The following is a 288,358-nucleotide window of genomic DNA, read 5'->3' as shown; positions in this document are numbered from 1 at the left end:
TTGTCGCTTACTGTGAAAGAGAGAGAGAGAGAGAAAATCAATTTGCATGAAATTGACCTCTTTTCTCCTCCAAATCAGAAATTCAGTTCTAATAAATGATATCATTTGTTTCCACTATTAGCAAGATTAAAGCACACTTAGGCAAGCTGCTGCCCACCAATTAGATGCGGATAAACATTCTACGTTGTGTCATAGCTGTTCTGCAGAACTAATTAAAAAACAAAGTGATGAATTGCCATAGCACCTTAATCTCCCCCAAATAATATTAACCTATTATCCCAGGGGTGGTTTCAAGGTGGAGTTGGGTAGCAAATGTGCATTCAGTTTTGTTTGTAGTGCTCTCACTTATTGCGCTAAGATGGCACCAAGGAAATAACTGACTTGAGTTTCTTTTCTTTCTTTCTTTCTTTCTTTTTTTCTTTCTTTCTTTTTGTACTTCCTCGAAGGGCAACTGCATTATGAGGAATGAATATCCTGGGAACGGGCGCCTTCCCCAATACAGTGATTAGCGTTAACTCACATGAAGATCTGGATGAGATCATAGATAGCAACAGCTTCCTGGGTCTGGATGAGTTTCCACAGGATCTTTTCCAGGACTTCAAAGGTAAGCTCTTACAGCCTAATCTTGTCCGTTCTTTGTGGTACCTTTGTGGAAAATATTTTGTGCATGAATGTAGCTACAGAAATAGCAGAGGGCTTGCTCTTTAGCTGCCTGGAAGAAGAGACGTTCACGAGAGGAATGCACAAGACCATATGGTATCTATGTTTCATAAGGGAAACCACATACCCTGAATAGGTTTTGACATCCTGCTCCCAGAATCCATGCAACTCTAATTTGAAGTACCACTACGTTGGCTGCACATGGTTGAAACATCTGGATTTATCAAACATTTAAAAGAAGAATGTACTGCATGAATAATGAATGAAGAGTTTGGGAATGCTGATGGAGCTTCTCCAAAGAGCCGCCCTGGGTTTGTAAACTAGAATCAGAGGAAAGGATGGGAACGCTCTACACTGAGTCAATTTCCGGGCGTTGAACTTGTTACCCAGAATGCTGCGCTCTCTCAGAGGCCGGCAAACGTGGAGCAGAGTAAGCAGAGATAAAATGCCACAATTGTGCATTTGTGCTTTGTGGAGCATCTGGTACAAGCTCAAATAGGAAGATACCAAAAACTTTGCAAAACTTACTTTGAAGAGCTGCCACCATCTCAGTCACTGGAACGGGCCTCTGAGAATGCCTGTATGTGCCCAATCAAAGGGCTCCAAGGCACAGAGACCCCACCCTCAAGCCATCCCAATAAGGCTGAGGTTTCCTTAGCACAGGAACTAAGCAGATATGGGAGGGAAAGTGTGGATGAAGCCTAGACACAGAATTAGGATATTCAAACGGAAGTAATTTAAGGGAACAAGAGGTGATATGGTATTTGAAAACTAGAAATGAAGAACAGGTTTAACAGAAAGTAATGGAAGTTTCTTACACCCTTAATCTATGGTGTTGGCCTGGCTAAGGGAGTCCTGATGGCCTTGGTTGAAGGGGAGAAAATAGCTCTTCTGTACAGTGGTACCTTGGGTTACATACGCTTCAGGTTACAGACTCTGCTAACCCAGAAATTTTACCTCGGGTTAAGAACTTTGCTTCAGGGTGAGAACAGAAATTGTGCTCCAGCGGCACAGCAGCAGCAGGAGGCGCCATTAGCTAAAGTGGTGCTTCAGGTTAAGAACAGTTTCAGGTTAAGAACGGACCTCCGGAACGAATTAAGTACTTAACCCGAGGTATCACTGCATAACTCATCTGAAAGATGAAGTAATGCATGCCAACCATGGAAATCAACAAGATTTTTTTTTTTGGGGGGGGGGGCAGACGGGAAGGGCAAGAAGCAAAACACGGAAGGGAGGAGCAGGCTAGTTTTATCACCAAAAGTGAGAGGAATAGTGCCTGTATATTTTGCCTCCTATCTCCAGTTCTACAGACGCTAGAAACTTGGGTCCATATTCAACTAGCCGAGGGCACTAACGGACGTCAGCTAGTGCTTACAGTCTCACTCGAGAGATTGAATTGAATGCAGCTTTCGGATCAATGAAAGCTGAATATAGCACACCCCCTGGTTTCTTAACATAAGGTAAAGGTAAAGGTACCCCTGCCCGTAAGGGCCAGTCTTGACAGACTCTAGGGTTGTGCGCCCATCTCACTCAAGAGGCCGGTGGCCAGCGCTGTCCGGAGACACTTCCAGGTCATGTGGCCAGCGTGACGAAGCTGCTCTGGCGAAACCAGAGCCGCACACGGAACACCGTTTACCTTCCCGCTAGTAAGCGGTCCCTATTTATCTACTTGCACCCGGGGGTGCTTTCGAACTGCTAGGTTGGCAGGCGCTGGGACCGAACAACGGGAGTGCACCCCGTCGCGGGGATTTGAACCACCGACCTTTCAATCGGCAAGCCCTAGGCGCTGAGGCTTTTACCCACAGCGCCACCCGCGTCCCTGGTTTCTTAACATACTTCTCTATAAAATGGGCTGGTACAAAGCAATGGTCTATAGTGCATCTAAAACAGAAATAACCCCACCCAGAGGCTGTGCCACCCTCCTGACTGTGGAAATGCTGCTGCTCACTATGACTGAGGTGGGGCGGGGCAGTGGTGATGTCAGGAAAAACATCAGGCAGGCTGTGGTGGGCACAGATCTTCACTGCCCTAACCACCTCCAGTGTTCTGCCAGAGCAGTCGTGGCAGTGCTTTTGCTTGCCGGAACCAGGACGCAGCAGGGCAGCAGCTCTGGCAAGACACCCCCCCAAAAAAACACACACCCTGTGACTGTTTTACTCTTCCACAGCCACACTCCTTTCATGCACCTGGGCCTGGCTTCAAACAGCTGGTGTGGGCGGGGAGGCAAACAGCTTCAGCATCTCCTCCAGCCCCATGGCATTTCCCACAATGCTCCAGGGTGATGTTAAGTCCGGGGCATTGTGGGGAATAAGATGGTGGCCAGGACATTCATAAACAGGACCCCCTGGGAATAGCCCCAGGATGGCAGGTGTGCAGGTGCTCCCAGCAGCCAGCCTAAATTCTGTCTTTGAGACTACATCTTGGCCTAGACGCTTAAATTATGGCTTTTTCTGAGTTGTTGGTTTTTTATTTAATTTAAGGAAAGGCGTTGAAAAGAAAAGTCTTTGCATATTCAAGTCGGTTGGTGCGTCGTGATGCTAACTGATAAATCTATTATTCAGTGACTATTTAGTACGACACATCAAGGGACGTGTTGAAAGTGCTGGAGCTACACCTTATTTTAAGATTCCTTATTAACAATTGCTATTAACTACAAGGAGTGTGGCACCTTGGGAGAATAATTGTTTAAAAAGCAACTCGAATAACTAATTTGTTCTTTGTCTTCTCCAAAACAGCAAGACAAGAAAACGTAACTATAGGGGATCCTTGAATGTCTTACATTTATTTGCTGTTGACTGCAAATTATACATTAGAAGGTTGGGAGAACGGCTAGATATTGCCAAAATTTAAATAGCAAATGCTATTTATGACCCATTTTTTAGACAGCCCTTCGTCTGGACTTGATTATATAATTCCATTTTTAAGCAATTATGCGGGGCCAGTCCTACCATTGGGTAGAGTGAGGAAGGCAGATTCTAGGGTTGGCAGCAACAGCAGCAGGGAATGGGAGAGTCGGCCAATTTCAGTTTCTCTCTCATTATTACAGTCCCAAATTCAATTCTCCACGTTTCCACATCTGCTTGCAATTAAAAAACAAGCACTCCTCATCAGCAATTTATTGTGGGTTTTCCCCAGTGTTCACATTTCTGTATGCAATTTCGTCTAATGTGGATATTTTGTGTAAGCAATTCCCCCTAATGTAATGCAATTTTGTATGTTATCTTCACGAATACGTGCATTTTTACGTAGATACACAGCTCAACAGGTAGAGCACGAGACTCTTAATCTCAGGGTCATGGGTTTGAGCCCCATGTTGGGCAAAAGATCCCTGCATTGCAGGGGGTTGGACTAGATGGGCCTTGTAAAAGGTAAAGGTAAAGGTACCCCTGCCCGTACGGGCCAGTCTTGACAGACTCTGGGGTTGTGCGCCCATCTCACTAAAGAGGCCGGGAGCCAGCGCTGTCCGCAGACACTTCCGGGTCACGTGGCCAGCGTGACAAAGCTGCATCTGGCGAGCCAGCGCAGCACACGGAACGCCGTTTACCTTCCCGCTAGTAAGCGGTCCCTATTTATCTACTTGCACTTTGACGTGCTTTCGAACTGCTAGGTTGGCAGGCGCTGGGACCGAGCAGCGGGAGCGCACCCCGTCGCGGGGATTCGAACCGCCGACCTTTCGATCGGCAAGCCCTAGGCGCTGAGGCTTTTACCCACAGCGCCACCCTATGAGACGGGGTGGGCCTTGTGGTCCCTCCCAACTCCACAATTCTGTGATTCTATCTTGGTACACAATACTTTTCTGGAGAACTGCATTGCACAATTCGGAGAAGCGCAAATTTTGGCAGATTGTTCTCTGCTTGTTTCAAGCAGTGGGAATTAGGTGGGTTTGCCTTCAAATGGCAATTGAACCAAACTTCTCCCCCATTGCTTGTGGCAGCTCCCATCCAGCCATCCTCTACAGGCCTGCTGGCTATACTAAACCTCCTCAGATATTTCCTCAGCGGCTTTGATGCTTACTTATTGCTGGTTGATACCAAAGCACAACAGCAAGAGAGCAACTTGCTTTGGTTGCTAAGGGACCGCCAATCAAGCTGAATCGTTCTTTTCTCCATCGGTGCCAAGTCTCCAAGTCATTAGGCTGAACTCCGCAATGCTGTCTAGCCAATTTGGATGAACACACTTCTTCTTCAGACTGGAATAGATGTTGGCCACCAGCTCGAGTCCCCTATGCCTTGCTGCAAAAGGCTGTTTAAATCAACAAAGACCTTCGCCAATACTTGAGGCGCTGAGTTTCTTCAAAACATTTTGTCAAATCTAGCATGTAGGAGACCCGGGAAGGGGGAGGGCAAGGAGAGGAGGGATGTGTCAGTATTCCTTGAAATCGTTAAGAAAGTTGATCACAGGCATTATCACCGTGAAGATGAACATCCCTCCTGCCTGGCCATCTGGATGGGGAATAGAAAGCAGTAAATCAGAAAAGCGAAAATTCTAGTAACCGTTCTGTCATCAATTTTCAGAGAGTGCTAATAACAGCCGTAAATTCTGACGCCAAAATTAAATCTTGCTTGCAGTCTGAACCACTTTTTCTTTCAGAACATCCAGGGGAGTGATCTTTAACTGAACCTGAGCTTCGGAAACTCTGAAATTGAACAGCACTGAAAGCTATGAAAAAGCCTGCATGACAATTTATGTTGTTAATCAGTGAGGAATTATAAAATTGTAGGGTTGGAAGTGACCTCAAGAGTCATCTAGTCCACCCCTCTGCAATGTACTCTTTTCTTATCTTTCTGTTGTTGTTGGCAACCATCTGTCTCAAGAGACAATGGAGTGTGCTTCCAGAGGTGAAATCAAACCGCTGGAAAAACACAGCACCTGCTGTGGCTGCAGAGACTGGCAACTTATAACTCTTGCCTCCTGTATTTATTAAACAGCTGTGTGTATCGAGGTCCTGGGCTACCTAGGACAACAAGACTGATTGTGGTCCAAAGGAAAGCTGAGCAATACATCTGGCACCAGCTTGGTTGCAGGAGTTTCCAGAAGGGGGGGGCGTAAAAGGCATCATTCAACCATCTTAGGGACCTCATTCCAGATTTGTGCAGTGTTTGCTCCTTAGCATTTCTTCGCCCAAAGAAGCAGCAGTGGGTACAATTTTTTTCCTCTGGGATTGCTCCTGAAGTCTTGCTCCTGAATAAGTATAGCTGCAAGGCAATGGGCGTTCAGGATCAGAGTTTTCTTATCCTACAAAGTGTAACAATACTTCAGAGGCTCTTATTATGGAGCTTAGGAAAGGGTACAGCACAATTGCATGCACCTTTACTCAGATGAAAGTTGCCCTGTGTTCATTGGGGCTTATCCATAGTAAGTGTGTTGAGGTTGCAGCTTTGGGCTGGGGTTCTATTGATGAAAATAAGAGTGCCAGATGATCTGAACCCTTATGTCTATTCAGAAGTGTAACCCGGCGATCAAAGTCCCGGCTGAGGACGTCGGGACCGGGGGTAAGATGGCGGGGTGGGAGCAGGAATGAGAGTCCAGAAGCCAGGGATCTGAAGGTCAGGAAGCAGGGAGTCACAAAGTCAAGGGTCCGAGGGTCCGAGGGTCGAGAAGCAAGGAGTCACAAAGCCGAGGGCCAAGGCTCAGGAAGCAAGAAGCCAAACACAGCAAGGCAGGGAACGTGTTGCTGTGGTAAAGAGCTGAAGGGAAATGCTGACCTTATATCCCTTCCCGGCTCTTGCCACCAGGTGCATTGAGTTACCAAGCAGCCTCACCTGTGCGGCTGCGCCTTGCCTCTCCAGAACAAACAGGAAGGCCCCAGTCCTGCAAAGCCTTACTGGTCACAGGGCCCGGCTCCTGCATGCACTCCTGGCAATCCCACTGAGTTCAATAATATTGAGTATCCATTGTGTTTACGATTGCAGCCATACAATCCAACCCCATGCATGTTTACCTGAGAATAAACCCCACAGTTTTCAGTGTGCCTTGCCTGTGTGCAGAGGCTTAATCTTACCAGGCTTTTAAGTGGAAAGTTTAATACATTTATAAGCAGTAGAGGAAAGCATCCTTGGGTAGTGGCACTCACCCAAGTAACTGGATGAACCCCAGAATCTAGTATCTGAAGGGGACGGTCTGTAAAAGCAACAAAAGATTATTGGAAGAATGAGATTGCCTTCAAACACCAGCTGCAAGGCTAAAACAGGACCAAACTCTGCCCACATGCTTGCGGTCTAAGAGATGTTACACCTTAAAATGCTATCAAAAATATTAATAGAAAAAAATAACACCTTTGATTCTTCTATAGAAAGAAAATGGTTCCATCTCAAAAGATGGGAAGGGTTATTAGCTTTCTGCAGTTATACGCAATTTCTGCCTAATGTTTCATGACTGAAGTACTTGTTGTTTAATGAAGTAAAGGAAAATATTAACAAGTCTTGATGGCTAACGAAGTGCTATTTTTACAGCTCACGATAAGGAATAACGCTAATAGGCTCTGTAAAAGCATTAGAGACCTGAGCAGAGGAAGCAAAGCAGCTGAAGCTATATTAGGTTAGGGTAGACAAGGGATGCGATAATTGCAGTCAAATGACTAGCGGAATAATAACAATAATAAAAAAAATTTCACCAGGGAGGCCACTTTGAGATCATGACAAGTGGCAACACAGGACTAACGAGCGAGTCTCCGATAAGAGTCAGCACTATTTAGCTGCAGAATTGAGATTAATTTGCTTTCGTCCTCAAGTGGAAGTTATTAAAATCCTTACTGAATAGGTAAAGAGCTGGCTATAGGACACTGGAAAGGAAATTATATTTATCACAGTGATGAATGAGGCCTTTGTCTGACTAACTTAAATACAGAGATTGATGACTGAAAGTCAAAGGCAAAGAGTGCACCCCCTCCTCTGAAAGACTTGTTCTGTCTCCCAAAGAGATCATAATCTGCAAAGCATCCATTCGTAAGCTTTTGTTCTTGCCATAGTGGTCTTTTTTCTTCTGTTTTTAACAGGATTGGAGGAGGAGGAGGAGGAGGATGGAAAGCTAGTTCTCAGGATGCTTTTTTACCCCAAGAGGTGAAACAGCTAAGTGAGCCATATATCTAAGAATTTAAGAACATCAGAAGATGCCGGATCAAGCATTTGTTTTCACAGTGGCCAACCACATAAAAAGGTAAAGGACATCTGGATGGTTAAGTCCAGTCAAAGGTGACTTGGGGTTGCAGCGCTCATCTCACTTTCAGGCCGAGGGAGCCGGCGCTTGTCCACAGACAGCTTTCCGGGTCATGTGGCCAGCATGACTAAACCGCTTCTGGTGCAACGGAACACGATGACGGAAACCAGAGCGCACGGAAACGCCGTTTACCTTCCCACCGCAGTGATACCTATTTATCTACTTGCACTTTGACATGCTTTCGAACTGCTAGGATGGCAGGAGCTGGAACAGTGCAACGGGAGCTCACTCCGTCGCAGGGATTCAAACCACCGACCTTCTGATCAGCAAGCCCAAGAGGCTCGGTAGTTTAGACCACAGCGCCAACCGCGTCACCCACCAGCCACATATCTATAAGCAGAACCTGAGCAGGAGAGCACTCTCCCCTCTTGTGGTTTCCAGCAACCAGTATTCAGAAGCATTACAGTGGCACCTTCAGGTTACATACGCTTCAGGTTACAGACTCCGCCAACCCAGAAATAGTGCTTCAGGTTAAGAACCTTGCTTCAGGATGAGAACAGAAATCATGCTCCAGCGGCGCAGGAGGCCCCATTAGCTAAAGTGGTGCTTCAGGTTAAGAACAGTTTCAGGTTAAGATCGGACCTCCGGAACAAATTAAGTACTTAACCCGAGGTACCACTGTACTGCCTCTGATGGTGGAGTCAATGCAAGCATTATATCCAAGTTTGCATCTTAAAATGGAAGCCAGTGTGGTGTAATGGCTAGAGCGTCAGCCTAAGACCCGGGAGTCTGAGCTTCTAAGTCCCACTCAGCCAGGAAGCTCACCTTGGGCCAGTTACTGCCCCTCAGCCTCACCTACCTCAAAGGATTGGAGAAAAAGGTGACATATCAACGCAATAAATGCAGATAAATTTAAAAAACCCAAATAATTCCATACAATATCTTGTGCATGTCCAGCATAGGCTCAGCATCTTTTAAGAAATAAAATATAATTTCAAACAGATCTAGAAGCAAAGGTCTCTCTCCTTACAGCCTCCAGTTTGCCTGGAACTGTTTTCTCTCCCTTCTTGGCGATCAGAAGGTCGGCGGTTCAAATCCCCGCGACAGGGTGAGCTCCCGTTGCTCGGTCCCAGCTCCTGCCAACCTAGCAGTTCGAAAGCAAGTCAAAGTTCAAGTAGATAAATAGGTACCACTCCGGCGGGAAGGTAAACGGCATTTCCGTGCGCTGCTCTGGTTTCACCAGAAGCGGCTTAGTCATGCTGGCCACATGACCCGGAAGCTGTACGCCGGCTCCCTCGGCCAATAAAGCAAGATGAGCACCACAACCCCAGAGTCATCCGCGACTGGACCTAATGGTCAGGGGTCCCTTTACCTTTTATTCCCACTAGGCATGGGAACAAAGGACCAACTACCCAAGATGCCAATTTGCAATTCAGTACCTCTCATGTGGTCTAAATCAGGCACATGACAGAGCAGAGAACAACAGTTAATTATCAACCCATGCAGATGCTTGGAGCAGGCATAGGCAAACTCGGCCCTCCAGCTGTTTTGGGGCTACAACTCCCATCATCCCTAGCTTAGCAGGACCAGTGGTCAGGGATAATAATAATAATAATAATAATAATATCTTTATTGTCATTGCCCCCTCTCGGGGACAACGAAATTACTTGGCTGCTCCATCCACCCAGGTAGGGCACTCCACACAAAATCAAATCAACTATAAAAACACTAATTAAAACAATACAGTATAAAACAGCAAGGAAGATTAGATGACTTTCAAAGTCCAGGCTTCCCATTCAGGGCCGAGATCGCTCTGGAGAAGAAGCTGTTCTTAAGACGGCTTGTTCTTGTCTTCATCGTCCTGTATCTCCGTCCCGACGGCAGGAGCTCGAAGAGACAGTGACCAGGATGCGATGGATCTTTTACTATGTCCAGTGCCTTCCTATGGCACCTTGTGGCATAAATCTGCTCTAAGGTGGAGAGTGGGCAGCCAACAATGCTCTCTGCTGCCTTAACAACTCTGCACAACCCCATCCTGTCCCGGGTAGTACAGCTTCCATACCACACACATAAGCCATAGGTGAGCACGCTCTCAATGGCACAGTGATAGAAGGCAAGCAGCAGTTTCTGCGGAAGATGGTTTTTCCTTAGAATTCTCAAAAAATACAGTCTCTGCTGCGCCTTCTTCACAAGCCCCCTTGTGTTGGGTATTGTAATCGCAAAACATCTGGAGGGCCGAGTTTGCCTATGCCTGGCTTAGAGAGTGCTTCTTGCTCTTCTTTAGCTTCAGTGGAATCTTCCAGTCAAACCCTTTCGGCAATACACACAGGCATTCTCCATTTCAGCGTGAATTAAACAAGTAACACTCCAGGTTCCAGTCCCGGGTCAGCCAAGAAATTCAGTGAGTGGACTTGGGCCAGCCACTGTCTCAGCCAATCCTTCTTTGAAGGGGTGTTGTGGGTATAAGATGGTGGAGCTCTTTGGAGTTGAGGCAGGAAATAGTGTAATAAATGAAATCAAAGACAAAGAAAGTGGTTCTTTCTGCCAGAGGATAACAAGCACCGGGATCTGATTTACTGACCAAAATTAAAGATTGTTTCCATGAAAATAGCATTTTAGTTAAAGTAAAAAAAAGAACACTGGCAATCTAAACGGTAAGTGATATTGTTATGTGCTGCCCCTGTCGTGCAATATCTATCCAAGGATTATTTTAAGCCTTTGTATACAAAGTATCCCCCCCCCCAATTTCAATATTGCAACTTTGCTCTAGTTATGGACCCCCTGCAGTTTTTTGTTTTTTAAAATAGATGCCTAATAATTAATCACTGCACTTCTCTACAAAGTACGCTAAACGCACTTCAAAACACAACGGGATTGTATCTTCCACCCTAGCAGATGAAAGATGCTTTTGCTGTCCTCTCCGCTCCCATCAGCCATGAAACGTCTTACATAATAGGATATATAGGTACATTCCATTCTTTCTTCTCTTGTGATTAGAGTCGCGATCATCTCATTATACAGTTCAGTGGAGCCAGAAGAGGCTCTCCACTCCTTTGTGCAACGGCCCTTGCAGCTGGAACATTTTTTTGTTTTTTTGTTTTCAGATCTCTGTGTAAACACACTGCAAGACACCTTGTAAACCCTCCATGGTGAACTGCGGTGCTTGTCAATCCGCTCGCGCAAATTAAATCTGAAGTTGATGGTAAACTATATGCCGTCTATTCAGCTTTCCTCTTCCTTTGACCATTTAAGTTAGTGGATCAGGGACACTGTTTGGCTTCCTGTTTTCCTTCTGCTGTCAATGGATCTGTTTAGAAAAAAAAACACAAAACCAGCACCAACAGGTGTTTTGTTGCAAGACTTAAGGTCACATCTGTACCATACATTAAAAGCAACCTGATAAGTTCCCCATTCCTGAATGAAGGACAAATCAGGCACATTTCTCTCTCTTACCTCTCTTAAAGGTAAAGGGACCCCTGACCATTATGTCCAGTCGTGGCCGACTCTGGGGTTGCGGCACTCATCTCGCTTTATTGGCTGAGGGAGCCGGCGTACAGCTTCCAGGTCATGTGGCCAGCATGACTAAGCCGCTTCTGGCGAACCAGAGCAGCGCACAGAAACGCCGTTTACCTTCCTGCCGGAGTGGTACCTATTTATCTACTTGCACCTTGACGTGCTTTCAAACTGCTAGGTTGGCAGGAGCTGGGACCAAGCAATGGGAGCTCACCCTGTCGTGGGAATTTGAACCGCCGACCATCTGATTGGCAAGTCCCAGGCTCTGTGGTTTAACCAACAATGCCACCCGTGTACAAAAATCCAGTGGCCTAGCATGGAGGGAGCCCACGAGGTGGTTGCCCCAGTGCAAAATTGTTAGGAGCCCCAAAAATTCAGCACCCGGTGCTGCCTCAATACAGCTGCGCATTTCTGTCACTGAGCTCCATTGAAAACAGCTTCTCCATGAGAACCAGGAAGTGACCTCTCCAGGCAATGGAACAGCTTTTTTTCCCTTATCCCTTTGGCTGCAATCTCCTGGGTATCGCAGATGCTGCTAGGCAGTTGGATGAGCATGCGTGCTCCATCTGTTTCCTTCCCTTCCACCCACCCCTCCATGCAGCCCTGGGCACTGGCAACCCACGCGACACCACTACAAAAAGCCACAGGAGTGCTGACGTTGTTTGTTATTATATTCAGACTCTACCTTTCTTCCAAGGAGCTCAAGGTGGTATACATGGTTCTCCTTGGTCTCGCTTTATCCTCACAACAACCTTGTGAGGTAGGAAAGGATAAGAGACAGTGACTGGGCCAAGGACACCCAGCGAGCTTTATTGCCAAGTGGGATTTGAACCCTGGCCTCTCTGGTCCCAATCCATCCTTTTTAACCATTGCACCAGACTGGCTATCTACACAGGAAAATGATTTCAGATACAAAGAATCCGAGCCTTTTTAAACATTGCTTTTGGTTTTAAATTTTGTTTCAGCTCTGTCTCGAATGATCTAACACCTCGGCTTTGTAACACTTTCTCACTTTCCCATTTTTTGGTCCAACTACGGGAGAAAAAGCTCTTTTTACAATAACCCTGAAGTGTTCGTGTCTTGGCAGAATATTTGATTGTATTTTGGTAGGGTAGCAGTCATCCTTCATCCAACTGAGGAAAAGAAAGGGGGAAAGGAAGTTGCTTCAAATGCGTTCTTGGTAGAAATGTGAGCTATAAATAGACTGAATACATGAATAAACAAACAATGTGAATTAATATGCATTTTTGGCAAGACAAAAGCCTCAGCATTTCCCCTGAGTTCTTTTTCTGTACCAGTGTTCTTCAGGGATGCAAACTGAAGGATACTGCTAGATTTGACTATGTTCTAGTTAGTCACTGTATTCTGTTGAAATTCTTAAACTACATGGCTTTGCAGGTTTCCGAGGAAGTAAATGTCACTATGTTCAGTAAGCTATATGCTCTAATATGTGGCCTTCAAGATTGATCCAGGACCAAAATTGCAGAATCATCATCCTGCAGCAAAGCCAGTTTTACCACACTGTTTATCCATCAAAAGAGAATCCCTACACTTGAGTCGTGAAGATCCTCTCACATGTATTCCTAGAGTTTTTATTGGGTTATACTGGATTTCCAAATTTTACTGGATCAGAATGAAGCAAAGATTCCACATATTACTTCATGCTATTCTTTTCATCAAGAAGACAATTCCATGAGAAGAAGAAATATGTGCAGATGGAGAGATGTGTGCAGCCAGAACACAGCAGCACCACCGCCTACCGCAGAAGAAACAAGCCAACCTCCACTCTGAATACAGCTTCTCTCCTCAGCAGTGGGAATGGCTGCAGAAACATCCAATGGAGCTCCAAACATCCATGTGTGCTTTTGCTCTGCACATTCTTATCGGTTCATTGGATGGCAGTCAAAGATAGTTTTACCAGTAACTTCAATGAGATCTGAATTAGACTCAGAACCAGGCTCACTGTTTGCATAGCTGCTTGGTTAGAGCCAGTGTGGTGTAGTGGTTAAGAGTGGTAGACTCGTAATCTGGTGAACCGGGTTCGATTCCCCGCTTCTCCACATGCAGCTGCTGGGTGACCTTGGGCCAGTCACACTTCTCTGAAGTCTCTCAGACCCACTCACCTCACAGAGCGTTTGTTGTGGGGGAGGTTTGAGACTCCTTCGGGTAGTGATAAAGCAGGATATCAAATCCATACTCTTCTTCTTCTTGGTTATTAGGTTCTTCTTCTTGGTTATTAGGAGTCATTGCTGCAAATGATATTTATTTGCTTCTAGCTGAGCAGCATCTTCAGATTACTTTGAAGCACTTTCTTTCCTGTGTAAAACGTTCTAGGAAGAGAAAGAGGGGCGGTGATGGTAATGGAAGGATCGTTTGAAATGAAATTGCCAAAGTGGTTGAATTTTTTAAAAATAATGCATCTGTGAAGTCCATAAAAGGGAGTTGTTTTTTCTGGCAGCCTGCAGAGCATAATGGAAAAGGTGTCCTAGATGAAGTTCATTGAACAGGATCCAATCTTAGGCATGCGCCTTTCAATCTCTTAGAGAACGGGATCTGAGGCCCAAGGCCCAACTGTGGCCTACCAAGCCTCTCTCCCTCAGGACTCTCCCAGGCCACACCCCTCATCAGCCCTGCTCTTTGCCTTCCTTGACTGTTTTTGCCTGGCTGGAATGTGCCATCTAATTTCGACAATGCCTTTTGCTTGCCTGGATGGAGGCTGAATTTGTGTGTGGGTAGATATGTGTGGGAGAAAAGCAATGACAAACCTAGACAGCATCTTAAAAAGCAGAGACATCACCTTGCCAACAAAGGCCTGTATAGTTGAAGCTATGGTTTTCCCAGTAGTGATGAATGGAAGTGAGAGCTGGACCATAAAGAAAGCCGATCGCCGAAGAATTGATGCTTTTGAATTATGGTACTGGAGGAGACTCTTGAGAGTCCCATGGACTGCAAGAAGATCAAACGTATCCATTCTTAAGGAAATCAGCCCTGAGTGCTCACTGGAAGGACAGATCCTGAAGCTGAGGCGCCAATACTTTTCCAAGACTCCCTGGAAAAGACCCTGATGTTGGGAAAGACTGAGGGCACAAGGAGAAGGGGACAACAGAGGACAAGATGGTTGGACAGTGTTCTTGAAGCTACCAACATGAGTCTGACCAAACTGCAGGAGGCAGTGGAAGACAGGAGTGCCTGGCGTGCTCTGGTCCATGGGGTCACGAAGAGTCGGACACGACTAAATGACTAAACAACAACAACAAGAAGATATGTGTGGAAGCCTCTGACTTTCATGTGACTGTAATGTAGCCTTCTGTATGAAGTTCAGAGTCACAGCTGTTGCCCTGCCCACTTTTCCTTCTGCTGCCACTTCCCCCCTGGCATGCAGCTCCCAGAAGGCTGCCAAGGAGGGATCGCAGCCATCAGGTTTGAAAAGGTACCCCATTTCTGCTTTATGAAGTGGACACTGAGGAGTGGTGGCTGGATGCAGAGGAATGGTCACTGGGGGAAGTGGGGTTGGAGACTGCCTTGTAAGAAGGAATCAGTGATCTGGGGGGAGACTGTAACAGCCAGGAGATGAGAGTGAGAGGCAGGAGAAACTGCAGGATTGGAGAGTGAAGAACAAGTGCAGGAAGAGAGAGATAGGTCAGGCAGATGTGGAGTCAAGGGCTTCCATGCCTCCTCCTCCTCCTGCTCCACTGTCTCCCAGGACCAGAAGAGGACTGAAGTGGGAGGAGCAGAGGGAGGCTGCACGCAGGCGTAGTCTACACCTGCTTGCATGAAGCTGTGGGGGTGGGATAGGGAGTGATACATAGGCTGCGTTGGGGGGTGGGGCCTCTCTGTTGCAGCAACTGCCTGATTGGGCACACATCTATTTATTATTATTATTTATTACATTTATATACCATCCTTCGTCAAAAGATCTCAGGGCGGTTCACAGAATAAAAACATCTAGGAGTAGCTAAGAGACGTAGGACTGATAGACATACCTTTTCCTAACTCGTAAGCATACTTTTGACAATAAAAAGTTGATTCCTCACTCTGGTCATTCCTTGACCGACAATGCACTGACAGTCACTGAAAGCACTGAGAACAATAGGAAGCTGCAGCAGCCCTTATGACACATGTTGGTTGCATTTACACTTTCCATTTTTAGGTGTACATTTAAAGCAACTGCTATGTGTGCACAGTCCCATAGACCAGGGATGCTAACTTCATGCCCTGAATATCTTTGTTGGACTACAGTGCCCCTCATTCCTGATGATTGGCCATGTTGGTTGGGGTTGGTGGGAGTTCTCCCATCATCTGAAAGGCGCCCCATTGGCTACTGCCTCTGCTGCAGACTAAATAATAAAACAACCTCCCAAATGAGTCTCCATGTTTCCTTGTAAATGATGCAAAGATGATTGAATGCACCACAATTATTTGATTGCATTGCAAAGGTATTATTAAAGTGACAGGGTCATTTGGGCTTCTTTTAGTCAACTTGCACCAACCTTTGGTTTCCAGTAGATTTACTTTGAAACAGAAGATGGAATTGCTTGGGAAACAAAAAAATGTGCAGCAAAATGTTCGGTCTGGCCCTTCAAAATGATATGTGCAATTCAGCTCATTCTCTGCTACAAGGATGCATAAGAAATTTGATTTCAGTTCATACTCAAAGATCAACCTACTTAATTTTCATTTTCCAGCATCCTTCAAAATCCTCACTTCTCTGAATTTTGCAATGCAGTTCTACAGCCACATGCAGTGTACAAAACTTCATACACTAGTGCAAAGTATGCATATATTAGTGGAAATAGCATACAAAAATTGCATTATGTTTAGGAAATTGCTTTGCAAAAAAAGTAATAATAATAATAATAATAATAATAATAATAATAATAATAATAATAATAATTTATTATTTATACCCCGCCCATCTGGCTGGGCCTCCCCAGCCACTCTGGGCGGCTTCCATAAAAACCACAAGTACAGTAAAATATCACACGTTAAAAACTTCCCTGAACAGGGCTGCCTTAAGATGTCTTCTGAATGTCAGGTAGTCGTAAAGGTGTGTCTTAGGCCCAATTGCATAGAAAAGTGTGTACTTTAGGAGAATTTCTCGCTAAAATTGTGATAAATTTTCATAAGGGCCTTGTCTTTTAAATAAATAATGATGATGATGATCACAAACTGATGTGGAAACATGGAGGACTGAAGTTAAGATTAAAAAAAATATGAGAGCCTTAGAGAAACCAACACTGACAGACTTGCCCATCCCTACCTGCCTACCTTTGGTGTCTCTTGCCTCAGCCACTTTTCTTATGTCTTTTCATCTCTTCCCTTCCAGTCAAAAGCATGTTACATGGGTCCTCTGTGAGGTTACGCATCCAAGCTGACCTTTAATTCCTCCGCAGTATCATTTGCCAGTGCTATCAGACACACAAGCCAGTTTTTAGTCTACTGTGTGTACAGTGGTACCTCGGGTTACATAAGCTTCAGGTTACATACGCTTCAGGTTACAGACTCCGCTAACCCAGAAATAGTACCTCAGGTTAATAACTTTGCTTCAAGATGAGAACAGAAAACGTGCTCCGGCAGCGCGGCAGCAGCAGGAGGCCCCATTAGCTAAAGTGGTGCTTCAGGTTAAGAACAGTTTCAGGTTAAGAACGGACCTCTGGAATGAATTAAGTACTTAACCCGAGGTACCACTGTACGTAAATTCGAAGCAGCTGACACCTTGGCCACAAGAGATCAGCTGAGTCTCTGGATGCCAAGCTGCAGACAGCAACTAGATGCTAATGTCTTCCTAATCCCTCAGTTGGCAGGGGGTGTTTGAGTGCAATGCTCCTTGGCACCATTGTTTCTGCAGGAATTATCCGATACTCTCCAGTACTGAAATTGCAAAATCCACAGAGCTGGGATTATATGGCCTCTTTACAACATCTCCATTAAAAGGAGATTAGCATGCATGCTTCCCCCCTGCCACCCCCCGCCCCTAAATTGGATGTAGACTGTATTGTGCAGAACACATTTCTCAACAATTCTGGAACAAACGCACACACATCATCACCATCACCATCTCAGCAACTAGACCGACATATAAAGGGAAGAACTGAGCAGATTTGTATACTGATGACACCCATTTAGCTTCCATTTCTCAAATGATGCCATATGGATGGTTCCTTTATGAATGTTATGACTGATGACATACTCTGAAGGGCCGCAAAACAAAACAGGCAAATTCTGAAAAATTGAGTCTCTCTGATCTTGCCGGTTTCTCCGGCAGAGGCAAGCAGCTGTGAAATCACTTCTCCCCACTACCTATAACAAATAAGAAAGAGCTGCAATGTCTGTAAATTCAATTGACAGCAGTCCACCTGATCATTTTTGTAGTGCTGCCGCAGCCAGGAATCTGGGGGGAGTCTTCCTGACACCAAATTCTCTGTCCTAAGTATCCTTACATCCCCCAGCACTCTCTGTGGACTAACTTTGACAAGTGGGTGGGTCTGCCCATTATGGGGAAATCTAAAGGGTGGCTAGGTCCAGTTGCCCAATGCTGCTCAGCACACAGCAATTGTGGTTAGATAAGCCTGTCAAGGCCCACTGGCACCGGAAAATATTTTCATGGGGAAAATATTACAGACGACAGGGGAACACCTGGTAATGGGGATAATAGCTTCACTGGTGCACAGGAAACTGAGGTTCTAAACGACAAGAAGGAAGCAGCTGGAGGGAATGCCCCATGGTTTGAGCAGTCTCTATACTAATACACAGAGTATGGGAAACAAGCTAGACAAATTTGAGCTCTTAAAACAGGACGACAAATATGACCTAATAGGCATTACTGAAACCTGGTGGGATGAGACTCATGACTGGAATGTAGAAATTGAGGAGTACAACCTATTCAAAAGGAATAAACAGGAAGGATGGAGGAGCAGCATTATATGCAGAGGATGTGTTCACTTGTGAAGAGATCCATGACTTGGAGCATGGAAGGTAGATTGAGAGTATATGGGTAAAAATTGTAGGAGAGGGAAACAACAGCAACCTTACTGTGGGTGTCTGCTATAGACCACCAAGTTAGACTGAAGACTTGGATGAAGCCTTCCTAGAGCAGATTGCCAACCATTCTAAAAGGAGATATATAGTAGGCATGGGAGACTTCAACTACCCTGGTATCTGCTGGAACTCAAACTATGCCAAGAATGTAAGGACCAACTAATTCCTCAATTGCCTCACTGACAATTTCATTCCTCAAAAGGTGGAAGAAGCAACAAGGGGATCATCTATCTTGGAGTGGTCATCACCAACAGGGGGAAACTGATTGATTTACTGGAAACCTTGGGAGGAAGCGATCATGTCCTCTTGGGTTCCATTCTACAAAGGCAAGGGAATGCTGAGCGTAGCTGGACATCTACTCTGGACTTCAAGAAATCTGATTTTAAAATGCTTAAGGAACTACTTAAGCTGGACATGGTAACTGTTAGGTTGACTTGTAGCTGGTTGACTGACTGAACCCAAAGAGTGCCCACTAATGGTTCCTCATCATCCGGGGGGGGGGGGAATGGTAAGTGGGAGCAAGAATTCCCATGCTAGTGTAATATTAAATCCTTCACAAGAAACTCTGAGAATTGTAGAGCTCTGTGAGGGAAACAATGGTTTCTTCACAACTCTCAGCACCCTAACAAACTACCGCTCCCAGGATTTTCTGGGGGAAGTGACTGTTTAAAATAATACCATGGTGCTTTAAATTTATGGTATGAATGTGGCCTAAGACTCCCCACCCCCATGTGAGAGATGGGCCTCAGGGGCCTCATTGCTGCATCACTTCATCTTTAATATATTTCAGAGCAAATTTTCCCCCTCTGTTTCATAGGGCTATTCATTGACAATTCTCCCTGTCCTTCTGTTTGTCCTACAGAATTGAAAGCCAATGGCTTGCTTTGAAATACAGCCAAATATGAGGGTTGTTTTTTTTCTGTCAGGAGGAATGAAATGGAAATGAGGAGGTGGTGTGTGGGTGTACGCACACGGCTGGGTCAATATATGAGCTGAAACGCCAGTCTTCCTAACGAGCTATTTATTTTGCCTTCCTTTAAAATGAAGGTATTCCAGACCTCTGTCAAAGGAGGGAAGAGACATTCTGAAGCTGGAATCAGAAATGGGGACTGTTCAGAGTCTCAGGAACAGACATGGCAGAAAGAACAGCAGTGACTCATAGAAGGCTGAGTAATGGAAAGAGACTTCTCAAAGCAAAACCTTTGTTTGCCTTTGCCTTGTCAGACAGGAGTTCAAATCCATAATGAAACAAAAGATTTTCTATCTCTTTCCTTTAGAGAAGCCCTCTGATGCCTCCTGGAAAACTTCGAAGGAAAGTCTACAACGGGGCCACAGCTCAGGTTCCGCTCGCTGCTGATTCAGAACCTGTGTTGGCGATGCAACATATTCCCTTCGAAAACATTATCCAGGGGATATTCCTGAAGGTGGCTTTACCCCCCATCCCTGGACTTCAGGTGTTTTGAGCCACAGCTCCCGTAAACCATAGCCAACATGACTATTCATAAAACTTGGTTGTGATGCCAATTTACAGGGTGTAAACCACTCTTCCAATTCTACTCTTTGTTACAAAAAAAGAATGTGATAACCCCAGTAGTTTAGAGTTGCTGATGAATTTGAGTAGCATGTGGTAGGTTCTTCTGTCAATAAATATCCCACCATAGAAAATGGCAGGAGAGTGACATTGTGTGATTTATTGTCAACCTCCCTTAATATTTCCAACACAGCTGGGGTTCATTAAAAAAAACCCACTTTAAAAGGCAATAGTAAACAATTTGCCTTGAAACAATTCAACAGGAACACATATTCCTCCACCCTAGAACATAATGATAGGGCTGAAGCCGTACTGTTAGTTCCTCTAGTGCCTCAGGGGCGCCAGTTGTTAGACCATGGTCCCTGGTGTTGACGCTTCTTGAACTGTCTGCTGTCAACTCCTTGTTCGAAATCGAGTAGCCAATTTCGGGGGGCGAGATGGCTAGGACTGAGAACATCGATGGGAATGTGCGTCCCAGAAATTGTTCCCGGGGGTTCTTCTTCTGTTGAGGTGTCCTCTAGTGCCGGCATAACCAAGTCAGCATTTGCGAGGCAAGATGAAGGTTGATGTACTAAGATATTAACTTCTTGCAGATAGGCTTTGAGGAGTACTGTTAGTTCCCATTGAATCAAGTCAAGTCAATGTTTATTTACGGCAAACAGCCAGCATATTAAACCAGGATTTCTGCATAATTCTTAGTTGCACTTAGTTGCACTTAGTTCCCATTTAATCAAGTCATCATTAGCTTGTCCCCAGTGCTTTTTTTGTTTTGTTTTAAGGTGCCGGTACTCACCATGAAGTTGTTACAGTAAGTGCCACACATTTAATGTTTGAAGGGGGAAAGGTGCCAGTACTGCATATCCTTCAGTGACCCCCCCCAAAGCACTGCTTGTTCCATTGATTGCAGTGGGACTTAAGTTCAATTCTATTGGTTTGAATACAAACCAATTTCACCCCTCCCATATCCAAGAATCTGCTGATGTTCTCTGCTGATTCTCCAGAGAGGAGGGGGGCGGATTCTGCTCTCTACTTATTTCGCTCCAGCCTCACATCAAAGAGAGAGAGAGAGAGAGAGAGACTGAGTGTTAGAGAGAGATTGTGTGTATAGATAAGGTTGCTGCTAAGAGCAGCTGCAGACACTCAGTGCCGTTCAGCATTTTTCGTTTAGACCTCATTTAGCTCTGTACATAGTTGTGTATTATAGTTGTAGATAGAATAAAGAAGATATTCTACAGAGCTGCTATCCGAGTCGTTTATGCTCTGCTGTACTCTGCTGTGCGACAACTGTCTTCTTTTTGGAATGAATCCAGTGCTCACAACTCTAAGCTGTGAGTCCACAGCACTTTGACCAGTTCCTGAGCGGAAGGTGGTCTCTGAAAGTGCTACCCAGCTCGCCTGGCCCAGTCGGGGCTGAAGTTGTGAGTCCAGTTGGTGGCACTGGCTCAAGGGCGATGCTGACAAAAAAAACCCTGTCAAAGTTATGTATAGCCAGGGGCAGCCTGCCACCTAAGGCAAAACAGGGATGTGCCACCCTCTGCCCCCAACTTCTGCCATCCCGCTTCACCTCAGTCAGTCCACTTCTGCCGCTGCTAGAACTCCCCCTCTTGGCAAAATTGGCAAGAGAGGGGTGTTTGCAAGGCCTTGACCTTTATCTTCTCTGCCCCAGGTGGGGAAGATGAGTGGCAATGCTGTCCTTGGTGAGAGGGGTTGTTTTGGCAGTGTTGGCAGTGTTGGGGCACGCAGGATACCTCTCGCTCTTTTGTCACCTGAGTCAGCCACTTAACTCCACCTCTCATGGGCAGGCTGGCTCTGCATGTAGTCAATCTACATAGACAATTAAATTGTGAACTATTAAATAATAATATATCAGGGTGTAATCAGGAATTTTGGGAAATATAGATGGGGAAGATGAGTTCACCCTGCATCTTCATTTGATCAGAAATCTTCATTTGATCAGAAATCAAAAGAGGCAGGGACATAGTAACCACATGGGCAGGTGATCTCTCTCTCTCTCTCACGCGTGCGTGCGTGCACACACACACACACACACACACACACACACACACTTTCAAAGATCATGTTGACTCAGGAATAGGTAGCTGTGGCTCTCCAGATGTTGCTGGTCTACAACTCCCATCATCTCTGGTCATTCTGACAGGGGTTGCTGGGAGTTGAAGTTCAGCAACTTCTGCAGAGCCAGAGGTTTCCTATTTCTGTGTCAAAGCTTTAGATACAGATACGAATTTTTTGTAGCCATCCACTGACATCTGCATTCTCTGTTCGAGCCAGTACACTCACCCTAATGAAAAATATTCACACTTAATCGATTCCATTTTCCTCAGGCCAGACATAGGAACTAGTTAGACATGGAATGGAAATGTGTTTGTTTAAATGATGCACATGTCAGGAAGAGATTCATTTATCTACCTCAACGGTAGGCAAATATTCTTTATCATTTGCACAGTATCATTCATTTGGCAAAGACGAAAACATTCCCTGTTCATTCATGCATCAGTATCATAGGAGACATTTTCCTTTACACTTTTGATGTTCATCCATACATTTGAATTTTATCACGGCCTTTTCTTCTGTTCAGCTTATCTGTTGTGCAGTCTGACACAAAGCAATATAAAAATAATAATTTAAATAACACCGGATAGCTTGTCATCAGCAAGTACTTTTGGAGAAGAGCTATTCTTAAGCGGAACTGAGCACATTCAACAACAGTGGCTCCACCCATTGATGTGGTCCCACCTGAGAAGGACTCATTGGAGTCTGTAGGGGGAGGGCAAGAGGGGCAGCCTCCCCCCCAAATGACCCATAACCTCAAAATTACCAGCTTTTGTTGTCAAAAAAGAGATTGAGTTTCTAGCATTTGTGGAACCTGAAACAGGAGGCATTGCTTTGTTGTTGTTGTTGGCATTTGTCTGTCTTGGGAGATAATGAAGGAGCGCACCTTTGGGGTTCAAGTCAAACCATTGGGGAGTTACAGCGCCTGATGTAGAGACCGATATGGGAGAGACATTTTTTGTTGCAGCTGCGGCAGATGAAGGTGTCCGGTTGTGCTGCTGCAGATGCACCATGGCGTTTCTTCTCTGCACTCATCTCAGCAGTCATTCTTCCTCAGACCACTGCTGTGGATACATGACCAGACACTATTAATCACCTTTTTTCGTGTGAGAGACTCGCTTGCTACTTCTTTCCATGTTGTACTTTGCTTCCCAGGCAGAGGGCCTTCTCGGTGATGGCACCCGTCCTGTGGAACGCACTCCCATCTGATGTCAAGGAAAGAAACAACTATCTGACTTTTCGAAGACATCTGAAGGCAGCCCTGTTTAGGGAAGTTTTTAATGTTTGATGTTTGATTCTGTTTTTAATCTGTTGGGAGCCACCCAGAGTGGCTGAGGAAACCCAGCTGGATGGGCAGGGTATAAATAATAAATTATTATTCTTGTTATTATTCCCCTGGAAAAAAATCCCACAGAACCCCATGACTGGGAAACGGCTCTTCCTTCCTCCTCTTCCTTCCTCATCCCTCCCACCCCTCTGTGACGAGCTAAAGGCCACATGTATACGATACACTGAAAGTACAATTCACCACTTTAAACAGTCATGGTTTCCCTAGAATTCTGGGAACTGTAGTTTGTTAAGAGCGCTGGGAGTTGTTGGAAAAGCCCTATTCCCCTCATAGAGCTACAAGTTCCAGAGGTCCCCGTGAAGAGGGATTGATTGTTAAACCACTCCTCACCCAGGTACACCCAGCATTTAAAACCAAAGCCGCCTTTTCTATTTAACCGGTGCACTTCCAAATCCTTAGGCAGCAAACTTCCATAAAACCACTTCACCCTGCGAAAATGTACCTCGTGATACATTTCCATCTTAAACTGGTCCTGTGGTTCTTATCTACAGGTTATTTTCAAAAAGTGGAATAACTCTGCATAGTATATAAAAAGGGATTCAATTGCCCAGACAAGAACTTCTCGCCTGGCTTCTGTGTATTTAATGTGGGGATCTTCAAAGAGCCCTAGCAGGCAGCTTTAGTCATACCTCCTCAGATCTCTTTTGTCATGGATCTCATTGTGAAGATCATTACCATATCAAAAAATAAAATAAAAATCCCACTCAGCTCTGCTTTGAAAATCACTGGAGTGCTGCAGAAGGTTAATAAGCACCAACATCATAAATCTTCTGAATGCTGTGAACATGCCTAGTCTTCTCCCCAAGCACAAAGTCTGATGGCATCTATCATTAAAAGATACTGAGGAATATAAATTCAAAAGTAATTTGATTAAAATAGCTCCCACCAATTAAGCCACCAAACTTTTAGTTGATTAACCTGCTGATGACCAAAGTTTGCAGTACGATCAACAGCAGTCAACTCGCTACACCTCAAAGCGAATATTTATGTGCGTTGTGAATTTTTCTCATTAGCGATCAGCAGACATCCCCCATCCTGTTCAGTGTGACGGCATGTCAAAAAACCCCAAAATTAGGAGCCGGAGGGAGATTCAGTCACTTCCTTCTCTCCTGAATATACAATATACTTTGGCTACAGATTAAAAAGATGAAGACTTCGTTGCGAAAAGAATTCCAGGCTACCTCAGGTAAAATCCAAGAAAATAGAACTTGACACTTGCAAGAGAAGTAGCCTTACATAACCTTTATAGGCAGCACAATAGGAAATGGATACTGCTCCTATTGCTCCCTTGTGGGCTGCTTGGGCTGCCCCAGCCATCACAGATTGCTGATTGATGTTGAATGCATGGGATTTAGAGGGTTTCTTTTTGAAGTGCCTACTAACCAAACTAGCTTTGCAACAGATGCAAACGAATGGCTTGATGATGGCCACGATGCTAAAAAGAGGACAGGGCTTCAGCATCCTTAACAGCTGGGTGGATTAAGAGATTTCAGCATGTGCAGCTTGGTCTGCTTTGGCAGCAGGTTGGGGACCAGTATGACCTCAGCCCACCCTGATTGCTGATAGGGATGGCGCATCAGATCTCTGACACAAATCCCTGTGTGAATGCACTCTGAAGGACCTGTGTGCTCTTTTTCCATATGCATCCCCCCCATGCAGAAAGGTTACAACATTTGGGACTTTTTCGTTCAGCAGAAAGGCACGCAAGAGGTGACATGATTGAGTGTATACAATTATTTATGGTAAGGAGAGAGTTGTCAGGGACCATGCTGTGGAGGGCTGCACTGAGGAGGAATGGTGGGAGCCTCCCCCCCCCCCGCTGCTACTCCTGATCAGGATCCTGAATCTTCCCAGGAGCAGGAGGACAGTATAGATTTGGAACAGTGGTTTGCAGAGGGACATAGTTCAGAAGGCAGAAGCTGGGAAGTACTGGGTGGGGAACAGCTAGGAGGAGGAGAACTGAGAGAGAGAGAGAGAGAGAGAGAGAGAGAGAGAGAGAGAGAGAGAGAGAGAGAATAGACTCGCTGTTGCTGGAAAGTGTTCATCTGCTCAGCCCAAGAAGAGCAGATAAGGTGGCAGCACAGAGAGCACAGTGGTTGCAAGATCAGGTTGCAAGACGCGGTAGTGACGTGGATGACAAGGCAGGAAGTGCGTGGAAACCTTAATTGGGAGCACCTTCATTCCTAGGAATGTATTCTTTGTTTTCTCACTGTGATCTCTCGCTCTTAACTGGTAACAGACTCCTTTCTCTTTGTTCTGCTTATCTACTGCCAAAGGGGTGGGAGGAGGAAGCTGAGTCCCTGAAGTCTGACAAGAGTGAATACAGAAAAGTTTTTCTCCCTCTCTCGCAACACTGGAATTATTTCATATTTTGTAAGGGGCTGATGCTGTGCTGGACATGCACAAGATATCGTATGCAAGTATTTTGGATGTCTTTGTTCTGTTTTGAAGAAAGTTCTGCAAGTAAAGTTTTAAATAAAAACTTCAAATAAAAACATCCTGAAGGTCCCAGGCCACAGAGAGGTTAGGCTGGCCTCAACTAGAGCCAGGGCTTTTTCGGCTGCGGCTCCAATCTGGTGGAACGCTCTGTCACAAGAGACTAAGGCCCTGCGGGACTTGACATCTTTCCGCAGGGCCTGCAAGACAGAGCTGTTCCACCAGGCCTTTGGTCAGGGCACAGCCTGGCTCCCTCCTTCGGCAATCTTCACAGAACTTTAGCTTAATGATTGCCATCAATCTGATTTTAATTAATTTTTATAATGAAATGTTTTTAGAATGTTGCACTATTTTATTGTTGTTAGCCGCCCTGAGCCTGGCTTTGGCTGGGGAGGGCGGGATATACCGGTAAATAAAATTTATTATTATTATTATTATTATTAAATGACACTTAAGGGCCCGGAAAACGTTTTATTCCAAAAGGAGCCCGTTTTTATGCACCCAGTTGCTTTGTGCTGCACAATATCAATATCTGCAATAATCCCACGACGTGGAATGCTGGAACGTTCAGGAGTGACCAAAGAAAGGTCTTATTCACAGAGGATAAACTATGGTATTCTCTCTCGTAAGAGGCAGTGGTGCCCACTAACCCAGGATGGTGCGAAAAGAGGATTAGACAAATTCATAGAGGATAATCTATCAAAGGCTACCAACCCTGATGGAACCAGTATACTTCTGAATGCCAATTACTGGAAACCCTGGGAATGTGGAGTGCTGGGGGGTGAAGATCTTCCCATAGGCACCTGGTTGACCACAGTGAGAATAGGATGATGGACTAGATGGGTCACTGGGCTGATCTATCAGTCCCTTCTTAGGTTATTATGCTCTAAATGAAACAGAGCATGTGCATCTATTTTCCATCCCCATATAGGGTATCTGTTCATTTCCTTACGTTTTTTAATTCATCTTTTCTTGAGACATTATGCACTTGTCCTCTCTAGTGCTAAAATGGACATCACTCTTTCTCCCCCTCTTACTTTTAGAAAGGTCTGGGATAGGCTTTCCTCTCCTACAGCAAAACCCCCACTTCCCTCAGTGAAACCAGGCTCTTCTTCAGCCTTATAACTGCACAGTTATCAATCAAATCTGAACGCTTATCAATCTAGTAGGTTCAGGCCTGGATCTACGGCGTCAGTAAGGGGGAAGTCATTCCCATTCATCCATAGAAGTAAGCATTTGTTCATAGCCCATGGCAGCGCTTGACATGTGCAAAGCGAAAGGAACTCTGTGGCTTCATTTTTCTTCAGTAAGCAGAATGCAGCTTCGGTAGTTGCCGCATCAGCACAATACTTCAAATCAAACATGGGGAACCTGTGACTCTCCAGATCTTGTTGGACTAGAAGTTTCGCCATTCCTGACCACAGGCCATACTGGGTGGGGCAAACAGAAATTGGTGTCCAACATCATCTGAAGGGCCACAGGCTCCCCGACCTTGATTTAAATGAAAGTGCCAGCTTAAAGGCTTTCTCATTATGGTACCCCCTTTCTTCATTTAAAAGAAGCATTGCCATCTTATATTTTTTTGCAAATCAAATTTTGCTTTGGTTATGTGAATAACCTCCCCACGCTTTGCATCTATGCGATAAATGCACATCTTTTGTCCCTGCTCATTTGTATCTTGCTGTTTTTATTTAAATAAAACGTCTCCATCCTGCTGAAAGGATAGGATTTATTTTGCAGCAGATCTGAGTGTGTCCCCAGCATCCTTTAGATCCAATGTGGTCTCTCGTTACAAACAAATGCTTAGCTAATGTCACTTGCGTAGATTAATTTGCAGGATATGGAGGAAATTAGCCCCCCCCCCCGATTTTTCACAATACAATTACAAGAACAAACTGATCTACAAGAAAAAAAAGAAAAGAATGAATCTAAACAAAGAAGAAACAGAGAAAGAAACTACAAAAACGTCTCGCACTGTGGTCTAAACCACTGAGCCTCTTGGGCTTGCCAATCAGAAGGTCAGCGGTTCAGATCCCCGCGATGAAGTGAGCTCCCGTTGCTCTGTGCCAGCTCCTGCCACCCTAGCAGTTCAGAAGCATACCAGCGCAAGTAGATAAATAGGTACCACTGTGGTGGGAAGGTAAACGGCATTTCCGTGTGCTCTGGCTTCTGTCAGGTGTTCTGTTGCACCAGAAGCGGTTTAGTCATGCTGGCCACATGATCTGGAAAGCTGTCTGTGGACAAATGCCGGCTCCCTCAGCCTGAAAGTGAGATGAGTGCCACACCTCATAGTTGCCTTTGACTGGACTAAACCATCCAGGGGTTCTTTACCTTTACCTTAACTTGCATCCCCTACATAAGAAGGTGTGCCCTCCCAGCTCTCACCTGGACTCATGCCTCCTCTGTGAGATCTCCCCTTAGCTGCCTCTCACACGAGGTCCTCAAACTATCCTTCCCTTTCATCTGTATACAGTTCTTACCAAAACACAATGAGAGAGAATATAATATAAGGATAATCATAAACTACCAAAGAAGAGAGAAAGAGAGAGAGAGGGAGAGGGAGAGGGAGGGAGAGAACAGTCTCTTATCAACATGCACATCAGTTTGAAGATACCAGCTTCAGCTTCGTAGCTCAAATTGGTTGCAAGATGAATAATGCTAAGAGTCTTATAGTACCAGTAAGTGTACAAGAGAAGCCTATCCCACCATCCCTGACCATTGGTTGAGATGCATTGAGCTGGTGAGAGTTGGAGTCCACTAACATCTGTATTGGTACATAATCACAATCCTCTCTTTACTCAAAAGTAAGGTTATTGTGTGATCCTGAAGGGTACTGACTGACATGGCCCTTGGGATCCCTTCCAACTCTACAATTCCACATTTCTGTGAGATACATCTCGTCATCCCTCCAGAATGATACTCTTGCACTGAATGACATAATAAAGGTTCACCGAGGCCTGAGACACTACCCACTGGGTAATTCTCCTCCATAAGCTCCAGCGCAATGGATGGGAGCACTCTCTGAGCAGTTCAATTGGATTTTTCATAGACAACTTCCTGGTTGCTAAATATCCAGTTGTGTCTTTCCTCCCTCCCTCCCTCCCTCCCTCTCTCTCTCTCTCTCTCTCTCTCTCTCTCTCTCTCTCTCTCTCTCTCCATAAAGCTCAGAATCTTTTGTTCTTCTCAATTATAGCTTGCATAGCAGATACCAAGAATATCTTCATCTTTCTAAATAATCATCTGCTTTATATTATGCAGATATTATGCACTCACCCATGTCCCCCCTCCACCCCAATCCTAGCTTTAAATTGTTGGGCAAATGGTGACTCATGAGCAATGCATCATCGCCATCATCGCCACGTTCCTTCTCAAGGCACATAACATCAACCCCAGGCTCCTTCGGGATGCACCAGAGATGCAAGAATGTTACATCCTCTCACGGCGCATCATTTGATAACCAAGAAAATAACTGCCTGGTTTTGTCATGAACGTTCACAAATGGAGGAAGTGGGATGAGAAGACATGTCACGTGACCACAAAAATGCTGGCATTTCATCCTTGCCTCTCTGAATACACAAAAGACAGCAACAGTCCTGTACAAAGGTTAAGTTCCATGGAGTTCAGCAGTCCACATTCCCAGTTAAGTGAGCATTGCATTGCAGTCTAAGTGAATATGTAATCAAAGGGAGGAAATAGGCCTTGCTAGCTCTGAAGAGTTCCTTCCAGCATGAAAAGCCTTTCCAGCTTATGCAAAAACTAAGGAAGTGTTCGCAAGCAAATCCCACACATTTTAGTTCCCTATTTGTCTACTGAACTCTGAGTTTTGATCAACAATAGAGACACTTGCCACATCAGACAGACAGATGTAAGCAGAATGAAATTTCTTGCCATCCCTATGTCTCCTCCATATGATCCTAAAACAATATGGAATTGCCCCACATGTTTACATCCATCCATATGTAGCATATGGTCCCTTCACAATGATGCCAAAAGAAATGGTGTGGAATTTTCCAGCATGGACCCCTGCTGTGGCTATTGTGCTGTTGGCATCTTTGGAATGGGATATTGTTCTTCCTTGCTGCTCTGTTTGTTGGTTTCTAAAGTACATCCATGTCTGTGTTTGTGTGTGAGACAGCCACAACCATCTTCATCAATCAGCCACAGGTAGTGTAGACAATAGCTGGAGATGATGGGAGTTGTAGTCCAAAACATCTTTACTAGTTTGAGGAAGGCTACCAGTGCAACTTGGGGTCTAGCAACATCTGCACCTAACGCATGCATTAAACATTTTTCAGGTGGTGACCTAAAAACGGGCATTTTCTGCTGGTGCCTCTGTGCTATGGAGTGCCCTTCCCTGTGTCATATGTGAAGCAGCAGCTATCAAGGTATTCCAGATGTTTTGTAAAGACTTACCATTTTGCCCTGGCTTTCCCTGATCCATAAGACCATGGGTAGACAAACTAAGGCCCAGGGGCCGGATCTGGCTCAATAGCCTTCCCGACGGTCCGGGAATCAGAGTGTTTTTACGTTAGTAGAATATGTCCTTTTATTTAAAGGGCATCTCTGGGTTATTTGTGGGGCCTGCCTGGTGTTTTTACATGAGTTGAATGTGTGCTTTTATTTAAAATGCATCTCTGGGTTATTTGTGGGGCATAGGAATTTGTTCATTTTTCCCCTTCAAAATATAGTCCGGCCCCCCACAAGGTATGAGGGACAGTGGACCATCCCCCTGCTGAAAAAGTTTGCTGACCCCTGCATAAGACCAAGCCCTGTTTTATGTGTTTGAATGCCATGATTTCCCTGTTTTTACATGCTTTTATTGTAGCACCCTGCTTGTGGTTAACGCTTAGCTGGAATGAAATATTCAACGCAGCAACAGAGAAATTAAAATAATAATTTATTTGTCAGACAAATAAATGTGAGGCACAGTGGTATATGATTACCAAGCTCTGGCCTGGCCTCCTGCCATTATGGCCAGCACTTATATTTCCTTAATCCAGCCCCCTTTGCTTCTCCTCTGGCTGCATCTGTCCAACCAGCCTGGTTGGAATTCCTATTGGCTGATTGGTATGACCAATCACAAAAATACACTCATTTCCTATTGCCTTTTATGGGAGACAAAGAGCTATATTTCCTTCCATTTATAATTGACAAACAAGTATTAATATATCTTTACATGTGTCTCAACAAGGAATCTTAATTACCAGCTCACCTCTTTGCCCTCCTTGCCCTGTTGCCTTCTAAAACAAATGGTTAATCTTAAATTTTTATCTTGAACAGATGTCAGAGACCTTGGGTTCATATTCTCATGCATCATCAATGAAATATCTCCTTTTGGAGGTCTTTAAACAAATGTCTGACAACCATATATATCAGAACTGCTCGGATGGCGTCTCATTTCTGGCAGGGAGCTAGGCTCATCTGCCCCCCTGGTCTCCTACAGCAATATGACTCTATGAAATAAGAATTTAACATTTCTTTCTTTCTAGATCCTTTGCATAATTACATTTAAACCAATATATTTCATACATTATCATAGGTAACCTTTTAAAAGAATAAAGCTTCTCAAAGTAAAAAGGAAGGAACTCAGTAAAAAACAGCTTTTAAAAGGAACCTCTTCAGTTCACCCCCCCCTTTCACCCTCCTTTCCAGCCTCAAAATAAAATAGGAAGAAGCTTCTTCTTCCCCAGCCAAGCCAGTTGCCTTTCCCAACATTTATTGCTCTTTTTAACTCTCTCAGTTTAAGAAAGAAACAGTTTTAAAAGACTTCCCAAAAATGCTTTAAAAAGACTTCCCAAAAAGCCTCTCTTTCTGCCAGCTAGATGCTTCTCCATTTGGTCTTGGCCTTTTAACCTTAGAAAGAAGATCTGGCTCAAGTTTAAGGCACATGGTTTTATTTTCCGTAACCTTGCTCTTTAACCTGTAATTCCAGCTTTTATGACTTTGAGAATTGTTTTCTGCTATAAATCAAAGGGGGGCCCCTTGTCTTAGGAGAATGGCCAAGGTTTTCTCTATAAACAGCTGGCCTTCTTGCCTGGCATGAAACATTTGAAAATCTAAGCCCATTTAATTTAGGAACCTGATCAAATATAAGCCAATATATGCCTTGATTAAAAATGCAGTCTATATTCAGATGCCACATTCCCCCCTTTCAAGCTCAAGGACCTGGCTACAAAGCGTCCTTGATAGCTTGATCTACATCATATTCCTGAGGTAAGGCTCTATATAGTGCCATGATATGAGGTAAAGTTTCATTTGAAATCATCTTGCTAATTGTACTCCTAAAACATGAGATGATACATGGCACCATACATAAAACCATTATCTGAAATGTTAAAGCAACAGGCATTCCCTGTCAAGTTCAAGACTCCACATAGGCCTCCCTGCCTGGCAAGTACATAATCCATTCCCATTTTCAGCTGCAAAATAGCGGCTCTACTTTCATCCAGCTGTTATGCAATAAGTCTCAAACTCTGGGCCGTTGCATTGGTTACAAGTTCCACTACTGCTTGTAATCGAATTATTCTGTTTAGATTATAAATAGGATCCCGTGCCCCTTGTATGAGCTCACCAGGATTCCAGGAGGCAGGATCATAATAGGCTATAATGCGCTCTGATGGCCAATCATTAGTACCGCTCCAACTTTGGGTACTTCCTCCTGCTATACGAGAAATATCAGCGTTTCTTTGTGTTCGCTTAGCTGAACTAGTGGGCAAAATCCACATTAGTGGTAATACCCGTCCCAGGAAACAAGTCCCACTCCATTTGGAAGGGAGTTTCTTGTATGCCCATTCTCCACATATCCACCACAACCATCGGGTCTGAGGTTTTTGGTACGTGGAGTACAGAAGGCGAAATATCAAAAGAGGCAGAGAGTTCACAGTGCAGTATGTTAGATTGCCTTTCTCTGTCACAGTTATGTTCCATACCACTTTCCATGCATGAATAAAAGGAGGTGCACAGGGCAAGGTATTCCGAGTTCGATAGGTAGTACCGTGTGCCCAGGTATGACTATTCTTAATATAATCCCAAGTATAGTGACAATGAGAAGAGCCTATCATGGTAGAATCAGCTGCATCTGATGATTTATGTACACAGAATTCCCCTTGTACAGGTGTAACTGTAATGGTTTAGTTGAGTTCCATCCGGGGAAATTCTGTATTTCTGTTTGGTGTGGCATTTCGCTTACCATACCAATGGCATTTAATGGTATCAGTAATAAGGGCATACCTCCCTCTGAATCATCTGGCCCAAGAGAGCAAACAAGGCAATTGGTCCTATTTGCAACATTGGCTACCATTTCAGCTAAGCCTACCCACATATTGTGGTCATGGCTGAATCCATATTTAACAAATTTGGTCAGATTCAAGGACCCTTCCCCTTACCAAGGGATCAGGATTAATAATAAAATCATGTTGATGTCTAGCATATGCATTCCTTCCACAAAAGATTACCTTATTGTGATAGCATAAAACTATTAGTCCCAATATAATTCCCCCAGTGACAGAAATGGGGAACCACCAAGACCAAAACATATATCCCAAGGATCCCCAATGTGTAATATCTCTGATAATTGTTCCACAAGGGGGCAGTCAATCAATTGTATAAGAGAATCTTCCCGCTCACAGTCGCTGGTTCAGACGCTCCTCAAGCTTCAGGCGTGCGCAGGTCAGCCAGCTTCCAAGTTGTGGCTGCAGCAGGCCGGTCGTCTAATGTTGCCCGTGACCTAACCCGTTACCGGTAGGGCTAGATACAGGGGTTTTTAGAAAGAGTCAATTTTAAAGGATTAGAGGGGTCACCTTTGCACGTCCAACTGCCTTCAGACTTCTTCAAACGAGAGTGATGAATCCAGGGGGTCACCTCAGCTACCTTCACCGCTGTTGGAGTAGAAAGCAAGACGGTGTAAGGTCTACGCCACTTAGGTGCAAGTGGATCACGTTTTCCACTCTTTCACCCATATGCTATGCCAGCCTGGAGCTGATGAATCGGCTTGGCAATGCTGCACGGCGTGTGCTTGAGGGCCCACCTGTTAAGAAAAAAACAACAACAAACAAACAAACACGGGAGAGAGACAAAAACACGGGAGAGAGATTGCACTTATCCCTGTGTCACATGGTCTCCTATTTGTTTGAGGTCAGTTGGAATATCCTGAACAAAGGAGGGCGGCCTCCCATACAGGAGCTCAAAAGGTGACAACTTAAGTCTTTTTGTGGGTGCGCACCGAACACGAAACAGTGTTATGGGTAACACATCTACCCTCCTGAGACTTTAGACATATTAGTGGGCTTCTGGCATGCCCTGCAAATACCTTGCACAAGCGTCTGGCGGTAGGTGGTAAGTCTGGCCAGGTAAATCGCATTGTTTGGATCCCAATTAGGATCTTCCAAGGGATAGTTGTCCTGGAGATGACGGTCAATATTATAAATATTTCCCACTCTGGCCTGCTCACGCAAATATATCTGTGCCTTTTCAATTATGTCTCTCCTTTCCTCAGTGGTGAAGAGAGTATTACTATTGAAGTCACCAAGTCCATCATAGCCTGAGGTTTTTCTGCGAAAGATGGGGCGTTTTCCAATTCATCAGACTGTAGTTGTGAATGGAATACATTGCAGGGTCGAAGTTCGAGGTGGCCGTGGTCCAGGTTGCCCATTAACCAGCACAGGCTCCTCAAGTGCATCAAATACTCTTCTAAGAGGGGCTACTACGTGACCTTTCTCTTCGCTTTGCTCTAGGGGCCTCAAATCATAGGGGATGGTATCTGTCCCAAGGCGTTCTTTTGGCAGCTCTATACGCCTAGCTGTATTGCTTGCTGACCGATTAAGGTCTCCCTGTAACTTCTGTAATAATAGATGTACAGGGGTTTAGGGTAGGCAATCAGTTGTTCCACTAAAGGAGACTGTAGATGGAGTTCTACTGGGACTCACAGGTGGAATAACCACTTCTGCTTGGGCTTCATTATAGGACTCCAATGCCTCCTGAAGATATTTATCATAATCTATCAAGGAATCAAGTTCTATGACTCCACCCCCATTATTCATTCCACTTTCTTGCCTTGGGGTTACAACTGGTGGAGGGTTTGAATTTGTTTGGCAAGATTCCTTTCCTAGCTTTGGCTTTTACAGCCAATAATTTGCATCGTTGGACTTTGCATTCCCTTATCCATGGAGGATTTTTATTTAATGTGCTCAGCCAGGAATCTATATATGAAAATTGTTCTGGGCACCCTCCAGTTTCCTTGGTGATGTTAGACCAAAGTTTGCTTACTAAATTTATATCAAAGGTTCCTTGAAATGGCCATTCAGTATTTTGTTTTGGCCATTCTAGTTCACATAACGTTCTCAAGCGCTCTGGCGTCCTTTTGACTCCATATGCCCCTGAGAAGGCTTTCTTAAAATTATTTCACATACATTCAAGAGGTGTATTTCCCCCCTTTGAACCCCCAACTCCCATTGTATGGCCCTGTGAAGTATCCACTCAGTCACTCACACACACACCTTACTGGGAAACGAAGTAGTACTCACTCCACACTTAGGTCAGTTACACATTGTACTTTCTCACACATGCAATGCGCAAGATACTTCACCCACACTCTACCTCCCAATCTTCCCTTTTCCCTACACCAGATCACCATCTGATGTACCCAGCCACCTAGCGTACTCAGTTCCCCTTTACTGAGACGCAGAAGTTTGATCAGGACTTCTCTTCCTCCCAATTAATTGGAGGGCCAAAACCCTTTAGTGCACTTACCCTTAGCTGGTTCCGTTTCCCCCCGGTCCGTCGCCGTCGGTGGGCAGGGTATCAGACAGACGAGACTGCTGCGTTCCCCTGGAAAAAAATTTTCCATTGCGCGCTGAGTAGGCAGTGAGTGATCCTCTGTCTTGTACCCTGCTCAGTAGGCGAAGGGGCTGCGTTCCAGCAGACCACTTATCCGAGTCGCAGGCACCATAAAATGTAGCACCCTGCTTGTGGTTAACGCTTAGCTGGAATGAAATATTCAACGCAGCAACAGAGAAATTAAAATAATAATTTATTTGTCAGACAAATAAATGTGAGGCACAGTGGTATATGATTACCAAGCTCTGGCCTGGCCTCCTGCCATTATGGCCAGCACTTATATTTCCTTAATCCAGCCCCCTTTGCTTCTCCTCTGGCTGCATCTGTCCAACCAGCCTGGTTGGAATTCCTATTGGCTGATTGGTATGACCAATCACAAAAATACACTCATTTCCTATTGCCTTTTATGGGAGACAAAGAGCTATATTTCCTTCCATTTATAATTGACAAACAAGTATTAATATATCTTTACATGTGTCTCAACAAGGAATCTTAATTACCAGCTCACCTCTTTGCCCTCCTTGCCCTGTTGCCTTCTAAAACAAATGGTTAATCTTAAATTTTTATCTTGAACAGATGTCAGAGACCTTGGGTTCATATTCTCATGCATCATCAATGAAATATCTCCTTTTGGAGGTCTTTAAACAAATGTCTGACAACCATATATATCAGAACTGCTCGGATGGCGTCTCATTTCTGGCAGGGAGCTAGGCTCATCTGCCCCCCTGGTCTCCTACAGCAATATGACTCTATGAAATAAGAATTTAACATTTCTTTCTTTCTAGATCCTTTGCATAATTACATTTAAACCAATATATTTCATACATTATCATAGGTAACCTTTTAAAAGAATAAAGCTTCTCAAAGTAAAAAGGAAGGAACTCAGTAAAAAACAGCTTTTAAAAGGAACCTCTTCAGTTCACCCCCCCCTTTCACCCTCCTTTCCAGCCTCAAAATAAAATAGGAAGAAGCTTCTTCTTCCCCAGCCAAGCCAGTTGCCTTTCCCAACATTTATTGCTCTTTTTAACTCTCTCAGTTTAAGAAAGAAACAGTTTTAAAAGACTTCCCAAAAATGCTTTAAAAAGACTTCCCAAAAAGCCTCTCTTTCTGCCAGCTAGATGCTTCTCCATTTGGTCTTGGCCTTTTAACCTTAGAAAGAAGATCTGGCTCAAGTTTAAGGCACATGGTTTTATTTTCCGTAACCTTGCTCTTTAACCTGTAATTCCAGCTTTTATGACTTTGAGAATTGTTTTCTGCTATAAATCAAAGGGGGGCCCCTTGTCTTAGGAGAATGGCCAAGGTTTTCTCTATAAACAGCTGGCCTTCTTGCCTGGCATGAAACATTTGAAAATCTAAGCCCATTTAATTTAGGAACCTGATCAAATATAAGCCAATATATGCCTTGATTAAAAATGCAGTCTATATTCAGATGCCACATTATAGTACTGTTTTACTTGTTGCATGCCATATTTCTGTTTCAGTGATACTGTTTATTGCTTGTATGTTGTACACAGTGCTATTTTTCTAGAAAAAGAGGTGCCGGAACTCACCGTGAACATCTTCCTTGTTCTCTTATAATGGCAATGGCACCCACCTGAAAGGTGTTGGAACGGAGTTCTGGCTGGAAAAAAAGCCCTGGTTGTACAGCATTTAAAGGTGGGGTTTTTTTGGAAAAAAATATATATTAAGAGGACAGAAAGGAGCATCCACACTTTGTGTCAGCATCAACTCAGGCCCTGCAACTGCCTTGCTGGATAAGGCTGACTGTGTTTCAGCAGTGATTTGATAACATCTTGCCCATCTGCGATGCCTTGCACGGCAAGAAGTTCCTTTTCATCATGCAAACTTTGCACCTTTAAGAAGGATGGGAAGCTTATTAGCAGAGATTAGAACGTCAAAAGTTGAAAGAAAAATATATAACCCCAGCAATTAGACACCTCTGGTATTAGATTTTGTCTAGCGAGAGAAAAATTAAATGATTTAGTGGTCTGCTTGGGGGGAAATGGATTTCAATAACCTCCATTTGTATTGCTGTCAGTTCGGGTTTGACAAATTTATACACAAAGAGCAGGGAATTGTATAAGTCTTTATGAGTTAATGTTGGTGTCATTATACCTTTTAAATCTCAGCTGCGAGAATCTCTCACTCATAGGAACAAGGCTTGAAATGCAGCGCCGTAATTATGTTCAAGTTTGCAAGTCATGTTGCAGCGTTGCATACCAGGAGCGTTCTGGCACATTCTGGAAGTAGCTTGGTCCAGTGGAAATGCTGCATGGTCTACCAAAAATGAGGAAGCGGGGAGCGTATATTCACTTGAAAGTATTCAGGAGGGTTTTTTATATATATATATATATTTAGGGCCAAACTACCTTGGACATAGGGACGCGGGTGGCGCTGTGGGTTAAACCACAGAGCCTAGGACTTGCCGATCAGAAGGTTGGCGGTTCAAATCCCTGCGACGGGGTGAGCTCCCGTTGCTCGGCCCCTGCTTCTGCCAACCTAGCAGTTCGAAAGCACGTCAAAGTGCAAGTAGATAAATAGGTATCGCTCTGGCGGGAAGGTAAACAGCGTTTCCATGTGCTGCTCTGATTTGCCAGAAGCAGCTAAGTCATGCTGGCCACATGACCCAGAAGCTGTATGCCGGCTCCCTCAGCCAGTAAAGCGAGATGAGAGCCGCAACCCCAGAGTCAGTCACGACTGGACCTAATGGTCAGGGGTCCCTTTACCTTTATCTTTACCTTGGACATTGATCACAGAGTTGGCCAGAAACTGGCCAGTTTCTGCTAAACCATTGAAAAACTTCATTGAGAGTGAGAGAATTGCAGCTATCTGCTCCCCCTTTTTAACAGGGCATTGTTGATGTGACTGGCCCAGGGCGGGGTCTGACAGGCCTATAAGAACTGCTGCTGTGGCTACCATCCAGGAGGATTCCCCTGCTCAGCGCCCGAGGTCCCCAGTCCTGCCACTCACCACCTGGCCCAGGGCGGGGCCTGATGGGCTGTATAAAGGACTGCTGCCACTGCTGCTGCTGGGCAGAGAGGGCTCTGTTTTGTTTTGCTTTTGTTTTTGTCCTATGTCATCTTAAACTCTGATATGAATGCTGTATTCTTAGTTTTAGATTTTGATTTATGTGGAAATTGTTTCCCATTTGGTTGTGTATTTTTTTATGTGGTTTATTGTTTATGACTTTTGTAATTATGTAAAACTTGTTATGTAAAACTTGCCAACAAAGGTCCGAATAGTAAAAGCTATGGTTTTCCCAGTAGTGATGTATGGAAGTGAGAGCTGGACCATAAAGAAGGCTGATCGCCGAAGAATTGATGCTTTTGAATTATGGTGCTGGAGGAGACTCTTGAGAGTCCCATGGACTGCAAGAAGATCAAACCTATCCATTCTTAAGGAAATCAGCCCTGAGAGCTCACTGGAAGGACAGATCTTGAAGCTGAGGCTCCAGTACTTTGGCCACCTCATGAGAAGAGAAGATTCCCTGGAAAAGACCCTGATGTTGGGAAAGATGGAGGGCACAAGGAGAAGGGGACGACAGAGGACAAGATGGTTGGACAGTGTTCTCAAAGCTACCAGCATGAGTTTGACCAAACTGTGGGAGGCAGTGGAAGACAGAAGTGCCTGGCGTGCTCTGGTCCATGGGGTCACGAAGAGTCGGACACGACTAAACGACTAAACAACAACAACAAAAATCTTGAGCATTGTTTTTTTTAACTGTGGAAAGGCGGCATACAAATAAAAAATGATGGTGATGATGATCCATCATGGAATCATAGAACTGTAGAGTTGGAAGGGAACACAAGGACTATCTAGTCCAACCCCCTGCAATGCAGGAATCTTTTGCCCAAAGTGAAGCTCAAACCCACGACCCTGAGATTAAGAGCCTCACACTCTATCAGCTGAGCTATGATCACTGCTAGGTTTCTCTTTTGCACCTTGCCAGCACAGGGGGCCAGACCCTGCTGTGGTCCAGATCCAGACCAGCCTCATCCCCCACCCCTGTGTTTGCAATTTGACTTGGGAGGAGGAAACTCCCCTTGGGTGATATAGGACCTTCCGTCTCCATGCAAATAGCAGGTGCAAAGTTGCCTGATCTGAACTAAGGCTGCAGTGGGGCAAAAGGACCCAAGTCCCCCTATCTCCCATACCAAGTTCCTAATCTGAACCAGGTCCCCTGTGCTGGCAATCTGAGAAACCAACACTATGACAACAGTGCGTGCAGGCTGACCCTTAGAGGAGTTACTACAGCTCCTATAGAGGAGCATCTACAGCTCCATGCTGTTTCTCAAACACAGTGTCTAACCATTCCATGCTTTGCATTGCTTCACTCGACTTCCCTTCTGCCTGTGTGACAGAATGGCAGAGAATCCCAGATTACGACTAGGAAGATACGGGTTCAAATGCCTACTCAGCTATGAAACTTGTTAGTGACTTGTGGCCAGATTCTGTCTGTCTGTCTGTCTGTCTGTCTGTCTGTCTCTAACCTACCTACAAAATGGGTTGGAAGAACTTTATCTAGAAGCATTTTACAGGGGCAAGCACCTAACAATGAATGGCTATGCCCTTCAAAGCTGGCACAGTGAACCTACTTATTACACAGGTGCACCTACTCGAGGACGAAACGTCAAGTACGAAGAGTAGATTTGGACTGACGGAGAGCCCAATTAAATGTGCATTGAAAACATAGCAGGCAACCACAGGTCTTGTTTCTCCTTCATTCATTACTGGGGTGGAGAGTCTTTGTTCTCATTGTGGAGGCCACAAGTGGGGCAGAGAGCCTTATCTCTTCACCAACCCACTGAGACTGAAGTGGGTGGGGAAGTCTAATGGGGACTCCCCCATCCCCGCCAAAGCTCCTAGCAATGTCGGGGAGGTAGTGGTGGCAGAAGTTCCATTCCAACCTCAGCAGGGGAGTGATGAGAACAGTCTCCCCTTTTGGGGGGGCTGGCTTCACAATGAGAGGGTCACAGGTGGCACAGAGCCTAGGACTTGCCGATCAGAAGGTCGGCGGTTCGAATCCCTGCCATGGGGTGAGCTCCCGTTGCTCGGTCCCTGCTCCTGCCAACCTAGCAGTTTGAAAGCACGTCAAAGTGCAAGTAGATAAATAGGTACCGCTCTGGCAGGAAGGTAAATGGCGTTTCTGTGCACTGCTCTGGTTCGCCAGAAGCAGCTTAATCATGCTGGCCACACGACCTGGAAGCTGTACACCGGCTCCCTCAGCCAATAAAGCGAGATGAGCGCTGCAACCCCAGAGTCGGTCACGACTGGACCTAACAGTCCGGGGTCCCTTTACCTTTACCTCACAATGAGAATCCACCTCCTCCGGCTGTAGTCAGTTAAGGAAACACAAGTTACTGAGCTGCCTGCTATGAATCTGAGTGTGGCCCTCAGAAATATCCATGTGCTTGAGATACAGAATGCTGCCTGCCTGCTTGTCCTTATATTACTACATGTAAGAAAAAGGGGGATAGAAATTACAGATGGGAGAGAAATCTGGTTTTGTTTGCATTGTAATGAGAAACTGCATAATTCACACTGCTCCAACCAGTAAACAGCCAAAACGCAGTGGTCCTTCAAACTGTGAATTTTGCAATAGAGTTCGCCAATGTAACAATGTTTACACAAATTAGGTTGAAGTTTGCATTACAATGCACATATTAGTGAAAAGGTACCCAAATACATTAGGGGAAAGTGCTTGCAGATATATTTGTCGGAACTGCATATAAAAAATGTGCTCATTAAGAAAAAGGCACACTAAAATGCTGACAAATTTTTGTTAGGAGTCCACACACACCCTTTTTTTTTTAATGCATATCGCTGTGGAAATGTGAAAAACGGAACTTACGCTTGCAAAAAGAAAAAAGGAGACGCTGAGAAGGATCAAAATGGACAGATTCATCCTTCCGTTCTAGAGACCTACTTTTAAAAATGAAATGTGGGTGAAAATTCTCAAAAGGGAAAAGAAGGGCCTGGGATGTTTGCTGAAGGGGCCTGGCTGAAGCAGCAACTCACTCACTCACTCACTCACTCACTCACTCACTCACTCCCTGTGACTATAGCTCTGACATTAACTGGCTTGACTTTTCCTAGTTCAGCTAAAGGCTGCATGAAAAGCGAGAGCCTCTATTTACAAGAGCAGGCAAAAGGAGCTCAAACGGGAGGATTTAACTCTGAGCTGCTGTTGGATCCGTTTCAAGAAAGCACCAGCAAACAGCAGAGAGGTCTCAGCCCTTTCATAATCCTCACAGCTGCTGCGAAACCTCCTCACAATGGAGCAATGTGCTGCACGGGGAAAACCAGCTCTTCTTATTAAAGGAATTTGTCAGTGGAGTGACAGGAAGTGTAGACGATGTCAAAAATCAGCTGTTAGTCACTTGTACAAAAAAAAAAAAATCAGAATAATTAGCCGGGATGGGAAGTAGATGCTGTGGCGCTCTCATTTCTAAAGAGCTGCCGTTGCTCCCAGGCAGGCAGAAACAGAGAGAGGGAGAGAGGGAGAGAAGCTTTTATGTTACATGGGTAACTTGGACCCAAATGAGCCTTGAGCCGCACTAGCTAGCACAGAAGAAGCATTCCTGCCACAGCTCAAGCCATTGCTCCAGCAATTCAGCCCCCACCTCCCACCCACCCACCATTTTGAGGGAAGACGACGCCTCCATGGGAGGCGAGAGTCATCGGCGAGTTCAAAGGTCAACCCTTGGAGATATTCAAAATAAAATGGCAAAATTAAAAACAACAACAATGAATGTTAAGAGCAAAGTGTACAGCTTGTGTTCGTTTTTTGGGGGGTGTTTCTTGAGGTTTGGAATAATCACATGTGGTCTCAAACATAGGGGAAGGGTAGGGAGGAGTGACCCCCCCCCCCCGCCTCTCATAACGGTACTCCTGTACCCAACCTTGTTCCCTGTGGGTGCTTAATTTCCACAACAGCTGGATGCAAGCTTGTTGTGGCACCCACAACTCAAGTCCAAAGACTCCTATGAGTCCCTCTTTTGCCATTTCTGTCCCCCTCCACCTTTGCTCATGATATTTTGTTAGTTCTCTGATGACACCATTGTATGAAAACCTGATTCCATTGGTCAGTGCACCCCAGACCCCAGGCTTGGGGGACCTGTGGCCTTGGGATGTTGCTGGACTACAACTCCCATAATCCTTGACCTTTGGCCATGATGGCTGGGGCTAGCAGGAGTGCAAGAAAATCTAAAGGACTTCATGTTCCCTATCTCTGGTAGAGCATCAAGTTCAGTTCATTCCTGCCTCTTGTACCGGGAATAAGGAATTGTGATCGGAAACTTTGGATTTTTCCTGCACTGTACATTGTCTCTCCTAGTAAATCCACCTTACCCAAATTCTGTGATTTGGGCTTTGCTTTGAATAAGGTATGAATGAAATTAGTTTTACATCCCTGGCCTCAATGACTCAAGGGGTTAAGTCAAAAGTACCAGGTTTGTAGTGGCACACAGTTTTGCAGAGAGAGTGCATTTTGTATTGCAAGTCAAACATCTGTGTGGTTTTATTTTGTCTTTAATTTTTATTAAGTTTTCTATTTTACAAATTAAAATATTCATTAAACAACCTTAAAATGTCAACGACTTCCCTTCTTCTCTTTCCATGGTTCAATTTGCATATCATAAATCCCTGCACTTTTTACATAAACTACACCATTGAGTATTCCATTAATACATCCATCAAAACTTGTTTACACTGTTGAATTTATCTTAATGCTGCCAATGTTTTCAAGTGTACAGCTTCCCCCCATATATTCAATAAACATTTTCCAATCATCTTTGAACGTTTGCTCTTCTTGTTCTCTTATTCTGTATGTTAGGTATACAAGCTGCACATATTCCATCAGTTTAAGTTGCCATTCTTCTTTAGTTGGGACCTTGCTCGTTTTCCATTTAATACCTGTGTGATTTTATAACCCATATATTGCTAATGTGGAATTCGAAAGACAGGTGGCTGCCGAGACAATTCACTAAACCACAGGGTGCAACAGGCTGGTGATTGGAGATGGGGCTATGCATTGTGGGTGATGATGGAGGCATAGGGAGTTAGAGCTGGCACACTGCAAGTCATCCTGTTGTGGACACAGGCTACTGATGTCATTGGGACAACCATCCAATCTGGCAACATGCTGGCTGCAATATCCCACACCTCTGCCTACTGGCATCTAAAGGTAATTACAGGAAGGCCCCTCCAACTTCTATAGTCATGCTGCAGCAGCCAGCAATTTCACCTAGCAAACTGCCTCACTGGCTACAGCTTACTCCGAGCCTCGCCAGCTCACATGACCCAAAGGGGCCGCTTTGTCATCTGCAGCTGAAAAAATAAATAAATAGTGTTATGTTCAAGTGTCTAGTTGAAATCCATTAGCTCATGTGATGAAAACCACTTGGAGTGAAGCTGTTTGATAATAGAGTTAACCCTGACAGATGGTCTACTCTTGCACTCCTGTGGGTATAATTTTAGGAGCAAGGAGGGCAATTATATCCCCAGTGGTCCACCAATGGGAAACATGGCATTTTGCCTCACTCCAGAGAGCCTCCTTTTGATTCAACGCAGATGCTGATGCTGTGTCACTCTTGACATGCAATGTGCCACTTCAAATAAATGTCCTTCTCGAGAGCTTCTCGGGTTCATGTAATACTGTGGAAAACATCAAATTAAGCTCTTTTCTAACTTTAGCGTTGTAATTCTTAGCCACCTACCTTTCATGATTTCAGATCACGGGGATCATGGAGAGATGTAAGCAGAAAGGGGCTGTGGGTGCCCGGCCGGAATTTTGTGGGTGCTCGGGCACCCAGGGCCCCAGCGAGTTGGCACCTATGCTACTCGTGTAATAAGAGCAGAGAGGGCAAGAAACCTGGAGGCAGACACATTTTGGGGGCAAAGTCCTCTGCAGTGCACCAAGAAGCAGCATGAGACTCCATCATAGTTTTGCTCCACCATCCCTCTGCGCTTGGTGGTTGGCGGTTTGAATCCCCATGACGACGTGAGCTCCCATTGCTCTGACCCAGTTCCTGCCAACCTAGCAGTTCAGAAGCATACCAGTGCAAGTAGATAAATAGGTACCGCTGTGGCGGGAAGGTAAACGGTGTTTCCGTGCACTCTGATTTCCGTCACGGTGTTCCATTGTGCCAGAAGCAGTTTAGTCATGCTGGTCACATGACCTGGAAAGCTGTCTGTGGATGAACACCGGCTCCCTCGGCCTGAAGTGAGATGAGCACCGCAACCCCGTAGTCGCCTTTGACAGGACTTAACCGTTCAGGGGTCCTTCACTTTTTTACCTACCTCTCCCCCGCAATTGCCCACCCCTTAATAAACCTGTGATTGCCAAAATCAAGGCAGCAGCAGGAGTTACTGCATATTTGCAAGGGACCCTTGGCACAAGTCTTAGAAATAACTACAGTGGTGCCTCGGGTTACATACGCTTCAGGTTACAGACTCCGCTAACCCAGAAATATTACCTCGAGTTAAGAACTTTGCTTCTGGATGGGAACAGAAATCGTGCAGCGGCGGCGCAGCGGCAGCGGGAGGCCCCATTAGCTAAAGTGGTGCTTCAGGTTAAGAACAGTTTCAGGTTAAGAACGGACCTCCAGAACGAATTAAGTTCTTAACCCAAGGTACCACTGAATGTGTGTGTGTGTGTGTGTGTGTGTGTGTGTGTGTGTGTATATATATATATATATATATATATATATATATATATATATATAAAATCAGCTCACAAGTCGGGATGATTAGTGCGATTTGACACTTAACTCTTCATTCCTTATTGATAGAATTAAAGTTTCGCTTCTGCTGACATAATGCGCCATAGAAGCCTGAAGCTTCAACTTCTGTGTCCATTCAATGCCTACATCTGAGCTCCATAGCTCTCCAAGTTACAGTCTTTCTGCTACCAGGCTCACAAGATCCCACCCCGCCCACCCCACCATGTTTGGCAATAATGAAAAGAGATTTACTTTTATTGAAAAAAGTATTAATGGTATTTAGAGATCCCACTGGAGCAGTCATGCACAGTTTCTGGCAGAGTTCCCTCATCATCTAGTTAATCGCTTTAGTTTCATAAATTGTTGACCTGGAGATATCTTCAAGGGGAGGTAGATGGAATTAATTTCCCTTCTAATCTTTGATTAAACAGGCCAATAATTTACTTGGGTTGCCTCATGATTTATAAGGGTTGTATCAGGGAAGCAGAAAGGGATAAAGATAGGTAATGAAACTGTTTTAGTGAAATTGTTTTTTATATATATATATATCCAGATTATGATTGCTCGCCACCAAAATCATATTTGCAGTGCTGAGAATTTTGCAGCGTCGTGAGCCAATGATAGATAAATAGGCACATGCTTCTTAATCAGACATTAAGCCTAATGGTACACAATTTAGTTCGTCTGTGATGATGAAAGGTATAGTTTATCCCATTAACTAGGTTTTCGGAAATGCCCAGAGATAAATGTTAATCCAGTTATTGGAATGCCATGACTTTTCCTCAAGACTGTCACTCTCTCTGTGTGCATATACATGCACATACTGCATGTATCTGTGCTTTTAAAGCAGTTTTTTTTCCTATAGAGCAGTCCAAAGAAACTAGTCCAAAGAGCAGTCCAAAGAAACTAATTCTGGGCTGCATCAATATAGCATCTAGATCAAGGGAAGTAATAGTGCCACTGTATTCTGCTCTGGTCAGACCTCACCTGGAGTACTGTGTCCAGTTCTGGGCACCACAGTTCAAGAAGGACACTGACAAACTGGAATGTGTCCAGAGGAGGGCAACCAAAATGGTCAAAGGCCTGGAAATGATGCCTTATGCCTTTAATAGGTTATGTTATATTCTGGATTATGTTACGTTTTTATAGATTATGTCTGAATAGGATGAGAGTGATGGAGATACGTGCAAATGTGTATGTGAACCCGGTCTTTGGGTGGGTGTTTGATTTTCGTTGTTGTGTATACTGTGTATATACGGACAATGACAATAAATAAATTTATCTATTTATTTATCTATTTATCTTATGAGGAACGGCTAAGGGAGCTGGGCATGTTTAGCCTGGAGAAGAGGAGGTTAAGGGGTGATATGATAGCCATGTTCAAATATATAAAAGGATGTCATATAGAGGAGGGAGAAAGGTTGTTTTCTGCTGCTCCAGAGAAGCGGACACGGAGCAATGGATCCAAACTACAAGAAAGATGATTCCACCTAAACATTAGGAAGAACTTCCTGACAGTAAGAGCTGTTCGACAGTGGAATTTGCTGCCAAGGAGTGTGGTGGAGTCTCCTTCTTTGGAGGTCTTTAAGCAGAGGCTTGACAACCATATGTCAGGAGTGCTCTGATGGTGTTTCCTGCTTGGCAGGGGGTTGGACTCGATGGCCCTTGTGGTCTATTCCAACTCTATGATTCTATGATTCTAGTGAATCTAATAAATTCTGCTCCACTTTGAATGAAAAAGTACAAACAGAGGTCCTAACAGCCTCATCTTAGAAATAAACAATGCAATATACTGGTTCTAGGAAAGAAACTGGTAGCTACAGAGGGTGTTTCTTCTTTACTCATGTGAAATATTTAGAGTCTAAGCTTTTACACCTCTGAATTCAATGGGACTTACTCTTTAAAAAACGTATATAGAACCCAAGACTTTACTGCTTAAATTCACTTACCACCACATACGCTCAGGTCTGCAAGGTGACTGAAGGTGACGTCCAAATCAAATGGCTACGTTAGCATTATTAAAAGCTTAAGGTAGCCATCATGTCCCCAAAGAAAAAAAATCCCAAATCCAAATTAGGACAATACCTTTATTAGGCCGACTAAAATAACACACAATAGCATGCAAGCTTTTGAGTTTGGTCAAGCATAAGTAATCCATATTTTAGAATTTTCATTCTTGTATTCTGAGAGTTATAAAAACAACACAATTGACTTAATAGAGGAGTTATTCACTCACACCCCCACTTTCCAGCAGCATCGGGCTTCTTGCAACAGAGAAAAACAGAACACTGATTGAGAGTGTGCCAGTGAAGGGAGCTATCCTTTGGTGACTGTAGTAGCTGTCAGAACAGAGAGCTGCCACAGTCATCTGGAGGCTTCTGGCTTTGAGAAGACTCATTCACAAGATCTGTTTCCCCTGTTTCCTTTTGTATATGCTGAATTTCATTTCCTCATCCAACTTTCAATCTCTTTTCTTTCTTTACATAACCACTAGTTAGGAGAATTTGGGCGAACGCTTCAATGCGGCTTTGAAAAATCTCAATGTTTGTTTTAATTCTGGAGATAATTTGAGCAGTATTTGCAATATAGCATCAATTATTTAAGAAAGGGGCTTTGAAGATGTTTTGATCTTCAGTGCGTTGCACTTCAGCAGGGGGAAATTTACAGATTTCTTAAAAGTTTAAAAGAAAATGACCAAACAAAAAACCCAAACCCAAACCCAAACCGAGGAGTTGCTTCCACTGTGGTATTTAAAACTCTGCTCTGGGCAGAACTAGCAACAGTACAGTAAAAAAAAAGAAGAACACATTTTGTTCCTGTGAAGAAACTCACACAGAGAACACCTTTAGTTCTTGTGAAGGTGTTAAATGTTGTGTTTGCATGCACACACACTTGAAAACAAATGTGCTTCGCTAACCCTAACTAAATTTCACCAAACATTTTCATGCTGAAATGCTTGCAATCAAACCTTCGTGAGTAACTGCAGGTCTCCCACTCTGACAGGGGAAAAAAATGTTGCCAGTCTCAAAGCAACACACACACACACACACACTTATGTATTCTTGCAGTGGGTGTTTCTTAAATTGCCAGTGCCGTAAGTTATGAAGTCTCCTTTGCACATTGCACCAAGCTGAGCTTGGGAGAGATGCTTCCAGTAACTAAACGGCTCCTTGTCATCAATTAACCGCATGCATTCTGTCAGTTAATGGTCTTGTAGCACCATCATTTACTTTAGAATACTTCCCCCAGAGTCCCTCAGGGATGCATTCTGGTTTTGCCAGACAGGCAGCAAATGCACATAATTATTGATCACTGCTGTGCTGATTGCTTAACTGAGAAATCTAAGAAAAGCTACGTCAGTTTGAAGTGAGAAGTCTGACTGGAATTATTGAGAGGAATCTGTTTCTGCTAAGGATGGTGTTGTCTGTTCCCAGGTCTTTGGTATGGGTATCTCATGAGCTAGTAAGATATGAATATGGGCACCTGCTGAGCTTACTAGGAGTGATGGGAGATCCAGTCTTTGTGTGAAAGACACCCAGAATCTGCAGTCATCATGACTCACAAGGCTTCTATTAACCCTGACCACTAGAGGTGATGATCATTTCCCCAATCCATGCACTTTTTCTTATTTAAGACAGAACTGAAATTATCTGCTGGGAAGGCTTTTGGTTGACCTGGTATAGGACTGGGATACACAATGCTGGCTACTTACTTTCTTGTGAATGAAAGCTAGTTTTTAAAGAATGGAGGATGAGGGGCTCTTAACCTGACCTGGAAGTGGACTTTTAATAACAATACTATGATGTGCCTTGGAAAATGGTGGTGTTGGGAAAGATATGCTTGATTTAAGGTAGAAGTAACCTTAGATAGATAGGTGATAGATAGATAGATGATAGATAGATACAGATAGATGATAGATAGATAGATCTATATCTATCTATCTATCTATCTATCTATCTATCTATCTATCTATCATCTATCATCTATCATCTATCATCTATCATCTATCATCTATCATCTATCATCTATCTATCATCTATCTACACACATGCACACAGACATTTTATTGCAACATTTTAACAATCTCTGGAAAAAAACCCCCGATAACAGTTGTGGGGCCTTGCAAAATTCCTCAGGGGTATTTGTAAAATTCCTCAGGGTTATTCAAAGGTCAAATGCAGCACGTGGCTTGTTGCTTATAAGGCAATAGAGACTTCACAGAGATGCTGAAATATGGCTGTGATGTTTCAGACCGCTGGCAGCTTGCCATGCCTTTCACGACCCCACCACAAACTTTTCTTGGTGTCCCTTGGAGGCAACCAGATGAAAACTGCTTAGTCCGTACAATACATCCATCACACCAGGTATTTGTCATGCTGCAAAAGCTGCCATTTGGAGCAATGGTAGGTGCTACTGTACAGCTTAGTAAACAGGAAAGATATGTGGCGAAGAAGAAGGGGGGGGGGGAGAATGAGATATGTCAAGACAACGAAACCACTAAAGTGGGAGCCACCTAAAGCCAACAAACAATAGTAGGCACATATGACAGTATTATTTGTTGGATGCTTAGAGTTCACTCATTTGGGTATTGTGTAATACAGTGGTACCTCGGGTTACAGATACTTCAGGTTACAGACACTTCAGGTTACAGACTCCGCTAACCCAGAAATAGTACTTTGGGTTAAGAACTTTGCCTCAGGATGAGAACAGAAATCGTGCGGTGGCAGCAGGAGGCCCCATTAGCTAAAGTGGTACCTCAGGTTAAGAACAGTTTCAGATTAAGAATGGACCTCCAGAACAAATTAATTCTTAACCCGAGGTACCACTGTAATGGTGCACCTAGATATACATACCCTCCAACACCTTGAAGGCAAAAACTGGGATGCTAGCTTCCTGGATGCCATATTTCCATTTTCTCTTGTGAGAGAACGGTGGCCATTTTGGACACTGTGATGTCCCACAATTTTGTGCAGCAATTCCCTCCCCCAAGTGCATTTGGGGGTCATGGTGCCCCAAAATGTGTGTTTTGGAGCACTGCATGAGACTGTGGCCCTACAAAAGGTGCTTTTTTTGGGGGGGGGGGAATTGTGGTGCGGAGTCACGTGAGATCATGTCACACAAAATGGCTGCCATTCTCTCATGAGGTAAAACGGGATGTCCTGTTTTTTCCAGGACACCTGTGGGGCCACTTGAATCCCCATTTGAGAGAAATGTTGTGGGTTAAAAAAAAAAATGTCAGGTTGTGGGGCGCAGGTAATAGTCAGAAGCAGTCTGGCAAATGGAGAGAATCGATTTTCTCCTCAGCCACCATCTTGCTGCAATATCCATTAGGAAAAACTCATTTGCGTTGTGGGGATCAGTTTGGTTGACTTTCAAGGGGAAAGGAGATAGCATTTTATGGAAATGGTTGTTCCTTATCGGGATGGCGAGGTCAACAGGGAACAGGGATTCCCCACCACCTTGTTTGCTAGGTCCATCCTAATAAACCTGAGTGTGCAAACTTCTTAGCATAAATGGCACTAAATGTCTTCAGAAATGAAACGAATGACACGGCGAGGGCCCCAGCTGAAGGCTATTATGGGTTAAATTGTGATTTATGGTGCCCATGTGCCATCATTTTCTGCCCAGTGACAGCTTCCACATTTCAGTCATGGCACCTTAATGAAGGGCCCTGATAGTATCTCAGAGTCTGCAGCTCTGTAATAGGCCAATTTATACAGCAAATGACACTGGGAGAGTCAGAAGAATGTTTTGTGTAATATTTGATAATGTAATTGATATTCACTCAGGTTTATGAATGTAAATGTTGGGCCGTTTGGTTTTCATCGGGGGTCATTTTTCTTCCAATTATCGGGTACCCATAAAAATGAAGGAGCTGAACTTTAGCCATACCACAGCAGAGGTATTCCGAAGCATGTTCTCCTAGGGGGGGAAACATTGAAAATCTTTACAGAGCTATTCTTCATTTTCTTCAAGGTGTCACATTTTCACACTCACTCATTGGAAGGCTGCGAATACCAAGCAACATAGGCAGCACCTCTGGAAGTTGGCAGGGAAATGGCCTTAAAGGTACCATGTGTTGTAAATGGAAATATTGGCTTTGCCATCTTGCAATGAGTTGGCTGGCTGATTATACAGGCCAGAAGGGGCCTGGTTTTCACTTTCTCTTTTCCTTCTGGTGTGGTGTTCTGTACATAGTATGCTTAGTGTTTAAGTTTAGACTTATTGTAAGTTATTGTAGGTTTAAGTTACATCTGCTGCAACTGGATTTCTTATGGACAGTGCCAATCCTGAATGTTTTGGATTTGTGACCATTATGCTCATTTGCCTTCAGTAGCAGTAAAGCTCTGCTGGGTGAAATACAATCGCCTCTGGTCTGTTCCTTGGGAATCCTGCAATGTGATTTTACTCTGCTAACTCTATATTGGAGTTCTGCTCTGGATCAATGTTGAGTAGAATTCCATGACATCCTATCACCCCTTATCCCTTAACTCATGGGACAAAGCCACTGTGTGGGTCAGGCTGGCAGCCGCCCCTCATGGTGGAAGGCTCTGAGAAGTGTGAACTTTGAAGGATAACGGTGCATCAGTTCTTGTATTGTTTCAAAAAGTAGGATTGCCTTTACATTAGAACGGAGCCAAATTTCTCCCCCATCCCCCAGCTGTTTGGAAATAGCTTTCACTGAAATGCAACATAAGCACTGCAACTGACAATAAACCAATAAGCAGAGTGCTTATTGGTTCAAGCTCCCTTCTGTGCTCTTGACAATGAATGCTAACATAAGACTATTCAGGCAAATTCTCCCTATGGGTTCCCTAAATGTGACATTCTCCTCTTTTCCATTTCAAATACCTGCAGATCATCCAGTAAGGGTTTTTTTTCTGATGAGCTGCTCTTTCTTAAATGAAGGCACTAATGTGCACGTCTCGTGGTTTTTATTTACCAGAAGTCGCTTTCTATGATTTACAAGTGATGGAAACACAGTGCCTAAAGACAGGAAGCAAATGAATACAAATTTTGCCCCAAAGCATCACTTGTTAAAAGTGTTTTCCTCTACCAGCCCTCCTAAAATGTACAGATGAGGAAGAGAAATGGAGTTTAAAAAGCAAGGTAACTAAAGATAATTCTAAAGCATGAATTAAAGCAAAGGGAAACTTATTTTGAGTTTAATTTCCCCCCCCCCCCCAGCTTTTCAAATGCACTCAAGAGACAGGGGAAAAAAGGAGAAGTAACAGGAAAGGAGTGAATTAGGCCACAAAGTAAAGCATATTTTCAGTTTAATTGCTCCCCCCCATCCTTTGGGGTTTGGAAATAAATGCGGACTGGGCCTCCGAGCAAGGTTTTAGGAGTGGGGAGGGGTACAAATACCAAAAGAAGGAGAAGGAGGAAGAGAGAATCTTGCTGTCCTGGCCAAATGGTTACATATTCACAACATTAGGGTTTGGGTGCCAAGCTGGTGCCACATATGTTGCTCTGCTTTCCTTTGGACCACATCAGGAAGGCAAAGAAAGGGGGCGTTTGAAGGATAACGGTCCGGGCAACCCACAACCTCCATGCACACAGCCCAGGCTTGCACCCAGTGGCGGAGGAAGGGGGGACGGTGGGGCGGGCCGACCCAGGTGCCATCTCTGACGGGGGGTGACAAGAAGGCACACTGCGGGGGGCTCGCCCCACTGCCACTGCCATCGGCCCGCCACAGCCACTTGTGGAGGATCCTCTGCTTGTGGCTGTACCACCTGCCATCGTCCATACAGCGCTCGAGCGGCGGCATCGGCAAACTGGCAGGTGGCACATGCGCGGCAGCGCTACGTACAGCGCTGCACATGCGCCCTACATACATTGCACACACATGCGACGTACGTAGCGGCACGCACACATGCTCTCTACATAGCGGTGCCATGCATGCGCCGTATGTACGGTGCATGCACATGCACCACCGGCAGTTTGCCCCGCTCCCCGACACCCCGCATCGGGTGCTGGTTCTCCTTCCTTTGCCCCTGTTTGCTCCCCAGGGAAGTCACTTCCGTGCTGCGAACACAGTGATTTGACTTCACCCCCAGAGGCATACTCCATTGTCTCTTGAGATACCAGACAGATACCAACAGCAAGGTTTGAGTTCTTTGTTTTGTTCCAGGTTGAGAAATCATAGATAGCAGAGTCGAAAAGGACCTCCGTGATCATCTAGGGCAGGAAATCTGGAGCGAGAGCTGTCACTTCCTCACAATTACATTTAAAGGACATTTGTGTCATTTTAACAGCCACGCTTCCCCCCCAAATTATGCTGAGAGCTGCTGTTCCCAGAACCCTTAACTGTCTCTAGTTCTCAGGGTACCTTGTGAGTTGGAATGCCATGGCTGCTGTTACGGAAATTACGGGGGGTGGGCACATCTTTAAAGTTAAATGTTACAAATATTATACCTGAATGTATCCTTTCAACTTGACAGCTCAGGGAAGTTACCTAGCTTTAAAAATAATATAAAATCATCTCCTTTGCCAGTTTCCTCCATTCCAAAGCTATTTTCCCCTTGAAAAGGGACTCCAGGAAGTTCCCAGAAGTGACAATTGCTGGGCTCATTGTTAGCCAAGGGAAGCCAAATCTCATCACCTGACTCGCCTCAGGCTCCAGACATGCAAAGGAAGTTCTATTGTACTTTTGGGTGGTGGGTACTTAAGACATGTCTATGCTAATCTTATACTTGAGTCTTGCCCTGCCATGTCTGCTTATGCTAATCTTGTACCAAGGACTTGTCTGGACATGTTTGTCAAGGTTAACCCCTCCCCTTTTGTGCCATGTCAGTGATGTAGCAATGATGTAGCAATGATGCTGTACTCGCTGTATTCTGGGATATGGTGGGAAAGTTTTCAAAGTCTTTGTCAACCCATCCTCAGGGTTCAAATTTCCTCTTTGAACCTATTGCGCAATAAACTTTGGTCTACAGCTATTTGCTCCGGTTGGTGGCTGGAATCCTTCCTTTATTCCGCAGGGAGCCGTGGGCTCTGCCCGACGAGCTGGGTGACTGAGCAGCCTCACACCTAGATTTTTCCATAACACTGCTGAAGTAGTATGAGTGCTTTAAATGCATGTTGTAGATGTGGCCAGTATCCCTGAGAGGTGACTGAAAAACAAGTCCCTCATAATCTGAGGCAGTTTGTACCACTGTAAACAGCTCATAGTCAGTGCTGGATTTAGGCAGATCCCCCGCACAGGGCACCGAGCTGTGCAAAATAAAAAATATGAGGGAGACAAAAAAAATTGTCCTCACTCAGGGCACCATATTACCCAATCTGCCCTTGCTCATTTCCCCAGAAAGTTCTTCCTAATGCTGCTCAGCCACAGAACAGGTTGCCTCATAAGGGAGTTTAGGGATCAAATGCATAATGCTCCCCATTATGAATGGATGGGTGAACCTATTGATTCACTATCAAACAGCTCTCTGCCTGCTGCTCAGTACAACTAGAGTCATAGAATGGTAGAGTTGGAAAGGATCCCACGAGTCATCTACTCCAACCCCCTGCAACAGGAATCTCAACATGAAGTCCCCCATCCAATTTGAAACCAGGCTGGGCCCTGCTTAGCTTTGCAAATGTGCTGGCAGTTTTATCGCTGCACCACTAGGAGGTTCTTGCAGCTGCCACTTTAAAGGGAGATTTGCACCACTGGGCAGATGAATAGCTTTGGCCTCCAATTTCTGCATAAGGAATCACTGTAAGAAGGATAGGAGCAGGTCAATCTATCTTTTTTTTTTGGAGGAGGTGGTCAGTTGGCAACTCTATCTTTTACATCCAACCAGATTTATAAATAAACGAAAGCTGACATAATCACATTCCTTGAAACGTTAGATAAGAACAAGCACAGAGGAAAGTCAGCGTAAAAGGGATCATTGTGAAAAGGCCAAACTAGTAATTAAGATATGCCAATGAAACGGAAAAGGTTTTCTTAAAATAAACAAGTCCTCGGCTGCAATCCTATATTCATTTCCCTGGGGGGAAGTCCTGTCGAACTCAAGATATTTCTTATTCAATATATATAGGATTGCATTGTTAGCCTCCCTGTGAAAAACAGCGAGCGAGGGGACTCTGAGACTTTCTCACTCTGCTTTTCACTCTTTGCTCATTCCAAATTCATTTACAAGTGCAACTCAGGAGAATAAATGAGCTTGGAAATTGTGTTTTTATATATATATATATATATATATATATATATATATATATATATAGAGAGAGAGAGAGAGAGAGAGAGAGAGAGAGAGAGAGACATAAACGGAGCCGTTACTGGTTTGTTGAATTCTTATTGCGCCAGAATCAATTGTGTTAATTTTGAGAAACGGCAGCAACAACCAACATTTTGACAGAATCAAGGCTATCTCTTATCACCAATTTTGTTTGACCTGCTCACTGAAAGCTGGGCAGTAAGGAGGAGGTCAGATAGACAGATTAAAGCACCCAGGGTATCTCAGACTAGGTTCTACAGACCCATCATCCCTAGCTAGCAGGACCAGTGGTCAAGGATGATGTGAACTGTAATCCAAAAACAGCTGGAGACCCAAGTTTGGGAAACACTGTAAGACAGTGCTGAACTAGATGGATCAATGATGGTTTGAGGCATCTTCCTATATACTTTGCTTCCCCCCACTCTCTGAGAAATCATGAAAAATGCCCCCGCCCCCGATTTTCAGCCTGAAAACAGGCTTCCAAAAGTGAGGGAGGAGTTGTTGCAGCATCAGTATCCTATTACATCTCCATTTTGTTTCTCCTGTCCACACTCCTTCCAATCAATAGGAAAAGCATATTTCTTTTCTCAAACACGACAATTGAATTTGCTGGGCCAGCTCATTCTGAATCTGTTTAAGCCTGTTTGTAAACTTCCCCAGTTGTGTAAGGAAAGATGCCCTTTAATAGACTCTTAGGTGTCGGCTCCAAGTGCACATGGTGTGTGTGTGTGTGTGTGTGTGGCGGGGGGAAAACACAAGCATTTAAAAAGCTGTCACTCAGTAAATTGAGCTTTGAGAAGATGTATGATTTTCCGGTTCCTCATCATTGCTTTTTAGCATCTGTGGAAGATTTAACTCAACATCTATCATCTTGTTATAGACAGACAATGCTGCACTTGACAACTAGTGGTTTCATCGAAATGTGCATGGCATTGCCTTTATCCAAGATGCCTCAATACGTTAATCCTCAAAGCCTCCTTTTGGAGGGATGGGCCCTCAAACAACATTAGAAGGTGCTAAACTCTGGTCTGTTGAGTGTGTGGGGAGCAGTACTGAGGAACTCCAGCACTTAATTTAAGCCTAACGGGTTCTTCTATTGGTACATAATTGTAACATGCCCTTTGACTTTAAGGTGAAAAGTGAATGAGTAAGGAATCTAAATGTCACCACCACCACCACCACCATTTGAATGTCTTCCCTGCTCTTCTTGCTAGATTTGGACTGGGAAGGTGTGGGCAGGGACAACCAGATTGCATTGACCTTTTCTGCAGACTGAAGCATACAGAGGTGTACAGACTGCAGGGGTCAGCAAACTTTTACAGCAGGGGGCCGCTCCACTGTCCCTCAGACCTTGTGGGGGGCCAGACTATATTTTTTTTTTGGGGGGGGGAGAACGAATTCCTATGCCCCACAAATAACCCAGAGGTGCATTTTAAATAAAAGGACACATTCTACTCCTTTAAAAACACTCTGATTCCTGGACCATCTGTGGGCCAGATTTAGAAGGCAATTGGGCCGGATCCGACCCCCGGGCCTTAGTTTGCCCACCCATGGTACAGAGGCTCCCTTGCACCCTTGGCAAGAAGCTGTATTGCCGCCCGCCCACCAATTCCTTGTGCCCTTGGGAAGGACCTGTGTCAGCGCCTCTGAAGCCAGAAGAGAACATGGACCAGAAACTCAAAAAGTTTGCTTTTCATCACCTTTCATGCTCCTGCAATGACTTCCTCCACAGCCATCGGGGGCAGGTCAGCTCTGCTCAGCCTCTCTTCCTTCCTCCTTTGTTGGTTCATTTCCCTCCCTCCGTCCCTCCATCCCTGCCATTCTCACCCACTCTCTCCATCTTTCTTTCCTCCAGCCCCGCTGGTCACTCAGCTCACACTTCTAATAGCACCTATGGATGACTGGGGAGGGGCTCCCACAGGGCTGCTGTGACAGCCCACATCAGTCTTACACTTGGGATTGATGGAAAAACCCAGCCAGGGAGAGTGAGAAGCTTTGGTTAGCAGGGAAAGTTGAGTCAAACATGTCAGGTCACTTAAGAGTGGTAGTTATGGCTGAACATATCTCCATCAGTTCTCCATCATTTCTAGATCTGGTATATACAACTTTTGTGCACGAACAGCAGGTGTATCTTGGGAATGTGTTGTGCATTATGTGGCATTACGACATTATGATGTGTATTATGATGTCATGAGCCACTGCCTCCTCTTCTCTGATAGGCTTTTCCACATGCCCTTGTCTGCTGCCGTCAACACATGTTCAGACATTTATGACCCTTTTAGACTGAACATTTCCAAGAATTTCCAAGAAAAGAATAAGAATAAGAACAAGAGTTTGGATTTGATATCCCGCCTTTCACTCCCCTTAAGGAGTCTCAAAGCAGCTAACAATCTCCTTTCCCTTCCTCCCCCACAACAAACACACTGTGAGGTGAGTGAGGCTGAGAGACTTCAGAGAAATGTGACTAGCCCAAGGTCACCCAGCAGCTGCATGTGGAGGAGCGGGGAAGCAAATCCAGTTCACCAGATTACGAGTCCACCGCTCTTAACCACTACACCACATTGGCTAAAGTCTGAAGAGAAGACACATTTCAAACACACACCAAACATTAAAGGAAGAGTGATGCATGTATGTGCTGTGAGCTCAAAGCGAATGGTTTTTACCACTATCCATTGCAGAGGATTCAACTGCAATTGAACAGTGAGTTCCGTGAACAAGCCTTCTCAACTAGAAATGCCTGAGGAATCTGATCTTTCTGAACTCCATAAAAATATATTTATCTGCACCTTCCAAATGTGCAGATTGGAACGTCACTATCTACCGTCTTTCATACTTGAAGATGTACTTGATTCAAAAGAAAATATATCAGTATCAGTTCTTTAAGCACATGTTGAATGGAAATACATTAATAGGTATGTATTCAAGACCAACAGAAGTGGTCTTGAAACTGGCAACCCAAACTGTGGGTGGACGCATCCAAGAGGTGACATGGAGCAGAAAAGACTGATTTGCTCATTTCTGCTGTCAGTGTGTGATGGCACCATGGGATGATGAATGTACTGATTGTTTGGTTACCTGCTTGGTCTTCCATGCCCCTCCATGCAGAAGGTCTCAGGTTCAATCCCTGACATGTCCAGGTAGAACTGAGAGTCACTGCCTGCTAGCATAGACAATACTGAGCTAGGTAGACCCATGAGCTGGCTAAGGCAGAAACTTACCTCCCTACAAGACTGAACTTTGTTTCAAGTCAGCCACTGTATCTTTTTGTGTCATGAAGCTGTGACCAGTGGACTCTTTGGATCATATTGCTGTGATACAAGAGGAACAGAAAATCCAATAATTAGGGCTGGATCTACACTGACATGTTTAACGTTATTAGAATGATATTAGATCTATCATTCTAAAACAGCCTTTCTCAACCTGTGGGTTCCCAGATGTTGTTGAACTACAACTCCCATCACTCCTAGCTAGCAAGGCCAGAGCTCAGGGAAGATGGGAGTTGTAGTCCAACAACATCTGGGGACCCAGAGGTTGAGAACCGCTGTTCTAAAACATCACAGGGCATATTTATAAATTAAACTGTATCTTACCTTTGACCCCCCCCATCAAAACGCAGTTGCTTGTTGCTCTGCAGCACCCCCTGGTGTCATATTTTAATAACACATTTTGAATGTTAAAAGTAGGGTGTCATGTGTCCAAATACACTATGAAAACCATTTCTTAACCATTCCTTAATGTTAAAAACCATAAGTGTAGATTCGCCCTAGGAGAAGTAGATTATGGAATTAGAGACAGAATTACAAGGCAGTCTGGTGATGGTGGTAAGGGGGAGGAGGCCAAATTCAAAGTCTGGAAATGCATGTCTAACCCTGTGCAAAACCTCACAAACAGAAGTGGCCTCTTGTGTTTAAAACCCTGTGAAAATCTGTTACATCAATGGGAGGCAGATCAGGGTAAGGAATCTGATCGTACATGCCGACTGTCATGCGCAACTTCATGTGGAGGAGTTATGAACAAGCATGGACACTAGCCATGCATGCATGCAGTTATGTGGTACTCCCATGGGTTTATAGATCCTGCCCCAATGTATTTCCTGTAATCGTGATGGGATTCCTTCCATGCAAATCTGCGAAATCTTATTCAGCTGCTATTCATTTTGGTCCCCATTTTTCTTCCCAAATAGCGATATTATAGAAGTGTTAGTGCCGGTGGTAGATGTTGTGAAAGCACTCAAAATCCTTGCCAGATAGAACGTCGCAGCAGTGCCCCATTTGTTTTGTTTTCATTATAGCGGAGTGTGATAAATGCCACTTGCCTTGTGGTCTTTAGTTCAGCAAATGCCATTGGAAACGAGCACAATTATTGAAGCCATATTGAGAATTTCTTCCTTGCCCCCCAAAACAAAAGAGCATACATTGCTGTAGATTGAACTGCGTCTCGTGCAGCAACTGCAATGAAATTTGTATCTATAGCGGAGGGGAAACTGCAAAAGTGCTAATTAAATAGGTTCTGTTGGGTCTTGACTTTGGAGATTAGTGCAGATCACACAGGAAAAAGCAGACAGAGGCATCTGTCAGCTGGTGTAGTTATCTCAATCTGCAAAGATCACTATTACATTTTGCAACTCTTTTCATAGCACAACCTACTACCCACACAGGGGAGGAATCATAAAATCATAGAATTGTACAGTTGGATTTGTAGAGTTCTATGCTTCTATTGCACTAGTTGGAGCCTTTCCACTGGCTTCCTTTAGCATGCCGGGTTAGTTGAATTCGTCTCCAGGTTTTGAACCTTTGTCATAACCAAACAAATTCACATGCTGGATCTGTTGCTTGCCACCAGAATCCAAAGGTATACTGTCTTGCAGCATGGAGGTTTCACTTTACTAATGCTATTTTGGCTGATGGCTTAAAAAAGGCTGATCGCCGAAGAATTGATGCTTTTGAATTATGGTGCTGGAGGAGACTCTTGAGAGTCCCATGGACTGCAAGAAGATAAAAACTATCCATTCTTAAGGAGATCAGCCCTGAGTGCTCACTGGAAGGGCAGATCCTGAAGCTGAGGCTCCAGTACTTTGGCTACCTCATGAGAAGAGAAGACTCCCTGGAAAAGACCCTGATGCTGGGAAAGATTGAGGGCACAAGGCGAAGGGGACAGCAGAGGATGAGATGGTTGGACAGTGTTATCGAAGCTACCAGCATGAGTTTGACCAAACTGCAAGAGGCAGTGGAAGACAGGAGTGCCTGGCATGCTCTGGTCCATGGGGTCACAAAGGGTCAGACACGATTAAACGACTAAACAACAACAACTTAAAAAAGAAAAGACTGGACAATGCCACGGATTGCTACCACCCCTTTATGTGGCAGCAAATACCCTAGTGGCACAGCCCTATACACAGAATGTCTACCCAGAAGACCCCATGAGTTCAGCAGGACTTACAGCCCAGGATTGCTGTCATTGTGAATTCAATGCTGTAGAAAGGAAACTTCTCTTTACTCAGTCCAGAGCAGGCATAGGCAAACTCGGCCCTCCAGATGTTTTGGGCCTACAACTCCCATCATCCCTGAACACTGGTCCTGTTAGCTAGGGATGATGGGAGTTGTAGTCCCAAAACATCTGGAGGGCCGAGTTTGCCTATGCATGGTCCAGAGCCTATTGCCAGTGCCCTCTAGTTGCCTTGCATGACCCTGATTTTTAATGTGCATTTCAAGACAGAGAAATTCCATACGCTTCACCTTAGTCATAATTTCATAAGCTTCCAAACTGTGTTGCTGTGTCATTTTCTTTCCATCTGCCATTTTTTTTCTAAACTAAAAAGGTCCAAATGTCTTTTCCGCACTTTTGTCAAAACGCTCTCCTCGCTGAGGAGATGAGAATTCTTTCCTCAATGGGGAACATATTTATAGAGCAGCCTCACCCTCACCAAGGGAGTGAACAGCAGAACCCTTTTCTCTTTCTGTGTTCTTTTAAAAACTAAATTTTTTTTCGGATGACTGTAGATCATGTGACAAGTCTGTCTAATCTGATCTGATCCTTCTCTCCCTGATCCCATAAAGAAAATACTCTATTTGCAGCAGATCCATTCCCTCTCCCATATGGAGAATAGACGGGATGCAGACTGTAGATTATTGCATGACTATTGCTCCAGAACATCAATGGGGCATAAATTGCTTGATGAAAAGCAGTAAGCAGCTGACTTACCCTTTCCTGCTCTTCTGCTTTGCTTTTGGATTTTAAGTACAAAAATGGGGAACTTGCGGCTGTTGGACATTGTTGAACTACAACTTCTGTCATCCCTAATTATTGATCTTGCTTGCTGGGACTGACGGGAGTTGAGTCCAGCAACATCTGGCAGGCCATTGGTTCACCTTCTCTGTTTTAGCAGAACCTGCTGTGGTTTTCCTCCTCAAACATGTGCACTAGAAACATGGATGCTTTAGCTGAGATTTCTGCATTGCAGGGGGTTGGACTAGATGACCCTCGAGATCCCTTCCAACTCTATGATTCTATCTGTTTTTAAAATGATGGCCAGGATTGATTAAAAAAAGGAATGCCAAAGTTTTATCGTAAGGCTTATCTCACCTATTTTGCAAGTTCAGAATAATGTCAAGCAAAATTATTGCCAAACATTAATGTTGGAACTCATGTTTATTTATTCATTGGAAACATTTATACAATGTCCACTAGTTTATAAAACCACTCAAGAACCATAAAAACATTATCCACTGCAAAATATTGAGGGAGGGGGTTAATATCAGCAGTAAAGAAGCAAAAGGAAAACCAAGGGATAAAAATAGCAGATCAATTAAAACCTGTTTAGATGACTTGTTGGGAAGCTTAGGCAACAAAAAAGGGTCTTCCCTGAGACTGAAAAGTTATCAGGTTTGATGCCAGACTTATCTCTCTATTCCACAGAAAGGTGCCATGGCTGAAAAGGACCTCTTCTGGTGGGGTTGCCATACATCTAGATTTTCCCCAGACATAACCAGGACTTCAATGGTGGTCACCCCCACTCATTGACACCCACATATGATATTTTTGTAATTTTTGTAAACACTTACATACTGCAGAGGTCAGGCATATCCAGGGATCAAATGTGGCCCCCAAGACTTCTCTCTTTGGCCCTTGAGACACTCCCAGGCTAAACAGGCTTCCACAAGCCATAACCACTTCGAGTGCTTCTGCTTAGCTAGAATGTCTCATTGGAAGGATGGAAAGATGTGTTGGTAGAAACCTCTGACTTTTGCCTAGCTGGGATGTAACCAACTATACAAAATTAAGAGTTGCATCCATTGCCATACTCACTTTGGCCCACTGGTCCTGCTCACCTCATGAGGACCTCAAAAAGCTTCCCTCAAAAGGGGAATATGGCTCTTTTCCCACTCCTGGCCTACCAGACAAATATGAGACACACCTGTTGTTCTGCTTTGCTACCTGAGCATCAAAGTCTCACCAATTAGCCATTGACTAGCTATGGAGAGATAATGCAAACATCCACCGAGCCAACAACATAGTGACTGTTTTCTGCTTTATGAAGCCACAAATGTGATGCTTTATTTGCTACTAGGTCTCCTGCTGTCTCTGTGACTTGTTAGGAAACTCGGGATCCATTTATTTTCATTAGAGGTCCAACCTTAATTTATTGCTGAGGAAGTGAAGCAAAGAGGAAATTCGCCCTGCCAAGCCATAGTGAGGTTTCGTGGTGGTTTTAAATATCTCAGGGATGATGCTATTCCAACTGACACAGATGTGCAATGTTTTCCTGGCCTATGATGGATCACTAAGGTAAAAACAACAACTACACTTTAACAAGTGTTAAAATTGGTTTTTTTAGTGTTTTTTTAATGCATTTTGAAAAGTATACTCTTGCCCCAATGCTTTGATCAGCTGCATCACTGTTTGTGTCACAGCCTTTGGTTTCTAGCTGCTAAATGATGACTGCACCAGCCATTTCCATGCCATTTCATCCATACATGACAGTTTGACACTGATGCTTCAATGGTTCCTGATTAGGGTCGCCAGCCTTCAGTCTGGGCAAATGATGCATAGCCAGGGATCTGCAAGAATTTTGGACCTGGGAGTCATTCAGAAATCCAAGAAACTGTTGTGGGGCATGGCAGGAGAACACTACAGCAAGAAATCCATCCCCTCCCATGGCTGACCACCATAGTGCTGAGCAAACCATTTGATGCCCAGAGCCGTCAGTGCAGGCACAGCCCACTGCTGTGTGCAAGTACGCTTGGCTCGTGGCCAGTGACTACAGGCAATCTGATGAGTCTACATTGTATACTCTGCATCACCCTACAGCAAGCAATTCACTTACTGGTAAGCCTTTATGAACTGTCTGCATTTCAAAGAAGTCTCTGGTTTGTGTGATTCCAGGAGATTGCTCTATTTCCTGAAAGAGAACTCTCTCCGTACCAGCGCCTCTGTGTTCTAGAAAACCCTCTACTCTTGATCTTGAGCTGTTGTGACATCCTGCAAGGAACCAGGAGCTTGTATGGATCTATAAACATGCTCAGAGGGAGCAATTACTTCTAGAGTGTGAATGATGGAATCGATACATACACATTCTGAAAAGCCCTGGTTTGGCAGGCCGGCTGGGTAGAGGGGGAGAGATTCTCTTGAGAGAGACTGGTTGTCTGTCAAGGTGGATTTTTCCGACTCAACCACAGCTGGGAGAGCTGGCGTGGAGGCAGGGGAAGTGGCAGGGAAGGGGGGTGCGCAGGATGCTGAGGTCTTGCCTGGGGGTAAAGCTCCTTGCTTCAAAGGGGGGAGGAAGACCGCCCATCAAGCCAGCAAGCCGAGGGATAGGTTAATTAAAATATTTCTTCCTGCCATTCTGATGTTCATGAAAGCAAAACAATGTACTTAAAAGGTGCCCCATAGGGTCAGCGCCTCTGCTTCTCCCAGCTGTCCTGATGCTCAGAACCCTGCTCATGGGAACACCCAAATTATCCCTAATGGCCTGGACCTTGACGTCACTATTATTTCCCTGAAGCTCCTTCTCCTTTAGTGGCTGGGTCATTCTTGGGCAGGCAACCATCGGTAACAGCAGCTGGCAAGAAAGAAATGAAAGGAAGACATTTCACTGTAAGGGACTAGGAAGCACCTCAGGGTTCCTGGGACCTCTGTTCAATCTCGGCAACAAAGCCCAGTTTGTCGTACCTGAAGCTTTTCCCTGCATACGCTTCTTCTGCTTACTAGCTGCTTAAAGGCATGATCGGAACAGATCCTGCAGATTTCCTGTAGGCAACTTATTTCATTGCCCAACTACCCTTAGCATTAGGAGGATTTATTCTAATATTGAACTTTCCCCTCCTGCAATTTAAAAGCTCCTTCTTGCCTCGGGCGACGCAAGACATTCTTAGCAGCTGATTATATGCAGCTGAGGAGGCCGCAGCTGGAGAAATCTGACTTTTTGGTGGCCGCACAGCTGTTTTGTCTATCACTGTTTGGCAAGCAAAACAACATTTTAAAGAGGTGATGTGTCTTACGGAATCCCCTCGAGCTTTAACACTCCCTATTTCTTTCCGCTTTCCTTGTGGATTGGATAGGTGTCCCCTGGACTCTATGGTGTGTTCTCAATGGACACAAAGTCAAGACATAGGAAGGGAGGAAGTTGCCTAAGACCAAGTTAGACTGTGGTTCCATCTAGCTCAGGGACTGGCAGTGACTGGTCAGGGTTGGAGGCAGGGATCATTCCCAGCCTTACCTGGAGATGCGAGGGATGGATCCTGGACTGCTTCCAGGTTGTCACTATTTTGGGGTGGCAAGGATTCCATCTCATGCTGGCAAATCCAATTATAGTGGATTAGGAGGTCTTGCCCAACAAGCCCCATGCCTTTTTGCAATAAGGAAAATGATGAGGAGATGCACTGGAAAACTGCTTGTTTTGATGCTGCCCAGTGGCTGGGGCAACCCAGTCAGATGGGGTGGCATACAACTAGATGGTGATGATGATGATGATGATGATGATTATGCAACATCATCTAATCTCCCTGCAAATAATTCAGAATGAATGATCAATAAACTGGTTGCCTGGAAGTTTTTGGGTACACAGCATGAACACTACCACTCAAGTATGGCCTCCAGCCAAAGATAATATCATCAGACTCATATTTGGCTTCACTTGACTGCGTGCTCTTTGCATGGGACATTTCTAATCCAATTGGCACATATTTAGATGCATTTATAGCACCATCCTGAAAGTTTGGGTGGGTAGGGAACTCCATTGCAAAATTCAGAGAAGTGTGCATTTCAAATGACGGTTGTGTTCCAGTTCATGTATTGTTTCAGAAAGTACAAATGAGGTAGGTCTGTCTTAAAATGTGAACTGAATCGATTATCTGCCTGATTCCTGTCCTCTGGTTCGTCCCTCAGCCAACAGGAGCTGTTGGGGCAATGCATAGAAAACAAGTTGACTAAGGAAAAGACAAATGTGTGTGCATTATGACCCAAACCATGTTTTGCTTCTTTGGGGTTCAGAACTGCTTCCTTGAGCCAGAACGTAGCCAGCTTTTTGTTAAGCATATGGGTTTGGTTTTTTTTTTCTCCTGGAGGTGAAACATGGTGGCAGGCTGCACTCTGCAGGGGCTCAGCACTGAAAAAAAATCAATTAACTCCTGACTTTGTGCTGTTGTTTCTTATACACCTGCTGCTTGCAAGCTGTGCTGCCTCCATGAAATCTTAGATAACTTTTGGCCTGTCTCCAATAGCAGATCGGATACACTGACCCACCAGAAACTTATCCTTCCCCATGAATGGTAGTAATTGAATGGTGGTCATGTCAACAGGACTTTTGTCGGAGTTTTGCTGCTGAGTAGAACTATAGGACAGATCATGAAGCTGAGGCTCCAATACTTTGGCCACCTCATGAGAAGAGAAGACTCCCTGGAAAAGACCCTGGTGTTGGGAAAGATGGAGGGCACAAGGAGAAGGGGACGACAGAGGACGAGATGGTTGGACAGTGTTCTCGAAGCTACCAGCATGAGTTTGACCAAACTGCGGGAGGCAGTGGAAGACAGGAGTGCCTGGCATGCTCTGGTCCATGGGGTCACGAAGAGTTGGACATGACTAAATGACTAAACAACAACAACAACAACAACAACAGAACTATTTTGCAACATGTTTACCCAAATAGGAAACTGTAACATCAAGGCTACAGTCCTATACTATAGTGAACACACCAACCTATCATAGAATAATCATGTTGGAAGGTACACCAAGGGTCATCTAGCCCAACTCCCTCCAATGCAGGAATCATAACTAAAGAATCCCTGACAGATTACTATCCAACCATTTTTTTGAAAACCTCCAAGGAAGGAGAGTCCACCATCTTCTGAGGTGTTCCATTCCACTGTCAAACAACTCTTATTGTTCATCCTAACCTTGAGTTAGAATCTCCTTTCTTGTAACCTGAACCCATTGGATCAGGTCCTATCCTCTGGAGCTTGCTCCATCTTCCACGTGACAGCCCTTTAGATTTTTGAAGATGGCTATCCTATCACGTCTCTGTCTTCTGCTCTCCAGGCTAAATATACCTAATGCCGTCAACCATTCCTCAATAAAGCTTGGTTTCCAGGTCCATTGTTATCTTAATCACTCTCCTCCACACACATTCCTGGGAGTAAGTTCCACTCTAAGCAGTGAGGCTTACTTCTGATGATTATTTATTCCATTTATATCCAGCCCTCCCTCCCAAAACAGCCCGGGGCAGCGTCAACATAGGAATACAGACATAAGAACATTGGAAGCTACTTTATGTAGAGTCAGTCTATTGGTCGATCAAGCTCACTGACTGGCAGTGGCTGTTCAGGATTTGAGTGGAGTCTCTGCCAATCCTACCTGGAGATGCAGAGAAACGAACCTGGGACCTTCTGCATGCCAATCTACCATTGAGCTATGGCCTTTCTGCTCGTATAAGATAGCAGTGTTCGCAGTTCTCCTGTGCCACCAATGGTTCAAATGTTTCATTCTCAAACAAGTTTGTCTTTTAGAAGGGGAAAAAAAATCCCACTTTTATCTATGAATGAGAACTCAGCAATATATCATTAATGAAAAGAAACCTCAAAGGGATGGGTGAAGATGCATTTGACTTTAAAAATAAATACATCACAGCAATCTTTTGCTCTATCCCTACTCTCAGACAGCTCACTGCACGCTAAAATTTGCTGAGAAACGACTTGAGCATCCTATTGCCCTGACCATAAACTTCTCTGAATGTTTTGCTTAGCCCTGACTGGCCTCTGTCGGAGTACATAAAAGATAGTGTCTCTAAGGAAAATGAAGCACTTAAACTCAGTTACCTATAATTTAGCCCAACCCTCAAGGAATAGTGCTGTGTACGTGATTCTAAAATGTTTTGCTTTTCCCTACATTAAATAAACAGCAAGACACACACACTCACATTTGCACACAAATAGATATAGTATTATAGAGAGGTTTTTAATGCAATGAAGAATTCTTTCAATTCCAGGGTATTTCTGGAGTCTATCTACATGGAAACAATATTGATAACAGTGTCACACAAAGTTAATAAGAATCATCATCGTTTACATAGTTTTTTCCAGGGCTTCCAAAGCACATCACACACATGATTTAAGTAATCTTTACATGAACCCTGTCCTATTATGCTCATCCTTCAGATGGGGGAAAGGGGTTGGGGAGCACTGTGATGTACCTATGACAACCTACCATGGAGCATGTCAGAGACGACATTTCAGTTTGGAAACTTTTTGTTTCATGGCACCACAGTGGTTAGTCATCCTTGAGACAGATGAAATAAGCAGTGAGATCAAGGGTGCCTGGTGCTTTGCTGAGCTGTGGCCATTATATGTCACACAATGCAATTAGGTCACCAGTGTTATTGTTTTACATAAAGGGAAGTGAAGATGAGAATTTGTGACTTGTCCTAGATCACAGTAAATAGGGGTACAGCTAGTTCATTTCTGAATCTGGACTTCATGATCTTACACAAACACACTGCACCTACCTTCTTTTGATGTTAGTGTATTGTTGTAGGTTACAGGGGGTGTGAGGGTGTGTCTTGTCTGGATAATGCCCCGAGTCCCTCCCAATTATCGGAGCCCTATACCCAGTGAGGTTGGAATCTGGCAAGAGGAGGTTGCTGAACTAGTCAGACAGGTTTCTATGTAAAACAATAGCTGGCCACTTACTTGTCCTCATCAGCATCCCAAAAGAACGAGTCAGATTGCAAGAGCTACCACCAAGCGATGGCATCATCTGAGGAAATGGGTGGGCCTTCTCCCACCTTCACCTAACTGGCAAGTAGAACATTGGGCGGTGTGAGAGCTGAGCAGCTGGAAGCAAGCTGGAAGCTGGACACAGAGACATACTTACTCTGTGCTGGATCCATACTGGTGATGAAGAAGCAAGACCTTTTGGTGTGTTGGTGCTGTGAGCACCTCCATCCTATACTCAGGTTGTATATAAAACCATATATGCTAAAGGAGTCCACAATCTCCAATGACCTTCATTCCAAGGAAACGGAAACACTTGGAACCTGTGGAGTCTCTCCCCATTTGGAGATTGGGGTGGTGTTTAACAGTACGTTACATTACTCACTTCAAATGGAGGGACCCCTCTTTAAATTGTAATGCACATTACTTTACTTACTTCAAAATGTGTAAGACAGTTCTGTTGCACTTGGGACCCTATTGCTCCTTCTGCTGAGGCATCAATGGGTCAGTGTGTCTGGTTGTTAACCAGAAGGTTTGTGGTTTGAGCCTACCCAGGGATGGCTGTGGGCAGGATTCTGCATTCCAGGGGGTTGGACTAGATGTCCCTCAGGGTCCCTTCCAGCTATGATTCTATGATATGATCTGTGCCACTGACAACAAATGTTCAACAGCCTTGAACTTGCAGCAGGATCTCCTGGCTCTTTGCTGGGAGACTTCAAGGCGGCTGGCGAACTCTTCCAGCTTCCATTTTCTAGTTCTCCTCTTTCCTTCTACTTCCTTTTGGGACTCCCTGCTAGAAATGTTGCGTGGAGGCTCATGTATAATGAATCACAGCGCTATCATCGCAACTTAATGAGCAAGTCTTGTCCTCATCATTACAACACTTCAAGCATTTAACATCCCCCTGGAGATTTCTCCAGTTACCACATGTCGCTCATTAAAAATAACACGAGTTGTTCCAAGCAAACATTCTCAGGATAGATTAAGAAGTTCTCCTAACTGATTGTTATTTACACCTCTGGCTTATGCAGAAACGGACTGAGTCATTCCTTCATTATTAAAATAGCACAGCAGGTCCAGAAAAAGCAAACTGGGCAATGGCCACTTTTCGGAGAGCTGCCCTTAAGTTTTCCTGTAAAGGTATAAGCTGGAAGAAAGGGGCAGGCGGGAGAATGCTTGCACCATCAGCGATCTTACAGGCTTGGACCAGTAGGCTGATCACTCACTTGCACCTTTGGCATACTGTTAATATTTCTTCTCTTTTGTAATCTGGTGTGTTCCTGATATGATGCCATGAAGAGTGCCGCTCTGTAGAAGTTCCTGCCTGTGGAAAAATCAAATTTCTAAAGATGCTGCATCGAAGAAAATGTGTGCCTATAGTCAGTGGATCTACTTTAGCATGGGCACAGAAACTAATAACTGGCTTTGATATGCCTCATTTTTATTGTCACACTGCATACACTCTTCCAGTTAGGTGGACAGCAGAATTGGGCCTCTGCGCCTCTCGTCATGATGACTGCATACTATTTCCACTCTTGGTTGCCGTACGTTTTTGAATGCCAGTTTCTGGGTATCACATTTGGGCTGAAGGCTGTTGCACTCAAATCCTGCTTGTAGGCTAGCCGTAAGCATAAGTGGCTGGTCACTGTGAGAACAGAATGCTGGACTAGATCTTTCTAGCAGGACTCTTCTCATGTCCTTCTAATTCCTCCTACATGCTGCTACTGCTGTTCCCACCACAACTACTTGACCTCAGAAGGTGTGAGCCGCCTCTACAGGCACACATGAAAATTAGTTCTTGCTTTGGATGTGAGTGGGATCTGGGGAGATCATGCTGACATTCTCTTGTCTTCAAACCAATAGATCAGAGAACTCTCAGAGCAAGGAAAAGACGGATTTGTTCTTACTCAAAGCATGCTTGGACAAGCCACGTTCCCTTGCGCCAACTATGTTAAGATGTTTGCTTTGCCAATTTTTCTCAGAGGGCATGTAGTATAACAACAAGGCTTTGTCATAAACGTGGTAGAGTGCATTGCTCCCTTTCTCTTCTCACCTCCCTCTGGTAACAATAAACATAACATTTTATGAGCAATTTTCTTCTGTTTAGCTGAGCTGGTAAAACACAAAGTGCTAAAGGCAGCCACAAGGCAGATTACCACAAACGCTTGTGCTTGTTGAGCACTCGGGGTAGACAAAAAGGAAAATAAGAGTTTATAATTTGACAGCTTTCAGAAGTCATACAACTTTTATCCACCAACTGTTGGATTTACTGTATCCTAGCCATTATTTTCTTGGAGGGCCTAAAAGCAACCTGGGAGGAGGTCTCACACCAGTAACTCCTCACCCAGGGCTTCTCCTTCTCCTTTATTAAATTTCTAGAGCGCCCTTCATCCCTAGATCACAGGACTGTTTACAACATAAAAACACAAAACACAACATAATAACAAACAAAATCAATACCCCTGCAAAGTTTAAAAGGCCATAAAGGTAAAGGTAAAGGGACCCCTGACCATTAGGTCCAGTCGTGGACGACTCTGGGGTTGCGGCACTCATCTCGCTTTATTGGCCGAGGGAGCCGGCGTACAGCTTCCGGGTCATGTGGCCAGCATGACAAAGCCGCTTCTGGTGAACCAGAGCAGCGCACGGAAATGCCGTTTACCTTCCCGCCGGAGCAGTACCTATTTATCTACTTGCACTTTGACGTGCTTTCACACTGCTAGGTTGGCAGGAGCAGGGACCGAGCAACAGGAGCTCACCCCGTCGCGGGGATTTGAACCACTGACCTTCTGATTGGCAAGTCCTGGGCTTTGTGGTTTAACCCACAGCGTCACCCGCGTCCCAAAAGGCCATAGATTGTCTTTATTGTTAAGAGAACTTTAAAATGATGGTGTAGGTGCTGAAAGATCTCCCACCTTCATTGAAGATGATCAGATCCTAGAAAGGTATGTTGTCAGAAACAGTGGCAATGCAGTCTCCGGCTGACCCACAGATGCTGAGCATCAAGAGTTTTCAAATGGGGCCAATCTGACTTTGGTGCTATGGCTGCTTCTGCATCCTGCCTTGTGCATGCATAAATGTGGTGATGGGGGGGGGGGGGGACATGGTGGCAGGAGGGTAGCCATTCATCTCACAGAGACTGCAACATTTTGGGCAGGGGGATCCCATCATTGATCCCTGCCCCATTTGCGAACCCAAAGTGCATTGTCCTCGCACAGCCTTAGTTTGCACTGCTTGCAAATATACTTTAAAGTGCTTCTGGGAATAGATGTTGCCCTAATTGCATAATACGAATTGTTTTTACTTCATTACCTGTACGAATGAGTGGCAGCTTCCTCCTGTGTGTGTGCAGTTTGCTCCTGCGTAATCCTCCTGTTGAATACTCTGTGACTTCTATGCATAAGGAAATCTGTCACTGGGCATGAGGATTCAGCCCAATACATTTCTACTGGGCAATTCTCTCAGAAAACAATTTGAAAGATGACAGTAACGAAGAATTAAATTCAGTATAATGGGCTGGAAGAATTGGCATTCTCATTTCTGGCCGAAAGAGAAACAGCATAAAGGATCAAGACCTTCCGATTGTTCAATAAAGTTACAACTTCTTTAAATTGATTTTTCAGTAAGCAAATTCCAAATCTGCATATAAAAGTCAAATATTTGGATGTTTAAGTCACCAAGCTGTCATTGTTCAGACATTGTAACAGCTGGGCCTGCATTCAGATTCTACTTCATCCAAGCCATTCCCCCCCCCCCCCACGATGTCATGTACATTAGCCTCTATCAGGCTTTGACGGCCAGCTTTGAACATGTAAAAGCAGATGGTTGGGTGATGATCATCCTGACAGAATAATCGTCATCTTCTGCTGCTGTATTATATTAACCAACATTAAATATGTGGACATGCATGCAAATAGGACTTACTTATTAGACATGTCTAGGATGTTGCTGCAAATGAACAAAGTTCCCTCTTTGGCCCACAACTATATATTATTATTTATTCAATTTATATACAACCCTTTAACAGAAGATCCCAGGGTGGTGTACAACACTAAAAATGCATCACAGAACATCAATGGTAAAAACATAATTAAAAAACATGAGGACAGACAGCCTAATAGTAAAATAATCATCATGGTAACAGTCCACTCTCCACACACTTTCACAGGCTGTAGATTATTTAATAGTCATAGGCCTGGGTAAAGAGGAATGTTTTTGCCTGGTGCCTAAAGACTTGTAGTGATGGCACCAAGCAGGCCTCTCTGGGGAGAACATTCCACAATTGGGGAGCCACCACAGAAAAGGCCTGTTGTCTTGTTACCATTGTCTGAACCTCTCTTGGATGGGGGACATAGAGAAGGGCCTCAGATGACAAGCACACATACCCACACATACATAAGGTGTGGCGATGGCAACTAACCTGGATGCCTTTGAAACAGGATTAGAGAAATTCATGGAAGAGAAGACTATTAATGGCTAGTAGTCATTTGCCTCCACCATCAGAAACAGTGTGTCTCTGAGGGCTCATCCACACTTTTTCTCACCCTGCTGCTTTCGCCAGCAGAAAACCGCTCTTTAGTGTTCAATCAGATCAAACAGCAATTCTGGTTTTCTCCGGATTGGCATTTGCTCCTAAAGAGCAGGTTTTCCTTGGGAATGGGGTGGGGCGAGGAGGAAACCACTTGGACCCAGTGGAAAACCTACATTTTTGAGGTCCTGAAGTGCAAACTGTTATGGGGCCCCATTCTCGTCCAGCAACAATTGCTGGGTAACCACTGTTGTCTACTCAGTGAGGCTGTTCCATGACAGATCACCAAACCTTTAAAACGGAAGAGATAGGACTAGCTTCTGTTTCCCACATTTTCCAAGCTTGGAATGTAAACATAGACATGTGATGTAACAATCACACATCCAGCAACGGGAGAGAATGAAAATAGTGACAGATCTGTGCTACTGACTCTCAAACTTTGGGGTCCGTTGAACTGTAAGGTAAAGGTAAAGGGACCCCTGACCATTAGGTCCAGTCATGGCCGACTCTGGGGTTGCGGCGCTCATCTCGCTTTATTGGCTGAGGGAGCCGGCGTACAGTTTCCGGGTCGTGTGGCCAGCATGACTAAGCCGCTTCTGGCGAACCAGAGCAGTGCACGGAAATGCCATTTACCTTCCCGCCGGAGCGGTACCTATTTATCTACCTGCACTTTGACGTGCTTTCGAACTGCTAGGTGGGCAGGAGCAGGGACTGAGCAACGGGAGCTCACCCTGTCGCGGGGATTCAAACCGCTGACCTTCTGATCAACAAGTCCTAGGCTCTGTGGTTTAACCCACAGCGCCATCCACTGTGGGTTAAACCGTGCCCCTTGAACTGTAGACAACAAAAACTATTCAATTGGAGTCATGCAACTCAAATTCGGTCCTCTAAACCCAAAATTCACTTCCGGGGCCCCTGCAAGATGAGGGGTCTGAAGCTTAAGCTGCATTAATTTCATAGTAGATCCATCTGTGCTTGGACCAATGTCTAAAAAGCATGGGGAAACCACTCAGAGCTGTGCTTTCTGGGTGCTGAACAAGTGGGAACATGGAGAAGTCCTGAATGCCAGTTTCTGTGAACTGCACGTGGGGAGAATGGTGCTGGGCTCAGCCTCTGCCAGCAGACTTCCCATGGGCATCTGACTGGCCTCTTGGAAAACAGGATGTTGAGCTACATGGGCCTTTGGTCTGATCAAGCAGGGATCTTCTTAGGTCCTTATGTTCATAGTAGTCCCCTTGGATTTTAGTCAAGCTACTCTCTTCCTTAAGTGCTGTGCAGGGTTAGAGGGCAGAAAGAAGCAGCATCAAATTGAGAAGAAAAACAAGTAACACACAACCCTCTTTATTTTGCTATGTGAAATAAAGTTACATTAATTTTTTTATATATATGAAAGGCCTTGGGGGGGGGGGAGAAATCATGTTAAAGCAAACAACATTTTATTTACTGAGTTTTGCTTGATGCCCGAAGGCAACAGTCTTTTTGAGTCTACTGTTGTTTTCCTTTAATTCTCTCGATGGCATTGGTTATTCTTCTTCAGGCAATATGGAATTTGTTTTGAATACCTAACAAAAAGAATATTGCATCTGTAGGTTGAAATTCATATCCTCTACTTCTGCTTAACATTAGGAATGACTTGGAGAAAAAAGCTGTTGATTAAGAGACTGGTGAAAGCAGATTAGTCAGTAATTTAAAACAAGGTTTTACTTGCATGATGCTAATGCCTTTTTTTTCTTTTAAAAAGGAAACAATATATCCAATGCTATCCAAATCCATAATACTCTCTTTCCTTCTTAAAATATATTTTATTGTAATTTTTTCAAAACAATAAGCTCATTCCATACCATCATTTCCTCCCCCTCTCTGCCCCTTTACAAATATTTCTAGAAAAAAAGAAAGAATGAAAATTCACAGTGATGTTTTTCCACCACTTTGTTCCATGCATGTTGTTAAATATTTGTCTTTTCGTTATTTGTGAAGGGTCCCAATTTGTTCATGTGTTGGTTGGGTAATATTCCACTGCACTCCTGAAAATGTCAAATGATAGCTTTATATATGACATGACAATTCCAATTACATGAATCACAGTTGCCTATCTACAGGTGCTCCTTTAACTGCTATAGGAAGGAAGAAATTCAGTAAACATGCCTTCTCCTGATACAGATGTAATAATGGAAGAAATGGCATCAGGACCTTACCACATTTCTCTCTATCATACGGTAGGGTAATGTTAGCAATCCCTATGAAGCAGTATACACACACACGGCTTCTGCGTGAAGTGGAGAGGATCAGCAGGGTACTTATTCAGAGCATCCAATCTTTGCAAATCACATGTGTCTTAAACTGAGCACACACTCGTTTCCTGACCCATCTGCGTACACTGTAAATAGGAGGCCACAGAGAGCTAGTGTAGGACAACTGCTAAGAGAGGAAGCAGTGGGCCAGGGAGTCCTGATTCAAAACTCCAACTGGATCAGGGATGGGGAACCTCCAGCACTTCATACAATGCTGGACCACAACTCCCATCATGCGTAACAATTGTCCATGCTGGTGGAGGCTGATGGGAGTTGGGAGTCCAAGAATGTCTGAAGGACCCCAGGCTCCCCATCCCTACATTAGGCCATAATCGTTCTTCCTGGCTTGAAGCAAGCCATTATCTTTCAGCCTCAGCCACCACACGGTTATGAAATCCTAAGTATCACAAGAGGCCTAGTGCTGTCCACACAATGGCTGCAGAGTGCCATCAGCTTCTTTTACAGGGAACATTGTGGGAATGTCAAAACGATAGGTGGTCTGACAGCTGGGTCATGGACATGCTAGTGTGGTGGAGCCCACTGGGTGCACTTTGCCTGTGGGTTGCCCCTCATGTATTGCACCAACCTTGGGCAAAAGCAGGCAGTTAATGGTAGGTGGAGCCAGGGGTGCCCAGAGCCTATCAGTGGAGGAAGAAAATAAGTACAAGGCTGCAAGTCCATGCATGGGAATAAATCCCACTAAACTGGTCTACAGAGGGCTGCTCTGCAGATCACACTGCTTTCTCTGGTGGTCACAGGCAAAAGATGGCAGAGATCCTATACCTTAATAACGTAGAAGAGGACATTTCAGTAGACACAGCTGGTAGGACTCCTGTCCTTATTTTCACCTGATGGGCCTCCTTCCCCCTCTCATTCACATAGCAATTCCTGCTTTGATCCATCACAACTCCCTAAGATTGCAATCCTATAAATCAGCGTTTCCCAAATTTGGGTCTCCAGCTGTTTTTGGACTACAGCTCCCATCATCCCTAGCTAGCAGGACCAGTGATCAGGCACGATGGGAACTGCTGGAGGCCCAAGTATGGGAAACCGTTCTACAACTGCTTACATGCAGGTATTATCTAATAAGTTTCCGAAAAGCAGCATCTTTGTAATTATTCAGTTCTTCAATGTCATTTTTTTAAAAAAAGTTTATTAATTATTCATAACAAAAACAGTCCCAGTCCGTATTGTTTGCTCAGCCAGCCTTGCCGTGTTGAGGATTTTTCAAAGACAAGTAACGTAACACTGCAATTTGCCTTAATATAGATCTTTTCCTAAGAAGACATGCCGAAGTTCACAAGGGCTAAAGTACTTCCCGGCATCTGCTGTGCTATCACCAAAGCCATTGCAAGGAGAAGCGGGGGATTGGCGTATTGTTGGGACTCGCAGTCCTGCCAGGCAATTTTCAGTGGGAATTGGTAAAAAATTTCTCTATGAGGAAAGGAACTGAATGAAAAATGGGGGTGGGTGGGTTTTCCCTCTACAGACAGGGATGATACCAAGCAGGGGAGCCAACTTGAATAAAATATTGCGGGGGGGGGAGTAAGCTCTGCCCCACATAATCACAAGGCAGTGCACGCACACAATTTGAATGACCATCAATGTCTGGCCCCCTCAAATATTTTATTGGGAGGGCTGGAGGGATCTCAGCCCCTAAGAGCTGGCTCCAACAGTAGTGAGCAACACACAGTGGTTGCTGATTTAAATGCATGTACCGGTAAGTTTATGGGACGCGGGTGGCGCTGTGGGTAAAAGCCTCAGCGCCTAGGGCTTGCCGATCGAAAGGTTGGTGGTTCGAATCCCCGCGGCGGGGTGCGCTCCCGTTGCTCGGTCCCAGCGTCTGCCAACCTAGCAGTTCGAAAGCACCTCCGGGTGCAAGTAGATAAATAGGGACCGCTTACTGGCGGGAAGGTAAACGGCGTTTCCGTGTGCTGCACTGGCTCGCCAGATGCAGCTTGTCACGCTGGCCACGTGACCCGGAAGTGTCTCCGGACAGCGCTGGCCCCCGGCCTCTTGAGTGAGATGGGCGCACAACCCTAGAGTCTGTCAAGACTGGCCCGTACGGGCAGGGGTACCTTTACCTTTACCTTACCGGTAAGTTTACACTTGATTGGCCAGCCTAGACAAAGATTGAAGATGAACCCCGGAAAAGGTGAGTGAGTGATCTGATTGTTATGACTAGTGGGTTGGGATTTTTTTTGGGGGGGGGAGACTCTGGTTCTGCAGTTTGGGAGGGACCAAGGTGCTGCAGCCCCACCTGTCCAAGCTGAAGAAGTACCTCTGTTTCTATTGGCTTCATTTAACCAATTCCCAAATTGCCCATAAGAGCAACTCCTCCATTACAGTATCTTAGAAAAGAAAAACCGTTGATTCAAATCTGTTGCCTGTACTCCAGCCTCCATCTAATCTTCTGCTTAATCTGGGGAGAGTGGGGCAGTTTGGAAAATATTCATAACGTTTCCACTCCTCCTGCAAAGCATGACCTATTTGCTGACTTTTCACTCCCCTTTGAAAAAAGCAAGGAAGGACCAAAAGGGGTGTCAAGGAGAATTGGGGACAAGGCAACAAAGTTTTACGTACTTCACCCACCTTCAGTTCAGTCATGCACAGCTGACTAGCTGGAGAAGAATATGAATTAAAATACATGTGCATCCTGATACAATAAAAGTAGTGGAGGACATATGGAGGACATATTTATCTGTATGCACAGCTGAGTAAGAAAATTGCCAACCCACAGTGCATTACTTTGCTTGTACATCCTAAGCTGCCTCTCCACCTACATCCTGTCCCAGACAGCCACACACAACTTGAGCTGAAGAGGGATTTCCCATGCAGTAGTGGCAGGAAGTGAAGTGGGAATATGATGTAGCAAGACAGGAAGTGTGTCCCCATTATCCTGGGCAATGGAGACACATTCCATTCCCTGCTTCTCCTGTTCAGAGCACAGGCAACAGAAGGGCTTCGTTTGATGCCCTCAATGGCATCAATTTAATCTGATTAGTTATGTGTCACTGTCATGTTAACAGATTCACTGTGTAATCCCCAATTGGTTGAGATCACGGTGTAAAGGGGAAAGACAAAAACGACACTGAAGCTGCAGAGCTCAGTGGCTGCAAATAGGTATAGAATAATTAAGCAGCTGGAGGAATTCCCCTAGGAGGAAAGGTTATTTTAGTGTTTTTTTTTAAAAAGGCAAGTAAGTGGGAACATGATAGAGTATATAAAATTATGCATGGTGTGTAAGAAGTGCATAGAAATAAGATTTTCTCCTCATCTCATTATAGTTAGGCTGTCCAATGAAGCTGTATGCTAGAAGAGTCACGAGAGAGAATTCCCTGCCAGATCTGGTGCGTGCCAGATCTGGATGAACCCCAAACGGAGGTGCGATGCTTTGAATGGATTCAGTCTCAACCAATCTGAGGCAAAGTAGGATCTGTTCAAGACTGGACAGAAGAATTTTGTGGTGCTGCAGTGACCCAGACATTAAAGAAATGGTGCAGGCCAGCTTCCACAAAATGCAAAGCTATGTCTCTAAGCTTCCTGTAGAAGGAAAATGCAAGGGGGAAAAGGGAGCAGCTTTGCCAAATCAAAACTTATGACTAGCTGAAAGCAAACACCAGGATCAGGAGAGGGCAGGAAAGCTTTTTCCTGACACTTCTAGCTTGTAGTCAGAGAAATGGTTTCATTAGTGCTCCCCAATCCCAGCTTTCAGGGCCAGACCAAGACATTTTGGCACCTGAGCTGAACCATAAAATGGCACCTCACTCCCCACCAGGAAAGAAGGGGAGAGGAAAGAGCTAGACCAGGAACAAGAGGGGGATAAAGATCTACATCAGGATCTGTTGACCCTATGGATCTGCTGCCTGAGGTGGTTGCCTCACCTTGCCTCATGGGTGGGCTGGCCCAGCCAGGTTTTTTGGGAGAAAGGGTCAGCTTTGCAAGAGCAACTTATGTCTTTAAGCTTAAGGAATAAATCAGGATAGGAAGGGGAGGGGGCAGAGAGCTCTACTGGGACTGGCTGGTCAAGCTTGTAATCAGAGGGAATTATTTTACATAGAAAGTGAATGCCATTTAGCTCTTTGTACTCAAAAACAACTTCAGTTGTGCCTAGCACAAGAGTCCCTTGAACTCTTTCTTAACCTGGGGCGCCACTTTCATTTCTCCAATTTTCAGATCAGTTGACTACAAATCAGCAGGGGAGATTAAGTTATTAAGTAGCAGTTGCCTTTACCAGAAGACTACTGCAGTTATCATTCTGAAATGTGTCAGGAGTCAGGCGTTCAGAATGGTTTATTCTGCCTGCAAATTTCATCCAATTCTGTCCCCTAATAAAAATGTTCCTCTTCCTTTTTTAAACAAAACAAAACAAAAAACAAAAATCCAATGTGAAAGGTATATTGGACAGAGGTGAGCTGTTACTCAAAAGTACTGAACCAGGGTCTGACCCAAATCTTCTGGTTGGTGAAGGACCTATTTAGATAGCTTTAAAGGGGATTTATGGAGGATACTGCTATCAGTGACTAATTTCCAATATCAATTGGGATTCACAGGCAGGAGAGTACCATTGAGCTAGGCTTCCCATAGGCATATGTTTGGTCACTGTGGAAACACCATGCTATACAGTGGTACCTCGGGTTACATACGCTTCAGGTTACAGACGCTTCAGGTTACAGACTCCGATAACCCAGAAATAGGTTAAGAACTTTGCTTCAGGATGAGAACAGAAATCATGCTCCGGCGGCGTGGCAGCAGCAGGAGGCCCCATTAGCTAAAGTGGTGCTTCAGGTTAAGAACAGTTTCAGGTTAAGAACGGACCTCCAGAATGAATTAAGTACGTAACCAGAGGTGCCACTGTACTAAATAGGCTTTTGGGTGATCCAACAAGGCTCTTATACCAAATATGTGATAGATCAGTACTGCATGGATTTTTATTTTTAAAGACTGCTTATATCCCTTGAAAGACCACTTATGACATTGAAAATTAAACTAGGTGATCATTCAGCACAGCACTAAAAATGTAATCTGTAATCCTGGCCTTTATTACAAAGTGACATTAGAAAAATTAGTGGGGTGATGCATAGCTTTGAGCATTTAGAGAAAGTGCTAAATGCTGATGATACCCATCAATTTTCTGACGAGACCGTTCCGTTGTTTTTAAGAGTTTGCACTGTTTTGTTGTTTTAGGGTTTGTTGATTTGATGCTATTGTTCCTAGAGCTAGTGTCCCTGTGTTTGATTTTTTATTTTTTATTGCTATGCACACTATTGCTATGCACACTATTTCAATGGCAATGATAAGGACCAACTTGAACGGCTCTGAAAGAGGGTTAGAGAAATTCATGGAGAATAAGGCTATCAATGGCTACCGGTCATCATGGCTACATTCTCTCTCCACTATTGGAGGAAGTAATGCTTTTGAATACCAGCTGCTGGGAAACACGAATGGGAAGAGCCCTGCTGCATTCAGCTCCTCCTTTAGGGCTTTTCAGAGGCATGTGGCTTGCCAACATGAGAGCAAAATGATGGACTAGATGGGTGTTTGGCCGGATCCAGCATGATGTTTATTATGTTCTTTCCAGGGCCTTTCATAACAAACATGTTTTGTTGGCCTGCAAATAATTTATAACAATTTTATGTAAAAAGCTATAAAAGACATGGCTAAATTTGCTCGAGTAGCAGCCTGAGTTCAGGAACAGGAAAACCTTTCAAGAAATTTCACTAGTCCCATCCAAATTCTCCGCTGGGCTTCCCTAGAAAACCCTCAAATGCTTTGCTACATGTGAAGCTCTGTAGCATTGTATGAGCCTTGGGATTGCACTCTTGCCTCCTCGGCAGGCTCATTCTGGTAGCAGTTCCTCACCCACCAGAGCTGTTGCAGCTGTATTTCAATTTTCTTGATCTCACTAGAGTCGCTAAGGCTGCTAATTCCAGCCATAGCTAGGTGGAGACACCACAGCATGTACAGCCCATAATGGCTAGGGTAGAAGAGCAAAAGAGGCATGTAGCTGCACCAGCCTGGAGCTGGCATAACAATCAGGTCCAATTTGGGCCCATGTGATAGCAGTAGGATTGGCTTAGGATCCAGCAGATCCCAGGCGGGTTCTGCCTCCCCTGTCTCCGGAACGCCCCATTTTGAGGGTTCCTACTTACTGTCTAGCAGGTGGAAGTAGAGCTCCACACCAGTGGAGGAAGGTGGTTGTCACTCTGCAGGCAGAGGCCACCAGGGTTGAGCGGAGGGGTAACTCCATCTAATATAAGTGCCCCTGCCCCTGCTTGTTGCAAAGGCAGGCTTGGATTGCTTAGTAAGGCTGTATAGTGGTACCTTGGGTTACAAATGCTTTGGGTTACAAACGCTTCAGGTTACAGACTCCGCTAACCCAGAAGTAGTACCTTGGGTTAAGAACTTTACCTCAGGATGAGAACAGGAATTGCACACCAGCGGTGTGGCAGCAGCGGGAGGCCCCATTAGCTAAAGTGGTACCTCAGGTTAAGAACAGTTTCAGGTTAAGAATGGACCTCCGGAACGAATTAAGTTCTTAATCCGAGGTACCACTGTAATCCTAACACACACAAACAGAGTACCGTATTTTTCCGTGTATAACATGCCCCCGTGTATAAGACGACCCCTACTTTTTGGGACCCCAAATTAAGGAAATAGGGGGAGATTGCCCAGCAACCAATCACCCGCCCAATTGCTGCAGCAGCAGCAGCCAATCGCCAGCAAGCCTTGCTGCAGCCACCAATCACCCACCTAATTGACACAGCAGCAGCAAATCGACAGCAGGCCTTGCCTCAGCCACCAATCACCCACCCAATCACCGCTGACAATCTCCTGCTCGTGGATGCCACCAATTGCCCGTCCCCCCTCAGCACTATCCTTGTATAAGAGGACCCCAAATTTTTAGCATTTTTAAATACTACAAAAACATCATCTTATACATGGAAAAATACGGTAGGTTCTATAGATCTGTTTCAGCTTAATATGTTTAGGATTCAGATTAAATGTTACAGATATATAGTTCATCTCAATTAGTTTGTGAGTAACATTGTCTAAATTGTTGTTGAAGCCTGAAGTCATTATGGGTTGCTGTCATTCCTTGCTCGTTACTTTTGATCTCAGCGTTATAGACCAATCGAGATACCTTCACACAAAATTATCTTTATTTACATTCATAGCAAAAAACGAATAAACGAAAAAGACAACCCTTCCCATCTTTCATAAGTTTATGAACTTCAGTATAAGCCTCCACATTCTATTATTATTATTATTATAATTATAATTATTTTAACACTACGGCTGTACTGAAATTTTGATTCCTATTTTGATTTAAAGGCTCATATTATAATTTCAATGGTAGCTTCCGTTAGGCAATAAAATGAACCAGTCCACTAAAAATAATTTTGGCATGATTTTAGTTAATACGTATTCTTCCAAGAAAGCCATGGTCTCTTCCTGGCATATATCCAAGGCTTTTTTCCAGCCAGAACTCACCGGAAGTCAATTCCAGCACCTCTCAGGTGGGCACCATTGCCATTCTAAGAGAACAAGGGAGACATTCAAGGTGAGTTCCGGCACCTCTTTTTCTAGAAAAATAGCACTGCATGTTGTCTCAATAGCAGGTGTGGTATCAGACTAAATATAATTCTGCAGGTTTCTGTTTTCATATCAAGGTAAAACTTTTTTTTCCAAATCACTAGGCCAGTTATATGAAATACCATTTCTCCCCTCCCATATACGGTGTTCTCCATCATGTGAAAATGAAACCAGGTATGACTGGTTTTAGCTCAGTCTCAACATAAAACCCTTTTCTATAGTATATTATTTTATGTGGGAGTGACATGCAAAAGGCATTCCTGTAACATGGAAAGTGGCCCTTTAGTGGTATGGCAGGTGAATCAGAGGTTGCTTCCATATAATAAAAGCTACAAAATGTTTCCAGTGCAACCCAAGTAGTGGAAGTTGCCATAATGAAATGAATGGGGAATACAACTGGTGAATTGCACCTACAACTTTACCTTCCAAATTCCTGCTCATCCAGTTTTCTCTAAACTCCTTTTGATATTCATTCATCTCATGTATGCTAAGTTAACAGCACTGATATGAATGCATTCTAACTACAGGAAAACAAAAGTGGAACATTTTGCATAAGGAAAATGACTGAATGCATTTAATGCTGAAGCAAGACATTTGTTCTCCATTATTTATGGTTTGTGAATGTAGCGTATCAGCTATACTAGCAGTTTTAGTGTGTATATACATATATATGTACAAAATAGATGTGAAAATGTTCTGTTATTGAATTTATACATTAGAAGTGCTATATTGGTTTAATTCTAGAGAAGAGAAAGCTGTAACATCACAGAAACAAAAGTATGATATAGCATGCAGTCACAGTAGCAAGCACTAGAAAGAAAATTGGGTAAATTATTCATATATATGCATATTATGCAAATATATCTTACATTAATCATGTTCTAAGAATGTTTGGTAATGTAAATGCATGGTTTTCCCTTTTCGTTTTTAACCTGAGGTGTCTTTTAGTTTATCATTGGAATACTAATAATTAAAGAAACAATGGGCTAAGATTATCATATCCTCCATTGCCTGGCATTCTGGAAATTTGAAAAGCTCTGTGGCACAGAGAAGCTTTTATATATATATATATAAACCTTATCTATTCTTTTGTGGAACTGATTTGTTCTGCCTGGCTGCTCCACTGTAACATGGAGAAGATTTGCAAAGGGGAAGCAGGTACAGCAGAACGTGGAGCAATGTTTGTGCTAAAATTTTCCTCAGAAATAATCTCCTCAGATTATAGTACCCCTGCAAAGGAGAAGATTTGATAACCCTGTATAGATCAGAATAGATCCTAAATATGTTAGCAGCAGTTGCATTTCAAACAACATTCCAGTAACATTATGCTGTAGGGATTCTCTCCTCAAAATAATCCTATACTGTAATTGGAATATTAAATTAAAACATTATATAATGCACTGTATCACATAAGAAGAGGCTGCTTTGCAACGTTCAATAGCTTCTTAAGGATCGTAAATCCTATGAACACAAAGCAAACTGATCTCTTGATCAAGATTTAACTTGCTACATGAGAATAAACAAGTGATCGCTAAAAGGACGATGCCCATTTTTTTTAGGGAAACTGATCTTTGCTAGAATATAAAACACAAAACATTAGCAAAAACAAAAAATAAAAAATATTGATTAGGTTCATTGGTTCAATGATTAGGAAATATAACTTGGAGAAAGCGTACCAGTGTTAATTCTACCAGTTAATGAGCAGTCAAGTTTCCACAAACAATATCACATAATTCTGATAAATATGGAATTGCAGAGGTCTGAAAAATATTTGGGTGGTCTTAAATGACTTTTAGATTTATCAAAACCTACAGTTTTCAGAGCACTTGCCTCTCCATACTTTTTATTTTATTTTTTAAAAATCACTTAATGCGCATTCTGCTAAACTGTCCGTTATCTTCCGAAAGTACAGAGTGTGTGTGTATATATATAGTTCATATGTGTATGCACAATGGGTATAATACACATTCTTTCACAATATATGTACACACATAAACAGGATTTTAAATATATTTATATATATTTTATATTTATATATGTATATAGTGTAAAAGTTCTTATGTACACATACAAAATAACAGGCAAATTAATATTTAACTTGTTAAAGTCTTTTTTTTAAAAAAAGAAGAAGTAAAGTCAATTTAGTTGACATAGTATAGCCAGTAGATTAAGTTGAAAAGAGAAAATGTGAAAGGAAACACCATTCTTGACCATCTGTCTATGGCGTTCACATCCGTTAGGTCAGGAATTTTTATCTTTAGCTGTGAAGACCTTCTCCGTAAATGACTCTTCTTTGTGTGGGCGCCAGTTCTGTCCAATGTACGCCTTCCAAGGTTTTCTCGATGCGAACTCTGTTTTCTGTACTGGATACCTGAGCTGTCAAAGGATATTGTTGAATTCTGAGGATCGGTGACGCTTGTGGTGACCTCATTGCTTGCAACTTCATTGTGAATTTCGAGGGATGTTAGCAGAATATTCCCATGCATGTCCACCTAGTTGGAAACAAATTCATAATGATGGAGGTTCATAATTGTTTCCAGTAAATAAAAATATTTAATTCTAATTCAGAATAGAGGGCACCTTCTCTTCCAAGTTTTAAATGCCTGCTGAAAACTCTTCTATTCCATCAGGCCTATGCAGGAAATTAACAATACATCTTTCCATAATAGTTAACTGACATCTGATTTTAACTTTTTAATATTTTTTATTGTATGGGGTTTTTTTTGTTCTATTGTTATAAACCACTTATAAACCACTTTGGGTTTTTTTTAATGAATAGCAGTATACAAATGCTTTTAAAACAAACACACAAACACACAAATAAATAAAATAATTAGCATGTAAGGTTTAACTATTCCCCATGAAAATGGACAGAATTACCATATTAAGTGGTAAGGATTAGGAATCGTGCCAATAACATAAATATAAAACAAGTAGGGCCTGAAACAAAATGTTGCAATGTAGACTCGTTCTGTAACTGGAGTGCTATTTTCCAGGGCTTTAGCCAGTCAGCCAGGTAGTCACACCTGAGGACCTCAGATGATGCAGATCAGAGAGGGTTCTCTCGAGAGGGTTCTCTCCTGAGGGCGTTTAACACAGATGGGTCTCTGTTGGTGGGATGAGGAATCCCCCCAGACCTTTGCACGCTCCTATGAGCACAACAGTATATAAAAAGGCTAAAGAGCAAATCCACTTTCACTACTGAATTGTATTGTAAGTTCTGATCAAGATTCAAAATTGCATTTGATACAGATGCAGGCTACTCATCTGCTGTAGAACTCACAAAGTCGCTTTAACTACATAATGACCCTTCAGAAAAGTCATTAACACTATGGGCAAATTCCGGTCCCAAGTGAGTATTGCTGCTCATGCAAGGAATGGCTGGTACAAAATATCACTTTCTCCTCTCCCTGGCACACATATGGGTGCAAATGCAGTGAGTCACAATACACTGACCCATTGCCAGAAACAGGAGGCTCATCCCACCTTTTATCTCCCAATGCAGCTCTGCCTTAGGTAAAAGTTACTCAAGCACCGGACATGTAAATATGAAACTTTTGGCCTACTTAAACAGGATCAAATGTATAGTTCACAATCCTGGGATGGTGGTGAGATTACATAGCAGACATACCACTACTTCCCAAGGGCTTCCTAAGCCCCTAGGGTAGGGAGGTCTTCCTCTTTGGTGATTTTTATTCCATTATTATTCCCCCCCCCCCCAATTGTGGTCAATGGAAAGAAATTGGCTATTACATTTGCAGCATAGCTGAAGGCATGTGAGGGGAGCGAGGAGACTTAGGATCCTGTTAGTGCTTGGCTGCCCCCAACATTCCCCTGGAAAGCCCCATTTCCCATACCCATTGCCAGAAGAACATGGTTGTACATGTTTGTGTGAGTGTGTGTAAAAGTCCTAGCAGCTGGCCTCTTTGGTGGCAGAGCATACCACGCCTAAGAGCCCCTCAGATCAGATCACATTTGCCTGGCTTTAGGATTACTGAGTGTGCAAGTTCAACTAGGCAGAACAATCTACTTGCTCTTTTTTATTCCTAAAACGTAATGATAACCAGAGGTTCCTGAAGATACTATTCACTCTAGTGCAACGTATTTACTAGAAATTTTTTTCGTTCTGCTTTGGAAAGCAAGTATGTCACTGGGAAGTGTCATTTCATGGCAAAACTCCCATTTATTTTATGGGTCTAGATCAATTTTTTTAAAAAAATATATATATTTAGAAACCTTGTATCAAAATGTGCAGGCTTCTCAATTCATTCTTAATGCCAATTTCAACATATTTTTTTATTGTGCGGAATTTCTGAAAGTGAATTTAATGGCAGGCAATTCATGTTCCCTGAATCATTTCAATCCAATTTAATTGTTTAATATGATATTAATTTTAAGGGTCCTGGAACTGAACCGTTCACAATTGCACAGTGTTATTTACTTTACATTTTACCATTCTCCCTCCCCCGCCTCTTGAAGTGGCACATGAACTTAAAACAAGGGCTCTGCAGTAGTAAAATGAGAATGTGTAGCACCATTTATCTGATTTGGCTTTATCATCATCAGATGTTATAATATAGTGATCCACAAAAAGGTCAGATCCCACAAATTAGCTGTGGGATCCTTCTGCTTGGATTGAGAGCAATATAGAAGAAACTGACTGATTTCCTGGCCAGGGAATAAGACAAACAGCCAAGTCACTAGCAGACATAATATTCCATTTGCAGGTTCTCTTGTCTTTGCACGTTAGCTTTTTCATGCAGATATAACATCCCCACAAGGCTTGGGATAATATGAGTTTTGACACTGTACTTATGCAACAGTCAATATACCTTCTCTAAACGCTTGCTTATGGAAGCAGGCGGTTTTAGAATCAGACCAAAACATTGTATATTAAGACAATGTTAGCCCATGGCAGCTGGGATTTTTCAACCAGACTATTTTAACCTTGTGCTATGTTGTTACGGTCTGGGCTCTGTGTGTTTTGAACTCCGTATAGATTGGCCTTAGACATTCAGTTGTATCACTCCTTGAGCAGGATTGTGCACCAAAAGTCAATCTATGCCAGTTCCAGTGTGTGCTAATATTGTGGGCTCTCTGTCACTTGGCCACTTTTAATATTGTCTTGAATGGATTCACCTCCTGTTTTGGCTATATTAATGAGAACATTTGAAAACTACTTTACAATCCACAGACACTGTCTACGTTTTATTTTCAGTGAAGGATAACCAGACCGCCTGAATGCCAAAAAGAGGGAAACTAGAATTTACACGAAAGCTGCTTTTAAAAGTCCAGTTACTTAATTTTCTTGATTAGAAATTCTTGCCTTTTAAATAATTGTTTGTTTTATTGTAAATTGCTTTGGGACTTTTGCTGTTGGAAGCAATTCATAAATTCAATAAACCTAACTTAAAGGTAAAGGTACCTGTGACGATTAGGTCCAGTCGCGGACGACTCTGGGGTTACGGCGCTCATCTCGCTCTATAGGCTGAGGGAGCTGGCGTTTGCCCACAGACAGCTTCCGGGTCATGTGACCAGCATGACTAAGCTGCTTCTGGCGAAACCAGAGCAGCACATGGAAATGCCGTTCACCTTCCTGCCAGAGTGGTACCTATTTATCTATTTGCACTTTGACATCTTTCGAACTGTTGGTGAGCAGGAGCTGGGACTGAGCAATGGGAGCTCACCCTGTCACGGGGATTCAAACCGCCGACCTTCTGATCAGCAAGCCCTAGGCTCTGTGGTTTAGACCACAGTGCCACCCGCATCCCAAACCTAACTTAACCTAACTTTAATGGACATCTTTAGCTCTAGCACATATTTTTAAAAACACTAAAGTCCAAATAAACATCCTGGAAACAGTGTAACAAATACTGCTAAAGATCATAGTGAAGTGTATCAGAAAATTAAAAGGGGAAAGTTTTGTATTTCATTTCCACATGCTACAGAAATTGCACTGTTAGTTCCTCCTTGCCACTGTGAATATTAAGAATTCTACTTGTAAAATTTTAGATGAGCTCATTGCCAATTTAGAAAGGCGCATACTGAATTATTAAAACTGGTGACATGTTTTCAGTAAATGGCTCTTATTAAGGGGTCGGTACGAAACATGTGCAGGTTTTCCTTTACCACTCAATTTTAGAGCTCACCAACATTGTTCTGTAGTATATATTCTCAGTCCAGAAGAAAGCCTGTAATTATTTAATTATATTTAATATTTTCCCAAGTACAAGAATGGCAGGTGGTCATTCAACAGGCCAAATTCAAACTAACTTGAGGACCTAGCATCACACAGCCTGCACTCTCCCTAACTCCCAAGATCCGAGGTTGGAGAAAGTGAGCAATTCTTTTTAATAATAATTGGTACAATGAATGTTCCTGGTTGGAACACTCTGTTTCCAGGGACAGGATTTTCAGCTAACCATGCAGGACGTACTTAACAGAGAAAGACTGGAAACCACATTTCTCTTTCAATTCTTTAATAACTGGGAGATAGGTATTTTCTAAGCATTGCTCATCCAACACCTCATTCTATAGTGATGCTTGCATGGGAATAACATAAGCAGACCAGCAATGGGGGAAAAGATTTACACCCTGATAGTTACTGAGTGGAGAGTTATTACATCACCAAAATAGTGGAATGTGCAAACCAGCCTTCATGTTGATAAAGAACAGGTGCAAAGCTTCAATAAAACACTTCCCTGAATTACTGCGGTAAAGTTTTGCATACGTTTCTAAACACAACTCTGGCAACAAAGCATGCACACATTTGGGTGGAAGTGCACAGGAGTGGGGTGGGGTACAGCAGCACACAGTTTCGGAGAAGTTTTTTGGTGAATTATTATAGGTTCCAGCAGAATTTCAGGGGCTTCATATAAAAAAAACAATCTATAAATATCCCTGGTTATACCACAATTTAAGTGTTGTGCTTCTCAGCCAAGGAACCTTGTGAGTTGTAAAGGGCAATACAGATATAATGTGGCAGGGGTTGGAGGAGATAATGAACCTCACAATAGAAGTACAGTCCTATGAGGGCCTTTACACTTGCAAGGTGTGCTGTCTTTCCATTTGTGGTTTTAAATGGGGGGCTACAGAAAAATCCCCTTTGTCAAAAGGCTCTGGCCTTGTAATGGTGGAGAGAGAGTGAGAGTCCATAGACCATGTCCTTTTACACTGCCCCTATGATCAAGATGCTCGTACAAAGATTGTTGCCCCATTGCTTAGAAGAATGCCCAGAAGTCCTAGTTTGGAGCTGCCCGGTTCACTTCTAGAAGACGGAAAACCAGAGATTGCAGAATTAGTCACAGAATTCTTTGTGTGACAGCTTATGGAATAAGTCAGTTGTTCTTACCTGCTAGGTCTACATAGACCATTTACCGAAAAATCTGGTATCTCTCTTTTTATTTTGCTTGATTTAATCCCTACTAGTATTTGTTGTATTAGAGCACATTGGTATTTAACCCCACATACAACTCACAAACACAAAACAATTCGCAGAAGTCATTGGGACAGTTAAACTAGTTTCAGATTGGGTCAAAAAAAATTACGTAGGGAGAAGAAATTATGTAAGCCTGGATGCGCTCTCCTGATCACACAATAATAACACATTTAGCCATTTAAGAAAAGTGGGTGACAAGAATACCACTTTCCTCCCTGGACATAGCAACAAAATATGCTGGGACACCATTTATAATATTGGCTTGAGGGGACCTATACAACTGTATAATGTTGCATGTGCATTGATACACTTAAAAACAACTGCCAAACAAAAAAACTCTGCATCTTCCCTAGTCCGGCGGGTGGGTGGGTGGGAGCTGACAGCATTTAAGTCTGGGCTCCATGACTTATTTCTTATTCTGTATAAGAACTAAAAAGAAATAATAAGCAGTGGAGGAAGTAGTTTTTGTATGTAACAAAACACATTCAGTTGGCCAGTTCCTTTATCCTGGAGGCACGGCAAGGGTAATTGGGGCAATATACATTGAATTAAGGGACGCAGGTGGTGCTGTGGGTTAAACCACAGAGCCTAGGACTTGCCGATCAGAATGTTGGCAGTTCAAATCCCCATGATGGGGTGAGCTCCCGTTGCTTGGTCCCAGCTCCTGCCAACCTAGCAGTTCGAAAGCACGTCAAAGTGCAAGTAGATAAATAGGTAGAGCTCCAGCAGGAAGGTAAACAGCGTTTCCGTGCGCTACTCTGGTTTGCCAGAAGCGGCTTAGTCATGCTGGCCACATGAACTGGAAGCTGTACACCGGCTCCATCGGCCAATAAAGCGAGATGAGCGCCGCAACCCCAGAGTCGGCCACGACTGGACCTAATGGTCAGGGGTCCCTTTACCCTTTACCTTTACATTGCATTAAGTGTTAGTGATGGGAAGAGAAGTTCCCAGGCCTGTGAATCCTGAACTAGCGATTTCGCTTATGGTAATAAAGTATGTGAACCTGTAGCCTACCAGAACCATGTTTTGCTCACTCTTTTCCTTTCTGCACTCTCTGTGTACTGGGAGTGTTTTATGTGACTAAGGGTCTATTCATACTGAGGGAGGGAGGGAGGGAGGGAGGTGGCTGCGGTTTCTACAGATGCCAATGATACAGCTTAGCATGGAGGGTAAGTACACTTAATCCTACTGATCCATAGTGGTGTTTTGGAACTGAAAACAACACAGGCTAGTAGATGATGTGAATAATCCTACCCGGTTGCTTTCGAACTTAGAGCGATCGTTGTTTGCTTTGGCCGTCTTTTCTGCAAGTTTCTTCTGCCTTTGAGGGCCTTTTCCAAAGAAGATGTAGTTGACGAAAGCATATTCAAGTAAGGCCAAGAAGACAAATACAAAGCAGCCCATGAGATACATGTCAATGGCTTTGACATAGGGAATCTTAGGCAAAGTCTCTCTGAGATGAGTGTTGATCGTTGTCATAGTAAGCACAGTTGTAATGCCTAAAAACGGGAAGAAAGGTAAGCATATTAAAATCTTTCATGCATTTCCCCTTAAAAACCATTTCCAGGAGCTTGTTGATATTGTGGAAGAGTCAGCAAAATAAAGAGAGGGAACGCTATTGTTTTATTTGTTTGTTTATTACATTTATATTCTGCCTTTCCCTTCAAGGACCTCGTATTTTGTTTCATAGCTCTGTGAATTCCACAAAGAGATCTTATACAACGTTTATTGGATGCCTGACCTATTACAACCAAAGTGGTTTGGAGTAAGACAGTTTCTTTACTGAAGGGTTTGCTTCTGAAATACCTATAAATGATTTGTTATATAACTACTTTCTCCGGACCTAAAAGAAAATTGTGATATGAGAAATTCCTTAAAAAGGATGAAAGGAGATATAAAGGAGAGCTAGAAAGGGGATTTTCACTGAAATTAATTGAGCTTAGGAAACTGATGTAACCCAGTGCTTTTCAAAGGGTGGATCATGGGTATCTCTATACAAAGGATGGTAATGGCGAAAGTTGGCTGGCTCACCAATTCTATCTGAAATGTTTACCCTAACAAGAGTGCTCTGGGATGCACATAGAGCAACGGTGAAACTCAAAAGCTCTAGCAAGAGTCCTGTGTGAATGGCATGTGTGCTTTAGAACCAGATGGACAGGGTATAAATAATAAAATTGTTGCTGTTGTTGAGAACCCACTTAAAAGCACAGGTGTTCTGTTGCAGGTCATATGGAAACAGTTCCTTGAACAGATAATATCTGGAAAACTACTGATGTTTCAACAGCAGGCATTTTGCACTTGAGAGTGGACAATGGGACTGCATGCAATTCAGTGCTGATCTTATTCTGGGTTACCCCATGTCTGTAAACGTATGTAACAAAGGAGAATCCATGAGGAACTGGGAGGAAGAAGAGGAAGCAAAGCGGCCTATATATTCCTTTGCCCTCCTCATCCTCCCCCACAAAGCCAGCTTGATAATCAGAGAAGGGCTTGGACTTCAGAAACCTTCTCTCGGCTCGGTTCCGTTTGCATCACCCAACTGCTTCAGCAGAAAAGGGAACGGAGCCACTACTGCTTACCAGGATGAGTGAAGCAGTGGCAAGATTGAGGCTGTGTACATACAGTGGTGTGAGCAATGGACTGGCTCTGTTGGTTATGTAGCCCCAACTTTGTCACTGTCTTTTACGTCCTGCTACCAGTAATCAGCATTGCTTTGCTGCTGGGAGGCTACTGCTGTGGCTCCAACCCCACTGGGCAAACCACTTCTGATCTGAGGCAAGCTCTAACACAGGATTGCAAAAAAGCCCAACCTGTGAAAAGTCTTTATTCGCCTGCTGGGGACTGTAGCTGTAGCAACTTACTGCATTTCTTCGCTGTTTGTGGAAATGGGGACTTCCCTCATCTGACATCCTGTTTATTTTCTGGAAAGTGCTCCATCCCTCCTGTGCCAGTCCACTCACCCATCTGCATGCAATCCTTTGTCACCTGTGCTTAAATATATAGCTGTTGTAACAACCTCCTATATGGATATGTCAGGGTAATGCCCCATTCATCCTCATTCCATACCGAGAGCAACTCTTGCTGCAGATGCATCATAATTGATCCAGAAGGACACCCACGATAAAATGGTAATCAGTATCGAGGGCATGTAGGTCTGAAGAATAAAGTATCCAATATTCCTCTTCAGCTTAAAGCTCAGTGACAGTCTTGGATAGGCACCTATTAGAAAATGAGGGGAATTACAGTTAGTTTTATATATATATATATTCTCCAATGTAACTATTGGTGATGTTAGTAAAGGCAGAATATGCTTATCTTCTACAGAAGCAAAAACACATTTGATGGGCTGTTTTGTTACCTATAAAACCTTGAATAAAAATCACTTCGTGAGTTCACATTGAAACTAATGCATATTAGAGAAAATATGTCATGATTCTTGAACACCTATCTGGTTACCTTTTGAAATTTTGTGAAGAACAGAGATACAGTTAATTTACATTTACAAAATAATTTTCACATATTACTGTAAATGTGTGTGTGTGTGTGTGTGTGTGTGTGTGTGATGTCATCTCCACAAGATGGTGGAATAGCCTTCTTCCCCTTGATCCCAGCTCATGGATGTTTAAATTAGATAACCCTAAATCTTAAAAACACTTATCAAAATAGTGAATTCTGTCAGGACTTGTTACAGTGCTCATAATTAGAACAAAAACCTGACATAAAAACCTAATAATTAAAAAAAGAAAGAAATGTTTTTTATGGGGGGGTGGGATCAATACTTATTTCTCCATTACTATGTTTATCCATTAGCTTGGTTAACACTATACAGGCAATGCTCCTAAAATAATTTAATCAGGAAAATTCAGACTGGTGGCTTGGTTCATGAAGCTGTTTCTGAGTGAATTATTTTTGCTGTACCATTTCAGTCAGTTTCTGACCTTTAAGTGTTGCCCCTGTTCTTGTTTACAGACCCTTATTATTCTTACTTTAAATACTACTATGCCCAACTGTCTGTTCTGTATGCTTCATAATTTGCAGCATTAATGGTAGGTAGGATGTTGCAAAATGTTTTCATATCGAATCCCTGAAATCACCAAGTAAAAGGACTTTGCCTCTAAAGTGCTTGGTTGGCAGTCTTGCTTTGCCAAGGCATCCCACCCCCACCCCTGCAAGCCCTACAGTAGTTTGGGATGTTCATACTTATATCCTTTATTCTAAGGTACCCCTGCCCGTACGTGCCAGTCTTGACAGACTCTGGGGTTGTGCGCCCATCTCACTTAAGAGGCCAGGGGCCAGCGCTGTCCGGAGACACTTCCGGGTCACGTGGCCAGCGTGACAAAGCTGCATCTGGTGAGCCAGCGCAGCACACGGAAACGCCGTTTACCTTCCCGCTAGTAAGCGGTCCCTATTTATCTACTTGCACCCGGGGGTGCTTTCGAACTGCTAGGTTGGCAGGCGCTGGGACCGAGCAACGGGAGCGCACCCCGCCGTGGGGATTCGAACCGCCGACCTTTCGATCGGCAAGTCCTAGGCACTGAGGCTTTTACCCACAGCGCCACCCGCGTCCCCATCCTTTATTCTAGACCATCACAAAAACATGGAATGTCTCAGTTGTCTTTTATTCCAGTCATTATAACACTAGTGTCCTTTATTTTCAAAACTATGATCTGGCCACCCAGTTTTTGTCACCTCTGTGGCCATATAGAGACAAAAATGGGCATGTGCAAGAGAGCTAACGATGCTGAGCATTCAAAGCATGGGAAATACTTGCCTGTGGCAAAGACAACATTCCTGGACACAAGTTTGTGTTCCACAATAGAGAACTGAGGAAGTTCAATTCTTTCCACTCCAGAGACTGCATTATTCCCACCTCGCCAGTAAAATTCTATGTCATCTGTTGTGTATCCATCTGTCAACAAAGCACAAATGCTTTAGAATCATGGGTGCTTAAATGTAAAACTGACCATTGTTAGAGGACAAGCAATACAGAACTACAAGATAACAACCATAAACAACAATCTCAAAAAATAAAACAGCATTCCTCCAAGGCACAATTTTGTTTGAGTCTTCATTGCCCCAGAAGAGCAACGAATTCACTCCCTCTTAAGAAGTAGAACAGGGGCAGCCATGTGTGTATATCTTACCAAGTTTTGTTGGCTAATAAATGTGATGCAACGATCTGGCTACTACAGACGTCAATCCCTCAGAAACCAATAAGATGGCCATGGGCCTATTAGACACTACTTCTGTCTCTTTTCGTTAGATCCAATTGAAACATCTGTCAGCTGCCAGGATGAGAACAACTGCCCATCAGATGTGTCATCTATCCTTATTTTCTTGTTTATATTTAAAGGGACAAAAATAAATAAATCCCATTCTTGGCTTCATGCTAAGAACTGATGCCATAGTAATAGATGTTTATTATATGGTAGCTCCTGCACAACCTGAAGAACTTACCTCCAAAAATAATATGTCTTATGTAATAAGTTTAAAGTTACAGATAGTAAAAAAAAAGAAAAAGAAAAAGAAAAAGACTTAAAACTGGAGGTTCTTTTTAGGAACACTTCAGAGTAAGAACAGAAACCATTGTCCTAACTCTGAATTAGCCATATGATGTTGTCATATCTATGGTCAATCTTATTGGTTAAATAGGGACATTACGTCATCATGCAATCCTTGACTGGCTGGGATCATGTGGCCTGTGACCACATATACACCATACATTTAAAGCACATTTAAATCACACACACACCCCAATAATCATGGGAACTGTTCCTCACCTGTCACTGAACTACAATTTGCAAAAAATTAATATTCCCAGGATTATTTTTGGAGGGCAGGCGAATGTGATTTAAATAAATGGCATATATGCTACCTATGTGAAGAAGACGCTATAAAAATGGGACCTACAGGACTAAAGACCGAACAATGAAGAAGCCACAAACAAGAGTGGATGACAACAAATGTTTATGATTTGAGGGACTACTTTTGCAGCCCCCCCCCGTAAGTATTGAGCACAACCCTAGATATAGAGATGTTCTTTCTATCAAGACCAATCTCCTTCGAACGGTGAGCCCAGAGGGTCTGTGCTTCAGATTCTTATACTTGTGGTTCTGTGTTGAAGCACAATCAGGAGCACTGGAAATGGACCATTAAAAAGCAGGGTTTCCCCCCTTCATTAGCACAATCTCCACTGAAAGCAAGATGAAAATAACCCAATCTTCAAGCCAGCCTTACAAGGTCAGCAATGTAACCACTGCCAGGGCCAGGGAAGGTAGAAGCACCCTAACATGCATGTACTGAAGTGATTGGATGCACTAAAAAAGAATATTCAATCCTTTAAATAACAATGACATAGATGTATCCTGAAACACTACTATTTGAAGAACTAAAATTTTGTTTTTCTAAAAAAATGCTAGAGTTGTACTGTACTGAAAAATGTTGAGAAAGAGACTTTAGAAGTGCTGTGAGAAAAATTTGAGGCAGATGGCCTAATTCTTCCTTTGAAATCCATGGCAAAACTCCCGTAACTTCAACAGGAAAGTGGTAGCAGGCCAAGCGTAATTTACACAAAAGTGTTCATTAGTGTGTATTGATATTTTAGGCGTGTAGAAATTCCCTATACCCTTTGCATTGTAGAAGAAAGCGATGGCTCTTGAAATACAAATTTAAATGATATGAGCACTCCAATTACGGAAAACAACTGGACGGGGGAGAGAGAGGTTCTACTTCTTACATGAAGCCGAACTTCTAATCATAAGTAGGTCTATCTGACAGCCCAAGAGGGGGGAGGGGGGCATAGCAAGATCACTCATCCATAATAAAGCACACTGAAAGCAAATTGAATCTCGGTGCTTGCTTTCCTCAAACTGAATCTGATTAAAACATGAACACTAGTTCTCTTGTGTTGTAGATAAGCATCCAGTCATTGCTCTTGCCTAATCAGAACGGCATTATATTTTCCATGCCTTTGGGGTTGGGGTTTTTTTTTTTATGCCCACAAATAATAGCAACTTAGCTACTATATTTATGTACTTATTTATTTTTCTACATATGGAAATGAAAAAGATCCCTGCAAAAAAATCAAAATAAAAATCGAGGGAATACAGTGGCCATGATCCAAACAAAAACAAAACACTTTTAAGTTGCAGTGATTTCAATGGGGGGAACTTAAGCACCCGATTAACCTTCTGATTTGCATAAACAGAAGCTGAAAGTACCTAGTTTTGCCTGCATCATATGCAACAGATTTAATATTAAGAAACTCATATTTTGTCCTAGGTTGTCCTATCAGTGTCAGCTTCCGTGTGTGTGTGTGTTCAGGGGGCCTCCCTTTCACAGTAACTGTTCCTCTTCATCTCTGATGCTGTTGCCCTTTCATTTGCCTTGCCCTTCTGGGCCCAATCCATACCACCAACCAGAGAGAGAGAGAGAAGTCAAGTGACTGCCCCATCACTGTTCACTTGCTTGGAGAGGGCAGCTGATGAGGCAGTGACATAGAAGAGGGCATAGGGATCTGAATTTTGCCTGCGGACCCCTGCTAAGGTGCAGCCTTCAATAAATGCCTAACAATATCAACCCTTTATGCCAGCCCTGGTACCATCCTGAGTCTTCAATATGTGGCATGAATGTGAACGGGAAACCAAATAAATAACTGAGCAGCAAAATTAAAATTATTATAATTTGTGCTAAAATACTCCACACAACTGAATCTAGTAAAGCAAGTACTTTTATGTGTACGTACAGCTTTCTATTTCCAGTGTACAATTCTGCTCATCTAATGGGTATCTTCGCAAGTCCATCATGCAAGCTGCAGTGGTTGTAATTCTGAAACAAAATGCAACAATAGGAACTTTATAAGAGCAATAAATCAACAGTCCCTTAAATAAATATAACATTAAAAAGAAAAGAAAAACAGGAACTGATAAGTAATGCGAGAGAGGTACTGAATCGTTTGCTGTTCCTTCACTAGGACTAAGCTCATGGGTGGGCAGCCTGTGGCCCACTGGGCTCCCCATTTGTCTCACCAGGCTATTTGGGCAAAGCCATGCTCACCTGTCCTGCACCTTTCATCCTATGTGGGGCGGGTAGATGTGGCTGGGACAAAAAGGAGTTTGTGGGCACCTATCAGCCAGTTCTTGGGACTTCAAAGCACAGAGCAGGACTCCTTGAAAGCACCAACAGCGAATTGCTTTTCTTTGCTTGAAGAGGTCCCTGCACAGCTGAAGCCCCGATAATCAGCAAGTTATCAATTACACAAGGGAGCTCCCCTTCAGAAACTCCTTGATGCAGTTGAGGGGACCAGAAGCAGCAGCTAGGATTCAAAGCGCTTCCTCCAGGACTTTGAACCCAATTTCCTTCTATTGAAAAGTGTTTTTCGTTTCTTTTCACAGAAAGCTACCCATATTCAAAGAACTGGAGGATGCACTTTGAACACAAGCTACTTTCTCTGCAGAGGAGCACCCCACCCCCTTTAATTTTTAACAAGTGTCAATCTTCTGACATCACTGTGACTTCAGGAGTTAGATAAGGGGTGGTTGCACCCACCCGTCACAGTTGGACCATGAGGGGTGGAGAAGATAAGGATCCGGCTCACTGGTTGGATCCAGTACTGTTGTTGTTGTTGTTGTTGTTTAGTCATTTAGTCGTGTCCGACTCTTCGTGACCCCATGGACCAGAGCACGCCAGGCACCTCTGTCCTCCACTACTTCCCGCAGTTTGGTCAAACTCATGCTGGTAACCTCGAAAACACTATCCAACCATCTCGTCCTCTGTCGCCCCCTTCTCCTTGTGCCCTCCATCTTTCCCAGCATCAGTGTCTTCTCCAGGGAGTCTTCTCTTCTCATGAGGTGGCCAAAGTACTGGAGCCTCAGCTTCACGATCTGTCCTTCCAGTGAGCACTCAGGGCTGATTTCCTTAAGAATGGATGTGTTTGATCTTCTTGCAGTCCATGGGACTCTCAAGAGTCTTCTCCAGCACCATAATTCAAAAGCATCAATTCTTCGGCGATCAGCCTTCTTTATGGTCCAGCTCTCACTTCCATACATCACTACTGGGAAAACCATGGCTTTCACTATACGGACCTTTGTTGGCAAGGTGATGTCTCTGCTTTTTAAGATGCTGTCTAGGTTTGCCATTGCCTTTCTCCCAAGGAGCAGGCGTCTTTTAATTTCGTGGCTGCTGTCACCATCTGCAGTGATCATGGAGCCCAAGAAAGTAAAATCTCTCACTGCCTCCATTTCTTCCCCTTCTATTTGCCAGGAGGTGATGGGACCAGTGGCCATGATCTTCGTTTTTTTGATGTTGAGCTTCAGACCATATTTTGCGCTCTCCTCTTTCACCCTCATTAAAAGGTTCTTTAATTCCTCCTCACTTTCTGCCATCAAGGTTGTGTCATCTGCATATCTGAGGTTGTTGATATTTCTTCCGGCAATCTTAATTCCAGCTTGGGATTCATCCAGCCCAGCCTTTCGCATGATGAATTCTGCATATAAATTAAATAAGCAGGGAGACAAAATACAGCCTTGTCGTACTCCTTTCCCAATTTTGAACCAATCAGTAGTTCCATATCCAGTTCTAACTGTAGCTTCTTGTCCCACATAGAGATTTCTCAGGAGACAGATGAGGTGATCAGGCACTCCCATTTCTTTAAGAACTTGCCACAGTTTGCTGTGGTCTACACAGTCAAAGGCTTTTGCATAGTCAATGAAGCAGAAGTAGATGTCTTTCTGGAACTCTCTAGCTTTCTCCATAATCCAGCGCATGTTTGCAATTTGGTCTCTGGTTCCTCTGCCTCTTCTAAATCCAGCTTGTACTTCTGGGAGTTCTCGATCCACATACTGCTTGAGCCTTCCTTGTAGAATTTTAAGCATAACCTTGCTAGCGTGTGAAATGAGTGCAATTGTGCGGTAGTTGGAGCATTCTTTGGCACTGCCCTTCTTTGGGACTGGGATGTAGACTGATCTTCTCCAATCTTCTGGCCACTGCTGAGTTTTCCAAATTTGCTGGCATATTGAGTGTAGCACCTTAACAGCATCATCTTTTAGTTCAGCTGGAATACCATCACTTCCACTAGCCTTGTTATTTGCAGTGCTTTCTAAGGCCCATTTGACTTCACTCTCCAGGATGTCTGGCTCAAGGTCAGCAACCACACTACCTGGGGTGTACGAGACATCCATATCTTTCTGGTATAATTCCTCTGTGTATTCTTGCCACCTCTTCTTGATGTCTTCTGCTTCTGTTAGGTCCTTACCACTTTTGTCCTTTATTATGGTAATCTTTGTACGAATCCAGTACTGTACCCCAGTTTAATTCCTCTATTTCTGCACAGCCAAATGCAGCACAGAGAGATACATGGCAACTCTGTTTTTACTTATTCATTAAATATTTCTTTATTCTGCCATATCCAAAACGTTAATGGTAATTTTCAAAGGACAAGGTACAATGCTAATAAAATACTATCCTTGTTAGTTTAGGAACCTCGCCCCTCAAAACGATGAGGTAAGCTCAAAACAATGCGCCCACTGAAATTCTAAAATGTGGGGCAGAAAAAATGGAAACCTCTTTTTCAGGGGAAGAACAGTTTTGAAAAATTGGAACACAGATTTGAACAAAGTACTAGGCCTGGAATTTTCTGCAAACCTTGATGTCAAGCTTATCTACCACTGTTTTCCTTTCCTAATCCCTTACTCCTTAATCTCAATGAGAAACAAATTATTTTTTTACCAGTTCCATCAAAAAACATGATTTTTTCCCCTTTTTGCATATCACATGTATATCATACACATATACGCTCCAGGTTTCCTAAAGTAAATAAACAGATACATAAACAGATACATGCAACAATGTATATAACTCTATACAAATTACTTCTGTGTTGTTATTTATAAAATAATGATGCAGGAATAGAGTACCATATGGGGCATGACTCTTAAACCTACTATATATGGTGGGGTTGTGTATAATTTTGCATATAATTGAGCTTTTAAAATAATACGCAGATGGCCGAGATATAGAAGAAGAAGAAGAATTTGGATTTGATATCCTGCTTTATCAATACCCGAAGGAGTCTCAAAGCAGCTAACATTCTCCTTTCCCTTCCTCCCCCACAACAAACACTCTGTGAGGTGAGTGAGGCTGAGAGACTTCAAAGAAGTGTGACTAGCCCAAGGTCACCCAGCAGCTGCATGTGGAGGAGCGGAGATGAGAACCCAGTTCCCCAGATTACGAGTCTATCACTCTTAACCACTACACCACACTGGCTGACACTTGCTGCAAGAGGTGGTCCAATGTGGGCAAAACTCGGTTGGATTAGAAAACTTCTACATTCCATGCTATCTCCATCACAACACAGTGCTACTTAGAACCAAAGGCATTATTTGTTAATATAACACATGCAGGTTGAGGATCAAACTGATTTGTCACAGAAGACTATAACCAACAATCATGCGGAAGTTCAGCTAGCATGCCTACTCAGAGGCAAATCCCACTGAATTCAATGGGGCATCCTCCCAGGTAAGTGGGTGCACAGTTGCAACCTTAATGTGTGGTTTTTAAACAAGTGCTTCAACATAATGCTTTATGCATTGACTTAGAAATTTTGCTTGATCATGTGAGCTTGCTATGGAGTCTGTCAGCAAACTTGTCCAATGAAGTTCAAAGCAAACCGTTTCATTGAATGAGGGAAAACAGACTGATCAGCACCGGTGTGGCCAAATGGAAGATGAATTGGGGTGATGGAGGAAAAGCTGCAAAAGATTTCTCAAGGGTTCACATTATAGCATGCAGGATAAAAAAATTAACAAAACTCTTAAGGACTGAAGCAGCTTCTGAAGAGTGCCTTTGCAGCTGGTCTGTGGCTTCAGGGATGAATTCCTTTTTACCAAACATCTGCTAGCACCCAGCTAATTCCCCAGGCAAGGTGCTCAAGACTATTTACTACAGGGAGACTGTATTTCTCCAGTATGACAGCAGCAGCTGTGACTTAACATGTACAAGTAACATCAAATGATCCCCCTTTTGAAAAGCATGCTACCTTAAGCTAAGGGGCAATCAAGCTTGTTTTAAAATGCACCATTCTGGTAATTATATAATCCTATTTATTTGTTAAAGAAGTGGAATCGTTTTGCAAGCAGTTCCAGCTTAGTGCATCGGACAAATAAAAGACCTGAGCTTTTCTGCTTGCATCAAGTTCTTTAAGCAAACAAATATAAAATGATTTGCTTCAATAAATCAAGGGAGCTCCTAGCCTTTATCGTGCATTTGCATGCATTTTAAAATGAATATATGTGGGCAAACACACTTTAAATACTTATGGTACAATGCTTTTCTCTGTGGTTTTGAGTTATATGCCTGTATTCCTTATACTCCTATCTTGTTTATATAAAAGGTTGCACAGCTTGCACACTTGGAAGGAGCAGCATAGTCAAGACCCTGATGTTGGGAAAGATGGAGGGCACAAAGAGAAGGGGACGACAGAGGATGAGATGGTTGGACAGTGTTCTTGAAGCTACCAGCATGAGTCTGACCAAACTGTGGGAGGCAGTGGAAGACAGGAGTGCCTGGTATGCTCTGGTCCATGGGGTCACGAAGAGTCGGACACGACTAAACAACAACAAATCTCTTGCCCTGCATGCACCTAGAAGTAGGTAATCTCCATTAATTGCAATTGTTGTGACTGCCTTCAGAAATTGCTAAAGAAGTGCAGGCATCTGAATGCATTGTTATTTCACAATGCAGACTGCGCTGCCGGGCGAGGAGGCAGGCCCCTTTAAATCCCAAAGAAGCGGACCCAAGCAGAAACAACACCAAGTTTCCACCTGGCTCTGCCCGCTCTCTCTGCTGATGCCTCCTAAAGCCTACCCACAATTGGGCTGACATTGTGAGAGGGGTAAAATTTGATTTCCCCATGGCTGAGGGGAATGTCTCCCATCAGCCATTGGGAGGCTCTGAATCAGTCTGGCACCAGCAGCAAGCTGTGAAGTGCCACAACTGTCTTACACCAGCACAATGAGTGGAATTTCCACACTCAAGTAGCAAGACTTGCCATGTTTGAAGAACAACATGCATACAAGTAGTGTACTGGCTGAATTTGCAGATAGCAGCAACGCTCAAAGCTGCTGTTGGTAAGGTTTATATTATTATTTTAAACTCTGTACAACATGTCACAGTTTCATATCATTTAGATTAATATTATTAGTTATATAATTAGACATATACAACAAACTAGTGCTTGAAAATAGTTTGAAGTAAATACCCTTGAGCTGATTTAATTTTCACAGAAGTCTTTGTAATTTACATCTACTCAACATGTTTAATAAAATTCCAAGACTAAATTGCGGATAGAATGGAATTAGCTCTTGCAATCTGAAGAGATAATGTAAGCATTTGTTTTCTTTAAGAGATTTGCTGCTTTCAGCAATTATTCTTCAGAGCTTGTGTTTATTTGTTGAACTGAATTAAAGGTTGGCATGACATGAGCAACTTAACATTGAGTCATTATTTACTGCTGCTGTTGGGCTTTGGTCTATATACAAAATGTTGCTATTGTATGGCATTGTTAACCTGGGTGCCAGACCCCTCTTCTCCTTGGATCTAACAAATGTTAGAATTTAATCCAGGCTTCAGATTCTTGGAATAGCCAGGCTACCCTCCTGGTGAGGTGATAAACCTGGGTGATGAGACATTAAGGGGAATTTAGGGTGTTAAGGGAGATTAAGGGGCTTGGTACAAGATGGCAGATTGGTGGGGCCCCTTCTCTCAATGGCATAGCCGTCAACGTTTCCCTTTTCTTGCGAGGAATCCTATTCGGAATAAGGGAATTTCCCTTAAAAAAGGGGAAACGTTGACAGCTATGCTCAATGGATAAAGCCACAATTGAAAGTAGAGAGTTTGGGGAGCAGTGATGTGACCTAGAAGTAAAGCAGCAAGCTGGAGAGAGAACCAGAGCAACATTTGAGAGCAATATTTGCTTTCTGTTTGAATTTAAGGCTGTGGCTATGAGAGAAACAAGACCCATTCTGGTGTGTTCATGCTGTGAACCCCTCCAGCATAAGCTCTTAAAGACACCACAGTTTCTGCTGTGCCTCATTGCCAAAAGGAAACACAAATCCTGGGTAAGAACCTGGGACCCCTGGAATCTTGCAGCGCTTGGATATTGAGGTGGCATGCAACACCGTGGTATTATGGCACTGGCTACTGAGGCAGTAGTAGAGAGGCTCTGGGCCGCTCATATTTTTCTGGGAAATGAGCAGGAATGAAAACATAACAAATCCTGCTTTTGCTAAAATGGAATGTGTTTTTCATATATCTTGCTCCTTTCACAAACAAGACCGTAGCAAGCAACACAGTTTCTTATTTCTGAGACTGGGTAGTTTCTCAGGCTTGATGCTTTTGGACTAATTCAGGGTTTGCATAGTTCTATCTTTTTGGGGGGAAGCTCAGGAATTGTACAGCTTCCTCTTTCAATGTTAGGGAAGTCGTGGATTTTATTGCTTCAAGGCTGGGGAGCTGTTGGGCCTCATAATCTCAAATAAAGGTGTGCATGCCCCCCCCCCATATCAGTATCCGTGACTTTAAAAACAAATTCCAATCTGTTTCTGAGTCGTTCAGTGCTCTGTCCACTTGGATCTGTGTTTTGAATTCTGAGCCACTCTGTACACAATGAAGCTCTGTGTTTCCATGTGTAATTTCCGTCCTCTTTGGCCAAAGTGAGTGAAGTTTACAGAGGAGACCCTCCAGCATGAATTCAATCTGTCAAGTCCAGGGGTTTCTGGGAGAGTGTGGAGTGTGAAAATGTTTTGAAAATGAAGCATTTGATGTGAACTGAATCAATGAACATTCAGTACAAACAACTCTGATCTGACTTGGGAGGTGAGTAAGGGCAGATTCTGACATGCTGCTTAGTCAATAAATTTGTGCCCTGATTTCACCCAACACTGGTGCCCAGTCTGAGTTATTTCCACCATACTCACAAGCTACAGGCATGTGCTTTCCTGGGCACTGCTCCTTATCATATGAATCAGTGTGATCAACTGAAAGCTTCCCTGCTGGCACTGATATGGAGACTCTCTATATGACTGAACTGATTCATGGGATAGCAGCCCTAACTAGCAGCCTCCCACATGGTGACTTCAATAGGAGTTTCGCTCTGCCTTGTGATTCATTATCAGTGCTTTGGATATTCCACATTAAATATATTACACATTTTTCCTTGTCCCACTAACACAATGGCATTAAGGTACCAGAAAGGCATGTTTGTCTGAGGGAACTGCCATGTAGAACCCCAGAGATAGGAGGGAATGTATGCCCTGTTGGGGTGGGAGGTAAATGAGCAGGAAGGATGAGGAGTTAAGTTTCACACATGACTAGACCTTGGAGTGCAAGTCTCAACAGACCACATGCTTTTAAATGAATGTTTGATAGATACTTGAATATGAGTTGACAGCTTATATTTTGAAGCAAAGAAAACCTGACAAAATTAGGAAATACAGTGGTACCTTGGTTCTCGAACTTAATCTGTTCCGGGAGTCCGTTTGACTCCTGAAACTGTTTGAAAACCAAGGCGCAGCTTCTGATTGGCTGCAGGAGCTTCCTGCACTCAATTGGAAGCTGCGTTGGGAGCCGCGTTGAGAGCCAGTGTGGTGTAGTGGTTAAGAGCGGTAGTCTCGTAATCTGGGGAACCGGGTTCGCGTCTCCGCTCCTCCACATGCAGCTGCTGGGTGACCTTGGGCGAGTCACACTTCTCTGAAGTCTCTCAGCCTCACTCACCTCACAGAGTGTTTCTTGTGGGGGAGGAAGGGAAAGGAGAATGTTAGCCGCTTTGAGACTCCTTCGGGTAGTGATAAAGCGGGATATCAAATCCAAACTCTTCTTCTTCTTCTCTTCTTCAATTTGTTCAGGAGCCAAGCCGTTGGAGTGCAAGGTACCACTGTATTAACAACATCATTTATTCTCTGGGGAATCTTTTAGAGGATGCACAATAGGTGGCAGAGGATCTATGATAACTTAACACCAAGGAAACAAAGGTCAACAGCACAAAACCAATACTGGAAAAATCTCGATCACGCTGCTACATACCTGAGGCCATACAACACTGTACCATCTGGATGAAGGCGAATCATTCGATTCTTAACAGTAACACCGTGCACGAATGATTTCTTGTCATTTAGGAAGTAAGTATCAGGCACCCATAGTTGATCCGCTACTCGGTTATCAAGCGTAAGGTTGAGAGGAATCCCAGCATAGGCTAGTCTTTTATCTCTCCAGTATTGTTGAAAATACATAGTTAGTGTGTAGTCCTGGTGGAGAGAAGAGAAGAAACTTAAGTCATATATATCACACTTCTGAAATCAATTTTGTACATTTTCTTTGTCTGATACACTTCATTCTAAGCCTAGCTTGTGTTCAACATTTGAGTTCTGTTGCATATCACCGTGCAATTCTGTGTAATTAAAATGTCACTGGGTTGTTGCTTTTTTAAAAAGAAAACGTGTAGGGAAAGATTCAACTTTTTATTTTCTTCCTCAAATGTGCACCGATAAATTACTAATATTTTTTTGTGAGGGCTGCTGCCTTGTGTGGTGTAACATTTGCCTCTGTGGGAACACTTCTGGAATTACTTGCATGGAAGGAAGCATGGGAAAGAAGCTACACTAGAATTGGGCATCCATCTGAATTTTTCAGAATCCCAAATCAGACATGAATTTCTCAGGGGACACGATACAATACTGCAAGATGAAAAACTATCTTTGGTGGAGAATGATTGTCACTACTGTTCAGAGAAATAGCAGTTATATTCCACTCTCAGTGCTCATGAACAATTTCTATTAGTGCATCGTCAGAAGGACAATATACCCCCTGGTGTTTTCTGCAATTTCTGATGTAGAGGATAGGAACAAATGCATTCTCTACCAGTTATAGCTTAATTAAAGCTTGGTTTTAGTAGTAATAAAATTGCAAAGTATTTTTATTGGCCTCTAATAAGTAATTTGGAACCAAAAACTAGATTACTAAAACCCACAGGTATATGTGTAGCACCAAAACCACATTATAGTGCAATATTAGTAATTTGATTAAACTAGAAGCAGTCTAAAAGAACTCTGTGTCTCTGGGAAAAAGAATAAATAGCAGGAAAGGCACGCAACAGCTATCTTGTACTCTCCCAAAAGTTCCATCATATTCCCATTTTTGAGAAAGAGGAGAGAAGAGCTTCCTGCTCAGTAACTGAAGATGAAGCTGCTTTCATGCTGACTTCATAAACTAGTAGCCTTCAAAACCATACAACTCTGTGAACAAATAGTTAAATACATAAAATACTGAAACACTTGTGCTTACCTCTCCAAACTTTGCCACATTGTATTTTTCACACACAATGCTACCCATAAAATATTTGTTTTATCATTTATCGCAGTGTAATAAAATTATATAACAAAGCTGGTGGAGAAAACATGGCTCTCCCATTACAGAAAAATAAAAAATCCTACAACCTCAATAATTTTACAATCAGCATTGTAAAAACTGGAAAGGAACTCCTATCAACTTATTAAAGCAATTTCCAATTTGGAATAAAATTACATTTATTTAGATGAGGAAGTACAGATGGCCCCAATATTCTGTTTTTTTATTTAGCAACTGGCTTCACAAAGAAAAGTTATTACAAGAAATTGGGTGGGGGGGAGAGAGCAGGGAGTTACAGTGTTAAGTCTATTAAATAAGGTTTGGTTCATGTTTCTATTCTGAAGGTGCCTGTGCATTTATTCATATGTAACATATCTTATACATATATGTAACATATATGTAACATATCTGTCAGGGGTTCAGGGACAGAGGCACAGGTGAGGGAGGAGACAGAGAGCGAGGGGGAAGAATCCCAGGGCAGCGAGGAAGAGGATGACGATGACTTGAGGGATTCCGTGAGTCTTTCAAGTGAATCGGAGGATTCCCAGAAGGGGGCGCCTGTGGTCAGGCCAAGGGGAGTCACAGGGGGGACTCGTCAGGAGCAGGGGACCAGCGGGGGAACCCAAAGTGGGAGCTGGGAGTCGGGACCGGCTTCTCCGCCAGAGCGCAGTGAAGGGGGTGGAGATTCCAGAGTGACAGGAGAAGCAGGTCCGAAAGCAGAGAGGGAGGGGAGATCGGAACAAGACATCCTCCCAGAAGGGGAAGGGAGTAGTGCAGGGAGCAGTGTAACTGTCAAGAGGAAGGTTAGCGGTTGCGAACGCGCGCCAAGTTCAAATGTGGAGGCGCACGGAAGAACAGGGACCCCGGAGGAGGAGCCAGGTCCCAAAGCACGCAGGAGGGGGGAAGAGCTGTCTGGGGATTCCGCGTCAGGGGAATCCAGGAGGGGCGAAACCCCAGGGGGCAGGAAGACCCTGCGGAAAAGGAAGGAAAGGAAGAGGTGGAGCAGCACAGCCCTCTTAAACTGGTGCAGAGGAGGGACTGACTCAGAGGGGACTTCAGCGGTCTAAGCATAACAGACGTGGGGCTGCGCGCCTCGGCTGTGGAGCGTACAATGAACTTCAATAAACATTTTTGTATATAAACTGGACTTGGCGTTGGTCTCTTGTGAGCTGGGACCTGAGGCAGCCCTGACAATATCTTATACATAAACATGAGTGGAAACAAGGTTTGTTCTCTTTGGAACAAGGATATTTCCTTTCAACTTTCTTGAACTGAATACACCTTTTTAAAGAGGAAATGTTCCCATCAGCTTTTTTATCCCAAGACTTTGAAAGTCTCTGTGTTGCAGGACATGACCATCATAGTTTCCTAGATTATTGCCTTGCTACCTATATAGTGGGCAGGAGGTTCTGTGTGTGTTTGCAGGTCCTTTAAGAAAAGAAAGTTTATAACAGTTAAGGGCTTCTTATGAATAGTAACGCGGGTGGCGCTGTGGTCTAAACCACAGAGCCTAGGACTTGCCGATCGGAAGGTCGGCGGTTTGAATCCCCGTGACGGGGTGAGCTCCCGTTGCTCGGTCCCAGCTCCTGCCCACCTAGCAGTTCGAAAGCACATCAAAGTGCAAGTAGATAAATAGGTACCGCTCCGGCGGGAAGGCAAACGGTGTTTCCCTGCGCTGCTCTGGTTCGCCAGAAGCGGCTTAGTCATGCTGGCCACATGACCCGGAAGCTGTACGCCGGCTCCCTCGGCCAATAAAGCGAGATGAGCGCCGCAACCCCAGAGTTGGTCACGACTGGACCTAATGGTCAGGAGTCCCTTTACCCTTTATAGTGGGCAGGAGTCTCTCTCTCTCTCTCTCTCTCTCTCTGTGTGTGTGTGTGTGTGTGTGTTTGCAGGTCCTTTAAGAAAAGAAAGTTTATAATAGTTAAGGGCTTCTTATGAATAGTAACAGGTCAGTGCTAAATCAATTTCTTATCTCTGTTGTGCTTCTTTAAGTAAAGGAGCAGGACAGTTAATTTTGACTTCTTTTGCCCACCTCAGAGCATATTTTTAGCTAGTGTTGGAAAACGTGTTGGCTCCAAATGAAGGCCAAGTGGCACGCTAACATTTTTGCAGGTCTCTAGCACAATGAAAGCAGCCTCCCAAAGTGCATGGCTTTTGGTGCGAATAAGTATGCCAACAACCTCTTTGGTGAGTATAAGTGTAATGAGGAAGGTTGCCATATCAACCAGTGTTAAGAGATACTGCACGCAATAGAAGGTTGGTTGGCATAGCAACAAAAGGCACAATATCTTCATTTTGGCATCGGGAGAAAAACTAACCACAAAGTGGTTAGGCTTTCAGGCATGGAAAGAGAAAGGACAGAGCAATACCATGAGATTGTTTTTGTTGTGCCACAGTCTCCTGTTGCCCAAATGATATAAAAGCTTGACCACTGAAGGAGCTATTCCTGCAGTTATAAATTGCATTCTGGAATATTGCTTTAGCGAGAAAATGTAAATTGGTCATAAAAAAATTAAAAAATGCCTACTATTTCTAATCAATAATTTGGCTTATTGGGGCTTCCAGTGCAGTTCTAATGACTGAATAATCTAAAAATAATCCTTTCAATTTCAGCAGGCATTCTAAATAAGTTGTTCTTTATGTTTATTGATTGCTGTGTAAAATGTTTTGTGAAAAGCTATTGGAAACAAATACATAAAAACAATCCATGTTCAAAGGAATGTTCTTAAGGTAGGCTTATAAGTAAGGAATTTTAGAAATTTATTTACTTATAATACGGTTTTATTATTTTAAAAATACTGTTTCTTTATACAATTTACAAAATTGTAATTTGATGTGAAAATTCCTGAGCAATGGATTTATTTATGGAATAAATACATAGATTTCCCTTCCTTAGCTGATGCCAGGCAATGTCAGTGGCCTTCAACTTAGGAAATTAAGGTCATACACCTGGAGCTCAGAAGATATCACACAGAAGACAATACACCAGATCTCACGATCTGAACACATTGTGTACTCAGGAAATCATCTGTTAGGCAAGCAGTCACATAACAAGTAAATGATTTCCATTGATTCCTATGGGGGAATTTCTTAGGTCTTATGCAGTTCAGATTCTCTCCCCCCCCCCCCCCCATCATTGCAGCTTTTATTGTTGTAAGTTGTTTTGGATGCCCTTTGCCTGGGGAAGCAGTATAAATATTTTAAAATAAACAAGAAATGAAAAAAACACAATTCTCACAACACAATGCATGTCTTTACATGTCTACTCAGAAGTCAGTCCCCATGAGTTCAATAGGGCTTCCTCCTAATTGATGCAAGATTGCAGTCCTAGTCTGAGTGCAGCACCCTAGCCACTACCTCTATGAACATAGTGATATGACACCAACATTTCCTTCCTGATTAAAATGGTCCAAATGAATCTCAAAAGATTCATAGTGCATTCGTATACATGTTTACTCAGATGAAAGATCTACTACGGTTGATAGAACTTACTTCCAGATAATTGTGCACATGACCGCAAACTCAGTGACTGAAGGGATATGTCCATTTCTTTTCCTCTTTCTTTCTATTACACACTGAAGTGTATAGCAAAAGGGGGCATGATACTGTACTGGAAGTGGCAAGCAAAGGATAGCCAATGAAGAGTAGAATGGTCTACTCTCAACTAATCACAGAGCATTTAAAGATGCACCTCTGTCATTTACCCTTTACATGTTTGCTGCAGGAAGCTTTGCGCAAGCAAGATTCCCACAGAAAACAGATACACAAAGATATCCCAAAGGTACTTGAATATTGCATTTAAAGACTCTGTATCGCAATGCAACCTAAAGGAGTTGAGATGTGTAGGTGGCATTTTTCAGGATCCAGCCATTCCAGGTTGGAAACATCAGAAGAAAGACACAACTAGTAGATTGAGACTGTTGACGACAGCTCTTTTTCAAAAAGGACCAGAAAGCTAAATACCCAAGAAAACTACCATTCAAAAGACAAATAACCTTAGGCTCAGCAAAGCACTGAAATTGCTTTATGCAGCACAAAGTTTATTTCCTTTTTAAGCTAACACTCTCGAGGGGATAGATTATTTAGAATCATTGTAACCACTTTAAAGAAAGGAACAAAATGTTCAAAGACAGTTGTGACTGAACCTGAAGTAGCAGTGGCCAGATGAGGGCCTCGCTTTGCTTTAGCAAGAGGAGGCAGGGGAAAGGATTCCTTGAAGCTGTCATCTCATCTTTGAAGTAAACTCAAACCATATTTTTTTCAAGCTTTCCACTGCCATCCAAATAGACTTCAAAAGAAGACAGACATTTCTCAGCCAATCTTTGAATGCTGCAGTTTCAGGGAAAGAATCCTGTATCAAAATGGTCAAATGGGGCCGCCCTCGCAGTCGACTTCAAACTGCAGTGGCCAGAACGCTAGCTAGCAGTCCATTTAGAGTCATATAACCTCTGTTTTAAAACAGCTGCATTGGTCGCCAGTTCATCTCCAGGGCCTTTCAAGGTGCTCACATTAGTGCTTGAAGTCCTAAATGACTTAGGCCCCAAAGAGACGGTCTCCTTCCCTTCAACACCCTGCTGGGTGTTAAGATTAGCAAAGAAGGTTCTCTCGGCTCTTTCACAGCCTTTGGACATTGGCAGTTGAAGAGAGTGCCTTGGGACCTCATGGCAAAGAGGGGTTAATAAGTATTATTAATAATAATCCTGCTGCAATCCTATGTGAAGAGTTTCAGGTTGCAGAGTGCCCCCCATAGGAGCCAAGTGGTACCATCTCCACCTCTACATACCACCACTGCACTGAATGAACCATTGCAACAAATTTCCCACAAGCAGGGGTGCTTTTCACACCACACATAGGACAACTGGCCAGCCTGGTCAACCTCAATTCCCTGCTGTGAAGTTTGGGAGCTGGGCTGTACCTGGGGTCTTGGGAGAGATAGACTGCTAAATCATCTCTCTGTCTCTCTATAAACACATGATTGCAGTCTAGGAGCATAATCCAAGTTTGCACCTAATTTTTAATTATAGAAGGCTCAAGAATGTGGAAATTTCAGCTGAAACTCTTGCTGTTTTCATTTTTATCATAACAGCATATTAAATGTTTTGTAAGTAATTATATACATCTTTAAAAAAAGAAAGAGTACAACTGTACTAGTGAATAACATGTAATTCATTGAACACTGAGGAATACTTATATGCCTTATTCTGAATTGATGCTGAGTATATAAACAATGTAATTTGTTTAACATCTGCTTGTGGTAAATGTTAACAGATGTTCCTAATTATTATCTTTCGGTGCCTATGTATGCAGAATATGAACACACATATGATAAATTAGACTTGCATGAAACGAATGCGAAATGAGTTAACACACAAACAGTATACAGCTAATTAAAATGCCCATGCTTACATTTGAAAGCTAGATTAACAAACCATAACAAATGCCGCTATTTTAATCATACAAACGAGGCAGATGCTTTCATTTGCTGGGGAATTAGACCACCCAAAACACAATCTGATATATTTGTTGTATTTTAAAACCTTGCCCTCTTCTCCATCCATCGCAATGTAGTGTTGCCAATCATCTTCGATGGTGGCTTTTGTGACATGGTGGCTTTTCGTTCAAAAGAACGTTAGATGGCAAATTACATGTAGTTACCATAGATGTAGTGTGTGGAAAAGGGATTGAGATTGGGCTCAATTTCAGTTCCTTCCATTTGTACCACCACACTTCTCTCCTTCTTCCTCTTTAGCCATGCCCAAATCCCAGTACAACAGACTGTATGCAGAATGGAAGGCTGGGGAATTCCTCTTGTACTGGTATCTTCCCATTTATCTACTCCCTATAGTTTGTCCTTTTAGTTATTATTGTTCTGGGCAGCTGTGCCTGGAGTCAAATTGACTATGCCAGTATTAGGTTTTAATTTACATTTCATGAAGCATTCCCCGCCTCCCTACTCCCAGGCCACAAGGAGTGGGGAAAGAGACGCTGTTTTGATCCACATAAATACATTTAGGATCAAGGCTTAAATGCTGAAGTTTTGTGTGAGTCAGTCAAGCCTTTACATTATTTGAAGGCTTTACTCTCATAAGCACTTTATTCCTATGCTGCGAGATTTTTAGACTCTAATAGTTCACACTGTGTGCCAAGCAACTTTTAAGGTTTTTTTCTCTCCCCCTTTGAAAGAAAAAATGGTGAGACATCTCGTTTAAGATTCTGGTGTGGGGAGGAAGATTTCTATCGCATTTTGAGTTCCGTTTGCTATGCTGTTCACATTTAAAAATCTAGCCCGAGCACCGTATCTTTTTATGACTAAGACTCCAGTTGTCAAGCCACTTCCTTTGGTCTCCTGTCACTGAAACTGACAGCAGTGCTCCAGAACCGCTCTGGCCTTAGTTGCTACAGCTTCAACATAAACAATGTCATGCAATCTGGCTCCACAGCACAAGCTGCTTACTTTGGACTCATCCAAGCAACTGGCATGAATCTGATTTAAGCATCTGCTATGTTCTAAACATCCAGCCCATTCTCTTGGATTTCTTCCTTTTGATTTCTCTATCCATGGATAAAGACACAGAGTAGAAAAATACTGACCAAATAGCTGCATATTTGTCTAAATGACAGCACGTTTATTTGTTATTTGTTGTTGTTTAGTCGTTTAGTTGTGTCCGACTCTTTGTGACCCCATGGACCAGAGCACGCCAGGCACTCCTGTCTTCCACTGCCTCCCGCAGTTTGGTCCAGGGAGTCTTCTCTTCTCATGAGATGGCCAAAGTATTGGAGCCTCAGCTTCATGATCTGTCCTTCCAGTGAGCACTCAGGGCTGATTTCCTTAAGAATGGATACGTTTGATCTTCTTGCAGTCCATGGGACTCTCAAGAGTCTCCTCCAGCACCATAATTCAAAAGCATCAATTCTTCGGCGATCAGCCTTCTTTATGGTCCAGCTTTCCCTTCCATACATCACTACTGGGAAAACCATGGCTTTAACTATACGGACGTTTGTTGGCAAGGTGGTTCTACTCTAGGTGAAAGCAAAAGGCTGGCATTTTTCCATTTCACAGGCTTAGGCTACCTGATGACTCATCTCCAGAAACCCAGCTGCACATCTTTCACAGCAGGAGAGGAAACTTGAAAAATCAGTGATGGCCAGCAGCAGCAGTGGCAGATAAAGCTAAGCTCTGCAATGATGAACAAGCTTAGGATCTCTCTCTGGGACCAGAGAGAGGAAAGTTTACTGCACTGCATAAAGGACTGAACCGCACTGCCTGCGACTTGAGAGCAATATGTTAACTTTGTTTCTTTGTAACACTTATCCTTTGTAGTTAGTATGTAAGACTGTTTGGCAGTAAAGCTTTGAAACTCCTTCTTGGGGATGCAAAGCTTATTTATTTCTACACAAGGTCCAGATCAGGGATTCTGCTGAACAACTCTTAACAGACACCACTTCTGCCCTTCCTATAGAGATTTTATCCACGGAAAATTGTGCCCCATCCCACCAGGTTTTCTTTGTGCCCACTAAAGGACAATGCCATCCTCTAGGACCCAAGTGCTCCAATTCACCCATCAGGCTCAGAGGTTTCTAGTATTAGCATATAAACGCTTGCCTACAGTCTCTCTCCTCCAATGGTCCTTGTATTTTTTGGAACTTGTATAACTGTATAGCATTGCAGCAGTAGGATAATTGCTTAGGGTGCTTTTCTAAAGTTGAGATGTGTGCTTGGGATATGGGGAAGCAGGCAGCCGCCAACTAACTGAACAGGAAAAATTAAATTAAAAAGGTTCATGAATTGGCTATACAATCCTGCATGTGGTGATGGTGGAAGCTGAAGTGATGTCACTTATTACTTGCTATGGTAGTAGGCAAGAGTACCTGGGTGGGTGTGGAATAGGCTGCTGCCTGAGTGCTGGAAAAATGTCATTGCCCTGAAGCTGATGTACTAGCAGGCGGAGAGATGGTTAGAACGCCCACAGTAATTGAGTAGGAATGACACAATTACTGCACAATAAAAACAATAACATAGACAGACTCTTATAGCCAAAGCCTTTTCAGTGTCAGCTCCAGTTAACTGCGGGGTTTACTATGCATTATGCATGTCTGCACAGTTTTTATTCCATTCATTTTAAAAGGACATTTAATAACACAGAAAATAAACCAGCCAAGTTTCTGAAACTTTTGTTTATTCCATAGGCTTTTAAATAGAATTTAAGAAATGACCAATTTTAGTCAGATTGTTCCCACATTATTATTTTTTATAGTAAGACAAAATCTGCTAAGAAGCAAGTGTATTCTTGCTGGAGAACACAATTAAAATCAAGAGGGCTTGCAAACAGTATGTTTATGCTGCTGTTTTGTTGCACTTGTTACATTCTCCAGCAGCTGGCATTCACTTATATTAATATCACGTTTTAGACTTTCTGATTCACATCTTGTATATCATACACAAAACATTCATTTCTTCTTTGCTGAAGTCTTGTTTAAATTACTATTACTTGTGGTTCGAGGACCCGATCTCCACATAGTGGAATGAAAACACACGGACACGTGATATAAGGTTAATGGGCAAGAAAAGGCCACAATGATTATAGCAAGTGAAAAGGTATTGGCTTAGGCATTGGATTACGTCAGTTGACTCCACCCACTCGGAGAGGGGTGAGCCTGAAAGGGGGGTTTATTCACCAGTAGGTGGAGCCTGTTGATGCTAATCCAACTATAAGCTCTCCCCTGATGTCACCGAGGGTCGTGCCATGGCCCCCCGCCACGCAGGCATCGGACAGAATACACGACCACCAGATTCCTTTAACAGAATACCCAAAAATTGAAGGTGTAGGCGATGGCCACACCTAGCCCTTCCACACACCACAAAACTTTATTCCAATGCCTAACCTACCCACCAATACCACGAAAGTTGTGACGATTGCTACGAGGTAGGCGAAAAAACCACAAAGCCTAATGCCAAATGGAAAAATTCCTACCAGGCCCCCCAGACAACCAGGGCGACCAACCTAAGGTCCATAGCAAGGCCAAAAAGAAAACTGAGACCCTGAGCTCTAAGGGAGTGGAGGGTGGGTGACTCGCGACAGGACGACGAAGAATGAGGCCGCATGGCTAGCACATCAGTGATTTAGGCTGCCGTCCACGCCCCCTCGAAGGCACCTGGTTGGGTGCCTGCCTGTGGGCGTGGTGCCAGCCAGGTGAGTGGGAGGCAGGGGGCTAACGCCCCCTGCTTGAGGCGGAGACCGGCTCCCACCCACAACCACTCCCCTCTTTTGCAGGAGGAGAGTCTTTAAGCATCAACAGTAAATCTCTTTTGAATTCAGCAAAGTTTTACATGGAGCATGCCAATTAAAATTAATGAATATGACTAAGTTAAGTCCATTAATTTCAATGGATCTATTCTGAGTTAAAGTTAAAAGTTAGTTGAACACAATCCAAAATATTCTGATTCTGAACCCACTCCAACTTTAAGATTCAGAGCAGCTAACACTGAAAAAAATATTAAACTAGTAGGATAAAGTTACATAACTGACAGTATTATGGCAAGGTATTATCTTAACTTTCCTAGTAAGCACCAAATCAATCCCATTTATGGAAAAATTCTAATTAAACTGGAATAAGATATTAAATGAGACTTAGCCAGTAGAAGCTAATTAGAAGTACAAAAAATTATTAGGAGTATGTCTGCTAATTAAGTGAGATCTAATTAACTGGTTGCCTAATGTGATTATTTCTTTTTTAAGACTAAGGACTCTGGGCTTGATTTTTCAAGGTCACTAAAATATTCAGTATGTCCCAGAATGAGAGCCATAAATGGGATGGTACCTAGTGACTGTTAAATGCCTTAATTACTGAACTTGGCATGCTTTCCAATCTTGTAGTCCCTACATAAGATTAGAAAATATGCTCTAAGAAGTCAAGGAAAGTGTTTGGGAGAGATATGGTCATTATGAAGAAGATAGGAGCATGTTCCAAACTTCTGAAGATGGATGTGGGCTGGATTTTTTAAAAGTTGTTCCCAATCTTATCTGCAGAGATGACTAACTTTTTGGAGGAGGTCCACTGTTCAAGGAAAAACATCAAGACATCCCAGCTCAGTGTTCCTCTGTTGACTTAATGGGCTAAATCCAGAGGATGAATAAATCTACAGCCATCTTGGTTTCCAGTCTCACTGCCTACTGCTGATGGAGTCCCATCCCAGTGTTTTTTATAGGAGTGGACTCCATCAGCCTACCTCTTGGTATTGACTTGCATGACAAAAGGAGTTAGCAGGTTGCTTTTCTTAAAGTTATGGAGATGGTTTATGAAGTTAGCAGTGCCACCCAATTAAAACCCAACACATATTTGTGGTGTTGTACACATCCATTCATTTTGCAGCCAATCTAGACCTCCAATACCCAGCAGCTGTGTACCAGCTTACTAGCAGTCCATTGATGACCCAAGCAACACAAGCTTGATTCAAGGCCTTTTAAATCAGGCATAGGCAAACTCGGGCCTCCAGATGTTTTGGGACTACAACTCCCATCATCCCTAGCTAACAGGACCAGTGGTCAGGGATGATGGGAGCTGTAGTCCCAAAACATCTGGAGGGCCGAGTTTGCCCATGCCTGTTTTAAATCTTGGGTCATTTTCAGGTCTTTGTTTCTCTCATTGAAACAGTAAACCATCACCTAATACAAATAAACATTCCGCTTCCTTCTCCCTTCATATGAGCATGTGAACAAATCTTAGAATGTCCTGAGCTCAGGAGTTACTATCTCAGGATAATGATAGTGCAAATAGGACTTCATGCTGTGAAATATACATGAAACTGATTAGTCTCCCAAGGATAATGTTGACTTCTTTCTAAATGTTAACATGAAATGCTTCAGCAGTTGTTTGAACAGAAACAAGAACATTCCCCAGCCCTGATAGTATTTGCTGTAGGTTGTAGATGACAACACCTATTTCTTAAGGCATCAGAAACAACCATCTCAAGCTGAAGAAAGCAATCAATGTCACATGACACAATTCACTCCTGTCTAGCTGCAATGATACAATTTGGTTAGAGCAGGGAAGGTGTATGTGAAACAACCAAAGGTTTTGTAATACTGTTGTTCATGTATTTATTTCGTTTATATTTTAAAATTAGTTTTTAATATATATTGTACATCTTCAAGAACTTGCAGTCTTCTCTTCTGCATTTCTGCATTGCCATGGCTAATTAATACTGATGAATAATCCATGGTAGTATAACAGGTTGGGTGTTAGTTACCTCCTTTATGTGCTAAAATGTTATACCTGTTTCTTAAAGCAGGGGATAACTAGATCTTGTGTTTCCATGTTCTGCTATGGCATGGGTAGACAAACTAAGGCTCGGGGGCCGGATCCAGCCCAATCACCTTCTAAATCCAGCCTGCAGATAGTCCAGGAATCAGCGTGTTTTTACATGAGTAGAATGTGTGCTTTTATTTAAAATGCACCTCTGGGTTATTTGTGGGGCATAGGAATTCATTCATCCCCCCAAAAAAAAATATTTCCCCCCAGAAACCTCTTTGACACAAGAAAGAGGTCCTAAGACTTCATGCTCATGCTCCTGTACATTTGTACTCAAAACAGTCTTGCCAGCAACTGCAACTACTATTGTCACAGTAAAATAGCTCATCATGTGGCAAATATTTTATTTTGAGTTGAGTATTTGCCATTACTGATATCAGCGGGAGTTTGGTGCAGAATTCCTACTGGCTGCTGTTGTTTTGGTAGTGGGATCATTTCCCAAGTCATGGCAGTGTTCTCCTGCCACTGATGCATTGCCAGAGAAAGGAAGTCTCGTCCCCTCACACCAAAAAGACACTTTTTGAGAGCTTACAGAGCCAAAATCTGTACCTCAAAGCCTATCTCACTCGCAGGCTCAAGTTGCTGTTTCAGTCTTTTATTTCTTTCCACACCCAAACCTAGATTAAATTATCCTTAGCTAGGAGTGGTGGAGAACAGCATATCCTCCTTGCAGACCTCATAGTTATTCATTTCACATCTAAAGAGAAACACATTTTAGGTTTCTTCCTCTTCTTTTACCTGTTTGGCAGATTTATATGCTATGGCTATTCTGGTGGTGACTGGAAATGGAATGGAAACTCTTCATGCAATGGGGTCAATCTACAGTTCCGCAATTTTACTGGCCAGAACACAGAGCAGCTGTAAAGTGTACATTGGCCCCTAAGTCCTACACATGTAGGGTGATGTGTATGGTATCAAGGAAAATCAGGTTGTATGTTTATAAGATTGAAACACCCATACAATGGGCATAAGACTACAAGCTCTAAAAGAAAACATTACATAGGTCACTTTAAATGTTTTACATTTAAATACAGGCTTTGCCTGGTGCTAATAAAATGACAGCAGCATTAATACAGCACAGACCAACCTTCCACAGCAAAATACGGATCTCCTAAACAGAAACACCTGCCATATTCTGCTTCTGTGGTATGTGGACAGAGCATACCATTCATTCCTTCAATCAATCAATCAATCAATCAATCAATCAATCAATCACTATGGATGGCAAATTCTATCACCCTCCCACGGCACACAAGAGGGAAGTCTCTGAAGACTCCAATTAATCTCAATGTATGAAGATGCACAAAAGATAGTGGTGAGGACAAAAAACAAGGTAAATTTCCCAAAGAAAGGTAAAACATGGTTTCTATTTCATTTGTTAAGGGCACAAAATGTTGGACGTTTTCAGAAGGAATAGGTTAGGAAAGATTTTGCATGTCTTCCCTTATCTGGATAGTAAATGCCATGTTGGGGGGGGGGAGCATTCTCACTACACCATCTTTAGATGCATCCCTTGGACAATCTATGTACGCAACTTAGTTACTAGGTTTACAATATCCTTCAGTGGTTGGCAATTCCCATTCCCCATTTCTACTGGCCTGAATCACCAAAATGGGTGGTGCAAAACTGTTGTGTTGCAAGTTGCATGGGAAGCTGCCCTCCAGATGTTTTATACTAAAGCCAGACTAGCTGGGATTAATGGGAGCTGTAGTCCAAAACACCTGGAGGGCACCAGGTTGGAGGCGGCTGGCTTTGGCAACTGGATGGCTTTCTTTAATTAACCTGTATTGTTCTCAAGTTTTTCCAACATTCTACAAGATCAGAGACACCAAAAGGCCAGTAACACAAGCAAGCAAGCAAGCAAGCGAAGTAAAATTAGGAATTTATTGCGTGAAGATGCCAAATATGATTTGTCCAAAGTGGCAAACCTTGTGTGTGTTTTATTCAGGGAAAAACATTATGTGTATTTTATTCAAGTACAAATGTAAACAATTCACTCCTTAATGTATGGCCTTTTGGGTGAACAAGGTGGGTAAATATCACCGATCTTCATGCCCCTCCCACCCCCAGGATCAACAAAAGCAGAGATTCAACCGTGCAACCTGTGAAAGTTAAGCCTTATGTTTTGTCTCAGGGCTCATCCAGACTCCAGCTTTTGTACTTTCTGGGCATGGGTTCAAGTGGTTTTGCCTTTGCCCTGCCACTTTCCCTTGGAAAACCCTCTCTCTAGTGCTGAATCGGAACAAACGGCAATCCACAGGAAATCCAATTGCCTTTGTTCTGATTCAGCACTAAAGATCGGGGAAAGCGGCAGGGCAAACAGAGGTGGGGATAAGTCCTCTGTCCTATTCATGATGAAACAAGTAAACCAACATGTCACCCTCCATTACTATGGTGGCAGGTGAACATCCATCACCATGACCGATATCGAACAACTTTTATTAGAATCATTTTCTTAAAGCTTACAAATTTGAAAGCTCACATTTCAAAGCTGCAATCAAGAAAGCAGTTCACATGTCACTGGTTCTAGCCCACTGATAAATAATGGCAATACCCTGCACCAAGAGGAAGACGCCCTCGCTTTATATGTATGAAGCAAACACTCTATTATTACTGATGGGTTTGTGATCAATTACTTTTGCAAGAAATGCCAAGAAAAATTTGAATGTGAACAATGCTTAGTTTGGACGAGAGGCTAATAAACATGTTTGGGAACACTTTTTTTTTTAAACATACAAGTATGTAACAGTTCATATCGAGAAAGCAGATATTACCTAATATATTGATGGAAGCATTAATAGATAATTTACTGTCATCTCTCTCTTCCTTGGCAGCAAATCATTGTATGTGTGTGAGCATGCATGCCACAAATTCAAAATAAAGCACTAGACTGAGGATTACTGTAGACAGAAACCATGATACTTCAAAGAACCCTCATTCACATGTTGATAGTACAGCAATACAGTGGTACATCGGGTTACATACGCTTCAGGTTACATACGCCTCAGGTTACAGACTCCGATAACCCAGAAATAGTGCTTCAGGTTAAGAACTTTGCTTCAGGATATGAACAGAATTAGGCTCCGGCAGCGCAGTGGCAGCAGGAGGCCCCATTAGCTAAAGTGGTGCTTCAGGTTAAGAACAGACCTCCAGAACGAATTAAGTACTTAACCCGAGGTACCACTGTAATCCTAAAAAGCTGCTTTAGCTGCCCTGGTGCAAACACAAGCTTCATTAAAAACTAATGAGTTGGAGGCCACTTTTTAGCTCACATTGTAGGATAGACTTCCTTCCATTCCACAACAGAGAACCTAAGAACCAGACTGAGCTATTAATAAGGAAGTATTAGAGTGAGCCAAAAAGAAACCGAGTTATTTAACCTTTTGTGCTAATATTTTTGTGCATATGGAAAGGCAGGGCTTCTGCAGTCCATGCTATGTATATTTACAGAAAAAGAGTGACATCAGTTTTTGACAACTATGTTATACAGATACTGCCTATCTAAATTACCAAAGCCTTAAGGCTGTACAGTATGTCAAACATAGTTGAATTCTAAGGCTTAATGACCCTAAAATGTGTATTCTATTTTTGTGAACATTATGTAAGTACTGTATCCATTTTACGTAAAGTGGATCTAGCACTATAGAGTGCAATATTTTGATTAAATGAGAAGCCCGTTTTTGCACGTGGCCAAATAATACAATGGGTCCTTGAAGGCTTCAGCCACATGTTTGCTCAAGAAGCAAAGGAACAGAAAAGTGAAACTATATACAGTACCGGTATATGCTAGGAGCACAGGCCTAGAATTCCACTTGCATTTCTCACTTATTCTTCAGCACATACCCATTTGAAACAGGTCATAACCTTTATTTGTATCATCACAGACACTAGTCATGGGGTTTTTTGGGGGTGGGGGTGGAATCTAGATCAGTCCATAAATAAATTAGATTCAGTGTTTTCAAGCAACTATTATGTGCAAAGGCACAGGCTGTACCAATTTTTTTATACGATTCATGACCATGAATCCTATTCTCGAAATGTATCTGTAGTAAACATTTCACATGATCTTTTGACCTGATGAAGCAGACACTTGTCCCTGACACTGAAACCAATATTGCTGCATTTTTAAAAATGTCAATTGTCCTATCAGTCTTACCAGCACATCATCATCAACAATATACTTTACAAAACAGGTAGTTTAAAACTACCATGCCCTTCATATAAATCTAAGTGTCCCTTGTCAACACACAGCTTAAAATTTCAATAATGTTCTGGTTATATTCTTTTACTTAGTGTATATGTGGGGGTTTTATGTCGGCGTCATTTGGGTAGGTTCTTTTTCTATTTGTCTATTATACTTCCTTGGGAATGAGAGAGGTCTCTCCCCTTTTTTCTTCTTCCCCAACCTTATTTTGTATACAAAACTAACGTCTCACATCAAATGTAACCGATCTGTAGAAAACACTCTACAACCTGAAAAAAAGAGACAATGCTTTTGTAAACCAAGAAAATCTTTAATGAAAATTATTTAAAATAATAATAATGTTGTGAACTGCTCTGTGATCTTCAGATGAAGAGTGGTATACAAATTTAATTTAATAAAATAATGGTAATAATAATAACACCACAAAACAAAATTGGCTGAAGACTCGCTTCAAAGCCTGAAATGCCTAATATCATCAGCGTTTCAGGAGTAATGTCTCTTTGATCATGTGCTGACAGCCTGTGTGGTCAAAACAAGTGCAAGAAGGCTGCTTGAGCAACTAACAGATTCTCTGAAAGTTGGGGAGGGCAGGATTGGAGCCTCGGCAAAAGTTATATTTGAGTAAAATGAAGAGAAAGAACTCTCCATTCACCAGCAGTAGCATAACGAGTCTGGTGCAACCCAACCTCATTCTCTTCCTTAGTCAGTTCTGATGATTGACAGTTACCCAACGTCCTACTATGGAAATCAAATTATTTTTCCCTCCCTACCATACAGAATAGAGGAAAGATGAGTTGTTTTCAGGGCTCCTATTCGAGTTTGATGTCTTGCACTTCATTAGATATTTCATAATGCTACTAGGATTACAGTGGCACCTGAAGACAGTGCAAATACTTCATGTGTATCAATAAAGGTTGCTCTGTATACCACAAATTGCTGTATACTGTGAAAAACAAATGGGCAGTGAGAAGAACCAGGAAGTGCTCACCTGTTGTTTGGAGAGGATTGCTCATTTATAACGAAGGCTATATCCTAACCCAGGAAACTGGAGGGAAGAAATATTCCCATCTTTCCACTTATATACAGCACATCTGTACAGCTAGTATGCTTGGTAAATGAACAAGAGCAGTTGATAAAACCCCAGTCTTAGTTCACACAGATACATGCATACATACATACATACACACATACACACATACATACATACATTATAGATAGATGATAGCTAGATAGATGATAGATAGATAAAGAACTGAAGACAAGCCTGATCCACATGGTCCTTATTATTACAGTAAAATAATAAAATTGCAACTCTTGCCTAAATGCAGACTCAAATGTAGCTCAGATTCATGTTTTCAAGATTCAGTTTGCCCAAAGAATGCCAAAAACCCAGGTTGTTTATCAGTCTGGGAACCATGCAAAATAAGATTTGGAGGCCAGAATGCTTATCAATATTTATTGGCTACAATTAATGGTTGTGGACTGGGAAAGAGCCAGTAAACTAAAGATGAATCCTGATAAGATGGAGGCACTGTGGGTAGACAGCTTGCTGGTTTGGCGAAATGATATTGACTCAAATTGCTTGTTTCAGCACAGAATGCCTAGAAAAATAAGACCTTTGTTCAGGAGTTCAGGAGTTGTAGGCTGGGAAACACACCTCATTAGCAAATGAGGATGGGATGAGAGGCAAGTTCTGCTGTCCTTTGTTCCTATGCTGCCTGAGTTTGATTTACTAAAGAAGCACGCATGATGCTTCCAAGGGAATCTGGCTCATCAAAACCTGCTTGCCTTTATCAACAGTACTGATGCTCAAAATTATGCTGTGCCTGTTTATGATATTGCAGGAGGGGCAGTTTGGGAGTTTCATCAGGGCTGTAAGTTTGATGTGTTAAAAGGCTGATAAACAATGCACAAGACTCTGAAGTACCTCCATCAACGTATAAGAGTAAACCGATACCATATATGAAGCAGAATTTTTAAAGTACAGAGATATAAAAATAGTACATTAATCGTAATGGACAACAGCCTATTTGCCACTAATAAATTCAGCTTCACCCTTAGCAATCTTCAGTATGGGGGCGTGTGGGGAACGTGCTCTACATCAACATGCACTTTACTAAAAGTGGACTCAATGCACTTTGGTAGAGGTCAAAGGGGGTACCTGATGCCCCAAAGAATGGATAGAATAATGCTATGAAAACAGTGCACAGTTGTGGAATCCATTGCAAAGGCAGACAGTTTGAAAGTAATAGGAAATGAGCAAAAGAAGGCTTTTATACAAGTACACTTATTTATACATTGAATCCTAAAACACATACATTTCTGTACACCATTGTTTTAGCTAAGAGAAGGAGACAACCATTGCAACTTTCAGGGCACAACCCTATACTAAAAAAAAGGGGGGGAAATACAGTTAAAGGAGATGTGGTGGGAACACTGTCATGTTAGTGGACTACCATTAAAAATACATTGGTGGAGTACTCCAGATCCCTCCACAGATATTTTTATGCTAGTTCAATGCCTAAAACTGGGTAAAGACATGAGTGGGACATGAGTGACACAGAGCAACAGCACACTTATGCCATATCCATGCCAGGTGCAATCCAAGTCATGCCCCCATGCTATACCAATGCTATACCAGATCCAGACCAGACAGAAGAGGACTTTCCCTCCTACTTGGGGAACTTTGAAGGGTCAAAGGTTCTGCCCTCTGAACCGTCAGGTTGATGTCCATGAGTTCTGTCCTGACTACCCCACCAAGGCAGGTAAGAAGAGAAGCCCTGGGCCCCAGAAAGCTGTCTTTGGGGAGGGGGGGACTGGTTTTGCACCTCTTCTAGTCCTCCTTCTTGGTTGAAGCCAGAGTCTTTCTTTTGTTATGGATTCAGTGAGATGGTCCTCTAACTACTCACCAAAGATCTTGGTGTCAGAAAAAGGGGAGGCAGGTGAAGCACATCTGAGAAGTTGTATCCAACTCCCACTGGGCTTATGAAGGTTGGCCCATATGGCTTTCCAGATGGAGTGAAAAATGTCTGGGGGAAAGGCACAGTGAAAGCAGAAGGGAAAAACTTTTTTGGCCCCCACAGCCAGCGGCTAAGAGGTGTAGAGCTGCACAGGAGGGGTTTTTTAATGTGATCATGATATTTTTGTTTTTAATTTTGTTCTGAAAGCTGCTTTGGATTTTTGAGAAAGAAAAACGGGATATAAATAACTCAGACAAAATGAATGATAAAACAAACGCTAGAAACTTGATTTGTCCTCTTTTTTTTGGTACGAAGATGCAGCAAGGTAAGATGTAGGTATCAGATCAATCAGAATGCCTTCAGCATAATTTGAGCGTATTGCTCCACAGCAACTGTCGGTGGATAGGCAAGCACAGCGTACGGCAGGATAGCATGACTAAACAATGGGAGCTGCCTTTAGTACTAAGGATTGCTGGGCTGTGTTTGGGACCAAAATATCATTCCAAGAAAAATAGCAGATAGAATATAATATAAAAACAGGGGAGGAACACGAGGAAGAAACGTGTTGCTCTGATACTTCAGGCATCTTGCTGCACAGGGAACTGAACTTAACTGCAAAAATAAGCTAGATCTACTTCTAAATAACTAGCTGCACACAACCTAAGGTTTCACAGATGTTGCATCCACATTAGAAAGCGGATGGTTCTATATTTAGCCACGAACATTTTGCCATTATAAAAGGCAAAGTAAAGCCATTGTAATTAAGTCTAATAGTTATATACACAGCAATATTGTCATGCAGCCTCTCAATAGGTGAACAGAAAATGCTGTGGCACAGAAAATCTAGTTGCTTAAAGCTATAGCACCGTAGAGCTGTTTGCCAGTTTGATATCATTAATCAGATATATTTAGAGGCCAAACCTGCCTTCCATTTGAGATCCCTTTTCCTGTCAGTTAGATAAAAATCATTTCAACATAAACATTCTGGACATCATACAGTAGCTGGTGACTTTTATAAGGACAGATATTTTTGCAAAGTAGAAAAAAATCCACTAATGTGTCAAAATTATGCTTTGAATTTTTTTTAAAAGGTTGTAGAATCAGTTCTCATTATACCGGATACCACCTATTTTAAGAAATTAAAATATTTTCTTAACACCCTGGAATGCATACATATACTCATATAACCTAAAAGAAAACTGTCAGTGTGACCACAAAAAGAAATCCTTGCCTTCTAACCAAGCCTGTTTCACATTATGCAGGCATTTGAGAGTCCTCTGTTGTAAATGAAAATGTTTTATGTGAACCTGCTCTACGATTGTACATGCATGAACATGATTCTATAGTAAAATGAATTATCGTGAAATAGGTATATTGTTGTAAACTGTCCTGTGACCATTTATGGCAAAGAGCAGTACAGAAATATCTTAATAAGTAAATCACATACAGTGCTTCATAATCTTTCCACAAAGACACAGGCATTTTCCTTTACATGCTTCCTCCTTACAGAAGTCAATATAGGCCTCTGCCTATATGCGACTCCTTTCATACATTCAGAACTTCTAGGTCACCATCACAGACATCGGCTGTATTTGCACAATCAAATCTTGGCTCGATAAGCAAATATATGCATGAGCTTTTCGGGCAACCACATACAGCCTCTGTGCTCCTCCTTGCACGCAAGCAATGGAATAGCCAGGAAACAGAAGTTACATCTGAACCAGGAAACTATGGCTAATGCCTTCTGCTCAAGCCAGGATACTAAGCCATGCTTTAAAATTGGCTTCCAGGTCCTGGCTTGTTTGGAAGCCATTAACTACAGTTTCCTGGTTTGGACATGACAGGATGTATGGTTAACTGCAGTTTTTGCAAAGGGAAAAGCAAAGTTGGGGGTAAAGGAACTGTGTCCAGGCGCCTGAAGCTTGTGGATATGCCTGTTTACTAGGCTATCTAATTGTGCAAACATGGATGTTAAATTGACCTGTCTCAACAGTGAACCAGAGCTGGGGCATCCTTGCCTTCTTTAGCCTGAAAGTAGGGTTTAGAAAGTTAAGGTAAAGGTAAAGGTACCCCTGCCCGTACGGGCCAGTCTTGACAGACTCTAGGGTTGTGCGCTCATCTCACTCAAGAGGCCGGGGGCCAGCGCTGTCCAGAGACACTTCCAGGTCACGTGGCCAGCGTGACAAAGCTGCATCTGGCGAGCCAGCGCAGCACACGGAAACGCCGTTTACCTTCCCGCCAGTAAGCGGTCCCTATTTATCTACTTGCACCCGGGGGTGCTTTCGAACTGCTAGGTTGGCAGGCGCTGGGACCGAGCAACGGGAGCGCACCCCGCCGCGGGGATTCGAACCGCCGATCTTTCGATCGGCAAGCCCTAGGCGCTGAGGCTTTTACCCACAGCGCCACCCGCGTCCGCATGTTCAGAAAGTTACAGAAGTACAATAGGTGAGCCGAATTGTTTCCTTGACATGGTCCTGAATAATCGAGCTGAATAGCAAAGTTATTTTTAGGGGGAGGTTCTAAAAGGAAAAGTGAACTGTTTCAAGGAAAGCATCAGTTTTCACTATACTCAGGCATTACTGATGGTTGAACAACTTAATACAACATGAATGGCTTACTGACAGGAGGTGCATAAGTCTCAATATTTCTATTCCTAGGAAAATATATGTCCCAGCTCCAGAGCTTGTTATATTTTATTTCTGTATCACTTTACTGTAATGTAAAAGAAATTGTCTTATTACTGAAAACCTTTAGGTTGATATGGAGCGTGAATGCAAATAAGCGATTAAAAGAAGCATCATATTAAACTGATGTTCAAAGTGAAATTACAGCAATTTCTTCTGAGAGTGGAAGAAACTGTGTAGTGTTCTAATAGAATTCAGGAAATTCTGTTCGCATAGCCTGAAGAGGTAGTTTTAATGTTTGAGTTTGCTCCCCGTGCAATTATCACAGCAGAATTCATGTAATTAAAGTCATTTTAGGGCTATTTTATTAAGCACTTAATATCATCCAGACTATACATTTCAGTATTTGACTGAGAGAATGCGAAGTTTTGATTGGATCCAAGCAATGTCTCACGTTAAAAACAAACCACAGTAGTCAAAGAGTAAATTAAGGTGATGGCAGCTTGAAAGCCTAGCTGGCTTAGTACTTAGTACACACACCTAGGCAGTTTTCTAGAACAACACTTGAAAGAGATCTAATGGAAATGGGATGGAAAGAATCTGAATCTGGGTCAGAAGAGCCAGAAAATTCCATTTTATGAAGCTGAGGTGCATGCTTTTATTTATTTATTTAACAAGCTTTACAGACAAGCTTTTTTCTTTTAAAAAATCTTTCTAACTGGTTGACATAAAATAATAATATAAAAGGCGTGGGAGAGGGCCTTCTCGGTGGCTGCTCCCGGATTCTGGAACTCCCTCCCTAAAGAAGCTAAACTGGCTCCTTCCTTGACACCTTTCTGCCAACAAGTGAAGGCTTTTTTGTTGCGTGGACAGGCAGAGTCCCCAGATCCCGAGCAGTCTCCCCCCCCCCCGTCATGTGGAATAACGACTCAAGACAATGTGCTATGGGATTAAATTGGCCACAACTTTATTAAAGTTCAAATATGGGTAGACCTTGGCTCAGGCATTGGGCGTTCTCCCTCCCCAGTCCCCAGCCGAGGACCTAGGGAGCATCAGGGTTATCCAGTGTGTGTGTGGGGGGGATGGGCCGGCTCTGGATAACATATGTTCAAGCAGAGATAGCTGCCCCTGTTACGCCGCCGCCGCAGGGGAGAGCAATGACAACCTTTTGGCGTACGGTCAAAGCCTCCCTTCAGAAACCCCTTTAATAGGGAACCCTGGTGTCGCCGCTGCAAAGATGAAGATGGACAAAAGGATTCCGCCCAAGGCCTGATACCGCCAAAGTTGTGACGTTTTGCTACGGGAAAGGCGAAACCTGCCAATGCAGGGAAATTCCTTCCCGGCCCTTTGACAGCGACCTTAACGTAGCAGTGCCTGCATACCTGTGAAGAAAAGTTAACCTGCAAAACCTGTGAAGAAAAGTTAACCTGCAAAACAGACATTAACTGAGGGTGGGTAGGGTGGGAGAAGCTCTGGAGCCAAGTGAGGATTTCCAGGTAAGGTCCTCCCTCTATTGTGTGGGCAGGTAATCCCTCCCCTACCTGGCCTGGTCTCCTTGGCAATGCTTTCCCCCAGGTGGGATTGGACAACTGACTGGGGTAGGAGGAGACCTCCAGGTATCCCACCTGAGGGAAGGCAAAGCCAAGCCTATGCTGATGGAGCCGCTCCAGATCCAGGGGCTGCGCGCGCCCACGCAAAGGGCGCCCCCCGTTTTATGCGGGGAGCGGTCATTCCAATAGGCTTTTGGAAACTGGCTGCTTAAGAGCTGGTGCCATGCTGTTGTAACTATTTGTATGGTTTTAATAGGGGAAAAAATCAATAAAAAATTAAACATTGTTAGAAGTAAAACTATATACATATATAAAAATCTATTAAAAGCCATACAAATAATTACAATAAAAACAGCATGGCACCAGCCCTTTCATTAAAAGCACGTGCAATGCTCCTCTGAGCTGGTTACTCTTCCTCTCCAGAAAACATTTCACAACGAAAGTCAAAGGCTGACAGGCTTCTTTTGCATGTGTGAGATTGCTTTATTACTGCAGGGTTTATTTACTCTGACTTTTTACCCTATTGGAACAAACAGGGAGAACAAGGTTATCCCTGCTTGCTTGTGACTCACACAACAGTAGCTGTCTTTGGCAAGCAAATTCACCCACTCAAAGTTTCTGTTGTGTACTGAAAAGCAGTGTACCTTTTAGCAGTTGTTTGTGTGGACTTCAGCAGGATTTCCTAGCCTCGTGCTTGCTTGATTTATTATCCATACATTGTTTTTATCTCGGCTTCCTTGCATCATGTAACGCGTTAGTGAACAAGATGTTAGGTAAGTGTCTGACCATGGTAACAGTCAGGTTAAGAGCCAATAAATTGGGTCTAAATCCAGACAAAGCAGAGGTGCCGTTTGTGGGTGCCATTTGCTCAGTCTGGATGATTGGTGTTCGTCCCATTCTGAAGCGGTTGCACTTCACTGGAAGGGAAAGGCCCAGAGCTTGGAATTACTCCTAGAGCCATTGTTGTAACTGGAAGCAAAGGTGGCCTCCGTGGTATAAAGAGTGCTTCAGCATCTCACACTGCTGTCTCAGCTGCTGCCCTCGCATCAGTGATCTACGCTCTGTTAACATCCCATCTAGGTTACTGCAGTCCATTACACACTGGGCTGCCCTTGAAGATGGTGCAAAATCAGCAAGGTTACTAATAGGGGGTCAGGCATTCTTTACATATTATGCTGGCCCTTGCTTGCCTGAAAGTCTAACCCCCATTTCCAGGTTCTGGTAAAAAGGTAAAGGGACCCCTGACCATTAGGTCCAGTCGTGGCCAACTCTGGGGTTGCGGCGCTCATCTCGCTTTATTGGCCGAGGGAGCCAATACAGCTTCCGGGTCATGTGGCCAGCATGACTAAGCCGCTTCTGGTGAACCAGAGCAGCGCACGGAAACACTGTTTACCTTCCCGCCGGAGCAGTACCTATTTATCTACTTGCACTTTGCTTTCAAACTGCTAGGTTGGCAGGAGCAGGGACTGAGCAACGGGAGCTCACCCCGTCACGGGGATTCGAACCGCCGACCTTCTGATCAGCAAGTCCTAGCCTCTGTGGTTTAACCCACAGCGCCATACGCGTCCCTCAGGTTCTGGTATTAACCTATAAAATGGCTTTGGGGCCCCAACGCCTGAAGGAATGCCTCTACCATGTGAGCTGACCTGGACCTTAAGATAAATTGTGGATAACTTCTTCAGGGTACCCCTCCATCACAAGCACAGAGGAGGGCAACAAGAAAGCACACCTAATAATATATCCTCACCCTTGCCCCAAGAAAGCTTGCCTAGCACCTTCTGTGAAACCCTTTTAATGCCAAACACAGTAATTCCGCCCCCCCCCCCAGGCTTGTTAGAAAGTTAATACCTTAAATCTTACCAACAAGCATGCATGCACAATAGCCCTAGAGAAAGGGACTTATAACATCTAGAATTCAGACTCTGTGGATTTCTTCAAAGCCGCAATCCCTGCTCACTGACCTCTCCATTGCAATCATGCAAGCAGACCAATGCAAGAGAGTTAAACATCTGAACCAGCTCACAGTTGGAAACAGTCGCAGCCAGTATTAAGAATTCCCGGGGTAGTGCTTTCCAAGCTGGAAGCTAAGGCCATGCTATCTTCTCTTACAGCCAAATGATACACTATGTTAATTGCTTCAATTCTGTGGTTTGCTCTTGAGTACAAGATTTCCGTTTCACAAATTACCAGTGCAGGGGGCCTGTCAGGGAATTGTCTGAATCTGATTGGGGAATGCATTTTCAGACAGATCAGCTCCTCTTTGAACAGGAAGAGGAGGGGGAAGATTCGCCTCCCCCCCCCCCCATTTCCAGCGGTTTCAGGAGCAGAGCGAGACACAGACACTGAACAGCTTAGACAGGAGTTACCTAGTTACGAGATAATGGAAAGAGAAACAGAAGGGAAGGAACAGCCAGCAGAGAACAGCCAGCAGAGACGTCATTAGAGAGTTTAGGGGACCCTCCCTCCCCAAGAATTAGGAGGTCCATCTGTATTAGAGAACAAAGAATGCAGAGAGGAGGAGTAACTTCCTGTTGGCACCCAGGATGTTGCTGGAGACGGAAGGGGGAGGATTTAGAGTAGCCAACTGCTCTCCTTGTGGAGAGATGTGAATTTTTGCTTGCAACCTGATGACTGAATAAAAAAAGACTATAAATATAAACTGCTCGTTAATTCTTGTCTGTGAAGTTACCCAAGGAAGGGAAGGACTCTCCACGCCTGACAGTGCCTGATACCCTGGCTTAGAGAGCAAGGGCTTTAACTCGTTGGCCCCTGCTGTCGTAAGAACAGCAGCTTGTACTAAAGGGAACATAATTTTCCTTCAGAGCTACAGAATTTTAGATTAGTAAAGGCAGAGTGTTGTATTTTATTTTTTTTAAAAAAGAAGTCTCATAAACCCTCATAAAATAATTGCATGGAAGTTACAAATGGGTATGTAGGTTTGACTGAGAAAAATACAAAATGTATTTCAGCTGTCGTGCAGATGCACCTAATTCCGATTCCCCCAACCCAAAACATTTTTTTCTTTAAAAAAATGCCATCATCAGCCTTTCACTTTAGCTGAATATATCACTATTTCTTCTTAAGCTTTCCTTTGATCTAAAACTTCCTTCCACAGCCTCCAGGCCATGTTCTTGAATCTGTTACTACACCATGTTGCCAGAGTACCTTCAATGAAGTCAGTAGAGCATAGTCTAGTTCTCCCGAGGCTAGTCTACCACTCTGCTTTTAGACCAGTGGGTAACTCATCTGATAGTCACGTCAGTCTGTTGCAGAATATAACACAGAAACAAAATTAATCGGTAGGGAGGTACATTTGGGCAAAAAAATTCTTGAGCTGGAACTCGCCAGATCTCAGTTCGGGCACCTCTCAGGTGGGTGTCACTGGCATTCTAAGAGAACATGGGAGACATTCATGGTGAGTTCTAGCACCTCTTTTTCTAGAAAAAACAGCACTGGATCTAGGGATAGTGCCTGCAATTAATATTTGGAAGAAGGTCCCAGGTTCAATCCCTGCTATTTCCACACAGCCTGGAAAAGACTCCTGGGAAAGACTGCTGAGCACAAAGCACCAGGGGTCACCAACCTGGTACCTGCTGGCCATCACTGGCACCTCCAGACAGCAGCTCCAGACTGAGCTTTTATTTTGTTAAAGGAGTCTCTAGCCCTCCTAGAAATAAAGGTGTGAAACAAAATGTATAAATGACCTTCTAAACAGTTTCTATGAAAAGAGCCAGCCTGGCTGCTTCCACCTGTCTGTGCTTTTAGCCAATGAGCGCAGCCAAAGCTGGGTTTGATAAATGAGTTGTCTGAGCATCAGGCAATAGGGATGCCTGGAGTCCTAAAGAGCTGCTCCCCCTTTTGCTGTACTTTTCCTGCTTCTGTCTTATTTTCTAATAGACCACGGAATCTCCCTTCCCTTCTCCCTAGCAACCAGGATGCAGCTTTCCTGTGCTGGGTTCGCCTGAGACCAGGTAATCCTCATAAATTATTTTCTGTAAAGACTGTTACACAGTTAAGTGTGGGTGGATGTTAAAGAATCACCCCTCTCCCCCAAAGACAAATGAGAAAACTTTGCAAAGAGGCTTCCGTATGTCTCATGCTGTCCAGGAGCTGAAGACCAAGTACTCATTAGGAATTCATTGCATAGATAACTTATACAATGGCATATATTTCCACTCAGAAGTAAGTATCTCCCTGTTTTATGGGGCAGTCTAGGCTTTGGTTTTGAGTTGGCCCTGTGGAAAAACAAGGTTCTTGTGCCTTCAACAGCTATATGATAGGCAGGAATTCAACAGCACAAGCCTTCTCTAGCATGGAAATACAAGGTGGCATTCAAGTAATTTTAGCTCAGAGTAAACCAATTTAAATTAATGACTAAGGACTCAGCTATACAGCTGAAAATAAAATGTTTTAAATGTGTTGCAAAGTGCAATAAACAAATGTGACATTAGATGACGAAACTGATCTATGAAATATTCAATGTATTTTTCGAAACGTTTCATTAAAAAAGCATTTTCACAGCATTTTTAAATATGTGTGTAGATTCCACCTAAGTTAGGCCTATTAATTTCAATAGGTCTACTCTGTGTAAAGCTTCACTGAATACCACCCAATATTATGGGGACAGCTTAACCATAGCTGTATTGTCTAATTCAGTGTTTCCCAACCTTGGGTCTCCAGCTGTTTTTGGACTACAACTCCCATCATCCCTTGCTAGCAAGACCAATGGTCAGGGATGATGGGAATTGTAGTCCAACAGCAGCTGGAGACCCAAGGTTGGGAAACACTGGCTCTAATTTAGTGTCATGTAATGCTTCCACAGCAGCCATTAGAGCTTATGCCACAGCTTATGCCACATGTACCTGGCTGCCATTTGGTGACTGGCACCCACAAGTACTCTCTTGAAATTCAAATCAGAAAGTCATAGATGTCAGCAAAATGTGCCCATGAGTCCAAAAACATTGGCAAACCCTGGCGCAGACAGTACTGAGGTAGATGGACTTGGCATAGGACAGGAACAAAAGCAGAGTACAGAGCAACCTTAGACTGAAAACCTGCTAATTTAGGAATAGTGTTAGTTCCATTATGAACAGGCAATCCCACTCACCATCAAGTCACAACAAGGATCGCCAACAATTTGTTACCTCTTTCTTCCCTATACCCCATGCAATCTGAGGTTTTGCAACTTGTAAATGTTTGCCTTCAAATTCCATTCCTGATTTTGATTATTTTAAGATTAAAGTGGAAATGAATTCTGGCTTAAAACATTTGGTGAACAACTGTAAGAATCCTGCAATTCTTTGGTACATTCTGCACCAATGAAGTCTGCACCAATGAAGTGTAAAAGTTTGCAAACAAGAAAAGAAAAAGATTGAAGGGAAGGCAACCAAATTTTCCAGAAATATAGAATTTTTCAAGCTTAGCAATTGACTCTGGGAAAACAGGGAGAATTAGCATGGTCAATAGGTTATGGAAATGAGCTAAAATAAATGGCAATAGTGTTACTGTATATTATATCCTCTTCAGGCTGCATATTCTAGGAAAGTTGCTGTGCCAACAGAATGGCTAAAAATATTATTCCACTAACACATTTATAGTATGGGGCTGGGCAAACTGTTTTCCTTTCCATTAATAGCTTTTGCCAGTCAGAGTAAAACGGCAACATGCATAACAATATCATGATATAGAAACAAGACCCCCAATTAATTCATGCTAAAATTGCTATGAAGTCAGTCAGCAAAGCTATATGAAGGATGACTTTGGGCCAATGCATTTAATTAAACAGTATCTAGTATGTTGTTTATCCTCTAAAACGTCAATTCATATTTTAAATAGAAGCTTTACTCCGAGAAGTGTTGAGGCAGCACAAAATAAGCAAAAATTTCTTGCATAGTAAAACAGCAATTACATGCAACGCTTGTTGAAGCTACATAACCATTTTCTTTAGTTGCGCTGCAGAGATTACCACAGAGAACCCTCAAGGTTTCTGGTATTTTAATCTCTGATTAAGCTGAAGGCACTGTGCTGTGTTTTTGTTTTTAGGAAGAATTATCACATGACCTATCCTATTAGCATTCTGCTGCTCTGTTTACCATGATGCTTCTTCCCTCGCTGTGTTTAATTTCCCACTTCTGACTGAAAGCAAGTTATTCTTAGCAGAGCTGTTCTAGGACTGGCATGAGCATTTAGGCAATGCCCGGGGCCAGAAACAATGATTAAACTGAATCACCTATAGCAATAGTCCTAGCAGGCAAGGCTTGTTAACAGACAATTTTCTCCATACTTCCCTGAGGAGAGGTAGGACTTTGCTAGAAATTAACACACTCCCTCTTCCACCTCATGCATGCCAATCTCGCTATAAAAAATGCACCAGGAAATACTACACCAAACAATATTAGGCCAACGAAAACATCAGAAAATAGTAATATGCATTTTGAGTTCTCCAGAACGCTCCATCAGGCTAGATGGTAAACAGAGAAAGGGATGGGAACAAGGAAATGGGATCTCAGTCTCAGTATGGAATTGGCGGGGTGGGGTATGTAGCAGATATTCAAATGAGGCTTTGTTAGGTGCTATGCAGGTTTCACAGCTATCACCAGAGGCTGATGGGCAGAATCAGCAAAGAATAAAAAGGTGAAGGGAACCCTGACCATTAGGTCCAGTCGTGGCCGACTCTGGGGTTGTGGCGCTCATCTCGCTTTATCGGCTGAGGGAGCCGGCGTACAGCTTCCGGGTCATGTGGCCAGCATGACTAAGCCGCTTCTGGCAACCCAGAGAGGTGCACGGAAACGCCGTTTACCTTCCCGTCGGAGCGGTACCTATTTATGTACTTGCACTTTGATGTGCTTTCGAATTGCTAGGGTGGCAGGGGCAGGGACTGAGCAACGGGAGCTCACTCCGTCGTGGGGTTCGAACCGCTGACCTTCTGATCGGCAAGCCCTAGGCTCTGTGGTTTAACCCACAGCGCCACCCTCAAATCCTTGGGAACATATAAGCCAGCTGTTCCCTTCCCCCCTGCTTTGTTTGCTATCTAGCATAATGAAAACTCAAAAACTTGTACTGTATTTTGACTTGCCAAAGAAAGGTATTGTCAGGTCTGGAGTCAGACGCAGTTCAGCATTAAAAGAACCAAACGTCCATTTTCAGTAAAGTATTCAAGGAAACTGACATAAACTCAGCCCAGTGGTCTCAGCAACACTTCCCGGGAGGTCTTGCCCCTCTGGAACAGTTGTCAGGGCTAGAGGCCTTAAGGCTCCCCCTCTCACAGATGTTTCCCAGCAGTCTCAAACTGTGTCAGTGCACCTCTGATCATTGTTCTGCTCTTTGCATTACTCTGCTTGTTCGGGGGGAAGGGGAGCTTGTCACAGCAGGAGGGGGAGACTCCCTGGCTTCTTCAGCAGCCTCTTGACCAACCTCCTCTGCTTTAGCCTTGGAGTCTGAATTGCCACAGGTTCTTCCTGCTCACTAAACCCTTCAGTTTCTGACACCTCCTCCCACCAATCTTTTCCCTCTGGTCGTTCCTCTGTGTCCCACCACCAATCCCCTGGCTCTGAGCCTTCCTCCTCTGGGTTTTCCCTTGAGGGTTCCTCGGCTGCTGCCTCCCACCACTCTTCTTCGTCCAGCCAGTCCTTGACAGGTTTTGCCCTAATATGGATTTTGGAAGGTGGGTTTACTTTTTGTGGGTTTACTAAATTAAGGTCTCTTCTCTCCCGTAATGTTTCTTAAAAAACCAAAACAAAACAAAACCCACTAGGAAAAAGGTAGGTCTAGCAATTCACTGTAGGGTGGAATCTACACACACATTTTAAAAAGCTCTGAAAATGTGTTTTTTTAAAAAAGCATTTTTTAAAAAATACATTGAATTTCCCATAAGGCTCTCCATTACCATCTAGTGTCACATTGTATATTACAATTAAAACGTTTGATTTGCAGCTGTATAGCTGAGTCCTAGATAGAATGTGGTGACAGCTCTTCACGCGATTCATACAAATAGCGGCCAGAATGATAGGACAGAGCCACAGAACCATTCTCCTGACATTAGCATTGGAGCAGTTTATCTGGATGGGGTTGGGGTTGGGGTTGGGGTTGGGAGGAACAGCAGTGAGGGTGGTACTATGAGAACAAACCAGACGAAGCACCAGATTGGCTTTTCCACCACAGCCATGCAGCCCCAATCTTGCCACTTTCTCATTCTTGACCAAGTATGATGCGGCGATGTCAGTGTACAGAGGATGGTCCTACTAAACATGAACCTACTGATTTATACAGAGTTTGTGCTCTGATAGCCAGCAATACGTAGGAGTTTACTACAACATATAACCACACAACACTGTTTTGCCCTGTTCCCCATATATCAGGAAGTTCAGGAAATTTAGATGAAGTGTGTGTTTTCTCATGAGCATAACCTTTGGAGATTTACTTACATTCCATTGGTCCCTAATTGCCTGGGAAAGTCACAGACGTCAACTGCTTCCTCCTCCATGCACATTCATTATCCCTGAACTTCTGAATAGCTAAAAAAGAGCTAAAGACTTTAAGATTCACCCTGTAGCCTGAACAATCATTTAGGACTGTTTCACACAAGACGATTTTCACACTTCCATGTAGGAAATTGGGTGAATCCTATGTCTAGTTTGTTGTTTCTGATAAGTGATCGTGCCTATTTTACTGAGTGCATTTTAATCATGTGATCCACTACATGCACTTTTTTTAAACTTAGTTTTGTGAGAAGAAGCATGAGTTAAATTGTGATTGTTCTCAAGGATGACGCACTTCAAAGAGCTGCAAAAGGACCTCTCAATCAGAGTAAAGGTAAAGGTAAAGGGTCCACTGATTGTTAGGTCCAGTTGTGACCGACTCTGGGGTTGTGGCACTCATCTCGCTTTATTGGCCGAGGGAGCCGGTGTATAGCTTCCGGGTCATGTGGCCAGCATGACTAAGCCACTTCTGGCGAACCAGAGCAGCAGACGGAAACGCTGTTTACCTTCCCGCCGGAGCGGTACCTATTTATCTACTTGCACTTTGATGTGCTTTTGAACTGCTAGGTTGACAGGAGCAGGGACCGAGCAACAGGAGCTCACCCCGTCATGGGGATTTGAACCGCCGACCTTCTGATCGGCAAGTCCTAGGCTCTGTGGTTTAACCCACAACGCCACCCACGTCCCCCAAACACAGTAAATGGGCATTAAAATGACAAAAGCAATTCAGTGTAAACAAGTGATGCATGTAAGGGCACAATACCTTAATTTCCGGATTGCTCATGGGGTCTGAATTGGCAGTGAATGACCAAGAGCAAGACCTTAGTAGGGTCATAGTGAAAGCATCAGCCCAGTTTGCAGCAGCTGTGAAAAAGGCGAATTCCAAGCTAAGAGAGGAACTGAAAATAAAGCTGCCAATATAAATAATGCCATTATACATATCTACGTTGTGACCATGTTTGGAGTACCACACACAGTTCTAGTCACCTCACCTCATAGAAGGGATTGTAGAGTTGAAATAGGTTCAGACAAAGGCAACCAAAATTATCAACGGTTTGGAGAAATTCCCTACGAAGAAAGGTTACAGCATTTGGAACATTTTAGTCTAGTGCAAAGAGGCACTAGGTGGGATTGCTGCAATGCTTTATATGCAATGCTGCCTCTGAAGACGGTTTGGAAGAATTCAGCTGGTGCAGAATTCAACCAGGTTGCTCATTGGGACAATACAGTTTCAGCAGCATATTACACCGATCCTGGCCCAACTGCACTGGCTGCCAATTAGCTTTCGGGCCCAATTCAAAGTGCCGTTTTTGACCTTATAAAGCCTTAAATGGCTCAGGACTGCAATATCTGAAGGACCGCCTCTCCCCATCCCGGACTCTGCATTTATCATCTGAGACCCTTCTTCATGTGCCTCCTCTGCAAGAGGTCCAAAGGGTGGCAACATGAGAACAGGCCTTGTCTGTAGTGGCTCCGCGTTTGTGTAATGCTCTCCCCAGAGAGATTCGCCTGACACCTTCATTATAAATTTTTAGGCAAAAACGCTCCTCTTCAACCAGGCCTTTGGGTAATTAATATTCCAAAGCCTTTTAAATGTGTCTGTGGAGGGAGGGGGTTATTGCATTGCTGTCCTCCCCCCTTAATTTTATACCTGTGCATGAACTATGGAACTTGGTTTAATAGACAGTTAGACAGGTAAATGGAGAATAAGACTATCCATTGGCTACTAGCTATCATGGTTATACTCCGCCTACAGGTAGTATGCTTGGGAATACATTTCTGGAAATGGTTGGATGTGAGAGTGCTGTTGTACCCAGGGTGGTGCTGTGGTCTAAACCACTCAGCCTCTTGGGCTTGCTGATCAGAAGGTCGGCGGTTCAAATCCCTGTGACAGGGTGAGCTCCGGTTGTGCTGTTCTAGCTCCTGCCAACCTAGCAATTCGAAAGCACCCCAGTGCAAGTAGATAAATAGGTACCACTGTGGCGGGAAGGTAAACGGTATTTCCATGTGCTCTGGTTTCTGTCATGGTGTTCTGTTGTGCCAGAAGCAGTTCAGTCATACTGGCCACATGACCCGGAAAGCTGTCTGTGGACGAATGTCGGCTCCCTTGGCCTGAATGTGAGATGAGCGCAGCAACCCCATAGTCACCTTAGACTGGCCTTAACTGTCCAGGGGTCCTTTACCTTTCCCCCCTCTTTTTTACTCAGGCCCGCCCTGCAGGTTTCCCATAAGCTTGTGGTTGGCCTTTGTGAAAACAGGATGTTGTACTAGACTGACTACTGGCTTGATTCAGCAGGCACTATGTTTTTAAATTAAATGGCTTTTGCCACTAAGTTTTGATGAGTTCACCTGTATAGTCCTGATTCCACTGAAGTCTGTCGGTAGCCTGATTCAGTGGTCAGATAGTTACCCAGCCATGATATTTAGGTTCTGCTGCTTCCTTCCACCCATTCTCACTAATCACTTCCTCTTTGAAAACTGTAGTTCCTAGACTACTTACCTCAGTGACACTTTTAAACAATATTATTGAATTCATAGTAATATGCAGGCAGGATTACCAGAACTGAAGGCAGCACACATTGTTTAAATAAAAAATACTAGAGACATGGTTTCTGGCCCTTTTGCAGTGAACTGTTCAGTTGAGCAGAAGGTACATCAGATAAGGAACTAAGGTATGAGCAATACTTTTAAGCAGGAAAATTGCAAAACACAGAGTTCAGGAAGATTTCAGCATATCCAAGACAAGGACATGCAGGAAAGGGGTTTGACAGCTTAATTTGGGTACTTAAAACTGTAATATTCTAGGAAACTTTATTTTCCCAACAATGAAACCTACAGAAAAAACTAAATGTGTATGAGAGGAAGTGGGGTGAGTACAAAAAATATACTTGTGCATCACTAAAACATCTCTAGGGATGGTAATGTCAAGGAAAAGTGTTTATGACAATTATTCTTTTTAGCAGTTGTAGCAGCAGCTCCACAAAGAGCAGATTCCTAGTGACTGAGGTCCCTTCGGTTCTCCCAATAAAATATTTGAGGGGGCTGGGACCCCCAAAGTTCATGTGCATTGCCATTCAAATGGTGCACATGCACCGTGTCAAGTGTTCAATTATGTGGGGGTGGGGCTTACTTGCCCCCCAACATTTTGCTCAAGCTGGGTTCACCAATATTTCATCGTCACAACAACCTATGTGGGGCAGATTAGACTGAAAGACTGTGACTGTTCCACAGTGCTATCAATGAGTTTCACCATCACCCAAAAATTTGAACGAAGGTCTCGCTGGGCCAAGGTCAGTGCTAGTCTATCCACTATACCACAATGACAATTCAATACTTGTCCTGAGCGAATTGCAATATTACCTCAAATACCAGTATTTCAAAAATTGAAATCAGAGGTGGAAACAACGGGCATTAGTATTTCACTGTCCTGCTACTATATTTGTCATTTTTATGCACAAATAATAATAATTTTTCACTTTCCCAATTTATATGGAAATTTGTATTTATATCTGTTATATCTATTATCTACTTTTCTGGTTGTTAACTACTTATTTAACCTCACCAGTTTGATAGGTCATGGATGATCATATATGCCACATGCTATTTTTTGTGCTCTGATTGTTCTCTTGCAGTGAATAACGTGTGAGTAAATATTCCACTAAAGTGATTAATGTTAAGGGAAAGCAACAGTTTAAGCAGAAAATTAATAGAGTATTCTGAGGACAGTGAATATTTATATTAGGTGAATATGATTTAGAGAGCTGCAAACTGCAAGCCACAAATTCCAGAATTGTACTAACAGAGTCACTTTGGAATCTATGAGGTATCAAAAGTATTATTGCCTCACAAATTACAGTCAGGAATAACTCTATTTGAGTGAACTATCTCGTGTGTTTTTTTCATGTAGTGCTCCACATAAAATACCTGGCACTGAGCTGTTGTAATCCAATAATGTTTTTTTCTTTTTCTATTTTAGTGGGCTTTGCTACTCTAATCCTACGTAGATCTATCATCTGGAAGGCTACTGCAGCATTTGTTAATAAATCTTTAGATACTTTGCTCTAAACATATCTTGACCATCCCAGGGCTGGGCAGGCTTTATGCTTCTGGAATCTGGTTTGCTTTTCCACTAGGGCCACTGAGGTCTGCCAGCTGCCAGCAGATGCAAAACTGTTAGGGTCTGGGAATTGTTGCTATGTAAAGGGCAAGCTGCAGTTCCCAGGATTTGGTAGGGGGTGGGAACCATGTGTTTTAAATATATGGTGTAGGCGCTGAGCTCATGAGTATTTTCACACAAAAATCCACTCCTGGCTTCCCCACACATTTCAGCGACCTACTTTGAGATGCGGGGGAAAGCCTTGCTTTTGTTCCTTTTTTTAAGAAAACTGGGAGTCAGAAACCCCTACAACTAATCTATCTTCCAACCACCCCTGGACCGTACTATATTCCTACTGTGTGCCATCCTTTTGAAATAAATAAAATTATCTAACCAACAACAGTATGATTTTATCAACTTCTTGTGTAAGAAATCTTTCCTAATATTTGAATTTGAAACTCAAATACTGACTCCATTGAAAAAAACCCCACACACCCTGATTTCTCCCTTTTCACTTTACAAACATCAGCAAAAAGAGAGGTGGTATTATTTTAAATATTTGCTTCTTTCCAATTTTGGCTATATTTCATATGGATTAAGTTACAATGAGTGGGATTCACCTAATGCAACCTATTAGCGGAAGCCCTGCGGAAGGACTTCCACTTGCACAATGAGAATGTCCCCTTTTTCCACTGCATACCCCTTGCATCGGCTTGCAGGGAATTCTGAGAACCCCCCAGAACTGTGTGCAGAAGGAGGAGGAGAGGGAGATTGTTCCATTGGGCAAGAAATGGGGCCAATTACTACATCAGTCATATAAACATACCGAACATGTACCGAGAGAAGCAGTGGGTCCAGGCATGCATGTTATCCCACCTTATCTGTGATGTCATGTGCAACCAACTATATCTCAAAAAGAGTTTGTTATGGGAACCCTGATCATGTGGCAAAGAAACATACATTGACTCCTCATGGGTGAGTACATAGGCTCGATGTTACAGAATATACAGAACTCCTGTATTTAAATTTGTAAGCCAAACTTAAGAACCAGTTGGAGGCATACCTAGGGCCCCTTGCACCCTTGGCAAGGAGCTGTATCAGCAACCCCCTTCCCCTCCCAAAAAAATCACTTTTCCACAATAGTCACCAGATGAGTGAGTCCTGCACAAGAGTGGCAAGCAGGGAAAGAGGCAGGCAGGCAGGGCCTAGTTGGATCCCCAGGGAAGCAGGGGTTTAACACACACACACACACACACACACACACACACACACACACACGAGTTGGGAGAAGTTAACATCCCCTGCTGGCAGTGAGTGCAAAGAAAATGGCGGTTGTTACCCCAGCTGTCCATTCAACCCACCCACTCCACAATCTCAGTTGCCATCCAGGCCATCTGCATCTCACCCTACACAACTAACTCTTTCTCCTTGGTTGGAGCAATCTGGGGTGATTTTTGCACCCATCCTGTGTCTGCACCCCCAGCAGTGGCCTGTTTCGCTAACCCCCTAGGTACACCCCTGGAACCAAATCAGATTGTGGCCAGTCTAAAACTACTGTACATGTAGGTAAGACAGGGAGACTTAGGCATACCTTCCAGAATGCGTACGATTTAACATCTGATTGCAACCATATGTACAATAAATGTGCTTACTATGCAGTAAGCCTGCAACTTACGTGGAGGTTACATTCCAAATACAGAGGGGCACAATTTGATTAAAATTTTGAGGCGGTAGCCGTGTTGTGGATTTAGTTTAGGGACTTTCTGTTTGCATAGGAGTGAATCAGTGGACAGGGTAAACACTGTAAACACTGCTAGTCGTTCAGCACTTGTTCAATTCAGCAATCAGTCGCTGACCAAGGTCTCAACACATTTTATCTGGAGTGGTAGAATTTTAAACATAGGCATCGGCTCTCTTGGCACAAACGCCATCAAGTCTGCAGCCAGACCCACAAATCCAGCCTGAGAGAAGCAGATCGAAATCTTATTTCCGACTTTAGGTATGCACTTAGATATCACTGACTTTGACTTTAATGAGACTAGAGCACAAATATATATTGCATTACCGATGCAGGCCAACAGTATAATTGCTTCTTTGGCATAATTTGGAGTCTTATCCTGTGTGCTTTACTCTGCTCTGAAGGCATCGTGACTACATATTAGGCAGATGTAGTCTCTTAGCATTCTTCTTTAACAGAGAGCCTGCCAGCAGTAAAGAAGTCAAGGCAGGATTCGCTAGAACACTGCTGTATTTTCACTATTCTCAGGCCGATGAGTTTCAATTTGAGGCAGCCAAAACATAATTGCCCTGAAAAGTATGTCATGGGCTGGCAGATTCACAGCCCATTGTGGACACAGCATTTGAAAGGATCTTACAGTATGCATTGGCCCAAAAACACAGTCCGTGCTTGCATGCAAATATAGCTGCTGCCAGACTTATGCTGTGCTATCACACAGACAACACTTATAAAGTCCTGCATCTTTCCAGATAACTGTGTAAGGCAGCAATTCTCAGGCAGTGCTCTAGAGTGAGGTGAGTCCTTTCATGAGCAGAAGGCAGTTTTAAAATTTGTGGGGAGGTCTTCAGAGCAAAACCCATTACATTGATGCATTTCAACAACAAAAAAGCCACACACTTGTTTTTCAACTTTGTGTTGCTAATAGGTGCAAAGCACTTACAAAAATCCCTGTGCTTCAGCTAATTCTGTTCCTTTCGAGTATGATTTATTATAATGGTGAAATGATATCAAGCTTGAGACCTGAAGTAAGTGTTGAGGTGAAAGAAGAAGTTTAATTCTTTGCAAAAATATAGTTTGACCAGATTAAAATCTCAAAAGTAAACACTGCCGGTGGTGGGAGGAAGCAGACAAGTAAACGACAGGCTGCTTCACTTACACTAGAGACTTTTCAATATGAACTTTCACTTCAGCCTATTAAAATTTAATTGTGTGTCAGCACAAACATACAAATTATTCAGCCAAGTATATAAATAGTGCTGTAGAGCTACCTTAGCTATCATTACTGTGCTCATGTAAAGTTAGAAACTTAATGGCAGCCTTGCTCTTTCAAACTGTTAATTGGATCTCCATGAGAGCAGTTATTGTACTCTGGAGGTGGAAAAAAAAAAGTCACACATCAAGTAGATGCAATCTTTTTTAAAAAAAGAATGAGTTGTCATATTAAAAGATTCAGAGACAGTAATATTTTCAGCAGATGAGGAGAAATGTATTTACATTTTTTCTAATGTATTCCACAAGCATATTAAAACCCACATTTTCAGGTAATTCTTTTCTACTGGTTAATCTTGTCGTTTATTTCCTCTCCCTCCCTTACGATTTGTTTATTTATATTTAGTGTAGTCTAGTTCCATGGAACTGTAGGGATTTGCCCCACTGCTTCATAGATAATGAAAAAGTATCTGCTGGGACCTTTGCATTGCTTGCTCAATGGCCTTCTTTATTCTACAGGGGCTAATGTTGTTTTCTGTCCTTAAGTGATGCCATAATATTGTTGTTCGTCATATATATCCTGAAGCAGAACTGCACTGTAGCTGCACCAGAGCAACACTTAGCAATAGAAAAACATTACAGCAACAACAAGAGGATATCCCAAACATACATCTGAGAAGTCTTGAAAACCAAAAGCCAAAAATGTCTTCTCTGAAACGCAGATCACGAACCACAGATATATAATCACCTGGTGATCAAGCACGGGCATTTATTTTATTTTATTTTCAAAATGAATAAAAAGCAGGCAGAGAGCCAACAATAAAAGGATTAGGATACGCTTTCAGGTTAAGCTGGCACAGACTTCTTCCAGCTGGATGAAAAGAAGGGAGCAAACTAGGAAATAGACACATATGCCATCCTAATGAGATATTCTTCTATTTGTAAGCTTCAACAAAAAGTATTACTTGTGCCTAGAACCCTCCACACAGGATATAACAGTGAAAGTAGGATTCCTTGATAATAAGGGGAAAGCACTACATATTTTTCATGAGAGTCATTGGGCTCAGGTGAGTCCCATTCTGAGGCCCAAGTGGCTTTCAATCTGTTTCTCCAGAAGTGCATGGCAATCCTTTCCCATTTTGCAGATTATTTCCACTGTGGTGGATTACGACTGTCATTGCCAAAACAGACTCGGCCCTCTACTTTATCAGAGAGATATTGGAAGGTAGCAAAATCTTAGCTTAGGGGAAAGTGAAGACATTTTTTAATTTTATTTTTACAGCCATTCAGTTAAATCACGTATTTTGCAAGCATATGTGCAAGATTTGCTAGATTTAGGCTGGGGGAGAGGGAATGTGGTGGAATGTTTGGAACTTTAATTACCTTTGAAAAAATGTCTTGAGCTTAAATTTCAGGCACAGAATGGGAAGTCATTTTTCAGAAGGTGATGGGACAGGAGTTCAAACAGAGGCCCATGGATTTAGCTATTTTGCAGGGGTGTGTAGGAAGGGAATATGCCCCTGCGTTGCTAAAGCACCTAGAAAATGTTCTGTTTCTTCCCATGATGCACTACAGTAGTTTAATTGCCCAGATTTGAAGTGTAGTGCGAGAAAAGCTCGGAAATGTGTCCTCGTTTCCAAGCCAACTTATTGATGCTCCTGCCTTGCCACATTCTTCTTTGAGGAAGGCAATGAAAGCACCAGAGCACAGCACACAAAAAAACACAAGGAACATTATCACCGCCTTTGCAATGCAGAGATGTGTTTCTGCCTTCCTGAATAAGAGGGGAAACTGTTTCATTTGCTATCAGGGAATGTGCTAGGTAGCTAGATCTGAGTGGCTATATAGCATTATGTTGCCATATCCCTCTGTACAAGGTTCCTGATTGGTGGTGATCATGCAGTAAAAGAAAAAGGGTTTAAGGGGAGCAGCAGGGAGAATGAACACATATTAACCACAAACAACCATAGAAAAATGAATGGGGGGGGCAGGACTGTCAGGAGACATTGTATGGCACCAAATCTCCTTTCTTGTCCCCAAAATGATCATATGCACAGCTGGATTCAAAGCTATCAAGGACTACAAACCAATCATTTCAGTGTAGTAATTAGGATGTCCTTCATAATTTCAGGAGATTCAAGTGGTATGGCTTTTTCCTGACATTTGAATGGCACTCCAGCTGAAGGTTGTATGTCTAAATTCTCTTCCACACACAAAAAGTTTAAGCAGAAGCACTATTTATGTGTGTCCGTGAGGCAATAAAAAGCAACCACGCAAATCCTCTTAAAACCCCTACTATTTTGTAACCTAATTTTGAAAATGTTCAATAATTGGCTTTCAAACCCAGTTTAAGAATCATGCCCTCTTCAATTCCCCTTTCAACCCCAGGTGCACATATTCCAGATTTATAATGGTTATGAAGCCATGTATGTTTCATCAATTTATAAAAGAGTGCCAGCGGAAGAAAGAACTGGGGGTGGGGGTGGGGAAGAGAGCCTTACCTATCTATAACCCACGGTATCCTAATGTCTACTATTCCTCTTTTGTTAAAATACAGCACTGCACTGCAGATTAAATGTGGTATTAAATCACCTCTTCTGATAAATCCGTGTTGCTGCATATTTTACAAGCCCATATTTTGTCACAGTTAGTGTTTATTGGAGCATTTTCCAGCTCTTCTCCCGCAGGCATAGTAAAAGTTACTTAGTGGGACAAGCAACAAAGTCAACGGTAGGAATTGCATGCTGCAGCTGTTTGCACCTGGCTGCATTGTAGTCCTACCACAAGTTTCAGAGAAGAAGTCTAAAGAAATGTAAATCAGTCTCCCTGCTGGAAAATAAAGTTGCATCAAGAAAATGCATCATAATTTTATGTGGCTTGATTTTCAAAGAGTTTGAGTACAGCATGGCATGGCACTTGCTTATCTTTTCAAAAGAGCCCTGCACATTTCATCCAGAAGAACTGAGAACACTGGACAATGCAGCCTTACCTTAACATCTTCTAACCAATGTTAGAATGTACTTTTTGATGCTAACACAGTGGGTCCACTGGCAGACACAGATGCACAAGTAGGATGTTAGAGAATCCTGATGAAAATGGAAACGGGTGGGAAAGCTGCCAATGTTTGGCTCTTCATCCCATGGAAATCAGTTTAGTGGACAGGATTGGTATTTGCTGTTCTTGTTGTTTTCCACGCACAAACAATACATAATTGATTGAATTTCCTCCTATTTGCATAGTGCTTCCTGTGCATTAAAATGAAGAGAGTTGAATTTTTCCAGGGATAAGAAGCAAGCAAGCAGGCTCTAAAACAGACCCTCGTTTTGACGACTAAGGACAGGGTTGGTTCTTCCTTATTTTCAGCTCCTTTATTATTAAATATATCTATAATTTCATATGTTAATAAGAAAGAATGGATCAGAAAACTCAAAGTGAGCCCTCATATTTGTTTTTTTTCTATTTATATTTGTCAATTGTAAGGGCCTTAGTCAAATTCTGCAAGCGAGTTCATTTCAGTACATTGTTTCTGTATATACATCATGAAAGGTTCCCAATCTTTCTTAAAGTCATTATTGTCCTTATCTTTGAGTCTCACAGTTAACTTCGCCATTTCAGCATATTCCATCAACTTTTCTTGCCATTGTTCTTTCGTTGGTATTTCTTCACTTTTCCATCTTTGAGCTAATAAGATTCTGGCCACTGTTGTCACATACATAAATAAATTCTTCTTGTCTTTTGGTAGATCTTTACCTAAAATACCTAATAAAAAAGGCTTCTGGTCTTTTAACAAAATAAAATAAAAAAATGAACGGGGTGGAATAACATAATCACAACTTAATTGCATAAGTTTGCCACAGCGGACAGCAAGATGAATAACATAGTTTTTGATAGAAGACAAACTGTAGTGGAACAGAAACATGCAGTTGTGATTCGAGGACCCGATCCCCGCTTGGGGAATAAAGACACGTGGACACAGTATGTAAGGTTAATGGGTAAGGAAAAGGCCACAACTTTATTGATTACAGCATGTGAGAAGGTATTGGCTTAGGCATTGGATCACGGAACATTAGACTCCACCCACTCGGAGAGGGGTGAGCCCAAAGGGGGTTTATTCACCAGAAGGTGGAGCCTGTTGATGCTAATACAACTATAGGCTCTCTCCTGATGTCACCGAGGGTCGTGCCATGGCCCCCCGCCACACGGGCATCTGACAGGATCCATGACTGCCGGATTCCTCTAGCAGAATACACAAAATTGTCGGGGAAGGCGATGGCCACACCTTGCCCCCCGAAATACCAACAACACATTCCAATGCCTAACCACCAAATACCACAAAAGTTGTGACGGTTGCTACGAGGTAGGCGAAAAAAACCCAAGAGGCCGGGCCAATTTAGCCAATTGGAAAAAACTACCAGGCCCCCTGGTTAAACAGGGCGACCAACCAGAGGTCCATAGAAAAGTCTCAGGAAAAGCTAATCTAAAGGGAGTGGAGGGTGGGTGACTTGAAGAAAATGTGTGTGCAATGGTGGGGATGGCTGGCGCGGCCGCATTTGAACGGCAAGGCCCGCCCCCGCCGAGCTTCCCTATTGGGTGCCCAACCGGGGAGGGGCGTGGCGCACCAGCCCCTGGAGTTGAAGCAGGGGGCGGAGCGCCCCCTGCATGACGCGGGAATTGTTTCCCGCTCACAACCCCTCCCCTCCGGGAGGAGGAGAGGCTTTAAAACAGGGTGGAATGGAAAACTATGCCTTCTTGAACCTCTAAACAGAAGCCAGAAACAGAAAGCCTCTATGTAAAGCACAGTGACCACCTCCCATTTCTCTCGCATGGCTCATGTTGCTTACATCTCAACATTTCTCAGCTTCACATCTAACGCCACACAATCCAATCCACCCACTGAATACCATACCCCTACCATAAGTCTCCAAGTCTAAACAAAGTTCACTGAGGAGACCAGAGGCAGTTAAGAGCTCTCTTATCAACAATAAGGTACCTCCCGCCTCAAGAGACAAGCCTTAGCCAGCTGATGAAGCTCTGCATTGAGGAAAACAGGACATACTTTCCAGTAGACACCATTCTTTTTCCTGTGGCTGGACTCAAGTGACAAGAAGTATGAAGTAACTAACCTTCATTGTGTAAAGTCAGTGGAGGTGGACCAAGGATAGTGGGTGAAATAACAGCTTTTGGGGGGCAGACATTTTTCTAAACCAGTGATGGGAGAATCTGTGACCCTGCATACATTGTTAAACTTCAGCTCCAATCATGGATTATGGAAGTAGCAGTCTAGCAACATGGGCGGGGAGAGAGAGTCCACAGGCTCCCCATCCCAGGGTTAAACAGTGCCCAAGTGATTGTGTGTGTGTTGCTCACAGCCTGGGACCTGCCCCTGGTTTTATTTCTAGAGACCCAGTTAGCAGCTGCAGCCAGATGTTTAGTTCTGCCCTATATGCTGACTGTGCTCTTACCAGGAGACGTAAAACAACCTTGACAAAATAATGCATGCCTTGGTACAGCCAGGGTTGAATTTCTGCGTAACATACAATATGTGCACCTGTACTGACAGTAGTTAGAAAACTGTCGCTCATGAAACACATGGCACCTCACCTGTAGATATAATTATGACTCATAACACCTATTATTGCATTAAAACTGAAAATTCGACAATATAACATTTTCTCCCCATATAAACTGACCCAGTCTTTGTGATCCTCATCTGAGGTCCTTCTTCATGTGCCTACTACATGAGAGGTCCGCAGGGTAGCAACACGAGAACGGGCCTTTTCTGTAGCCACTCCCCATTTGTGGAATGTTCTCCCCAGGGAGGTTTGTCTGGCACCTTTATTATACATCTTTAGGTGCCAGGCAAAAACATTCTTCTTCCACCAAGCCTTTGGCTGATTTAGATTCTACAGCCGTATAAATGTGTTTGTGGGATGGGGAGTTATTTTGTTGCGTTTTTGTTTTAATTGTTTATTTGTGCTTTTGTATTTTTATCTTGTGAATCCCCCTGAGCTCTTTGGATGAAGGGTGGTATATAAATTTAATAAATAGAAATTTAAATGGTTTTCAGTGTGCTGCTTTTCGGTGGGGAGCATTTTTAACATGCTGAATACCTTAGAGTCAGCATTCAATTGTAAAATTCAATCCAATGAACCTTACAGGCTGGTTTGTTTTTGTCAGCTATAGCCTGCAATGATTGGTGGTTCACTTTTCCATAATAATGGTGCTGTGGTCATTTTTATTTATGTTATATTGGATTATTATATTTGTATCACCTTGGCTTTTGGGGGATATTTTAAAGTAGTTGTTTTAAATACAATTTTAATTTATATTTTATTCACGATGCTTTGAGATGTATTTTGTAAACCACTTTGGAAATAATTTTTCTTGAAAAGAGGGTTATACATCTGTTAATGAATAAATAATACTTCAAGGAGCATTTTCTCCTCCAAGAGCTTCCCTGCACATCAAATGATTCTATTGTGGTAATAAAACTGGAACAGGCTTCACTTTCGTGGCTGACAACTTTGCTTCGTGCCTCCTAGTGCCAAGTCAAAAATTTTCATATTTCTCTAGGCATTTTAACAATTGTTTAAATTTTAATGACAAGAAAGTTTGGGGAAAGGAACAGAAGAACCTTGGGAGATCTGCTTTCCATAAAGTCAAACTGATCTGCTGGTTTTGAAGTTGCAAACATAAAGCTACAAATCCATCTGTATCAGAAAGTATTTAATCCTCAAGCTTCAGCACATGCAACTGTTAAGAGAGAGTGACAAGAAATGACTCTGAGCAGTAACATCTACTTGGTGAAGAATATGTAACCTTACCATTCATTTGAATAAGTGACTAGACACTCCTTTTGGCAGAATAATTTTATAATTGGGGAGGGGGAATTGAAGCTAATATAGTAATCGGGGGAGGGGGGAATGAATGGAAGCCAAAGGCTGAGAGGAAGAATAATTAGTGGAAGTAAAAATAAAAGGGGATGGTAGTAGACCTGAGCACTGACTTGCCTTTGGTAGGTTTCAAGAACACAGTAGTGATAAAATATAAATGAAGGTAAGATACAAGGGAGACCCATTATATATAAAATGTTGCCTCCGTGAACAAGGGAAAATATAATCCGAAGTCATTTGTACAGTGTCTTCTCCTCACGTCTGAGAAATGCAGATTATTTTTTTTACCACTCAACATTTCAAAGTCCATAGGCTGTGGAGCAAGTGGCTGGTTCTTGCTGTTGTTTCTACAAACATAGCAAGTTCTGAAAATCCTCATTTACTCAAACCAAATGTTTAACACATTTTTCAAGAATAATAAGTAGTGTATCAGTGAGAGTTATTTTAGTTGTCATTTGCCAAAAGCGAATGCTGAAAAACAACAACCCAGAAATCGGCATTATCTTTGACATCATTTTGCCCATGCAACACCCCTTAAGGAGTTTGTAACTTAATTCAATAAATCCTGTTCACAAGTTTATTATTACTCAGTGGACAAATGAACATGGGGAGAGGGATGAGGACAGCACTTGCTAGTTCTCCTGCACCAACCTGCTTGAGTACAAGCTGTTACTCAAATATACCCAACACATATCCATCCCAGTATGTATAAGTCAGAGGCAGCCAATGTGTCGCCTTCCAGATGTTGTTGACTCCAACTCCCATCTGCCCAAGCCATGATAGGATGATCCTGACACCAGCTCTCTGACTGCATAAAATGTGCTAAGGCCACATGCACAAAACTTACACAGGTCTGGATATCCGCATGTAAGGTCTTCTGCAAACAGGACCTCAGACATATGGAGGTTAGAGGTAAGGCCACAGCAGGCACAATCCCAATCTCACCCCCTCTGTGTGCACATCTGTACATAGATTAAACATCTGCACAGGGATAAATCACAAGCATTCATATACAACAAGGGGAAAGCATACATAACTGAGCAGCCTTCCCCATCCTGGTGCCCTTCAGGTGTTTGGGGCTATAACTCCCATCATCCCTGGCCACCGACCATGTTTTCTGGGGCTCATGGCTAATGGGATTCCATCAGCATCTGGAGAGTATCAAATTAAGGGAAGGATCTAGTAGTGATATAAAAGGAGAGGATGGGAAGCAATGAATCAAAGTTCTATTTAAACATTACGTGTTCGAAATAAGGCTCGGCTTGGGCAGTAAGGTGTTAATGCAGGTAAGCAGCCCTATTAGGCACTAAGCCTCCCTATAGATTTATTTATTTATATTTCATATAGAGTTGGATATATTCAGTTGTTCTGGTATAGGAGGTTCTAGGACTGTTGCCAAAGAGAGGAGCTAGGAAATGCAAGGCGATACATAACATGCACATAAACAAAACCATAGTAGCCGCAGGAACTGTAATATGGTGATTGACACGCGTCCTTAAAGCCACAGGAAATGTAGTATTTTCTGTAGGAATCGGCCCTTGTTTCCATTAGCAGTAGCATCTTACATCTGAATAATGTACTTCACTGCCTCAGTTTTGTTCACAGCAATTCCTGATGCTTGTACAACCTACACATCTGGCTGCTGTGCGCACACATGCTCACATATAAATTCCGAATATACTAAAGGCTACATTGACTGAATTAAGGAGTTGTGAACTGAAATGGCATGTTGAAGATAAAAACAAAACTAAAAAAATAAGTTCACACGGCAAGCAGCAGTAACATTTTTATTTTTATTTTTTGAACAAAAAGTATTACTAAATAAAGAAGAAGAACATGAAAGATGTAATCCTTGTGAAAACATGGTCAAAAATGTAATTATACATGATAAAAAATGTTTTTATACATTTTTATCATTATTTGCTGGGCCAGCTCTTCTGTACTTTGATTGCCTTCATCAACATCACATCCAATTATTTATCATCCCAATGATTTGTCTTCTGTGAAAGATAAACCATTTTTCAGTTGGCATGTACCAGTAATATTAATTGATAACATCCATCTTGCAAATTCTCAGTACAGGAACCATAATGTCTCTGAGCATTAACTGTAGTCCTCAGAAGTGGTCTGTCACAAGCTACATACTTCATCATAATATTCTATTTTTGGTTCCGCTATTTATCTTACGCTGGAGGATATAACTCATTGCTATGTGTGTGCTGAGGATGCCCACAATTCAGTGGCAACAGTGGACAAAGTACGCTACAACAAATCTTCAAGTGTGGCTTCTTATGCTATACAGTGGTACCTCGGGTTAAGAACTTAATTCGTTCTGGAGGTCCGTTCTTAAACTGAAACTGTTCTTAACCTGAGGTATCACTTTAGCTAATGAGGCCTCCTGCTGCCGCCGTGCCACCACCGCACACTTTCTGTTCTCATCCTGAAGCAAAGTTCTTAACCCAAGGTACTATTTCTGGGTTAACGGAGTCTGTAACCTGAAGCGTCTGTAACCCGAGGTACCACTGTACTTTGTATTTCATTGCAGATACCCAAGAACAAACTGCATGCATACTGTACTACTATGAAGTGCACACATGTGTGATCTGCCACATTCCTTTGAAATGCACCTTCTGTGTACTCTAAAGGGAAATGCAGCAATCTAAACACACACACACTTACAACCTTCTCAGGTGACACAGTATGATATCTATATATAAGAAGCTCTCATTGGCAGAAAGTTCCACTTCTCTGGGTTCTGTATAGTGTTCAAGATGATGAATGACTAAATACAGGTTATGCAGCAAAAGTGGAAGGGTTTTAAACACACTCTTTTCAGTGCTTGACATTAAAATGCAATTTCTATCAAAGATCAGAATAGTTCAAAGTGGATGTATCAGACAGAACTGTGCCTGTGGCAAAAATCAACCATTTTCTACTTTTAAATCTGGCAAGGAGAAATAGGTTTCTTTAACCACATTGTTCTGCAGACAATGACTAAAATGAATATATTGACAAGCCAAAGGCCTATTTACATTTTTTGCTGAACAATGTATACTGAATGTGTAAATGGGCAGTGAAATAATGTGTCCCCACTGCATATATGCATAACATGTTAATTTGGGTTATGCACACACATTCCTTTACACACTGGTCCAATATGCACGATATGGACACACATTTTCTTAAGTAGAAGGTGTGTAGCCGATGTATATGCATAAGCCCATTTTACAATTCATGGCATATGTGTAATGGGAGGCCGCACAACACTCAGCATATACCCTCTCACACACCAGACACCAGTAATCTCTTATGAGCGCAGGAGCTCCACTGAGTGACCCAAGCTCTCCCAGCTACAGTGACCTCTCTGTTCACTTCAGCAATTTCTCCATCTGGAACTGCCCAGTCTGCTAAATAAAATGAGAAATCCTAGTCAGACAAAAGGTCTGCATGCATCGGAATGCACACAGGGCTCTAAACTGTTTCTCCAGCATCATGCTGTAAAGGAAAAAAAAATTAGGAATGGATTGTCAACAGAAAAAATTAATTGCATTTGTCAAATTCAGTTGAAATAAAATATCCAAGTGCTTCCTTAAGCTCTTAAAAAGTCCATTTCAGCATTGTGAAGAAGGTACTAGTAAGCAGTTATGCATCTGAATTATTACTAGATGTGCTCAGCTAACAAGGGTCAAATTAAGATTAATAGTAGCCATCCTGAACTGCACTTTTTCCTTTACAGTTAACAAAAAAACAAAACCAGGCATTTATATATAAGCCCATTACTAAAGCGACTTCAAACTTTAAGAGTAAGTAAACTGAGGTGAGATAAGACAAAATATTTTAACTGACAAAAAGGACAATATGATCCGAGTCTATTGCTAGCTTCAAAATCAATTGTGTCCCTTTTCAGAAAATGGGAGTGTATTGTAGTAGCTGGATGATAAATGAACAACTGTTAGTTGCAGCGGGGAATCCTGGTATCTTTCCCTGAGAATATGGTTTTAATGCGACAATATCACATTATCTCAGAAATCAAAATGCATTATTTTGTCAGTGGAAAAATGTGATTTCCTCCCTCCAGCAAGCAATTCCATTTTACTACATATTACTATCTAGCACTATATAACTGACAATGAATATGCATTACTGGGCAATCGTATTAGATATATTACTAAGCAATGTTTTGTGTATTACTAGTCATCGACCAGAGAAATTTCGCACTTGGCATAATTTTGGGAGAGAGGGAAGAGATGGAAAACTCCAACTCTTGCTGTTTCTCCCATGTGGTATAATCCTCAGACTCATTTCTCCTCCTGATCCACTCACCACCACTCTTTTCCAATCTACTTTTGCCCAGCTGTCCCACTTCATTCCCCTCAAATCTCCCAAGGTGGTGTTGGGCAGTGCTGATGGTACTGAATATCCTTGAGTAACCCCAGAAAGAAAAGCACTGGTGTTGCGAGATGGGTGGGTTCTAGTCTATAGTTTGCTCCATACCTTTCCTCTGCACACCTCTTGGGCTCCAGGTCTTCCTCCTTAAGACTCCATCTTGCCTCTACTCCATCCCATTTTGTTCCCTTCTCCCCACTGCTGTCCCAGCCATACTGCTAAAGTTGTCAGCATAATATGGATGCATAGGAAGCCTGTTTCATTTCATCTTCTGGAAGCTCGCGACATCTGGAAGGATCTCCATTATGGTATTTACCAGTAATTGCAAGATAAGGACCAGTTATTGTGGGAATTTAGTGCGATGTAGTATAGGAGAGGGCAGAGAGTGGGAAGCACAAGACCTCCCTTCAAGACAATACAGGCTTTAAGCACACTTCCTGGAGGGAAGCAGGCTCCCCAGGCCAGACAATCAGGTGACCACTGGTGGTCCAGATGAAGATGGAGGCCAGGCAGCAGACGGGACCATCTTCCCCCATTAAAGGGGAGTGGGGTCTGGCCTCTTGCCCACGTGGAGCCAGTTGTCGTTGGATCACCCACCCTTCTGCCCATTTCTGCCCATAGGACAATGCTATGGAAAACTCAGTCACTGCTTTCCAGGGGAGGATTCCCCTCCCCACAGGATGCTAATTGGCCCGTCTGCAGATTTTCGCCTGCCTCATAGCAAATGTCATGACTTTGGCAGATAGCACATTGGGTGGTATCCTTTATCATTAAGGTACCCCATTAAAAGGCTTTGGGGAGGGGCACTGATGTTGAGGGATCTATGTGGAACTGGTGGGCCATGACACCCCTTCCAAGAGGTGGCACTGACAGGAACGTCACACTTGATCCATGCCAAGGGGTACCAGTGCTGACCCATCACTGGGTTCAACCAGCAAGTGGGTTGGTTGAGGGCACATACTTACCCAATGCCTTTGCCAAACCACTTTACATCAGCAATCAAAAAAGTTCTGGCCTATTTCACCCCATTAATTTTTTTCCCTGTGTTTTATTCATCACTGTGTATCTCCATCGCCTTATGCACCTAGGAACTTTCACATTCAGGCACTGACCAAACTGAGGCTTACTTAGCTTTAAAAATATAATAGCATCATCTGTCCTCGGATACGTCCCTGCTAATGAAATGCTGTTGCATTGGTGATGAGCAATACCAATTGCTTCTCCCTAATATAGGGAGTGTGAATCCAGCAGTGCCTAGAGCTCCATTGTACTTAGGCAACGAGAAGTCTGCGATTTCCACCAACTTCCCCTCTGCCTGCAGTCCCCGCCCCCAAACCATACCCCACATCATATCCCAAGGTACCTAAACCCTTGGTATATTTGGAAGTGGGGGTGGGTGATGCAGCAGGAAAGAGAGAGGCAGGTAAATCTCATTCCACGGGCAGCATTTTGCTCATCATCATTTCAGTCCAATCCACATCATTTTTTGAGTTGCTAAAGCAGTAATTGTCCATTAATGCTTTATGCCCTAAACAGTTCCATATCCCACAGCAAAGGCATGGAAGCCCTTGCGTAGGCTCAAGGAGAGAAGAGGGGAGACAGAATTGGAAAGGGTCCACCATTCTTCCACAAAGTACATTATTTCTCTCTCTCCTTTCTAAAGAAAACTAGCTTGTTCCTGCGTGATTCTCACTTTCCCATGAATTAATGCATTTTATCTCCCCCTTTTTATTCTAAACTGTGGGGGGAAAGGACAGCACCTATCCACCCTGCAGAAAAACCCTCTCTCCTCCTGTGATGGATAGGAGGGCAAGATCATCGAGTGACTGCAAATGGGTCTTCTAGTTTCAAGATGAAGCACTATAGCTTTTCTAAATGCAAAGATAAAGAACACATCTCTTGTTAATGGATAAGAACATTATTTATGCAAGCTCTTGATTTCTATTTTGAAGCATAAGCTCCTTTATGTAATTTTAAAAGCAATTTACAATGCTACATGGGCAGACATGCCAGAGGAAAGGGGGGGGGAAGGATTTTGAAGGAGCCACTTTACAATAACATCAAAGGACCTGGTGCCTGTTTTCTAGAAATTCCATTCCAAAACTCAGAGCTTGGCCCCCCCAAGTAAAGATCAACTGATCAAACTTCAATGCACTTTCTAATTACTGAGCATTATTTTGCTTTTTATACAAAAGAAGTTATTTTTGACTTTTGGCCTATGACCTCTGCAAACAATGTTGTTGGAAACTGACTGGGACAATCCTGTACACAGGTGGAGTATTCATTGTTATTTATTGTTTTCCATAGTTGGGACACAAGAATGTTAAATCATCGTCCTTCACTATGCAGGACTCACTTCACCCAAACAAACTATCGTCACTGCTGGAGATTTAAGCATAATGGGTCACCTCACCATCTTAACCTTATGATGATTTGCATAGTGCTGCTATTTGTTGCCCTCTTCATTTTTTTGTTTTTGAATGTTTTTAAACATCTTCAACAGCAATGTTGCCAACTAGCCTCATTGAGGGAATGCTGTTAACTTGACTCTTGGCTTCTCCATGTAACATCTCCACATGGTTCTGGGGAAAGGATGATGTGAGCAAGCCCCATCAGTAGGCAAAGTTTCTGTTGCAGACGGGCAGCTAGGCAGGGAGCTAGAAAGCAAGGATGGAGGAATGCTATTGAAGCCAGCAACTACATGATGCTAAATACTTTTAATTCTTCATCCTGTTCCCCTGCTCCTCCTCATTCCTCAGTTGCTGATGACCCTCCATCCCAAAGTTCGGTCCTCTAATTTCTATTTCTATTGCAGGCAACACAGACACTTCCCCGATGAGAAATAAATAAACAACTATGCACACACAAAGGAAAATTTGTTCAGCATGTGATGAGGCACACGAGATGCAGATTACAACGGACAAGTTATTTCTCCAGTGCGTGGTTATGCATGGTGTGCTGATTCTAATCCACTGCTAAATGAGAAGTATGGACAGAGGGAAAGGAATGAGAAGCAGGAGAGATAGTTACACGCCACCAGTTTTCTTTCCCCCATAAATTCTTACTGTTTATTTTTCTTATCTCTGGAATTTTCAGTCTTTTACACGGGTCAGGGGTCTTTAAATCCCGATTTCACTTTCTCCATTTTCAGAGCTCCCCCTATTACTTGGTTTCATAGCAGGCTCTTTATTTTTTTACCTTGTCTTCCTCAGTCAGATCCCCCCCCCCCCCCATGCAGCTTGTTTAGACCAATTCTGGAGTGGACTCCCTTTTTTAACTCCAAAGTTGGGGTTTTTTCTTTCTCCAATATTCTCGAATTGGTTCTTTCTGATTTTGACTTTTTTTGGTGGGAGGAACCTGCAGCTTAGCCAATGAGGGATTCTGGAGCAACTTGTCGTTGGGATGATTGTTCCCTGTGCTGAGGCTCTACCCACCAAGACAAACAGTGTCTCTTCTGAGGCTGTATTGCCACGGGGGTGGGGGTGGGGCTCTCTTCTGGCACCATAGACCTTCTGGATCTCCAGGTTCACCCTGGAATCTTTGGGGAGCACATTGCTCACATGCATGCCCCTTAATCCCCCAAAATCGGCAGCCAGCACGCTCCTCAAAGTCACCGGCTCCCTCCATTGCTAGTGGCAAACCAGAAGTCCTTATCTATTCCATTTACATTAAGTCCATTTATAGATGGCTTAGTATCCACAGCCAGGTTTGGAAAGGAGGAATAATTGAAAAATCCTGTTGTTGGGCCAGTGGCGTCTGGTATTTGGCTTACAGGATGCTGATATGAGGCATGCCCATATTGCATGATGAGCTTAAGTGACTCCTGGGCAAGAAAGGAGAAGAACTGAGACCGTCAGACACTCAAAGGAGGGAGGGTGCTGTTTGATTCTTCCCCTTGCATTCAGATACAAGTAACCCTAATATAAAACCTCTCATAGCACCAGACAAGTAAAAGTTCCACGCTTCTGGGTGCAGGAAGCCAGCAACAGAAATCTTTTAATGTTGGAAATTCTGTAAAACTGTTTTCACAGGAAACCGAAGCAGGACTTGAGTTCTTAAATTACCGTATTTTTCAGTGTATAAGACGCCCCCATGTATAAGACACCCCCTATTTTGGGGGGAATCCAAATTAAGAAAACACCTCTCAGCACTACCCGTGTATAAGACGAGCCCCAATTTTAAACCTATTTTTTGGTAAAAAAAAAAAAAAAGCCTAGTCTTATACATGGAAAAATATGGTAATCACAGAACTGTTGCTCACAAAGCAAAACTAAAGGGAGTATTTAAATAATAAATAAATTTCCAGCTCCTATGACTTGTAGCTACAAACACAACTCATTTAAAATAAATAAACAACTACGCACACACAAAATTGTCCTGCCTGAATAACGGCATTTCAAACAGAAGAAAGAACATGCTGGCTATAGCAGCTAGACCCTGTTCCCCCATGTAACCAACATTTACTGCCCTGTAACATATTCTGCCTTCCATTTTTAAAAGTCAAGTACAACATTTGGGGGAGTCAGAAAATTAGTATGGGTGTGTTTTGTCACACACAGGAAAGGACCTTTTGCATCTTGGACCCTAACCAAGTCTTTCCAAGTTGTGGCCATATGTTATCTCTCAGTTTGTTCCGCCCCACCCACCACCCACCCCTTAATTAAATACAAAGCTGCCTCATTACTGGATAGAAGTGAAGTTGTACAGGTTGGGCTGCACAGTGTCATTCATGCTTTAATCTGCCTCCTATTCCCCTTTCACAAGGTCCTGAACCTTGCTGCCTTGTACTATAGAGTTGATTGGTTCATGTTCCAATGGACTCCCTTTGGCCAAGTGGTGGGATCCCTATTTCCTGGAAGATTCAGAATCCAGACTGCCGTTTCCTGCCGTGAAGTAATTTCTTGCTCTCTTTGGCTGCCACAGTCACAGGCCCCATGGAGATTCCTTGCTTCCTAGGCCTCTTTGGAAGAAATGGACTTCTAAGAATTGGTAACTATGCAAGTACAGGGTGAGTCTTTTAAAAGAGGCCCCGTGGAACATGTGTACTCTGTATCCACGGGGGCTCTTTTAAAGGACTCAACCTGTATATGCCTTGTCTTTTCATACCTTCTTAGGATAAAGAAAGACAGCTCAGACAGTTTTAGAAATACATTATTATCTTTTACGTCTGGATGCCTAGTGATTCTAATATCCTAATGGATAAGTCTATTTTTATCTATTGCATAATGTGGCTAGGGATTTAAAACTCTTTATGCCTACCCATGCTTAAACACTGTGCGGTGCTACCTTTTTACGGATGAACAGACAGTTTGGGTTTATTTGAGGTATTCAAATACCAAGAGTGCTAGCAAAACCTTTCTGAGGTGGTAACTTTTTGAGTGATAACAACCCCCACCCCTCTTGGTTCTGTTCTAAATATTACATTGGAACTGGTGTTGCAAATTCTATGAGTTTCAGAAAACCCTGTTTGATTCTAGTGTCTTCCGCAATCACCGCCACATCTGATACCTAAAGGCAAAAAAGCAACCAGCAACTTGCAATAATCTGTACAGTCTCTTCTTATATGGATACCTAACTCATCTCTCTCTCTCTTTTTCCCTTTTCTGCATACCGTAATTCTGGCAAATGACAGGCAGGATGACAGCCAGACTACATGGCAGTGAAACAGAGATGGCATACTTTGTTAGTGTTCCTTCACCCTTACAAGATCTGATCATTTTCTGTAATAGTTCAGATCACAGAGCGGCAAATTAATAATGTGCCATTCTCTATACACAGCCCTCATTTGCAACAAAGATTGGCTGCTGTATTCACTGAATAGTGAATGTGAAATACATCTGGAAGAACTTTCTGGCAGTAAGAGCTGTTCAACAGTGGAACAGACTCCCATGAGAGGCGGTGGACTCTCCTTCCTTGGAGATCCTTGGAGATTTTTAAGCATAGCTTGGATGAGCATGAATGATCTAGTTGAGATTCCTGTACTGCAGAGGGTTGGGCTAGATGACCCACAGAGTCCCTTCTAACTCTACAATTCTATGATTCTACATAAAATATACCCTATACAAAAGCTGCAGCAAAAGAAATCTTCTTTACTAAATCAGAATTTGCAGCATTAAGTGGTTCCTAATATCATTACATGGGACGCGGGTGGCGCTGTGGGTAAAAGCCTCAGCGCCTAGGGCTTGCCGATCGAAAGGTTGGCGGTTCGAATCCCCGCGGCGGGGTGCGCTCCCGTTGCTCGGTCCCAGCGCCTGCCAACCTAGCAGTTCGAAAGCACCCCCGGGTGCAAGTAGATAAATAGGGACCGCTTACTAGCGGGAAGGTAAACGGCGTTTCCGTGTGCTGCGCTGGCTCACCAGATGCAGCTTTGTCACGCTGGCCACGTGACCCGGAAGTGTCTCCGGACAACGCTGGCCCCCGGCCTCTTAAGTGAGATGGGCGCACAACCCTAGAGTCTGTCAAGACTGGCCCGTACGGGCAGGGGTACCTTTACCTTTAATATCATTACGTTTTCAAAGGATAAAATATTCCTCCAAAAAAAACCTATTGCGAAACACCAAAATCAGCAATCAGACAGAAACGTCAATATAGAGCCCTTCAAAAATGTAGTGCCCTTCAAATTATCACAAGCTACATCTGTATGCGCAATAGCTATATAGCTTAGGTATTCTTGAAAGAGTAAGAAATATATTCTCAAATTCACTTAATGTACAGGAGTACATTCTACACAGAGGATTGTGTCTGAGATAATATCCAGAGTTATCCAAAGTTATCCAGAGTTCTCTTTTGCTCTCTCATGCAATTGTAAAAAGAACTCTGCTCAGGTAATGCTCAAATATCTCAAGAGCAAGAATGCACTTTCAAGAGTCCATTCTTTTGTTGCCACCTGACTGAAACTCCTGTTGTCGTTTAGTCGTGTCTGACTCTTCGTGACCCTGTGGACCAGAGCACGCCAGGCACTCCTGTCTTCCCCTGCCTCCCGCAGTTTGGTCAAACTCATGCTGGTAGCTTCGAGAACACTGCCCAACCATCTCGTCCTCTGTCATCCCCTTCTCCTTGTGCCCTCCATCTTTCCCAACATCAGGGTCTTTTCCAGGGAGTCTTCTCTTCTCATGAGGTGGTTGGAAACTCCTGTTACAAATCTCAAATCAGCATGGCTAAGTCATGCAGGTGAGAATTAGTACTAAGGAATTTGGTGCTGACAGTCAACAAACAAGGAACCTTATCCACGGAGAATGTTTTAAATTGCTGCTTCTGGTGCCTGTTATCATGTTCCCTGGGCCAACATTTTAAAATGTAGTAACCCTGGGGCACCAACATTTAAAAGATTTGCAGCGCAATATAAAATCCCCTTGCACTGGACTGGAAAGGAGAGATGGATTTGGCAGAGATGGAAAGGGGCAATGGTTGGCACAGACCACTGCAATCCATTCGCCAAATATTCAAGCAGGCTGAACTACCATTGGTGGGATTTCCAACAACCCCAGGGCCCAAAGTGGAGCACTCTTATGAGAGCACTGGAAGAATTGTTCATGTACAGAAATACGTAGATGTTCTGTTAGGCTACTGAAGGAGAAATGCCACAAGACTCAAATACTCAGATCAAGCACTCTGTTTTCCTCCTCTCATGTAGGCTACTGTGGTGTTGCGTAATAAGTGATACAAAATACAGTTAAAACAAAACAAAACAAAAAACAAAACAAAACCCATAACAGAAGGAGAAGTGAATTGGCTTGCTCCAGTGTGAAAAACTAACTAGCCTCCTATTAATTCCCATATGTAACTCCCAATTCCCTCCAATATTCAGGGTAATCTATCAATGTGATGTGATTAACTCTCAACTTTCTTAAAGTTGTATCACCACACTATATCTAATATACTAATTATTAAGCTATGTTATTAGATCTTCTATATTTGGCTCAACCTTAATGACTTTACTATTTCTGAAAATGCAGGAATGTAGGCGTTTAATTAAATGAATCCATAATTATCAGTAAACATAAACTGTTAGCAGACTATCCTCTGGAATCAGTATCCAGCTCCAACCTTTGCGGGAACAACAAAATTAAAAAGGGAAATGCATAACATTTTCTCACCATCACACATTTAAGCTGGCACCGAGCTTGAGCAGAGATCTCAGCAGCTGTACCAACAGCGAGACAGACTCCTAAAATATTGCTAAGGTTGCTGTCAAGGTTGAGTGTTAACATATCAATTAGACGATGATGTACATACAGTACCAAATCTAGCAGACTGTTGGCACTAAAATATTAAAACAATAATAGCTGGTGATCTATTGATTTATGAATATACTAGCTTAGGGTAACAATAAATGCTGTTGAAGATGCTTTATGGACATGATGTAACTAACATAATCACAAATGGGCTGCACTCATGGCAAACAAGTTTCAGTTCACACACTCCTACATTGGGGCCAGGGTTAGGAACAGCACTGGGAAACGTTGCTAGATTTATACAAACTCCTTTTGCCTTCCCTCAAAGTTCCTCAGATATTTTCCTTGAGGAGGAATCCTCAAATTTGCTTTACATTTACCATACTCTTCTGTCTATAAGACGCCCCTGTGGATAAGACGCCCCCTAATTTTGGGGACTCAATATTAAGAAAATGGGGGTAGATTGTCCAGAAGGGGAGGAATGCCGAAAAAAAGCTCCCCCAAATTCCAAATGCTTGCGATCGGACGCAATGCAGAAGCCTCCTATCCTATTTCCAATCGACACTAGTAGCCGCCAATCACGCGCCCAATTGCCGCAACAGAGCCCAATCACCAGCAGCCATTGCTGCAGCAGCAACCAATCGCCAGCGGACATTCTAGTAACAGCGACCAATCACAAGCAGACATTGCCGTAGCAGCTTATCACCCGCAATAACGCCAGTGACAATCTACTACTCAAGATAGAAATCCTTTCCACCAACCCCCGTCTGCACTGCCCATGTATAAGAGGACCCCAATTTTTAAGCATTGTTTTAAGGTGAAATTTTTTTGTCTTATACACAGAAAAGTACGGTATGTAATGGGACCATGCTTGCCTTCCCCTTCCCATGCTTCAGAGAAATGATAGATCAGCTGGTTAGAGCATGGTGCTGATAATGAAAAGGTTGCAGGTTTGATCCCTGTATGGGACAGCTGCCTATTCCTGCACTTCAGGGGGTTGGACTAAATGATCCTCAGGGTCCCTTCCAACTCCACAATTCTATGATTCTATGAGTAGTGGATCTGGCAGTCTTTTCAACCATCCCTTTTGAAGCCAACCACACACTTCACAAACATGAACTTTTCTCTGTTAAGACCATGTTTAACTTCTTTGGTTAAATCTGTTTCTAACATTCCAAATAAAACTGGGTAGGAAACATACAGATGTATGGAGAAATATACAGTATCAGAACCAAAGTGATCCCATTATGAGTGTTACAGCATTTGGAATTGGAATTACACACCCAGGGCTTGGTAAACTTGGAACTTTATTTTTACTGTACACCATCTTGATATTTTTTCTTGAATTTGCGGTTTATAACTATTCTTAAATATAAAGTAAATAAATAAACTGCAAGGTGGAATTTGGATTTAAAGTATTCAGATTCCAAAAAAACCAACCCTATCCCCCCCCCCACATTAATTTAACTACCTTACATGTGCAGCTCTGGAACACAAATGCTCTGTTAAAAATACACTGGTGCTCTGTCAAACTGTACCATCTTGGACTTAGTGATAATGATGCCTGTGTGTGCCTAGGAACTTTCTGCCAATTTAGTTCACATGTTTTGGAGATGCCTTAAAGCTGAAACATTTGGAAAGGATGTGAGAGCGAGAATTAATCCTACATTTTCTTCTCTTACTTTAATCCTGGGAATGAGCTGCGTTCAGGCTGGGGCAATAATTCCTGGGCACCTTGAAGTTTTTTGGGTGGAAATGAAGGTGGATAACTTTTTTCTTAAGGTTCTAGCCAAATGCCAGAGAGGTGAATTCACACCAGGATCCATGTAACCAAATGAAGGCATTCCTTAACTCAGACATGGGCAATCTGTGGCCTGCCAAATGCTTGTTTTCTCCTGCCCCAGAGGCTAGGACCCAAAGCAATGGATTCAAGAAAGGAGATTCCAGCTAAACACTGGGAAGAACTTTCTGACAGTAAGAGATGTTTGACAGTGGAACAGACTCCCATGAGAGGCTGCAGACTCTCCTTCCTTGGAGGTTTTTAAGCGGAGGCTGGATGGCCATCTGTATATGTGTGATCTAGTTGAGATTCCTGCATTTCAGGAGGTTGGACCAGATGACCCTCTGGGTCCCTTCCAACTCTACAGTTCTATGATTCTACCAAAGAGGAAAATAAAGTCAATCTGGCTGATCCTTTGTAAGGAGAACATTCATATTACATGGCTGAACTTGGAAACAATTTAAATCAAGATGGAGAGAAATAGAAGTTTGCTTGTCATCTAATCTGCCATCCTTCACCAATCTATGCTTTTTAGTTTGTTTGTTTGTTTGTTTGTTTGTTTGTTTGTTTTTAATTTGGGGGCAAAGCTGTTCTGGGTCAGAAACTCAATGGAATTTCCCCCTTAAATGGTGGAAATGTTCAGGTCACTCTACAAACAGTTGCCTTATGAACTATTTTTCCAGGAACGAATTAGGTTTGTATAGTGGGATCTGCACGTTTCATGTTAAAGGATTTTATTATGTTATGTGGCCTGCTCTGTGACTTCTAGGTGAAGGGCAGTATATAAATTCTGAAAACAAATATATAAATAACATGGGTCACAGCTTATGCTACTTCACTCTTTCTGATTTTAATACAAGCACAGTATGGGGGAGGCATAAGCAAGCTGCTCACACAGTATATGTTTCTCAGAAACACATAGCTACACCAGTCTCGAAACAGTCTGGTTGATCTAGATTTGCCAGATTTTGTTTCTGCAGCAAAGCACACTTAACCTCACCATCTTCAATAACTTTATAGCAAAAATGTACTCGGATAGCTGTGAACAGCTCCCCTGAGTCTTCACTGTCAGGCTTTTGTAACAAGTTGACCTGACCTGGGAGAAGCTAGCAAATGTTGGAAAACCCATAGTGCCTCCCCCCAAATTAAGACTCTTTTGCTGAAGATAAACTTCCATATAAATTATCTTAAATTTTCACCATTGCCTAGATTAGTAGCATTTTAGTGTGCTGAGAGATGCTTGTATAAAATGTGTGTCCCTATATGCTCGCTCTGGTATAGATCAGGAAACACATTCATCTTCTAGACTAAGTGCAGTCTCCAAAGGATTCCAAGCAAGTTGAACAGACATTCTAAGACAAATTAAGCCAGCTACTAAGAATTGATTCTCAACTGCAAATCAACCTTACTTTTGCAAACCCTAATTACATTCAATTTTACATTGGTTATTGAATGTACGAGTCAGACTGCATTTACTCAGAAATAGATACATTATTAGCATGCTCAACGCCATCCTTTAATGCCTCAAATCTGAAAAAAGGAAGGAGACATCTAAAAAACACAATCTAATCTCTGAACCTCATTTTGGTTCAGTGGGGAGGTTAAAACAGGGCACAGAACTGCAAGTAATAAGGTGCTATTCTGTTCTTTTTTGATGATGGAGCTAGATATGTAACAAAAGCTTTGCCAAGTCTGCTGGACCCCCTAACCATCAGCTGATTGGCATATACCATATTTACTCGAATGTAATGCTCACCTTTTTTGGGCCAAATTACATTGCAAAAATTAAGGTGCACATAAGACTTGATGGTGCATTTACATTCACCAGCAAATACTTTTGAGGGTTTCAAGGTTCTGAAAATTGAGGTGTGCATTAGATTCAATGGCACATTAGACTTGAGTAAATACGGTAGTTAGAGCATTACTAAGATGTATAGAAACTTGAGAGACGTTGTAGAGGAGCTTGGAAGGCTATTTAAAGCTACCTTTTGATCCCTAGCAGATGTTCAACATAACTCTGGACATCTTTTGGGGTAAAAGAAACCTCAAGTGAAGACAGTACAGGCCCACTCAAAACACTCTTCTCTTACTCCATAAATCATATCTAGCAGCAGACAATTCCTTAGAGAAAATGTCCTATTTTTATCCATTTCAACATAAGGAGGCAAAATTCTAAAATGTAAATAAACTCCTGTTGAGCATCTAGAACTCCATAAGCTAGCATTTTACTTAATTGAAATTTACACTTGCAGCTTCATAATAGGCTGGGATATATATATATATATATATATATATATATATATATATATATATGCAGGTTTTGGTGTCCTCGGGTGTCTTCCCGTGTAAAAGTTGGGGTGTCTAGGCGACGTTTCGACGAGGTCTCACTCGTCATCTTCAGGCTGGTGCTTTCGGCTTCTTGTTACTGGAACAGAGCAGGATCTCAGTGTTTGAGTTCCTATAAATACTGTTGAGGAGGTGTGTTGTATAGCCTCCAATGTTCTGGGCAGAGAGGAAGTTCCCAGGCTAGTGTGCCTTTTCTTCTTTTGTTCCTTAATTGCTTGAGGGATATCTTGAGTGATTTCTTGAGTGATATCTTGAGTACCACTTAGGTGGGTCATTAGGTGTGGATTAGTTGCTAAAGCCTTTGTGTCTTGACCTCTTGAACTTTGTGAAGATGGCTGTACTGCATTTAGTTGTGCTCTGGCTTGGCTTCGTGTATAGGGGCGAGCTGTGGTTTTGTGGCCTGTGCCAGCCAGATCTGTGTAGGGATTGCAGGGGGGTGCAGCATCCGGAGGTGCCACCATGGTTTGGCTACTGGATGGTGTCTGTAATTTATCTGTGGAGAGGGTCTGGGTTTGGGTCTGGTGTGGTTGATTGGTGATGGCGTTCTGTGTGCCTCTGGGTCTGGTGTCAGTTTTTGTGGGGAGGGCTAATTTCCAGATGTCTGGCAAGCGGGATGTGTCGTCACGCTTGTTCATGTTGTGAGGGTGTTTCTCTATCTCGATGGCTTCCATGATTATTCTCTTGTGGTGATGTTCCATGTTAGAGAGCAATTTGGAATCTGCAAAATTAATTTCGTGTCCTGTTTCTTTCATGTGTTGGAAAAGAGAGGAAGTTTTTTCTTCTTTTTTGACGGCATTCTTGTGTTCTGCGATACGTGCATTTATTCGTCTGTTTGTTTGTCCAATGTACGTGGCTGGGCAGACTTTGCAGGGTATTTCATAGACCCCTTGGTTTTCCAACTGGATTTTATCCTTGGGGTTTCTGAGGATATTGGCTATTTTTTGGTTGGCGCATTTTTTGGTTTGGTTTTGGAAAAACTGGACAGCTTCCTCACACATCTCAACAGCCTACACCCCAAAATACAATTCACTATGGAAATAGAAGCCAACAACCAACTTCCCTTCCTTGACGTCCTAATCTACAAAAAACCTGATGGCTCCCTAGGACACACTATCTACCGGAAAAAAACACACACCAACCGCTACTTACATGCACAATCACACCACCACCCTGCACAAATAAACTCCGTAGCCAAGACTCTCATCTCCAGAACCAAACGCCTGGCTGACAAAGACCACTTGACAACTGAGTTACAGAATCTCTCAAATGTGTTAATTGCCAATGGATACCAGCAAAACAGGGTTACGAAGCTAATCCAAAAAGAAACACCCCCCAAAAACCAAGACACAGAAGAAAACAATGGCATGGCCCTCCTTCCTTATATCAAGGGCACTACAGATAAAATTAGCAAAATCCTCCATAAACACAATATCAAAACAGCCTTTTGCGCCAACCAAAAAATAGCCAATATCCTCAGAAACCCCAAGGATAAAATCCAGTTGGAAAACCAAGGGGTCTATGAAATACCCTGCAAAGTCTGCCCAGCCACGTACATTGGACAAACAAACAGACGAATAAATGCACGTATCGCAGAACACAAGAATGCCGTCAAAAAAGAAGAAAAAACTTCCTCTCTTTTCCAACACATGAAAGAAACAGGACACGAAATTAATTTTGCAGATTCCAAATTGCTCTCTAACATGGAACATCACCACAAGAGAATAATCATGGAAGCCATCGAGATAGAGAAACACCCTCACAACATGAACAAGCGTGACGACACATCCCGCTTGCCAGACATCTGGAAATTAGCCCTCCCCACAAAAACTGACACCAGACCCAGAGGCACACAGAACGCCATCACCAATCAACCACACCAGACCCAAACCCAGACCCTCTCCACAGATAAATTACAGACACCATCCAGTAGCCAAACCATGGTGGCACCTCCGGATGCTGCACCCCACTGCAATCCCTACACAGATCTGGCTGGCACAGGCCACAAAACCACAGCTCGCCCCTATACACGAAGCCAAGCCAGAGCACAACTAAATGCAGTACAGCCATCTTCACAAAGTTCAAGAGGTCAAGACACAAAGGCTTTAGCAACTAATCCACACCTAATGACCCACCTAAGTGGTACTCAAGATATCACTCAAGAAATCACTCAAGATATCCCTCAAGCAATTAAGGAACAAAAGAAGAAAAGGCACACTAGCCTGGGAACTTCCTCTCTGCCCAGAACATTGGAGGCTATACAACACACCTCCTCAACAGTATTTATAGGAACTCAAACACTGAGATCCTGCTCTGTTCCAGTAACAAGAAGCCGAAAGCACCAGCCTGAAGATGACGAGTGAGACCTCGTCGAAACGTCGCCTAGACACCCCAACTTTTACACGGGAAGACACCCGAGGACACCAAAACCTGCATTCCTGTACCCGTGAAAATCTACGAAAGCATATATATATATATATATATATATATATATATATATGCTAAGAATTGGATTTGATTATATATGCTGTGCTACAATACTTGTAACAAAGCCTATAATATAATTGACAGTCAAATTGTGTGCTGCCTTTATGGTACTATGGTAAAAACAGTTCTAGTAATTTGATTTATTTGAATACATTAATCCTCTATCTTTAAGGTAGAGTTCAGGTTTTAATAGACCAATTATGCAAAAAGCTGATTCCAATGTCTAGGTTTAAATCAAATAAATTAGTATCATTACCACTACCAGGTTTAAAGAGTGTGCCTGAAATGCTTTAATAATTACTGAGGTTAAAAATTTAAAAACCACAGTATCATCTTGGTATTACATGCATCTGATTAATAATTCTAACGTGGACAACCAATATGATGGTTGATCTGCCGCTTATATATTCATTTCAGAATGGTGTTATGTAAAAAAAAAAAAGATGTTGTTGTTTTAAATCAAGCACTAATCTTTACATTCTGGAGTATCCTGAAGCTTAATTATATGAAAATATAGTCTGACAAGCAGAGAGTCCCAACAGGATGATGAAACACGCTTTAGTTATGAAAGCAGCTTCATCTAGACACATTAAAACCAACGAATTTAAGTTAGTCATATTTAAGACGAATTATTTCAAAGGGTCCAACATGAGCATGATTTCATCAAATACAAGCCACAGTAAATATTAGTGGTGCACATTTTAACGAGGTTTCTGGTAAAATCAGATTGCCTGTAATTAATAAATTTTATTTACCAGAGATACCACAGAACGGTGGTTCAAAGACTTTTCCTGCCACAGATCACCTGAAAATTGCTGATCATCTTGTTGGACCTCTTAATGGTTTTTCTGCCTGTGGTAGAATTTGTAATGTGTTGTGCTAGATGCTGTATGATTTTAATTGCTTATTTTATTTCTTATACAGTGTATTTTATTGCAGCACAATTTGAATTCCATGGAATTCGAATTGCAATACAATAAAATACAATATAAGTAATGAAAGAAGCAATAAAATTAGAAAAAAAATCTATATGAATATTTAATGCAATGGCTGTGCTGTCTCCCGTCTTCAACCACGAATACACAGATATGCTGCAGACCGGTGGAATGAAGCTTGCAGACCATTGGTGGTCCAGAAACCAAAGTTTGGGAACCACTGCCATAGAAAAGGGCAGCTCCCAGTGTTTCATCACACTTAAGTAAATGCAAGTGGCTTATGCATTATACAAAGAGGCAGAGGGCATGAAGAAAGGAGCAGATCTGTTTCCCAGTAGTTTCTATCAAGTTCCATGCCACAAAGGAAATGGGCTACCATCTGTACTGTTTATTTTCTCCCATATAAGCAAATGGGGAAGTAGTTCAGCTAGCACACGGAGTTTCAGCTGTGCAGTGGAACATCCCTGCCCTCTCCCCTCCCTGTGCCTCCCCTGAATCTATTCTGGAAGTTTCCCCAACCCATTGGAACATATTTATAGGGAGCAGAGGGGGCACACAGGGAGAGGAGAGTGCGAGGAAGTTCCATTGCACAGCTGAAACTTATTGCACTGTTGGATTTCACCCCTAGTTACCATTTACTCCAGTGTAGAGAAGTACTACACTTGCGAAGGGAGCACAATTATGGTTGGAACGAAAACGGTAACAGGAATCCCACAAGGATGTACAGTACTGTACATCTCATTGCTAGGGGTCCTTGTGTTATGCCCCCCCCCCTTTTCACATTCATCCCATCTATCACAAAAGTCAGTTTCTGGCTCCCTTCTTTGCACCCTCTAGCTGTAAGTTAAGATTTCCACATGGTTTAATTCTCTCTCTATGAAGCCATGGCCCCCAACACCTTTAACAGGAGATAGGCTGGGGAACTCTCACTGTACCCCCTTTCCACAACCTAATATGGTGGTTTTCACAGCAGAATGGGTTTGAAGACCCGAACACCCTGTATCACATTGCTCAGATTCACTTCTGACCCAGCAACAGCAGCTTAGACTACACAATAAACCACCTCCCAACCATGACTGGCATTTTCCTATTTTCTAAACAAATTACTAACCTCACTTGCATGTAGAACAGAGTGCACAACTGCAGAAATTAAATGTCACCAATTGCTTCTTTGGGGACATTACCATAAGCCCTGCTCTGAAGTGAGTCCCTGAGCTCAAATCTGTGTCTCAAGAATCAGGACATATAACATGAAGTAGATAGCCATTTGCGCGAGACGTTTCAACCTACATCTGTAGCTGTCAAGGGATTCTTAGGATAATCAATTAACTGGGTACCAGACTAGATGGAATATATGTTCTGTCCCTGTCATGCTTGTATTCATTACTTAAGCTGTTTATTTTAAACATCCCATTCATCATGTGACATGGCCTAATAAATCAGAACCCTGCAATGTTTCAGGACCCACTGATGAATAAATGTGATTAAGTACTGGGCATACGGAGGTACAGATTAAAAACTAAATATATTCTTCCAATTATAGGCACTTTGCGGCAGACTATATAAAACAGCAATAGATTCCAGAGTTGTTTACCAATTACTATGGGGAAGGGCCATAATTGAGCAATGAGGTATTTTCTTCCATGCACTCTCTGCAAATACTGGAGGCAGGGAAGGCAGTATAGACATTTTATTATAACTAGTTGCAGCAGCAAAGTTCAGGCAACTTAAAACCAATTCAACTTCTGGCTATACTAATTTGCCAAACTGAAAAAAATCTCCAGTCCTGATTATTTTTATTGGAGATCTAATTGAGCAGATGCTGAGGATATACAATATATGTTTTCATCACATCCTGCTTACAAATTTAGCAGGAGCAGCTAGTGTCCTCCCTGAAAATCCCACCCTGGCCCTAACAGCTTTCCATTATTTCCCCAGTTGTGAGGGTGAGGGGAGGACAATGGACAAGGCATCTACAGCTATGAATTGGTGTACTTAGGAAGGTGTTGCTCCAAGTGGCTTCTTGTTCCAGAAACGACAAAGAGACTTGCAGCACCATAAAACCTTAAGAATTAAGGAAACGAACTGCAGAACTTTCCTGAATTTTATTTCCTTCTGACCTCACTGTTTACAATCCTCTTCCTCGCCACTATGTATACCTGTATCTGCAACTCTGGATAACATACTGTAACTCTGGATAATGTACTGTAGTCCACAAAAGCTTATGCTATCATCAAATTGTTAGTCTTCAAGGTGCTGTAAGACCTTGAAGGTCTTCTGGATGGTCTTCCTCCAGAATCCTCATTACCTCAAAACACAGAGCTGGGACCACATCTCTGCCCTGAGTTGACAGTAACTGAGGGTACAGAACATGTGTTTTAAGTTTGCATTGTATCACAAAACAATGACTCTTGTGTGTTCTGTGTCCTTCTAATTTCATTTGAGGCTTCCTCAGCTATTTTGGGCCAACACCCTTTGAAGAAAATACTCTGAAAATATCCACCAGCATTTCCTGAAGTTGAAAAACAGTAAACACCTACTCAAAAAGAAGTGTAGATAATAGGTTAAACTGTCAAAGCATTAGGATACAGTCCTACACAGAAGTACTTAGAAACAAGGCCCATTAAAATCAATGGGTGATAACCAAATAAGTTATACTCACAGTAGATAGAGATTTCACTAGGTCTTATCTAAGCATGATTAATACTGGAAAGCACCCATTGGAATGGGAAGCTGTTTCTAATTTGATGATATACAGAAAGACAGGAAGTACACTTAATTTGTGTTTCCTGTTCACTGCACTTCTCTACCACATCCAAAAGGAACCTTATTCCCCAGAAAATTTGGTTAGGATTGGAGTACTAAATATAAAACAGCATAAGAGGAAACAATGAGAAGCCACAATTGATATTTTCCAGGGCAGATAAGTAATGTGTTCAATATTGTGTTAAGAACCAGTGTCCCATCTGAGAACAGGAAACCTGCCTCTTGTATTATTTGAGACCATCATGAATCACCAAATAACTATAGAAACACAAATAACTTCTGAACTTAATAAATCTGACAATCAAAATCATTTAGCGATTGTAAAGGTATTGGGTTCAATAGTAAATAACCATCATGTTTTTAACTTCTAAGTAACAAGTAATATGTCAACATATTTGAATCAATCTGTTTCTTCTGCAGAAGCCACACCTTTTAAGATTTTCCAAACAACCAAACACAAAAAAGTAATTTATTCTGCTCATAATTGTATTAAGAATACAGTAATCTATTGGGTCAAATAAATTCAATCTATACAACACATTCTAAACATACAATGAAGCACAACAAAAGGGATTTTTAAAAAACTACTTTATCCAGTTTTGTAGAGGATTAGAAAGCATCTTAAAATAGTTTCTCTCTAATATTTCCTCTATTCTGTTTATTCTTTAAAACACTGTTGATACATTCTCTTTTATTTATTTTCAAACAGCATAGCACCCAACATGTTTATTACTAAAGAACATATAAATAGACGTAAAAAAACCCATTAGTATAATATATTAATACTAACTTGAGACTTTTAGATATGTTTGATATTAATGCCATAGTTCTTACAAGAAGTCTTCTAGAGATTTCTTTTTGCAAATGAAGCATTTCAGCAAGGCATATTTAGGACTGCAAAATACGATAAAGTGCTTGCACATATATCCCATTTAATATTGGGGGGAAAGTTTCCCTGCCCAGGTCATTAGTGAGATCCCAACTCTATTGTGATATATCTTTTACTTTTAACAGTGCAAACGTACACATAGAAGTAAGTCTCATTAACATCATTGGGGTTTACTCCCAGGAAAGTGGGGATAGGATGCAGCGTAAGTTCTCATGTGCCAAAAACATTTGCCGCATGGCAAAGCCACACATTTGTTACTTGGTTCGAAGTTATTTGCACTTATTATTTGAAATGTTCCATGCTCTACAGCGGTGACAAGCAGCATGGGTTTTTTAAGTGGAACCAGGTCATGATTTAGACAGTGCAATGCCTCCTTCACACACAATACAAGCAGTGCAGTTTTAAAACTCTGATTATGGTGACATCTGCAATCCCAGCAAGCAGCAGGAACAACAGATGCATCTGGGCAACAGAAGTTCCCTTTCAGCACCTGAGACAGCACTCTGAAATCCTGCTTTACCCCCTTCAGCATGCAGTCTACTCTGCTGCCATCAACTGAACACCCCCACATGCAAGTACTAACTGCGTATGACACACCCAAGCCAGCCATTAGACCGGCTTTTGCTGCATTACAACTTCTCAAATCAACAAGCGGTCCTCGCCAAGCAGCAAAGAGTAGCATCACAAACCGTTATGGGGAGGCTCAATGTATATATAACAGGGGCCAGGGTCACCTCCCCCAGAAAATGCCGAAGATTAGCAACTGCTTGTTTCCGGCACTTGTCAAAACTTTCAGCCCAGGTGCTCACTGGCTGAAAGGGCCTCATATTTAACACCCTTCCACCTACTGCCCCTCCTAAGCACACTCCAGCTTCCTGGAGGGGGACGCAGACTAGATAAGGTGGTCCTGGGGTCCCGTCCAACTCTACAATTCCATGATTCCTCTGTCTCTGAGCGTGATCACCAACACCGAGATTCAGGACCATTGAAAAAGCCTTACATCCAACACAGTAAGTTCCCAGCCATGTCCATGCCGAAGTCACCAGAGACCTACTCACCATGTTGACTTCTGACACCATGTCGATGCTGGCAATGTCTATGTTCATCCCGACGTTCACTGGGGGGCCTAAAGGAGAACAGGAGACAGTGTCACTTGGCCCCACACTTGGTAGAAACATGGTTTCCCCCCCCCTCCTCTCTTTCAAGAATATTCCTCCTCCCCCTCCCCAAGGGGAAGAAAAAAAAAAACCCGCACAGAATCCGAGACAGACAAGAACAAGAGACACCAAACCAGAGACTCACCTCCAAAATCCGGTCTGAGGCGAATGTCGTAGCCTTTCAGCAATTTATCCACCGTTTCTTTCACGAAGGACATGTTCCCATGATCGCTCACACTGTGGGGGGGAAAGGAGGAGTTTGAGGAGAAATGTGAAAGCGGGGGGGTAGAGATTGAAAAGGGTGAGAGGGATATGAAAAGTCCGAAAAGATGTGAAGGGTTTTTAAAAAATTTAAAAGGGGGGGGTGAGGAAAAGTGAAGCGATAAAGGGGAAGAGATGGAAAGGAGGGGAAGGAGGGGCGAGGGAAAGAAAGGCGAAGGAGCGAGGCAGGGACAGAGGAGGAGAGAGAGGTCGGCAAGGGGGGCAGAAAAAGAAGCTCTGGTCAGTTCGGGTGGCTGGTCGAGCCGCAGCCCTCCCCCCCCCTCGCGGCGTCCCCTCCCTCCCCTCCCCGCCAGGCGCCGCTCCTACCTCTGGGCGCAGCAGACCACGGCCACCAGGACCGGAGCGGAGAAGACGCCGAAGATCCTGCCTCGTCCCAAGCCCCACATCCCTCCGCTCCGGGCTCCCTTCCCGCCGCAGCAGCAGCAGCAGCTGCCGCCGCGGCCGCGTGCGGTTCCGGCTGCCCGAGAGCCGCCGAGGAAGAGGCGGAGGCGACAGTCCCCTCGCCTGCCTCTCTCTCTCGCTCCTCCGACGCTCCCCCCGCCCAGCGCAGGAGGCTGAGGCGAAGCTCTTGAGGAGAGCGAGAGAGAGGCAGCTGAGGAGAACTGCCCCCCCCAACACCCCCACCCCGCGCCGCCCGGTCTTCCTCCCCCCCCCCCACCTCCCCACACGCCTCGCCCAGGGAGGCTCGGACTTGGAGCTCAGGGCACCGGCGAGCTGAGGGCGCCGAGCTCGGACGGGCGCCGCCGCCGCCTTCTCCCGCCAGGAGACTCTGCTCGGCTCCTCTGGGCGCCGTCCATGCCACGCAGGCACCCCCGGAGAGCCCTTGTGGCCGGGCGCCTGGGGCCAAGCTGAGGCCACCTCGGTAGGAACCAGCAGCAGCAGCAGCCGCCTTCCCGCCCTCCTCCGCTTAGTGCTGCCTCCACTCAGGCGGCGGCTGGCGACAGCGCCAATGCCGGGCGCGCATTCAGGCGCGAGCCGGGTGGAGCCTCGCGCGCCAAAGCAGGCGTGGGACAGGCGGCGGCAGCCACAGGTGCAGCTTCTCCTCAGAGGCGCGAGGCGCAGCGCGGGGCCACCTAGAGGGGCGTGTGCGGACGGAGCGAGGGCATGGTCGGGAGCCGAGGGGCTAGGCCCTCCGAGGAGAGCCGCCCTCAGCGCCGAGGACTCGCCCCCTCTTGGCCTTGCTGGCTGCCAGTGGCTAGTGGGCCTCGAAGGGCCTAGGAAAGCAGCCCAAGTTTGGGCCGCTTTCTCAGGGGCTGGGCTACGGAAGTTTCCCCTCATAAACTGCTCCTCCCATGCATCTGCTGGGAGGTTGGGGACTTTCCTGGCTTGGAGGTTTTCGGGCAGAGGTTGGATGCATAGCTGTCAACTTTCAGATTTGAAAATAAGGGATCAGCAGCGTCACCTGACAGTCTACGGGATACCTAACAATCAGGGATAGCAGTGGGAAACGGCGCTGAAATAAGGGAATTTCCCGCCAAAAAAAGAGGAAAGGTTGACAGCTATGGTTGGATGGCCATCTGTCTGTCATGGATGCTATAGTTTTTCTTTCTTTCCCCTGACTGGGAATCAAACTCGGGCCGCAACGAATCCTAACCACTAGACCACCAGGAAATGGATGCTATAGTAAAGGGTCCTGCATTGCAGGGGGTTCGACCAGATGACCAACTTTGCCATTCTGTGATTGTGTGCTGAGACTTCTTTCTGCTCTATTCTTTTATACCCTGCTTTCCCCACAGGCTCACAATAAATAAACCCGCAAGGTGAAAGAGCAAAGACTTCATGCGCCATCCATCAGTCCTGGTGCCCTTCATTTCCTTCCTTCCTGAGGCCAGGAAGACTGCAGAGGTGTCCTTTCTTGGCGCAGGTTTCCCCACATGAAAGGTCGGTTCACATGCCCCACAGAACACTAGGTGATGGCAGCCATGGGAGGGCAGCCCAAAGGTGAGTCCAGCAGCAACCCTCCTTGCAGCAGCCCTCTTCCTGTACGAAGTGCAAGCTTCTTCACTCATAGGTGCCAACTCCCTGGGTGCCTGAGCTCTCACAAAATTCCCCATGAAGGGGCTGGGCACCCACAAATTTCAGTGCCAAGGCCATGCACCCACGGTCACCGGGCCAAGTTGGCACTCCTGCGTTCACTTTACCTTCAACCCCCTCCCATGACTTTGCCCTGCAGGACTTTCTGATCTTGTAGCCTGCTACATCCCTTTTAATGATATTTTTGCTTCTCTAGCTCCACCACCCTGGGCATTCCAAAGGCTGTCTGCTCTGTCCTTTCTGCATTCTTGCCCCATAGGCTTGGCACTTCCTTCTATGGATGGTGCCACCTCTCAAAACCCTCTCTGCCTCAAGAAGCCCTTGGCACAACTCCCTAGTTCCCAGCCTTGAGAGCAAAGCAATGTGTCACAGTAGCCCTCTTTGGGTGTGTGTGTGTGTGTGTTGTTGTTGTTGTTGTTGTTTTGCTGTAGCCAGTTTAATTTATTTTAAAGCATTTATAAGGTGCTTAATATTTTTTGAAATCTCTATTTGTATACAATACAAAACAAACAATATCATTAAAACGAAACTGCAACGTAAAGCCGATGAAACGGTAGCATAAAAACATAGAAAAGTATATAAAACCAAATAAAACAGGGATTCAGGGGATTCAGACATATATAACAGGGTACAGTCAGGGAAGACCTGTCTTTACAAGACATCTCTAGCAACCAATGGTTCCTGCTTTTATGCTCCTCTCCAGACCTGGGCTTGGCTTTGATTCTATTTGGAGCTGTCCAAGGTCCTGCTACAAGCCTGAATCTCTGCTCTGCTCTGCTCTGACTTACATAGAACCCCTTCACATGTTTAACATGTGAAGACAGCTTTGAAGTTGCCTCCCCCCCCCCGAAGTGTCAATAGCAACTCTTGTGGCCCCAGGCAGGATTAGGGTTGAACCACATGGGGAGGTGGGTTTAATTCTTTTCTCCTGCACCATAGTCCCCCCTCCCCCCCCAAAGCCCTTCTCCAAGTTGCTATTTGGGCAAGGCAGAGAAGCTTCCATTGGCACCACTGAGCTTTGGCCATAAGCCTGCATGAATTTGCCCACAAAGAGCCATAGAATACTTAACAGGCTGGATAGTTCTCCTTGTGGTCGCTATAATCTGTGGTACTTCAAGTTTTGTGCCATAGATCCTCTGGCAACCCAAAAGGGACCTGGGGCCTCAGCTCTCTGAGATATAACAATAACGTTAAATAATCACACATTTGCCTGACTTCAGGGATCTTAAGCCTACTAATGCAGCTGTTCTGCCCTATCTTGCTGACTTGGAATAAGGCGAAACTGAGACGTGACTATCTTGGCTCCACTTACCCAGCCTTCTACATAGTTTCCAACTCATACGTATTCAGCTTTCTCTTTAAAATCTATAACACATTGGAAGATATATTTTTTCTTGTTTAAAAAAAGAACAAGGTTTCTTATTAAGGGAATATACATCATCATCGGACATTGTGTTTCTGAGTAATGCCCTATATAGGCAAATTGGAAGGAAATGTGAGGTGTGAACAAATCAACACTTGTGTAAGATGTGTAAAATCTGTTATAATTATAAGGTTATTTCTCCCATTTAGCTTTGCTGTGAAATTTCTGTTTGCTTGCTGATAGTCTATGGGGGGGGGAGAGGTTTAATTTATTATGGATATAGAGCATTTGTTTGCTTCTCTGGGTTCTTACTTCCGTGTGATCCTTTACAAATTTGAAACGATCATAATGTATTATTTGATATTATTTAAACGTAAGATGGCATGTGTTTTTTTAGACTGCAATTTTAAAAAATGTGGAATAATACCAGAAGCCACCCAGTGACTTGGGAGTTTTCCTCTGGTGGAAACTGAATCTTGTTACTCTTATCAATTCAGCTGGCTAATTCTCATTTCCAGGTCTTTGCCTATCCTCTTTTGGCAAACTGGCATGCATGTGTGTTTTTCTCTTCAAGGAAACAATGGAAAACAATTTGAGAAAGAGGAGGTACACATTGTGTGTGCCATTACAGATTTCACTAGTGAAGAGAAAAGAGGTATCAGGTTCTGATTGGTGGGTGGGAGAAGACAGGATTATCAGAAACAACAAAAAGCTTACTAAGCATTAAATTGCAGGGGAGAAAAGAATGTGCTTTATAAACACATACAGCTGTACCTTGGAAGTCAAATGGAATCCGTTCCGGAAGTACATTCGACTTCCAAAATGTTTTGAAGCCAAAGCGCGGCTTCTGATTGGCTGCAGGAATCTTCTGCAGCCGATCGGAAGCCGTGGAAGCCACACCGGACGTTCGGCTTCTCAAAATCATTCGAGAACCAGAACACTCACTTCCAGTTTTTGATTGTTTTGGAGCCGAAACGTACAAGTACCAAGTCATTCGGCAACCAAGGTACGACTGTATTCAGGTTGCGGTCCTATAAGGATTTGAGAGTAAGTCCCACTGACATCAGTGAAATTTGCTTCTGAGTAAATGTGCCTAGGACCACATGGTTTTCATGCATCATAACAAGAGTAACTGAGTGCACGAAAACAGTGAGTTTGCTGGGGGGGGGGGGGGATAGATGCTTCTGTGGAATATTCCCATTAAATTCAAAATGTACAGGGGTGTGTGCCCTTCCTAAATGGCACTGCTGGCACCCATGTGTTGTGGGGAGGGGATGTTCTAGGACAAAAATGAAACTTGACAAAAATTGTGAGCTTGCCATACCATAAACCAATGTATGCTGGTTCATCAGGATTTGAAAGAGGCATATGTTACTCTCAATAAGAGCAATCACGATAGGTGAATACTCTTGGGCAAGGAATGAACTTTTGGCTTTGCAATCAGAGTTACAAAGACACTGGCAAATCAAACACACTGGATCAGTAAGAGTGCAATCGTACCTTGGTTCTATTCAGAAGAAATGGTCAGTATAGTCCTAGCCATACTAGATAACATAACTGCATGTTTTCCTCCAGTGTGGCCTGAAGCATGCAAAATCTTTCCATCCCCCAGAGCATGATCTCAAGGCAAGGGTTTCAAGGTGAGCAATGTCATGACCAGACTGCTTCTGCTCCACTTAAAATCAGTGGAGACTGGTGACTATTGGTATTGGTAGGATGGAAAGGAGGGAGCCGAACAGTAGGTAGAGCCACAGCCAATAACAGGCACAATCAACTAATTATAGTTTTGTTCCCATTCTGCTCCTAGGTGAGTTTTATAAGGGCAACACTGAATCTAAGGAGGAGCAAGCTGACAGACTGTGCCCCCCCAACCCCAACCCCTGGGCTGCTTGTCAGTACAAAGGCAGGCAGGTGGAAACTGGATTACATTGATGGGACCTTGCCCAATTTCCCCAAATGGACTAGCCTCATTGCTTAAAATGTAATATCTGTGTTCACACATTCTTTATGTAGGGCATAATTCAACCAAAGCAAGCACGGTTAAATATGATTTCAGTGTGTGGGAGCTAAGGACACGTTTCAAAGGGTGAGTTAAAGAGCTTAACTTTGGCTGGATTGTTCCTCTGATGTGCTCCAAACTTAATAGCAATACTATCTTGTAAGATACATACAGGTTATTAATAAGGGAATTCTGTTAATCGTTTTAAGACCATCTGTGCTCATCAAAGCTGGACTAATATAGTGAAAAGAGTGGACAACACTTGTTTAATCTGCTCTAGGGCTTCTTCCAGTTATGTGCATAATTGCAAAATCTGGTACTACTTTAGTTGCATTGGGATTAAAAAATAAAATAAAATAAAAAATGCTGCATTACAATATTACTGTAGTGAATAAATGCAACTGCTGTGAAGAAAGTATTGAAAAAAGGAATTGTGACTCATTTGGCATCTGTTCCTTAAGGTATCACAATTCAAGGACATAGTCCAACCAGCTAGAAACATTCATAGAGTTGGGAGGGATCATTAGGGTCATCTAGTCCAACCCCTCGCAATGCAGGAATATGCAGGTGTCCCATATGGGGATTGAACCTGCAACCTTGGCGTTATCAGGCTCTAACAAACTGAGCTGTGCTAATGCATGGGCCAAGGATAGTGCAGAATGGGGCCAGTGAAGGGTGTGGCCTGGGAAGAGGAAATGGCCTAGTGCAGGCATAGGCAAACTCTGGCCCTCCAGATGTTTGGGACTACAATTCCCATCGTCCCCAGCTAACAGGACCAGTGGTCAGGTATGATGGGAATTGTAGTCCCAAACATCTGGAGGGCCAGAGTTTGCCTATGCCTGGCCTAGTGGCCAGATGGAAAGACTTGGAGGGCCACATTTTGTCAATAGGCCTGCGGCTTTCCACCTCTGCTTTAAAAGATGCTAGCAGAGATGTTGCCTCACCAGTTACTCCTACCTCAAACTCGCTCCCCAAGAAAACCAGTTGCTGACCAGGGTTTTTTTTGTTTTTTGTTTGTATTAAGTTTGCTGGGTTTGATTCCCCCCACCCACCAACCCTGCACTCTGTTACATTATGGTAATTTCATGGCTGTTGATGAAGACTGCATTTGCTTTTCAGGCCTGGAAAATTAATCAGTACAGTTGTACACTGAGATCATAAATGGAATTTTCCACTGCAGTCTTAATATTCTCTAGAGCATATGGTATGACAGGTGTCAGTGTCATAACTTTATTACGTAGAATATTACTGTGCCTGTAGAACTGAACTATGCCTAGGTGTGCACTTTATGGTCAAATAAAGAACGTATCTCATCAGAACACGTACTCCTGCAACAATACCCACCCTCTCCTTCTTTTAGACTTCAGACTTTGCTATGTCTGATAAGCCAGTATGTTATAAACCCCATTTTGGTAAGTTGCCCAAAACCTATCAGTCACAGATACAAGTTCTCAGGAAAGCAAATGCCAGCTTCTATGAATAGCCATGTGCTCTGATTAAAAAACAAAAACCATACATCATTTTCAAGTTTTTCCCCTTCTCTCTCTGGGGCCAAACTAGACATGATATACAGTTGTGTGTTTCTTTTCCCCAGTTTTGTTTTTAATCAAAAGCTGCCTCGGGAGTCTGAAAGTTTGGGCAGAGGAAAAGCGGCGGGAGAAAGTGGGTGGGTTTTATTGTTATTTGGCACTACAAAACAATAAACCAGTTCAAACTTAGAAAGAAGTTTCAAAGTTTGTGAGCTGGAGAAGAGGAAGAGAGAATAACTTGAGTAATTCAAAATACAGTCTGTATGAACTGAACAGTGCTTAGATAGTTTTTTTTTAGCTGCTATTTTGTTAGTGTTAATATTGTTTGATAGATTATAAATGCTGTATTGATTTTTTAATCAGAGTTGCTGTAATTGTGATGTTCAGATTATTTTTAATTGCGGTGCTGTTAATAGTGTTTAATAGATTGTGATTGTTTTATTGATGATTTGTTAGTTATTTTATATGATTTATCTGTATTTGTTCTATTATGTTCATTCTGTTATTGTTATTCATTGTTTGTAAGCCACTTTGAGATTCATTTGAATGAAAAGTAACTGAGAAATACAGTAAATCAAATAAAATCAAAGTGTGCAGGATTTATTTAATCCTATTCTCTGAGTTTTCTACTCAAAATTTTTTCCTTCATCAACTTTTCCACCCATAATTTCACCTGTGTGTGGGGTGGGGGAGAGTAGCTCAAAATAAAATACTTTAAGTTCCTTGGTAAGGTAAATCAGTTCCTTCTTCCATGCTTTATTTAGTCAGACATGCAGATTTCCAAGGCAATATTTAGCTTTATATCTATATATATTTGATGAAAAGATGCACGCAGTTCTTCTAGACCTCAGAATATCTGTTTATTATATTTTGAAAAAAGAGAAGCATTAAATACCTTCCAAATCGGAGCCCAAAAATTTGATAATAGTTGGAACCATTGGCATTATTAAATGAGTGAATTGATTTTTTTAAAGTGATTAAATAATCTCAAACTTTTATATCTGAGTTTTGTTTTTTGCACTTTTTTGTTTTTGCACAGTTTTATGACTTACCTTGTGTCATAAATTGCATAGAGTTTTTTGTTTTCTTCCACAGCATTCCTAAAAAGAAAGAAAGAAATGATCCATTAAGTCTATGCTTCCATTTTTTTCCTGTTGCCTTTTCTTTGCCCCATTTTCCTACTAACATCCCACACAGATCTCATTTCAAGACCTGGAGCCACTCACTGAGCAAAGGTTTCTGCCTTTCATTCACCAAAGACTTTTCTAGAACCGCAAAACAGAAACATTCACTAACAAGTCAGTTTATTCTGTAGTATTTCACTGGCCATGATTCAAAGTTGGCTTTGTTCAAGAAACCATTTTTAACACTAACCACAGTTTGTCTAGGTTTGGATGCAACAACAAACCTTGGTTAGTTGAAACAGGAAGCAAATGCCTTTTATCTCACAGCTGTGCCAAAAGAGGTGAGAGGGGAGTCCACGAGAAAGCGCATGCATATATAGTTAAAATATGGCCTAGCTTTCCTGTGGGTACATAGGCATGCTGTTGAAGTACACAGTTCCCTGCTTGCCAGGACAGTCAATACATTTAGGTAATGCAGGCTTGTATTGAGACGAGATGAACTAGATAGGAGAAGAGTACGCAAAAAGATGGGAAAGTAGTCAGAAGACTGGCCTGTAATAGCAGTAAGACAAGCATAAAGTAACTGATGGTAAAATCTAAGGCATAGATGACACATTCATTTTGACCACAGTGCAACACAGATGAAGTGGATAAATTACAGCTGAAGTTTTTATTGATGTAGCAGCATCAAAAAAATAATAATCCAGAGAAGCAGCTTAGCAAAGTCTGTCACTGATCACTGCACAAAAATCAAAGAGTGTGTGCATGCAGCTAGATGCTCTGTTTCATGCCCCCCACCCTCAAGCTTGCTCGGTAATTGACATCACTTGAAGTCAAAGCCATTCTGTTTTGACACACTGGGGAAAATTCTTTTAGTTTTCCAACAGTGCAGCACTGGAGGAAGAGATTTATAGAAGCGCAAAACCAGAGGCATCATGATTCCTATTAAAAATTCTTCACATGCTAGTTAATAGCAGATATTCACTTATTATGAGCCAATATTATTAAGCAGAGAATAACTGTGGGCAGCCAGGCAGTTGCTGCTGATGGTAAATCAAATGGAGAACATATGGTTTTGCTGTTGCTGCCATCAGTGTTGCTGAGAAAGCTAATGGGTTATATTTGTTCTTATGACTCAGGATACAGATTCAACTTTAGAGAATAAAATGAAACACTACTAATGTGATACAGGGAACTCTGCTGTGTTTAACCTGTACTGAGCACCCAGGAGGCTGGGACCGGTATCAAAACACGCTTTCAGGTTGCCTTCCAGAAAACACAAGATGTGATTATTATTTTTTTGGCTATATCAGGGCTGATCCTCAGGCAAACCATTAATTACAGTGCAGCTTTTTCAGCTGCAGAAAAGTCCACGATAGAGCTGAATTAAAGGATATCAGTGGCCTCATGTTAGTGTAGTATCTCTCCATTATGAAGAGACGAATATCTGCAATTCGGTCTTGTTAGAAAGGGCATTGATAATCACTCTGGAGGGGTAGCTTTCCAAGGTACCTCTTTATCTGCAAATCAATTTTCATGGTATCCTTGTAGAGGAGGGGGCCAGCACTAAATGGGTTATTTTTTTCTTTTCTACGGTCACTCTTTCCCGTGCCCCTTCCAACTCTGCTTTGTAGTCAGCTTTACAAGCACACAGAGCGATGTCATTTTGGGGGTCGGCCGCCACTGCTCATGTCTGGGACACAGAAGTACTGTCTCCTACCACACATTCCTGCCCAAACCTCATGGTCATCAGCAGAGGGTTTACTGAGTCCTCCTGGCACAAGAAGTAAGTTGGCAGGGACTTCTCACTTGTGTTAACTTGCATCTGGAATGCCCTACCCAGAGAAGCTCACTTGGCTCCAACCCTGATTCATATTGGTGCCAACTGAGCAATGCTTTACTTGCCCATGCATTCTAGCATGCCAGCCTGCTGTCTCCTGATTTTCTCATTGGGTTATGGCCTGTAAAGTAACAGTTTTTAAGTGTGCTCTGCCCTAGCAGCCTTGTGCTGCAGAACAACTTAAACATTTATTTCCCAAATTAATAAATAAAATTGTAGATTAACCTATTTGTCATTTATTTCCTTAGACATTTCTAAGAGGTATTTCATCAGAACACAGGAAAGCTGTCTGCCCTTGTCTTTTCCTTAACCAAGCCCAGTATAGTATTCACCCCAATTAATCTGCATTTGTAAGATCTCAATTGTTTAGTGTGGCGGCTACTACACTGTGGAACTCCCTGCATATTGAGATCAAGCAGACGTCTTCGCTGTACTCATTTTGGTGCCTGCTAAAGACATTCTTATTTAGACAAACCTACCCAGGTGCTTAGCAATTTGAGGTCATTTTAATCTGTTTTAGTATTTCAACTTCTGTATGTTTTAAAGTACTGTTGTACTTTTTTCTTGATTCCCCCCCCCTTTTTTTTTTATAAACTGCTTTGAGGTTTCTTTTCAATCAATTGCTGTATAGGTTTTATGAAATAAATAGATAAATAAATGTGGCCCTAATATTCCAATCAGTCAAATGAACACAGTCAATAAATTAAGCTGAAACCATCTTGGCACTTTCAAAGGCTCAATATTGCTGCACAGTATCCTAAAGTCTGTAGAGTATGGCTGAAATCCAGTGGAGGCTTAAATGCTTTCAAAATGGAAGAGACTGGTAATTCCTTGGACTGAGAGTCAAGTATGTACTAAATGCTGTTCGTGTCTACAGGTTCAATGCCAGCTATATGATTACAGCATTTCAGGCAAACGTTTCCTTTCTTCTACAAACAGACAGAAGCAGATTAGCCTTGAAGCCCAAAGACCCATTACAGAGAATCAGCTCTTGCAATACCCAAAGCAAAATATTCAAGTTACATTTAAGACTTTGGGGATATTAAAAACACTTTGGCACTGATTAAATTATCACTGGAAGTTGCTGAAATCACATTGAAGTGGTTTTAAATTTAATACAAATTTACAGTTCTCTTTCTCTAAGGCATAAAGGATATATGTGTGTATCAGGTTTCCTGAAATGTTTATGTATGAGGAGCTTATGGTTCTGACTAAACATTTTCTTTAAAAAAAAACACCAAAACCCTATTGGGTACATAAAAAGCATTCAGTATGCTTTTAAGTAATTTTGATGCTTAACTTATATGGGATTATAATATAATAATGTTCATGGGTCCTTTATTGCGCTTCTAAAGAGGCTCTCCCACCCACATTCTCTAGCCCCATAAATACAGCGGTAAACATAATCTGACATTCTATCACAAAACCATCAGTATGACATATTTGGGAGAAACATTACAATTTTTATTTTTATTTTAAAAAGGTTGCAAGTTCATATTGAATAAAGGCGCTCAACACCTCTTGCTTCAGGGAAGAAGCGGTGAAGGTTTGTATCAGAACGATTGGACATTTCCAATAAGACAATTGATAATTTATGTCACGAGAAACAGAGATTCTAGTTTGTGTGTATGTATGTGCTGTTTTGCTGCAAGCTAGTTCTAATGTGATGATAGCTATGCATTGCAGGGGGTTGGACTAGATGTCCCTCAGGGGTCCCTTCCAACTCTACAATTATACAATTCAGTTTGACGATTCTATTCCATCCCGGCTGCTGGATAGGCAAGACCCTCTTCAACCTGCTGATCCCTGTCCTTCGGAAATAGAAGACAGATAAATTCTTTACAAAAAGTCCTTTTAAGATTGGATGGTTGGTTATTTCAACCATCTCAGGGCGTGCAACTGCAACCACCACAGAAATATAGACCATAATGTCACTTTTTAATATATCTGGTCAATGTGCGATGCAGAAACAGCCAAAAATATGCCTATGGAGGCTCCTGTTCATTCTATTTTTCAATATAATTCCTTTCTGGGGTGATCTAGCATTGCTCACAGTCACAGCCATGAAAATAAAGCTAGTTCTTTATTCCCCATCCTGTCTGAAGTCTATTCTCAATTTGTGACACTTCCCACTGCTGCGTTGACATTGAAAATGCCTTGTAAGGATAGTTCTGGCTGACTGGCATAATGTGAATGAGTCGCTCCCTCTGCTGCTTCTACTCTCATCCTCCTCTCTCATGCCAACTGTTCTTTTTTCAGCTGATGCCCTCCTGAGAGACCATTATTTTACTCTCCCTGGAAAACCTCGTCCAGGGACAGCAGGGCATTAGCTGAAGCCCAGCTGCATCTAAAAGCAGCTGGCCCTGTTGGAAGATTCCGACCAGCCATCTGGTTCCTCAGGGTTCGACCAGATAGGATAAAAGTTCATCCACCATATTCAACTTAAGCATGTGGATTTATTTGTGCATGTTCTCTCAAGCATATACTCTCACATTTGCATGAATTTAGAAAAGCCCTCCAATGTATTTGGAGATGGAATAGGGCTTGTTAACTTCCACAGCAGTTACCAACAGCTTGGTATATTATTTAAAGTCTGTTCTGCAGCAAAAAAAGAAAAAAGAAAAGAAAAAAGAAGCCAGATAGTCGTGTCTTTCTTTACTGCTTCTAAAGGTTGGCCTTTTGCTTTTGGTTTATGCAGCTGTGGGTTATATATATATATATGATTTATATGCACCCATTCCAACTTGTATGTGATTATAACTAGTAAACACTTCACTTTTAAATTCAGTTCATCTGCTAACTCAACAGCCAGTTGACTCCCAACAAGGGATAAATGAAACAATATTCAGTTCAGCACATTTCCAGTTTGTAGTTTAGGAAAACCAAAACAGTCCTTGTGGAAAATTTGTCAGCATTTCACTGCACATTTCCCCTAATGTACACATTCTTTTGTACACAGTTACTCCTAACAAACAGTTCAGCCACAATTCTCCATAATACTTTTGTATGTTATTTCCACAAATATATATGCATGCTTAGTGCACATATTTCTGTCCATGTCTTTGATCATAGAATTGCATCACAGTGTTAGGTGACTTTCCATCTTCCTGCGATACTGGGGTGGGTGTGTGGGTGTGTGGCCAGGGAGAAAGCAAATTGGCTGTCTTCCAGGTTTTCACCTACCTCATAGCAACTACAACTTTGGCAGGCATTCGACTGGATCCTTAGTCGCGGGGGTACCCTGTTGGAGGGGCGACACTGTCTTGGAGTCCCCATGGGGACTGATGAGCCAATACACCTCTCCCAATGGCATCCAATCCATGTCAGGGATGACTCCCCAGTACAGGGTCTACCTCACTTGGTTCCTATTAGCAGGCACAGGCAAACTCTGGCCTCCAGATGTTTGGGACTACAATTCCCATCATCCCTGACCACTGGTCCTGTTAGCTAGGGATGGTGGGAATTGTAGTCCCAAACATCTGGAGGGCCGGAGCTTGCCTATGCTTGCTATTAGGCAGCTTGATGCAGAACAAATGCCCAGTGTCTTAGCCAAACCTACTCTATCCTGTAATTGATAAAATTGTAGTCTAATTCAACCCAATACCAGTCTCCCGTGCCCATTCTGTCGGTCCTCCCTGCAGCAGCCATGGACATCATGCACCTGTGGCATCAACTGCCTTTAAAGGACATTACTGGGTTGTACAAGGGATAACAGACGTGTAGTTAGATGTGCCTTTTCTCAACGTGTTTCACCATAGCTTGGGTTTAGTATTCATGTGTCCAATGGAGCAAGGGAACCTGGCATGTGGATTGGTCCCCTCTCACAATTAGTTTGCATCCACATTAGCTCTGCACTGCACTCATAGAGCATCATTTACATGACCATAGCGACATGCTCTTTTTCATAGTTAAGTGCAGTTCAGCTATTTAGAATTTGTTTCCTCTGGGAACTCTTAAAAGCTTCAGATCTTAGCCGCAGGGGGTGTGTTTCTGTGTCTGTAACACTTATTTAAACATCAGAAAAGTTCAGATCTAAAGATCCTCTAGCTCAGCACTGTGTCAATAACAGCATTATTTATCTCCTCCTCCCCTCTACTTAACATCAAGTGTTGGAGTACAGAGAAATTGCAGAGTGAACCTTTGGCAATGTGTGGACAAGTGAGGAAACACTTCGTTGGAAAAGTGATGCAGAAGAACTAACACCATTTATATTTTACATATATATAAATACACATGCATATATAATTGAGCGAGGAGCATTTAAATGGGCCTGAATATAATGGAATATATTTAACTCCATGGGCAGAGTGGAGATGTTCCACTTTGATCTTTTTTTAAAATGCTGAAAAGTGTGTTCAGGTAGATGGATGATGACTTTTTTTGGTCTGAATCATTATAAAGATATACGTAAGGAAACAATGGTCTGCATAAGAGCCAACTCCTAGGGGCCAAGGTGTCCTCACCCCCCCCCCAAAAAAAATTTGAGGGCTCCCCCAAGTTGACGGGCATTGCCATTCAAATAGTGTGTGTTGTGTCATGTGATTAATTATGTGAGTTAGTGCTTACCTGCCCCCCCATATTTTATTCAAGTTGGCACCCCTGATGGGCTGGAGCCAGTGTAAGTTAGTTGTTGGTTCACATGTTCTTCTGGTTGATTTCAATAGGAACTAATTCCAACTAACAGAGTTGTAATCCAGCCCAATATCACTTGCCTCCTTTCTCAAGTAGAATGGATTTCTATCAGCCTTTGTGGGGTCTGCTTGCTTAGGAGAAGAGAACACCGACTGAGGATTTAGGCTGCATCTACACAGCTATAAAAAATGCTCTGGGAAAAAACGGTTTTAAAGCTCACAATGGAAAAATTTCACCGAGTTCCAATTTCAGCTCTACAGCACCGTCTGGTGTCACAGTGTTATAACATATTTATAACATTTTATTTTTTACTAATGTAGCCGAGTCCTTAAGAGTGTCCTTGTGGAAATCTATCGCCTGACTATTTACATGTCATGGAAACAGCAACCAACATTGCGCAGTGTTGTTCACAAAATGGACTTTCCTGCTGGTTTCCAGGACCTCCAAGTCTAGCAAGCTGTGAGCAATGCACCTCAACTGCTTCTGGGCAATCTCATGCTTGTGGCATCTTAGATCTGATCTACACATTCTCAAGAACTTGCCTTCTGTCAAGTGAAACTATTATGCTATCTGGCTTAGTATTGCTTACACTATTTGGATTTTCTACCAGTCCTGCGTAGAGGGACCTTCTGCATGCAAAGTATGCGTTCTACCAATGAACTATGGCCCTTCAGAATAACCACACAGTAGAGCTCTGTTATGACAGAGCCTCTTCAAGTCATGCTAATGTGGGAGATTTTATCATCACCATAATTTATTATTTGTACCACATCCATCTGACTGGGTTTTCCCAACCACTCTGGCCAGCTTCCAACATATATATAAAAAACAATATAACATTAAAAACCTTCCCTATCATACTTTGAACATGTCATTTCCTCACCTAGAATCATAGAATTGGATAGTTGAGAAGGACCCCAAGGGTAGTCCAGTCCAACCCTCTGCAATGCAGGAATCTGCTTAAAAACCTCAGAGGAAGGAGAGTCCACAACCTCTTGTAGGAGTCTGTTCCACGTCTAATTGCTGAACTTAATGTTGCAGTACGTCTTCCAGTGTAAGTATCTCTTTATGTACAAACAGTTTTGTAGAGGGGAAAAAATAGAAATCTAACACACCATTTTGGGATAAGAGGCCGTCTTTCATAAATGACTTGCTATCCGTCCAGTATAATTAATCCTGCATGCAAGGAATAAACAAGACTTGACAGTGTGTCTGTTTTGCTGCAAACGATACTCGAGTCTTTCAAGTCCTTCCTTTGAAAGCTTATGTTTTTGACATTTGCTGCACATAACCTTTCATGTTTTAATTTTTAAAGGTTGTTTCTAATCTGATTGTTTTATTGAATTGTCATATATTGCCTTGATCTTTCGGGAAAGCTGTCTAATCAATCTTGTAAATAATAAATACAACTTCCAACTACATGCTCTGCTTCTCTTCCTCAGCTTCCAAGAAGCCCTGTGTGTATAATCCATTTATTAACATGAAACATTTATATAGCACTTCTAACACTTGGGGGGGGGGCAAATCTTGATTTTGAATGGCAGATGCACAAAGAGATGCTGGTGGGTCATGAATATAAATTGATGAGGAAACCCACTTCCATTTAGTCTTAGAGAGATCCTTTGACTGACAGCAGAAATAGATAGTGGTCTGTCATAACATCACACTGCATATCTAATTTGGCAAACTATAGTTTCTTCCAGTTTTAGCACATAGGTCAAATCCCTGGTTCTGCATTGTTTCCATGCACACTGTCCTTGCCATGAATACAACCAAATCACTAAACTGCAATGTTGTTCATTTGGCACTGTATACAGTGCGGGTGGCACTGTGGTCTAAACCACTGAGCCGCTTGGGCTTGCCAATCAGAAGGTCGGTGGTTTGAATCCCCGGAAAGGGGTGAGCTCCCGTTGCTCTGTCCCAGCTCCTGCCATCCTAGCAGTTTGAAAATACCCCAGTGCAAGTAGATAAATAGGTACCACTGCGGTGGGAAGGTAAATGGTGTTTCCATGCGCTCTGGTTTCCAAAATGGTGTTCTGTTGTGCCAGAAGCAGTTTAGTCATGCTGGCCACATGACCCAGAAAGCTGTCTGTGGACAAACACCGGCTCCCTCAGCCTGAAAGCGAGATGAGCGCCGCAACCCCATAGTCACCTTTGACTGGACTTAACCATCCAGGGGTCCTTTACCTTTACCTTACCTACAGTAAGGTTTGTCCTCAGATTCCCTCCTGCTGCACAAGCAGCTATCTCCTAGTCCAGCCTGCAAATGTATAGTAACAGAGGAAGGAAACTGAACAGGCATTTTCTGCTGTCATTCCTGTTCTGTGGCCCCTCTCCTCTCCAAAATGTGAAGTGTCAACCATCAGTTGCTTCAGAAGTTTTATAAAGACTTATCTTTTTGCCTGGACTTTCCCTGACCCATGAAAGGAGTTTTTAAAGTATTTACGCAGTCTATAAATAAGGGGGGGATTTTTTTTTTTAATGTGGACAGGGCCTTCTCATTTGCAGCTCCCAGCTTGTGGAACTCCCTGCCACAAGAGTTTCAGAGGACTTTCCCTCATCTTGAGGATACCTGGTTGGGGAAGTCTGGTTGAAGAGGTGGTTGCGGAACAGTAACATCATTAACATTTAGATGTCTTCGAGCAAGCAAACCATATTGCATTTTTCAACAGAAGGCAAAAATTTTAAAAAGCTGTTACTGTAAGGAGAGCAAGAAAAGTCATTGAGATTGCCTTGAAACTTGGAAATTTGCAAAACATGCAATAGTGATTAGCAATGACATCCACATTACCTATGGAGTTGGATTTTTTTCTTAATGATAGTGATTTAATATGTTTAATACGTTAGTATGTTGACAGTCATGAAATATCCCAGCTAAAAGTGAAAAGTGTTCTTAAGATAGATTACTTAGTCAGAGCCCTTGAGACTCTGAAAATCTGACAGTGTACTATTTTAATTGGGGGCATGTTAGGCCATTCCCCTTTCCTCCTCCTCCTCCTCCTCCTCCTCCTCCTCCTCCTCCTCCTCTTCTTCTTCTTCAGTTTAGATATAACTTTTTTACAAAACCAAAAAAGAGGTTCAATTTACTTCTCCTAGACCCAAAACAACTTCTTAGCTGCACAGAGATACATTTAGCACCTTTTCAAATAGTACCCGAGTCCTTCGGAGGAATGAACCAAATGAGAATCTGCTTTACCTTCAAAGATGGAAAACAGGGCAAAAAGATTTTCTACCTGTAGCAGAGCTTTTTTGCCAGTATTGAAAAAAAGGAGATGCATTTTTCTACTTCAAAAAATAATATTGCAATGTGTTCCTGTGTAACTCTGGTGGCAGTGCTCATGTTCACTATATGGCTTGGAAAACCACAATATTCTGGGCATGGACTGGGGATTTGGTGCCACAATGTTGTTGGACTCGGCATGGCCAGTGGTCAGGGAAGATGTGAGTTTTAGCCCGGCAACATCTAGAATGCCACAGGTTCCTTGTACCAGTTGTGTTAGAACAAGTGCAAACTAGGAGTGTACCTTTCAATGTGAAAACTTTTAATTTGGACTTCTAAATTAATTTGAGACTTCACTAAATTAACGCTGTGTGGAAATTCGTTTGGGACCCCAGCCAGTATACTAGAAACTCAGATTCAAGGGTAAGCGAAAAGCAAGTCATATTTCAGTATTAAGTCCAGCACAGTTCTACATCCATCACCACCTCTTGCATTCATAATTCTCCTAGATGAAAACTCAGATTCAGCAACCATAGTACTCCACTAAGTCACATCCAGGCAGTGGCGTAGCGTGGGGGGTGCAGGGGGGGCCGACCGCACCGGGCGCAACATCTGGGGTTAGGGCAAATCCACGGGTTAGGGGGCGCAAATTACTTGCCTTGCCCCGGGTGCTGACAACCCACGCTACGCCACTGCATACAGGCTGCTGCTGTTACTGTTCTCCCAATGCTGAGAGAAAACCTGTGGTTGGAGTATGCTAGACTGGCTAGCAACTTTTTGTCTCTTTCTAGAGAAAAGTGTGACATTCTGATGCTGCAGCCATTCCACCCCATTCCCAGAAACCTGGTGCAATTTCCATATTCTGCTAAGAAGACTGGCATGCACTCATGGAACTTTGAAGTGTCAGGCATAGCCCTATTGGCTTTAGCCCAAACGTAGCAGAGTTTTCCTGCACAGCGAGGAAGCTAGTTGCGGCAGTAATGACAAGTCAGCTAGACTCAGAATAACTATTTACAGGATTTATTAAAAGGAGAAAATAAAACCAGCAGAGTTTCTGCATACAAAACAAAGCAAAATAAACCCTCTCTTTCTCTCTCTCTCAAAACCGTACACAGCACTTCTACTCCTAACAACACCTCACATCAAACTGAGCTAGCAATCCCTTGATAACAGAGTTGAGTGCTGGTCGTTAACCAATCAGAGTGAGTAGTTTCTAGGTCAAGCAGACCTGGGCTTTCTGCCAAGAGTAAATTGACACCAGCCTGAGTTAATTGTGCGAAGCTAGAATCTGTAAGTTTCCCACGAGAACCAATTAACAGAAACTGAATACCCCCTCACAGATTCTGCTGAACAATTAACATCAAATACACCTATGTAGGAGATCATTTTTCCAGCAAACCTAAACCCTTGCACATTCGCTTGTTCTTTATCTTTGCCAATGGTTTAGTTAACACATCTGCTACATTTTCTTCACTTGATACATAAGTACATGTGATTACATTGTCTTGTACACAGCAACGTACATTTTGGTATTTTACAGAGATATGTTTGGAACGCGATTTGAAACCCTCTGTTTTACTTAAGGTTATACAAGCTTGATTATCAATGTAAACTTGTACTGGTTCTCCACAATTTACATTTAAATCTGCTAACAAATGCTTGAAATAAATCACCTCGTTGCACAATTCACTCAATGCGGCGTACTCTGATTCCGTTGATGACACACTTACAACGTCTTGCTTGCGTGACCGCCAGCTGATTAAAGCTCCACCGACCATTATGACTAGTCCTGTGACAGATTTTCTATCCGGCAAATTTCCCCAGTCACTATCACAGTAGCAACTCAACATTTCATCCTCTGAAGAATTTAATTGTAACATATAGCCAATTGTCTGTTTGAGATATCTCAGAACTTGTTTTACCCCTTTCCAGGCATTTAGTGTGGGTTTTGAGACCAATCTACTTAGTATGCCTACTGCGTAGCTAATATCAGGTCTGGACCACTGTGCTAGATACAATAAACTTCCAATTACAGAGTGATATACATCAGGATGTTCAAATTCAGGACTCTCATCTACATGAAGTGTTTTTATGAAACCTGGATCCATAGGCACCACTGCCCCTTTGCAATCCTGCATCCTGTATGTAGTCAGTAGTTGTTTAACTTTGTTCTGCTGACTAATTAGGCAGCTGCCATCTTGGGCCCAGCACACTTCCAACCCTAGATATGTCCTAACCGAGCTTAAGTCTCGTCATAATCTTTTCCAGGCCTCTGAGAGTATCCTTGAGCCACTAAACGAGCTTTGTATTTGTACTCTCCTGTTACCAGAGGTTTAAGTTTGTACACCCACCTGCAGCCTACAATCTTTGCCCCCTCAGGCGCTGCTACTGGTGTAAAAACCTTGTGCTCATTCAGAGAGGACATCTCTTCCTCCATTGCCTGTTTCCAGCGCTCTGCCTCCTCTTTTGGTAACTTTAACACTTCCTGAAAACTCTTGGGTTCTGCAATCACACTAAACACATTTGCAGTATCAGGAGAAAAACGCACTGGAGGCACTCCTTTGTTTTGTCTTTTAGATCTTCTGGGAGAAAATTTTTCTTCTGACCCACTTTCCTCTTCAGAACTGCGACCTCTCTTTTGTTGCTTAGCCACTGGTCTCTGGCTAACTTCACTTTCCTGAGAGCTCTTATCTGAACTTCCCTCCCCCTCAGACTCTGATTCTCTGTGTCTACCTTCAGAGTCATGAAGCTCCTGGGAAAGTTCAAACCAAACCTCAGTATTGGCATGTAGTCTCTCCCAGCCACTATGTTCACAAAAACTGGCATTCCTGGAGATCACAATGCCATTTGTCCCTTCAGCAAAACGGAAACCTTTTCCCAGCTCCTGGTAACCCACAAACACTAACTGTTTGGTCTTAGGATCTCCCTTCTTCCTCATTTGTTTCGGAATTAATACCCAGGCTTTTGATCCAAACACATGCAAATGGTCAATTTTGGGTTTTTTCTGAAACAATTTAAAGTACGGGGTTGTACCTATTGTTTGATGAAAGAGCCTGTTTTGGAGATAACACGCGGTGAGCATGCTCTCCCCCCAATAAGACATGGGCAAATCAGCATCGTCAAGCATGGCAAACATCATATCTTGTAAAGATCTGTTTTTCCGCTCTGCAACGCCATTCTCCTCTGGGGAAAAAACGTTCGTTTTTCTATGCCCAATGCCACGCTTTTGTAACCAATCTTTAAAGGCATTTGACATAAATTCACCACCTCTGTCCGTCTGAATCCTTTTAAGTTTAATGGACAGAAATCTTTCCACAGATGCCACCCAGCCTTTAAACTTAGTGAACACGTCACCCTTATTCTTCATGGGAAAAACCCAAGAATAACGTGTGGCGTCATCCACAATTGTTAGTGAAAAGCGCGATCCACCCCTGCTTACAGCAAATGGACCAATTACGTCCATGTGAACCAGCTGTAGCGGTGCCTCACTAACTCTGTCACTTCTGGGGTAAGAGACTCTGTGGGTTTTAACCTTTTTACAAACATTACAATCAAGGTACTTGTTACAACTCTTTAAATTACCCCCATCAGCCAATTCAGACATTTTTAGTACACTTTTCCAGCAAGCATGCCCCATTTTCCTATGCAATAAGTGCACACAGTTGTCATGTATAGCTTTGTTATTCACTGCAGGCTGAGATTTACTGACTACTGCTGCAACTTGAGATCCTGCTTTAAGCCAAAACAAGCCTCCCTCTGACTTAGCAGTGCCTAAAATCTCACCAGCCTTCTTAATCATGCAACTGTCTCCTTCAAAATACACTTTAAACCCAGCTTTTAGCAAGCAATCTACAGACATCAGATTGCTCCTTAATGACGGCACACAAAGTACATTTTGCAGGCATTCACGAAGACAAGGAACAAAAACTGCACCCCCTGAAATCACTTCGGAAGTACTTCCGTCTGCTAGAGCCACCTGGCTGCGCTGTGCTGAGTTCTTGGAAACAAACAATTCATCTGAATTTACTATGTGGCGAGATGCTCCCGAATCGACCACCCAGACCGCTTGTTTCTCATCAGCAATCTTGACCTCGCCGGTCACCAGCTGAGCCGACTGTTTTCGTTTGAAGAATTTCTTTTTTCGCTGCTGCTGCTGCTGATCTCGTCTCTGCTCCTGCACCGGCAACTGAGACTTGACCAACTCCGGACATTGTCGTTTTAGATGCGCTGAAGACCCACATCGGAAACAACGCCTAACAGCAAACGCTGACTCCTCACCGGTACGCTGCTTTTGTTTCACCTCTGGCACGGCATGAGAACTCCTTCCAAACCGCCCACCTGTAGAAGCCTCTGCAGCCAACGACCTTTCTTGCCTCTTCTGCCATTCTTCAATCAAACGCCCAGTAACGTAGCTGACGGATAAATCATGCTCCTGCATGCCTTCTAGAGACAAAACTAAATTATCCCAGCTTTCCGGGAGAGAACTCAAAATAATAGCCACCTTCTCCTGCTGGTCTAACGCACAGTCTCTTTCCTGTAGCGCAGTAAACTCTAACTGTAAACTGTGTAGGTGTTCCTGCATTGTAACCCCAGGCTGTAACATTGCCTTGTACAATGCCTTGCGAATGAACAGCTTGGAAACCGCTGTCTCACGCACATGGAGTTCTTTAAGTGCTTGCCACACACCTCTAGCTGTCTTGATTCCCCTCACATACGGCAACTGGGAATCTTCCAGCCCCAAGACAATTGTGGCCCTTGCTCTTTGGTCTTTATCGAGGTCTTCATCATCAGGCTTCGCAGGAAACGTACTCACCACTTGCCAGAGACGATCCCTCTGCAGCACTGCCTGCATGCGTTCCGACCACAGCAAGTAATTGGAGTCATTCAGACGCTCAAAAGCCATCTGAACTGGTTGTGAGGCCATCTTGAGAGCGATGTCCCTGGAACCCGGAACCAGCTACTCACGACCACCGAGAGAGAAAACAGGAACCACAGCACCCAGCACTCACACGCTGCAGCTGTTGTCCTTGTGTCCGCTGCGTCACCAGCTCACCACGGTCAGGAACCAGCCAAAGTCCATCTGCTGCACCAGCAGGAACAACAACTTCTGGAACTACTGGAACCAACGCCGTTGATGCTGACACCACCGCAACTCAGGCTGGCAGCACAATGCCCATAACCTCATGGAACTTTGAAGTGTCAGGCATAGCCCTATTGGCTTTAGCCCAAACGTAGCAGAGTTTTCCTGCACAGCGAGGAAGCTAGTTGCGGCAGTAATGACAAGTCAGCTAGACTCAGAATAACTATTTACAGGATTTATTAAAAGGAGAAAATAAAACCAGCAGAGTTTCTGCATACAAAACAAAGCAAAATAAACCCTCTCTTTCTCTCTCTCTCAAAACCGTACACAGCACTTCTACTCCTAACAACACCTCACATCAAACTGAGCTAGCAATCCCTTGATAACAGAGTTGAGTGCTGGTCGTTAACCAATCAGAGTGAGTAGTTTCTAGGTCAAGCAGACCTGGGCTTTCTGCCAAGAGTAAATTGACACCAGCCTGAGTTAATTGTGCGAAGCTAGAATCTGTAAGTTTCCCACGAGAACCAATTAACAGAAACTGAACATGCACAAGGCCTTTTTGTGGTAATGCTGACCTCAGTTCTGGCATAACCTACTTCTTTTATTTCATCCTATCATGTACAAGCCCCCAAAGAGACATTGTCTGTTGGCTAACTTATCAGCAGCTCAGTGCTTAGGAAAGTTTGGTTCACTTCCTTCAACCTTCTCATCGAAGCTTCAGACTATGACTCACTTTCTCTAGCTGTGAAATGAGCTTGTGGTGCTTTGTAGCCCATGGCATGAGGTGAACTCATTCGTAGTTGTGATGTGTTCAGCTGGGCTACTGCCGAGAAGTGGGCTCATAAATAAAATCTTCTTTCCTGGATGCTATTTCCTGTTTCCTGGGCAAACTTTGTCTTCCAATCACTGCACTGATGCACATACCCTTGCTGCTTCAGAAGGATGGATGAAAGATGCTGAACAATGAACAGAGGGTCTGATGCTTTAGGTAAGTAAAAATCAGCCCCAGGAAGGATCCTATCCACACCACAAGGGATTCCCAAGGTGTCTAATGGACTTGGAGCTGGATGCAAATTAATAATAATAATAATAATAATAATAATAATAATAATAATAATAATAATAATTTATACCCCGCCCTCCCCAGCCAAGGCCGGGCTCAGAGCGGCTTACAAGTAATAATAAAAACAAGTTGAATGATTACAACTTAAAAACAAAATTAAAATACAACATTAAAATATTGAAACATTAAAATATTAAAATGTAGCCTCATCGCAGGAGGAGAAGGAAAGGAAAAAAGAAAGAGAGGGAGGGAATCAAATTGGCTCCAAGCCAAAGGCCAGGCGGAACAACTCTGTCTTACAGGCCCTGCGGAAAGAATCAGATCCTGCAGGGCTCTGGTCTCATGAGGCAGAACGTTCCACCAGGTCGGAGCCAGAGTTGAAAAGGCCCTGGCTCTGGTTGAAGCCAATCTAACTTCCTTAGGGCCCGGGACCACTAGGGTGTTGCTATTTATGGACCTTGAGGCTCTCCGTGGGGCATACCTGGAGAGGCGGTCCCGTAGGTACGAGGGTCCTAGACCATGAAGGACTTTAAAGGTCAAAAGCAGCATCTTAAATCTGACCCTGTACTCTACCGGGAGCCAGTGCAGTTTGAAAAGCACTGGGTGAATATGCTCCCATGGCAGAGACCCCGTGAGGAGCCTTGCTGCAGCATTCTGCACCCTCTGGAGTTTCTGGGTCAGCTTCAAGGGTGAGAACAGCCTACTGGCTTTGTGTTGGGGCACATAGAAAACATCTTCTTACAAACTTCAGAGGAAATTCTTTCCCTCTATTGAAATGAATGGGGAAAGCCTTGCATGCATGAGATGCATGTGAATTCCAGAACTCCTGTGTGCACAATGGGCTGCTGGATTCAGTTGACTAGGGTGCATTCAGAAGGGTGACGTTGCCATGCCTTGCTGTATTATTTCAGCACCAAGGACAGTTACTCGCGCCCATAATGCTATCCAAGCACTCTAAACATGGCTATAAGATGTTTTGTTTTGATTTTTAAAATCACTGTTGCCGTTTCATTTGTATGGGATTTATGTTGACCTGGTTTGATATTATCGTTTGAACTTCAGTTTTAATTTTATGTATTTCTGCCCTTGGAATTTTGGGGTTGATGATCAGGTATGAATCAAAGGTTTGACTGATGATGTTCTATTAATGCTCCATACCTGTGAATGCCCCCCTGCCCATTTTTCACCACCACATTGGGGAGAGATATGCAGCCTCTCCTGCCTGGCCCACTATGAAGCAGGCATCTTCAAAGTAGAATGAGACAACTTAATGGAGGACAAGTCTCTCAATGGCTGGTGATCATAATGGCTCTCTTTCGCTTCATTATTAGAAGCAGCCTTCTTATGAATGGCACTTGCTGGAGGCCACAAGCATGACAACAATATTGCCTTCATGTCTTACTTGGAGCTTCACAGAGACATCAGGTTGACCAGTATGGGAACTGAATGCTGGACCAGATATGCCTTTGCTCTGATCTAGCAGGCCTCCTCTTACGTTTTTATATAAATGCCCTTTCTTTCTCTTCAGTGAGCCTGTGACCTTTTTGTACATTAAGAAACAGGACAGAAGCAGGAAAAGGGTGGACTGGTGTGTGTTAAAGCAAAGGACAAAGTGCTTCACTCATGAAGGTGCCCTCAGCAATATGAGAGCTGATATTTTCGCTTGTATAGAATTTTATAAGGTCACTCATCACAGCAGTACCTGACTCCCTAACACAAACACAGCAACAGCCCTCTTTTACAGCTCTAACTCTCCTGTCCATAAAACCACTGCTGCCATGATCACAACATGATTTCCTGGAATGGAGGAGCATGTGAAAGAATGGAAGCCAACACAATGGGGATAGTTCAGAAGCTACAGGCCAGTAGAAGGCATCTCATATCTGACTTTTAAATCCTGTTAAAGTCATGTAAAATTAAACAGAAACAGCAGCAATGATGCAGCCACTGTTTGTTATCACTCTTTTGGTTCTCGGCATAATGGTGGCCTTGGGAATGTCACTTTCTTATAAAGCATTCTTACCCATGCCATTTTGAACGAGAAAAAAGGCCGCCAGTTCTGTTTTCCTCCAAAGCACTCATCCACATCAGACTTACAATGTGGTGTAAGAGTAACAAGAGGTTAACTTTAACTCAGTAACCCAAATGCAGTGAAGCTGATGAGCAAAATTTTATCTGTTGCTTTTCACCGTCAGCCTGTGTGACTTCAGACTAGGGGCTCATCCACATTTTTGCTTGACCCATATCTTGATTGTATTGTGCACCAATTAATTCTCTCAGGTCTGAGAGGGGTTTTCTCCTTGTTCTGTGGCTGGGCCTTGTGAAAATCCGATCTGACGTTCTGAATTAGACATTCAGTTAAGCAAAATCTCACTTCTGCTTTTCCACACATCTGATTGATTTCTCTCTGGAAACTGCAGCTCTATGACAGGAATAGGAGTCTCCTTGTGGGTCTCAACACCCTTAACAAACCACAACTCCCAGAATTTTTTGAGGGGGAAGCCATTGCTGTTAAAATAATCTATGACAACAACAACAGTCAAATAAAAATAATAACAATAGGTTCTATTCTGTCACTTTGAATTTGCAAGAAAATTTAGGATGAGAATATTGCAAGGGTTTCAGTCTTGGTGGTGTGAACTTCCTGAAATAAAATTATTCCTAAGGAGGCAAAATAACTCTAGAATGCAACAATATGCCCATCTATTACTGATAATGTCTGATTGGAGCGTCAGGGCAGTGCTGTGGTCTTCTCCACTTTTGTTGTTCTGAGTGCCTCAGGTTGCTTATGTCGCTTTGACAGCTAAACTGATCTATTAATATAGCTTCCAAATGAAGTGCAGCTTTGAAGCAAGCATTAATGTTAAAGCCACTGTGTTCCAAAAAGATGTTCTGGGGAACGGGGAGAGGAAGATAAGGATATTTGTGCACCCTGATAAGGCTGCTATGTGGTGATGAGAGCATACAAGTCAGCTGCCCTGGGTACAAACAGGAGTGTGAAATGAGGACAGGGGATGATGGCGTTGCCAACACAAACAAAAATAGCAGGGTTTTTTTATTTCTTTTCTCAGTTTGAGACAGATAAAATATGACACATACACATGCTCAGAAGTGCCATTCTGGACAATCCGAGGATTTGTGGCAAGGATGAAATTACAGAGACTTTGTTCTGTAGAAAAGAGCAAGGGCCTGAAGGCCTCCTTATATCACACAAGAATAAGTAGCAGTGCAGAATCCTTTGACCTTGGCAAGAGTCCATCCCTGTTTATTACCGGTCAATTGCAAGACAATACATTTTATTAATAGTTAAGTAAGTTAAAGCAGCCTGCCTGCCTATCGCCTACAAGCTCACCCCATCCAAAGCTATTGGCTGGGCTGCTGTGATGTCATGGAATGTTCCATGTTCCATTTGATGGTGGGGAAATGGAACATGGAATTGACACAGGTGCTCTGAGGGAGGCGGGAAGTTAGATTGGAGGCAAGATTTCACATGGGGCTTACAGATAGAAGGACTTGATTGTGAGAAACAAACAGAAGAAGTGAAGGGGCTAAGGGGTCAGGATATCTGGTGAAATTGCACGCAAGATTTATAGATGTTGTTGTGGTCATAGGGAGAACCAAGATCCACAGAGATGAGAGGCAGTGGGTTGAAAATAAGGAAGGGATGCCTTAAAAATAAGTAGGGAAGTCTTTGACTGCAGACTCTAAATACTTTAGAGGAGTCTTAACAGTGTATAGTCCATCAGTACTACCCCCCAGTTATATTTTTGCATCCACATATCAAATGCATTTTGTATTGTTAACAATAGCATTGTCATGCAGAACAAGCATGCCTGTACTCATATTTCAGCCTATATTTTGAGGAGTGTGCATTTTACATATCTGGCAAAATTGGAAGAGTCAAAATCTGGCTCACTGTGACCTCCTGTTGACCTCCCAGTTGCCAAGCATGAAAAAGTAGAGATGGGATACTCTACTTTAGCTTCCCAATCCGGACTTCAAGAATGAGCTGCTCCTCTGGCGAGTAGAACAACTGACCAGGGTTTGAAGCTTTCACAGGATTTAAAATCCAAAACCACTTTATTAAAAATAAAAGTAGACCACATCTGATGCTGGCTAGGCTAGCAGAGTCTGATTTCCTTCATCTACAGAGATATCAGAGCAATGTTCCATTATTAATCATTTTGTGTGTTTGTGTATGGATTAACACATACATATTTCCATTCTGTTGATATTTAGTCCACAGCAGTTTCTTCTGCTGAAGAAATAACTAGTCCAAAATGTCACACTGCCTTAAGCTACAACCTAGCTAGTCAAGTTTTCTATTTTATTTTCTGGAGGGCTGGTGAGTGGGAAGATAGCCAGTTTCAATACAAGTAATTATAGATTGATCTGTCGGAAAACTCTTTCCCCCTTAAAATCACATTAATTGTAGCAGTCCGATTTGCGAAGCCTTGGTGGAATTTGGAATTGCAGAGTGCCTTTATTTCATCTTAACACATAACACGTGCCAATAAATGCAGAAGGGAAGCTCTGTCTCAGAGACTTTAGAATAAACATCTCTGCAGTTTTCTGAAGGCTTATTTTTCCCAGTTGAAGCCAAAGACAGCATGGCAGGTCAGCACTAAAGCTTATGCCGAACATCTCATCTGTACAAATAATTTTGCTCACCAATCATTATTAGCTCGCAGCGCTGATCAGAAGCAGAAAATAAGAAACCCTTACATTGTAGCCTGTGTGAAGTTTTAGCGAGCAGCACAGAGCAATGCAATAAACAAACGTATAGCATCAAAAACAACACAACCAAGATTAATGGAGGCCCCTTGGCTGTCGAAATGTTGAGGCAACAGAACTTATCAAACTGAAGGCTCCAGGAATCAAAAAGTATGTTTAGTGGACTTTGCTATTACAGATGTGCAGAAACAGAAATGCGATGAAAAGTGGGCTAATATTATCAAGAAGTCTGTTTGCTTCCCTCAGAATCCATGGTTTGGGTGAAGCAGAACTCTCCAAATCCAACACAAATTTTGTGATAGGTAAAATTCAATAGCAACAATTATTTCTTGTGATGAAGCAACCTTTTACAAAAGGAAATGCCTGAATTCCCACCTGCTGAATACATTTTTGGTATAGCAGATCCCCCTCCCTTTTAAGGAAACATCTCTGGTATCCCAATTGCCAATTTTCATTTTTCTCACTTTCAGATTTCTCCAATCTTAAATTCAGTCCACATCAGTTTGAATTAAAACAAGTCATTCAGAAAATTCATCAACACTTCAGGATGAATTTACCCTAATATGCACATTTTTGCACAGCAATTTCCCCTAATCCAATGTAGTTTTGTGTCTTATTTACACGAATATATGCATTTTTATGCAACTGTTACTTAAGTATAGGGTGTTTTTCACATGGCTGGAGAACTGCATTGCGAAATTTGTAGAGGCGCAAACTTTGAAGGACAGCTGCGTTTTTGTGTTGGAAAATGCAAATTAAGTGAGCTCGACATTTAAATGTGAACTCAGCTGCATTTCTCCCCCATCCATCGTGATCATTATTCTGATATGGTTTTCTGTATATTGTATAGCTCGCTCTCTCCCTCTGCCCCCCCCCCATTACCAGCATTGCTCCTGAAGATATAAAAGCAGCTCTCTCAGTTAGCTTCTGTCTATTGCATGAAAGGTTCCCCTACTGATTTCTACAGATCAAGCTAGCATTTAAAGATACATGAGGAGGCCAGGTGTGTTTTTTTCTAGTTAAGCTGGCAGCATCTCACCTCCCAAAGCACAAGGAACACATTTTCCCCACAAGCAAGTGGTTGCTGAGGTGGACTAGGATTTGCAGGTGTGAACCTTGCTCCCCGCCATCCTAGCCCCCCCCCCCAATACCTTTGTGAAAACTGACAGCCTGTATTTAGCAGGGAGAAAGGTGAGGCAGAAATGTCCCCTCCAGCTGACAGGTTTAGGCAACAGAATTTCTGGATGCAACCACTGAGTTCTTCTGCTATTTCCTTTGAAAGCAAACTCTAATCTCCCTTAACGATTTGGCTTGGGAAAGCTGCTTGATCTTCTCCACCACTGAAATTACGGGGTCTGAGGAGACAGATAAAAGTAGGCATTCGTACCAACCTAGTACGGCGTGCCTGCCTTGCAAGGCAGAAAATGTGTCGCTATTTGTGTCTCAATTAGAAAAGAGCACAAGTAAAGCAATCAGAAGATGTCAGCATCTCCAGGTTGGAGCTTTTGACATGTTAGGTACTGTACCTGGTTGCTTAAAGATTAATTGGCTCCAGCCAGACAGCGGTTTATCTCCATTCCCAAGCGGTGGGGTCTATTCAGCTCACTTACTAGCTCTTCTTAGGTAAAGGTAAAGGGACCCCTGACCATTAGGTCCAGTCGTGGCCGACTCTGGGGTTGTGGCGCTCATTTCGCTTTACTGTGGCCAGCATGACTAAGCCGCTTCTGGCAAACCAGAGCAGCACATGGAAACGCCGTTTACCTTCCCACCAGAGTGGTACCTATTTATCTACTTGCACTGGTGTGCTTTCAAACTGCTAGGGTGGCAGGAGCAGAGACCGAGCAATGGGATCTCACCCTGTCGCGGGGATTCAAACCGCTGACCTTCTGATCGGCAAGTCCTAGGCTCTGTGGTTTAACCCACAGCGCCACCTGCGTCAGCTCTTCTTAGGTAGAGAATATAATAACATGGGAAGGGCCTTCTGGATCAGACCAGTGACCTATCTCATCTAGCATTCTGTTCTCACAGTGGCTGATCAGGTGTCTGTGGGAAACCAGCAATCAGGATTCGAGCATCAGAGCTTTTCTGTGGTTTCCAGCAACTGGCAGAGTTGCACCAGGTTAGGGAAAGATGGTGGTGGACCAGTCTTTGAGTTAACATGTTATTAGGCTGCATACGCACTATGTGTTTAAAGCACATTCTCACTTTCCAAAAATCCTGGGAATTGTAACTGGTTAAGGGTTTAACTCCCCCCCCCCCCACAGCTGCACTCCATTGTCTCTCGAGACAGACAGATGCTAACTACCAATTCCAGGTTATAAAATTCTTGATGAGGATTTAAGATGCTATTAATCAGTGCTATTTTTCTAGAAAAAGAGGTGCCAGAATTCACAACTGAACACCTCCATTGTTCTCTTAGAATGGCAATGGTCCCCCCCTGGGAGGTGCTGGACCTGAGTTCCAGTGAGTTCCTGTTGGAAAAAAAGCCATGGCCAAAGCCATTAAGGTATGGTAATCTCTCATTTCAATGCATGTGTTTAATGCAGGAGTGTTTCTGATTTAAGCCATATATTTATGTGTGCGTTTTGTTGTTTGTTGGTGTGTGCGTGTGTGTGTGTGGGTGTGTGGGTGTGCATATATACTCCTGAGCAATAACTAACAAGCCATAAATGCCCAAATAAACACACACACCAGAATATTTATTTTATCTCCAGTGTTGGGAACAATAATTGGATGAAATCCAATGAAATGTATGTCATGTTTTTGTCATTGATAAATTGCTTTTTGTCTTTTGCTGGTTTATTGTCACAATTAGAGAGAGAGAGGGAGAGAGATGCATGCAAAGGCTCAAATTGCCAGCCTCTGCATAGAAAGTCTGCCATCGCTACAGGCAGAGCAAGTGCTCCACCATCAGTTCAAATGGGCTTACTGGTACCCAGCCTCAGGCCTGCTGATCAGAACTGCTTAGCACAGGATTCTATGGAACGATGGTACCCTCTAATGGCCCAGTGGCCAACTGCACCTATTTATGCATCATGCTTCCTCTTAAAGAACAGGAGGAAAATGCTGACTGAACAGATGGGGTTTAGCAACGTGTGCCTGTAAGCTGGTATTTCTCGTGGCAAGCACAATCTCCTAAAATTAAATTGATATTTATCAAATGTTCCCTTTTGCAGCGGGATGCACTTTTCCATTTTCTTCTGAGAAGTTTACCAAAAAAAGAGAAAAGAAAAGAATAAAAATCGACAGCCGCCTTGCCGTTAGACTGCTATCCAATTTCCAGAACCTTTCTCATTAGGACTTCGCTCTTGATTTTGTTGAATGAATATTCATCTCTAAGCCACGCCGCTCTGAGGGAAAGATCTGACACATTCAAAGAAGTGAATGTGAGATTAGATCAAAGTTGAAAGTGGAGCAGGGAACTATACAATGGCCCTCCGTTAGAGTTGAAAAACAAAAATTCTAGGCCAGCGTCCTTATTTACAATTTTTATTTAATGATGAGAGTTCCCCCCCCCCTTTTTTTTTTGCTATCTCATCTCTATGCTTAGTTAACCTACATTAAAAATCTAGGGTAAAATAAACGCTCTGATTTAAATCTCTGAAAGGAAAGACATTTCAAAAGCCAGAACTAGATTCTTATCTCAGTTTGTTTTGGGCAGGTGCTGTAGAACATAAAACAAGTGTTTTCCAAAGAGGATTGAATCCATGGTGATCATAGCTGTCAACTTTTCCCTTTTCTTGCGAGGAATCCTATTCGGAATAAGGGAATTTCCCTTAAAAAATGGGAAACGTTGACAGCGATGATGGTGATGCCTTCCTTTTCTTCCTGTGCCATGCCTGAAGAGTTGTTCCCAGTAACTCCAGATATCTGCCACCTTATCGACATAGCTTGCCCAATAAAAGTATGGATGCCAAAGCCACAATCCTGTCAAGATTATAGTTCAGTTGGTAGAGCATGAAATTCTCAATTTCAGGGTTGAAGGTTTGAGCCCCATGTTGGGCATTGCAGGGGATTGGACTATATGAGTCTCCCCTTCCAACTCTACAATTCTATTACAGTGGTACCTCTGGTTACAGATGCTTCAGGTTACAGACTCCGCTAACCCAGAAATAGTACCTCAGGTTAAGAACTTTGCTTCAGGATGAGAACAGAAATCGCATGGCAGCGGCGCGGCAGCAGTGGGAGGCCCCATTAGTTAAAGTGGTGCTTCAGGTTAAGAACAGTTCCAGGTTAAGAACGGACCTCCAGAACGAATTAAGTACTTAACCCGAGGTACCACTGTATTCTAAAACATGCACACATAGCCTGTGCTTGCATAGCCTGAAATCTGATACAGGCATGGTGCATTCACATATCAGCTAGAATCCAGCTCAGTTAGATGAGCTTAATCAATGGATATTAAGGGGTTCAAGCCTGCCTAACTCTGGGCTTAGACTATAATGATTAGCTGGATAATCCAATCAGTCATTAGAGCATGGGACTTAATCTCAGGGTTGCAGGTTTGAGCCTTACGTTGGGTGAAAAATTCCTGCATTGCAGGGGGTTAGACTAGATGACCCCCTGTGTCCCCTTCCAACTTTACAGTTCTATGATTCTATGAAATTGCAGCTATCACTTGCTTGCATCCATGTGCAAGTGAAACTGCCCTATCACCTTGGGCCACATCAAGAGATTGTGTCACAATGGAATGGAGAAGGAAGGATAGCTGGGATACTTAAACTGACTGTTACTCATCATTTTAACTCTAGCTGTCATCCTACCTAGGTGAGCTTTACCTGAATGCTATGGAATTGGGCCACAAACTGTGCTTGTTTTGTGGTTTTTCATTCACAGTTATGACTGACCTAGTTCCTGGATCCTATAAAGTTTCTGACGTTACCTTTAACGCATCACTTTCTTTATAAATGCATTCTTTCTTCATTGCCCTATTCTCTGGGTAAGGTGTCTTACAGTTGTCTTTACAGTTTGGCATCTGAAATCAACTCAGCACCTTAAAAGAAATGTCAATATATAAATCTGCCTCTTTCCCTCGTTTTAGTTCAAGTTTGCATAGTTCCACTTTATATTAAGAATGTGAACTGTTTATATTAGTGAGGTGCTTCGTAATATCTTCCCTGCCACCGTCTTCTGCATGTGTAACACAAACTTGCTGTTTAGAAAGTGGTTCGCTTTCTTATATGGGCTGCTGCATAATATCCTCCTCTATATAGAAGACTATGCAGAGTTTTATTGTATTATTTTTTTAGGAGCTCAAAGAGATTTTAGCAGGTTATAGGTAGGCATGCTCTCTCATGGCATTAACCTGGCAAAATTCATTGGTTTTCCTTCTGAATCTGTGAGCAGCAGAAGGCACCAAAGCAAAGCCCATTTACTCCCAAGAGAAAATTGGCATGGCCTGAATCCTGTGGCTAGTGCAGAAAGGATAATATTCATCAGTCAACTCTCCTTGGAGCGAACGGACAGGCTGTCAGAGAGAAATGACCTTGGCTGTCTTATCATTATGAAGAAGTGGCCGTAGCGTGTCTACTGTGGAAAAAGTAACAATTTCCAGAGGACTAGCCATGTTAGTTCTGTAACACTTTAAAGAGCAACAAATTACAGGGTGTTTTTAATACTCCTGCTAGTAGTAATAATTCATATTATTGTTGTTTCCGTTTTCATATGCATAGATTATAGAGCCATTAATGGCAAATGTACAGTGGAGGCCTCCTGTACTTTTAAACAATTGTATAGAATTGGGGTTTTCTTTTAGGAGGTGGAATTTGTCGTGTAGGAGCTGACAAAGAAATCAGCTGCAGAAATTCCCCTTCCCCACTCCTGCAGTGAAACGTTACATGTTTCTGCAGATGCCCCATTGAGTTCGACAGACCTTGCTTTCAAGTAACTGTGCATAAGACTGCCAAATAGGAGGTCTGGCTTTTTGTGTGTGTGTGCTTCCAGGCACCCTTCCACAATACAGTGGGACCTCAGGTTAAGAACTTAATTCGTTCTGGAGGTCTGTCTTAACCTGAAACTGTTCTTAACCTGAGGTACGACTTTAGCTAATGGGGCCTCCCGGTGCCGCTGCGCCACTGCTACGCGATTTCTGTTCTCATCCTGAAGCAAAGTTCTTAATCCGAGGTACTATTTCTGGGTTAGCAGAGTCTGTAACTTGAAGTGTCAGGTAACCTGAAGCGTTTGTAACCCGAGGTACCACTGTACAACATAATCCTATGCATGTTTACTTAAAGGTAATTCCCCCTGTGCTCAGTGGGGCTTGCTCCTTGGTAAGAGCTCTTGGGAATGAAACATTTACATCCCTATGAGGCTTGCGTCGCCGCCGCCGTCATCATCACCACCACCAATTAATTAATTAATTAATTAATTAATTAATTAATTAAATTTGTATACTGCCCTGTACCTGTAGGTCTCAGGGCGGTTCACAACGTAAAATCACAATATAAAAACACAAAATGCAAAATAAATATCAAAATGAGACTATCAGAAAGCTTTGCGTGAAGCCCACACTGTCAACCTAAGTTGGGGTTTCCAGGTTTTCAGGACGACACATTTTCTCCTGCTGCTGTGAGGTTGCTAAGAGTTTGAAATGTACACCTTCAGACAAGAGGCTACTTTTGACATAGGGCATGATTCCCAGTGCATGGAGACTTTTGTCGAACAAGCAGCTCCCTCCCCAAAAACAAGAACAGATTTCTGAAAGGCCTTTACTATCTCAGCCTCAGAATATTTGGCCCATTTCCTATGTCCCGTTAACAGCTCTCCACGTGGAAGGTCTTCCCAAGAAGCAACCTTATATCGAGTCAGACCATTGGTTCATCAAGCTGACTATTGTCCCACGGATTGGCTGTGGCTCTTCAGAGTTTCGGACAGGGCAATTTCCTATCGCTAGGAGGTGAGGCCAGTAATTGAAGTGGAGAACTTCTACCAGTAGAGTCAGTGTGGTGTAGTGGTTAGAGTGTTAGTTCTGGAAGACTAGGGTTCAAGTCCCCTTCAGCCATGAAGCTCACCAGGTGACTGGGCCAGTCACCATCTCTCTGCCCAACCTACCTCACAGGTTTGTTCTGGGTTAAAATGGGAAGGGAGAACCATATATGCCACCTTGAGCTCCTTAGAAGAAAGATGGGATAGATCATTATTATCATCATCATCATCAGTGATATTTTCCTAGAACTCACCATGAATGCCTCCCTTGTTCTCTTAGAATGGCAATGGTGCCCACCTGAGAGATGCTGGAACTGAGTTCTGGTGAGTTCCAGCTAAACAAAAGCCCTGATTATTATTATTATTCTTTAAGCATCTACTCAACCACTGAGCTACAGCACTTCCCCAGCATGGATGAGCTTTTCCTGCTTTCTTCCATCACTAGGAACAATGGAGGCTGCCTCATACCAAATTATACCATTAGGGCATTTCACTCAGTACTGTCTGCCAGTTCAGCAGCTCTCCATAGTCTCAAGCAGGAAACAGTCTAAGTCCAACCTGGAGATGTCAGGGATTGAACCTGGGACCTTCTCCATGCAAAGAAGATGCTGTGACATGGCGCTATGGTCCTGGCCACTAGCACAGAGGCCTTCTACACAATGAGGCCAGTTCATAGTTTACATATCTGGAGAGAGAGTGCAACATGGAAAGTGCTGAAGAACATATGAAGAAGCCCCAGAGATGCCAACAAGGTAGCCAAATCTGGGGAGCATTCAGCATTTGCTGTAGCATGAGCTTCATCTGCAGAAGCCCATTTGAAGGACCTCTGGATACTGTAGGTCAGGTCTAGGGATGCAGTGAAGGAATCAGGTACCAGCAGAGGACCAGAAGGGAAGAAGCAGCAAGGGATGGAAGAGTTGACAAGAGCCCAAAGCAGCAGTGATGGGGAGGAGAAGCAGATAGAAGGTGTTGTGTTAGGACTGCTAAGAGGGGAAACAGAGGCCAGGGCTGTGGGGACACTGGGAAATGCAAAACCAGGCTAGCTTGTATTCTAATTCCACATGTGTGATGGTTGAAGGCAGGTTGTGGTTGAAGCAAGGGAATATGCTCTGTACACGTACAGAGGAACTCTTGCTGTTGTTGTTTTTACAAAGTCCAAGGGCCTCAGCAACAGGGCCAGGCATTTCTCTCCACTGTGCTGAAACCAAGCCATACAGCTGCAAGAATGAAGTCCATAGGAGGGCTAGGGCAACCTCGACAAAGATATTGCTTTGTGTATCATGCAGCTGAACTGCAAAATGTGATGCTCAATACTGGGCACAGACTTTTGCATTCTGAGAATCTCAACTGTATTCTTGTCAAAAGCAACCATCTGGCTCAATTAACTGCAAAACAACAACAGCAACATAATTCCAAACTGGGAAACATGAACCTAATGTAAGGTGGAATCTCAGAAACACAATGTGTGTGTGTGTGTGTGTGTGTGTGTGTGTGTGTGTGTTTACTCGTGTGCATGCACTCAGGGAACAGAGCTCCGTCTCTGCCATCTCTTTCTGCTCCTTCTCACAGTTGGCAGAAACAGTGAAAACATTGCAACCTAAGGAAAAAACGAGTGCAAATTTGCTTAGATCTAGATGTGCACTGGCATGCTCTGGTCCATGGGGTCATGAAGAGTCGGACACAACTAAATGACTAAACAACAGATGCACAAATCCAGACGTTTGTGAGAGATAATTCTGATTTCTTTTTCAGAAAGTGCAGGTGTAATTTATAGCCTAAGCCTATCGATGTTTACCCATGAACATGCTCGCTAGGTTGAAGGAGACTTGGTTAAGTGTGGTTGGGCTTACATCTTTAGGGTTAAGACCCCTTGTAATGAAGCATCTGCCATTGATGTGGTTTCTTCTTGTGTTATTGGACATACAAAGTTTGAGTTCCCTTGGTGCAATTCCTTCCTGCATTGTGTGCCATTGTCTCCTTCTTTCTGCCTTCATCATGTCCCTTCCTCATGATGGTGTCCAGATATCTGCTTCTGTAAAATGCTTGCAGGGGAGGAATTGCATAAAGAAGTTGTAAGAAGAAAGGTGTGTAAAATGCAGGAACTCACCCAACTTGACAGTAGCAACAACTTTAATGTATTTTTAATCTTTGTTGGAAGCCGCCCAGAGTGGCTTGGGAAACCCAGCCAGAAGGGTGGAGTACAAATAAATTATTATTATTATTATTATTATTATTATTATTATTATTATTATTATGTGGGGTGAGGTGGTGAGAATCAGCTGTCTGACCTACAGCTCAATCCACTGAAGCGAAGGACATTCTCCCCTTTTACAGGGTTTCTGAAAACACCATCCTTTTGCTATTAGTAAATATTAGGTTGGCTCCCAACTTAATCATGCTTAGAGTAGGCTCATTGAAATAAATGGTTCTTACGTTAGCCATGACTAACACAAAACCCATTGATTTCAGTGGGCCCACTCTAAGCCTGACTAAGTATGGATCTAAACCAGTATCTGTTTAAATCACCTTTATCGTCTTGTGTTTGCATCTCAGGGTTTTCCCACCCATTGCATTGCTCGCATGTATACAACATTTATGTTCACATGTAAACATACGTATTATATAGGCCCGTTGCCAAGAAACCTCGATTAACTATGGTGGAATTGCATATGCATTTGGAGCCTCATCCTAACCATGTTTACTCAGAAGTAAATTGAGCAGGGTTGCCACCCTAGCAGGGGCAACACATATCCACCACTACGAAATAGAACAAATATGTCATCAGTCTTAAGCAAACTCTTTTTAGAACAAATAAGGGCTGCAGATCATTTTGCGCACTGAAAATGCCCTCTTTCTCTCGTGTGTGTGTGTGTGTGTGCGTGTGTTTGTGCACATGGACAAATTGAAAGATCTCTCCCTCTCTACGCTGCTTTCAAGTTTCCCCAAACCGAAAAGCCCCAGTTCAGCACGCAAGAAGCCATCCCTTGCCTTCGGAATCCCCTTCCTTCGAAACAGCACAATTTAGGAAGCGCTTGCCTTAGCAGTCTCGAGTTCTCCTGTGTAAGGAAAGGGGCTCGGTGATTAATCTGAGCTATTTCTGCCATGCGTGCAGCGGCCTCTGCTGGCGCGCGTCTGCTTGGCAGCCGTTCGACTACAAGCCGAGCGAGAAGCCATGTGGATTTTACGAGGGGAAGACTAGGGGTGACGGAGAGGACCAGGGGAGATCGAGGGGGGAGCAAAGAGACACCCCCCAGCCGGCCAAGCAATCTTGGAAACGGGGGTTGTTACTTGGATCTTTACCTTTGACTCCCCTCTAAGACTCGCCCCGCCGCTACCACCACCACGCTTTTTTGGCGCCGAGGTGGAAGATGCTCTGTTAAGAGAGAAGCCTGGATCACCGCGGCAACCCCAGCTCAAAAGCAGATCGGCACGGGAGGCGAAATCCACGCGGTGGACCAGCGCTGGTAAGCTTTCCTTGGCTGCGCGGCGAACTCGCGGTTGGGTGAGCGCATCTCCACGGAGCAGGCGAGATCCGCAGGAGAGCGGGGATGGTGGGCGAGGAGAACCGAGGGAAGGGAGCGAGGGAGGGTGGATCTCCTCGGGGGAGGCGACCCCCCAGTTCCTCAAGCCCGCCAGCAGGTCGGGAAGGGAGGCAAACTTTGCTGGCTGGCCTGGCTGCTCTGGCGCAGCTGCGCTCCACCCGTCGGCTTGGATCGCTCAGCGGACGCCGGTTGAAGGTGGGGGGTCGGGACGGGGAGGGTTTCCCCCGCCTCTGTCCCGGCTGGCCAGAGCGATGGAGCCGGAGGGAGAGCCGCACTTGTGCTCTTTCGCCGGAGTTTGCGGGAGTTGGAGAGCGCGGCGAGGCGCGAGAGGAGAGCCGGGCGCTCCATCGGCTTCATTGCAGCAGCAGCGGCAGAGGCAGTAGCAGCAGCAGCAGCAGCAGCAGCAGCAGCAGCAGCGGGAGCAGCAACAAGGGCTGCAAGGCACCCCGTCCTGCGTGGATCCGGCCACGGGTACACAGCCATTTCCTTGGGTCAGAAGATGGAGGGGGGGTGCATGCACGCTTGGCAGGGAGATCTAGGCAGAGAGGGATCCAGAGATCTGGGGTGGGGATGGTGGTGGCCGTGATGGTGGTAGTGGGAAAGTGGGGTGAGGCTGTTTGCGCGGGTCTGCGTGTGAATCCCCTGGCAAGAGATCAGTGGCAGAGAGGCTTTGCTGAGAGGTAAGGGGGACTGCTGCGGCTCTGCAGTGCCCTCTTTCTCTGGCCAAGCGAGGGAGGTGAAGCGGGAGAGATATCCGCTGGTCCAGATCTGGACCAGTTCGAAGGAGGAGGCAAGGAACCCTCTTTTCCACAGGAGGATCCCAAAAAATATTTCTTTTAAAAAATCATTTGCACTTAGGGCCAGGTCGTATCTCCACTCCTAGTCTCTTTCGCTGGTCACCTGAATTCTGCTTAGGGCTCGGTGGTCGCCACAGCACTTTGAAAAACGGAGGAGAACCTCCCTTCGCTGCTTCCATTGCATGGCTCGGTGGAGTGCAGGGTTATTTTAGTCTCAGGTGCGGGGGGGCGGGAGGGGGGAGGAAAGGAGCCCAGAGTTGAAAGGCTGCTTTGTTTTGTCACCTCTGCATCCCGATCAGACAGATCAGGAAGAGGAGGGAGAGATACTGCCCTCGCATACAGTCATAAGGAGATTTTTTTTAATATTTGGGGGGACAGGCAGGTATGCAGGCAGGCAAATAAAGGAATACCAGTCAATCCTGCAAGCAGGTATTTTGTTGCCATGCCAGCCCCCCTCCCCATTTCCCCAACTCCTTGGTGTGTCGTCAAGGGGCTTTCAAAGCAAATGAGGCCTTTGCTTTCTATATACCGTTCTTTATGTGTGTACTCTGACTTCCAGGGTGTATCAGCTAGCTTCTTGCGGTTAAGAAAATAGCCAGGTGAGACAAAGGGCATCTGAGGGAAGTGTGTCTGTGTGTAGACATGCACACACACACGCTAGCATATCATAATAATTAAAAAGAGGAAAGGTTAAGTGCCTATTTTGTAGTTTTCACACATTTGTTTTGCCATGGATGTTCCATTGTGAGCAGGGCAAGTACTTCCTTGCCTGATTTGCGACTCGTGGACCAGATCTATCGCTATATCAATACATCTATGGAAAGGCACTTAATTATAGGAACTGGTTGCAACCTCAAAAGATCCTGAATACGCTGGGGTCCTCATTATCCAACCAGCTCAGGGTAACCGAATACACTTGGACATCCTTCATGTAGAGAGAGATGCTCGCACAACCTTATGTAAATTCCACTTCTCAACGAATTTGGGGTCTTTGAGGAATGTTTCGAATATCTCCCCAATGGGTTAGACAAATGATGTGCGGTGTATTGCTTGATATCTGACCTAGTTACTATCTTTAAGTTAACACTTATGTGCATTTCTGCCTCTCTTGTCCTCTGCAGTTTCAGAACAAAGGTGGCGAAAGGTATACCCCTGCAAAATCAGCTGCTTCTATTAATAATTTCACTGGGAATGGACAATGGGATGTTCTCTGGTTTTATCATGATCAAAAACTGCTTTCTGCTCAGCATTTCTATGAGTTTAGCCAGTCATTTTGGGTAAGTCACCATATGTAACATGATTATTATTGTTATTATTTAAATGAATGGAAACCATTAGTTCTAAGGAGTTAAGAGAAAGCATCCTAATGCATACTTGATACCCAGAAATGGATGTGGTACAATGACAGAATGCTGGATTTGGAGTGATCAGGATTGTGGTTTTTCCAGCCTCAATTCCCCCATCTGTAAAATAGCAACAATATGGACCTAATATATAAGGATATTTCTGAGCTCATGTAAAATACCAGACACACAACATGCAGAGTGCTTTACTGTCGCCATCATCGTTATTTCTTCTTCAATATATGTAGTTGTAAAGGACAGGGATGTGAGCCAGTCAGTTCACTGTGTGCCTGAAAACACGATAAAGCAAGCAAAATAATTGCATGAGTAACTTGCTCATTAGCTTTCCCTGTTACTGCTTGTACCCTCCAGAAAGGGGAATTAAAGCATTAGTGAAATGCACATGCTCCATGTGTATTCAAAACTTGTGCATCACACCGAAAGGCAGCAAGGCAGATGCACAAGTCCCTTCTTCGTGCATTGGCTTGAAGGGGGCGTCACTTACACACCTGCTTTCTGTCCCTTCTGGAAATGGGCAAAGCAACCTTCAGTTCCCCAAGCTATCGACCCATTATATCATGCCTAAGCACATTGTTTAAACTCTTCTGAGCATGTTTCGTGGCCTGAGTTTACCGCTACAGTGATCGCATTAGGAACAGGGATGTGGCAAGTAGACAGTATGGGAGGCGGAAGCGCAAAAATGTCAGCCTTCTACTCGAATGGATCACCTTTTCTGGACTTTGGTCTAGTCCTCCTACACGCAGGGCGAGACTCAAATGCCCGGGGCCCTCCTCCTTCCTCTGTTCCCTTCCCTTCCTACAAAAGATGGTGAATCAGAGAGGAAGTCCCCTCGTCACTGGCAAATGACACTCTCAGTGCATCACTTCTCATTGGGTTATGGGCCTTGTCTGCAAGACCCATTGGTCCTTGGTTTCCTGACCTCTGCCAGAGAACACCTTCTCCACTTCCCCTTGGGGTTGGTGGCTGATGGAAAGAGTAAGATGCTTGGGAGAAGAAGGTTAAACAACAATCAAGGGCAGCCCCAGACATTCCCCCCCCCCCCCAAGCAGCAGCAAATGGCACTTTTCCAAGTCAAGGCCCACAGTACTCCTGGTCAGGGCTTTTTCCCCAGCCACAACTCAATTCCAGCACCTCTTAGATGGGTGCCATTGCCATTATAAGAGAACAAAGTTCATGGTGAGCTCCAGCACCTCTTTTCATAGAAAAATAGCACTGCTCCTGTCCTGGACATATGCAGAATTAGCTTTAAAGGAATGTTTTATTTCAGATCAGTAAATGCAGCAAACAGCTAGTGCTGCCTGCCCTTCCTGCAGGTACAGAAGGCTGCCTCCTCTGGGGGCAGAGATAAGTATTTTTTCATAAGTTGCAATATATCCTATGTTTATGAACGATTCCACCCCTCCCCCATAATTTTGTTGTCTTTATCCATAGAGGATTACTAGTGTAGCCTTATCCTCTTCATGCTTTTATTATTTTTGGTGGGGTTGGTGGGGGAGAGAGAGAATGAAGATTAATTACTTGTGTAGGTGTGGGGGGGGGGACTGCTGCTACTGCCCCTCCCCCCCCAGCAATTGCTGCCTGCAGTGGACACTTTCCTCTGCCTAACACTGAGGGCTGGCCCTGTTCAGGGTAAAAAAGAGAGAAACCCAAGCTTCAGGATTGTTTGATTCATATAGCCAAGCAGCCGATCTGATTTATGAGCTGAGCAGCCCGGGGTCTTGCCCTCTCCTCCATAAGAAGAGCCAGGCTTGTGTTCCAGCACTTCAGCGCTCTGGGATCACAAAAGTCAGCATCGCTGTAAATCAACAGAAAGGGAGCGTGCCCATAGGTTGCAAGCTCCTGGTTAGCTGAAGGAAGTGGGAATACTGTTAAGGCAATGGCTTGCTATCTATCTATATTTTGCTTAACTCTTTCCTGTGTACTTCTGGAAATATGAATTCGCTAGGGTGACCTTAGGCAAGCCACTCTTCCAGACTCAGGGCCAAGCTAGGTGTGCAAAGCAATGGGGGGTTGTTTTCTTAGGCAGTGAAGAGACCTGATCTCCATTCAGTTCTTGGTGGGAGAGCGAAAGCTGTCTTCATCACTGGAATCAGACTCCTCTCCCTCAATGATTAGTTAAGGAAAAGCAAGGTGCACAGCTGCCTGCTACATACTGAATGCACATCTATTTTGACCCCCCACTTCTCTGTTTGAAATATTGAAATATACTGGCCCACCCTATAAAATGGTTGCAAAGATCAGAAAGAAAGAAAAACCGCTCAAAGGTGCAATAGAAACGCTGAACAATTACTACTGAATGAATCTGAAAGTTGCATTTGAGAAATTGGGTGGGGGGTGGGGGGAATCAAATCAACACTTTTGGTGAACCCATTGGGGGGAATGCTTTAGCATTGTGCTATACAGGCAAGCATTGAGGTTAAATCCAGAGTTGCTACATTCTTACTTGATTGTTGTAGGGAAAGGAGAAAACTTGTGTTCTTGCAATTAACAATGCAACCCCGGTGGATTTCAGTGGAACATCAATCTTAACCAGAAATGTACTGAGATTTTTTTTGGGGGGGGGGTGTTTTTTGTTTTTTAATGCACCCTTGTCCTTTCCTCAGAGCTTTGTAGAAATCTTATTTTATAAAAACCATGTAATATAGGTTAGTCAAGTTTCATGTTTTATATAACAACCAAGCCAGATGTTGCAAATACTTGGACCTCAGGACCTTGTCTTGAACCAGAACAACAAAAAGGTTTCCTTGTATTTTATTGTCTCCTCAGATTTTTGTTTGATGAAGTCACAAAAGAAACGGAAAACAAAAGTAGACAAAACAAGCCAATTGGCCAGAACACAGTAGAAACTCATAGTAGGGTATATCCCAGTTGGGAGGAGTTGGGATGAGCTACACTGGATCACTGGTTTCAATGGAAAGTGACATATTGTTCTGGTTGCCTGGGCAGTTGGGACACTGATCTCTGCTTACTTGGTAGTTTAAGAAGCAGGGTGGTGAAGAATAAGGGTTGTCAGAGCAGAAATGTGAAAGGAAGATAGGAGCTGTCCAAGGAAGCCCTCTCCAATAGCTCCCAAGATCACAGCGGACAAGAGTGAAAGGAAAAATGAGTGAGGTTAAAGCCAACCTCTAGCACTCTTGCTTGGGGTTGTTTGTATTGATACACCATCAATAAAAAGGACAGAAATCTGTGCATAAAGTTTAAAAGCATTTGATTCCTATAGTTTAAAGAGAAATGCACATTGCCATTGTGAGGATGACTGACAAGGTGACCCGGGTGCTGTCCAGGTGCTGATTGTGGACTGGCAATTTCAAGGTCCTTCTTCTCCCAGCTTCTGGTTCTTGGACCCAGACAGGGCTTTTAAAAACTTGATGCCTTCAAATAGAGGTTTGTCCTCTGACCGCTCTTTAAAAGGAGACTATCCTCTGTAAAGTATGGTGCATGAACACCCTAAGGCTAGGCCAAGTAAGCTTATCTGCCCAGGACACTCATGGAGTTGTAGTTCTGTGCGGAAGGTTAGCGATCTCCAGCAGGGGCTTCCATCTTAGCACCTCCATTACAGTCTTGCAAGCAGGACCTAAGAGCAACAACCCCTTCTCCACTGGTGATGCCCAGCAATTGGCAGTCAGTCATACTGCCTCCAGCTGGGGAGGTAGAACATAGCAGTGCAATTCCCAAGACTCTTGGTAGGATGTCAGGTCCGACAAAACAGGCCTAAAACTGATTTGTGTGTGTCACATGAGTTGTAAATCGGCCCTCTGTCTTTGCTTTTATATAAGGTTCCAGAGACATGAGGACACAGGTTCTACTGCTTTGCAGTTCATGCGTCTGTCAGTATTTGTGTTGTTTAGCTTCATTATTATATTGAACAGAGTACTGAACAAATGATTGCTAGGGGCTTATTTAGTCAAGAGGGCTGGGGGAAAAAAGGAAGGGAGGTTTGCCTGAAGTTTCCAATTCTTAAAAAAGAACAGCAGAAAGTAGAGGGAATAATAGTTGTTTACCTTGGCCATTGGACTTTGGACCAGACACATTTAGTGTTAAAGTGCTGGACTGCAAATATAATTAGATATTAAGAAATAAAGTTGGTAGTGCCCTGTCTGTGGAAGTGCCCTTACACGTATAACAAGCACTGACACTGTTAGCATTTCTGTGCCAAGTTAAGGTTTATTTGCCCAGGTATTTGAAGTTTTGCAAATTGATGAGTATTTCATCTGTTCTCTCTCTCTCTCTCTCTCTCTCTCTCTCTCTCTCTCTCTCTCTCTCTCTCTGTGTGTGTGTGTGTGTGTGTGTGTGTGTTTTTAAGATTCTTCCTTCATTGGATGTTGCATTTTAGTATCTGTTAACTGCTATTTTATGATTTAGGAGGTGGTTTTAATGGGTGCCCTGTATCCCACCATAGTATGTTGATGAAGGGAAGATTCATGATAAAAAAATATTTTAAAAGAGAAGTAAATCTGATCTCACTAAGCCAAATAGCAGCTTTGGGGAGGGTGATGAAGAAGAAGAAGTGGAAAGGATGAATAAGAGGGATGAGAAAAAGTTAACATCTCTGCTTATTTGTTTCTCCATCCCACTTAGAATAGAAGGTCCACGTCTTGCCCATATAAGAGAATTGCAGGCTGCTGTGCATCTCTGCACTGGAGAACACGAGAAAAGGTTGCTGCTGCAAGGCAGGGAAAGTGCAGAAAAGGGAAATGTGAAATACTCTCCCACACCCTGCTCTGCTTATATCATGGCCATGTGCAAATCAGTGGTCACTGGTGCCCATTTGGACTGGCAGGGCAGAAGGCAGAGAGACCAACAGCAGGTAGAGCTAAGTCAATGACAGGCAAAGCCATGAAGGTGGAGACTAGCTGAGGGAAGACAGAGGAGGCTGGAAGTGCAGTGCCCCATTTGCCCCAATGGACCAAGCTCCGCTGATTCAAATCCCCTTTAAAGGCACTTCAGGAATAGGGTCAGCTTTCTCGAGACAGGGAGCTTGCACCTCTCCATGTGCTTTTGAAGAATGAGCATCATTAGGCACTCAAGTTCTTAAGATCTGGCAAGGAACTGGGGTGGACTGGTGTGCTGCCCTCAGCAGCAGGTTTCCCAAAGAGAAGGAATGCAGCAGATCTGGAGTTTTAGAGCACACAGTGGCAAATTATTGGCTTTCTGAGGTCACCTGAGACCAGGAGCATGCTCAGTAAGGGTGCTAGACTGTCCACCTTGAATTGCCTGTGGTTCCTGATTCTGGCTAGCAGCGAGAACACCACTACCCAGAATCCTCAGGTGATCCCAGAAAGGCTGTCCCATTTGCAAAGCTCTTGGTGGCTCATCTGCAAAGTTCCCACTTGGAGCCTCCTCCTTCAGAATAGCTCATCCTATTTTAAAGCAGGAGAGTGGACTAAATTATCTATCTGCATCCTTTCAGCTATTATGAGTCTTAAATGCAAGCCAACATTTTCTAGATGAAATTTGGCCTTGTATCTTCTTTCATTCTCTAATTCTATTAAAAAAACAAAAACCCACACACAATCAGATGCAGACGCCAGAACCAGGAAAATTAGCCCTCTTGTATGATTCAGGATAAAGCTTTCCCAATGAACGGTAACAAAAGCAGACGTTTTAGTACAAGACCAATCCGGCAGGGATAGGCAGCCTTTCTGCATTCTGCCATTTATCCTTGCAGCAAAGCAGTTCTTAAAACTGGTAAAACTCACCGAACAAATCCCTGTAACCAACTGCAGGGGTAAAGTTCCTAATTCACTGCAATGTTGGCTGTAGACTGTCCTGATGCTCAATTCTCTCAGCAATGCAGGGATGTGTGGAAAACGTGCATAATAAAGCACAGAAATTCTGTCCTCGTTTAGCTGCGGTTTTGTAACTAGCTTGTGAAATGTTTGGGGATTCCTCAGAAAGGCCCTATAGATCTTCATAAGGCTGGGTCCCATAATTTAAAGCAGCATTTTCAGCAAAGCCATTTGACACCTAGAGTTGTTGTTTGTCACAACCAGGCACTTCTGTAATTACTTTTTGTTTTACGGTGCATTTTGTAAAAGCAGTAAACTAAAATCCAATGTACTATAAGAGATTCAATATATGGCCTTCCTAGTCACTGTAGAATTCAGAGAGGCCTCTTTTATTCATAGGATACTATGCAGCTAAAGTATTTGCCAGCCACTTGGATAGCAATTTTTGGCCAAGAAGTACAATATGAATCCTGGGGGGAAATAAACGTTTAGGAAGTATAGCCAAAAGAAAGTTCGTTGTTAATTTGCAGCATAGTGATGCTTCAAAAGGCTTTAAAAAAATATTAATGCAACATCCATCCAAAGCTGTAACAATGGAGAAAGTTCCTCCCAAATTAGTTTCAGCTTTGGTTTTAATACTGTAGCAAAACATACGCAATGTATCTTGTTATCGGGACAGAAGTCTCAAAATGCTACTAAATATATATCTTGAAAATCCTTAATTTTGAAGAAGAGAAATTTACTAGGTGACGCACTGGCTATACTTGAAACCCACACCGAACTATCCAAATTTAAGCAGGTGTGGTGGTTATTCCCCCTCCCCTTTTCTGTACACCCAAAGCTGCTCTCCCCTCAAACCCATGAACCTATACTGATACATTTCAATAAATGTTTTAAGTGGGGAATATCCATACACACATGAAATTGTGGTGGCAACTGCACCTACATTGTTTGAGAATTGGGAAGAGGGGGGAACTCCCCCCTCCCACCATTCATCTCTGCTAGAAAAGTTCAAGGAAACCCAATATCTGTTTTCCAAAGTCAGAGAGCTCCTGATATGCCCCAGTAAGATACTTTGCATATTCCCTCACTCACTTCAAATATAGGAGACAGTTTTGTGAATGTATTATAATGTGTCAACTCAGATCACGGACTTTCCACCCTGACATGAGCTGGACATTGTATAGATGGGGACGCTCTGAAGTGTGTGTTCCGCACTGATATGCAACAAATATTATTCTGGCATTCTGAAGAGATCAATTGCGATGGATAGCTCAAAGCCTTCAATATGGGAGAGGCATCTGCCAGTCTTTAGCAAAGACAATATGCTGCAACAGGCCAATACTCTGCCATTTTCCTCCATCAGTGAATGAGGTGAACAGCCTTCCCGAATCTGGTGCCTTCCAGCTGTTTTGGACTACAACTCCCATAAGCCCCAGGCGCATGACCAGTGGTCGAGCGTTATGGGAACTGTAATCCAAACTAACTGGAAGGCACTAGCTGAGTGAGTCATTCAAAGTACTTCACATATAAGTGTCCCTCCCTCCTTACTGTACTCGTACTTTTTTTGTCACTTTTGCAAGCTGAAGACAGAGAACGGTTGCTGACGTTAATAGGGATATATATTACATGCTATTGTGTTTTTCTTTCAAGGGTTTGAAGGAAATATACACAGTTCTCCCCTGCCATTTTATATTTACAACAACCCTGTGAGGTAGCTTAAACTGAGAGGCAGTGACTGGCTTCATGGGTCAGAGAAGGATTTTATCGTGAGTCTCCTTGCTCCACTACTTCCCACTGACTTCCCACAGTCATTTTCTTCAGAGTTAGTGATGCTGTGCTTGGTGTGTACTGCACATTCCTCTTTGGCCTCTGATTAAGGGTTTTGTATTGTTTAAAAACCTGCAAACACTATTTGACCTGAGGCAACGGGGGCAAATGGAAGAGATGTCTGTACACCATGACAGCTAATGGTTCTCTCTGAAAGCACTTTCAGCTTTCTTTAAAATGGTTCTCTGCCTCATGCCATACCCTTTCTTTATGAAGATATTGTAAAGTATTCTCTCTGCCTCCTTCTTCATTAGATTTGCTTCTTTTCCAAGACCAGGAAATAAATTTACAAAGGGACTGAATCATAAAAACTCAGTCTCCCTGTTGTGAAGAGACACTCTCAGAGATCTCCATTTCCACGGGTGAGATCCATGCACCCCAGAGCCATCAATGATAAGGAGAATTTGTATCAGGAGCTACATTTCACTCGATGTCAAAACTAATCCATCGGTTTTAATTACAGAAATGGAAGGAGCTCATTAAGGGCAACCCTCGTTGACGTAAGATTCTTTCCCACAGAACATTCACCAGTGTGTTGTTGTTTTTTAATATTTCAGATGAAAAGCTCTACACTCTCCCAGTAGCTAATAACTCCCAATATTTTGTTGCTGATCAAGCCACATAAATCATGCCCGCCAATAACTTTGGTGATCGCTTTCTATTTCAGTACTTCTGAAGTTGTGGAACAGAGAAGTATTAAAGGAAAGAAGGAACTAGGGCACATACTAGTCTGGTGCAGTACCTAGAGTGTTTGATTTGGATGTGGGGAATCTAGGTTTTAATACCCAATCAGCCCCGGAGGTCTCAACCCAACCTACCTTTTAGGGTCATAGTGCAGCAGAATGCCCCTCTGAGCTTCTTGGAGGATACAGATATAATACATATCCTTTTCTGTAGTTTCACAAATTCAGCATGCCAATATGCTGCCAGCATGAGTCAGACAAAGGCAAACACAAATTCTTGCTTGACTGAATACTCTCCCATATCGGTTGGTCAGATGGGGTGCTCAAAAGCAGGATGCAACCCCAATAGCCCTCTCCTGCAGTTGTTGCTCACCATGTTCAGAATCATAGTGCCTTTGATCACAGAGGCATTATATAGCCATCAAGACTGGGAGCCATGGTAGGTTCACTCTTCTTGTTTGGAACTATTGGCAGTGGGACCAAGGATGGTGAAGTATTGAGGAAGTGCTAAGCACTGAATCCTGAAGCTTCTTAGAAAGTCCTTGAGTTCTCAACTCTGGATGAGCCTTCCCTGCTCAGGGAGAGAGCTCTGGCATACAGTGTTGTCATAGTGCTCCCAAATTATAGAGACATCTGATTGCTTTGACAGTTTTGGAATCTGCTTTACCAGATGTGCCTAATACTTTTTTGGGGAACAGTTGTATGCCCATTTTGCTAGAGATCAAACATCCATCACTAATCCATGAGTAATCTACTCTGGATAAAATGATTCACCTCTACCATGGTTGATGTGGATATAGACACCCAATTGGGATGGTGACCAATGTGGTGAAGCTACCATAGTGTGACCTTTGAAGATAGTTGCCAGCTTTTGGCACACCACAGATCATAACATGCCACTTGCTTGTGACACCAGAGTAACCTCCTGATTAATAACATGTCAAAACACAGCCTGTGATGGCTTCACTACAACAGTCACCATCGCAAGTGGTTTCCCAAATTCATGTTGTTGCTTTTCAATAACACGCATGCATGCATTTCACTCCCTGTGCAAAAGGGGGTGTCATCCTTGGGGAAGCATAGCCAGTTGGGGGAGGGCATCTGTGAAAAAGACACCATTTTATGTAATGCTCTACATGTGAGTTGCATCTTGTGTCTTACGCAATAAGGCTTTCTGTAAAAGAATTAGATAACAGTTAAAGTGGCCCAGAGTGGATTTTTCAAGTGGCACAATAAGAAAAAATGTACTCTTTCATTTTATTGCCAACCAACATAACAAAGAGATGAGATTTCAGACTACCAATCAACACATTCCAGGGACTCACTCACAAATGGAGCTATGCTTTCCCCCAGAGAAAACCCATAATAGTTATGAAACATTGGAATCAGATTCTAGACAGAGCCAAGCTCTTTTCTTCTTCTGAGCTTGGAATTTTAAATAAATAAAAAAAATGCAAACAGCACATATTTCATGCAGGTAAACATATGCTGAATCAAGCAAATTGCATCTCTTGCCAAAACAATTTAATAGTCCAATCAGTTCAGCTTCACTGAGACCATCAAAAATGGCAGGTGAAAAGCCCAGCAAAATAAAATCTGATGTCAGGGTGGGAGGGAGGCTCACATCACTCACATGGAAGGCTAAATCATTCACAATTTTTCAGCATCACCATCCCTATTACTATGAGATTACACAAACAGGTGTGAGAGAGACAGGGAGGGAGAGAGAAGACAATGACAGACTGTGGTTACTTGTTGTCAAGGCTTGCATATGATGTCCAGTTGGGCACTGGAAATCACTAGAAACCATTTTAGGCTTCCAGTTCTTCTCCCTATTCTGTTTCTCTCTCCAAGTTGTTTCCTTATAAGCAGCTTTAGGCAGAATTCAAATTGCACCAAAGCTTTACAAACCACAAATAGTTTGTGTAATGAAAGAGAATTCACCGGCACACTTCCCAAGAAGTGTCAGCCGGCCAGGTACCAAACAATGCAGACTTCCCTTTCTAAAAAGCTCATTGGATTCTTTCTTTTTAGATAGTTTTTCAATGTAGTGCTATATTATATTACATAACAGGATGTAATTGCTTCCAGGAAATACCGGGAGCAGGAGAGTGTTGGATTAGACAAGAATCATAGGCTTTTGTTAGTCTTAACGTCTCCTTGAAGACAAACACAATTTCAGTTTTTAAAAAATCCATTGGGGAAATGCTTTATGGCGTCCTTTTACTGCCCTTAGAGAAGAGAAATTACACAAAGGGTTTCAGCTTGGCCAGTGGAACAGTAAGTACATTAGCTGCTTTTGTCACTGGTCTGCATTCACTGTTTCTAAATTTCTAAGCAAACCCCTAGCTTTTGCCATGATGGCCAAAAGAAATCTTGCAGACGCTTTTGACAACAGTTAGAATTTAAGATGACCATACAATCCATCGTTCTTGGTATTCAATGAGACTGTGAATGTTAATTTCCAGGCATGTATAAAGTTCTTTAACGGAGCAGAGAAAAATGCTTATACACAGGTGTAAGATTGCCAGAGAGAACATAAGAAAAGCTCTGCTGGATCAAACCAAACACCCTTCTAGTCCAGCATCCTATTCTCACACTGACCACACATATGGCTTTGTGAAAACCGCAAGCAGAACCTGAATGCAAGCAGGATTTGTGCCAGCAGTGCCAGCAGGTAGCTTTCTTTCTTGCACCTCTACCTAGCTTTGGGAACGAGGGAGGAGGGCTGCAGGATCTCTTAATCCAGAATGCGGCAGCGAAACTGGTGACTGGGGGTGGCCGCCAAGACCACATAACACCAGTCTTGAAAGACCTACACTGGCTCCCAGTACGTTTCTGAGCGCAATTCAAAGTGTTGGTGTTGACCTTTAAAGCCCTAAACGGCTTCGGCCCAGTATACCTGAAGGAGCGTCTCCATCCCCATCATTCTGCCCGGACGCTGAGGTCCAGAGGGAGCCTTTGGGAGGTTCCCTCATTGCGAGAAGCAAAACTACAGGGAACCAGGCAGAGGGCCTTCTTGGTAATGGCGCCTGCTCTGTAGAACGCCCTCCCACCAGATGTCAAAGAGATAAACTACCTGACATTTAGAAGACATCTGAAGGCAGCCCTGTTCAGGGAAGTTTTTAATGTGTGACATTTTAATGTATTTTTAATCTTTGTTGGAAGCCGCCCAGAGTGGCTGGGGAAACCCAGCCAGATGGGTGGGGTACAAATAATAAATTATTATTATTATTATTATTATTATTATTATTATTCCCCTCACAACTCCATCCCAAAGCCTGGGAAGCTTCCATTCAGCTTAGGGAGGGAGGTGCAATGCTCTGGCAGCGTCCGAGAGACCAGTTTCTCAAAATCTCTTTCTCCTCCAGGTAGACAAGCAAGAGTAATGATCAGAGTTCAAGGAGACATTCCAGCCTGGCAAAAATACTCCAGGAGGGTGTTATGTGTGAGGGGTGTGGCCTGGGGGAGAGTAGGAGGTGTGGCTGGAGGGGCATGTGGCCTTGGGAGAGTCCAAGGGTCAGACAGGCCTGGAGGGTGGTATTTGGCCCTGGGCCTAAGATTGCTCACCTCTAAGGTTCCTCTAAGGATTGCTGTAGTATTATATTATGTGTAGGGACGCAGGTGGCACTGTGGGTTAAACCACAGAGCCGGGGACTTGCTGATCACAAGGTCGGTGGTTCGAATCCCTGCGACAGGGTGAGCTCCTGTTGCTCGGTCCCTGCTCCTGCCAACCTAGCAGTTCGAAAGCACACCAGTGCAAGTAGATAAATAGGTGCTGCTCCAACGGGAAGGTAAACGGCGTTTCCGTGCACTGCTCTGGTTCACCAGAAGCGGCTTAGTCATGCTGGCCACATGACCCGGAAGCTGTATGCCGGCTCCCTCGGCCAATAAAGCAAGATGCGTGCCGCAACCCCAGAGTCGGCCACGACTGGACCTAATGGTCAGGGGTCCCTTTACCTTTACTATATTATGTGTAACACTAGAGTGTGACTGTTATTCTGAATCATTTGTAAATAAGAACACTAATTATGCCAGGGTGGCAGTTCCATGCCTACAGGAGCTATGGGCAGTCCCTGTTCCATTCTCGATCCCAGTGGCATTTATTGTCCACGTTAAGTGAGAATGGCCATGGAACTGGATCCCCGAATATCTAGCTTCCATTATGGTTTTGCTCGGCATTACACAACATTGTGGCCATCACGGCTCGCAATAACAATTTCATAGGATTAAAATGTTGCTAAAGACTCTGTGTAGCAGATGGCGGAATTTGATCCTCTGGCTGCAACTTAATTAAAGCGGCGCGTTGACGGTGACCATGATCAACTTCGGGAAGAAGGCCTTTGACCCATTGGCTACTTATCTGCAAATGTCTGCAAATGTTTTCCATTTACTCATCTCAGATTCTGGAGTCTGTCCAGCAGTAGCAGAAGAGGAAGGCAATGGGTGCCACAGAATGTCTAGGAATTTGGTGGGAAATGTAACGCTAAAGCAGAAAAAAAATGACGGTTTTTAAAGTTGTTCTGAGTAGGGGTGAGAAAGAGACTTGTCATCACCTTACAGAGATTATAGAAAGACTGTTCCTGCCCTCTGGCTTAGAATGTGAGGCCTGGTGCTTACAAATATCATTTGTGGGAGATAAACCTGTCTGTGGACTGTACTATTTCAAACTATGTGTGTGGATTCATGTGATTGAATGTATCTCTAATATTCCCGGCACATAGAAAACCCTCTTATCAGGGAGAAGTGTTGGTTTATTCCAGTAGTCCTCAACATTTTCAGGCCCAGGACATACTTCTAATCCTAACCAGCATTTGGGGATCCATTTCTTAATCTTTTACCATACATTTGCAGGGTGGTAGTGTTCTGGTTGAGACCCACCTCAGATCAAGCCATGTCCCACTTGTGGGTTCCAACCCACCAGCTGAAGACCAGCGGTTTATTTTATTTATTTATATAAAAAATTTACATACCACTATTCATTTAAAAAATCTCAGAGCAGTTTCCAACAGTCACACATAAAACCATACAATAAAAACCATGTAAATATCTGTACAGTCATACCACGGGTTACAAACTCTGCGGGTTGCGAGGTTTTGGGTTGCGGACTTCACTGAACCCAGAAGTACTGGAACGGTTTTGGCGCTCACGCATGTGCAGAAGCACAAAATGATGTCATGTGCATGCGCAGAAGCGCCAAATTGCGTCATGCGCAGACACGGTGCTTCAGGCTGTGAACGCTGGGAGTTGCGAACGTGCCTCCCACACGACCACATTTGCAGCCAGAGGTATGACTGTATATATAATAAAATTAGAAACCAGCCTTAATGGAAAGATGTATTCTTAGTTGCCCGCAGAAGCCTGGAGGAATAGAAACACTTTCAGGTGGAATTTAATGGTCTAAACCAGGCATGGCCAAACTTGGCCCTCCAGCTGTTTTGGGACTACAACTCCCATCATCCCTAGCTAACAGGACCAGTGGTCAGTGGTGATGGGAATTGTAGTCCCAAAACACCTGGAGGGCCAAGTTTGGCCATGCCTGGTCTAAACAGAAGGAACCTGCTGAATTGCTTTGACATAGCAATCCCACAGGACTGGGCTGATGACCCCAAAGGCTCCATTTTGTCAAATGAGCCTCATCAGGTTGAGGAACAAGTTGTTAACCCAGCCTCTGAATGCTGAAGATCCCAGGTTCAATCCCTAGTATCCCAAGAAAGGGCTGGAAAAGACTCTTTTCCTTATATCCTGGAAAGTCATTACCAGTCAGTGCAGAGTATTGAGCTAGATAGGTTAATGGTCTGACACAGCTTCCTATGTTCTCTCTCTCTATGTGTGAATGGAACATTCAATCCTGTGAGCCCCTCCCCCCCCCAAAAAAGACCACCAACAGTCAGAAGTGGAACAGTCCACAAGCCAGTTTCCCACACCATATGCATTTATGCAGTGCTTTTTTCTGGGGGTTAAAATACCCCTAAACATTTTGTGATTCTGTGTACTTTTGTCCATTTACTGTATTTATTTCCCCCGATCTGAACTATAAAATGGTGATTTTCTTGAGTCAAAATGAGAGTACCCCTAAACATATTTTAAGAAAAAAAGCACTGCATTTATGGAACTATTAGAGAAACAAAGAAAGGTGGCAAAAAAGGAAAGGGATAAAGAAGGGTGAACAAATCTCAGGTCTGTGGTGTTTAGTTGTTTTCTTGCTAGAACCCCAAGATCTACTAACCAGGTGGAAAAGAATGGCTGAGTGGGGCAACACACTTTTGGAATTAAGGAGCCTCTGAGCAAACTGGATTTGTTTTCAATACCAAAACTGAATGCACAGCCCTTTCACACAAAACCCCTCTCCAGTTTTCCCCCAAACTTCCATCCCTGATATCACCCGCTTAATTTAGAAAAGGAGGGAGGGGAAGATGCTTTGGTGTCACTGTTGTTAAACAATTGGGAGTCAGAAGTTTTGCTTATCTGCTGCAAATTACTCCTTGATCTATCCAGCAGAGGCTGGTCCATTTGAACAAAGGCGACATTGCCCCAGCAATCTCAGTGCATCCTCAGCTGGCCCCCACCTGCCTTTGAACTTACAACCAATCAGGGCATGGCTCTGTCTGTAATCGGCTCTAGCTCCACCTACTGTTGGCCTCCCTGCCTTCCACCCTATCAGTTCCAATGGACACCAGGCACCACCGGACCTGCCAGGAGATTCTGATTTACTCCTGGAAAAGAGGAAACAAATTGTACCTAGAAGCCCTGACAATAGGGTGAATCACGCTTTTTGCAGTGCATCATGCTCATGTGTTATGCATGTTATGGGGCACCTGTGTGCATGACAAGCAAAGTCCAAGAGCAACCAAGCCATTGGATTTTCCTGCAGTCCTTGTTTAAGCTATCCAGTCTCAGATGCTTATGAGATCGATGGCACAACCTTTAACTCTTTAGCTGTCTCTCCCAGTTTTTATTGATGTGTCTTCTCCACTCTCCCCCCCCCTTTTCGCAGCTTCTCACAGATGCCAACAGCTTCAGGGAAATATGATACCAATGATAACATCACCATCTTCACTAGGATTCTGGACGGCCTGCTGGATGGATATGATAACAGGCTTCGTCCAGGCCTGGGAGGTACAACAGATGTTCCTACAAGCATGCCATTGTAGGGACAAATGCTTAAAACAGCATGCAGTCATGTCCCAGTAAGAGATGACCAAAGATGTGTTTAGGGAGCAGTGGGAGATGGTTAAGAGATCTCTAGAAAGTAGCAGAAGAGTGCCACAAAACCCCCCTGGTGCTTTTGTTTTCTCACTGGTTGTATGTTAAAGATTTCCCCATTTTCAAGTTAGAAAAAGCATCCCCGGCCCACAGAGTTTGTAATCCGTTGCATCCTTCTCAGAGCAGACCCAGAGAAGTCAGATCACCTCCTCAGTGTGTACGTTGGCCTTGCAACCAGACAAGGAAGTTGGGGAGGGTGGGAGGAGAACACTGATTTTAAGTTATAGTGGCTTTGCTGCAAGTCCGTATGAAAGCCTCTTGCCATACTGTTTATTATTTATATCTCACATTTTCAGAGATGCTTCAATATAGATTTAAAGCAATACAACAACAAAAAATGAGAAGTGAACAATTAAACAACACCAGCCACAATGTAGTGGAGACCAAGTAATAGAATGACTTGTCAAAGGTTGCAAAATGACCCAGTAAATGAATGCTTTCAGTCACTTCCTAAAGGCCACTAGGCATTACTGGAACAGGAACAGGAAGTGAGTTCAGCTGTCAAGGTGCCACCACTGTCAAGGCCGTGCCCCTCACAACCATCCACAACCCCTTCAATAGTTTGAGTAGTCAGATACTCTGGACAGCTCCATACAGGCTCAGGCTGGAGACTTCATAAAAGCTCAGATGTTTCTTTACCAGCAACCATAATCAGAATAAACCTTAAATAGGAAGCACGGATCTATCCCAATATCTAGCTCTGCCTTTGGTGAGAGATACCTTTTCATTTGAAGAGGATCCTCATCCACTGAAAAAGTGGAGTTTGACCCCAGGGTCATCACACTTACCTACAGAGTAGGTCCTTCCTTTCAGTATCTGGATAGAAGTCTTATAGAATATTCCCTATACAGTGGTACCTCGGGTTAAGAACTTAATTCGTTCTGGAGGTCCGTTCTTAACCTGAAACTGTTCTTAACCTGAGGTACCACTTTAGCTAATGGGGCCTCCCAATGCCACCATGCGATTTCTGTTCTCATCCTGAAGCAAAGTTCTTAACCCGAGGTACTATTTCTGGGTTAGCAGAGTCTGTAACCTGAAGCGTCTGTAACCTGAAGTGTCTGTAACCCGAGGTACCACTGTATCTGTTTTTGGTTAATTGCTAATCAGTTGCCTCTCAAATCTCAGAATGCTCTATCTTGTAAATCAATAACCTAAATATCTGATAGTGTTACAATAGCCCCAGGTTGTGATCACATTACCAAGAAAACATCACCAAGATTTCTAGGATTTCCTGATATCTGAAAAGATTTGTCATGTAAAATCAATATACCATATCTAAATTACTAAGCTGAATAGTTGGCAAAACTCGCGTTTGCCTTAATGACCTAGGCTTTGTTATGACGTTATCATTCCACGAAGCAAGCAAGAATAGAATAGAATCCTTAAGGGGAGAGGGGGAAAAAAACCCCAAATGAGCTTTAAGCAGTGTTGAAAAAGATCAGAGCATCAGTTTTTAGTACTACCACGTGAATACTAACAAATGCAGCCACTTGTGAAATTTGACATTGTTAAATGTTATCATTTAATTTTACCATTCCAGCTGTTTTTGAAGCTGGGCAGACATAATTAATGTCCTCTTTGTACCAGAGCTAAACACCACTCATTTTATTCATTCTTCTGATGGTTGTGGGGACTGGGCTGCTAATGCAGGCATGCAGAAACATGGTGTGTACAGTGACCCATTTTCTTTCAATGGAAGGGCACCTCTGTGTCCGCACCCCTCTTTGCACATCTATTGAAGCAGCCCACACATTCAGGAGCTCCACATCGTGTACCTAGTTACATGTACTTAAAGGTCCTGTCGTGACAGACTCTGGGGTTGCGGCGCTCATCTCGCTTTATTGGCCGAGGGAGCCGGTGTACAGCTTCCGGGTCATGTGGCCAGCATGACTAAGCCGCTTCTGGTTTTGGGGCCAGCATGACTAACGCCATTTACCTTCCTGCTGGAGCGGTACCTATTTATCTACTTGCACTTTGACGTGCTTTCGAACTGCTAGGTTGGCAGGAACTGGGACCAAGCAACGGGAGCTCACCCCGTCGCAGGGATTCGAACCGCTGACCTTCTGATCGGCAAGCCCTAGGCTCTGTGGTTTAACCCACAGCGCCACCTGCATCCCCCTACATGTACTTAGGCCTGCTGAATTGCCAGACTTCCTTGCTTGCATTATTCTTGTAGGCAGAGGTGATCTACTGCTGCTACAGTGGTACCTTGGGTTACAGACTCCGCTAACCCAGAAATATTACCTCGGGTTAAGAACTTTGCTTCAGGATGAGAACAGAAATTGCATGCCGGTGGTGCAGCGGCAGCGAGGCCCCATTAGCTAAAGTGGTGCTTCAGGTTAAGAACAGTTTCAGGTTAAGAACAGACCTCCAGAACGAATTAAGTTCTTAACCCGAGGTACCACTGTACGTACTTCTGCAATGTATCTTTAGCATCAACAGTGCTGTCCTCAACACAGAAACAATATGGTAATTGCCCAGAAGCTGCATAGCATTAAATGGAAGAGTCAGGATGCCACTGAAAGGCAAAACCCTTCTTTGCTTTGCTATTGCCATAAGATTAGGTGCTCCTCAATGCAAATTGCCAGCTGATGGAGCAGTCTTAATTGTTTACATTTCTTTGTTGTAGAGAGAATAACAGAGGTGAAAACAGACATCTTTGTCACCAGTTTTGGCCCTGTGTCAGACACCGAAATGGTAGGTTGCAATGCTGTGATTCTAAATGTCCCCTGCTGCTATTTGCTAGAATAAGCTGGAGGACTGGTTCATTCTTATGAGCTACGGCACTTATACAATGGTTTCTGTTTTACGCCAGGAATATACTATTGATGTATTCTTCCGGCAAAGTTGGAAAGACGAAAGGCTTCAATTTAAAGGTCCCATGCAACGCCTGCCTCTGAACAACCTCCTTGCCAGTAAGATCTGGACTCCGGACACCTTTTTCCACAATGGTAAAAAATCTATCGCCCACAACATGACCACTCCTAACAAGCTTTTGCGCCTTGAGGATGACGGGACCCTCCTCTACACAATGAGGTGAGGAGGAAGATTGTGGGTTTCTTTTGACGCTTGTTCTGTGATAGGTCTCCATTTGTGCTGCCCTGTGTTCTTCACAGGAGAGTCAAGGGGGAAAAGTCTCTTGCATAGATTGATGAGAACATCAAAAGAAAGCAGAAGGCATATAATCATGCCTTATAACTAGCAATTAACATACAGCTTCAGAACAATGCCGATCTTTTTTAAAAAATTAGCTGAAAAGTAGATGATGCAGACTTTTCTTTCTTTCTTTCTTTCTTTCTTTCTTTCCAAAAGACCAGTACTTTCCCATTGTATTTGTAGCTGTGATTTTGATCTAAGCCAGAAAGTTGAATCTGTCACTGGTTTGGTACTTATTGAACAATCAAAGACTAGGTATTTCTTTTCTTCCTTGACTTTTACTAATCCTAATTAACAGACCATGATGTTAAAGCCTTGGCGAGCACATGAGAGAGGCTTCATTTTAGCAGGTGCCCTTTTTCAGATCAAGCGAGTGCTTTTCAAAAGTCTTTGTGAGTTAGCTCAATATCCATATCTTTCATAGCTCTGGTCCTTTCTGATCTAGTGATATTGGAAAGACATACTTTTGCACTGCAATTTGTAAAGGTGGTGGAATGGATTATAAGCCTCTCTGTGGCCTGATCATTATTAATTTTTATTCTCATTGCTAATAAATAGGATGGAATGTAAGCCCCTCTATTGCCTGACTGTTGTTGTTATTGTTGTTCTAACTGCAAATAAATGTTCTGTAATAGTTGCTTAGGAGTAACAATTGCATCAGAAGTGTGGTCACACAGACAAAAATCTATAGGAAAATTAATGCATTGCATATCATGTACAGATGCCGGTAAAATATGATTAATGACAAATGATAGTCGCAAACTCTGGAATTGGCTGGACTTGTAATAGTGAACTTATTATGAGTTCTTCTCCCATCTCCTGAACTCATTAGGAACTCAAGTAAAGTTTCGTCCTGGCTCATCGTGACTTTGCTAGCACCATCACATTTCTACTGATGCAGACATCCTTTTGCAAAACTTATCTGGAAGTGGCTGCAGCAACAAAAAAAACCTTCCTGTGAGGTTTCTGTACCTATCAGAGTTTTCTCATTGCTAGTAACAGCATGGCTAAGAGAGTGAGCTATGATTCAGGAAGTCTCCAGTTCACATCTAGCTTCTGCAGTGAACCTCCTAGGTGGCCTTAACCAAGCCGCTCTCTCAGATCCCTTATCTGACAACTCACAACTCTGGACCAAGTTACCTGAAAGTCTATCTCTGTCTGTATAGATCTGTAAGAGCACTTAGATCACCTGATGCAATTCTAGCTGTGGCACTGCATCCTAGAGAGTATCGTCGTGCAGTCACCTGAGAATGCTTGCCTCAGAGAGCAGAGCCCTAGAACCCTTTGAGTCCATTATAGTTTAAGAGCACCTCCTCAATTCCTATCATGGTTTGCAGCAGGGAAGGACTTTCCCCACCCTTTATGAGCCTGATCGCTGCTTCACCAGAACCTTGGTTCCTCGTGAGGAAGCCAAAAGGTGTTGCTTCCTAGTAGAGCAGCGGTTCTCAACCTGTGGGTCCCTAGATGTTGTTGGACTACAACTCCCATCATCCCTGAGCTCTGGCCTTGCTAGCTAAAGGTGATGGGAGTTGTAGGCCAACAACATCTGGGTATCCACAGGTTGAGAAAGGCTGTAGTAGAGGATTGACTCCACTTGGCTCCAGAAGCAGAGGGAATATATTCACAGATAATCAGAAGCATTCCTGTCGGGTTCTTTCCCCTATATTTGAATCTGTTCTTAGCCTCTAAAGGTGGGGCACCTTTTCTTTCAAATTATTTTTATTAGTTTTTCAGATTCTTACCAATCCAACCAAATTACTTTAATTTAATACAATTTCTTTTTTTAAAAATCAGGTTTCCCACTCCTGTTGTAAACATATGTCCATCTTTTCCTCCTGTAGCCACATCACCTCTTCATTAATATCCATTTTATCCTTCACTTGTGGTTGTCCATTCTTATAGCCGGCCATCATTGCCTCCTTACAGACAGCACCTCGGTTATTTCTTAAAAATATAAAATCCATTTCATGTGTGTAGTCAGGGCTGGATTTAGGTTTGATGAGGCCCTAAGCTACTGAAGGTAATAGGTGCCTTTATATGTCCAGCTGTCCTTTGTCAACAACAAATTGTCGCTGTTTTTTGTGTTGAATATATGCTATATGGTAATTTATGGACCTAATAGGTATCTAAAGCCATTTGCACATAACAAAATATGTATTTTATCAAAGAAATTGTTGAACTGAAATACAATTAAGAAGAAGTATATTAATAGTGAAATACAATTAAGAAGAAGTATATTAATAGTGAAATAATTATTAAGCTCTAACTTAAAATGATTTTGCTGTTGCTGTATGTAGGTTTTATTTTATTTGTTATTTATCTTATATTTTGGAAATGTGCATCCATTTTTTTTCTTTAATTTTTTTTGGGGCCCCACAAAGAGTGGAGCCCTAAGCTATAGCTTGTTTAGCTTATACGTAAATCCGGCATAATCGGATAGCTACATAATGTGTAGTCCTACATAATCGTTATTGTCTCAGACCCGGAGTGCTGGGAGAGTTAGTTCTTATCTTCCTTTGTTCCTTTGTTCAGTCTTTGCAGTGTTTACAAAGTCACATTCCAACTCCCGCTGTTCACCATTTGCATGCAGGTTGCGGCTATAAATAACTCACAGATTACGCGTCCACTCTCTGCCATTAAAATTCCACTCTGGAGTTCTTCCTCGGCATGTAGCTGAAGACAAAGTCTTTTCTCAAATACAGTGGTACCTTGGGTTACATACGCTTCAGGTTACATACGCTTCAGGTTACAGACTCGGCTAACCCAGAAATATTGCTTCAGGTTAAGAACTTTGCTTCAGGATGAGAACAGAAATTGTGCGGTGGTGGTGCTGCGGCAGCAGGAGGCCCCATTAGCTAAAGTGGTGCTTCAGGTTAAGAACAGTTTCAGGTTAAGAACGGACCTCCAGAACGAATTAAGTTCTTAACCCGAGGTACCACTGTATAGCCTCTTGTCAGATCAAGCAGTGGCCGAGGAGTGGGGCACCTTTTTGACCTGGCAAGCCAAATCTTTAACTCCCCTCACCTCACGGGCCAACTTTGACAGGTGGGTGTCAGGTCTGCCAGTCCTGTTTGCAGTGGTGGCAGGCCTCGCTGGGCCTCGCCACAGTAGTGGAGGACCTTGCTTGGCCCCATGGCTTCCTCCCAACAAACATGACTTCACACGTGTATGTCGCACGTGTGACGTCATGCGCACATGACGAGCCTTTCCCCCACCCCCCATGACAGGCAGAACTCGGCGTCTCTGTTTAAATTCTTTTGATATTGTCTGCTGCCATAATGTAGCCTTGAAAGGCATCCCTCCTCAAAGCTGAAGCTCTGCAGCCATGAAACTTCAAGTGCTTCATTAAACTCTGGCTCTGTGACAAAGTGTCATAGTTGCGAGGATTCAGTACAGGGCACAGAGTAAGCAGCAACAGCAGCAGTCAGATGAAAAAGGGCCGCCACTTAGCAGCAAGATACAATGCCGCTGGAAGAAGAAACATGCATGATTAGAAGGCAGTCATTTCTGTTCGTGTGCCACTAAGCCACGGAGTGCAGGCCCAGAGCGGAGTTCTAGAGGGCCGCTCTAGCCATTGCACTCTGTGTCTGGTCCATGCTGCTGGCCATTCTTATAGATGCTCTTCGACAGTGGCTGTAGGAAGAGGCTCCTTTGCAGCATCCTGCTGCTGTGGCACCTGTAGGTGCTGGGTTTGTTGTGAGTCCTCCTGGGTAGCTTTGTGGGACATGGTGGTTGAAGCTTTGTAGAGGAAGAGGAATCAGTGGTGGTAGCAGACCACAGAGGGAAGATGCAGCAAGGGAATTGGGAAGACATGGTTTCCCATCCATTACCTAAACCATTGCCCAAAGCTTGTTGAAAACTTCTGAAAATCCTTCAACGTAATGATAGATTTGTTGTAAATATTCAGTTTTGTAGTGCAGAAAATTGCCCGAATACAAAGGGCTCTGCCATTCACAGAACTTCTGTGAGAGTGAGAGTCTAGCCTATTCATTTCAGTCTTACTTTATCTTATCTGTATCCCCAGACGATTGGGATCCAAAGAGCTCCCCCCCGCTTCTAACTTATTTTCACAACAACCCTGTGAGGTAGGATAGCCTGAGAAAGCAGAAATGTTGGGAGTAGGTATCTTGGGTGCTGAAATGAATGTGGCAGATTTGGGTTTTGAGGACAACCCAATGTGTGTACACACTATGTGCTAGATGAGAATTAAAGAGTTGTATCAGGCTGCCGTTTGTGTTATTGCTTCCATTTTGGGTTGGGAAATCCCTGAGTAATACATAATCATATCAAAATGCCTCTGCAGAGCTGGGCTGCATTTAGAACATCACTTCTTTCATCATGAGTGTTCCTGTGATATTTTTCACTGGCAGAAAAAGTAATGATAACATGCACCGGTTTGTCCTTAGAGAAATAGCTGCTAGCTGTAAAATGTCAGGTTTCAAAGTGTGATGTCTCTCTCTGTGTGTATACAGTATTAGCAAGTCGCTTTCCCTCACATTTAGTAACCATGGTGCAAATTGAGAAAGCCCTTGTTATGCCTGAGAATTGTTCCATTGTTTTAAAATTCAGGCTGACTTTGTTCAGTAATAAAGCTCGGTGTGACCCACCAAAACCTGTTTTGGGCTTGACCAGCCACATGGTTTAGCAGCCCTGGAGGTTATTTCTATGAGATCATTACAATTCAGAATTGAAATCCCCGCTTCTGTGGATGCAAGTACATGCACATTTCATTTTAAAATGTACATAAAAATTAAAATGCATATAGAAATATATGAGTGGGGGTATTAAAATCATTCAATAAATTTTAAAGCCTAGATAATGTTGGACACCAGTCAGTAAGGATACTGAAAATTTAGATTTAATCTAAGTGAACTGAACTGAGTTCATTCAATTAAATTCAGCACTCCTCTTCTAACATCTATTTCAGAAGCATATACAAGTATTGCAGACTTGTAACAAGGTCAGCACTTAAATTTTCCATTCCATAATGCACAATTGCTGTAATTTTCTGCATAACCATTATGGTCACTTTTAGAAAGAGAGAGAGAGAGAGAGAAAAGAAAAGAAAAGAAAGCCACATCCACAAAGTTGGAGTTTTCGTAGACTGTTTGTGTAGTACCTTTGTGTAGTACCTTTCTTGAATTTGAGCTGGAGGATGTGAGCACTAAATTAGATACAACATTATTCACATATTTAACCCTTGTGTGTCTGATCTCTAAAAAAAATAATGCAGGAGAGACTAGATCAATACAGTGGTACCTTGGCTGTCAAACGGCTTGGCTCCTGAACAAATCGGCTTCCGAACGCTGCAAGCCCGGAAGTGAGTGTTCCGGTTTGCGAATGTTTTTCGGAAGCTGAACGTCCGGTGTGGTTTCCACAGCTTCTGCTTGAGCGCAGGAAGCTCCTGCAGGCAATCGGAAGCCGCACCTTGGTTTTCTAATGGTTCCAGAAGTTGAACGGATTCCCGGAATGGATTACATTTGACAGCCAAGGTACCACTGTACGGGTATCTGGATTAGGACCATAGTGGAGGTAAAGGCTTAAAAGGGTATTGCTACAGAATACATTTTAAGCACACCCAGTGCACATTTAGAGCAATGGTTTCCCCAAAAGAATCCTGGGAACTGTGGTTTGCTAAGTGTACTGGGAATTATAGGAGGAAACTACACTTCCTAAGATCCTTTGAAGTCATGTGCTTTAAATGTGTGTGGTGGATCTGCCCGTGGTCTCCCTCCTGGGCTGGCTTCAACCATCACCCTCTCCCCAAGCTCAGAGGACAATTCAGGTGAGGTGGAACTGCTGCTCAAGGAGTCACTATCCACTGCTGTGGGATCTTCCGGGTCAGAAGACATTGCCTGCTGTAGTCCTTGGCCTCAGAAGAGTGGTACCTCAGAAGTGGTACTAAACCATCTTGAATGGTTTAGTTGACGAACAAATCGGCAGGTAGCTCCTGCAGCCAATTGGAAGCTGTGCCTTGGTTTTTGAACACTTTCAGGAGTCGAACAGACTCTGGAACAGATTAGGTTCGAGAACCAAGGTACTACATTACTCCCAAGATGTTCCTCTTTAACCAGGCCTTGAGCTGATTCATATTATGCTGCCTTTTAGATGTATCTTGTGGGAGGGGATGTTATTGTTTTGTTGCTCCTGGTTTAGCTATTTATTTGGGCTTTCTGTATTTTTATCCTGTGAACTGCCCTGAGATCTTTCAATGAAGGACTGTATATAAATCGAATGAATAATAATAACAATAACTAATAAAAGAATGGCTGTAGCTCAGTGATAGAACATCTGCTTTGCATGCAGAAGGTCCCAGGTTCAGTCCTGGCACCTTCAGGTATCACTGGGAATGTCCCTAGTCTTGAAACGATCCACTACCAGACAGTGAAGACAGCACTGAGGAACATGGACCAATGGTCTGCCTGATTGGATACAAGGCAGCTTCAGATGTTTCTATACAAACACCACAGCATAGTTGCCAGTGGCTGCATAATAAGGCCCAGACTGGGCTGGGAGGCTGGCAGCAGGAAAAGGGCTGGCCAGCCTTCTGGTCACCTCAGAAGGCTTCTGTGCCTTGCTGAGACAAGGAATTTTCTCTCTGGGAGAATCCTCTAGCTAGCAGGGTGCTGTCCAAGGTGCTTACAACAACAGCCTCGCTTGTTGTGACCCCACTCTGCTTTATGTAACATGACTGTACCCAAAGACTGTACAGCAGGCTTCCATTGAGCTGAGACAGGACAGGACACCTCCCTCTTCGTGTGCCAATCTGGTGCCCCCACTTTTTAAAACACAACAAAACACATGCACACAAGAGCTAAAGGCACACATCTTGGTTGCTTTGGGATGATCTGCTGTGTTGAGCAGACAAAAGGGCAGGAAAAGACATGTGCCAACTCCGAATCGATATCAAGTTTCCTAATCCTTCCCGTCCCGAGTTCAGCATCAGAATGGGCTGCACTGCCTTTAGAGACACACAGTTGCCCATGATAGCTGGCTCCATGGGAAAATGTTGGGTGAGAGGTTATGACAGTTCTGCCTATTATTATTATTATTATTAAAAATACACTTATTAAAAAGTTACACTTCAGCTTTGCCCACTGCCGTAATACCACAGAATGATCACTCCTATCCTCAATCCCTCATCCCTGTCATGTTGGTTCGCCAAATACTCTCAGTAGGAACCCAACTACTGATCTGGTTTACTAGACATTTACAATCAATATATCCCCTCCACAGATACCTCTGTGATGATTGTGGTATTAAAATATCCTGTTCTTCAATAAAAGAGAAAAAAAGGAGACCAAATTGTGTTAAATGTATTTTTTTACATGCCTTTGATTATTTGCTGATGGTATGTGGGGCGTTCTGATAGAGCAATGCTCCAGATGTTATTAACCCAAGCATCTATTAGTATATTGGAGGTTTTCTTCCTGCCTGTGTTTGAGCGATGATGATGATGCCTGGTTCGTCCACCCAAGCAACTGCTTAAGATATGTTCTTAATGGGCTTAAGATGCCCATTATTTGATTACTTCAGCATTTATGAACCAAGAGATAGATTGCATTTTTAAATTTTATTTTACTAAGTATTAGTTTAATTACTGGGAAATAAGTAAATATATTTAGAACTGAGCCACACATCTGATTTAGCTGGACAAATGGACAGTAAAAATACTAAGCTGATTGTAAAGCAATATGACCAGCATGGTCACTTGCGGAGTAATTTGATTTCTAATAAGTGTTTGGAAACTGGCAACATGAATTTAAGATTGCATCTTTCTTTTCAGCCCCTAGAGGGGAGCATTGTCCGTTTCTAAATTTGGAAAAAGCGGCTTACACAAAGAGGAAAATCTATACAAAATGCTAACAGAAACAGCTCTGGTTTTTGTGGCATCCAAAAGGTTTGCACATAGAGAAAGGAAGAGTACCAGCAATGAGCTTTTATTAATATTTCTGTCCAGAAATGCTAATTTGCATAGCATATCAGAAATGAAACTGGAAAGTGAGGGGGGCATGGGAATATTGATACAAACACGACTTTCTATTGATATGTAAGTGGGGAGAAAATAAGCAGGATTCTTTTCTTTCCGAGAAAACCACTATGCTTGTTGAACTGCAGAACAAAGATGCAAACCTATGATCTGATGAGCTTTAAATGTTCATTTTACAAAACTACCTGGTTATTTATTTGCCATTGAATTTGGTTGTAGGGAAGTTGAATTTATGAACCATAACCAAGCAGTCGGTGCCATTTGCACATGGGAATATTCGACTTGCCTTAATTGTACATTTCAAAATAAAATAAAATGTGGGCAGCTGAAACTGAGTGCAATATGTATAATGGCCACTTGATGGCACCACAGGCATATCTTTGCTCACAAAGTCCTGGCCCAGTAGCTGTGCTTATTAATGGAGAAGAACATTTTCAAGGCTTGCGTCATGTGCATCATTCATGTATGTGCGTATGATGTTCAGAATCAGGTGCACTTCAGTTCTAGGCTCCCATAAATACATTTAACAGAAACTTTATAGACACCGTAATGTTTACTGGGTATTAGAACGAATTAGTGTGGAATTAAGGAGCTATTTTTAGTGCTGCTGCTGCAGCACGACTGATTTTTCCCCCTTCCTTTAAAAAAACAAAAACAAAACTTACCTTAATTTTTAAATCGGTTGGTTCTCTGCAGAGACAAACTAGCATGCCAGATGTTTTCCCAGCCCGGCTGTGTAATCCCTTGTAGGGTATAACAGCGGCTACCCCAGCTGCCCTTCAATAAGTACAGACATTATTCCCATCAATAGCTGCTTCTAGAGAAGCTTTTTCATTTTAATGCATGGGGAGTGAGTTAGCCTTTTCTTTTTCTCATCTTTGTTATTAGTGTTTTGGTACACCTGATGTAATCGCATAAACACAAGCATGAGAAGGCCCGTGAGGCAGTAAAAACCTAGCGTGAGGTAAAGAGGCGTCCCATTAACGTGTTAGGTACTGAACTCTCACTCTCTGAGACAATATTCAGGGCTCGCAAGGTAAGGGCAGTGGCGTAGCGTGGGGGGTGCAGGGGGGGCCGGCCGCACCGGGCGCAACATCTGGGGTTAGGGCAAATCCACGGGTTAGGGGGCGCAAATCCACAGGTTAGGGGGCGCAAATCCACGGGTTAGGGGGCGCAAATTACTTGCCTTGCCCCGGGTGCTGACAACCCACGCTACGCCGCTGGGTAAGGGAGATGGTCTTGAGCCTATCAGGAACTAAAAGCTGGGCTAGATAGAATCTGCCAATCTCCCTCACCCCAAAATATGACTTTTGACTCATGTTGCTTAATATTTTGTGTGGCAGCAAAGGATTAAGAGATTATGTGAAAATCGGCCAGTATTTTTTATTCTGCTGTCACACACACACAAACATAAACAAAACAACAAGCCAATGTGACTTGTTTTGTGTATCAGCTTGATTTCTTATAAGGATTTAAAAACTGGTAGCATGAATTTAAGATCATGAGTGTGTGTGGAGGGGGGGGAGAGAGAAAGGAGGGAAGGAAGGAAGGGTATTTTGCATGCAGGCTAATGATCCAGTGCCAATTGTTTCTGTATGGAATGAGGTACATTATTTTCCCCACTCAGCCTTTTCCATTAAATTTCCAAGGTCCTAAATTGTTTGATTGAATATATGTCAAATGTATGATTGACTTCTAGGTAGTAAAAACAAGCAAACCTCAAAATGCACAACATAATAGATGCTTCTAAGGTTTTTTACAGTAGCTAAAAGATGTGGTGGGAAAAACAGATTTTAAATTATATTTGATTAGGTGGTAAAGGGAAAAATCAATCCCTTTATCTTGCCCAAGCAACCCAAAGCAACTTGCAACCAAACACAAAAAAGCAAACAACAACAACATCTCACATAGATACATTAAAACCAAGGGGGTGAGAAGGAGGAAATACGCACATTAAAAACATCCCAACCACTTCTAAAAGGCCATAGACAGTTGATGGCCAAAGGCCTGGGTATAGAGGAAAGTTATTGTCCGGTGCCTAAAGATATATGAACCATTTAAGGCTTTATAGGTCAAAACCAGCACTTTGAATTGGGCCCGGAAAATAACTGGTAGCCAGTGCAGTTGGACCAGGATCGGTGTCATATTCTCAAACCGTCTTGCCCCGGTGAACAACCTGGCCACTGAATTCTGTAGCTGAAGTTTCCGAACCATCTTCAGAGGCAGCCCCACATATGTGTTGCAGTAATCTACCCTAGAGGTTACCAGAGCATAGACACCAGAAGTTAGGCTATGCCTGTCCAGATGGGGTGCAGCTGGGCCCCCAGCCGAAGCTGATGGAAGGCACTCCATGCCACCTGGGCCACCTGAGCCTCAAGTGACAGCAATGGATCCAAGCTGTTACCTCCAAGTTACCTCCAGGTTACCTCCAAGCTGCGTACGTGCTCCTTCAGAGGGCATGTAACCCCATCAAGAACAGGCAACCTCCCTCCCATCCATCCATCCAGTCTAGGAAACCACCCACTAACAGTTCCTCAGTCTTATCTGGATTGATCTTCAGTTTATCAGCACCAATTCCTGGCCTTGTTATGAGAAATGGAGAAATGCTTCTCCCTATCCATTTTCTCCAAACTCTCCATAATTTTAAACACTTTGATCATCTTCCTTCTTACTTGCCTTTTCCCCAAACTAAAAAGCTCCATATTTCCTCATAAGGAAGTCACTCAAAGCCCAATAATTTTGGTTATCCTTTTCTGAACCTTTTCCAGATCAACAATATTGTTTTCAACAGACCAGAAGTATACATAGTCTCCCAGTGTGGTCTCACCATGAATTTGTATACAGTTGTACCTCTGGTTAAGAACTTAATTCGTTCTGGAGGTCCGTTCTTAACCTGAAACTGTTCTTAACCAGAGGTACCACTTTAGCTAATGGTGCCTGCCGCTGCTGCCATGCGATTTCTGTTCTCATCCTGAAGCAAAGTTCTTAACCTGTCAGGGAACTGCCATCGGAGCCAGAGGGAGAGGAAGGGCTCCAGAGGGATGCCGGAGAGCGTCCCGGGAGGGAGAGAAGCAGCACGTCTTCTGGGGAAGGAAATCAGCGTAGCACCAGTGGAGAAGGGGGGCAGATGGGGGAATTGGCGAGGTGGCTCCAAGACTCTTCGCCGGGGACCAGTGGGGAGAGCACGGGTCCTCCAATGCCCACACCCTCCCTGCGCAGAAGGCTTCCACGCAGGGAAAGTAGGCGGAGACTAGGCGTCAAAGAGCTTTTATGCTGGAAGAAGTTCAAGAAACGCCCACTAACGGATTCTGCCAGCGACTGAGACAGCCACGGGCGCGTGGCTGTCCAGACAGAAAGAGTTCACTAAAGCAACCAACCAAGGGTGGCACCGATTTACGCACAAGCAACCCCTACAACCATTACATAACCCAAGGTACTATTTCTGGGTTATTGGAGTCTGTAACCTGAAGTGTCTGTAACCTGAAGCGTCTGTAACCTGAGGTACCACTGTAACAGCATTTGGATACTGGCCATTTTATTTGTAACCCCTTTCCTAATGATCCCTAACATGGAATTCACATTTTTCACAGCTGCTGCACACTGGGTCAACATCTACAGTGAGCGATTCAGTATGATCTCTACATTTCTTTTCTTTCATTCAATTGTTGTTGTTGTTTAGATAAGGCCTGGAGGGGCCTCTGCTCCCCTTCTGCATTGATTAGGTAAAGCCAGTAATATAGTTTCTCTGTAACGCCAAGGCTTAAATTACCCACTGTGCTGAAGAAGGCACCTGCCAGCAATAATAAGGACAAGACTTGTGCCCTTCCGCAGCCCTTGCCATTTGAAGTTTTGAAAGCACTTCACACAAAAAACATACAAATAGTAATTAAGCTTCATCACTGCTCTGCAACAGCAAAATAGTAACGATCGGGTCCCATCCCCCCCAAGCATGGAAATTGGCACAGACTGTGACCGTGAGTAGGAAATGAACAGGGGCTCCAGATTTTCTGAATCACAAATTCACTGGTGGGCGGTGATTGTGCCTGCCCACCAACAGAAGGCATAGAAAGGAGCTGCAGAGTATGAGAAACAGAAAGCTAGAAGACAGACAGGGTGGGTGGATAAATATAGTCCAGTGGGTGGCAGGCATTTCCTTATAGATGGCCTCTGCAAGGTTTGCACAGCTGAAGTCCCCTAAGGTTTAAGAAGGACTTAACACTGAGAGAGATCAAGCCAGGGGGATTTTTTAAAAAACAAGATTAGAGGAAAGTGAATCCCTTCAGGTACACCCAAAATAACCGAACAGTGAACAAAAAGAAAAATACATGAAAATCAATTGGGCTACATACTAATGGTTCAATCTTTCGTTTGCCTTTAAAAAATAGTGCATGGTTTTCTCTTTATTTTTATTTATTTTTTAAAAGTTAAATGTTGCTGTTGTTGTTTTTAAAATATCCCAGCCTCATGTGTTTCTGAACATCATTGTCTACAACTTTGTTGGCCAATTGCCAACTTTTGGGTTTTCTTCTCTTTGACATAGTTGTATGGCAGCCAAATCTTTAGTCACATCTTAAGACTTCTTTGTTGTACTAAATCATTTGCTGTCCTTTGCGTGGATAGATAAGGTGTGATGAAAATCCCTGACCTACAGAAAGGCAGCAAAAATTATGCAACAATCCCTTGCTTGCAGTATGGGGCACTCTGGTTTGCATAACTTTCACAAGCTGTGTTAAGTCCTGGGCTCGCTTGCTTCCTCCCTCTAAACTTCTTGCCTGGTTGGGAAGAGGAGTTCAGAAACTTCTGCTTTCTCTTTAGCAACAGACATGTTGCCTGGCCCAACAAACTTTAGATAACATCAAACCATGGTTTCTGAAGCTGGGTTGAAATCAACTGTCGTTTGTGTTAACCATGGTTCACAGTTTTGATGACATGGGAAGCCATGGTAGACTAAAAACAGAAACGAACGCTTCCCAATTTCTTTATGCTGTGCAGAAGGAGGAGATGAGAGGCTTGTTGTAACTTATGCATGTTTCACTAAACCATGGTTTCTCATAATACAGCCACAGAGCATAGTTTATTCTATTGCATTTCTTTTCTATGTCATACCTCGTGTTGTGTTATACCTCATGTTGCGTTAGGTTCATGTTGCGTCATACGTCGTGTTGCATTAGGTTCATGTTACGTCTTTTCAGCTTGCGAACACGGCAAAATTACACTTCCGGGTTTCACCGTGCGCGCACACACAGAAGTGTTCTGCACACTTCATGCATGCACAGAAGCATTCTGCGTGCTTTGCATATGTGCAGAAGTGCTCTATCACGCTCCATGCTTGTGCAGAAGCACCGCTATAGTTGCAGGCTTTTCAGGGTGCAAAAGGCACCCTGAACAGATCGTGTCCACAACTAGAGGTACCACTGTACAGTTTCTCTAGATTGTGCATAAATGAATAGGAAATAAATGAACGAGGCTTTAATGTATAACCTACTACATACCCTTACAAAAAAAAAAGGTACCACTAAACTTTGTCATGAAATTTCCCCAAAGGCTAGAAACACCTCATTCACTCACATGCTGTGGGTGTGTAACATCAGCTGAGACTCTGTGAAAAGGATGTGACTGGCACTTCTCCATGGCTGGTTCATATGCATCTCAAGCAATTTAGAAAACATCAAGCAGAAACAAGTATCATCCATCACCATATACACAGATGAAAGCTCCCTCGTATAGTGGTTGCACCTTGATACTAAGTCATGATAATGACCGAGTGACATGAAGTTAAGGTGGCAGAAGTCCTATTTAGGTGTTCACAGAACAGGTGAGGGAATAAAGTGTGCAGGGAGTACATTCACTAGTCCATGTCCCCAAAGTCCCTGTTTCTGCTGCCCCTATCCCCTACTTGAGCTTTGTGCAATGAGGTCAAAGATCCAACAATGGATTCTTTGCATGGTCATCTGAACACGCTGAGAATACTCTACAAGATCACCACACAATTGAGGTTTCTTCAGATCTGACAGCTCACCACAGGAAGGTCAGAGGTGAAGGCACCAGATACAGCTCCTCTACCAGGGATGCCAACTTGAATAAAATATTGGGGGGCAGGTAAGTCCCACCCAACATAATTGATCACAAGACACGGCACATACAAACTATTTGAATGACAAGGTCCATCAACTTGAGGCTGGTGGCCCCCTCAAATATTTGATTGGGGGGCGAAGGGACCCTGGCCTGTAGGAGTTGGCTCCTATGTCCTCTAAACTTTACTCTCCTGTGTATTCTTTAAATTCCTATTTAGGGTTGATGAGAAAAGAAGAATGCAGGTTTGTTAGTTGAGTGCTTTGGGAATCTGATCATTGAACTCCTTTTTAACACATTCTTGGTTACTCTCTAGGTTATGTTTCTTTTTAACAGAGATAATTAACAGCCATACATCTTTTTAAGAGTACTATACACATTTGGAGAAAAGTGATTGGATTAGGGAATATAGAATTCTTCCATGGATTTATTTTTTATTCTTATTTTTTTATATATATAAAAAAACAGTTTTCATGCCGCATACAATGTTTTGTGTGAAAGCTCAGGGGACGACTGTTCCTTTCTGCAGATTAATGCTGTTTTACAAGGCTATGCTTTTATAACTTTTCAGAAATAGGCGTTTCTGCCAATGGTATGTTGATTAGTTGTGAGATAAAGCTACCAGTTCACCTAGAATAGATAGATTATGTACCAGTATGCAGAGTGAGGGGGATGCATTAGGAAGCTGATTTTGGGCTCCATGAAAGAGCAGCAAATGGCTAGTTATCTAATCTATTACCAGTATATTTTTTACTGCCAGGGAGAAGGAGAAGGGCTTGGGTGTGGCCTTGGGTGCTATGTATGTTGACTTGAGGGCTAGGTGATTTGCTGCTATGCCTCAGGAAGCAACATGTCTTGGGCTGTCTCCGAATAGATGTATGGAGGGAACAGAGATGAGGACCACTGTATAGATGGATGGGCTACTGAATAAGAGGGAGGGGAGAGGGTGCAAGAAAATAGTTGTAAAATGGCATGTGGGCTTCAGAAATGTTATTTCCACCCTTTACAGCAAGCGTAGGCAAACTCTGGCCCTCCAGATATTTGGGACTACAATTCCCATCATCCCTGGCCACTGGTCCTGTTAGCTAGGGATGATGGGAATTGTAGTCCCAAACATCTGGAGGGCCGGAGTTTGCCTATGCCTGCTTTACAGATTCACAGTCAACTTGAAAACCACTGATTGTTTTGGAACTACCATGAGATGATGGGACCTAATTAATACAGGCACCACAAGAATGTGTTCTTTTGATTGTAGTGGATAGCTGTTAACGGGGTCTGGATCAGAAAGTCAATTCTTCAGATAATAGATTTTGGGGGGAAATAACCTGAGACCACACGCGGGTGGCGCTGTGGGTAAGAGCCTCAGCGCCTAGGGCTTGCCGATCAAAAGGTCGGCTGTGCGCTCCCGTTGCTCGGTCCCAGCGCCTGCCAACCTAGCAGTTCGAAAGCACCCCTGGGTGCAAGTAGATAAATAGGGACCGCTTACAAGTGGGAAGGTAAACGGCGTTTCCGTGTGCTGCGCTGGCTCGCCAGATGCAGCTTGTCACGCTGGCCACGTGACCCGGAAAGTGTCTCCGGACAGCGCTGGCCCCCGGCCTCTTAAGTGAGATGGGCGCACAACCCTAGAGTCTGTCAAGACTGGCCCGTACGGGCAGGGGTACCTTTAACCTGAGACTATAGTTTAGATGTTGTCATTATGGTGCGGTTTAGACCAGCACAGGGAACGACAGAGAGAATAGTTTTAGTGTAACAGTGAAACATTAAACTTGTTGGCTTTTTTTGCTCACACTTGTACCTGGATGTACAGACAATTCCAGACTTGCATTCTGGGTCATCATGCACATAAGCTTGTTCCACCTCTGCCTGCTCCTGTTCTCCCCCATTCCGCCCCCTTTTCTGCCCTCTTCTGGGTCACCACGATGCATGTGAACACGGCCACGTATCAACTGAACACACATAAATCAGTCTAAAAGTAACAAACCATCCTGTTGTTATAATATGAAAAATATCTTCTCTTCCTCCCCATTAGTTAAAGTACCACCAGAGTTTCTGATCAACCAACACTGATTCAGCTTGCAATTTTATTGCAACACCCCACATGGCACTAGGAAATCCTCCTTAGGGTATATTTCTCTAGTTATCACTGACTTCCACTTGCATGACTGTCTCTCAGAGTCCCATTGCTTGATAGCTTACCAGCTAAGTCTTTAAAATCAATGTGATTTTGAAAGTCTCTTAGCAGCATTTGAATGGCATTCACGATTCCATACCTTCAAGAGTTCGTTTGACGTTGTCATTATCAACATTACCTCTACTGTACTTGGAAATGGTGCAGCCACTATAAATATGGAGGGAGTCTTATGGATTAGCTGAACAGCTGCTTTGCCAAAAGAAAAGCCTTTAGCAAAGCGTTGGGGGGTGGGGTACGGAATGAGCTCTCCACCCTTTATTGCCCCAAGTTTGTTAGAAACTGGTTAAAATTTAAGGTGGTAAGGAAACAATTATTGCATCATCAATACATTATTAAAGCTTCTATATGTGACTTAGAAATCATTTGATTGCCATGAGAAGGTGTGGAAAATATGGCTGTGCTTTCACCACCTCTCACACACAACATTTGTAAGGGATTCATACAACCCATGTGTCGAAAGAATGATTGGAGGCAGTCATGGGGCCATGCGGTCTAGTGCAGCCCCATGCCAGCAGCACATCATGCTCCCCTGACTTCTGCACATGGAACGGTCACCAGATGGAGGTCTCCCCACATACAAATGAATGGATGGACATCGGAGGAGCATGGCAGTGATGGGTGGGACAGCCCACACGGCAGTGAGTGAGCGTTGGGTGACATGACCCTGGCAATCCTCCTGCATGATCTATCAAAAGTGTAATGGTCCATGTGGATCCCTGTTTCCCTGGCATAGCTATATTTCTCTGTGCATCAAACCAACAAACCCTGAATTGTCTCTCTTTCTCTCTCTCTGTCAGATTGACCATCTCTGCTGAATGCCCCATGCAGCTGGAAGACTTCCCCATGGATGCACATGCTTGCCCATTGAAATTTGGAAGTTGTAAGTGTTTAATAATAATAATAATTTATACCCCACCCGTCTTGGGGCGGCTTCCAGAAAAATATATAAACAGGATAAAATGTCAAACGTTGAAAACTTCCTGATACAGGGCTGTCTTTAGATGTCTTCTAAAAGTTGGGTAGTTCTGTATCTCCTTGACATCTGATGGGAGGTTGTTCCACAAGGAGGGCGCCACTGCCAAGGAGGCCCTCTTCCTGGTTCCCTGTAACTTCATGCAGTGAGGGAACTGCCAGAAGGCTCCTGGAGGTGGACCTCAGTTTCCCTTGAGCGAGATCAAGGGAGCCTATTTTAATGGGGTTTTTGTGCACCATGAGGCTAACTTAGCTAAATGTGAAGGATCTGACATTGTCTTTGGTTTCCTACATCTGTTCTTTACCATTGTACATTTGATCTAGTCAGTGCTGGGGGGGGGGGGTTAAGAAAAAAGGGGGCTAGTACTCACCATGAAGTTATTCCACATTTTAAAATTTTTTTTTTTAAAAAGGTGATGGTACTCTTGAGTACCTCCAGGGGGAAAAAAGCACTGGAACTAGCAAGGACTAGCAAGGACTTTTTTCTGGCTCAGACCAGCTTCCATAGTTAACTCCAGAGGCAATCATTCCAATGGCAAACCACATTCGCTTTATATACAGTGCTACCTCGGGTTAAGTACTTAATTCATTCCGGAAGTCCGTTCTTAACCTGAAACTGTTCTTAACCTGAAGCACCTCTTTAGCTAATGTGGCCTCCTGCTGCCGCTGCACCACCGGAGCCCAAATTCTGTTCTCATCCTGAAGCAAAGTTCTTAACCTGAAGCACTATTTCTGGGTTAGCGGAGTCTGTAACCTGAAGCGTATGTAACCCAAGGTACCACTGTACTGTGATAACTTTGGCATTTGCAGTCGGGGGGGGGGGGTGAATTTATCTTACAGAAAGTGATCACAGTCAACAGTAGTTGTGCTGTGAGCCACAAGCAAAGTCGGCTGAGGGTCATAGCCACTAAAAGTGAATAAAAATAATTATTTAAAAAATAGCCACCATCATTTGGAAATTTTTGTAGGTGATATAAAAATAGGTTAATAGACTGCCTTTGGTAAGTGTGCCACACATTGCCACGATATCTGTGCTTCAGCTTGCGACTCACTGCATGTTACGACTGTGAGAAAGGGGACCTGGGATGCATTTTATTTCATAAATGAGAGAACAGCCATGTGGCACAGTTATTCATTAGGAGCTGCAAGCAGAGCAGCTAGTCACTGTGAGGCAGGTGCCTGGGGATTTTATATTTATGTGGAAATGATCATTCCATTAAGTCTCAAATTGTGTTAGTATTTACATGTGCACTATTATGGAATGCTCTGTATAGTTTTTCCAGCAGAGACACAAAACATTCAAAGAATTATCTCTGCGGAGAACCATAATGCGCCTTTTCCATCCATTATGGTATGCACAGGTCCAGAAAGAAAGAACTGGGGTTAAGGAGAAGCTATGCTGCATTATGTTCCAGAGCACAATATTTTGGGCATATGGTCTATACGTTCTCATTTGACAGCATCCAGAATGATACCACAGACAAATAAAATGAGAGAGAGAGAGAGAGAGAGAGAGAGAGAGAGAGAGAGAGAGAGGAGAGACAATGGGAAGAAAATGCATAGCCCTTGAACAATTCCATAGCAGCAATAGAAGATGACATATCTGAAGATTATCCTGACCTGCTCATCCCCTAGACTTTACACCCACCCTCACTTCCTGCCAGTTGTACAGTAAACAAGATGTTTGCTTGCTAAAGAACAGAGAGAGAGAGAGAGCAAAATGACCAGATAAGGATAAGAGCAGGAAAAACTAATGTCATTCCCTGGGTCCTGGGCCATGATGCTTCCCAGGTCTTTCCTTTAGAACTTCACTGCCACCAGGTAGAATACAAGGCTGCTTTTAACTGATCGTTATTTGGCAAACTACCCAAGCACATACTGATTTTTGGCCATCACAAAGGGCTGCTTTTGATTATGCTTTCCACATTGCAGTACAAAGCCATGTCCTTCTCATCAGTTGCAAATGGCAGCCCCCCCATTCAGATTGGCAGCCAACTTGGCAAAGTACTTTGAGGCAACAGCAGCCACTGTCTGCTTGGTGTACTTTACGCAGAAAGGTGGCAGTGTGAACACAATCGCAGCCCTTTTACGATACGATACGATAATCTTTATTGTCATTGTCCCATACAGAACAACGAAATTGAAAAATCTACATAAAACATTCTAAACCCAACAAGCCTGCTATCCCAGCTATCTCAACCTGGTTAGCCCCTTAAAAACTCTGATACCCCATTTTTAAACACAATATACTCCCATAGAGACTCCTTACACTGCGCTTAAAACCAAAATTGCATTTGGATAGAAACTGTTTCTCAGGCGGCTAGTCCTAGTCTTTATAACCCTGTACCTTCTTCCAGAAGGCAGAAGCTGAAAGAGATCATTTCCGGGGTGCGTACTATCCTGTGCTATCTCTGCAGCTTTCTCATGGCGCCTGGAAGCATAGATTTGATCCAAGGTAGCAACTGCGGCAAGGGCTCCTTCCTTTAAAAGCTAACTACAGAAAAGTCCACTGCACAAATATCACCTGTTTACGTTTAGATTTCAGCAGGCCACTAAATACTTCTGGAGGGGACTGGGGCTCAAAAAGCAAGACTTGGGATCTATTGCCTGCCTTCTTCAGCAACCCTCTGTCTTGGTTGCAGGGGTGAAAACTTGAATAAAATATTGTGGGGGGCAGGTAAGCCCTGCCCCACACAATCAATCACAAGATGTGCCGTACGCACATCATTTGAATGGCAATCCCCATCAACTTGGAGGGATGCCCCCTCAAATATATATTTTTTGGGGGTGAAGGGACCTCGGCTCCTAGCTTGGCTGCCACAGAGAGAAATCAGAGGAACAGTTCAACGTGTACTTTTACAACAGTGGAGGAGCTGTGCATACACTCCAACACTCCTCAGAGGAAAATAGGAACATTTATCACTTTCCACCAACTGAAACCCCCATCCCCTCTCCCCACTTCACCAGTGGGACACAGCACAGCAAGCAGGCCAACTCATCCTCCTCCCCAAACTCGGTGGCAGTGGCCCTAGTGGGGAAATAGGGACATTCCGGGATCAACACAAAAGCCGGGATGGCTTTCATAATTCTGGGGATGTCTCTGGAATATGGGGACACTTGCAGGGTATGGCTATGCTTTTGAAAGCCAGAGGCTCAACTCCAGTGCAGCAGCCTTATTCTTTTGGTAGACTATCTCCTCATACTTGGGGGTCCTCCAGATGTACTATTTATTGAACTTTCATCCTAATGTATTTGGACATAGCATACAGGAAGGCAGTGGCGTAGCGTGGGGGGTGCAGGGGGTGCCAGCCGCACCGGGCGCAACATCTGGGGTTAGGGCAAATCCATGGGTTAGGGGGCGCAAATCCACGGGTTAGGGGGCGCAAATTACTTGCCTTGCCCCGGGTGCTGACAACCCACGCTACGCCACTGCAGGAAGGTTTTATTATATCCAGCATTTATTGAGCATCTGTTTTGACTTATGTTCAGAGAGCTTATACAGCAGTGGACCTACATCAGACATCTATTCTGATTGGCTTGTGTAGTGTTTATACAGCTTTCGTTAGTCATTCATTCATGCCACACTTTCCAGGGTGTTTCACCATCTCTTTCTTTAACCCCCACAAGTCCTTTTTTTTAATACATAGTGGGTTTGTTGCACTAGGGAGACACAGCACTTGGAGCCACCTTAATTGCACAAACCTAAATTTCCCAGCATGCACTTGAATCCCTTCCACAAAACAGTCTGGAGGTGCCCTTGGATAGCCCTGCAGTAAAGAGTTTTAGAAAGCCAATATAAACTCTAAGTGCTGTTTCTCAGAACCTATTCGGATGCAGGATAGTGTTTTGAAAGCATCAAATGGTGTGGGTTAGAGCTCATAAGGAGCTTTCAGTTTGTCAAACAAAATCAAAGGTGACAATAAAATTACTCATGTGCTCAGTGATCCTCCAACTCTGAGCTGCTGATGAATTCAGCCTTAGCCGTATAATTTGTTTCCTTTTCAACCAGTGCAGGCCATCTTTCAAAAATTCAAAAAATTCAACACGTCTAGGCTCTGACTGAGCAACTTTGTATGTAGGACTGTTTTCCTTTGGGCGACCTTGGCTCTTAAAAATGCAGATGACAGAAACTCCCACTGCCTTGCAGATTTCTAGGTTGATCAAATATAAAGTGCAACAGCAGAAGTGGGATCTCTGCATGCTAACGTGAAGGGACCGGCAAATGTTTAACCTTTGCTTTGTTAATCAGGCAGCTTGAAAACAAAAACAACCACAGCATGATACACTTGGATTTAATTAGCCAATTCAAGAGTATCATGCTCTCATATAAAATATTTTATCTGAGCTTGCTAAAACAGAGGCTTTGCTCTTTGGCCCCTTTTCTCCCCCACCTTCATTTTATTTACAATGACTTTCCTAGTGAAAGTCTTTTTACCATGTGTGTGTGTTTGTGTGTGTGTGTGCCAGAGGGACATGTTGTAGAAGTCAGGTTTACAGTTAAACGGCAGAGTAGTTTGTGGGGAGATGGAGTCTAGAAAGTCCATTGGCAGGCAAATAGCAGGAGGACAATGCAAGGTAATGGGTTGTATCTATCTCAATTTTACTCAGAGTAGACCTATTGAAATTAAGAACCCTAAATTATTTATATTCATCAGTTTCAATGGGTCTGCTCTCAAGAGGAACAACACTGCATATAACCCAAAGTATGTAAGGAAGACTAGATGGAAACATGGTGTACAGCAACAGACCAGTGGGTCACCGTGAACATAGTATTCTTTAGAAAGTGTACTCTTGATAGCCACAAATGTGGGCAGGGATAGGGAAACAAACACTACCACCTGCCTCTTTTGAGGATACCTTTCCCTGAAGTTACACATATGGCCTAGATAGCAGACAAGCAGTACAAGGACAAGGAGATATTACTAAGTTGATAGAACAGGATGTGGGTGGCACTGTGGTCTAAACCACTGAGCCTCTTGGGCTTGCCGATCAGAAGTTTGGCAGTTTGAATCCCCACAGTGGAGTGAGCTTCTGTTGCTCTGTCCCAGCTTCTGCTAACCTAGCAGTTCGAAAGCACACCAGTGCAAGTAGATAAATAGGTACTGCTATGGCGGGAAGGTAAACAGCATTTCCATATGCTCTGGTTTCCGTCACAATGTTCCATTGTGCCAGAAGTGGTTTAGTCATGCTGCCTACATGACCCGGAAAGCTGTCTGTGGACAAAGGCCGGCTCCCTAGGCCTGAAGTGAAATGAGCGCTGCAACCCTATAGTCGCCTTTGACTGGACTTAAGCATCCAGGGGTCCTTTACCTTTACTTTTCTTTTTCTTTTCTTTTTTACTAAGTTGATGTTAGCAAGCAAGCAATGCAAAAGAAAGAAGATAGTATCTTTTCTTGGTTCATCTTCATAATCTTTGCACATTGCCTACCAAAGATTTAGAAGACTCATTCCAGATTTAGCTGTCTTCCTTTCCATCCCCATGAGGAATTATATGCAACTTGCAAGTTTGTATACTCACTACAGCATAAGTGGGGAACCTCCGCACCATGGCCCAAATTATGCTCATAAGTCATCCCCATTTGGCCTGCAAGACCCTTTTGGCCCAGCCATGCCCACCTGCCCTACACATCCTGTCACATATGACATCAAATGTGGAACGGTAAAGACATTGCGGCGTGGGCATAAACTGGTGGTCTGATGTCATTGTGATATCAAGTGACTGACAAGTGGTCAGCCATGCACACCTGTCAAACTTTGTCCACAGGAATTGGGGCAGATTTAGGGCTGGGCAATATCTGGTTTTCAACATTGCAATAAATCATCAGCTAAACATTGCAATATACCGATGTATCAGGATGTCTGAAATAAGGATTGAGCTACATAGAGGCTGGATTCACATTTTCCCCCAAATTGTGATTTTTGCATGGATTGCCAAGTCAAAAATTATGAAACTGATTCACAATATGGACTTCAAACTGGTTTGGGGCGATCTAGCAATATATTCCCCAGCCCTAATAAGGATCTAGTTTTCCATCCCTGCCTTACACCAACAGAAGTTGGGCTGGTCTCCTCTACGTATAATATTTGGCCATACTTTTTTGCCAGTCTGGTGAAATTCCAACAAGATTATCTTTCAGTCTGCTGTAGCAATCTTCAGCTCCTTCGCTGGCCCAATAGGTATTCTGCAGTTATTGAGTGAGGCTTTCCAGCAGCTCAATAGAAGCAGGTAAATATGATTATGATTTTGTACAAACAAGATATTTGGAGCAGAAAGAGGTTAATTGACTTTCCTTCAAGGTCATGCCAGCAAAGCAATGTCAGAATGAGAATTTCACCGCAGTTCTTTGGTCTACTGAGCAAATGTCTAATCCAGACAAAGGAGCCCCCCTGCCCAGACAATTGACTTAGCTCCTAAATCACATTTTGCACATAGTGTTAATGATATTGCATTCACCTCACTCAAAGATGAATTTGCTAATGTGTGCCGCTCTTTTGACAGTGTGAAAATTCTACACTTGTTGTGGTAAAGTTGTTACTGTAAAGTTTTTCAGTTTTCTATACTCTTGATTGAGTACCGAAAATCTCTAGTAGGGCATTTTTTAAAATAAATAAATAAATTGTGCTATAAAATTCTCATTCGAAAATGTATATAATCTGGACAAATTTTGAAGAAACAATTTTGAAGCAGAAACGCATGTTGCTATGTCAGCCAGAAGGAATAAGTGGTGTTGAAATCTGGATTTGAATTGTTTTCTTTGAAAAAAAAAAATTGTAAGCCATCCAGAGGACATTTTCCTATATGGAAATCTTTCAAATAAATAAATGTTGTCAGATCTGCCATTGCTTATAAAGGCCTTCTAAATCTGACAACAGTATTTTGTGAATCAATTAAAAAATCTGTTGCTTTCTTAGTGACACTAATTAGCCTTAAGTGTAGTGATCCTAGGTGATTAACCTACCTTTTCAGTTGATATTGACCTACGTACAGGCAGGAAGCTTAGGACAAGGGTGTGTGTGCTAAGTCCTCTATTAGATCAGAGTTTGAAAGGTTAAGTAGGTCTTAATTAAGTTAGTGCACCAACTTTGGGTTGGTGTTCAGCTCAAGAATGAAATTCACCCTTATATCTTTCTCTCTTTATTTCTAACATAGTTTTTATTCCTTTTCGTCTTTGAACTGTTCAACATGGTTGCCCTGAGAAATATTCAAAAAACATTTGAATTATTACCTTAAAAACCTTAAAACATAGAGCATGGTATGGGTCCTCTTTCAATGTTAGAGGGTTCTCTGTTGGAAAAACACTCTTGGGGAGACGACGACCCCTCAAGACCTCTGAGCATCTCTGGAATGGCATGTTCCTTCATCTCCAGAGTGCCTTTCTGAGACACTTTTCATATAAAAAGTGCACTCAAGTCTTCTAGCATCATATAGCAAGAAGAAAGAAACATCCGTAGATCTAAACTACATTTTATTTACATTCTATACAGACAATCCATAATTACGTCTGTGTTCTCCAAGCTCTGGCAGAACAACTGTTGCGTCCTGCAAAAGTGAAAGTACAGTACAATAACATGCTCAGACGGAAGAGATAAGACAGTCTTCCGTTCCCACACTCTTCTCAGACATCTCATGATTTATACGAATCACACTAGTAGCATCGGCTGCATAAAATTCCCAACATTCTCAAGTACTGCTAAGGGTATAGAATAAACCACAAGCATAAAAATCAGACATTTTAATCAGGTAAATGATAGGATGTTTTGCAGTGGGCATTTTCTTTAAAATCTCATGTCCTAACACCCTGGTACTTTTAAGATGTTTATGTTTTCAGATCATTCCAATCTGATTGCTTCAGCTTCTATAAAAACATTTCCCCCCTTTGAAACCGTATTCTTGCCTTAGTTCTGCCTTAGTTCCAGCTTATTTTCTAGACATTTGCAACCTTTCTGAAATATGTGCAATGCCACCTCTTCCTTGTCTTCTGTTCGATGGTTTTTTGGCTTTGCTGTAGCTCTCCCACCTGGGATCTTGAACAGGGTCATTTTTGCCAATGGGTTCACTATCCTGCTGCTCAAGTGGGAGAGTCCAGTTCTAGCGTTGTTAGTAGCTCTGTGGCTTCCTTGTGGTTGGTGGTTGAGAGTTTGGTGTTTCCTTTAAAGGTAAAGGTACCCCTGCCTGTACGGGCCAGTCTTGCCAGACTCTAGGGTTGTGCGCCCATCTCACTCAAGAGGCCGGGGGCCAGCGCTGTCCAGAGACACTTCCAGGTCACGTGGCCAGCGTGACATCACTGCTCTGGAGAGCCAGAGCCGCACACGGAAACGCCATTTACCTTCCCGCTAGTAAGCGGTCCCTATTTATCTACTTGCACCCGGGGGTGCTTTCGAACTGCTAGGTTGGCAGGCGCTGGGACTGAGCAACGGGAGCGCACCCCGCTGCGGGGATTCGAACCGCCGACCTTTTGATTGACAAGCCCTAGGCGCTGAGGCTTTTACCCACAGCGCCACCCGCGTCCCGGTGTTTCCTTTAGGGACTAACTAAACAAAAGTGAAAAGCCCAATAGTTTCTTATTCCTGCACCTTGCAGTTATTGAGTGTTGTGGAGCGCAACTCTGTGCTTCGTTTTTTCAAAGTATCTGAGAATAAATCCTGCAAGATCATGACTGGATTGTTGCCATGTATTATTCCTTCAACATTTCTTAAAAATGTGCAGATCTTGTCTTTCTTTTTAAAACTGTGGAAGCACATAACAATATTGTTTGTGGGGGGCCTGCATCACATAGGCATGCTGACAGTGCTCTATGTACTCTTTTCATATTTTCTGGGGATAATTCCAGGGAAATTCTGTAATATTATCTCATTCTGCCCCTTCTTTAAACCAGCACACATGTAAATTAACATTTTGTTAAATGTTTTCAACTTCCTCAGGCTTAGACTTAATGCCTTTATTTTCGTGAAGCAGCCTTCTATTTATTTTTTGTTCTGGCTGCAAACTTAAATCCATGGTTACAGAAGCAGTTTCGGTGGCTCCATCCAGTTTTTCTGCTATTACACTTGCCTTTGCCTCCAGAGCTGCCATTCCTGCCTTCCAGGTTTCCATGATCATGGCTTATAAGGAGATGTGTTGTGCTTCAAACTCCTCCTGAATATGGCACCCATTCTTTCCTCCCCTTTAAAGCTGCATTTTCTGCTATTTTAGAAGGGACAGCTGCCATTTTGTATCCTTCTCCAACTATCATTTGAGCCTCACATGGAGGGAAACCAGCTGTAAAGAAGAGTGGGAACAAAAGTGTTGGCAGGGAAGTGTTTGGAAGGAGGCAGATGTTTATTCTTAGAAGAGGGGAAGAGGGGTGCAGGTGGCGCTGTGGTCTAAAGCACTGAGCCTCTTAGGCTTGCCAATCGGAAGGTTGGTGGTTCGAATCCCCATGACAGGGTGAGCTCCTGTTGCTCTGTCCCAGCTCCTGCCCACCTAGCAGTTCAAAAGCACGCCAGTGCAAGTAGATAAATAGGTACCACTGCGGCAGGAAGCTAAACAGTGTTTCCGTGAGCTCTGGTTTCCGTCATGGTGTCCTGTTGCACCAGAAGCGGTTTAGTCATGCTGACCACATGACCTAGAAAGCTGTGGACAAATGCTGGCTCCCTCGGCCTGAAAGTGAGATGAGCGCCGCAACCCCATAGTCACCTTTGACTGGACTTAACCATCCAGGGGTCCTTTACCTTTTTACCTTTACCTTTATTCTTAGAGAACTTTTAGAAGAAACTTGAACTTTTCCTGCTAACTTTTTGAAAATGCTTCAAGAATTGGTGTGTGTGTGTGTGTGTGTGTGTAGAGTTCAACTATCTAGCCAGAAGAAAACAGGATTGTTGGCCTGGATTCTGCATTCCCTGACCGCCAATGCAAGGGGCTGTTGTGCTGGCATAAGGGTGAGCATAAGGGTGAGGTAAAGGTTGTGCAATACAAAATCCAGTGCAAAAGTTGTGCTAGGAGAAGCTGTTTGTGCAACTGGGAGTGTCGGTGCTACAGCAATTTGTTGTGCAACCAGCTACGTGAACCATGCTGGCTTCTTGCACAAGTCACTCCACCAACACAACTGGTAAACTGCTGAAGAACTTAGTGCAACATTGAATTTTTCCCATTCTTTCCTATAGTTATTATATAAAGCTAAAAAACAAACAGAAGAGAAAGTATTTTTTTTAATGGAAATATGAACCTTGACAGGAAGAACTAATAATGGTCATTATAATTTACTTGAAACCCTTTTCCAGACTAAACTGCAAATTCAATATATTTTTCAAAAAGTTTTTTCTTAAGCATTTTCACAACATTTTTTATATATGTGTAGATTCGACCTAAGACTAGTCAGAGGGAATGTTATATTTCTGGGCTGAAAGCCACAAAGAAAATGCAGCAAGGAAGAAGCGGGAAGGACTTTCAAAGGGCATAAGGAACAATTACTGTTTTTCTTGTTGTTATATTTATTTCCTGTCTTTTATCCAAAAAGCTCAAGGTTGCTTCTATGCTTCTCCCCTTCCCTACTGGATCCTCGCAACAACTCTGTGAGGTAAATTAGGCTGAGAAATGGTGACTGGCCCAAGGTTCCCCTATGATATCATCAGTTAGATTCAGAACAAAATGACAGGAGCCCTCTTTTGGCATGAATATGTGGAGGACAAAAACTGGGGCAGGGGCACTTGTGCAGCCCCCCCCCCCGCCTCCCCACATGTACTGAACATACATCCTCCTGCTTTAGCCTTCCAGAATTGAGAGGGAAGGTCTGAAGAGGGCTTGTGAGCATATTTAGCTGAACAGATGTAACAGCTTTCTTGGAATCAGAGAGCCTGATAGTGGCTGGCTTCCCAGTCGTGAGGAAACTTCTGAGTGTATCCAGCCAAATGTGCTTAGAAGTTCCCTTCAAATCATCATGTGAAGCTGGCATAGCTGTTGGGGGCAAGGCTTGCCTTTGTCCAAGGACATTCTTCGACAATTTTTGCCTCTGCATCTTTAGACTGAACTCCTGAAGATGATTTTTCTGTTTGTGTTGTTAACAGATATCAGGTACCTGCTTGTTCTTGTACCTGTATCCTCTGAAATTCTAAACAATGAATCTGTTTTATCGTATTATCTCACATCCTGTCTCTGTGGCTCCTCTCGTCTGCTGGTTTGCTTGCCTGAATAGCCTCAGATTCAAAAAATATACTTCTTGAATCTCATGCCAATGAAAAGCCAACAGAAATGTTTGTATTGGGTTCCAGTTTGAATGCGCTCACATTGATGGAAGACTTTCCCTTTAATCAAAAGCCCATCATCTTAGTTGAGAGATGACTATTAGAGTTACAGGAATGACAGAAATTTCCGAGAAACAGACCTGTATGCCTTTGCTTTAGTAGGAGACACAATAGAAGACATGGCTTTGTGTGCTGTTAGTATAAACTTGCAATTACACTTACTGAAGAAAAGAAGCAATACAGGGCACAGAAAGCTTGTAAGCTGTTGTCAGGCTTCCGAAAACAAGTGCTGAGACAGGTCTAAAGCTTCCATCTGGAAGACAGGCCTACACAAAGCACGCCATAATGATCCACTCCCAAAATGTGGAACACATAAAAGTCTTGCCCACCCAAGCAAGAAACTGTCACAAAGCTCTCTTGTGAAGCTTTGTTTCCACGAGAATACATGATGGGCCTTGAGGAAAACGTCCTTGGACAGGAGTTTTGTCTCCTGCTTATGAATCTTTCTCGCAAAACCCTCATGGATATTTCATTCCACGTGAATATCTCCATGGGTGAAATAAAAAATGCACTGAAATTAGAATTTGAAATGCAAGTCTTTATTGTTGATGCTTCTGTAAGGATAGTAATGTTGAACTAGGGCTGTCATATTTCACAAGAGAAAATCTGGACAAACAGTCAGCGAGCTTTTTTCCCCTTTTGCCAAAGTTGTTGAACTTTTTATAGGAAATTTGCCCCAAAATTCAACACTTCCAAAATGGGCCACCAGACATTTAAACCGAATTCTGAAAATTCCGCCCAGATGCCATTTTTGAAGGATGAATCCTGGCAATGTCTGGAAAATTCCAGGTGTCTGGCAGCCCTAGTTGATCTTGTGTCAGCTTAAAAACTATCTGTGTTATTAAGGCATAAAAGTCTGTGATCATCAGATGCATAAAGTGTTAATTCTGAGTTAAAGAGATAGGTGTGGCTTTGGAGTGACAGCTAACAGTGAGGTCAGAGGGATGCAGGAAGTAAAATGACGGTGATTATTATGTAACTAACAGTGGGGGAAACTGAAAATCAAAACTTGAATATTTGACTTTGTGTATGTGCATTGTTCTCAGTTTAAAGTACAGTACACTGTATTGTTTTATACCAATTCCCATCTTTCACTCCTCTTAAAAAAGTATCATTTTGTTACATTGAAAATATTTCCACTATTAACGACAAAGTGTTTGGAATTTGCAAACTCCAAACATTACATTAGCCCTCTGTCTGAAAAGCATTTTATAGTATCATGCATTCCAAGTACTCCATGTTGAGATAACAATGACCCCAGCATTTTGCCTGCAGACTCGAAACAATTTCCTTCTACTACTGCAGTATATTTTAAGAAGCTGTTGCTGCTGCATTACTGGTTACTTAGCAGTCATCCGCATTCTATAATGAGTAGCTTTTACTTCCACTCAGACAAGAATTTAGGCCGTTTAAAACCTTGTCTTCTTGAATGCCTTAGTGCCTCTTTGGTATTGTGCAGGACCATAGTCAGAGAGGAGAAAGCTACTGACCCTCAGCCTTGGGGCAGAGATAAAGCTTTTAAATCAAATTAAGTAAGCTCTCAAGATGTGTTAGCGTGACACGGCACAGCATCTGCCACTTCCAAAGCCCACAACGTTGAGCATCCTGCTGTGGAATTTCAGGAGTGGGGGCAGAAGTCAAACACTCTTGCAAGAACAACAGAACTGCTGTCAACTCTACCCAGAACATCTTCAGCATGGTTGATAAGAGATGTGCCATTTTTTTTGCCACAAACATACAATGGGGAATGTGAGGCAATTGGGTCTGTAGAATGCTCCCCTCAAACAGTACCTTTTCCCTCTGCTTTTCAGAGGTGTGCGTTCATTGGTTTTCTTTTTCTGCTTCTACTTAGTGCTTTCCCCCTTCCTCTGGGGTCTCTTCTTCCCTGAGTGATCCTAGACAATCAGGGATCACACAGGGAATGTGATGACATCATAACAACGTTCAGATCTGGCTATGTGTTAACAACACTATGGACAATTGAAGCTGGCACTTTGCCCCTGGTATGAATTAGTGTGGGGAGGAAACACACACATGCCAAGGGAACTATGCTGCATTGGCAAGACAGAGAGCATGGGCCTTGACAACAGAAATGCACTTTGCAGATGTTTTCAGTCACTGTTGAGGGACCTGAATGATTGGGTAAAGGGGGAGGCACTTTTTCCATTGGATGAAAAAACTAATGATGTGTCTCTCCCCTCCCAGTTTCAGCTCAGCTTTTAGGTACAACCGCTGCAGGTAAACCAGTGTTTCCCACAACAACAACAATATAAAGTATGCACTGCATACACACCTGTGTAGTGGGAACTCGACCTGAACTGGGTACACATACATGGGTGTTCAAAGATGCAGGTACATTGTTCACACTTGATGTATTTGATATGAGGAACACTGTTGCGCTAGCAGTGTGAAAGCCGCAGTAGCATAAACTGTGCTGCCCTTGAAAGAAACAGGGGGCAGTGTGCCCATTGGGACTGCTAGGATGACAAACAAACAAACAAACAAACAAACAAACAAACAAGTAAGTGGAGCCAGAGTCAATGATAGGCAGAAGCATCTCCTGAGTACAGTGGTACCTCGGGTTAAGTACTTAATTCGTTCCAGAGGTCCGTTCTTAACCTGAAACTGTTCTTAACCTGAAGCACCACTTTAACTAATGGGGCCTCCTGCTGCTGCTGCGCCGCCAGAGCACGATTTCTGTTCTCATCCTGAAGCAAAGTTCTTAACCTGAAGCACTATTTCTGGCTTAGTGGAGTCTGTAACCTGAAGCGAACGTAACTTGAAGCGTATGTAACCCGAGGTACCACTGTAGCTGTAAGAGAGAAGGCAACCAAGAGAGAATTAGCTGAGGGTAGAAAGGGCAAGTAGGTTGCTGTCCCACTAAACTCAAATGAATCAGCCTCCACTGATCCATCATTTGTTTTCCAAACACCACTTTGTCCCTAGCAGAAGATATTGTCTTCTAGAAAGGGAAACTGAACCCCTTCGTAGGCAACTAGCAAACCAATAATTTGTAAACAAAGAAAACAGTCAAGGACTATGGACATTATTTTACCGTACGATCCTTGCACGTACGAGGCCTTATGCCACCATCGTAAGCACATGTGAGAGCAATCTTCGTTTCTTATTTATTTATTTATTTGAGAATTATATTGTGCCTTTGAATGTAAAACCTCCCAAGGCACACAATGGGGGGGGGGGAGTGAAAAACATTGATCTACATCAGAATGGCTGGTGGGTGGCTATCCCCTACATAACACAAATGAAATGCTCTACTGGCAATGTTTGGAGATGGCTTTGATTTCACGGCTCCAACTGCATACAGTAATTGGGTAGCGACACCATTTTCCTTCAGCCCGCATTTGGCTGGAGATCATAAGATTGATTTGCTTCTTTTGCCTTCTTCTAGAAGCTGGAGCTTGGTCATGCAGCTGAACTATCAGAAGCTGTCTGCTATGCTATGCTTTCTCTTGTTCATCACCAGTCACTGACTGTGCCACACTGGTTTACGGGGGTTTACTATCACCGCTGAAAACTCCAGCTTTGAATAGGATTAATAGTGCGTGCCTGTCATATTTCAACATGGATGCTGTTCCACAAAAACAGGGGCAGCCATTATGCATAGTACTATACAAAATAACCTGATAACATTTATTTTTATAAATCTCTTATATTTTAATTTGATACTTAGATTTACATATTTGGTAGAAAGTGTATGCAAACTTTAGTTCCTTCCCTCCCCAGCCCTGATTTACGCTTTTTTAAGAATGAGGGTTGACACCAGCCCCTAAAAAATGGGATTGCCCTGTTTGAGACAAAAATGTCTCCTGTCCCCTTTGGACTTCAGACAGGACGCCTCCTTCCCCCCCCCCCCCGTATTTGAGTTCGGCCAGCCAAAAATGGTGGTTGCATCACTGTTGGTGCAGCTGACAAGGAGCCCAGCCTGGCGTGAGCGACAATAGAAAAAAGGGAAAAGGAGAGACCTCCTCAGCTGCCAGCTACTGATTTAACACTGTGCAAGTCCGCTCTCACTTGACTCCCTCTGCCACTCTGATCTGATCTGACCTCTCCTCTTCCCTCCTCCATCCTCGAGCCTCTGACACCAGCATGGGCAAGAGGCTAGAGGTGTAGCTCAAGTCTCCCTGGGACTTGGCCCCTGCCTGTCTATGTGAGTTAAGGGGAAGAGTGGGGCCAGGGTGGTGAGGAAGTTGGGAGGCCAAATTTGGGAAACTCGTCTGTACAAAGGGGGCAGGATTTGGTGGGCCCCCCAATTCCTACCCCTGACCTGTCCCATATTTTGCCTGACCAAAGGTGGCAACTGTTGTGTACTGAAGTTCTCACCCTGTAGATAGATACTGTAGATAGTTTTCACTCAGGTCCACATATGCAAATAAGGAATTGAAAGTGACGTTCAGTGATTGGATAGTAACAGAAAGTTGTTACTGTTGTTTTGTAGTTGAGCTCTATATAAGCAGGTTGGCTGAACCCTTCAGTTCAGTTCTGTTCTAGCCTGTGAATAAACAAGAGCTGTCTGAAGAATCACTGTGTCGTCTGATATGTTCACCCACAACTTAACAGCAACCTTATTTAGAACCAACACTTGTGGTTAAACCTGCAACAAAGTAACATGATTTTGCATGCTGGACTCCACCCAATTGAGCTCCCATACTTTATTGTTCTTTGGAAGTCACTGCTCTGTTGTCATGCTTACAAGAGCTCCAGTCTATTTAAAACTGCCCTGTATAGTTTCAGTTTCTAAAGATGTGGCTTCAAAATCACCCTCTTTCAATGCTCAGCCATTAGGGCCCTTTTAAAAAGCGGGATTTATAGTGACAATAAGTCGGCAAGCGTAGCAGGAGAGCGCACAAAGGAAAAAACAATAGCAGCCGAAATAACCGATTCTGGCTGCTTCCCCTAGAGAGATAATTATGCAGCCACTGTCAACGCGCAGTTCAGAATCAATTTTCAGATTCATTCCAGATCAAATGTTGCATCCAAAAATAAATATTCCACTATAAATATTAACATCAATGAGCAAGAGGAAGGAAGGAAGGGGGACAGAAAGTACTGGAGATTCAGGAAAATTGAGGAGGGGGATACTCTTGCAAGCCAAGTCTGCATTGTAAAAGTCACATTGGATGTGCGAATCGCACCAGTAGTGGTACTCAGGCCAAAATATGTCAAATTGGGATACTGTTCCAATTTGGCAATGTTATTACCATTTGAAATGCTTATTCCCCCACTCCCTGCAGGCAACTTCATACCCATCCAATAAGTGTTCCATGTTACAAGAGTAGGAATAATGTATTCTTCTCCCCCAATGTTTGTTTCTCTATAATGGTTTAAAACAGGAATTGTTAATTTGTGAATAAGTTAGACATTTGGGAACATTGTTGCATCCTCGTTTTGCCTCATAGCCATTGTAGACCAGCAGCTAGGAAGTTGGGCTAAAGGACCTGGGCTGAGATCCTGAGACTGTTTTCAGTATTGCAAAATTCCAACATGTAAGACACTTCCATGTAGGAATTAGCATGTAGCCCTCAGAGCACATAATCCTGTCACCTTAAGGCTTTCACTTCACTTGTTTATTATTGTGGGGTGGGGGGAGGGGAAGAATAGCATGAATGCAAAAACCAAGGGATCTGGCTGTTATATATTGTGCCTATTACACATTGGACCCCCTCTTTATGTCCCTTGAATATCCTTTAAAATAAAAAAAAATGGCAGCTGGTACGAATAACTCTTTCGAGAAACATCAAATTAGTATCAAAAACATGTTTTCCTGAATTACAGTTGTACTATTATTAGTTACACGGACGTAAAATCATAAGGCAGCTAAGAGAGTATGATGAAGTTTGAACATCCTCTCTCTTTTCCTTACATTGTGCAAGGTAACACAGGCTGCATTGTTAAAATACTTCAAAATCACATAATAAAACACTAACTCCTAGGCTGAAAGCAGCACCATTTCCCCCCCTTAGTGATTCTGCGCTGCTTATTTAGGAGTGATGCAATTACCTTCCTACAGCTTGAAGTTTTATACAGCTCTTGTAGCAATTAATTCTCCTAATTTGCTCCATAAGGCTCTTCTTGGTATATATCCTCCTTCCAGCATTTAAATCAGGCCTGTACAATGTTTGCTCCCACCCTGTCCTAAGCCAAATATATCCCCCAGCCATATATTCTGACAATGCCTATGCCTTCACAACCTCAGACAGCAAGAAAACCCAAGAGGCGTACCGGCTGTGGGTGGACTACTGAATATGACTGGTGGGTAGCAGCAGCTAGCCTGGCATCTTATCAGCAGTGAGGTTGGCGCAATAAGGCCACCATTGCTTGTAGGGAACAACTTGCCATCTTTGGTCTTTCTTGTGTACAGGCTCAGATAAAGCTATGAAAGCCATGCAGTCACTCTCAGGTGGGCACAGCAGTGGTGCCATGACCAGAGTGATGGAAGGAAGAGGAGGAGGAGGAGGAGGAGGAGGAGGAGGAGGAGGAGGAGGAGGAGGAGAAGAAGAAGAAGAAGAAGAAGAAGAAGAAGAAGAAGAAGAAGAATCCCCAGGCCAACCAACCTGGCTGGTTCTGAAGCAGCAGTAGTCACCCATCAGCACCAGGCTCCAAGTCCTGCCCTCCACAGCTGCTCTTCCCCCACAGAAAGCTAGTTGCAGTCCATCTGCTGCTGATCTCAAGTTGGCATGTCAATAGCATACAGCGGGCAGCGGGCAGGCACCTGGTCCCTTTCTTCAGAGGCCACCCTGCTCATTTGCTTGTGTCATTATTTGGCAGAGTAGGAACCTACAGGAGATAGAACTCATTGAGCTACCTGATACTGAGTCAAACCATTGGTCCATCAAGGTCAGTATTGAGTACAGTAGAATCCAGACTTGTGGCCCTGCAGATGTTGTTGGACTCCAACCCTCATAAGAACCAGCCATCATGGCCAATGGTCAGGGATAACAGTGCCCTACTCCTTCTCAGCAGCTTCCCAAGATTGTAGACAGGAGTCTCTCCTAGTCCTACCTGGAGATGCCTGAGACCTTCTGCATTCAAAGCAAATACTCTATGGTTGAGCTACTGCCTGGGACCTACAAAAAACGGAGCCAGCTCTGGTCACAATCCATGGAGGCTTGACATACATATTTCTCTATGCTATATTGAAAGCTACACGGATTTTAAAAATCCCCACTCCTTATACTGATTGACTTTGTTTCAGAGCAAAAGAAAAATTACAATCAATTTTGTAACAGGCGTGCAAGTCTCATATAGGCAACCTCACATGACAACTGCAAGCACCGCTGTTTTGTCATATAAATAGGGTGCACACAAGCTCAGAAGTCGCGGCCTGTTGTGCAATTTGGAGAAGACATGTGCTGATCTGCTCACCATTTGAATGTTAATGGAATTGCCTTCTGCGCAGGAATTTTGAAATGCTTGGAGGCTCATCACAGCCATTCGCTGATGAATGGCTCTGTGAAATTGACAATTTCCCAGTCTCTGCTTCCCATCTATAAGATATAGTAGTCACCTACCTTGCAGGCTAAAAAAGTAATGAAATATGGAAACATTATGATAGTTCCCGATGCCTAGGAATAAGAAAGGGTATACATTTACAAGAGCATTTTCCATTACAGTTTAAAACTGGTGCTAAATTTTCATAACGGGAGAGATTTGTGTCTAAACACTCTGCCCAAAAACCTTCTCCCTCTATCTCCCACTATACAAGATCCTCTTTTGGTCACCATGCATATCCTCAGTCTTTGGATGTATGCACACCAACCCATTTGTAGCACAAATATGTCGTTTGTCTTTAATAAGCTGCTTTCATTTGATTGATTCTAAATTCTGCTGTCCGCAAGGTGGGGGCAGTTACTTGGTATGCATTTAGAAACCCTCCCTGATTAGGATATCCACACATTTCCCCCCCTGCACATGTTCCAGGTGAATGAAATGGTGCTTGCAATCTGGGTATATATCCACCCACAGTGTCACTAGGCAGGTGCAGATACTGCCCCTATTGCTGGGACTGCCTACATCTGTTTTCACCTGTTTTCGAATGGACACTTACTTACTTATCAAACCTTTATTAGGCATTATGCAAATAAAACCATAAAAGAGAAAATAGCATATAAAAGCCTTAAAATATATATAGAAAGGCAGCAGTTGGCTACATACATATTTATATATATACATATAAAATCAGTGGTTTTCCTTGTTAACCTGCTCCTTGGAGGACTGCTACCAAAAACTCGGCTACCCCCGCCGTTACCCTTTGGTCAACGTCGGATAGGCAGAATCCCACACATTCACCTTGCTGGGGTTCCAGACCACCCAAAAGAGGGGACAGCACGCGTTGACGGAGCGTACTGTACAATGGGCAATGAAAGAGAATATGCTCTACAGTGTCCGGGACATTCATAGAACATCTGCAGAATCTCTTGTTTCTGGGAATGTTTTGATATCTTCCCCTGACAAATGCTGAGGGAAAAACATTCAAACGGGCCAGCATAAAAGCCCTACGTTGGGCTGGGATTATTAATTTAGTGACATAATTGGCTCTGCTATCTAAGATATTTAAATCATAGAATATGGGGGAGCAAATTTTGTTTACAGCTGCCATAATATTTTGTCTCTCGACATCCTTTAGTCTAGTTAGGATATTATGGAAAATGTATTGCTCATTAGAATTGTACAGGGGCTCCAGCTCGATGCCTAAAGATTCAATCTTTTTTTCGAGGTACTGATACCATCTTGATTTATAGGAGTCTTTGAGCAAATCAGCGAGCAGACTTGATGGAGGGCAGCGAAAATGGCAGCGTAACCAGTACTTTATTGAGGTGGACCAGGCCCAATATTCCATTGTGTGTATGCCTATTTCTGCACACATTGTTTCATATTTGATCACGGCTGGGAGTCCAAGAATACGCCTCAGAAAGCTGGAGTGAATCTTTTTTAAATCACTGTTATATGCTTGGACCCATAGCGGGATTCCATAGAATATCTGGGATTGCACTTTTGTTTGAAATATCTGATTGGCCGCAGGAATAAATTGATTACCTTTCTGATAATAAAAACGGGCAACTGCTGATGAGGTGCACTTTGCCTGTTTTATGGCATTTGTGCGATGATTTGCCCACCCTAAATTGCTCTGGAATAAGATTCCCAGATACCTGTAGATTTTCACTTGTTGGATTTCTTGCCCTCTTATTTTCCATTTCTCTAATTTCCAACCATTCGAGAAGACCAAAATTTTTGTCTTCTCATAATTTATAGAGAGTTTGTTACATTCACAGTAAAGGATCAGAGAAGATATAAGACGTTTCAGACCCAAGCTCGTTAATGATAGTAGGACAGCATCGTCTGCGTATAATAAGAGAGGGACTGGTTTCTGATTAAGTTTAGGGGCATGTGATTCTATTTTTTGAAGGTGATCTGGCAAGTCTGATAAAAATAAATTAAATAGAAAGGGGGCAAGAATACACCCTTGTTTTACCCCTTTCGAGTTTGGGATGTCTGATGAAAGGTGACCTTTGGTGTTAAGTTTGACTTGACAGGTATTGGAAGAGTATAGATTTTGTATTAGAATCAGTAAGCGCTGATCAATTTTTAATTCTGCGAGTTTCCTCCACAGCTTTGGGTGGTCAATTGAGTCGAATGCACCACGAAAGTCCACAAAAGCAGCATATATCTTAGATTGCCTTTGGGATCTGTATTTTTCAACCAAATGCATAAGTATAAGGCAGTGGTCTAATGTAGAGCAACCTTTGGAGAAACCTATTTGTTCTTTCCCTGGTAAATTTAGGTTTTTCATCCAGGTAAGGAGTTTAGATAAGAGGTGCTTAGCGTAGATTTTCCCTATCACTGATAGTAGGCTTATCGGTCTATAATTCCTTGGTTCTTTTGGGTCGCCATTTTTAAAGATTGGGATAATTATTGATCTTAGCCATATCTCAGGTATGATCCCATATTTATCTATGAGAGTAAACAATTGAGCTAAGGGTTCTGCCCACCAATCTATATAGGTCTTGAATAATTCTATTGGTAGACCGTCTGGCCCAGGAGATTTCCCCGATTTGAAATTTTTAACTATCTCTCTAATTTCCTCTTCTTCTACCCTTGGCCACTCCCGAATGGACACACTATGGGGCTGTCTAGAATAAACCTACAATGACCTTTTATTTTCAGAAAGAAACCAGCTGCTCAAAAAGTGTTTTTCAGAGCAAAAATATGCAACGGATCTAGAATGTGTGCAGACTAGGTAGGGGGGGGGGAATACCAAGCTCTCAGTCTCCCTTGATGTTAGAATAAAATGTGTGCAGGACTGAATCCTGACACTAGCAAGAGATTCCAGAGCTGAGCTTTGGAATTAAGCCCTGCTTATTGTGTAAGATTTCAAGTCTATGAATATTAATCTCCAGACTCAATTTCTCACATGCTATTTTTTCCAGATGCTTATCCCAATTCCGAAGTGATCTATGTGTGGACTCACAGCCCGGCAGCATCCGTGGTAGTAGCAGAAGACGGTTCAAGGCTTAACCAGTATCACTTGATAGGGCAAACTGTCGGTTCTGAGAACATCAGTACCAGCACAGGTGAGGAGGGAGAAGGGATGCTGTTTTTGGCAACTCATGTATTTATTTTTGCAAACAGTTTAGATTCCTGAACATCAAAACATCTAAGTAATACATCACAGAAGCATTATAATATAAGAATGAAACAAGAGCCAGGCAGATTCAAAATGCTGGTGGTGGACAAATTCAAAAACAATACCAAGCTAGAAAAAAAATCAGTCCCCCCCCCCCCTAGCTTGGTATTGCACCATTAAAAAAACACACGGTGCAACGATACTGAAAGCCAACTGACCCACTTAGCCATGGGATACTGTCAGCTGTTGTGGACTGTTGTGGTCTAGCAGTGGTGTGGAGTGAGAGCTGGTCTCTCAGGTTACCTGGTCTTGAGATGCAGAGGATGTTACTGTATATACCAACAATAAAACATTGAGCTTGGCCTGGTAGCATATTGGCAGCCACTGCAATTCCCTGAACAAAGGTGTTACATGATAATAGTAGTCTTTTCCACATAGCAATCTAGCAGCTGCAGTCAGCACCAGCTGCAGCTTCAGGATCAACCTCAAGGGCAGACTGAAGTGCATTGAAATAATCAAGTATTGAGGATACCAAGGCATGAACCACTGTACCTAAATTATATGAATGGTTGTGGGTGGCACCTCAGCCAAAGCTGGTAGAAAGCACTCCTAGCACTGAAGCCAGCTGGGCCTCCGATGTTTTAGTCAATGTGGAAAATGAGAAGTTCACTTCTGGAAATTTCAGGCACATTTTTAAGGTCATTTACCACCGGTTGATTATATTTCCACTTCCCTCTTTTGTTCTCACAGTGAGTGTGGATTAAATAATTGGTGCTCCCTTTCCCATGATATTTATGTACCATTGCATCTGTATTCCAGCGTTTCTCCAAGGAGCTCAAGCATTCTCCGCCTCTCCATTAATTTCTCACAACAACCCTGTGAGGTGGGTTAGGCTGAGAGGATGTGACGGGCCCCCAAGGTCACTCAGCAAGCTTCATGGCTAACTGGGCATTAGAACCCAGCATTCTTACCACTGCACACTGCTGCCTTGTTTGGGTGTGGGTTGGAAAAGGAGGCAATACTTACTCAAGCATGCATATATACCATTTGCTTGAGCAGAACCCACTGAAAAGCCTAGTGACAGGAATAGGGAACTGCAGCTCTTCCCATTTTGGTGGACAACAGCTTCCATCATCCCAGACTCCCAGCCCCATGTTGCCTGGGGCTGCTGAGAGTCAAGAGTTCAACAGCCTCTAGAGAGGACTACATGTTCCCCATCCCTGCAGGAGGAGAAGCTGATACAGAAACGCTTGACCTGTGATGCCTCATTCCCCCATGCAAGTCACCACTGGATACTGCAGTGCTCAAGTGAGAACACTGCATGTGTGCGCCACCAATTCAGTGGCTTTAATGACTGTGAGCATGCAGTCAGGTTGTGGTATGCCCGATTCATGTTCGGACAGCGTCCAGGATCCAAAATACCACATGTATTTTCAGTCTTTCTCTACCATATATGTGTGACACAAGTGTGTCATGCAAAGACTCCCTGATTTTGCATGCTTTTTCTCGTGTTTGATTTGGGCCGTCACACATCTAGGCTGGTGCATGTGCCGCTTGGCCTACATCACACTCTTTTAGGTGCATGAGGAGGATTCCAATCTACCGTCCGTGCCTGGCTACACATGTGCATGAGACCGTAGTGATTCCCATTTAATTAATACAGAGTGAAAAGGTAGAAACTTGGGTATGTACCCAAAGGCAGCTATAGGTATTGTGGTGATAAAGGAGCTTACTCTATGGGACTATGTTCAGGGGGGAAACACAATGGGGAACCTGTTGAACTACAGTTCCCATGGGCCCTATCAGCTGAAGCTGATGAGAGCTGGGGTTCAGCAACATCCGAAGGGCCCCACAGTTCCCCACTCCTGCTCTAAAAGTGACAGCAACCTAGCAATCCAAAGGAAATGCTATTCTTTGTCCATGTCCTGAATATAGGACACACCTAGCAAGCAGCATAAATCAGTCCTTGAATACCTCTTGAATTTGCCATATTTTCCACCCTGTCTCTTTAACAGCTGCATGAGCACAAATCCAAGAGGCACATCTCTACAACCCGGGGAAAGCTGCGCCTGTTGGATGGCTGCCTTCGTGCCCAAAGCCCAAATCTTCTGCGGCAGCAGCATAGTCCGACACTTTGGCGCTAAGGAAAGGAAGGCCCTTGAGGGGAACCGGGGACGAGGCGCTCGCAGCTTCCCCCGCGTTTTGCAGAGGCTGCTTTCGCTCGTGCCGGCTTATTCCCCTCCTGCAGGAGGCGAACAACCGCCTACGCGTTTTGATCTCTCCCTCTCTCTCTCTCTCGAGCTTTAAAATGATTTGTTTGATGAAACGCATTTGGAGGCGGGCGGGGGAGAGAGAAGGGGGGAGGAAGTGGCAGCTGTTGCCTGGCTTTGCAGCGTGTCCGAAGGACCACGTGGCTGCAAAGGAGGCGCTAACCCGAAGGATTCTCCCATTTCCTCCCTAACTGGAAGTGGAGGCGCCAGATGTGGCAGCATTAGGGAACTAAAGAAGCTTTAATCCCGCGCCCAGCCACCCACGTGAGACCCCCCTCCCCCGCTCCCGGCCTGGCTCGGGGTTCTATGTCAGGACAATCCTGGCCGGCGATTGGCTGCAGCGCGTTCGGAGGGGGCGGGGGAGGGAGGGCCGCGGCCCCGGACCGAGGCCCGGGAGTCACATGGGGGCGGCAGACAGAGGGGCTGCAACAGGTTACATAACGGCCTCGCCTTCGGGAACCAGGCGGGGACGGCGTTGTGCGGTAATTAGAAACTAAGCACCTCGCCCGGGGCGGAGGGAGCAAGGGGGCCGCACGCTGCGCCCATCGGGGGAGACGCCGCCGAAGGAAACGCGGGGCTCCTTTGTCCCCGGGGTGGTGGCGCAGACCTCCGGAGGGAAACCAGCAGGGTCCCCCGGGGCTGATCCGGGGTGGGGCGGAGATGCTGCCTCTTCGATCAGGAGAAGGGCTATTTTTAAGGGATCCCTTCATGGAGACAAAGGCAGACACGGGGCTAATGGGAAGGCGAAGCGATGGCACAGCTCCAAGCTGCCTCGTTCGCATCAGCAGAGGCGCCCGCAGCTCTTCGCAAGCGGCGACCCGTCGAGAGCCCAGCGGGCTGCTTTTGAAATCCAAAGGGCGACTATAAGGGAGGGGGGTGGGCGAGGAGGAAGGGGCGGCGGCGGCGGAACGGAACTTCGCACGGAGCGCCACAAACCTGGCAATTGTCTGATCAAAGCTAAGATCGCACCGATTCCCCCCAAACCTCACATCCAGGGCTCCACAAAAGAAGCGCGCACCGATCCACAAGTCAAAAAGCTTTCGTTTTGTTTGGGGCAGGGGAGGAGGGATGGTGGAAGTTAGAGGAGCACCTGTACGATGAAACCAGGGCGGGCAGGTAGCAGCAGCAGTAGCAGCAGGCGGCCGAGTTTCTTACCAGTTCACCATCATCGCGGCGTTGTTCTCTGCGATGAAAGGCAGCTCCCCTCTCGCCTTCAGAATCGCCAGGAGGAAGATCCAGAGCGCGTGCCGAGGCATCTCCTAGGGTCGTGCGCGGCTCCTCGGAGCAAAACCACAATCCCAAGCGAGCGGTGGGCGCTCCAGGGTGCCAGGGGACTCAACTCGGCCACTACTCTGCAGGGCACTTGCGAAGGGGGGCGAACAGCTGCAGCCTCAAGGAAGCAGCAAGATTCGTAGCAGAAATCAAAATGTTAGTGCCCGGGGGCACCGCCTCCCTTAAGGTTTGCAGAGGTTTAAGCAAATAAAATGTTGGTTTTCAACATCAATAGGTTTGCTTTTTTTCCCTTTCTTTCTCCCCCTCCCCGTCTTCTGCCTTCTTTCCCCCCTTGCTAACGTCCCAGGTTACATCTGTGCGGGCTGGGTTGTGATTGCAGGGTGGATCACAAAGAGCAGGACACAGATTGTAACCAGGGATTAGCAAAATACAAAAATCCGATTTTACACAGGGGAAGCATCAGTCAGCTATGGATTTTCTGGGCTTCATCAAGCTCGCAGGAGGCCTGTAATCGGGGTTACTTGTGAACGGATTTCCAAGATGTTCTGTCCTTCCACAGAGCTGTGGGATCTGAAAATAACAAGCATAGACCCGTGAAAGAATTTCGCAGTTTGCGTATTTTGCTCCTGCCTCGTTTCCCCCCATTGCAATTGCTTCTTAAAAAGAAAAAAACAACACCCCCCCCCCCACACACAGCACCACACCACCTATAAATAATATGCCATTTTTATTTTAAACCATGCAACAAATGGTGAGAAGGTGGAAGTTTCGGGATGATGTGAAGCAGATGTGCTCACAGCGAGGGCTGCCTCTGCTCTTCACTGGGGACTGAAAATCAAATTGGTCCAAAATCCAAGACCACATCATGCATGGATACTGCCTGCAATATGCTTGTGGAGCCAGTGTGGTGGTCAGATTGTTGGATTAAGACCCGGGAGACGGAGATTCGAATCCCCACATAGCCATGAAGTTCGTTGGGTGATCTTAAGCTGATTGCTCACTCTCAGTTTAACCTACATTGCAGGGGGGTTGTGAGGATAAAATGGGGGTGGGGAGAACTATGCATGCCTCCTTGGAAGAGAGGCAATAAAGAAATAATGTGTTGCTTTCAGTGGGGTGAGCATGATGCAGAGGGCTGCTTCTGCATGTGGGTCACCTTACTTGCGATAGGGTGCCAGGCTCCATGGAACCAGCCTTTGGGACAGCCACTGCCGGTCTTTTGGGAACCACCAATCTCAAGAAGATATTCTGCAGTGGATCTCAGATGGAAAGTCCTGGACTCAAATGATGCAGAACTTTAAGGCCTTGCCAGTTTTGGGAAGCCAGATGTAGTTTTTGAGAAAAGGGACAACACTTTCATATATATTTCTTGCTCTCACTTGGAACCATTTGGTGCCTGCTTACTCCTAAATGAGACCCTAACTAAGTTTTAGTGGGTGACTTGATTTATTTATTTTAAACCAGACTATGTTATAGATCCAGCATATTCAGCTTTTAGCCTAGGTTTCTCCTCACAGCAAAAATATACATCTCGCCCCGAATGAATCCTGTTGCAAGATCCATACCACATACAATCTCTCTACAGTCTGGAGCTCCTTAAGTGTGCTTGGTAGGAATTACTATGTTCTTTAAGAGTTGAACAACTCTTCATGTATTCAGCAGGTGCAAAAATTGGTAGCATGTTAGTCCATTATGCAAACTCATCTCCTTTCTACTGGTGCACATAGATCCACATATTTATGGATTATTAAAATCAAAGAAAAATTATGTGTTAAGGTGTGTAGTGGATTGCATAGAGTAAATTTGCAGAGAGTACAGCCCTGGTGATGTCATCACTAAAGCTACAAGGAGACAGTAATTTGGGACACAGTAATTGCCTGCAGTCTGTAGATCACCATGCTATACAATTGTAAGGGGTAGGAACTCTCCGTGGAAATGATACAGACCTTGAGACCAGGTCCTCCCGTGGAAGCCACAGAAATGATTCCATGTGACAATAACTATACTGCAGCCTTTGCCAACCTGGTGCCCTCCAGATGTTTCGGATCACAATCATAGGAGCCAACTCCTAGGTCCCTTCAGCAGCCCCAATAAAATATTTGAGAGGGTCGAGCCCACCCCACCCCACAATTTGCCATCTTGTGATTGGCACCTCCAATGGGCATTGTAATTAAAACTTCTTGAGGGCACTAGATGGGCAAAGACTAATTGATTCTCCACAACAATGGGAGAGATTCCATGTCAGTGCTAATTGTCACTGAAAATGAGTGGCAGAGGCATGAGGATTCCCCCATAAGTTGTGCAGTGCTCCAGAATAAATGTTCCACATAATAGCTGCTCCATAAATAAACTCTTAGGGGGAAGCATTTTCTAGCAGCATCCATGTGGGGCCACAACATGGATTGAGCGGGACCATGGAAGGTCACCCTTCTTCACCAACAACTGGGTAGAGAGGCAGGGTACTAGCAGAAGTTGAAACATCATGGACGAAGTCTACAAAGCTTGGGTACCAGAGAGCATCTCAGCTTAGAAATAAGCTTCAAGCGGATGGGTCTTGCTTGGCTCTAACTCTGTCCTCACCTTACTTTATAGCACAGCCTGCCCCCCCCCCCAAAAAAAAACCCAACAACCTGGGAACTGTAGTTAAGGCTGCTGGGGATTGTAACTCTCCTAGGGGTAAACATTTCTGAGGACTCTTTGGAGTGGAGCCTTTTAAATGTATGGTGTGTATGCTTTTGTTCCCAGCCAGTGGCTTATGAGTACAAAAAGAAGCCCTCAGTTCATTTCTTTTGTTTGAACCATCCAATATTGTCATATGGAAGAAGTGCTAAACAGAAGACAGCTGTTTGCGAACCGGTGCTCTGGCTTTTGTTGATAACTTATGTGTGTTGTTTTCTCCTCTTCTGCCACCTTAGGTGAATATACAATAATGAGAGCACACTTTCACCTGAAAAGGAAGATTGGCTATTTCGTCATCCAGACGTACCTTCCTTGTATTATGACGGTGATCTTATCCCAAGTATCATTTTGGTTAAACAGAGAATCTGTCCCTGCTAGAACAGTCTTTGGCAAGTATTTCACTTCTCTCTGGTGTTTCTTTTTAAGTGACCTTTACTCTAAGGCAGGGGAAGGAGAACCCTAATCAGATGTCCTGGTGACCTAACCACCATTGGGTAGGGGGCAATGTTCCTAGCCTTTTCTCTCCACCCCCTCAGCCCCACCAGCAGGGTCTGAAGGAAGCGGGGGCCACAGCCCCACATGCAGCTTCAATCACAGAAGCAAGGAAATGTAACATTAGAGTCCACCATTGGACAGGAAGCTGCATTCCTACATCTCAGCCAGCGTGCAGCCTGATTTGGGCAGAGGGCACAGTTATTCCTGAAGCCAAACACCATGTGTCCCATTTATCATAGCAGCCTGCCTGATTGAAGTAGTAGCCACTCACTTTCTATGGATTTTGACCATGCCAGGGGAACCTCACTGCCAGAACTACCCAGATCATGTAGACCAATGATCATCAACCGCTTTGGACTTGTAGGCATATATGCAAAGTGGAGAAACTCTTGTTAACACCACACACACCCACACCCACCCACACCCACCCTGCTGCCAAGCACACATCACAACCTGTTCTACAGGCTGCAATTGAATGCTTCCTTCAATTCTGCTTTCAGCATGGGGAGGGCACCCTGGCAGTACCCTGGAAGGTCTCTGCAGGCATACATCTGCCCCTGATCCACATGCTGTTAGTATCCAGTTTTAGGTCTTCATTCCACATTATGACTTCTATTTTCCTCCCTCAGTATTGCACGTCTCTAGATTTGATATATTGGGGCCCTCGCACTGCATCAGGCTTTGCAATTTCCAAGGAGCCGATCAATGCTTAATAGCAAGCACCATCTTTAGAAGTATTAATTATTCATTTTATTTTTTCGTCCCCTAATTGCAAATGTGGCTCTAGGTGACATACAAAGTCAGGGTGTACATTTATCCATGTTTTTAGGCCTGTGCTAATAGGCATTTTACTGCATTTGCCATTGCCTGCGGCTACAAGCAATAAATATTTATTGGATTGGGCATACAAAGGAAGATAAAACAAAATCAAACTGCAATTCCTGCAATTCAACAATTTGCTTTTCAGCAGAACACCCCTCCAAGGCAAAAACTCATCAATTGCCATCAACCCATAGCAACTAAAACCAATGGTGTGTTTATATGAAATGCCGGTGAGGTTGGTAGATGCTAAAGGATGTTCAGTATTTAAGATGTTGAAAGGTTTGGGAGAAGATGGAAAGTCTAAAGTGTAGGTACCAGGCAAACCTCTTTACAGAGAGCATTCTGCAAATGGGAAGCTACTGATGAGAAGGTCCTTTCCCTTGGAGCCACTCTCCCTACTTCATGCTGAGAGGACACTTGGAGAAGGACCTGCCAAGATGATCTGAGGGCATGTTTGGGAAAAGCCGTTCCTCCTTGCTATCAGGGTCCCAGGCCCTATAGGTCAAAATCAGCACTGTTCAACTAATTGAACCTTCCTTAACCTGACTCCCTTGAGTAGGAGCACCAGGGGAGGGGATGAGGGGCCAAGTCCCAGAGTCCTCCTGCCACCTTCCCAAAGCGGGGCAAGCACTTTCTGGGCTTTGAGGAGGAGGAAGGAGGGCTCTAGGACCCTGCCAGAGCCCTTCTGCCTCCTTCCCAAAACTCAGCGCCTTTTACCCAGCTTTGGGAAAGTGGGGTGAGGGCTGGAGAGGGCATCAAATTTTGGCCTTGCACAGGGCGCCATATTACCAAGGTCCACCCCTGATTGCAGCTCCCATTGTTTCTGATTGTTGACCATGCTGGCTGGGGTTGATGGCAGTCTGAAACATATGGAAGGCACCCAGCTGGAGAAGGCTGACCTAAGACATGCAGGTAATTCTAAAAGTTGCTCCTTCTTTTCTTTTCAAGGGGTCACTACGGTCCTTACCATGACAACTTTAAGCATCAGCGCCCGCAACTCTCTACCAAAAGTGGCCTACGCTACTGCGATGGACTGGTTCATAGCCGTGTGCTACGCCTTTGTGTTTTCTGCACTGATTGAATTCGCCACAGTCAACTATTTCACAAAAAGAAGCTGGGCCTGGGATGGCAAGAAGGCATTAGAGGCTGCAAAAAAGAAGGTAGCCTGGATTGCTCAGTTGGTTAGAGCATGGTGCTGATAACGCCAAGGTTGCAGTTTTGATCCCCGTATGGGACAGTTGCATATTCCTGTAATGGAGGGCATTGGACTATATGATCCCCAGGGTCCTTCCAACAATATCGATTCTATGATATGCATCTCTTTGAAGAGATAGAATAGTTACCCTGAATAGAAAGGTGGGAGCTCTCTGACTTGGTTAAAAATCGAGTGAACATAATCTACAGGACGTGTCCTTGTTGCTGTGATCTTCCACACTGCCATTCCACTGGATCGCCCTCCTAACATTTCACAATGCTACTTAAGCAAAGGAACTATCCCTTTGTCTTTAGTGAGACAATGGATGTCATGGGGCCAGTTCTACCATTTGATAGAGTAAGCTAACTGCCTCAACCAGCTGATTCTGAGCATCAGTAAAAGGCAGCAAACAGTTACTGGTGTAATTTACTGTTATTGTATGTTACAGCTATAGAGGGAAAGGCACTCATAGGAATTTCTATCAAAATAACATCACCTTCCTTGCATGCTTATACAGGCATGAGATGGCCAAGTGGATTGGGGGTGGGGGAGAGATTTGCTGCTCTACCTCAGGCCCTAAATATCTGAGATCAAGACTGCTTTTTGCTATACTTTTTTGGCCTGGACCAAAAATATCTGGGTGGGGTTTCTTTCTCCTTTTTTTGAAAAAAAAAAAGCAAAAGAAAGAGCACTAGTTCCAAGCCTAAGGAGTGGTAAAGGAGAAAACCCTTTTTTATTTTCTCTGCATCCTCTTGCTAAGATAAATTGTGTACATACCCAACCAGAGGATGCATTCTCAAACTGAATTAAGATTAATCGGTTGTGTTTGCCATACAATCAGATTGATGTGGTGAAACACTACCCCCCCCCATGTTTTCAAATGTGTATTTGTGAAAGCATTCTTAGAATCTGGGTTTATTTTGCTTGGTTTATGAATCTGAAGTGCCCTTGCAGTTTTAGCGAGGATAAGAATCCACTAGAAGAATGCAAAACAGAAACCTGTTTAGTCCCCTTTAAATCACTTCAATTGCTTTTATCAGCGTTAAGACATAAATAATCTCTGCATACAGCCCTCATCTTTCTTCATGTCCTAAGTGTACATTTCTGTTTTTTTCACCAGTCTTCTGGTTTTCTGTTGTTTTGCAGAAAAAAGAGCGTGAATTGTTGGCAAGCAGAGGCATGAACACTTACCCTGCCGGACGGATGACCCCCACCTTAAACTTACCAAAGGACTCTGCCCCTGCAGTAATCTCCAACGCTGCTCCCATTCCAGTCAAGCCCGCCGAAAAACCAGCCGAAAACAAAAAGACCTACAACAGCATCAGTAAGATTGACAAGATGTCCCGGATAGTATTTCCGGTCCTGTTTGGAACTTTTAACTTAGTCTATTGGGCTACGTATTTGAACAGGGAGCCTGTGATCAAAGATGCTTCTTCAAAATAAATGGAAGGACCTTTTCGAATCAAGTGTTAGCCATACTTGCAAAAACAAACTCTACCAAGGAGAATTCGATGTTCCAAAAGACTTTCTACCTTTGGGCAATATTCTTCAGGAAGTTTTTGCATGTTTAACAATATGTACAAAAAGAAAAAAGAAAAAAATATTATTGCCTCGATTGTTTCTACATGTAACCTCAGATATTTCCGGCAATTACATTAACGGCAGCAGACACAAATCTTTCTAGGACAACAGAAGACATGAGACATGGCTTCTATGCTGCTGAGTAACTTGCATTGATAGTTTACAAATGAAATAGGGTATATTTTTAAAACTGTTTGGGCATATTGCATATCTGCAGTTTTTTATACTTTGAATGTAAATATCGGTGGCAACTGTGGATTCTGCCATTGCAGAAAAGTTCATACAAGTTATTTCAGAGTTTGTCAGTTCTGGAGTATTCTGACTAGGATCCAGAACCCTGCAGGCCCATAGCTTGGCTGTGCACATGTAAGTGGATGTTCACCATCTCTTGTGTTGTGCTCCTCCTGGCAGGTTTTTGGATTAGTGGCAATCCACATATGTACACTTGGGTTGCGTGCGCATGGTTGAGTGGGACACCTATCACAGATCAGAGACCACAGGCTTCATCTTGCCTCACATCGCTTCATGGTAAGGCAGACGTTTTCAGCAAAAGCAGTTCACACGTTCAGATGCAAATCTGAGAAACGGGCCACACATTCAATTATGAGTGCTGTGGCGACTGGCATCCCAGTGGCAAGCTTCTCCTCACCCCAGCCATAATAGGTAACACTCCTGACATACAGCACAGTACTTTTTGAGCGAAGCTCACGACGTGATTGCTCTGCCTACCTCAGGGATGGGGAACAACAGCAGAGCAGATGTTGTCGTCCTCCAACTCCCATCAGCCCCAGCCAGCA

The 288,358-nt window shown here is 43.4% G+C and overlaps 2 protein-coding genes across 4 annotated transcripts; one reads left to right on the top strand and one right to left on the bottom strand.

Moving 5' to 3' along the window:
* Positions 1 to 82,677: 82,677 nt before the first annotated feature.
* GABRB3 (gamma-aminobutyric acid type A receptor subunit beta3) lies at positions 82,678 to 280,935 on the bottom strand. Of its 2 annotated transcripts, XM_028727832.2 has the most exons (10): positions 280,712 to 280,935; positions 186,208 to 186,255; positions 178,094 to 178,185; positions 177,850 to 177,917; positions 106,648 to 106,868; positions 98,315 to 98,397; positions 95,342 to 95,479; positions 93,637 to 93,789; positions 91,825 to 92,069; positions 82,678 to 85,624 (listed from the first exon to the last, which is right to left on the bottom strand). In XM_028727832.2, the coding sequence occupies exons 1-10, from the start codon at positions 280,810 to 280,812 to the stop codon at positions 85,274 to 85,276; spliced, it is 1,500 nt and encodes a 499-aa protein (XP_028583665.1). In that variant the 5' UTR covers positions 280,813 to 280,935; the 3' UTR covers positions 82,678 to 85,273. The 2 variants fall into 2 exon arrangements, with proteins under 2 accessions (XP_028583665.1, XP_028583666.1); XM_028727833.2 differs by lacking the exons at positions 186,208 to 186,255; positions 280,712 to 280,935 and adding an exon at positions 178,537 to 178,842.
* GABRA5 (gamma-aminobutyric acid type A receptor subunit alpha5) lies at positions 216,744 to 287,754 on the top strand. 2 transcript variants are annotated; one of them, XM_028727834.2, is made up of 10 exons: positions 216,744 to 217,236; positions 219,233 to 219,388; positions 234,715 to 234,836; positions 237,613 to 237,680; positions 237,799 to 238,019; positions 255,190 to 255,272; positions 277,090 to 277,233; positions 283,705 to 283,857; positions 285,734 to 285,945; positions 287,127 to 287,754. In XM_028727834.2, the coding sequence occupies exons 2-10, from the start codon at positions 219,303 to 219,305 to the stop codon at positions 287,421 to 287,423; spliced, it is 1,386 nt and encodes a 461-aa protein (XP_028583667.1). In that variant the 5' UTR covers positions 216,744 to 217,236; positions 219,233 to 219,302; the 3' UTR covers positions 287,424 to 287,754. The 2 variants fall into 2 exon arrangements, with proteins under 2 accessions (XP_028583667.1, XP_028583668.1); XM_028727835.2 differs by lacking the exon at positions 216,744 to 217,236 and adding an exon at positions 217,384 to 217,785.
* Positions 287,755 to 288,358: the final 604 nt, after the last annotated feature.

The sequence above is a fragment of the Podarcis muralis genome, chromosome 4, assembly GCF_964188315.1.
Source record: "Podarcis muralis chromosome 4, rPodMur119.hap1.1, whole genome shotgun sequence".
NCBI classification, from domain to species: Eukaryota; Metazoa; Chordata; class Lepidosauria; order Squamata; family Lacertidae; genus Podarcis; species Podarcis muralis.
This window is presented reverse-complemented; position numbering and strand designations above follow the sequence as displayed.

Excerpts from the sequence above, each read along its gene's own strand:
- GABRA5 (XM_028727834.2), top strand. The coding sequence starts at position 219,303 with ATGGACAATGGGATGTTCTCTGGTTTTATCATGATCAAAAACTGCTTT. Across the intron at positions 219,389-234,714 it reads AGTTTAGCCAGTCATTTTGG|CTTCTCACAGATGCCAACAG; the intron begins GTAAGTCACCAT and ends CCCTTTTCGCAG. Across the intron at positions 255,273-277,089 it reads CCCATTGAAATTTGGAAGTT|ATGCTTATCCCAATTCCGAA; the intron begins GTAAGTGTTTAA and ends TATTTTTTCCAG.
- GABRB3 (XM_028727832.2), bottom strand. The coding sequence starts at position 280,812 with ATGCCTCGGCACGCGCTCTGGATCTTCCTCCTGGCGATTCTGAAGGCG. Across the intron at positions 177,918-178,093 it reads CCTCAGACCGGATTTTGGAG|GCCCCCCAGTGAACGTCGGG; the intron begins GTGAGTCTCTGG and ends GTTCTCCTTTAG. Across the intron at positions 106,869-177,849 it reads TGGTGTCAGAAGTCAACATG|GACTACACACTAACTATGTA; the intron begins GTGAGTAGGTCT and ends TCTCTCCACCAG.